The sequence below is a fragment of the Scyliorhinus torazame genome, chromosome 7 (genome assembly GCF_047496885.1).
Source record: "Scyliorhinus torazame isolate Kashiwa2021f chromosome 7, sScyTor2.1, whole genome shotgun sequence".
Classification (NCBI taxonomy): domain Eukaryota; kingdom Metazoa; phylum Chordata; class Chondrichthyes; order Carcharhiniformes; family Scyliorhinidae; genus Scyliorhinus; species Scyliorhinus torazame.
The window spans coordinates 107,032,601-107,320,958 of record NC_092713.1 but is presented as its reverse complement, the minus strand read 5'-3'; the positions used below and the strand labels follow the sequence as shown (position 1 = coordinate 107,320,958).

Sequence of the window (288,358 nt, the reverse complement as noted above, 5' to 3'; positions counted from 1 at the left end):
TCTCGCCTGTCTTTCCACTCAGCCACCTTGTGCCACTTTCCCTGTCATTCTCCTTTTCCTCTCACTCTACTCTCCCTGTCACTCTGCTTTACCTGTCACTCCACTCACGCTGTCACTCTACTCGCCCTGTCACTCTACTCTCCCTGTCACTCCACTCTCCCTGTCACTCTACTCACCCTGTCACTCTCCTTTTCCTGTCACTCCACTCACCGTGTCACTCTACTCTCCCTGTCACTCTACTCACCGTGTCACTCTACTCTCCCTGTCACTCGACTCTCCCTGTCACTCTCCTTTTCCTGTCACTCCACTCACCCTGTCACTCTACTCGCCCTGTCACACTACTCTCCCTGTCACTCCACTCTCCCTGTCACTCTACTCACCCTGTCACTCTCCTTTTCCTGTCACTCCACTCACCCTGTCACTCTACTCACCCTGTCACTCTACTCTCCCTGTCACTCTACTCTCACTGTCACTCCACTCACCCTGTCACTCCACTCACCCTGTCACTCCACTCACCCTGTCACTCTACTCACCCTGTCACTGTACTCTCACTGTCACTCCACTCACCCTGTCACTCCACTCACCCTGTCACTCCACTCACCCTGTCACTCCAATCACTCTGTCACTCTACTCATCCTGTCACTCCAATCACTCTGTCACTCTACTCTCCCTGTGACTCTACTCTCCCTGTCACTCTAATCTCCCTGTCACTCCATTCACCCTGTCACTCTACTCTCCCTGTCACTCCACTCACTCTGTCACTCTACTCATCCTGTCACTCCAATCACTCTGTCACTCTACTCATCCTGTCACTCCAATCACTCTGTCACTCTACTCACCCTGTCACTCCAATCACTCTGTCACTCGACTCATCCTGTCACTCCAATCACTCTGTCACTCTACACTCCCTGTGACTCTACTCTCCCTGTCACTCTACTCTCCCTGTCACTCCAATCACTCTGTCACTCTACTCATCCTGTCACTCCAATCACTCTGTCACTCTACTCTCCCTGTGACCCTACTCTCCCTGTCACTCTACTCTCCCTGTCACTCCATTCACCCTGTTACTCTACTCACCCTGTCACTCCAATCACTCTGTCACTCTACTCTCCCTGTGACTTTACTCACTCTGTCACTCTACTCATCCTGTCACTCCAATCACTCTGTCAGTCTACTCATCCTGTGACTCCAATCACTCTGTCACTCTACTCTCCCTGTGACTCTACTCTCCCTGTCACTCTACTCTCCCTGTCACTCTACTCTCCCTGTCACTCCACTCACTCTGTCACTCTACTCATCCTGTCACTCTAATCACTCTGTCACTCTACTCATCGTGTCACTCCATTCACCCTGTCACTCTACTCTCCCTGTCACTCCAATCACTCTGTCACTCTACTCATCCTGTCACTCCAATCACTCTGTCACTCTACTCTCCCTGTCACTCTACTCTCCCTGTCACTCCACTCACTCTGTCACTCTACTCATCCTGTCGCTCAACTCTCCCTGTGACTCTACTCTCCCTGTCACTCTACTCTCCCTGTCACTCTACTCTCCATGTCACTCCACTCACCCTGTCACTCTACTCTCCCTGTCACTCCAATCACTCTGTCACTCTACTCTCCCCGTCACTCTCCTATTCCTGTCACTCCACACACCCTGTCACTCAATTCACACTTTCACTCCACTCATCCTGTCACTCTACTCTCCCTGTCACTCTACTCTCCCTGTCACTCTACTCTCCCTGTCACTCCACTCACCCTGTCACTCCACTCTCCCTGTCACTCTACGCTCCCTGTCACTCGACTCACCCTGTCACCCTCCTCTCCCTGTCACGCCACTCTCCCTGACACTCCACTCTCCCTGTCACTCTACGCTCCCTGTCACCCTACTTTCCCTGTCACCCGACTCTCGCTGACACTCTACTCTCCCTGTCACTCTACTCTCATGGTCACTCCACTCACCCTCTCACTCTCCTTTTCCTGTCACTCCACTCACCCTGTCACTCCATTCTCCCTGTCACTCTGCTCTCGCTGACACTCTACTCTCCCTGTCACTCTACTCTCCCTGTCACTCTACTCACCCTGTCACTCCACTCACCCTGTCACTCCACTCACCCTGTCACTCCACTCACCCTGTTACTCCACTCACCCTGTCACAATACTCATCCTGTCACTCTACTCTCGCTGACACTCTACTCTCCCTGTCACTCTACTCTCACTGTCACTCCACTCACCCTGTCACTCTCTCCCTGTCACTCCACTCACCCTGTCACTCCACTCTCCCTGTCACCCTACTCACTGTCACTCCACTCACCCTGTCACTCCACTAACCCTGTCACTCCACACACACTGTCACTCTCACCCTGTCACTCTACTCACCCTGTCACTCCACTCACCCTGTCACTCTACTCTCCCTGTCACTCTCTCCCTGTCACTCTACTCACCCTGTCACTCTACTCCCCCTGTCACACCACTCACACTGTCACTCTCACCCTGTCACTCCACTCACCCTGTCACCCTCCACCTGTCACTCTACTCATCCAGTCACTCCACTCACCCTGTCACTCTACTCACCCTGTCACTCCACTCACCCTGTCACTCTCTACCTGTCACTCTACTCTCCCGTTCACTCCACTCTCCCTGTCACACTACTAACTCTGTCACTCTACTCTACCTGTCACTCTCTCCCTGTCACTCCACTCACCCTGTCACTCCACTCACCCTGTCACTCCACTCACCCTGTCACTCTACTCTCCCTGTCACTCCACTCACCCTGTCACTCCACTCACCCTGTCACTCCAATCACCCTGTCACTCCACTCATCCTGTCAGTCCACTCACCCTGTCACTCCACTCACCCTGTCACTCCACTCACCCTGTCACTCTACTCACCCTGTCACTCCACTCACCCTGTCACTCCACTCACCCTGTCACTCTAGTCACACTGTCACTCCACTCTCCCTGTCACTCCACACACCCCGTCACTCTCACCCTGTCACTCCAGTCTCCCTGTCACTTTACTCACCCTGTCACTCCACTCCCCCTGCACTCCACTCACCCTGTCACTCTACTCCCCCTGTCACTCCACTCACCCTGTCACTCTACTCTCCCTGTCACTCCACTCACCCTGTCACTCCACTCACCCTGCCACTCCACTCACCCTGTCACTCCACTCTCCCTGTCACTCTACTCACCCTGTCACTCCACTCTCCCTGACACTCCACTCACCCTGTCACTCTCACCCTGTCACTCCACTCACCCTGTCACTCCACTCTCCCTGTCACTCTACTCTCCCTGTCACTCTACTCTCACTGTCACTCCACTCACCCTGTCACTCTCTCCCTGTCACTCCACTCTCCCTGTCACTCTACTCACCCTGTGACTCCACTCACCCTGTCACTCTACTCACCCTGTCACTCTACTCTCCCTGTCACTCCACTCAACCTGTCACTCCACTCACCCTGTCACTCCACTCACCCTGTCACTCCACTCATCCTGTCACTCCACTCACCCTGTCACTCCACTCACCCTGTCACTCCACTCACCCTGTCACTCTACTCACCCTGTCACTCTACTCACCCTGTCACTCTACTCTCCCTGTCACTCTTCTCTCCCTGTCACTCCGCTCACCCTGTCACTCCGCTCACCCTGTCACTCTACTCACCCTGTCACTCTACGCTCCCTGTCACTCTACTCACCGTCACTCCACTCACCCTGTCACTCCACTCACCCTGTCACTCTACTCACCCTGTCACTCCACTCACCCTGTCACTCTACTCACCCTGTCACTCTACTCACCCTGTCACTCCACTCACCCTGTCACTCCACTCACCCTGTCACTCTACTCACCCTGTCACTCCACTCACCCTGTCAGTCCACTCACCCTGTCACTCCACTCACCCTGTCACTCTCTCCCTGTCACTCTACTCTCCCTGTCACTCTACTCTCCCTGTCAGTCCACTCACCCTGTCACTCTACTCACCCTGTCACTCTCTCCATGTCACTCTACTCACCCTGTCACTCTACTCACCCTGTCACTCCACTCACCCTGACACTCCGCTCACCCTGTCACTCCACTCACCCTGTCACTGCACTCTCCCTGTCACTCCACTCACCCTGTCACTCTTCTCACCTTGTCACTCCACTCACCCTGTCACTCCACTCACCCTGTCACTCCACTCACCCTGTCACTGCACTCTCCCTGTCACTCCACTCACCCTGTCACACCACTCACCCTGTCACTCCACTCACCCTGTCACTCCACTCACACTGTCACTCCACTCTCCCTATCACTCCACTCACACTGTCACTCCACTCACCCTGTCACTCCACTCACCCTGTCACTCCACTCTCCCTGTCACTCCACTCACCCTGTCACTCCACTCACCCTGTCACTCCACTCTCCCTGTCACTCTACTCTCCCTGTCACTCTACTCACCCTGTCACTCCACTCACCATGTCACTCTACTCTCCCTGTCACCCTACTCACCCTGTCACTCCACTCACCATGTCACTCTCTCCCTGTCACTCTACTCTCCCTGTCACTCTACTCTCCCTGTCACTCTACTCTCCCAATCACTCTACTCACCCTGTCACTCCACTCACCATGTCACTCTCTCCCTGTCACTCTACTCTCCCTGTCACTCCACTCACCCTGTCACTCTACTCACCCTGTCACTCCACTCACCCTGTCACTCTCCTCACCATGTCACTCTCTCCCTGTCACTCTACTCTCCCTGTCACTCCACTCACCCTGTCACTCTACTCACCCTGTCACTCCACTCACCCTGTCACTCCACTCACCCTGTCACTCCACTCACCCTGTCACTGTACTCACCCTGTCTCTCCACTCTCCCTGTCACTCTACTCTCCCTGTCACTCCACTCACCCTGTCACTCTACTCACCCTGTCACTCCACTCACCCTGTCACTGCACTCACCCTGTCACCCAACTCTCCCTGTCACTCTCTCCCTGTCACTCCACTCAACCTATCACTCTCTCCCTGTCAGTCCAGTCACCCTGTCACTCTACTCTCCCTGTCACTCTACTCTCCCTGTCACTCTACTCAGCCTGTCACTCTACTCACCCTTTCACTCCACTCACACTGTCACTCTACTAACCCTGTCACTCTACTCACCCTGTCACTCCACTCACCCTGTCACTCCACTCACCCTGTCACTCCACTCTCCCTGTCAGTCCACTCACCCTGTCACTCCACTCTCCCTGTCACTCTACTCTCCCTGTCACTCTACTCACCCTGTCACTCTACTCACCCTGTCACTCAACTCACCCTGTCACTCCACTCACCCTGTCACTCCACTCACCCATTCACTCTCTCCATGTCACTCTACTCACCCTGTCACTCAACTCACCCTGTTACTCCACTCACCCTGTCACTCCACTCAGCCTGTCACTCCACTCACCCTGTCACTCTCTCCATGTCACTCTACTCACCCTGTCACTCAACTCACCCTGTCACTCCACTCACCCTGTCACTTCACTCACCCTGTCACTCCACTCTCCCTGTCACTCCACTCACCCTGTCACTCCACTTACCCTGTCTCTCCACTCACCCTGTCACTCCACTCTCGCTGTCACTCCGCTCACCCTGTCACTCTACTCACCCTGTCACTCTACTCACCCTGTCACTCCACTCACCCTGTCTCTCCACTCACCCTGTCACTCCACTCTCCCTGTCACTCTACTCACCCTGTCACTCTACTCACCGTCACTCCATTCACCCTGTCACTCTACTCACCCTGTCACTCCACTCACCCTGTCACTCCACTCACCCTGTCACTCCACTCACCCTGTCACTCCACTCTCCCTGTCACTCCACTCACCCTGTCACTCCACTCTCCCTGTCAGTCCACTCACCCTGTCACTCCACTCTCCCTGTCACTCTACTCTCCCTGTCACTCCACTCACCCTGTCACTCCACTCACCCTGTCACTCTACTCACCCTGTCACTCTACTCACCCTGTCACTCTACTCTCCCTGTCACTCTTCTCTCCCTGTCACTCCGCTCACCCTGTCACTCTACTCACCCTGTCACTCTACGCTCCCTGTCACTCCGCTCACCCTGTCACTCTACTCACCGTCACTCCACTCACCCTGTCACTCCACTCACCCTGTCACTCTACTCACCCTGTCACTCCACTCTCCCTGTCACTCCACTCTCCCTGATACTCTACTCTCCCTGTCACTCTACTCACCCTGTCACTCTACTCACCCTGTCACTCTACTCACCCTGTCACTCTCTCCCTGTCAGTCCACTCACCCTGTCACTCTACTCTCCCTGTCACTCTACTCTCCCTGTCACTCTACTCACCCTGTCACTCTACTCACCCTGTCACTCCACTCACCCTGTCACTCCACTCACCCTGTCACTCTACTCACCCTGTCACTCCACTCACCCTGTCAGTCCACTCACCCTGTCACTCCACTCACCCTGTCACTCTCTCCCTGTCACTCTACTCTCCCTGTCACTCTACTCTCCCTGTCAGTCCACTCACCCTGTCACTCTACTCACCCTGTCACTCTCTCCATGTCACTCTACCGACCCTGTCACTCTACTCACCCTGTCACTCCACTCACCCTGACACTCCGCTCACCCTGTCACTCCACTCACCCTGTCACTGCACTCTCCCTGTCACTCCACTCACCCTGTCACTCTTCTCACCTTGTCACTCCACTCACCCTGTCACTCCACTCACCCTGTCACTCCACTCACCCTGTCACTGCACTCTCCCTGTCACTCCACTCACCCTGTCACACCACTCACCCTGTCACTCCACTCACCCTGTCACTCCACTCACACTGTCACTCCACTCTCCCTATCACACCACTCACACTGTCACTCCACTCACCCTGTCACTCCACTCACCCTGTCACTCCACTCTCCCTGTCACTCCACTCACCCTGTCACTCCACTCACCCTGTCACTCCACTCTCCCTGTCACTCTACTCTCCCTGTCACTCTACTCACCCTGTCACTCCACTCACCATGTCACTCTACTCTCCCTGTCACCCTACTCACCCTGTCACTCCACTCACCATGTCACTCTCTCCCTGTCACTCTACTCTCCCTGTCACTCTACTCTCCCTGTCACTCTACTCTCCCTATCACTCTACTCACCCTGTCACTCCACTCACCATGTCACTCTCTCCCTGTCACTCTACTCTCCCTGTCACTCCACTCACCCTGTCACTCTACTCACCCTGTCACTCCACTCACCCTGTCACTCTCCTCACCATGTCACTCTCTCCCTGTCACTCTACTCTCCCTGTCACTCCACTCACCCTGTCACTCTACTCACCCTGTCACTCCACTCACCCTGTCACTCCACTCACCCTGTCACTCCACTCACCCTGTCACTCCACTCACCCTGTCTCTCCACTCTCCCTGTCACTCTACTCTCCCTGTCACTCCACTCACCCTGTCACTCTACTCACTCTGTCACTCCACTCACCCTGTCACTGCACTCACCCTGTCACCCAACTCTCCCTGTCACTCTCTCCCTGTCACTCCACTCAACCTATCACTCTCTCCCTGTCAGTCCAGTCACCCTGTCACTCTACTCTCCCTGTCACTCTACTCTCCCTGTCACTCTACTCAGCCTGTCACTCTACTCACCCTTTCACTCCACTCACACTGTCACTCTACTAACCCTGTCACTCTACTCACCCTGTCACTCCACTCACCCTGTCACTCCACTCACCCTGTCACTCCACTCTCCCTGTCAGTCCACTCACCCTGTCACTCCACTCTCCCTGTCACTCTACTCTCCCTGTCACTCTACTCACCCTGTCACTCTACTCACCCTGTCACTCAACTCACCCTGTCACTCCACTCACCCTGTCACTCCACTCACCCATTCACTCTCTCCATGTCACTCTACTCACCCTGTCACTCAACTCACCCTGTTACTCCACTCACCCTGTCACTCCACTCAGCCTGTCACTCCACTCACCCTGTCACTCTCTCCATGTCACTCTACTCACCCTGTCACTCAACTCACCCTGTCACTCCACTCACCCTGTCACTTCACTCACCCTGTCACTCCACTCTCCCTGTCACTCCACTCACCCTGTCACTCCACTTACCCTGTCTCTCCACTCACCCTGTCACTCCACTCTCGCTGTCACTCCGATCACCCTGTCACTCTACTCACCCTGTCACTCTACTCACCCTGTCACTCCACTCACCCTGTCACTCCACTCTCCCTGTCACTCTACTCACCCTGTCACTCTACTCACCGTCACTCCATTCACCCTGTCACTCTACTCACCCTGTCACTCCACTCACCCTGTCACTCCACTCACCCTGTCACTCCACTCACCCTGTCACTCCACTCTCCCTGTCACTCCACTCACCCTGTCACTCCACTCTCCCTGTCAGTCCACTCACCCTGTCACTCCACTCTCCCTGTCACTCTACTCTCCCTGTCACTCTACTCACCCTGTCACTCTACTCACACTGTCACTCTACTCACCCTGTCACTCCACTCACCCTGTCACTCCACTCACCCTGTCACTCCACTCTCCCTGTCACTCTACTCACCCTGTCACTCTACTCACCCTGTCACTCCACTCACCCTGTCACTCCACTCACCCTGTCACTCCACTCACCCATTCACTCTCTCCATGTCACTCTACTCACCCTGTCACTCAACTCACCCTGTCACTCCACTCACCCTGTCACTCCACTCAGCCTGTCACTCCACTCACCCTGTCACTCTCTCTATGTCACTCTTCTCACCCTGTCACTCCACTCACCCTGTCACTCCACTCACCCTGTCACTTTACTCACCCTGTCACTCCACTCTCCCTGTCACTCCACTCACCCTGTCACTCCACATACCCTGTCTCTCCACTCACCCTGTCACTCCACTCTCGCTGTCACTCCGCTCACCCTGTCACTCTACTCACACTGTCACTCTACTCACCCTGTCTCTCCACTCACCCTGTCACTCCACTCTCCCTGTCACTCCACTCACCCTGTCACTCCACATACCCTGTCTCTCCACTCACCCTGTCACTCCACTCTCGCTGTCACTCCGCTCACCCTGTCACTCTACTCACCCTGTCACTCTACTCACCCTGTCACTCTACTCACCCTGTCTCTCCACTCACCCTGTCACTCTACTCTCCCTGTCACTCTACTCACCCTGTCACTATACTCACCGTCACTCCATTCACCCTGTCACTCTACTCACCCTGTCACTCCACTCACCCTGTCACTCCACTCACCCTGTCACTCCACTCACCCTGTCACTCCACTCTCCCTGTCACTCCACTCCCCCTGTCACTCCACTCACCCTGTCACTCCACTCACCCTGTCACTCCACTCTGCCTGACACTCTACTCTCCCTGTCACTCTACTCACCCTGTCACTCAACTCACCCTGTCACTCTACTCACCCTGTCACTCTCTCCCTGTCAGTCCACTCACCCTGTCACTCTACTCTCCCTGTCACTCTACTCACCCTGTCACTCTACTCACCCTGTCACTCTACTCACCCTGTCACTCTACTCACCCTGTCACTCCACTCTCCCTGTCAGTCCACTCACCCTGTCACTCCACTCATCCTGTCACTCCACTCACCCTGTCACTCTCTCCATGTCACTCTACTCACCCTGGTCACTCAACTCACCCTGTCACTTTACTCACCCTGTCACTCCACTCACCCTGTCACTCCACTCACCCTGTCACTCCACTCACCCTGTCACTCTCTCCATGTCACTCTACTCACCCAGTCACTCAACTCACCCTGTCACTCTACTCACCCTGTCACTCCACTCTCCCTGTCACTCTACTCTCCCTGTCACTCCACTCACCCTGTCACTCCACTCACCCTGTCACTCAACTCACCCTGTCACTCCACTCACCCTTTCACTCTACTCTCCCTGTCACACCACTCACCCTGTCACTCTACTCACCCTGTCTCTCTACTCACCCTGTCACTCCACTCACCCTGTCACTCCACTCACCCTGTCACTCTTCTCACCTTGTCACTCCACTCACCCTGTCACTCCACTCACCCTGTCACTCCACTCACCCTGTCACACCACTCACCCTGTCACTCCACTCTCCCTATCACTCCACTCACACTGTCACTCCACTCACCCTGTCACTCCACTCACCCTGTCACTCCACTCTCCCTGTCACTCCACTCACCCTGTCACTCCACTCTCCCTGTCACTCCACTCAGCCTGTCACTGCACTCTCCCTGTCACTCTACTCACCCTGTCACACCACTCACCCTGTCACTCCACTCACCCTGTCACTCCACTCACCCTGTCACTCCACTCTCCCTATCACTCCACTCACACTGTCACTCCACTCACCCTGTCACTCCACTCACCCTGTCACTCCACTCTCCCAGTCACTCCACTCACCCTGTCACTCCACTCACCCTGTCACTCCACTCTCCCTGTCACTCCACTCACCCTGTCACTCCACTCTCCCTGTCACTCCACTCAGCCTGTCACTGCACTCTCCCTGTCACTCCACTCACCCTGTCACACCACTCACCCTGTCACTCCACTCACCCTGTCACTCCACTCACCCTGTCACTCCACTCTCCCTATCACTCCACTCACACTGTCACTCCACTCACCCTGTCACTCCACTCACCCTGTCACTCCACTCTCCCAGTCACTCCACTCACCCTGTCACTCCACTCACCCTGTCACTCCACTCTCCCTGTCACTCTACTCTCCCTGTCACTCTACTCACCCTGTCACTCCACTCACCATGTCACTCTACTCTCCCTGTCACCCTACTCACCCTGTCACTCCACTCACCATGTCACTCTCTCCCTGTCACTCTACTCTCCCTGTCACTCTACTCTCCCTGTCACTCTACTCTCCCTATCACTCTACTCACCCTGTCACTCCACTCACCATGTCACTCTCTACCTGTCACTCTACTCTCCCTGTCACTCCACTCACCCTGTCACTCTACTCACCCTGTCACTCCACTCACCCTGTCACTCTCCTCACCATGTCACTCTCTCCCTGTCACTCTACTCTCCCTGTCACTCCACTCACCCTGTCACTCTACTCACCCTGTCACTCCACTCACCCTGTCACTCCACTCACCCTGTCACTCCACTCACCCTGTCACTCTCTCCCTGTCACTCCACTCACCCTGTCACTGTACTCACCCTGTCTCTCCACTCTCCCTGTCACTCTACTCTCCCTGTCACTCCACTCACCCTGTCACTCTACTCACCCTGTCACTCCACTCACCCTGTCACTGCACTCACCCTGTCACCCAACTCTCCCTGTCACTCTCTCCCTGTCACTCCACTCACCCTATCACTCTCTCCCTGTCAGTCCAGTCACCCTGTCACTCTACTCTCCCTGTCACTCTACTCTCCCTGTCACTCTACTCACCCTGTCACTCTACTCACCCTTTCACTCCACTCACACTGTCACTCTACTAACCCTGTCACTCTACTCACCCTGTCACTCCACTCACCCTGTCACTCCACTCACCCTGTCACTCCACTCTCCCTGTCAGTCCACTCACCCTGTCACTCTCTCCATGTCACTCTACTCACCCTGGTCACTCAACTCACCCTGTCACTCTACTCACCCTGTCACTCCACTCACCCTGTCACTCCACTCACCCTGTCACTCCACTCACCCTGTCTCTCTCTCCATGTCACTCTACTCACCCAGTCACTCAACTCACCCTGTCACTCTACTCACCCTGTCACTCCACTCTCCCTGTCACTCTACTCTCCCTGTCACTCCACTCACCCTGTCACTCCACTCACCCTGTCACTCAACTCACCCTGTCACTCCACTCACCCTTTCACTCTACTCTCCCTGTCACACCACTCACCCTGTCACTCTACTCACCCTGTCTCTCTACTCACCCTGTCACTCCACTCACCCTGTCACTCCACTCACCCTGTCACTCTACTCTCCCTGTCACTCTACTCTCCCTGTCACTCTACTCACCCTGTCACTCCACTCACCCTGTCACTCAACTCACCCTGTCACTCCACTCACCCTGTCACTCCACTCACCCTGTCTCTCTCTCCATGTCACTCTACTCACCCAGTCACTCAACTCACCCTGTCACTCTACTCACCCTGTCACTCCACTCTCCCTGTCACTCTACTCTCCCTGTCACTCCACTCACCCTGTCACTCCACTCACCCTGTCACTCAACTCACCCTGTCACTCCACTCACCCTTTCACTCTACTCTCCCTGTCACACCACTCACCCTGTCACTCTACTCACCCTGTCTCTCTACTCACCCTGTCACTCCACTCACCCTGTCACTCCACTCACCCTGTCACTCTACTCTCCCTGTCACTCTACTCTCCCTGTCACTCTACTCACCCTGTCACTCCACTCACCCTGTCACTCAACTCACCCTGTCACTCCACTCACCCTGTCACTCCACTCACCCTGTCACTCCACTCACCCTGTCACTCTACTCACCCTGTCACTCTACTCACCCTGTCACTCTACTCTCCCTGTCACTCTACTCACCCTGTCACTCCACTCACCATGTCACTCTACTCTCCCTGTCACCCTACTCACCCTGTCACTCCACTCACCATGTCACTCTCTCCCTGTCACTCTACTCTCCCTGTCACTCTACTCTCCCTATCACTCTACTCACCCTGTCACTCCACTCACCATGTCACTCTCTACCTGTCACTCTACTCTCCCTGTCACTCCACTCACCCTGTCACTCTACTCACCCTGTCACTCCACTCACCCTGTCACTCTCCTCACCATGTCACTCTCTCCCTGTCACTCTACTCTCCCTGTCACTCCACTCACCCTGTCACTCTACTCACCCTGTCACTCCACTCACCCTGTCACTCCACTCACCCTGTCACTCCACTCACCCTGTCACTCTCTCCCTGTCACTCCACTCACCCTGTCACTGTACTCACCCTGTCTCTCCACTCTCCCTGTCACTCTACTCTCCCTGTCACTCCACTCACCCTGTCACTCTACTCACCCTGTCACTCCACTCACCCTGTCACTGCACTCACCCTGTCACCCAACTCTCCCTGTCACTCTCTCCCTGTCACTCCACTCACCCTATCACTCTCTCCCTGTCAGTCCAGTCACCCTGTCACTCTACTCTCCCTGTCACTCTACTCTCCCTGTCACTCTACTCACCCTGTCACTCTACTCACCCTTTCACTCCACTCACACTGTCACTCTACTAACCCTGTCACTCTACTCACCCTGTCACTCCACTCACCCTGTCACTCCACTCACCCTGTCACTCCACTCTCCCTGTCAGTCCACTCACCCTGTCACTCCACTCTCCCTGTCACTCTACTCTCCCTGTCACTCTACTCACCCTGTCACTCTACTCACCCTGTCACTCAACTCACCCTGTCACTCCACTCACCCTGTCACTCCACTCACCCATTCACTCTCTCCATGTCACTCTACTCACCCTGTCACTCAACTCACCCTGTTACTCCACTCACCCTGTCACTCCACTCAGCCTGTCACTCCACTCACCCTGTCACTCTCTCCATGTCACTCTACTCACCCTGTCACTCAACTCACCCTGTCACTCCACTCACCCTGTCACTTCACTCACCCTGTCACTCCACTCTCCCTGTCACTCCACTCACCCTGTCACTCCACTTACCCTGTCTCTCCACTCACCCTGTCACTCCACTCTCGCTGTCACTCCGCTCACCCTGTCACTCTACTCACCCTGTCACTCTACTCACCCTGTCACTCCACTCACCCTGTCTCTCCACTCACCCTGTCACTCCACTCTCCCTGTCACTCTACTCACCCTGTCACTAGAGTCACCGTCACTCCATTCACCCTGTCACTCTACTCACCCTGTCACTCCACTCACCCTGTCACTCCACTCACCCTGTCACTCCACTCACCCTGTCACTCCACTCTCCCTGTCACTCCACTCACCCTGTCACTCCACTCTCCCTGTCAGTCCACTCACCCTGTCACTCCACTCTCCCTGTCACTCTCCTCTCCTTGTCACTCTACTCACCCTGTCACTCTACTCACCCTGTCACTCTACTCACCCTGTCACTCCACTCACCCTGTCACTCCACTCACCCTGTCACTCCACTCACCCTGTCACTCCACTTACCCTGTCTCTCCACTCACCCTGTCACTCCACTCTCGCTGTCACTCCGCTCACCCTGTCACTCTACTCACCCTGTCACTCTACTCACCCTGTCTCTCCACTCACCCTGTCACTCTACTCTCCCTGTCACTCTACTCACCCTGTCACTATACTCACCGTCACTCCATTCACCCTGTCACTCTACTCACCCTGTCACTCCACTCACCCTGTCACTCCACTCACCCTGTCACTCCACTCACCCTGTCACTCCACTCTCCCTGTCACTCCACTCACCCTGTCACTCCACTCACCCTGTCACTCCACTCACCCTGTCACTCCACTCTGCCTGACACTCTACTCTCCCTGTCACTCTACTCACCCTGTCACTCAACTCACCCTGTCACTCTACTCACCCTGTCACTCTCTCCCTGTCAGTCCACTCACCCTGTCACTCTACTCTCCCTGTCACTCTACTCACCCTGTCACTCTACTCACCCTGTCACTCTACTCACCCTGTCACTCTACTCACCCTGTCACTCCACTCTCCCTGTCAGTCCACTCACCCAGTCACTCCACTCATCCTGTCACTCCACTCACCCTGTCACTCTCTCCATGTCACTCTACTCACCCTGGTCACTCAACTCACCCTGTCACTCTACTCACCCTGTCACTCCACTCACCCTGTCACTCCACTCACCCTGTCACTCCACTCACCCTGTCACTCTCTCCATGTCACTCTACTCACCCAGTCACTCAACTCACCCTGTCACTCTACTCACCCTGTCACTCCACTCTCCCTGTCACTCTACTCTCCCTGTCACTCCACTCACCCTGTCACTCCACTCACCCTGTCACTCAACTCACCGTGTCACTCCACTCACCCTTTCACTCTACTCTCCCTGTCACACCACTCACCCTGTCACTCTACTCACCCTGTCTCTCTACTCACCCTGTCACTCCACTCACCCTGTCACTCCACTCACCCTGTCACTCTACTCTCCCTGTCACTCTACTCTCCCTGTCACTCTACTCACCCTGTCACTCCACTCACCCTGTCACTCAACTCACCCTGTCACTCCACTCACCCTGTCACTCCACTCACCCTGTCACTCCACTCACCCTGTCACTCTACTCACCCTGTCACTCTACTCACCCTGTCACTCTACTCTCCCTGTCACTCTTCTCTCCCTGTCACTCCGCTCACCCTGTCACTCTACTCTCCCTGTCACTCTACGCTCCCTGTCACTCCGCTCACCCTGTCACTCTACTCACCGTCACTCCACTCACCCTGTCACTCCACTCACCCTGTCACTCTACTCACCCTGTCACTCCACTCTCCCTGTCACTCCACTCTCCCTGATACTCTACTCTCCCTGTCACTCTACTCACCCTGTCACTCTACTCACCCTGTCACTCTACTCACCCTGTCACTCTCTCCCTGTCAGTCCACTCACCCTGTCACTCTACTCTCCCTGTCACTCTACTCTCCCTGTCACTCTACTCACCCTGTCACTCTACTCACCCTGTCACTCCACTCACCCTGTCACTCCACTCACCCTGTCACTCTACTCACCCTGTCACTCTACTCACCCTGTCAGTCCACTCACCCTGTCACTCCACTCACCCTGTCACTCTCTCCCTGTCACTCTACTCTCCCTGTCACTCTACTCTCCCTGTCAGTCCACTCACCCTGTCACTCTACTCACCCTGTCACTCTCTCCATGTCACTCTACTCACCCTGTCACTCTACTCACCCTGTCACTCCACTCACCCTGACACTCCGCTCACCCTGTCACTCCACTCACCCTGTCACTGCACTCTCCCTGTCACTCCACTCACCCTGTCACTCTTCTCACCTTGTCACTCCACTCACCCTGTCACTCCACTCACCCTGTCACTCCACTCACCCTGTCACTGCACTCTCCCTGTCACTCCACTCACCCTGTCACACCACTCACCCTGTCACTCCACTCACCCTGTCACTCCACTCACACTGTCACTCCATTCTCCCTATCACTCCACTCACACTGTCACTCCACTCACCCTGTCACTCCACTCACCCTGGCACTCCACTCTCCCTGTCACTCCACTCACCCTGTCACTCCACTCACCCTGTCACTCCACTCTCCCTGTCACTCTACTCTCCCTGTCACTCTACTCACCCTGTCACTCCACTCACCATGTCACTCTACTCTCCCTGTCACCCTACTCACCCTGTCACTCCACTCACCATGTCACTCTCTCCCTGTCACTCTACTCTCCCTGTCACTCTACTCTCCCTGTCACTCTACTCTCCCTATCACTCTACTCACCCTGTCACTCTCCTCACCATGTCACTCTCTCCCTGTCACTCTACTCTCCCTGTCACTCCACTCACCCTGTCACTCTACTCACCCTGTCACTCCACTCACCCTGTCACTCCACTCACCCTGTCACTCCACTCACCCTGTCACTGTACTCACCCTGTCTCTCCACTCTCCCTGTCACTCTACTCTCCCTGTCACTCCACTCACCCTGTCACTCTACTCACCCTGTCACTCCACTCACCCTGTCACTGCACTCACCCTGTCACCCAACTCTCCCTGTCACTCTCTCCCTGTCACTCCACTCACCCTATCACTCTCTCCCTGTCAGTCCAGTCACCCTGTCACTCTACTCTCCCTGTCACTCTACTCTCCCTGTCACTCTACTCAGCCTGTCACTCTACTCACCCTTTCACTCCACTCACAGTGTCACTCTACTAACCCTGTCACTCTACTCATCCTGTCACTCCACTCACCCTGTCACTCCACTCACCCTGTCACTCCACTCTCCCTGTCAGTCCACTCACCCTGTCACTCCACTCTCCCTGTCACTCTACTCTCCCTGTCACTCTACTCACCCTGTCACTCTACTCACCCTGTCACTCCACTCACCCTGTCACTCCACTCACCCTGTCACTCCACTCACCCATTCACTCTCTCCATGTCACTCTACTCACCCTGTCACTCAACTCACCCTGTTACTCCACTCACCCTGTCACTCCACTCAGCCTGTCACTCCACTCACCCTGTCACTCTCTCCATGTCACTCTACTCACCCTGTCACTCAACTCACCCTGTCACTCCACTAACCCTGTCACTTCACTCACCCTGTCATTCCACTCTCCCTGTCACTCCACTCACCCTGTCACTCCACTTACCCTGTCTCTCCACTCACCCTGTCACTCCACTCTCGCTGTCACTCCGCTCACCCTGTCACTCTACACACCCTGTCACTCTACTCACCCTGTCACTCCACTCACCCTGTCTCTCCACTCTCCCTGTCACTCTACTCACCCTGTCACTCCACTCACCCTGTCACTCCATTCACCCTGTCACTCTACTCACCCTGTCACTCCACTCACCCTGTCACTCCACTCACCCTGTCACTCCACTCACCCTGTCACTCCACTCTCCCTGTCACTCCACTCACCCTGTCACTCCACTCTCCCTGTCAGTCCACTCACCCTGTCACTCCACTCTCCCTGTCACTCTACTCTCCCTGTCACTCTACTCACCCTGTCACTCTACTCACCCTGTCACTCTACTCACCCTGTCACTCCACTCACCCTGTCACTCCACTGACCCTGTCACTCCACTCTCCCTGTCACTCTACTCTCCCTGTCACTCTACTCACCCTGTCACTCCACTCACCCTGTCACTCCACTCACCCTGTCACTCCACTCACCCTGTCACTCCACTCAGCCTGTCACTCCACTCACCCTGTCACTCTCTCCATGTCACTCTTCTCACCCTGTCACTCCACTCACCCTGTCACTCCACTCACCCTGTCACTTTACTCACCCTGTCACTCCACTCTCCCTGTCACTCCACTCACCCTGTCACTCCACATACCCTGTCTCTCCACTCACCCTGTCACTCCACTCTCGCCGTCACTCCGCTCACCCTGTCACTCTACTCACCCTGTCACTCTACTCACCCTGTCTCTCCACTCACCCTGTCACTCTACTCTCCCTGTCACTCTACTCACCCTGTCACTATACTCACCGTCACTCCATTCACCCTGTCACTCTACTCTCCCTGTCACTCCACTCTCCCTGTCACTCCACTCACCCTGTCACTCCACATACCCTGTCTCTCCACTCACCCTGTCACTCCACTCTCGCTGTCACTCCGCTCACCCTGTCACTCTACTCACCCTGTCACTCTACTCACCCTGTCTCTCCACTCACCCTGTCACTCTCTCCCTGTCACTCTACTCACACTGTCACTCCACTCACCCTGTCACTCCACTCACCCTGTCACTCCACTCACCCTGTCACTCAACTCTCCCTGTCACTCCACTCACCCTGTCACTCCACTCACCCTGTCACTCCACTCACCCTGTCACTCCACTCTGCCTGACACTCTACTCTCCCTGTCACTCTACTCACCCTGTCACTCAACTCACCCTGTCACTCTACTCACCCTGTCACTCTCTCCCTGTCAGTCCACTCACCCTGTCACTCTACTCTCCCTGTCACTCTACTCACCCTGTCACTCTACTCACCCTGTCACTCTACTCACCCTGTCACTCTACTCACCCTGTCACTCCACTCTCCCTGTCAGTCCACTCACCCTGTCACTCCACTCATCCTGTCACTCCACTCTCCCTGTCACTCTCTCCATGTCACTCTACTCACCCTGGTCACTCAACTCACCCTGTCACTCTACTCACCCTGTCACTCCACTCACCCTGTCACTCCACTCACCCTGTCACTCCACTCACCCTGTCACTCTCTCCATGTCACTCTACTCACCCAGTCACTCAACTCACCCTGTCACTCTACTCACCCTGTCACTCCACTCTCCCTGTCACTCTACTCTCCCTGTCACTCCACTCACCCTGTCACTCCACAACCCTGTCACTCAACTCACCCTGTCACTCCACTCACCCTTTCACTCTACTCTCCCTGTCACACCACTCACCCTGTCACTCTACTCACCCTGTCTCTCTACTCACCCTGTCACTCCACTCACCCTGTCACTCCACTCACCCTGTCACTCTACTCTCCCTGTCACTCTACTCTCCCTGTCACTCTACTCACCCTGTCACTCCACTCACCCTGTCACTCAACTCACCCTGTCACTCCACTCACCCTGTCACTCCACTCACCCTGTCACTCCACTCACCCTGTCACTCTACTCACCCTGTCACTCTACTCACCCTGTCACTCTACTCTCCCTGTCACTCTTCTCTCCCTGTCACTCCGCTCACCCTGTCACTCTACTCACCCTGTCACTCTACGCTCCCTGTCACTCCGCTCACCCTGTCACTCTACTCACCATCACTCCACTCACCCTGTCACTCCACTCACCCTGTCACTCTACTCACCCTGTCACTCCACTCTCCCTGTCACTCCACTCTCCCTGATACTCTACTCTCCCTGTCACTCTACTCACCCTGTCACTCTACTCACCCTGTCACTCTACTCACCCTGTCACTCTCTCCCTGTCAGTCCACTCACCCTGTCACTCTACTCTCCCTGTCACTCTACTCTCCCTGTCACTCTACTCACCCTGTCACTCTACTCACCCTGTCACTCTACTCACCCTGTCACTCCACTGTCCCTGTCAGTCCACTCACCCTGTCACACCACTCTCCCTGTTACTCTACTCTCCCTGTCACTCTACTCAGCCTGTCACTCAACTCACCCTGTCACTCTCTCCCTGTCACTCCACTCACCCTGTCACTGTACTCACCCTGTCTCTCCACTCTCCCTGTCACTCTACTCTCCCTGTCACTCCACTCACCCTGTCACTCTACTCACCCTGTCACTCCACTCACCCTGTCACTGCACTCACCCTGTCACCCAACTCTCCCTGTCACTCTCTCCCTGTCACTCCACTCACCCTATCACTCTCTCCCTGTCAGTCCAGTCACCCTGTCACTCTACTCTCCCTGTCACTCTACTCTCCCTGTCACTCTACTCACCCTGTCACTCTACTCACCCTTTCACTCCACTCACACTGTCACTCTACTAACCCTGTCACTCTACTCACCCTGTCACTCCACTCACCCTGTCACTCCACTCACCCTGTCACTCCACTCTCCCTGTCAGTCCACTCACCCTGTCAGTCAACTCTCCCTGTCACCCTACTCTCCCTGTCACTCTACTCACCCTGTCACTCTACTCACCCTGTCACTCAACTCACCCTGTCACTCCACTCACCCTGTCACTCCACTCACCCATTCACTCTCTCCATGTCACTCTACTCACCCTGTCACTCAACTCACCCTGTTACTCCACTCACCCTGTCACTCCACTCAGCCTGTCACTCCACTCACCCTGTCACTCTCTCCATGTCACTCTACTCACCCTGTCACTCAACTCACCCTGTCACTCTACTCACCCTGTCACTCCACTCACCCTGTCACTTCACTCACCCTGTCACTCCACTCTCCCTGTCACTCCACTCACCCTGTCACTCCACTTACCCTGTCTCTCCACTCACCCTGTCACTCCACTCTCGCTGTCACTCCGCTCACCCTGTCACTCTACTCACCCTGTCACTCTACTCACCCTGTCACTCCACTCACCCTGTCTCTCCACTCACCCTGTCACTCCACTCTCCCTGTCACTCTACTCACCCTGTCACTATAGTCACCGTCACTCCATTCACCCTGTCACTCTACTCACCCTGTCACTCCACTCACCCTGTCACTCCACTCACCCTGTCACTCCACTCACCCTGTCACTCCACTCTCCCTGTCACTCCACTCACCCTGTCACTCCACTCTCCCTGTCAGTCCACTCACCCTGTCACTCCACTCTCCCTGTCACTCTCCTCTCCCTGTCACTCTACTCACCCTGTCACTCTACTCACCCTGTCACTCTACTCACCCTGTCACTCCACTCACCCTGTCACTCCACTCACCCTGTCACTCCACTCTCCCTGTCACTCTACTCTCCCTGTCACTCTACTCACCCTGTCACTCTACTCACCCTGTCACTCAACTCACCCTGTCACTCCACTCACCCTGTCACTCCACTCACGCATTCACTCTCTCCATGTCACTCTACTCACCCTGTCACTCAACTCACCCTGTCACTCCACTCACCCTGTCACTCCACTCAGCCTGTCACTCCACTCACCCTGTCACTCTCTCCATGTCACTCTACTCACCCTGTCACTCAACTCACCCTGTCACTCCACTCACCCTGTCACTTCACTCACCCTGTCACTCCACTCTCCCTGTCACTCCACTCACCCTGTCACTCCACTTACCCTGTCTCTCCACTCACCCTGTCACTCCACTCTCGCTGTCACTCCGCTCACCCTGTCACTCTACTCACCCTGTCACTCTACTCACCCTGTCTCTCCACTCACCCTGTTACTCTACTCTCCCTGTCACTCTACTCACCCTGTCACTTCACTCACCCTGTCACTCCACTCTCCCTGTCACTCCACTCACCCTGTCACTCCACTTACCCTGTCTCTCCACTCACCCTGTCACTCCACTCTCGCTGTCACTCCGCTCACCCTGTCACTCTACTCACCCTGTCACTCTACTCACCCTGTCACTCCACTCACCCTGTCACTCAACTCACCCTGTCACTCCACTCACCCTGTCACTCCACTCAGCCTGTCACTCCACTCACCCTGTCACTCTCTCCATGTCACTCTTCTCACCCTGTCACTCCACTCACCCTGTCACTCCACTCACCCTGTCACTTTACTCACCCTGTCACTCCACTCTCCCTGTCACTCCACTCTCCCTGTCACTCCGCTCACCCTGTCACTTTACTCACCCTGTCTCTCCACTCACCCTGTCACTCCACTCTCGCTGTCACTCCGCTCACCCTGTCACTCTACTCACCCTGTCACTCTACTCACCCTGTCTCTCCACTCACCCTGTCACTCTACTCTCCCTGTCACTCTACTCACCCTGTCACTATACTCACCGTCACTCCATTCACCCTGTCACTCTACTCACCCTGTCACTCCACTCACCCTGTCACTCCACTCACCCTGTCACTCCACTCACCCTGTCACTCCACTCTCCCTGTCACTCCACTCACCCTGTCACTCCACTCACCCTGTCACTCCACTCACCCTGTCACTCCACTCTGCCTGACACTCTACTCTCCCTGTCACTCTACTCACCCTGTCACTCAACTCACCCTGTCACTCTACTCACCCTGTCACTCTCTCCCTGTCAGTCCACTCACCCTGTCACTCTACTCTCCCTGTCACTCTACTCACCCTGTCACTCTACTCACCCTGTCACTCTACTCACCCTGTCACTCTACTCACCCTGTCACTCCACTCTCCCTGTCAGTCCACTCACCCTGTCACTCCACTCATCCTGTCACTCCACTCACCCTGTCACTCTCTCCATGTCACTCTACTCACCCTGGTCACTCAACTCACCCTGTCACTCTACTCACCCTGTCACTCCACTCACCCTGTCACTCCACTCACCCTGTCACTCCACTCACCCTGTCACTCTCTCCATGTCACTCTACTCACCCAGTCACTCAACTCACCCTGTCACTCTACTCACCCTGTCACTCCACTCTCCCTGTCACTCTACTCTCCCTGTCACTCCACTCACCCTGTCACTCCACTCACCCTGTCACTCAACTCACCCTGTCACTCCACTCACCCTTTCACTCTACTCTCCCTGTCACACCACTCACCCTGTCACTCTACTCACCCTGTCTCTCTACTCACCCTGTCACTCCACTCACCCTGTCGCTCCACTCACCCTGTCACTCTACTCTCCCTGTCACTCTACTCTCCCTGTCACTCTACTCACCCTGTCACTCCACTCACCCTGTCACTCAACTCACCCTGTCACTCCACTCACCCTGTCACTCCACTCACCCTGTCACTCCACTCACCCTGTCACTCTACTCACCCTGTCACTCTACTCACCCTGTCACTCTACTCTCCCTGTCACTCTTCTCTCCCTGTCACTCCGCTCACCCTGTCACTCTACTCACCCTGTCACTCTACGCTCCCTGTCACTCCGCTCACCCTGTCACTCTACTCACCGTCACTCCACTCACCCTGTCACTCCACTCACCCTGTCACTCTACTCACCCTGTCACTCCACTCTCCCTGTCACTCCACTCTCCCTGATACTCTACTCTCCCAGTCACTCTACTCACCCTGTCACTCTACTCACCCTGTCACTCTACTCACCCTGTCACTCTCTCCCTGTCAGTCCACTCACCCTGTCACTCTACTCTCCCTGTCACTCTACTCTCCCTGTCACTCTACTCACCCTGTCACTCTACTCACCCTGTCACTCTACTCACCCTGTCACTCCACTGTCCCTGTCAGTCCACTCACCCTGTCACACCACTCTCCCTGTTACTCTACTCTCCCTGTCACTCTACTCAGCCTGTCACTCAACTCACCCTGTCACTCTCTCCCTGTCACTCTACTCTCCCTGTCACTCCACTCACCCTATCACTCTCTCCCTGTCACTCTACTCACCCTGTCACTCTACTCACCCTTTCACTCCACTCACACTGTCACTCTACTAACCCTGTCACTCTACTCACCCTGTCACTCCACTCACCCTGTCACTCCACTCACCCTGTCACTCCACTCTCCCTGTCAGTCCACTCACCCTGTCACTCCACTCTCCCTGTCACTCTACTCTCCCAGTCACTCTACTCACCCTGTCACTCTACTCACCCTGTCACTCAACTCACCCTGTCACTCCACTCACCCTGTCACTCCACTCACCCATTCACTCTCTCCATGTCACTCTACTCACCCTGTCACTCAACTCACCCTGTTACTCCACTCACCCTGTCACTCCACTCAGCCTGTCACTCCACTCACCCTGTCACTCTCTCCATGTCACTCTACTCACCCTGTCACTCAACTCACCCTGTCACTCCACTCATCCTGTCACTTCACTCACCCTGTCACTCCACTCTCCCTGTCACTCCACTCACCCTGTCACTCCACTTACCCTGTCTCTCCACTCACCCTGTCACTCCACTCTCGCTGTCACTCCGCTCACCCTGTCACTCTACTCACCCTGTCACTCCACTCACCCTGTCACTCCACTCACCCTGTCACTCCACTCTCCCTGTCACTCCACTCTCCCTGTCACTCCACTCACCCTGTCACTCCACTCTCCCTGTCAGTCCACTCACCCTGTCACTCCACTCTCCCTGTCACTCTCCTCTCCCTGTCACTCTACTCACCCTGTCACTCTACTCACCCTGTCACTCTACTCACCGTCACTCCACTCACCCTGTCACTCCACTCACCCTGTCACTCCACTCTCCCTGTCACTCTACTCTCCCTGTCACTCTACTCACCCTGTCACTCTACTCACCCTGTCACTCAACTCACCCTGTCACTCCACTCACGCATTCACTCTCTCCATGTCACTCTACTCTCCCTGTCACTCAACTCACCCTGTCACTCCACTCACCCTGTCACTCCACTCAGACTGTCACTCCACTCACCCTGTCACTCTCTCCATGTCACTCTACTCACCCTGTCACTCAACTCACCCTGTCACTCCACTCACCCTGTCACTTCACTCACCCTGTCACTCCACTCTCCCTGTCACTCCACTCACCCTGTCACTCCACTTACCCTGTCTCTCCACTCACCCTGTCACTCCACTCTCGCTGTCACTCCGCTCACCCTGTCACTCTACTCACCCTGTCACTCTACTCACCCTGTCTCTCCACTCACCCTGTCACTCTCCTCTCCCTGTCACTATACTCACCGTCACTCCATTCACCCTGTCACTCTACTCACCCTGTCACTCCACTCACCCTGTCACTCCACTCACCCTGTCACTGCACTCTCCCTGTCACTCCACTCACCCTGTCACACCACTCACCCTGTCACTCCACTCACCCTGTCACTCCACTCACCCTGTCACTCCACTCTCCCTGTCACTCCACTCACACTGTCACTCCACTCTCCCTGTCACTCCACTCACCCTGTCACTCCACTCTCCCTGTCACCCTACTCTCCCTGTCACTCTACTCTCCCTGTCACTCTACTCCCCCTGTCACTCCACTCACCATGTCACTCTACTCTCCCTGTCACCCTACTCAACCAGTCACTCCACTCACCATGTCACTCTCTCCCTGTCACTCTACTCTCCCTGTCACTCTACTCTCCCTGTCACTCTACTCTCCCTGTCACTCTACTCACCCTGTCACTCCACTCACCATGTCACTCTCTCCCTGTCACTCTACTCTCCCTGTCACTCCACTCACCCTGTCACTCTACTCACCCTGTCACTCCACTCACCCTGTCACTCTACTCACCATGTCACTCTCTCCCTGTCACTCTACTCTCCCTGTCACTCCACTCACCCTGTCACTCTACTCACCCTGTCACTCCACTCGCCCTGTCACTCCACTCACCCTGTCACTCTACTCACCCTGTCACTCTCTCCCTGTCACTCCACTCACCCTGTCACTCTACTCACCCTGTCACTCCACTCTCCCTGTCAGTCCACTCACCCTGTCACTCCACTCTCCCTGTCACTCTACTCTCCCTGTCACTCTACTCTCCCTGTCACTCCACTCTCCCTGTCAGTCCACTCACCCTGTCACTCCACTCTCCCTGTCACTCCACTCACCCTGTCACTCTCTCCATGTCACTCTACTCAACCTGTCACTCAACTCACCCTGTCACTCTACTCACCCTGTCACTCCACTCACCCTGTCACTCTCTCCATATCACTCTACTCACCCTGTCACTCTACTCAACCTGTCACTCAACTCACCCTGTCACTCTACTCACCCTGTCACTCCACTCACCCTGTCACTCTCTCCATATCACTCTACTCTCCCTGTCACTCCACTCTCCCTGTCAGTCCACTCACCCTGTCACTCCACTCACCCTGTCACTCTACTCACCCTGTCACTCTACTCACCCTGTCACTCCACTCTCCCTGTCAGTCCACTCACCCTGTCACTCCACTCATCCTGTCACTCCACTCACCCTGTCACTCTCTCCATGTCACTCTACTCACCCTGGTCACTCAACTCACCCTGTCACTCTACTCACCCTGTCACTCCACTCACCCTGTCACTCCACTCACCCTGTCACTCCACTCACCCTGTCACTCTCTCCATGTCACTCTACTCACCCAGTCACTCAACTCACCCTGTCACTCTACTCACCCTGTCACTCCACTCTCCCTGTCACTCTACTCTCCCTGTCACTCCACTCACCCTGTCACTCCACTCACCCTGTCACTCAACTCACCCTGTCACTCCACTCACCCTTTCACTCTACTCTCCCTGTCACACCACTCACCCTGTCACTCTACTCACCCTGTCTCTCTACTCACCCTGTCACTCCACTCACCCTGTCACTCCACTCACCCTGTCACTCTACTCTCCCTGTCACTCTACTCTCCCTGTCACTCTACTCACCCTGTCACTCCACTCACCCTGTCACTCAACTCACCCTGTCACTCCACTCACCCTGTCACTCCACTCACCCTGTCACTCCACTCACCCTGTCACTCTACTCACCCTGTCACTCTACTCACCCTGTCACTCTACTCTCCCTGTCACTCTTCTCTCCCTGTCACTCCGCTCACCCTGTCACTCTACTCACCCTGTCACTCTACGCTCCCTGTCACTCCGCTCACCCTGTCACTCTACTCACCGTCACTCCACTCACCCTGTCACTCCACTCACCCTGTCACTCTACTCACCCTGTCACTCCACTCTCCCTGTCACTCCACTCTCCCTGATACTCTACTCTCCCTGTCACTCTACTCACCCTGTCACTCTACTCACCCTGTCACTCTACTCACCCTGTCACTCTCTCCCTGTCAGTCCACTCACCCTGTCACTCTACTCTCCCTGTCACTCTACTCTCCCTGTCACTCTACTCACCCTGTCACTCTACTCACCCTGTCACTCTACTCACCCTGTCACTCCACTGTCCCTGTCAGTCCACTCACCCTGTCACACCACTCTCCCTGTTACTCTACTCTCCCTGTCACTCTACTCAGCCTGTCACTCAACTCACCCTGTCACTCTCTCCCTGTCACTCTACTCTCCCTGTCACTCCACTCACCCTATCACTCTCTCCCTGTCACTCTACTCACCCTGTCACTCTACTCACCCTTTCACTCCACTCACACTGTCACTCTACTAACCCTGTCACTCTACTCACCCTGTCACTCCACTCACCCTGTCACTCCACTCACCCTGTCACTCCACTCTCCCTGTCAGTCCACTCACCCTGTCACTCCACTCTCCCTGTCACTCTACTCTCCCAGTCACTCTACTCACCCTGTCACTCTACTCACCCTGTCACTCAACTCACCCTGTCACTCCACTCACCCTGTCACTCCACTCACCCATTCACTCTCTCCATGTCACTCTACTCACCCTGTCACTCAACTCACCCTGTTACTCCACTCACCCTGTCACTCCACTCAGCCTGTCACTCCACTCACCCTGTCACTCTCTCCATGTCACTCTACTCACCCTGTCACTCAACTCACCCTGTCACTCCACTCACCCTGTCACTTCACTCACCCTGTCACTCCACTCTCCCTGTCACTCCACTCACCCTGTCACTCCACTTACCCTGTCTCTCCACTCACCCTGTCACTCCACTCTCGCTGTCACTCCGCTCACCCTGTCACTCTACTCACCCTGTCACTCTACTCACCCTGTCACTCCACTCACCCTGTCTCTCCACTCACCCTGTCACTCCACTCTCCCTGTCACTCTACTCACCCTGTCACTATAGTCACCGTCACTCCATTCACCCTGTCACTCTACTCACCCTGTCACTCCACTCACCCTGTCACTCCACTCACCCTGTCACTCCACTCTCCCTGTCAGTCCACTCACCCTGTCACTCCACTCACCCTGTCACTCTACTCACCCTGTCACTCTACTCACCCTGTCACTCCACTCTCCCTGTCAGTCCACTCACCCTGTCACTCCACTCATCCTGTCACTCCACTCACCCTGTCACTCTCTCCATGTCACTCTACTCACCCTGGTCACTCAACTCACCCTGTCACTCTACTCACCCTGTCACTCCACTCACCCTGTCACTCCACTCACCCTGTCACTCCACTCACCCTGTCACTCTCTCCATGTCACTCGACTCACCCAGTCACTCAACTCACCCTGTCACTCTACTCACCCTGTCACTCCACTCTCCCTGTCACTCTACTCTCCCTGTCACTCCACTCACCCTGTCACTCCACTCACCCTGTCACTCAACTCACCCTGTCACTCCACTCACCCTTTCACTCTACTCTCCCTGTCACACCACTCACCCTGTCACTCTACTCACCCTGTCTCTCTACTCACCCTGTCACTCCACTCACCCTGTCACTCCACTCACCCTGTCACTCTACTCTCCCTGTCACTCTACTCTCCCTGTCACTCTACTCACCCTGTCACTCCACTCACCCTGTCACTCAACTCACCCTGTCACTCCACTCACCCTGTCACTCCACTCACCCTGTCACTCCACTCACCCTGTCACTCTACTCACCCTGTCACTCTACTCACCCTGTCACTCTACTCACCCTGTCACTCTACTCTCCCTGTCACTCTTCTCTCCCTGTCACTCCGCTCACCCTGTCACTCTACTCACCCTGTCACTCTACGCTCCCTGTCACTCCGCTCACCCTGTCACTCTACTCACCGTCACTCCACTCACCCTGTCACTCCACTCACCCTGTCACTCTACTCACCCTGTCACTCCACTCTCCCTGTCACTCCACTCTCCCTGATACTCTACTCTCCCTGTCACTCTACTCACCCTGTCACTCTACTCACCCTGTCACTCTACTCACCCTGTCACTCTCTCCCTGTCAGTCCACTCACCCTGTCACTCTACTCTCCCTGTCACTCTACTCTCCCTGTCACTCTACTCACCCTGTCACTCTACTCACCCTGTCACTCTACTCACCCTGTCACTCCACTGTCCCTGTCAGTCCACTCACCCTGTCACACCACTCTCCCTGTTACTCTACTCTCCCTGTCACTCTACTCAGCCTGTCACTCAACTCACCCTGTCACTCTCTCCCTGTCACTCTACTCTCCCTGTCACTCCACTCACCCTATCACTCTCTCCCTGTCACTCTACTCACCCTGTCACTCTACTCACCCTTTCACTCCACTCACACTGTCACTCTACTAACCCTGTCACTCTACTCACCCTGTCACTCCACTCACCCTGTCACTCCACTCACCCTGTCACTCCACTCTCCCTGTCAGTCCACTCACCCTGTCACTCCACTCTCCCTGTCACTCTACTCTCCCAGTCACTCTACTCACCCTGTCACTCTACTCACCCTGTCACTCAACTCACCCTGTCACTCCACTCACCCTGTCACTCCACTCACCCATTCACTCTCTCCATGTCACTCTACTCACCCTGTCACTCAACTCACCCTGTTACTCCACTCACCCTGTCACTCCACTCAGCCTGTCACTCCACTCACCCTGTCACTCTCTCCATGTCACTCTACTCACCCTGTCACTCAACTCACCCTGTCACTCCACTCACCCTGTCACTTCACTCACCCTGTCACTCCACTCTCCCTGTCACTCCACTCACCCTGTCACTCCACTTACCCTGTCTCTCCACTCACCCTGTCACTCCACTCTCGCTGTCACTCCGCTCACCCTGTCACTCTACTCACCCTGTCACTCTACTCACCCTGTCACTCCACTCACCCTGTCTCTCCACTCACCCTGTCACTCCACTCTCCCTGTCACTCTACTCACCCTGTCACTATAGTCACCGTCACTCCATTCACCCTGTCACTCTACTCACCCTGTCACTCCACTCACCCTGTCACTCCACTCACCCTGTCACTCCACTCTCCCTGTCACTCCACTCTCCCTGTCACTCCACTCACCCTGTCACTCCACTCTCCCTGTCAGTCCACTCACCCTGTCACTCCACTCTCCCTGTCACTCTCCTCTCCCTGTCACTCTACTCACCCTGTCACTCTACTCACCCTGTCACTCTACTCACCCTGTCACTCCACTCACCCTGTCACTCCACTCACCCTGTCACTCCACTCTCCCTGTCACTCTACTCTCCCTGTCACTCTACTCACCCTGTCACTCTACTCACCCTGTCACTCAACTCACCCTGTCACTCCACTCACCCTGTCACTCCACTCACGCATTCACTCTCTCCATGTCACTCTACTCACCCTGTCACTCAACTCACCCTGTCACTCCACTCACCCTGTCACTCCACTCAGACTGTCACTCCACTCACCCTGTCACTCTCTCCATGTCACTCTACTCACCCTGTCACTCAACTCACCCTGTCACTCCACTCACCCTGTCACTTCACTCACCCTGTCACTCCACTCTCCCTGTCACTCCACTCACCCTGTCACTCCACTCACCCTGTCACTCCACTTACCCTGTCTCTCCACTCACCCTGTCACTCCACTCTCGCTGTCACTCCGCTCACCCTGTCACTCTACTCACCCTGTCACTCTACTCACCCTGTCTCTCCACTCACCCTGTTACTCTACTCTCCCTGTCACTCTACTCACCCTGTCACTATACTCACTGTCACTCCATTCACCCTGTCACTCTACTCACCCTGTCACTCCACTCACCCTGTCACTCCACTCACCCTGTCACTCCACTCACCCTGTCACTCCACTCACCCTGTCACTCTACTCACCCTGTCTCTCCACTCACCCTGTTACTCTACTCTCCCTGTCACTCTACTCACCCTGTCACTATACTCACCGTCACTCCATTCACCCTGTCACTCCACTCACCCTGTCACTGCACTCTCCCTGTCACTCCACTCACCCTGTCACACCACTCACCCTGTCACTCCACTCACCCTGTCACTCCACTCACCCTGTCACTCCACTCTCCCTGTCACTCCACTCACACTGTCACTCCACTCACCCTGTCACTCCACTCACCCTGTCACTCCACTCTCCCTGTCACTCCACTCACCCTTTCACTCCACTCTCCCTGTCACCCTACTCTCCCTGTCACTCTACTCTCCCTGTCACTCTACTCCCCCTGTCACTCCACTCACCATGTCACTCTACTCTCCCTGTCACCCTACTCACCCAGTCACTCCACTCACCATGTCACTCTCTCCCTGTCACTCTACTCTCCCTGTCACTCTACTCTCCCTGTCACTCTACTCTCCCTGTCACTCTACTCACCCTGTCACTCCACTCACCATTTCACTCTCTCCCTGTCACTCTACTCTCCCTGTCACTCCACTCACCCTGTCACTCTACTCACCCTGTCACTCCACTCACCCTGTCACTCTACTCACCATGTCACTCTCTCCCTGTCACTCTACTCTCCCTGTCACTCCACTCACCCTGTCACTCTACTCACCCTGTCACTCCACTCGCCCTGTCACTCCACTCACCCTGTCACTCTACTCACCCTGTCACTCTCTCCCTGTCACTCCACTCACCCTGTCACTCTACTCACCCTGTCACTCCACTCTCCCTGTCAGTCCACTCACCCTGTCACTCCACTCTCCCTGTCACTCTACTCTCCCTGTCACTCTACTCTCCCTGTCACTCCACTCTCCCTGTCAGTCCACTCACCCTGTCACTCCACTCTCCCTGTCACTCCACTCACCCTGTCACTCTCTCCATGTCTCTCTACTCAACCTGTCACTCAACTCACCCTGTCACTCTACTCACCCTGTCACTCCACTCACCCTGTCACTCTCTCCATATCACTCTACTCACCCTGTCACTCTACTCAACCTGTCACTCAACTCACCCTGTCACTCTACTCACCCTGTCACTCCACTCACCCTGTCACTCTCTCCATATCACTCTACTCTCCCTGTCACTCCACTCTCCCTGTCAGTCCACTCACCCTGTCACTCCACTCACCCTGTCACTCCACTCACCCTGTCACTCCACTCACCCTGTCACACTTTCCCTGTCACTCTACTCTCCCTGTCACTCTACTCTCCCTGTCAGTCCACTCACCCTGTCACTCTACTCACCCTGTCACTCTCTCCATGTCACTCTACTCACCCTGTCACTCTACTCACCCTGTCACTCCACTCACCCTGTCACTCCACTCAGCCTGTCACTCTACTCACCCTGTCACTCCACTCACCCTGTCAGTCCACTCACCCTGTCACTCCACTCACCCTGTCACTCTCTCCCTGTCACTCTACTCTCCCTGTCACTCTACTCTCCCTGTCAGTCCACTCACCCTGTCACTCTACTCACCCTGTCACTCTCTCCATGTCACTCTACTCACCCTGTCACTCTACTCACCCTGTCACTCCACTCACCCTGACACTCCGCTCACCCTGTCACTCCACTCACCCTGTCACTGCACTCTCCCTGTCACTCCACTCACCCTGTCACTCTTCTCACCTTGTCACTCCACTCACCCTGTCACTCCGCTCACCCTGTCACTCCACTCACCCTGTCACTGCACTCTCCCTGTCACTCCACTCACCCTGTCACACCACTCACCCTGTCACTCCACTCACCCTGTCACTCCACTCACACTGTCACTCCACTCTCCCTATCACTCCACTCACACTGTCACTCCACTCACCCTGTCACTCCACTCTCCCTGTCACTCCACTCTCCCTGTCACTCCACTCACCCTGTCACTCCACTCACCCTGTCACTCCACTCTCCCTGTCACTCTACTCTCCCTGTCACTCTACTCACCCTGTCACTCCACTCACCATGTCACTCTACTCTCCCTGTCACCCTACTCACCCTGTCACTCCACTCACCATGTCACTCTCTCCCTGTCACTCTACTCTCCCTGTCACTCTACTCTCCCTGTCACTCTACTCTCCCTATCACTCTACTCACCCTGTCACTCCACTCACCATGTCACTCTCTCCCTGTCACTCTACTCTCCCTGTCACTCCACTCACCCTGTCACTCTACTCACCCTGTCACTCCACTCACCCTGTCACTCTCCTCACCATGTCACTCTCTCCCTGTCACTCTACTCTCCCTGTCACTCCACTCACCCTGTCACTCTACTCACCCTGTCACTCCACTCACCCTGTCACTCCACTCACCCTGTCACTGTACTCTCCCTGTCACTCCACTCACCCTGTCACTCTACTCACCCTGTCACTCCACTCACCCTGTCACTGCACTCACCCTGTCACCCAACTCTCCCTGTCACTCTCTCCCTGTCACTCCACTCACCCTGTCACCCAACTCTCCCTATCACTCTCTCCCTGTCAGTCCAGTCACCCTGTCACTCTACTCTCCCTGTCACTCTACTCTCCCTGTCACTCTACTCAGCCTGTCACTCTACTCACCCTTTCACTCCACTCACACTGTCACTCTACTAACCCTGTCACTCTACTCACCCTGTCACTCCACTCACCCTGTCACTCCACTCACCCTGTCACTCCACTCTCCCTGTCAGTCCACTCACCCTGTCACTCCACTCTCCCTGTCACTCTACTCTCCCTGTCACTCTACTCTCCCTGTCACTCTACTCACCCTGTCACTCTACTCACCCTGTCACTCAACTCACCCTGTCACTCCACTCACCCTGTCACTCCACTCACCCATTCACTCTCTCCATGTCACTCTACTCACCCTGTCACTCAACTCACCCTGTTACTCCACTCACCCTGTCACTCCACTCAGCCTGTAACTCCACTCACCCTGTCACTCTCTCCATGTCACTCTACTCACCCTGTCACTCAACTCACCCTGTCACTCCACTCACCCTGTCACTTCACTCACCCTGTCACTCCACTCTCCCTGTCACTCCACTCACCCTGTCACTCCACTTACCCTGTCTCTCCACTCACCCTGTCACTCCACTCTCGCTATCACTCCGCTCACCCTGTCACTCTACTCACCCTGTCACTCTACTCACCCTGTCACTCCACTCACCCTGTCTCTCCACTCACCTTGTCACGCCACTCTCCCTGTCACTCTACTCACCCTGTCACTATACTCACCGTCACTCCATTCACCCTGTCACTCTACTCACCCTGTCACTCCACTCACCCTGTCACTCCACTCACCCTGTCACTCCACTCACCCTGTCACTCCACTCTCCCTGTCACTCCACTCACCCTGTCACTCCACTCTCCCTGTCAGTCCACTCACCCTGTCACTCCACTCTCCCTGTCACTCTACTCACCCTGTCACTCTACTCACCCTGTCACTCTACTCACCCTGTCACTCCACTCACCCTGTCACTCCACTCACCCTGTCACTCCACTCTCCCTGTCACTCTACTCTCCCTGTCACTCTACTCACCCTGTCACTCTACTCACCCTGTCACTCAACTCACCCTGTCACTCCACTCACCCTGTCACTCCACTCACCCATTCACTCTCTCCATGTCACTCTACTCACCCTGTCACTCAACTCACCCTGTCACTCCACTCACCCTGTCACTCCACTCAGCCTGTCACTCCACTCACCCTGTCACTCTCTCCATGTCACTCTTCTCACCCTGTCACTCCACTCACCCTGTCACTCCACTCACCCTGTCACTTTACTCACCCTGTCACTCCACTCTCCCTGTCACTCCACTCACCCTGTCACTCCACTTACCCTGTCTCTCCACTCACCCTGTCACTCCACTCTCGCTGTCACTCCGCTCACCCTGTCACTCTACTCACCCTGTCACTCTACTCACCCTGTCTCTCCACTCACCCTGTCACTCTACTCTCCCTGTCACTCTACTCACCCTGTCACTATACTCACCATCACTCCATTCACCCTGTCACTCTACTCACCCTGTCACTCCACTCACCCTGTCACTCCACTCACCCTGTCACTCCACTCACCCTGTCACTCCACTCTCCCTGTCACTCCACTCACCCTGTCACTCCACTCACCCTGTCACTCCACTCACCCTGTCACTCCACTCACCCTGTCACTCCACTCTGCCTGACACTCTACTCTCCCTGTCACTCTACTCACCCTGTCACTCAACTCACCCTGTCACTCTACTCACCCTGTCACTCTCTCCCTGTCAGTCCACTCACCCTGTCACTCTACTCTCCCTGTCACTCTACTCACCCTGTCACTCTACTCACCCTGTCACTCTACTCACCCTGTCACTCTACTCACCCTGTCACTCCACTCTCCCTGTCAGTCCACTCACCCTGTCACTCCACTCATCCTGTCACTCCACTCACCCTGTCACTCTCTCCATGTCACTCTACTCACCCTGGTCACTCAACTCACCCTGTCACTCTACTCACCCTGTCACTCCACTCACCCTGTCACTCCACTCACCCTGTCACTCCACTCACCCTGTCACTCTCTCCATGTCACTCTACTCACCCAGTCACTCAACTCACCCTGTCACTCTACTCACCCTGTCACTCCACTCTCCCTGTCACTCTACTCTCCCTGTCACTCCACTCACCCTGTCACTCCACTCACCCTGTCACTCAACTCACCCTGTCACTCCACTCACCCTTTCACTCTACTCTCCCTGTCACACCACTCACCCTGTCACTCTACTCACCCTGTCTCTCTACTCACCCTGTCACTCCACTCACCCTGTCACTCCACTCACCCTGTCACTCTACTCTCCCTGTCACTCTACTCTCCCTGTCACTCTACTCACCCTGTCACTCCACTCACCCTGTCACTGAACTCACCCTGTCACTCCACTCACCCTGTCACTCCACTCACCCTGTCACTCCACTCACCCTGTCACTCTACTCACCCTGTCACTCTACTCACCCTGTCACTCTACTCTCCCTGTCACTCTTCTCTCCCTGTCACTCCGCTCACCCTGTCACTCTACTCACCCTGTCACTCTACTCACCCTGTCACTCTACTCTCCCTGTCACTCTACTCACCCTGTCACTCCACTCACCCTGTCACTCCACTCACCCTGTCACTCCACTCACCCTGTCACTCTACTCACCCTGTCACTCTACTCACCGTCACTCCACTCACCCTGTCACTCCACTCACCCTGTCACTCTACTCACCCTGTCACTCCACTCTCCCTGTCACTCCACTCTCCCTGATACTCTACTCTCCCTGTCACTCTACTCACCCTGTCACTCTACTCACCCTGTCACTCTACTCACCCTGTCACTCTCTCCCTGTCAGTCCACTCACCCTGTCACTCTACTCTCCCTGTCACTCTACTCTCCCTGTCACTCTACTCACCCTGTCACTCTACTCACCCTGTCACTCTACTCACCCTGTCACTCCACTGTCCCTGTCAGTCCACTCACCCTGTCACACCACTCTCCCTGTTACTCTACTCTCCCTGTCACTCTACTCAGCCTGTCACTCAACTCACCCTGTCACTCTACTCACCCTGTCACTCCACTCTCCCTGTCACACCACTCTCCCTGTTACTCTACTCAGCCTGTCACTCTACTCAGCCTGTCACTCAACTCACCCTTTCACTCTACTCACCCTGTCACTCTACTCACCCTGTCACTCTACTCACCCTGTCACTCTACTCAACCTGTCACTCAACTCACCCTGTCACTCTACTCACCCATGTCACTCTACTCAGCCTGTCACTCAACTCACCCTGTCACTCTACTCTCCCTGTCACTCAACTCACCCTGTCACTCTACTCACCCTGTCACTCTACTCAACCTGTCACTCAACTCACCCTGTCACTCTACTCACCCTGTCACTCTACTCACCCTGTCACTCTCTCCATGTCACTCTACTCAACCAGTCACTCAACTCACCCTGTCACTCTACTCACCTGCTCTCTCCCATCCCTCTGCTCTCACCTTCACTCTACACTCACTCTGCTCTCCTCCATCGCTATGCTCTAACTGTCGCTCTGTTCTCCCAAACATTCTGCAATCCCCCATCGCTCCGCTCTCCCCATTCACCCGGACATGGAAATTTGAGTTTTGTGTTGTTTCCAGCTCGTCCAACCTAATTGGACAAGCAGCTTTGCAGCATTTTTCAAATTTGTTGTATCAGCCTGTCTTGCCGCAAACCCCAGTTTGGAAAATCCTGCTTGATGGAAAATATAATGGGTTAAATATTGTTCTTTCGATTATGGCTGCATACATTCTAGATCAGATTTTCATTTCCAGTAACTAAATCAAAGACAATATCAGAGTTGAGCAGCTTATTAAAACATGAATTGTTCATGGTTTACCATCTACTGCATTGGAATTTCCCTGGGAGTTCTTCCAGTTTCCCACTATATTGATGACAGAGGACCATGTTGTTGAATGTAGGATTTCCAATGGTTTTCAGTTCTTTAGAGTAAACGACTGGGAAATCCCCATGGCAATTCCAAACGAAGCATCATAAGTTTTTATAACTGGGACGGAAAATAATGTTTTTATGTTTTTGATTAAATTAAAACCTAATAGCATTTGTCAATGGTTCCTCATTGTGTGGCTTAGAACTGACCAAAAGGATACCTTTAAAAATGTAAATGGCAAAGTGGGTAGTGGGGGAGGGGTCGGTGTAGCAGTAGCCTCATGGAAGGGCACATGTTTGGGTGCATTGGTAACAGCTCCTCAGCCATTCTTGCCGGTCCAACACTCCACAAGCCCATTGTGGTGGTATGTATTAGGGGTACTATGGTACCTGTGAAGCCAAGAGGTTATTGGCTGACAGGTCCCGGGTCCTGGTTGGATCTGCCGCCTGCTGGCTCCGCCCTGAAGGCGGAGTATAAGAGCTCGCGTTCTCTCAGCAGCCGCATTCTGTAACTGAGCTGCTGGGGAACAAGTCTTGCTTAATAAAGCCTCGATTGATTTAATCTCTTCTGGACGAGAGTGAGTAATTGTTGCGCTACACCCGTGATAGTGGCAGCCCTGAGAGTTTGGGGACCGTGGTGGAAGCATATGGGACTGAATGGAGCATCAGTGTGGGCTCCAATTTGTGGTAATCACCAGTTTGTCCCGGGGAGGTTGGGTGAGGGGTTTCAGAGGTGGCAGAGAGCAGGGATTGAGAGGCTGCGGGATCTTTTATTGGCAGGAGCTTTGCCTGTTTGGAGGATCTGGAAGAGGAGTTTGAATTGCCGGGAGGGAATGGATTTTGTTATCTGCAGGTGAGAGATTTTGTGCGAAGGCAGGTTTCTACCGTGTTTCTACTGCCGCAGGGGATACAGTACAAGGTAGTCTCTAGAACGGGAGTGGGGGAGGGGAAGGTAATGGAAATCTATAAAGAACTTATGGAGTGGGAGGAAACCCAGATAGGTGAGATGAAGCGTAAATGGGAAGATGAGTTGGCTAAGGAGTTTGAGGGGGATTTGTGGGAGGATGCCCTGAGCAGAGTCAACAGATCCTCATCATATGCCAGGCTGAGCCTGATACAATTTAAGGTGGTTCACCAGGCACACATGACGGTGGCCCGAATGAGCAGGTTTTTGGGGTTGGAGGACAGGTGGGTGAGGTATGCTGGAGGGCCCGCAATTCATGTCCACATGTTTTGGGTATGTCCAAGGATTTGGGGATTCTGGCAGGGATTTGCAGATGTCACGTCCACGGTGCTAAAAATGAGGGTGGCGCTGAGTCCAGAGGTGGCGATCTTTGGAGTGTCGGAAGACCCGGGAGTCCAGGGGATGAGAGAGGCAGACGCTTTGGTCTTTGCCTCCTTGGTAGCTGGGAGATGGATCTTATTAGCATCGAAGGACTCGGAGCCACCGAAATCGGGGATATAGGTTAATAATAATATAATAATTATTATTGTTATTATTAGCAGCATGGAGGGATCGGAGCCCCTGAAATCGGGGGTATGGGTTAGCGACATGGCTGGGTTTCTCAGGCTTGAGAAAATTAAGTTCGCCCTGAGAGGATCAACGTTAGGGTTCGTTCGGAGGTGGCAGCCGTTATCGGGTTCTTCAGGGAAAACTAAACTGTCAGCAGATACTATAAGTGGGGGGGTTGGTTGGGGAGTAAGGGGGGGCAGAGGGAGTTAGGTTTGTTTGGTTTATCTTAGGCGGGAACACGGAGAGATGGAGGGGGTGTATTATACATTGAATTATGTTTGCATTTGCATTTGTTTCTTTTGTTATAAAACAATAAATGCCTTAATAAAATGCTTCTTAAAATTTTTTTTAAATGGCATACAACATACAAGATGGAAGTAGAAAAACTGGATTAATAACTAAGAGAAATTGGGTAGTTGGATGTTTAAGTCTGCAGTGCTTTTACAGGATTATGCATTATATTTATATTTAACGAATTATTTTTTGATTAGCAACTGTTTAAACCTGAAGCAGACTAATCAGACTTTTGGTGTCATATTGAGCTTCTGACCGCACATGCACACCATCATTAAGACCATCCAATTCCAGCTTACAATATCACCCGACTCCATCCCTGCCTCAGCTCATCTTCTGCTGATACCTTCATCCATGCCTTTAATTTCTTTATCAGTAAAATTATTTTTTTTAAGTTTGCATTTGCTGAGATCTATTCCCAACCCTGTCCTCTGTTCAGTTTTGCATCTGTCAATCTCATACAGTTGGCTGAGGACTGGTGAGAGGCATTTTCAGAGCATTCAGAGTGGGAATCGTACTGCACATTAATACTGAGGCTTAACTTCAACCTAGATGCATTTCTCTTTCCAAACTGGGAAAGTAATCTATGTGGATATGTGTAAAAGATATTAAGTAAAATAAAATATAAATTTACAATAGTAATTGTGATTAATTTGACTTATATGCCAGGGTGTTGGAAAGTGATACCAAATGATTTCTTAAAATTCTATTATTAAAAGAGGGTATTTGAGAATTTGTTATTGGGATTAATGTTTCATAACAAAATGTTAAAGAAGGGATTGATCGTGATCTTCAAGGGTGCTTTTCCACCAAGTATCACCTTCAATTACAAATAATGGATGCACAGACCACTTAACTAGTGTAGAAGGCAAGTTAAAAGTCTGGTCTGTAAAAATTCAAGGTAATCATTTTAAATCCTTTTTGAAGTATGCCAATCAGTGACTTCCCAGAAGATTTGACTAAAATGAATCGATGGCCAGTTATTTGTATGTTGAGCTCAGTTGGAATCCATGGACTGTGGTGCGACTGGCAGCTTGAAATTGAGTATTTGAAACTGGAATTAGCCCACTATATGCAACTAATATATTTTTTTGAAATAGGTTTTGCAGGGTTTGTAATTGTTTTGCAATATTGTAACAATGAATTCTGTACGTATAAACAAATAATCAAAATTGCCCAAGAAAGAGAGTATTAATTAGACTCCACCTGGAAAGGGGTAATAAATTATCACTAATCAGATGCACCAGGCTGCCTGTTTCAACCAGTCTGAACAGCACTAAAATTAATCGAAAAGGGAATCACGATGAAACTATTACACCAGAGTACAAATGTTTTCATGTAAAGTCACTTCAGTGATGCATCAACATGATGTGTTGGGTACTCTGAGACACAGACGAACCAACACGGTTGTGAATGGTACAACGCAGTTTTATTTCATTTAACTATTGACATAGTAAACTCTGGTACTCAGCACATGGTGACTGTCTGAGTGGCTGGCAATGAGGTCTGTGCCCTGAGCCATCTCCTGATGGACTGCCCAGGAGGTGTCGTGTTCCCTGTTTTGTACTGTGTATGCTCTTGTCTGTGATTGGCTGTCGTGTTGTGTGTGCTAATTGGTCCGTTGATCTGTCCATCATTATGTATGTGTCTCTGTGCTGTGATGTTCACTTGAATATCATGACATCCCCCTTTTTTACAAGATGATGTGCCTACGTGGTTATAAATAGAGATGTGTACTGAGTGCAGCTAAATGTGTGTGTGTGCAATATTTACAGCATGTACATGGGGCTTAACTATATACAAGGGGCGATGTCGCGTGTGACATAATAACGAGGTTGTACCATAACAAAGAACGGGGAAATAAACAAATTCCTGTAACGATATGAACATAAACATGTTAAAACAGTGGTTGCATGAGTTCAACGTGTAAACAGTCTCATAAGTCCAGTCTAGTAGGTGGGCGACGAATTCGGGTTGACCGCCTCAAGGGTAGGTCTGGAACCACCGGCTGAGGCGCAGGCCTGGCCACGGGCGACGACGGAAGGGGCATGGTAGCAGGCAGCTCCACAAAGTCGCTATCAGGAACCACAGGAGGACACGGTGTCAGTGTAAGGTCTCGTAGCGAGCGTGGAAGTAAGCGAAGAGCCCGGCGATTGCGCCTACGAACGGTTCCATCAGGCATGCGAACCAGGAACGAGCGGGGAGCCACGCGTCGGAGAACTTCGGCAGGTGCTGACCAGCCACCTTCTGGTAGGTGGATGCGGACTTCGTCTCCAGGGGCCAGGGCGGGAAGATCAGTTGCCCGTGTATCATATGACCTCTTTTGGCGACCGCGCTGCAGTTGCATCCTGTGCAGTACCGGAGCATGGTCTATTGCGGGTGCCAGGATGGAAGGCACAGAGGTCCTGAGGGCGCAACCATCAGCAGCTGTGCTGGTGGGAGACCAGTGGCTAGTGGGGCTGAGCAATAGGCCAGCAGGGCGAGGCAAAAGTCCGACCCAGCAGCAACAGCCTTGCAGAGGAGCCCCTTGACAATGTGAACGCCCTTCTCCGCCTTTCCATTGGACTGGGGGTGCAGAGGGCTAGATGTCACGTGTGTAAAGCCATACGAGGCAGCAAACGATGACCATTCCTGGCTGGCGAAACAGGGCCCATTGTCTGACATGACAGTCATTGGAATGCCGTGGCGAGCGAATGTGTCTTTGCAAGCCCTTATGACAGCAGACAGCAGCATATCGTGCAGGCGTATGGCTTCTGGGTAGTTGGAGAAGTAGTCAACGATGATGACATAGTCCCTGCCGAGCACGTGCAATAGGTCCACACCCACCTTCGCCCAGGGGGACATCACCAGCTCATGGGGCAGAAGCATTTCAGGAGGTTGCGCCGGCTGAAACCTTTGGCAGGTGGGAGAGTTGAGCACCATGTTGGCAATATCGTCACTGATGCCCGGCCAGTATACCGCCTCTCGGGCCCTCCGTCTGCACTTCTCGACCCCCAGGTGGCCTTCCTGTAGTTGGTCGAGAACCAGCTTGTGCATGCTGTGCGGAATCACAATCCGGTACAGCTTCAGGACACCATCAATGACGGCCAGGTCGTCTCGGACATTGTAGAACTGCGGGCACTGCCCTTTGAGCCACCCTCCCGTCATGTGGCACATCACACGTTGTAGAAGGGGGTCGGCCGCAGTCTCTCGGCGAATACGGGCCAGACTGAAGTCGTCAGCTGGCAGATTTGCCGATGTGAAGGCCACGTGCGCCTCGACCTGACATACGAACCCCTCCGAATCTGGTGGCGTGCTCACTGCTCTGGATAGGGCATCCGCAACGATGACTTCCTTCCCTGGGGTGTAGACCAGTTCGAAGTCGTACCTACTGAGTTTCAGTAGGATGCGCTGGAGGCGAGGGGTCATCTCGTTCAGGTCCTTGTTTATGATGCTGACCAGGGGGCAGTGGTCAGTCTCAACAGTGAACCGGGGAAGACCATACACATAATCATGGAAGTCGTCTAAACCGGTTAGCAAGCCTAGGCACTCCTTTTCGATCTGCGCGCAGCGCTGCTCTGTGGGGGTCATGGCTCGCGATGCATAGGCAACCGGGGCCCATGACGCCGTGTCATCCCGCTGCAGAAGCACTGCCCCAATGCCGGACTGGCTGGCATCAGTCGAGATTTTGGTGGCACGAGACGTGTCAAAAAACGCCAATACCGGTGCAGTGGTGAGTTTGAGTTTGAGCTCCTCCCATTCCAGCTGTTGTGTGTGTTGCCACTGGAACTCTGTGGTCTTTTTGACAAGGTGGCGCAGAGCTGTCGTGTGGGAGGCAAGGTTGGGAATGAACTTCCCCAGGAAGTTGACCATGGCAAGGAAGCGTAGCACTGCTTTCTTGTCTGCCGGCTGCGGCATGGCTGTGATGGCGCTCACCTTGTCTGCATCCGGACGGACCCCTGACCGGGAAATATGGTCCCCCAGGAACTTCAGCTCGGTTTGGCCAAAGGAACACTTGGCTCGGTTGAGGCGCAGGCCGTTTTCCCGTATGCGGACAAAAACGCGTTGGAGACGATATATGTGCTCCTGTGGTGTGGTGGACCAGATGATGACGTCGTCCACGTATACGCGCACCCCTTCGATGCCTTCCAGCATCTGCTCCATGATCCTATGAAAGACCTCGGATGCCGAGATGATGCCAAATGGCATCCGGTTGTAGCAGAACCTGCCGAAAGGGGTATTGAAGGTGCACAGCTTTCGGCTGGACGGATCGAGTTGGATCTGCCAAAACGCCTTGGAGGCATTCAGTTTCGTAAATATTTTCGCCTGGGCCATTTCGCTCGTGATCTCCTCCCATTTGGGTATGGGATAATGTTCCCTCATGATATTATTATTGAGGTCTTTTGGGTCAATACATATCCGGAGCTCGCCGTAGGGCTTTTTGACACACACCACGGAGCTGACCCACAGCGTGGGCTCCGTGGCCCTGGATAGGACCCGTTGGTCCTGGAGATCCTGCAGCTGCTGCTTGAGGCGGTCCCTGAGTGGCGCAGGGACTCTGCGAGGTGCGTGAATGAAAGGGATGGCGCCTGGTTTGAGGCGAATTCGGTAGGTGATGGCAGTGTTCCCATGCCCTCGAATGCCTCCTGGTTGTGGGCGAGGAGCGATTGGAGCTGTGCGTTGAACTCTGCATCCGGGAAGTCAGACGTGCCGTCTGGAGAGAGATAGTGGACTCGTTGCACGAGGTGGAGAGCCTTGCATACCTGTGCGCCTAGCAGGGAGTCCTTCGATGAGCCGACTATCTCGAACGAAAGTGTGGCTGTGTGTGTGTTGTGTGTCACCTGGAGCTGGCAGGATCCCACAGCCGGGATAACGTTCCCGTTGTAGTCGACCATCCTGCACCAGGACGGCCGGATTGGTGGTCTGACCTTCATGGCGTAGAAGGCTGACCATGCTATGCGGTTGGCAGAGGCGCCAGTGTCCAGGCGGAAAGTGATCGGAGATCCGTTGACCGTCAGGGTGGCACACCATTCATCACCCGGATTGATCGTGTTGACTCGGTTCCCATCAATGACCGCAACCCGGAAGGCGTCTCGGTCATCTGTGTCACCGGTCTGGATGTCGTCTGGGCCCGATTCGTAATGGGGAGGCTGAATGGTCCGCACGTCCCTGCGAGGTTGTCGGAGATGTGAACGATGGACAGGTCGAGCTGCTCGACAGTAAGCAGCGTAGTGGCCCACCTTGCCACAGCGTAGGCATTGTCGGGTTCTTGCGGGACATTGCCCTTTTAAATGTGCAGCTCCACAGTTGCCGCATGTCGTGACGTCATGGCGTTCGTTGCGCCACTGCGCGGTTTGGTCTTGCGCGAGCGCGCCTGCGTATCACGTCCCTCAGTGTTGCCGTAGGTTTTGGCGCGCACAAGTGCGGGAGGCCTCGAAAAGCGCGCAAAACGGCCGCCCTCGTCCGGGCCGCGGGCCAGGAGGAACTCGATTGCCTGGACCTGTTCGGCCTCATGGGGCACCTGGCTCGCCGATCCGGTCGCGTAGGACCCCCTCCACGCCGATTCGGTCACCTGAAATTGGGCATAGCGGCTAGTCGCATTCTCGTGCAGGACACAGGCTTCGATTGCAGAGGCTAAGGTTAGGCCTTTTATTTTTAAAAGCTGCTGGCGTAGGGTGCCCGAGGCGATCCCAAAAATGAGCTGGTCCCGGATCATGGACTCTGAGGTGGTGTCGTAACCGCAGGACTGCGCGAGTATGCGGAGATGCGTCAGGAATGACTGAAAGAGCTCATCCTTACCTTGCAGGCGCTGCTGGAAGACATGCCTCTCAAAGCTCTCGTTGACCTCGACCTTGAAGTGTTGGTTGAGCTTGAGGAGGACCGTCTTGTATTTAGATTTGTCCTCGCCTTCCGTGAACACCAGGGAGTTGTAGACATGGATGGCGTGCTGACCTGCGGTGGTGAGGAGGATGGTGATCTTTCTTTTGTCCGAGGCGCTCTCTTTGTCGTTGGCTTCCAGAAAGAGTTTGAAGCGCTGTTTGAACAACGTCCAATTTACGCCAAGGTTCCCAGCGACTTGCAACGGCTGCGGTGTGTTGTCGGTGTCCATGGCGCAGGATGGCAGATTTGTGGGTAGGTATTAAGTCACTTCTGGTACCATGATGTGTTGGGTACTCTGAGACACAGACGAACCAACACGGTTGCGAATGGTACAACGCAGTTTTATTTCATTTAACTATTGACATAGTAAACTCTGGTACTCAGCACATGGTGACTGAGTGGCTGGCAATGAGGTCTGTGCCCTGAGCCATCTCCTGATGGACTGCCCAGGAAGTGTCGTGTTCCTTGTTTTGTACTGTGTATGCTCTTGTCTGTGATTGGCTGTCGTGTTGTGTGTGCTAATTGGTCCGTTGATCTGTCCATCATTATGTATGTGTGTATGTGCTGTGATGTTCACCTGAATATCATGACACAACATACATGTCAGCCTTCAGCATATTGTGCTGACAACTGCAACTTGCATTTTATAACATCTTATAAATCTCAAGGTGCTTTGTGGCAGAGTTATCAAACAGAATTGGATACCGAGCCCCATTAGGAAATATTAGGGCAGATGACCCAAAGCTCGGTCAAATTGATAGGTTTTAAGGAGCATCTTAAAGGAAGAAGGAGAGAAAAGAGGTTGAGGGAGGAAATTCTAGAGTTTGGCACCCAGGCAGCCAATGGCGGAGCGATTAAGATCACGGATGCTCAACAGGCCTGAATTGGTGGAGCAGTTTTACGCTGGAGCAGATTACAGTTCGGGAGGTATGAGGCCATGAAGGGATTTCAATGGAAGGATGAGAGTTTTAAAATTGAGGTGCTGCTTAACTGGGAACAAATGTAGGTCAGTGAGCACAGGGTTGGGGATTGAGCAGGACCTGTGGGTTAGGGGATGAGCAGCAGGGCTTTGGATGAGGGTTTATGGAGGATAGATTGTGCAATGTCAACCAGGAGTGGAAAGAATAGTCAAGTCTAGAAGTAACAAAGGCCTGGATGAGGGTTTCAGCAGCAGAGGAACTGAGACATAGATGAGTTGTGCGATTTTTACAGCGGGTGAAGTAGGTGTTTTTGTGGTGGCATAGATGTATAGTCAGAAACACATCTTGGAGTCAAATATGAAACCATAGCTGCAAGGGAGACGGATGGAGTTGATGGAGGGAATAGAGTTTGTGAAAGGAACCAAAGACAATCACTGGAACTCTCCAGTCGTTACGATTCAATTTTCTCACCTGTCGCGCAGCCCCGCAGCACCGTGGGGTGGTTACCGTGGGAAACCCCATTGACAAACAGCAGGAAGATGAATCCTGCCGCCAGCGAACAGCGCGCAGTGAGAAACATGCGGCTGGCAGACCGGAGAACCCCTCCCCAATATTTAGCTGGAGAAACTCTCTCCTCATTCAGTACTATTTGTCAGACAAGCAGTCTGACAATGCAGAGAGGTGATGGTGAGGTAGAGCTGGGTAGAGAAATAGGAGGGGGTCTAAAATAGATCCATGGAGGAAACCAGAAGTAAGGATGCGGAAGTGGAAAGAGCCAATACAGCTGATTCTCCAGTTAAAAACAGAATCAGATGAATGCAGCCCCACCCAGCTGGACGACAATGGAGAGGTGTTGTCGAAGGATAGTTAACCACATCAAAGGCCACAAACAGGTTGAGAGGGACAAGGGGAGATAGTTAACTTTGTAACAGTCACACACAGGCTGTCATTTGTGACTTCGATAGGAGTTGTTTTGTTACTGTGTCGGGGCAGAAACCTGGGGCGAAATTCTCCTACCCGCCCCGCCACATTTCTGCGCCGACCGGCCGGCGGGAGTCTCCGTAACACCGGCCGGTCAATGGGGTTTCCCATTGTGGAGCACCCCCACGCCGTCGGGAAACCCCCGAGCGCCGTGTGGTGTTGGGTGTTCTAACACACAGAAGAGCCAACACAGTTGCATATGGTACAACACTTGTTTATTTAAACTCACTATTTATAACTTGGTCTTTGCACTCTGCACGTGGGGGGCTCCCTGCTTGTGGTGTTTCAACAGCTCTTTCATGCTTCCTTCTCCCCAGACCTACTGACCTCCAGGTGTCGTGCTCGTGCTTTTTATGTGGTTGGTGTTCTTGTCTGTGATTGGTTGTGGTGTTGTGTACTCTGATTTGCCTGTTAGTGTGTCCATCATGATGTGTGTGTTTGAATATCATGACATCCCCCCTTTTTACAAAGATATGTGCCTACGTGGTAATAAATATGATCGTGACGTGAGTGCATCTAAGAGTGTGTGTGTGTCGTGTGCAGCATGTGTCTATGACGGAACTATGTACATGGGGCGATGTCGAGTGCGTCACATGAATCCAGTTGTACCATAACATAACAGAAATGCGAACGAGAGAAGAAGAAAAAAAATTTTGAACAGTTGTCCAGTCAGACGACATCTGGAACGATAAACAACAACAGGTTATCATGTAAAATTGTCCAACTTATTAAACATATGAACTGTATTATAAGTCCATTCTAATGGGTTTGCGACGAATTCGGGTTGACCGCCTTAAGGGTGGATCAAGAACCACCGGCTGCTGTGCAGGCATGGCCATGGGTGGCGATGGAAAGGGCGTGATGTGCGGCAGCTCCACAAAGTCATCCTCGGAAGCCTGTTGAGGATCTGGCGTGTTGTGTGGCTGTGAACGTGGAAGTCGGCGAAGGGCGCGCCGATTGCGGCGACGCACGGAACCATCCGGCATGCGAACCAGGAACGAGCGGGGAGCCACTTGTCGGAGGACTTCGGCCGGTGCTGACCAGCCACCATACGGTTGATGGACGCGTACTTTGTCTCCGGAGGACAGGGGGGGCAGGTCCGTCGCTCGTGTGTCGTACCGACCTTTCTGGCGATCACGCTGCAGTTGCATGTCCCGAAGAACCGCCTCATGGTCTGTTGTCGGTGCCAGGACGGAAGGTACCGTCGTCCTGAGGGAGCGACCCATTAGTAGCTGCGCTGGCGAGAGGCCCGTGGATAACGGGGCCGATCGATAGGCCAGCAAGGCAAGGTTAAAGTCCGATCCGGCATCAGCCGCCTTGCACAGGAGCCGCTTTGCGATGTGGACACCCTTTTCAGCCTTCCCGTTCGATTGTGGATGCAGAGGGCTGGATGTCACATGAGTGAAACCATATGCTGCGGCAAAGGACGACCATTCACGGCTGGCAAAACAAGGTCCATTGTCTGACATGACAGTCCTTGGAATGCCATGGCGAGCAAACGTTTCCTTGCAGGCCCCAATGACTGCGGACGACGTCAGATCATGGAGAGGCATGACTTCCGGGTAGTTTGAGAAGTAGTCTATAATAACAATGTAATCTCTGCCGAGCGCGTGAAATAGGTCAACACCCACCTTCGCCCAGGGGGACGTCACCATCTCGTGTGGTAGAAGTGTTTCCGGAGGTTGCGCCGGCTGAAACCTCTGACAGGTTGTGCAGTTGAGCACCATGTTGGCTATGTCTTCATTAATACCCGGCCAATATACCGCCGCCCGGGCCCTTCGTCTGCATTTTTCGACACCCAAGTGGCCTTCGTGTAGTTGACGAAGAATCATCTGGCGCACACTGTGTGGAATGACGATCCTATGCGATTTCATAAGGACCCCGTCTATATTGGTGAGATCATCTCGCACATTATAAAACTGGGGGCACTGCCCTTTTAGCCACCCTTCCGTCATGTGGCGCATCACTCGCTGCAGCAGAGGGTCAGTCGCCGTCTCTGCGCGTATGTGGGCCAGACAAGGATCATCAGCTGGCATATTTGCTGCTGTCAGAGTCACGTGTGCCTCAATTTGACGCACGAACCCCTCCGCATCTGGTGGTGTGCTCACTGCTCGGGAAAGAGTGTCCGCCACTATGAGTTCCTTCCCCGGAGTGTAGATCAGTTCAAAATCGTACCTCCTGAGTTTGAGTAAGATGCGCTGGAGGCGAGGAGTCATGTCGTTCAGGTCTTTGTTAATGATGTTGACCAGGGGGCGGTGGTCAGTTTCGACCGTGAATCGTGGCAGGCCATACACATAGTCGTGGAACTTGTCCAGTCCAGTTAACAAGCCCAGGCATTCTTTTTCGATTTGCGCGTAGCGCTGTTCGGTAGGGGTCATGGCTCGTGAGGCATACGCAACCGGGGCCCATGATGACGTGCTGTCTTTTTGCAGGAGTACCGCTCCAATACCAGATTGGCTGGCGTCTGTTGAGATCTTTGTAGGGCGAGTCGCGTCAAAGAAGGCCAGCACTGGTGCCGTGACCAGTTTGTGCTTGAGCTCCTCCCATTCCTGCTGATGCGACTGGTGCCAGTTGAATTCCGTCGATTTTTTTACGAGATGGCGCATGTTTGTTGTATGAGAAGCCAGGTTGGGAATGAACTTCCCAAGGAAGTTGACCATGCCCAGGAATCTTAAGACAGCCTTCTTGTCAGCCGGTCGTGGCATGGCTGTGATGGCGCTAACCTTGTCTGCATCGGGACGGACCCCGGACCTTGAGATGTGGTCCCCGAGGAATTTCAGCTCCGTCTGGCCGAAAGCACACTTCGCACGGTTGAGACGCAGGCCATTTTGCCGTATGCGGGTGAAGACACGTCGAAGACGATGCATGTGTTCCTGCGGAGTGGTGGACCAAATGATGATATCGTCCACATATACACGTACCCCTTCGATGCCTTCCATCATCTGCTCCATAATGCGGTGGAATACTTCAGATGCCGAAATGATGCCGAATGGCATCCGGTTGTAGCAGAATCTGCCAAAAGGGGTGTTGAATGTGCATAGTCTTCGGCTGGCCGGGTCCAGTTGGATCTGCCAGAATCCTTTGGACGCATCCAATTTAGTGAATATGTTGGCTCGCGCCATCTCGCTGGTGAGGTCTTCTCGTTTCGGGATGGGATAGTGTTCCCGCATGATGTTGTTGTTCAGATCTTTTGGATCTATACATATACGGAGCTCGCCAGAGGGCTTCTTTACACAGACCATGGAGCTGACCCATGGCGTGGGCTCCGTGACCTTGGATAGGACCCCTTGGTCCTGAAGAATCTGCAGTTGTGCCTTGAGGCGGTCTTTGAGAGGCGCAGGAACCCTGCGAGGTGCGTGAACGACAGGGATGGCGTCCGGTCTGAGTCGAATCTTGTACGTGTGTGGCAATGTCCCCATGCCTTCAAAAACCTCCTGGTTGTGAGCGAGGAGGGAATGGAGATTCGCGTGGAACTCAGCATCCGGGAAGTCGGATATCTCATCTGGAGAGAGAGACATGATGCGCTGTACCAGGTGAAGGACCTTACACGCTTGTGCGCCCAGTAACGAGTCCTTTGATGAGCCCACAACTTCGAAGGGGAGTGTGGCCGTGTACCTCTTGTGAGTCACCTGTAGCTGGCAAGATCCTACGGACGGGATAACGTTCCCGTTATAGTCAACCATCTTAAGCCGGGATGGTGTGATGAGTGGTTTGACCTTCATGGCCTGGACTGCAGAGTAAGCAATCAGGTTGGCGGATGCGCCGGTGTCCAGACGGAAGGCGACGCGCGATCGGTTGACCGTCAGGGTGGCACACCACTCATCGTCTGGATTGATGGCATTGACCTTGTTGACATCAATGACGGCAACTCTGAAGTCATCCTGGTCATCTGCATCACTTAACTGGAAGTCTTGATGCGTGGGCTGGACGGTCCTGACTCGTGTGCGAGGTTGTCGAGGATGCGCCGGATCCATGGGTTGAGCCGCACGACAGCGGGCTGCGTAGTGGCCTATCATGGCACATCTGTTGCACTGTTGGTATTTTGCAGGACATTGCCCTTTTAAGTGTAGACCTCCACACTTGCTGCACGTCATGACGTCACGGCGTTCGTTGCGCCACTGCGCATGCGCAGTGCGATCTTGCGGTGGGCGCGCCTGCGCAGTGCGTCCCTCGTTGTGGCCGTTATTCTTGGCGCGCACCTGCGCGGGAGACCGCGAAAAGCGCGGGAAGCGGCCGCTGTCGTCCGGGCCGTGGGGGCGGGAAGAAATCGACGGCCTGGATGCGTTCAACGTCGTGGGCGGCCTGGCTTGCCGATTCGACGGCTGGGGACCCCCTCCGTGCCAACTCGGACGCCTGAAATCGGGCAAAACGGCAGGTCGCATTTTCATGGAGGACACAGGCTTCCACAGCAGACGCTAAGGTGAGGCTCTTTATTTTAAGAAGCTGCTGGCGTAGGCCACTGGAGGCAACGCCAAAAACAATCTGGTCCCTGATCATGGACTCTGTGGTGGTGCCGTAACCGCAGGACTGCGCTAGAATCCGGAGGTGCGTCAAAAAGGGTTGAAAAAGCTCCTCCTTACCTTGCAGGCGTTGCTGAAAGATGTATCTTTCGAAAGTTTCGTTTACTTCAGTTTGAAAGTGCTGGTCCATTTTGAGGATGACCGTGTCATATTTGGCCTGGTTTTCGCCTTCCTCGAACACCAGTGAATTAAAGACATCATTTGGGTGGGGGCCTGCGTAGAAGAGGAGCATTGCAATCTTCGAATCATCCGAGACATTCTGTTTTTCGGTGGCACGGATGTACAGGTCAAATCGCTGCCTGTAGAGCTTCCAGTTGGTGCCTAGGTTCCCCGTGACTTGCATCGGCTGCGGTTTGCCGGTGTGGTCCATGTCCAGAATGGCAGGTTGGTAGGCAGGTATCGATCCACTCCTGTACCATGTGGTGTTGGGTGTTCTAACACACAGAAGAGCCAACACAGTTGCATATGGTACAACACTTGTTTATTTAAACTCACTATTTATAACTTGGTCTTTGCACTCTGCACGTGGGGGGCTCCCTGCTTGTGGTGTTTCAACAGCTCTTTCATGCTTCCTTCTCCCCAGACCTACTGACCTCCAGGTGTCGTGCTCGTGCTTTTTATGTGGTTGGTGTTCTTGTCTGTGATTGGTTGTGGTGTTGTGTACTCTGATTTGCCTGTTAGTGTGTCCATCATGATGTGTGTGTTTGAATATCATGACAGTGGAGCACCCCCACGCCGTCGGGAAACCCCCGAGCGCCGGCAGAACGGAGACTCCCGCCGGCGGAGAATGACGCCCCTGATTGGAGGGATTCAAACATGGAGTTCTTGAAAGAAGGGAGGCGACAATACGTTCAAGCGTTTTGGAGAGGAAAGGGAAGTTGGAGATGGGGAGGTAGTTTGCGTGGATGGAAGAGTAAAGAGTTGTTAACTCAGGGGCGGCACAATGGCGCAGTGGTTAGCACTGCTGCCTCACGCCGCCAAGGACATGGGTTCGATCCTCACTCCGGGTCACTGTCCGTGTGGAGTTTGCACATTCTCCCTGCGTCTGCGTGGGTCTCACCCCACAGCACAAAAGGATGTACAGGGTAGGTAGATTGGCCATGCTAAATTGCCCTTTAATTTGAGAAAAAAAGAATTGGGCCCTTTAAATTTCTTTTAAAAAGAGTTGATAACTCGCGGGGGTGGTTGCGGGGGGGCGTTGATGATGGCAGATTTGAAGGAGAGAGGGACAATGCCTGAGCAGAGAGAATTGTTAACAATATCACCTAATATGGGAGCCAGAAAGGAGGATGAATAGTCAGTAGTTCAGTGGGAACAGCATTGAGGAAGCAAGAGATGGGTCTCATGGGTGAAGTGATATCATGGCTGCGTTGTAATTCACCGACTGACCACTAGGGGTCTCATTAGTATATAAGCGAATGTTAGAGTCAGGTGACCTCAGACTGACTGAAGAGAGATTGCTTGTACATGTTCATACTGTTATTCATCTGTTGTTTTGTATATATTTGACCAACAGTTAATGTTAATAAATTGTTTATAGCTTTAGCTACAAGTGTTCTTGTAATATAAATCAGGCCATCCGACAAGAACATTACAATGGGTATTTAGAGAAGGCGTCAGAGGAGCTGGAAGAAAAGCTAGAGAAATGTGTTAGTTCAAAGCTCGGATCGGAGAAAGATTAGTGGAGTTTGGCCTTGGGGATTGTTGAACGAAGGGAAACGTGAAAGCCAGCTGATTGGATGGTCCCAATCTTAGTGACAAAGTCATCTTTGAGCTCTTTGTGTTTGTTGTTGTAATTTGAAGGAGGCAGAGGATAGGAATTTAAGACAGCTTGCAATAAAGAAACAAAGCTCGGAATTATAGAATCACTGAAGTGGAGGCCGAAGCCACCAAGGATGATGGTTTGTTCCTGTCTTGTGTACCTTCTCAAATCCTACTTCATCTTTGTCTCAGGATCTGTTATAGTACCATTGAAGTACCATAGAATCCCTACAGTGACATACGGTCCATCGCGTCTGCCCCGACCCTCTGAAAAAGCACCCACCTAGGCCCACTCCCCCGCCCTTCCCCGCAATCCCACCTAACACGTACATCTTTTGGACACTAAGGGGCAATTTACCATGGCCTATCCACCTAACCTGCACATCTCTGGATTGTGGGAAGAAACCGGAGCACCAGAAGAAACACACACAGACACAGGAAGAATGTGCAAACTCCACACACTCACCCAAGACCAGGATTGAACCTGGATCCCTGGTGCTGTGAGGCAGCAGTGCTAACCACCGTGTCACCGTGCCACCCAAATGTTATGATGTACAAGCCAGATGATGCAACCATGCCCACTTCCCCCAGCCAACCCAGCCATTCTGTGCTTCTGCTTTCACATACCTAAGCACTGACAAGAGGGCAGTCAGCAGTGACAGAGGCTTAAGGAATTGTCATTCCATCTGACAGTCACAGCCATCAGCTCAGATACTGACACTGCACAGATTTTAAATGGTGGCAAAATATATATTTAGAGTACCCAATTATTTTTTTCCAATTATGGGGCAACTTAGCGTGGTCAATCCACCTACCCTGCACATCTTTGGGTTGTGGGGGTGAGACCCACACAAACATGGGGAGAATGTGCAAACTCCATGTCATGATATACATCAGCATATCATGGTGCAATCACACACACACTGACACACTGATGGACATGCAGTAGGACCAACCAGCATATACAACATCGCAGCCAATCACCAGTGAGAGCTCACGCACTATAAAGACAGGGGACACCAGAGTACCAGCCCCTTTCTAACAGCAGCCAGCTCAGAGCACAGAGCTCACAGCCTGCCTCTCAGACATTCACCATGTGCTGAGTGCCTCACCTAGATAGTGATAGGACAGGGTCCACAGATAAGCTGGTAATGCACGTACCCAAGTTTACAATATGTTATTACAGTTGATTTGTTAATAAAATAGAGTTACACCATCTCCAGCCGTGTTGACCTGTTGTAGTCCAGAACACCCAACACGACACTCCACATGGACAGTTACCCGGGGCCGGGATCGAACCCGGGTCCTTAGCGCCGGAGTAAGCAGTGCTAACCACTGCGCCACTGTGCCGCCCGAAGGACAGTACATGTGTCAACTCCCCAGAGGGCAAGATCTCACATGAATTTTGCTGCAGAGGACTCAGATGAAGACTTCAAAGAGGCAGCTTACAGAAAAAACCTGGTGAGCATGCAGACAGAAATGTTTAGTGCAATGGCAGTCGTAACAGAAAGCTTGCTGTCTTTGTCAAGGAGAATGGAGGACACTGGCAACATCTGCTCTTTGTGGTTTTTAGAAATGACTTGGATGAGGAAGTGGAAGGATGGGTTAGTAAGTTTGCCGATGACACGAAGGTTGGTGGAGTTGTAGATAGTGTTGAGGGCTGTTGCAGGTTACAACAGGACATTGACAGGATGCAGAGCTGGGCTGAGAAGTGACAGAAGGAGTTCAACCGAGATAAATGTGAAGTGATTCATTTTGGAAGGTTGAATTTGAATGCTGAATACAGGGTTAAAGGCAGGATTCTGGGAAGTGTGGAGGAACAGAGGGATCTTGGGGTCCACGTACATAGATCCCTCAAAGTTGCCACTGAGGTTGATAGGGTTGTTAAGAAGGCGTATGGTGTGTTGGCTTTCATTAACAGGGGGATTACGTTTAAGAGCCGTGAGGTTTTGCTGCAGCTTTATAAAACCCTGGTTAGACCACACTTGGAATATTGTGTCCAGTTCTGGTCGCCTCATTCTAGGAAGGATGTGGATGCTTTGGAGAGGGTGCAGAGGAGATTTACCAGGGTGCTGCCTGGACTGGAGGGCATGTCTTATGAAGAAATGTTGAGGGAGCTAGGGCTTTTCTCACTGGAGCAAAGAAGGAAGAGAGATGACTTGTTAGAGGTGTACAAGGTGATGAGAGGCATGGATAGAGTGGCTAGCCAGAGACTTTTCCCCAGGGTGGAAATGGCTGTTCCGAGGGAACATAATCTTAAGGTGATTGGAGGAAGGGAAAGGTGAGATGTCAGAGGTAGGTTCTTTACACAGAGAGTCGTAGGTGCATGGAATGCACTGCCAGCAGAGGTGGAGGAATCAAAGTCATTAGGAACATTTAAGCGACTCTTGGACAGGCACATGGACAGCAATAAAATGAAGGGGTGTAGGTTAGGTTGATCTTAAATTAGGATAAATGGTCAGCACAACATCATGGGCCGAAGGGCCTGTACTGTGCTGTACTGTTCTATGTTCTGTGTTCTGTGTTCTATCTTAGCACAGGGCCTTGTGCAGAGCTTAGAGGCCCATACTTTTGAGCATGGAAGTGGTTGCCAACTCCATGAGCACAACTGGAGACCCACCATGAAGCAGCGCATGTCACCACTGTTGTATTATAGTGTATACATGGGTATTACGGTAAGGCCCCTGTACTAAAGGTACGGGGGTAGATCCCTGCCTGCTGGCTCCGCCCAGGAGGTGGAGTATAAATGTGTGTGCTCTCCGAACAGCAGCCATTTCGTAAGCTGCTGTAGGAGGCCACACATCTCTGTGTAATAAAACTTCGATTACATTCTACTCTCGTCTCGTCGTAATTGATAGTGCAGCAATTTATTACACAGAGATTTTTCAGAGATGGACCTCCGCATCAAGCCGGATCACCTGCAGCTGCATCCTCAAGCAGACAACGCCAAATAGGACTTCCAGCATTGGCTAGCTTGCTTTGAAGCATACATCAGGTCTGCGTCAGACCCAATCTCAGAAGCACAGAAGCTCCAGATTCTGTACACGCGGCTGAGCTCCAACGTTTGTCCCCTCGTCCAGGATGCGCCTACCTACGCAGAGGCCATGGCGCTACTGAAGAAGAATTACGCTCAGCAGACCAACAAGATCTACGCCAGGAACCTCCTATCCACACGGTACCAACTTCCCAGTGAGTCTGTGGAAGATTTCTGGCATGCCCTGCTCGCCCTGGTGAGAGACTGTGATTGCCAGGCCGTTTCGGCCACTGAACATTCAAACCTGCTAATGAGAGACGCGTTTGTTACGGGCATAGGGTCTGACTACATCCACCAGGGTCTCTTAGGCAGGGCCATGCTTGACCTCGCGGCCACCAAGAAACTAGCGCTCTCGCTCACGGTTGCCTCACGCAACGTACAGGGTTACGCCCCCGACCGCACGGCCCACCCCCCCTGTGCAACGTGGACCCTGTCAGCGGCCACTCCATCGTGGACCCCACCAGCGACCGCCCTCAGCCAACACCACGCCTGCACCACGCGGCAGCCAACCAACTCCGGGGCACCCAAGTGCTACTTCTGCGGACAGACAAAACACCCCCGGTAGCGCTGCCCGGCACGGGATGCGCTCTGCAAGGCCTGTGGCAAGAAGGGACATTTTGCTGCAGTGTTGCAGGCCCGCTCAATCGCCGCTATTGTCCCGGCACCCCCCATGTGCAGCCCGTGGGCGCCGCCATCTTGCTTACCTCAGAAACAATAGGCACCGCCATCTTGCCTGCCCCAGGACACGTGCGGCCCGTGGGCGCCACCATCTTATCTGCCTCTGGACCCCTGCCCGTCGGGCACTTCATCAGGCCGTTCATCGCCAGTAACTGCCGCCGACCAGCCGAGTCTTGCCTCGGTCACGATCGACCAGTCTCGACCGCACAACCTCACGACCACTTCGCCAAAGGTGAAGGTCGACGGGCACGAGATATCCTGCCTTCTGGACTCCGGGAGCACTGTGAGCTTCTTCCACCCCGATACGGTAAGGCAATGCTCCCTCGCGGTACACCCCGCTAACCAAAGAATCTCCCTGGCCTCTGGATCCCACTCCATGGTGATCCAGGGGTACTCCGTCGCCACCCTCACCGTCCAGGGCGTAGAGATCAGCGGCTTCCGGCTCTACGTCCTCCCCAACCTCTGCGCTGCCTTGCTACTCGGCCTAGACTTCCAGTGCAACCTCCAGAGCCTAACCCTGAAATTTGGCGGGCCCCTACCACCCCATACTGTTTGTGACCTCGCGACATTTAAGGTCGACCCACCTTCCCTGTTTGCAAACCTCACACTGGATTGCAAACCTGTCGCCACCAGGAGCAGACGGTACAGCGCCCAGGACAGGACCTTCATCAGGTCTGAGGTCCAGTGGCTACTGCGGGAAGGTATCATTGAGGCCAGCAACAGTCCCTGGAGAGCCCAAGTGGTAGTGGTGGAAACCGGGGAGAAAAACAGGATGGTCGTTGTAGCGCACAAAGACTCCGAGAGACGAATAGAGTGAAGTCGATGAGGCTTTATTAAGCGTGACTGTTCCCCCGCAGTTCAGTAGTAGACTGCCTGCGGGGGAGGACTCCAGGTACTTATACTCCGCCTTCAGGGCGGAGCTAGAGGTCAACGTCCAACCAGGACCCGGGATCTGTCAGCCAATGGCATCATGGCTTCACAGTCCCACATGACCCCTAATGCATACTACCACATTCACCCCTTGTTAAAAATGAACCCGGCGGGGTGATGCTTCGCATGGTGGTAAGGGTTTACAAGGCTGGTCCTGGGAGGAAAACCTTTGCATGTTATTACAGTATGTACAAGGTTTTTTTTGTTTCAAACTATTTACAGTAATCGTCAGGAAAAGACAAAATGTTCTCGTTAAAAGTCCACATATTGTACTGTTAGATCGACGCCACGAGTCGGTCGGGTGGTCTGGTCGTCCGTGTCGATCGCCTTGGCCCCGGTGGTGGTGGTGCTTGTTCCGGTGTTGTCGTCTCCGGGAGCCTTACGATTTCAGCTTGGGCTTCATTCCTGGTCAGGCCTGGGAGGAGGACTGATCCTCCTGGGAAGGGGGCGGTCGCGGGGTGCGGCGGTGGCAGGAAGGGGGGGGGAATGGGTGATTGGTGTCGGGGGTGTGTGTGTGTTGCCGGCGGGCGCCAGATCTCGCAGGGAGACCGTGTCCTGTCGGCCGTCGGGGTACTCCACGTAAGCGTACTGCGGGTTCGCGTGAAGGAGGTGAACCTTTTCGACCAACGGGTCCGACTTGTGCGCCCGCACATGCTTTCAGAGCAAGATGGGCCCTGGGGCCGCCAGCCAGGTCGGCAGCGACGTTCCAGAGGAGGACTTCCTGGGGAAGACAAGGAGGCGCTCATGAGGCGTTTGGTTAGTGCTAGTACACAGTAGTGACCGGATGGAGTGGAGGGCGTCCGGGAGGACCTCCTGCCACCGTGAAACTGGGAGGTCCCTGGACCGTAGGGCCAGTAGGACGGTCTTCCAGACCGTGCCGTTCTCCCTCTCTACTTGCCCGTTCCCCCGGGGGTTGTAGCTGGTCGTCCTGCTCGAGGCTATACCGTTGCTGAGCAGGAACTGGCGCAGCTCATCACTCATGAAGGAGGACCCCCTGTCGCTGTGGACGTATGCGGGGCAACCGAACAGTGTGAATATGGTGTTCAGGGCTTCAATGACTGTGGCCGCGGTCATGTCAGAACAGGGGATGGCGAATGGGAAGCGGGAGTACTCGTCCACCACATTAAGGAAGTATATGTTGCGGTCGGTGGAGGGGAGGGGTCCTTTGAAATCCAGACTAAGGCGTTCAAAGGGGCGGGAAGCCTTAATCAGGTGCGCACCATCCAGCCTGAAAAAATGCGGTTTGCACTCTGCGCAGATGTGGCAGTTCCTTGTGACTGTACGGACCTCCTCTAAAGAGTATGGGAGGTTGCGGGACTTGATAAAGTGGTAAAACCGAGTGACCCCCGGGTGGCAGAGGTCCTCGTGGAGGGTTTGGAGGTGGTTAATTTGTGCGTTGGCACATGTGCCGCGGGATAGGGCATCGGACGGCTCGTTCAGCTTTCCGGGACGATACAAGATCTCGTAGTTGAAGGTGGAGAGCTCGATCCTCCACCTTAAGATCTTGTCGTTTTTGATTTTGCCCTGCTGTGCATTATCGAACATGATGGCTACCGACCGTTGGTCCGTGAGGAGAGTGAATCACCTGCCGGCCAGATAATGCCTCCAATGTCGCACAGCTTCCACTATGGCTTGGGCTTCCTTTTCCACTGAGGAGTGGCGGATTTCTGAAGCGTGGAGGGTTCGGGAGAAAAAGGCCACGGGTCTGCCCGCTTGGTTAAGGGTGGCCGCTAGAGCTACGTCGGAGGCGTCGCTCTCGACCTGGAAGGGGAGGGACTCGTCGATGGCGCGCATCGTGGCCTTTGCGATATCCGCTTTGATGCGGCTGAAGGCCTGGCAAGCCTCTGTTGACAGAGGGAAGGTCGTGGTCTGTATTAGGGGGCGGGCCTTGTCTGCGTACTGGGGGACCCACTGGGCATAGTATGAAAAGAACCCCAGGCAGCGTTTTAGGGCTTTTGAGCAGTGCGGGAGGGGAAATTCCATGAGGGCGCGCATACGTTCGGGGTCGGGGCCTATTATCCCATTGCGCACTACGTAGCCCAGGATGGCTAGCCGGTTGGTGCTAAAAACGCACTTGTCCTCGATGTACGTGAGGTTCAAGGCTTTAGCGGTCTGGAGGAATTTTTGGAGGTTGGCGTCGTGGTCCTGCTGATCGTGGCCGCAGATGGTTACATTGTCGAGATACGGGAACGTGGCCCGCAACCCGTGTTGATCAACCATTCGGTCCATCTCTCGTTGGAAGACCGAGACCCCGTTTGTGACGCCAAATGGGACCCTTAGGAAATGGTATAATCGCCCGTCTGCCTCGAAGGCTGTGTACTTGCGGTCACTTGGGCGGATGGGGAGCTGATGGTAGGCGGACTTGAGGTCCACGGTGGAGAAGACCTTATATTGGGCAATCCGATTGACCATGTCGGATATGCGGGGGAGAGGGTACGCGTCTAGTTGTGTGTACCTGTTGATGGTCTGGCTATAGTCTATGACCATCCTTTGCTTCTCCCCTGTCTTTACTACTCCCACCTGTGCTCTCCAGGGACTATTGCTGGCCTGGATTATGCCTTCCTTTCGTAGCCGCTGGACTTCGGACCGAATGAAGGTCCGGTCCTGGGCGCTGTACCGTCTGCTCCTAGTGGCGACGGGTTTGCAATCCGGGGTGAGGTTTGCAAACAAGGATGGGGGTTGCACCTTGAGGGTTGCAAGGCCGCAGATAGTGAGTGGGGGTATTGGGCCGCCGAATTTGAAGGTTAGGCTCTGTATATTGCACTGGAAGTCTAATCCCAGTAATGTGGGGGCGCAGAGTTGGGGAAGGACGTAGAGCCTGTAGTTTTTGAACTCCCTCCCTTGCACCATTAGGGTAACTGTGCAGAAGCCTTTGATCTGTACGGAGTGGGATCCTGCAGCTAGGGAAATCTTTTGTGCGCTGGGATGGATGGTCAAAGAACAGCGTCTTACCGTGTCGGGGTGGATAAAGCTCTCCGTGCTCCCGGAGTCGACTAGGCATGGTGTCTCGTGCCCGTTTATCAGCACCGTTGTCGTCGTCGTCTGGAGCGTCCGGGGCCGAGCTTGGTCCAGCGTCATTGAAGCGAGACGTGGTTGTAGTGGTTGAGCGTCTTCTTCGAACCCCGTGGAGCCGTCGACACTGGGGTCCGTTGTTTGCGGTTCACACTGATCACTGTGTTTTTGATGCAACTGGCACAGGCATTCCTGTGAATCTCCTGCCGGCCAGGTAATGCCTCCAGTGTCGCACGGCTTCCACTATGGCTTGGGCTTCCTTTTCCACTGAGGAGTGGCGGATTTCTGAGGCGTGGAGGGTCCGGGAGAAAAAGGCCACGGGTCTGCCCGCTTGGTTAAGGGTGGCCGCCAGAGCTACGTCGGATGCGTCGCTCTCGACCTGGAAGGGGAGGGACTCGTCGATAGCGCGCATCGTGGCCTTTGCGATATCTGCTTTGATGCGGCTGAAGGCCTGGCGAGCCTCTGTCGACAGGGGGAAGGTAGTGGTCTGTATTAGCGGGTGGGCCTTGTCTGCATACTGGGGGACCCACTGGGCGTAATATGAAAAGAACCCCAGGCAACGTTTCAGGGCTTTGGAGCAGTGGGGGAGGGGAAATTCCATAAGGGGGCGCATGCGTTCGGGGTCGGGGCCTATTATCCCATTGCGCACTACGTATCCCAGGATGGCCAGCCGGTTTGTGCTAAAAACGCACTTTTCCTCGTTGTATGTGAGGTTCAAGGCGTTTGCGGTCTGGAGGAATTTTTGGAGGTTGGCGTCGTGGTCCTGCTGATCGTGGCCGCAGATGGTTACGTTGTGGACAAAATGGCCGCCCCCATGCATCGCACGTGACTGGGGAGTCACAAAATGGCGGCGCCCATCCTCCCCTCGTGGTGGCCGGGACCCAAAATGGTGGCGCCCGCGGGTCGCACATGGGGCGCTGAGGGGGTTGGGGAGCGTTTGGGATGCGCTGGGCTCTTTCTTCTCCGGGGATCGCGGCGACCCCCCGGGACCGGCACACAGCCGCGAAATGGCCCTTTTTGCCGCAGCTCTTGCAAATAGCTGCGCGGGCCGGGCAGCGCTGCCGGGGGTGTTTCGCTTGCCCGCAGAAATAGCAGCGGGCCCCCCCGGGATGATCCGGCGCTTTAACCGCGCAAGCCTGTGAGGGAGCGGGAGGGGGGTTTGACGCGGCGGGGGTCCACGGATCCCAAGGGGCTTCCGCGCGGTCGGGGCCGTAGGCGCGGGCGTTTTGCGAGGCCACATCTAGGGAGGCTGCAATGGCCCGTGCCTCTGAGAGTCCTAGCGACTCTGTTTCTAAAAGTCTTTGGCGGATTTGGGGAGAGTTCATACCTGCCACAAACGCATCGCGAATTAACATGTCCGTGTGTTCAGTCGCGTTTACCGGCGGGCAGCTGCAGCCCCGTCCCAAAATTAGCAGCGCGGCGTAGAACTCCTCTAACGATTCTCCGGGACTTTGCCGTCTCGTTGCGAGTTGGTAGCGTGCGTAGACCTGGTTCACGGGGCGAACATAGATGCTCTTCAGTGCTGCGAGTGCCGTCGGGAAATCCTCTGCGTCTTCTATGAGAGGGTAAATTTCCGGGCTTACCCTTGAGTGCAGGACCTGCAGTTTCTGGTCTTCTGTGATCCGGCCGGGGGCCGTTCGGAGGTAGCCTTCGAAACAAGCTTGCCAGTGTTTAAAGACTGCTGCCGAGTTCACTGCGTGGGGGCTGATCCGCAGGCATTCCGGGGCGATCCGGAGCTCCATAGTCCTTTAAGCACGCTTAATAAATTGTAGCGCACAATGACTTACGAGAGAGACGAGTAGAGGTGAAGTCGATGAGGCTTTATTAAGCGTGACTTGTTCCCAGCAGTTCAGCAACAGAATGGAGCTGCGGGGAGAAGCACGGGTTCTTATACTCCGCCTTCAGGGCGGAGCCAGGGGTCAACAGCCAACCAGGACCCGGGATCTGTCAGCCAATAGCATCACGGCTTCACAGTCCCACATGACCCCTAATACATACCACCACAGGGTGGAGGCGTGAGGCTTGGGTAGGGTGCTCTTTCCAAGGGCCGGTTCAGATTCAATGGGCTGATTGGTCTCCTTCTGCACTGTAAATTCTATGATTCTATGAATACGGAGGGAAGTGCGGTGGAAATTGTGCAGGCACTGACTCACAAGGGGTGCCGTCAGAGGACTGGCGAATTGTAATGTGACACCCTTATTCAAAAATGTGTAAAAAAGTGCCCAGCAATGACAGGACAGTCAGCTTAACCTCAGTTGTTGTTTCACTTCCCACTAGTGGTGCACAAGGCAAACTTGCATCTGTTCCCTTGCACAAGTCACGGGCCTGTTGCCACAGGCTTACAGCTTGAGGGGGCGCCACTCTGTCATTATCATGGCTGACCAGGAGTCTCTCCTGCTCTTACTCCCTGCCATTGGTGTGTTGGAAGGATTTGTGTGTTGATACTCAACCTGTCTGACCATGTTATGAACAGACCATTCAGTCCTGGGGTGGGACTTGAAGTCAAAGCTTCTGTCTCAAAGGCAGGAACACTACTCACTGTGTCAAAGACCTCTTTAACCTCATTGGTGGGGAAGCTTGATTCCGGACAAAAATATCAGTTATTTCAGCTAATGATGGTTAAATAAGGAAAGCAGCACTGATTTGTTAAGTACAAACCATGTTTAACTAACTTGCCTAGGTTTGTTGATGAGGTAAGAGAGGTCGATGAGGGTAAATGCTCTTCATGTGGTGTAGGCTTTCAAAAGGTACTTGATAAAGTGATGCACAACGGACTTGTGAGCAAAGTTAGAGCTTATGGAATAAAAGGGACAATAGCAACATGGATAGAAATTGGCTGAGTGACAGGAAACAGAGAGCAGTGGTTAATGAATATCTTGTGGAGTTCCCCACGTTTAAAAAAAATCATTTTTACAGGATGCGTGCTTCGCGGGGGAGGCCAGCATTTGTTTCCCTTTCATAATTGCCCTTGAGAAGATGGTAGTGAGTTGCCTCTTTGAATTGCTGCATTCCCTGTGGTGTAGGTGCACCCACTGTGCTATTAGGGAGGGAGTTCCAGGATTTTGACCCAGCGGCAATGAAGGAACAGCAATATATTTCCAAGTCAGGATGGTGAATGACTTGGAGGGGAAATCCAGGTAGTGGTGTTTCCATATAGGCGGTACGGTAGCACAGTGGTTAGCACTGTTGCTTCACAGTGCCAGGTACCTGGGTTCGATTTTCCGGTTTATCCCACATGTTCCGAAAGACGTGCTTGTTAGGTAAATTGGACATTCTGAATTCTCCCTCAGTGTAATCGCACAGGCACCGTAGTGTGGCAATTATGGGATTTTCACAGTAACTTCATTGCAGTGTTAATGTAAGTCTACTTGTGACACTAAGATATATTTTTATTCCCTTTTACTTTTGTCCTTCTGAATGTTAGTGGTCATGGGTTTGGAAAGTGTGCCTAATGAGCTTTGGTCAGTTCCTGCAGTACATCTTGCAGATGGTACACACTGCTGCTACTTTGCGTCAGTGGTGGAAGAAGTGAATGTTTGTGGAAGTGGAGCCAATCAAACGGGCTGCTTTGTCTTGGATGGTGTTGAGCTCCTTGAGTGTTGTTGGAGGAGCACTCATCCAGGTAAGTGGGGTGTATTCCCTCACACTCCGAACTTGTGCCTTGTAGACAGGCTTTGGGGAGTCAGGAGGTGAGTTACTCGCCGCAGGATTCCTAGCCACTGACCTGCTCTTGTAGCTGCAGTATTTATATGGCTTGTCCGATATAATTGCTGGTTAATGGCAACCCCCAGGTTTTTGATGATGGGGGATTCAATGATGGTATGCCATTTAAAGTCAAGGGCGATGGTTTGATTCTCTTATTGGAGATGGTCATTGCCTGGGACTTGTGTGGTGCAAGTGTTACTTGCCACTTGTCAGCCCAAGCCTGGATGTTGTCCAGGTCTTTCTGCATCTGCACGTGGACTGCTTCAGTGTCTGAGGAGTCACAAATGGTGCTGAACATTGTGCAATCATCAGTGAACATCCCCACATCTGACCTTATGTTGGAAGGAAGGTTATTGATGAAGCAGCAGAAGGTGGTTGGGCTTAGGATCGCTGTTAGGACCCAAGCTCTTCCTGATGTATATTAGTGACCTGGTATTGGTGTACAGAGCACCATTTCAAAATTTGACTACAAAACAAAACTTGGAAATAGTGTGAACTGTGAGAAGGATAATGTTCAGAAGGACATGGGCAGGTTGGTAGAATGAGCAAACAAGTGGGCGGCAAAATAGTTAGCCCTGCTGCCTCAGAGCATCAGGGACTGGGGTTCAATTCCAGCCTCGGGTCACTGTCTGTGTGGAATTTGCATGTTCTCCCCATGTCTGCGTGGGTTCCCTCCGGGTGCTCCGGTTTCCTCCCACAGTCCAAAGATGTGCAGGACGGCTAAATTGGCTATGCTAATATTGCCCAAAACGTCAGGTGGGATTACAGGGATAGGGACAGCAGATTGAGCCGAGGTAGGCTGCTCTATTGGAGCAAGGGCCGGCGCAGACTTGATGGGGCAAACGGCCTCTTTCTGCACTGTAGGGATTCTATTTTTTTAAAAAGTAACAGATGCAATTTACTTTGATTCACTTTGGTAGGAAGAGCATGAAGAGGTGATAAAAAATAAAGGGCACTGCAATAGGTCCACAGACGCAGAAGTCCCTTCACAAAGAATCCCTTTTACTACCAGAACCAACAGCAGTACAACCAGGAGCATTCAGTTTGCAGTCTACACTGGGACTGCAGAGGATCTGACACTCCCTGTTATATACAAAGAAGAGGTGCCCTGATTAGACCACTAATCAGGGAACTCGTATTTCAATTGGCCAATCTCAAAGGCCTGGCCTAAGTCACTGCAGGCACAATTCTAAAGGGGGTGCGGAAGCCATGGACCAGGGGTATAGGTGCAGAAATCACTGAAGGTGGTAAAACAGGTTGAGTGAGCAATCGATAAAGCTGATGGGATTCTGGGCTTTATAAAAATGGAGATAGATTTTTTTTTCCCAAAAATATACTTTGCTCATAAAATCTCTGAAAAACACATTACAAAAACATTTCAAATTGTTATAACAGTAAAGCACAATTTTAACATTTTCTGCAGAGGTCAAGATGCATTCTGAGGAACTTCAATTCAGTAAGCCATAGAATTCCTACAGTGAAGAGGGAGGCGATCCGGCCCATCGAGATTGCACTGATCCTTTGAAGGAGCATCTTACCTAGGCCCACTCCATGCCCTATCTCTGTAACCCTGCAACCCACCTAACCTACACACTTTTAGACACTAAGGGGTCATTTTAGCATGGTCAATCCACGTCTGTGGGTTGTGGGAGGAAACCAGAGCACCCGGAGGAAATCGACATAGACATGGGGAGAACGTGAAAACTCCACACAGTCACCCAAGGCTGGAATCGAACCCAGGTCCCTGGCGCTGTCAGGTAGCAGTGCTAAGCACTGTGCCACCGCTGAACATTTCATACATTTCAATATTTTCATTGCAGAGTACAATTCTTTTCAAAGTATATACATCGGTCCTGTTACACTCTGTGGTGCTTCAATACAATTACATACAGTTAGAATTACGCACACAGTCCGAGAGGTTTTACACCGTTACCGGCCCCTCGGTGAACACTGGCTGAAATGCCTTACCCAGTGGCCTACCCCATTGTGCCTTGGTGGCAGCTGCCCCAAGTTTGAGTACATCCCTCAGCACGTAGTCCTGGACCCCTGAATGTACCTGTCTGCAACACTTGGTTGATGATAATTCTTTGCCCTGGAAAATCAATAAATTTTGGCAGACCAAAAAGTGTCTACCACCGAGTTGATGATCCTCTAACAGCAGTTGATGACCCAACAAAGATTTCTGTCAAGACCCCAGCAGTAGATGTTTATTCAGTTGTGTGTCCTGTGGAACAGGCCCTAGCAGAGTCCTGCATCACAGAGCTGCTCGGGATGAACCTCGACAAATACCACTGTATCTCTCTCCAGACCTGCTTAGCAAAGTCACATTCCAAAATGGGCATGGATTGTTTTTATAGATTACAAAAGCAAGTTATGATAAAATTCTGGTCCAGCTTCAGCTGAATATTGCATCCAGTTCTGGGGGCCACATTTTAGGACGAATGTGAAGGCATTATAGGGTGCAGAAAGGATTCACAAGAATGATTTCAGGAATGAGGAATTTCAATTATGTGCAGAGAATGGAGAAACTGGGACTATTCTCCTCAGAGAAGGGAAGGTTAAGAGGAAAATTGATGGAGGTATTCAAAATTCTGAAGAAATGCACAGAGTAGATGGGGAGAAACTGTTCCCATTGGTAGAAGAACCAGAGGGCAGAAATTTAAGAAGTAATGGCAACATGAGGATAAGAGTAATCCTCGGGTGAAGGTGCTAAATTGGGAAAGGCTAATTATACCAATATTCAGCAGGAACTGAAGAATTTTGATTGGGGGTGGCTGTATGAGGGTAAATCAACATCTGCCATGTGAGAGTCTTTCAAAAGTCAGATGATAAGAATTCAGGACATATATGTTCCTGTGAGGAGAAAGGATAAGTATGGCAAGTTTTGGGAAGCTTGGATAGCGAGGGATATTGTGAGCCTAGTCAAAAAGGAAAAAGGAAGCATTTGTAAGGGCTAGAAGGCTGGGAACAGAGGGAGCCCTTGAGGAATATAAAGAAAGTAAGAAGGAACTTAAGCAATGAGTCAGGAGGGCTAAAAGGGGTCATGGAAAGTCATTGGCAAACAGGATTAAGGAGAATGCAAAGGCTTTTTATATACATATAAAGAGCAAGAGGGTAGCCAGGGAAACAGTTGGCCCACTCAAGGACAGAGGAGGGAATCTAAGTGTGGAGCCAGAAGAAATGGGCGATGTACTAAATGAGTACTTTGCATCAGTATTAACTAAAGAGAAGGACTTGCTGGATGATGAATCTGTGGAAGGGTGTGTAGTCTGGGTAATATCGATATCGATGTTATAACCTGCCTGCTTACCATTGGCTGGGGACTAATGACAATCCCACAATCCTGTGGGAGTATGAGCTTCCCCAATGAGGGGGGGGCGGAGAAACCATTAGTAAACTCCAATTATAAATAAAGCTGGCCAATTTGGAACCAGCAGGAAGGAGTGTGCAGCAAGGGAAGTTGCTGCTGCTGTTTTATATATGTTATTGTAAATAAATGTTATTACTTTGTATCCTTAAAACTCGTGCTGGATTCTTCGTGGCCCTCACAAAACTGGTGACGAGGGTTAAAGTGAATAGCTGTCTACACTGCTGAAGCCACCTCCATGGGTTTTTGTTGGATACAGGTTGGAAGTTGTTTTCTATTATACCAAGCCTCTGTACGGATGTTTGGATGTTTTTGGTGCTGCGCTGGAAAGCTGGAACCAGTACGCACAATGGATGCGTTATTATTTCCGGGCAAACAATATCACCGAAAACGAGCGCCAGGTGGTCATATTGCTCACCGCCTGTGGCCCGCATACGTTTGGGGTGATTAGGAGCCTTACGTACCCAGCTGCGCCGGACACCAAAACGTTTGATGAACATTTGAATATAGTGGGGCAACATTTTAACCCAAACCCGTCCACGATAGTCCAGCGTTACCGGTTTAATACAACTGAGAGGACCCCTGGAGAATCCCTTGCTGATTTTCTATCCAGGCTATGCAGGATTGCGGAGTACTGTGACTATCATAGAATTTACAGTGCAGAAGGAGGCCATTCGGCCCATCAAGTCTGCACCGGCTCTTGGAGAGAGCACCCTACCCAAGGTCAACACCTCCATCCTATCCCCATAACCTAGTAACCCCGCCCAACACTAAGGGCAATTTTGGACACTAAGGGCAATTTATCATGGCCAATCCACCTAACCTGCACATCTTTGGACTGTGGAAGGAAACCGGAGCACCCGGAGGAAACCCACGCACACACGGAGAGGATGTGCAGACTCCACACAGACAGTGACCCAAGCCGGAATCGAACCTGGGACCCTGGAGCTGTGAAGCAATTGTGCTATCCACAATGCTACCGTGCTGCCCTTTTCGGTGACTATGGTGAGACCTTGTCAGAAATGTTACGCGACCGTTTGGTTTGCGGTATTAACAATGCGGCCACTCAGAGAAAGTTGTTAGCTGAGCCAACGTTGACTTTTCAACAGGCCATTCAAATAGTATTGTCCCGAGAGAGCGCAGAACGAGGAGTGCATGAGCTACAGGGAATGGAAGTGCATGCCTTGGGGCGCAGCCCCTTCCGTTCAAAAACGTCCCCCCGCACTTCTGCGGTACCTTGGGCGAGGCAACGTCCGGACCGACGCCAGGGGCCATCGGACATTCCTCCCCGAAGGGAGCCTTCTCCAGAACCAATGGATAATGAGCCATGTCCGTGTCAGACTTGTAGGCGCTGACCCCGTCGCAGACGCCGGTCTTGGGGGCGCCAGAGGCGCCGTCGTTCCGACTGAAACTGGGACCAGCCCAGGGGCCGTACCTTCCATGTGGATGAACCTGCGGCGACTACTCCTGAGGATGTGGAGATGGAGGATGACTGCATGCAGCTGCATTGTGTGGCAGCTCCCCATGTGGCCCCCATTAAGGTGATAGTACGGGTCAATGATCACCCGCTTGAGATGGAGTTGGACACTGGCGCAGCGGTCTCCGTGATCGCCCAGAGGACATTCGACCGCATCAAGCAGGGTATACAGACCCTTACATTAACCGCCTCACAGGCCAGGTTGGCCACCTACACGGGGGAACCACTGAACATTGCAGGAACTAGAATGACCCCTGTTGTTTATGGACGCCAGGAGGGGCGTTTCCCACTTATCGTGGTGCGCGGCCAGGGGCCTAGCTTGTTGGGTCGGGACTGGTTGCGCCATTTGCAGTTGCAATGGCAGCACATCCTCCAAACAGTTTCTGAAGGGTTGACTGAGGTGTTAGGGCGATACCCAGATGTATTCCAGCCTGGTTTGGGGAAAATAAAAGGGGCCGTAGCCCGTACCAAGTCGAACCAGGAGCCACGCCGCGCTATTTCTGGGCGAGCCCAGTGCCTTACGCCTTGCTCGAAGGTAAGAGGGGAGCTCACTCGTTTGGAGAGTTTGGGTATTATCAGGCCCGTGCGTTTTGCTGACTGGGCAGCACCAATTGTACCTGTAATGATGCCACAGTTCGCTTGTGTGGCGACTATAAACTTACAGTGAATACGGCTTCCCGACTCGACCGATATCCAATGCCTCACATAGAGGATCTCTACGCGAAGCTTGCAGGCGGATTCTCCTTCACAAAATTAGATATGAGTCACGCCTACCTACAGTTGGAGCTGGACCTTGCCTCCCGACCATATGTAACAATTAATACACACCGGGGCCTATATGAATATACACGGTTGCCCTTTGGAGTATCCTCTGCCTGCGCTATTTTTCAACGAGTTATGGAGGGCATTTTGAGAGGTTTACCACGTGTTGCTGTCTACTTAGATGACGTTTTGATTACAGGGACGTCGGAGCAGGAACATTTGGAAAATCTGGAGGCTGCCCTTAGACGCTTTTCGGAGGCTGAGTCCGTTTACGTCGCACAAAGTGCGTATTTCAGGCAAAGGAAGTAGTCTACCTAGGTTATCGGGGGGACCGCGAAGGTTTGCACCCCGTCGCAGAGAAGGTGCGTGCGATACAACAGGCCCCCGCCCCGACTGACACTTCGCATCTTCGTTCTTTTCTCGGTCTCGTAAACTATAACGGGAAGTTGCTCCCCAATCTGGCAACTACGCTGGCCCTGTTGCACCTTCTGCTAAAGAAAAATCACACCTGGGTTTGGGGTCAGCCGCAAGAAACCGCTTTCCGGCGGGTAAAGCAACAATTGTCGTCGTCTGGGTTACTAACCCACTATGATCCTGGAAAGCCTTTGCTCGTCACATGTGATGCATCCCCGTATGGTATTGGGGCCGTCCTGTCCTACAAGATGGAGAACGAGGCTTTCGCCTCCCGCACATTGATTGCAGCGGAGAAAAAGTATGCGCAGATCGAGAAGGTGAAACGCTTCCACCAGTACGTGTATGGCCGCCATTTCACTATCGTGACTGATCATAAGCCTCTGCTGGGACTTTTCAGAGAGGATAAGCCAATACCGCCCATTGCTTCTGCACGGATCCAGCGCTGGGCTTTGTTGCTTGCTGCATATGAGTATTCTCTGGAGCACAAACCAGGTACGCAGATAGCAAATGCCGACGCACTGAGCAGATTGCCTTTATCGACCGGCCCCATGTCGACCCCCACGACCGGTGTGGTGGTTGCAACCCTAAATTTTATGGACACCTTACCTGTCACGGCATCACAGATCTGTGAGTGGACCCAGACGGAGCCAGTCCTGTTAAAGGTTCGGCACATAGTCCTGTATGGTGGGCAGCATAGACAGCTCCCAGGCGAGATGCGGGCATTTTCCTCCAAGCCGTCAGAATTCAGCATGGAAGACGGCATCCTCTTGTGGGGGACGCGTGTGATTGTCCCGGGAAAAAGGCCAGGAGCTGGTACTAACAGACTTGCACAATGGGCATCCAGGTGTGACCAAAATGAAAATGTTGGCCCGGAGTTGTGTCTGGTGGCCAGGCCTCGACACCGACATTGAGAAGGTGGCCCAAAACTGCTCCATTTGCCAGGAGCATCAGAAGCTTCCGCCGGCCGCGCCCCTACATCACTGGGAATGGCCAGGGCGGCCTTGGGCACGCTTGCATGCAGATTTTGCAGGCCCTTTTCAAGGATCCATGTTCCTTCTATTAATCGACGCCCAGTCTAAATGGCTAGAGGTGCATAAGATGCAGGGGACAACGTCCTGCGCAACAATTGAAAAGATGCGATTGTCCTTTAGTACGCATGGCCTCCCCGAGGTGCTGGTCACGGATAACGGCACTCCATTCACAAGTGAGGAGTTTGCGAGGTTCATGAAGGTGAATGGCATACGCCATATCCGCACTGCCCCTTACCACCCGGCTTCAAATGGGTTGGCAGAGCGCGCAGTGCAGACATTCAAAAGAGGCCTAAAGAAGCAGTCTTCTGGATCACTGGACACGAGACTGGCTCGCTTTTTGTTTATGTATAGGACCACCCCCCATGCGGTGACTGGGGTAGCTCCCGCAGAACTCCTAATGGGCCGGAGACTTCGCACCCGCCTTCGTATGGTTTTCCCGGACATTGGCGCAAAGGTACGCCTCACACAAGAACGGCAGGGACAGGGATTTTCTCGGCATCGGCCGATTTGGCAGTTTGCGCCCGGTGACCCAGTGTTCGTTCGGAATTTTGCTGGTGGTGCTCAGTGGGTTCCTGGTGTAATCTTTCGCCAAACGGGCCCTATATCTTACCAGGTGCAAGCCCAGGGTCGTCTCCAGCGCAAACATGTAGACCACGTTCGGTCCAGAAGACTATGCCCTCCAAAGAATCCCCGCCCCCGGAGCTCATTTCTACAGCCGCAGAGACCAGAGACAAGGGAAGGTTGTCCTCACAATCTTCCACTGGTGCCTCACTCAAAGCCTGCGCAGGTCGTTACAGAACCGAATGGAGATAGAGACGCTGACATGACGGAGACAGCAGACTCTGACTCCGAGATGGAGACACAGGATGCATCAGAGGGGGAATCCTCGGGTCCACGGGCCGTGGATGTACAACCGTTACGCCGTTCATCACGGAAGCCCCGGTCTCCGTCTCGTTACATGCCGCCTGGTCCAGCGCCGCTTGCAAATGGTGTCCGGCCTGCGGCAAAACGGGTCCGATGCCCTCCTTCCCCAGGGTCTTTGGTGGATTCCTTGGACTTTGGGGGGGGAGGGATGTTATAACCTGCCTGCTTACCATTGGCTGGGGACTAATGACAATCCCACAATCCTGTGGGAGTATGAGCTTCCCCAATGAGGGGGGCGGAGAAACCATTAGTAAACTCCAAGTATAAATAAAGCTGGCCAATTTGGAACCAGCAGGAAGGCGTGTGCAGCAAGGGAAGTTGCTGCTGCTATATATATGTTATTGTAAATAAATGTTATTACTTTGTATTCTTAAAACTCGTGCTGGATTCTTTGTGGCCCTCACAAAAATCGAAAAGGAGGCGTTGCGGGTTTTGAAAAACATTAAGGTAATTAAGTCCCCAGGGCCTGATGGGAACTACACCAGAATACTGAGAGGGGCAATGGAGGAAATTGCTGATGCCTTGACAGAAATCTTTATATCCTCACTGGCTGCAGGTGAGGTCCCAGAGGACTGGAGAATAGCCAATGTTGTTCCTTTGTTTAAGAAAGGTAGCAAGGATAATCCAGAAAATTACAGAGTAGTGAGCCTTATGTTAGCGGGAGGGAAATTATTGGAGAGGATTCTTCGGGACGTGAATTACTTTGATTTGGAAACAAATGGACTTATTAGCGAGAGGCAACATGGTTTTGTGAAGGGGAGATCGTGCCTCACGAACTTGATCGAGTTTTTTGAGGAAGTGTTGAAGGAAGGGCAGTGGATGTGCCTACATGGACTTCATTAAGGCCTTTGACAAGGTCCCTCATGGCAGACTGGTACAAAAGGAGAAGTCAAATGGGATCAGAAGTGAGCTGGTAAGATGGATACAGAACTGGCTTGGTCATAGAAGACAGGGGGTAGCAATGGAAGAGTACTTTTCTGAATGGAGGGCTGTGACTAGTGGTGTTCTTCGCAGGGATCAATGCTGGGATCTTTGCTGTTTGTAGTATATATAAATGATTTGGAGGAAAATGTAGCTGGTCTGATTAGTAAGTTTGCGGGTGACACAATGGTTGGCGGAGTTGGGGATAGTGATGAGGATTGTCAGAGGATACTGCAGGATATGAATCGGTTAGAGACTTGGGTGGAGAAACAGCAAATGGGAGTTTAATCCGGACAAATGTGAGGTAAAGCATTTTGGAAGGTCTAATACAGGTTGGAAGTATAGAGTAAATGGCAGAACCCTTAAGAGTATTGACAGCCAGAGATCTGGGTGTACAGGTCCACAGATCACAGAAAGTGGCAACACAGGTGGAAAAGTTGGTCAAGAAGGCATATGACATGCTTGCCTTCATCGGTCAGGGGATTGAGTTTAAAAATTGGCAAGCCATGCTGCAGTTATACAGAACCTGTTAGGCCACACTTGGAATATTGCATACAATTCTGGTCGCCACACTACCAGAAGGATGTGGAAGCTTTGGAGAGAATACAGAAGAGGTATACCAGGATGTTGCACGGTGTGGACAGTATTAGCTATGAGGTTGGATAAAATTGGAATGTTTTCACTGGAATCACGAAGGTTGAGGGGCGACCTGATAGATGGTTACAAAATTATGAGTGGCATTGACAGTGGATAGCAAGGGGCTTTTTCTTAGGGTGGAAAAGTCAATTAGTAGGGGACATAGGATTAAGGTGTGAGAGGCAAAGTTTAGAGGAGATGCGTGAGGCAAGTTTCTTTTACACAGAGGGTGGCAAGTGCCTGGAACTCACTGCCGGGGGACGTGGTGGAAGCAGGTACGATAGTGATGTTTTAAGAGGCATCTTGACAAATATGTGAATAGGATGAGAATAGAGGGATATGGACCCTAGAAGTGCAGAAGTTTTAGTTTAGACAAGCAGCATGATTGGTGCAGGCTTAGAGGGCTGAAGGGCCCGTTCCTGTGCTGCACTGTTCTTTGAGTGAGGGTGTTCTAAGTCTAAATATCTTTCCAATTCTGGAGTGAGGTAGTGTTACCCTCTGAACCTGAATGTCTTTCTAACTCAGTTTCTAATAATAATATTTATTGTCACAAGTAGGCTTACATTGCAGTGTTAATGAAGTTACTGTGAAAAGTGCCTCGTCGCCACACTCTGACACCCGTTCGGATACACTGAGGGAGAATTCAGCATGTCCAAATTACATAACAGCACGTCTTGTGGGAGAAAACCAGAGCACCTGGAGGAAAACCACACAATGTGCAGACTCCGCAGTGACCCAAGCCAGGAATCGAACCTGGGACCCTGGAGCTGTGAAACAATGGTGCTAACCACTGTGCTACCATCTGAGCCTGAATGTCTTTCTAACTAATTGTGTCTTTTATTGTCACAAGTATGAAGTTACTGTGAAAAGTCCCTAGTCACCACATTCTGGCGCCTGTGTGGGTAAGCTGGTAAGGGAATTGAACCCTTGCTGCTGGCCTTGTTCTGCATTACAAACCAGCAGTCCTGCCACTGTGCTAAACTCCGGAGTGTGTTACCCTAAGTCTGAATGTCTTTCTAACTCAGGAGTGAGTGTTACCCTCTGAGCCTAAATGTCTTTCTTACTGAGGAATGAGTGAGTGTTACCCTCGGAGCCTGAAAGTCTTTCTAACTCTTTGTCATGCAACGGCTACAGATCAAACTTGTACTGAGAACTACTTAAAAAATAATGTATTCGAATCTTCTGGCCGTACATCTCTTGATTTCTCTTTGTCCACTTTTAACGGGCAATGCCACATTTTGCTACGTTTAATCCCAAATGAGCAAGTCCACGATGTTGCTTGTGTATTTTTGAGGTGGGAGAAATATGCAGTTGATGGAGTATTTCCGCCGGAGGGCAACAGGAGTTGCACCGGCCGTCAAGCCGGAAGTGTACGAGGGGAGGGGGTGGATGGTTAAAGAAGGAGGAGGAGGGGGGCCGGTATTGGCGGTGACACAGGTGAATCCTCCGCCGAGTAGCGAGCGCAGCGGCAGACGGTGGCCTGGGAAGCAGCGCGCGGACAGCCGCGCTCTCTGAGGAGGCAGAGACGGCCCAACAGAAACAGCACAGGCCCCGCCGCACCGCCTGCTCGCTCAGCCGGCTCCGCGGCCGGCCGCTCACCTCCCCTGCCTTTTCCTTGAAGGTTTTTTTTTCGTCCTCTATCCAAGCGCCGAGCTATGAGTTTAACCTCCTCCTCGCCGACGCCATCCGGATCGTTCAGCACTCGGGAGATTACATGGCGGCTGCTGCTAGGCTTTAGCGAGGAAGAATGAACCCGCTCTGCGCGCAGTATTTACGGTGAGAGGCTGGAGCCCCGGGCCTGCTGTTAATGGCGGCCTGGAGCAGTGGGAGGTGTGTATGGGGTATGAGGATGGTGGCCAGGGTTATTATTTATCTCCACCGGGTAAGGACCAGGCCCCGGGCCCGGCTCTCGGTTTCCGCAGTGCGCGAACGTAGCGTCTCGGAGCCGCTTGGTTGCTTAGTGTCCCCGTCTCCTTCCACTCCCCCCGCCAAATAATGAGCCATTATATCCGGCTCCAGGTCAGGACATGCGCGCAGTGCCTTGCCAGATAATGAACTACTGTTCTTTCCCCCCATACCTCCATCCCAAACCTTAGTTTGGAGGTGGGTTTCGACTTGTCCTGGGGCATAGTCCTCGTTAACTCAAGCTTCCTATCAACCACAAACATTATAAACACGCAGGTTACAATCGCAAATGTCTTCTGGTGGTATTCCTTGCATGCCTCCACTTACTACAGGAAGCTCTAATCTCTGATTAGCGATTTCCTTGTTTGAAGAGTGGTTCAATATTGTCGACTGCGTTGACTTAAAACTACCATGTTTTTGCTGTTTTGAAATGATAAATCAGTGATAATTATATTTTGACAAGTACAGATTGAGATCATTTGCAAGAGGAGTAATGTGCATTTTATTCTAATGTAAAGTCGGAGAAGTCTGTGTTTCAGTTTCATTAGGATTTTTTTTAACAGGAAATCGGTTCACTATGCTTTTCACAAGCTATTATGATGTGGGTTTGATTAACTTCCCCATGTTTCTGTGCTGCTAGAAATAGGAGGGAATTTGTTAAGTATCATTGTGGGCTTCAGATAATGTTGCTGAGAATGGAAGTGGAAAATGCATAAAAACATGCAATCCTTCATTATAATTTTAATTGTCAATGTAGCTCTGTTTCAGTAGTAAATCCTGTTATGCACTTCACTTCCTTCAGAATTAACTCTACACTTGCAAGACTATCCACTTGCAAGACTATCTGTTTTAGTCAGTAATACAATGGAATCCAGTCACACCTATATGTATATACTATCCACACTTAAACTCTAGTGAAATTTACTATTAGTAAAATATATTCTGTTATTTTGGTATTTGGGTAACGGAAATTGATTATTGGGATTTGAGTAATGTTTGCAGTTGTGAGTTAATGGACTGTGACTAAAGTAAACAGGTATTCATGTTGTGGATTGAATTTCGGAGAATTTTACTCTTACGCTTCAGATACCTAAAATATGCTGCTTGTACATGTACAGTGGTTGCACCGTAAAATGTAATGCTGACTGAGAGCTCAATGTGAAGTGCTAGATAGAGCAATACAAAGTGCTCCACCAGCAAGACAAATTGTCGTACTTTTTGGCTCACTGACATAAACATAATTGTTTTGTAGAAACTTGGGTCACCTTTTTTGTGGAAAAGTGCAGTAAGTAAAGCTTTTTTTTGTTTAAAAAGATAGTGGCCTTGCTGTAAACCAGTAGCTGTTGATACTCTTGTCTCCTGGTTTGTGAAAGGCTGAGATGTGAATGGATTGTTATGTTTATCAGAAGTCATATAGATTTTCAGCTATCTTGCTAGTATATGTATTTATGTTCAAAAATACTGCAAGACATGGTAGATATTTGGGTTCTGTGGTATCAGTGGTCTGAACATGGTACCAAGGTGTTGAACTGTATTTGCATGATAGCATAATTTGAAGGTGTAACAATAATTAAAAATAACACTTGCATTGCTTTGCTGTGTGGATCTCATTCACATTGAGTTCTCTGTCAGCATTACATTTTATGGTGTAACCACTGTACATATACAAGCAGCATATTTTAGGTATCTGAAGCTTAAGAGTAGAATTGCACATGTGTTTGCTCGATCTCTCCAGAATTGTCAACACTAAATGAGGTGAAATATGATATGAATTATGAACTGCTTTATTCCACAATGTGGTGAAATGTAAAGAACAATGGGTAGGATCAGAATCAATTAGTTCAATTGATGCAACTTTGCTTTATGACAAAATAAAGGGGATGTGACATTGCCCCCCACTTCAGTTGATCTAGTGACTTGAACACAGCCCCCCACTTCAGTTGATCTGGTGACTTGAACACAATCTTGTACTGTAGCCATGACCAGGCCACTATCCCTGAAGTCCACTGCCTACTTGTTTAGTATCATCAAAAGCCTTATCGCCACCTTTAGTGTATGCGTCCTGCGCTTTAAGAAGCACATTATATTGTGACAAAAGCTTGTCCCTCTCGTCAACAGCGATCAACATTTTCCAACAATGTTGAGAAGTGTCTATCCAACTACCCAGACAAAGTAAAATTGCTTGTTGTTTACCTTCTTGGAGAAACAATTTCCAATTAGCATATTAACCACCTTACATCAGGCAGTTTAAAAAAAAATCCTTAAATAGGCATTGCTTTTAAAAACACAGCATTAAAAGTAACCCCCCTTCCAGTCCACGCTGTGGGAAAAATGTCTTCAATCCAGAAATAAGCTATGCATAATGCTTGTTTTTTTGAATCATGCTATTTTATCATGCACACAATGAATGCACTTGAATTTTAGTAGATATTGTGTTACTGACTTAGAGGGCAGTACGGTAGCACAGTGGTTAACACTGTTGCTTCACAGCGTCAGGGTCCCATTGATTCCCAGCTTGGGTCACTGTCTGTGCGGAGTCTGCACGTTCTCCCTGTGTCTGCATGGAAGGAAACCCACAAGTCCCGAACGACGTGCTATTAGGTGAATTTGACATTCTGAAATCTCCCTCTGTTTACCGAACAGGCGCTGGAACGCGGCGACTAGGGACTTTTCACAATAACCATTGCAGTGTTAATGTAAGCCTACTTGTGACAATAAAGATTATATATTAAAAATTATATATCTTCAAAATTCCACAATATAGGTGCAATGATTTAAAATTCCTTTTGATTTATTGATGATCAGAAAATTCTAGACTTCTTAAACACTCAAATGTTGAATAACAGAAGAAAATATTGGAATTTCCTTGGCTGTATTCAGAATTGGTGTATTTTATAGAGCTTTCCTTCAGGAGCACAAATCTGTATATCTGTAGGTTATGTTGAACACTGTGTTCTAAGCTCTGTCTGGCTTTTAAAAAGAAATTTAGAGTACCCCATTTTAAAAATCTCCAATTAAGGGGCAATTTTGCATGGCCAATCCACCTAACCTGCACATCTTTTGGGTTGACTCATGCAGACGTGGGAAGAATGTGCAAACTCCACACAGACAGTGACCCAGGACCTGGATCGAACACGGGTCCTCGGCGCCGTAGGCAACTGTGCTTGCCACCGTGCCGCCCAGCTCTATCTGGCTTGATAGATTGAATAACCACTTTTTATACAGTGCATTCTCAATTTTGTATGATTGTCAAACCTTGTGTTGCTAACAACCAGCAGGTAACAGGTTTGTGTGTAGATCAGCATATTTTACAATGATTATACCAATGATGGTTGTACCAGAGAAACCAATTTTTGGTAGGATCCAGAAAAACCACGTCCTTCCTATAATGCAGTGACCAGAACTGTAAGCAATACTCCAAATGCGGCCGTACCAGAGTTTTGTACAGCTGCAATATGACCTCCTGACTCCGGAACTCAATCCCTCTACCAATAAAGGCCAACACTCCATAGGCCTTCTTCACAACCCTATCAACCTGGGTGGCAACTTTCAGGGATCTATGTACATGGACACCTAGATCCCTCTGCTCATCCACACTTCCAAGAACTTTACCATTAGCCAAATATTCCGCATTCCTGTTATTCCTTCCAAAGTGAATCACCTCACACTTCTCTACATTAAACTCCATTTGCCACCTCTCAGCCCAGCTCTGCAGCTTATCTATGTCCCTCTGTAACCTGCTACATCCTTCCACACTGTCGACAACACCACCGACTTTAGTGTCGTCTGCAAATTTACTCACCCACCCTTCTGCGGTTGTGGGGGTGAAACCCATGCAGACACGGGGAGAATGTGCAAACTCCAAACGGACAGTGACCCAGGGCAGGGATTAGAACCCGGGTCCTCGGCGTCGTAGTCCCAGTGCTGACCACTGCGCCACGTGCCGACCTTGGTGTGTATTCACATTGACTCGCTTTGCTCTTTGGTGCCTTGCTTGGTGAAATCGTAACAATATGGAGGGCATCTATTTTATTCCTTCCTCTGGCATTCAACTGACTCCATGTCCAGAGCAAGTCTGCTGATCAAGCCGAGAGCATGTGATTTTAAAACTCTCAAAAATCTTTCCAACAGTGAGGGTTGAATTATAAGCCGAGTATAAAATGTGAACCACTGATGTTGGTGTAGAAGGACCCATTTCTTTTCAGTGGTCACAAGTGTGTCTTATACCCCTGTGTACCTTGTTGGCAACATGGCCCATATAACTTGCTTGATCCTGTGCACCGACTGATGAGGTGCAGAATGAATAGAAGTAGAATCCTTACAGTGGAGAAGGAGGCCATTTGGCGCATCGAGCCTGCACCGACCCTCTGAAAGAGCACCCTACTCAAGCCCACGTCCCCACCCTATCCCAGTCACCCCACCTAATCTTTTGGACACTAAAGGGCAATTTAGCATGGCCAATCCACCTAACCACATCTTTGGACATCTTCTAGCCCTAGTTCTAGCTTTTAAAATGGGAGATCAACTAGCATGCTGAGTACAGGCCTAAATAGAGTTACAAACCTCTCCATCCTTCTATGAAATAAGAACATAACATAAGAACTAGGAACAGGAGTAGGCCATCTGGCCCCTCGAGCCTGCTCCGCCATTTAATGAGATCATGGCTGATCTTTGTGGACTCAGCTCCACTCTCCGGCCCGTACACCATATCCCCGAATCCCTTTATTCTTTAGAAAGGCATCTATCTTTTTCTTAAAACCGTTTAAAGAAGGAGCCTCAACTGCTTCACTGTGCAAGGAATTCCAGAGATTGACAACCTTGGGTGAAGAAGTTCCTCCTACACTCCGTCCTAAATCTACCTCCCCTTATTTTGAGGCTATGCCCCCTAGTTCTGCTTTCCCCGACCAGTGGAAACAACCTGCCCGCATCTATCCTATCTATTCCCTTCATGATTTTATATGTCTCAATAAGATCCCCCCGCATCCTTCTAAACTCCAATGAGTACAGTCCCAGTCTACTCAACCTCTCGTCGTAATCTAATCCCCTCAACTCTGGGATCAACCAAGTGAATCTCCTCTGCACTCCCTCCAGTGCCAATATGTCCTTTCTCAGGTAAGGAGACCAAAACTGAACACACTACTCCAGATGCGGCCTCACCAACACCCTATACAATTGCAGCATAACCTCACTAGTCTTGAACTCCATCCCTCTAGCAATGAAAGACAAAACTCGATTAGCCTTCTTAATCACCTGTTGCACCTGCACACCAACTTTTTGCGACTCGTGCAACCAGCACACCCAGGTCCCTCTGCACAGCAGCATGTTTTAACATCTTACCGTTTAAATAATAATCCATTCTGCTGTTATTCCTCCCAAAATGGATAGCCTCACACTTGGCAACATTGAATTCCATCTGCCAGACCCTAGCCCATTCACCTAACCTATCCAAATCCTTCTGCAGACTTCCGGTATCCTCTGCACTTTTTGCTTTACCACTCATCTTAGTGTCGTCTGCAAACTTTGACACATTGCACTTGGTCCCCAACTCCAAATCGTCTATGTAAATTGTGAACAACTGCGGGCCCAACACTGATCCTTGAGGGACCCCACTAGTTACAGGTTGCCAACCAGAGAAACACCCATTTCTCCCCACTCTCTGCTTTCTGTTAGTTAACCAATCCTCTACCCATGCTACCACTTTACCCTCAATGCCATGCATCTTTAGTTTATGCAGCAGCCTTTTGTGTGGCACCTTGTCAAAAGCTTTCTGGAAATCCAGATATACCACATCCATTGGCTCCCCGTTATCTACTGCACTGGTAACGTCCTCAAAAAATTCTACCAAATTCGTCAGGCACGACCTACCCTTTGTGAACCCATGCTGCGTCTGCCCAATGGGACAATTTCCCTCCAGGTGCCCCGCTATTTCCTCTTTAATGATAGATTCCAGCATTTTCCCTACAACCGAAGTTAAGCTTACCGGCCTATAATTACCCACTTTCTGCCGACCTCCTTTTTTAAACAGTGGTGTCATGTTTGCTACTTTCCAATCCTCTGGGACCACCCCAGAGTCTAGTGAATTTTGATAAATTATCACTAGTGCGCTTACAATTTCCCTAGCCATCTCTTTTAATGCTCTGGGATGCATCCCATCAGGGCCAGGAGACTTGTCTACCTTTAGCCCCATTAGCTTGCCCAATACTGCCTCCTTAGTGATTACAATCATCTCAAGGTCCTCACCTATCATATCTTTATTTCCATCAGTCACTGGCATGTTATTTGTGTCCTCCACTGTGAAGACTGACCCAAAAAACCTGTTCAGCTCCTCAGCCATTTCCCCGTCTCCTATTATTAAATCTCCCTTCTCATCTTCCAAAGGACCAATATTTACCTTAGCCACTCTTTTTTGTCTTGTATATTTGTAGAAGCTTTTATTATCTGCTTTTATGTTCTGAGCCAGTTTACTTTCATAGTCTACCTTACTCTTTATGGCTTTTTTAGTAGCTTTCTGTTGTCCCCTAAAGACTTCCCAGTCCTCTAGTCTCCCACTAATTTTTGCCACTTTGTATGTTTTTTCCTTCAATTTGATACTCTCCCTCACCTCCTTAGATATCCACGGTCGATTTTTCCCCTTTCTACCGTCTTTCTTTTTTGTCGGTCTGAACCTTTTCTGAACACTTGTGAAAGATCGCTCGGAAGGTTCTCCACTGTTCCTCAACTGCTTCACCATGAAGTCTTTGCTCCCAGTCTACCTTAGCTCGTTCTTCTTTCATCCCATTGTAATCGCCTTTGTTTAAGCACAAAACACTATTGTTTGATTTTACCTTGTCATCCTCCAACTGTATTTTAAATTCCACCATATTGTGGTCGCTCCTTCCAAGAGGATCCCGAACTATGAGATCATTAATCAATCCTGCCTCATTACACGGGACCAGATCTAGGACCGCTTGTTCCCTTGTAGGTTCCATTACATACTGTTCCAGGAAATTATCCCGGGCACATTCTATAAACTCCTCCTCAAGACTGCCTTTACTAACCTGGTTAAACCAATCGATATGCAGATTAAAATCTCCCATGATAACCGCTGTACCATTTCTACATGCATCCGTTATTTCTTTGCTTATTGCCTGCCCTACCATCCTGTTACTATTTGGTGGCCTATAGACTACTCCTATCAGTGACCTTTTCGCCTTACTATTCCTGATTTCCACCCGAATTGATTCAACCTTGTCCTCCATAGCACCAATATCATCCCTTACTATTGTCCGGATGCCATCATTAAACAACAAAGCTACACCACTGCCCTTACCGTCCATTCTATCCTTTCATATAGTCTGATACCCTTGGATATTTAACTCCCAGTCGTGACCGTCTTTTAACCATGTTTCAGTAATGGCCACTAAATCCTAGTCATTCACGATGATTTGCGTCATCAACTCATTTACCTTATTTCGTATACTACGAGCATTCAGGTAAAGTACACTTATGCTGTTTTTTATGTCTTTGTTATGAATCCTAACACCTTGATCAGTAACTTTTCGCAATTTATTTTTCCTCTTACCCTTTCTCCTAATTTTCCTTGTCTTTGAACCCATATCTCTCCATAATAATCTGTCACGTAACCTGCCTTGATCTCCATTAACCATTATACTGTCCATAGCTTTACATTCTTCCCCCCCCCCCCCACTTGCTAGTTTAAAGTCCTTGTGACCAACCTAATGTGTATGCTAATTTAATTCCTGAACGGCCGAGCTCTGAATTTTAGCTGGTACTCCTGTACGTAGACTTGCCAACCAGTCGAAATAGGGTCAGTGAAAAAAAACCTACCTGTTCATCTTAATATCTTGAAATCATCACTTACAGGAAGATAAAAGTAAACTTCCATTTATGTCACACCTTTCACGATCACTGGATGTTCTAAAGGTACTTTACAACCAATGAAACACTTTTGAAGTGTAATTTCTTCCCCCCCCCCCCCCAAATGTTCAATGTAATCCAATTCTCAAAAGTGCATAATGAATAGCGCCCATGAATTGTAGAACCCCTCCATCCTTCCCCTAAGTTCAAATTTGACCTTTTCAAGCATCAAGAATTCCAGCAGGTCGCCTTGCCACGCCAGGGCACAGGGTGGAGAGGTTGATCTCCACCCTAACAGGATCTGCCTTCGGACGATCGCCCTTGTAAGGTGTGCTCTATACAGCACCTTCAGCTGTGTCAGCCCCAACCTCGCACACGAGGTAGAGGCGTTCACCCTCAGGAGCACCTCACACCAGAACACCCCTCCATACCTTCTCCCAACTCTTCCTCCCACTTTGCCTTGATCCCTTTTAGCGGCACTTTCTTTCCAAAATAGCCCCGTAAACCGCCAATACTACCCCCTTCTCCAGTCCCCCTGTCATCAGCACCTCCTCCAGCAATGTGGAAGTCGGCTCTACTGGGAAACTCTATATCTCCTTTCTGGCAGTCTCGAACCTGCATGTATCTAAATAATACTTCCCCTGCTCCAGCCCATACTTGGCTCCCAGCTCCTTCACTCCGGCAAACCGACTCTCAAGAGACAAATCTTTTAAGTGTCCTAATTCCTTTCTCCTTCCATCTCCGAAAATGTCCATCCCACTTCCCTGGCTCAAATCTATGGTTTCCCGGAATCGGCATTTCCCTTGACCCTGTCCCCAACCCGAAGTGCTGGCGAAACTGCCTCCAAATTCTCAACGAGGCTATTACTACCGGATTCCCCGAGTATCTCCCCAGGGCTATCGGGGTGAAGTGTAATTTCTGTTATAATTTAGGAAATGCAGCCGCCAATTTGCTTAAAGCAATCTCCCCAAAACAGCAGTATGATGACCGGTGTCTACTATGTATGTACTGTGTATGTTCCTCGGCTGCAGAAAAATACATTTCACTGTACTTTGGTACATGTGACAATAAATCAAATCAAGATAATTCTTTTTTTGTGATGTAGTTTGAGGGATAAATATTGACTAGACAACTCTATGGTCGTATATCCACCTGAGAGGGCAAGCAGGGCCTCTGTTTAATGGTTTTAAAGACTGCACCTCCACTACTGCAATAGCTGCTCGGGGCTGCAGTAGTGTCATCCTTGATTTTTGTTACGTGCTCAAGTCCTGGAAGGAGACTTGCCTGAGTCACCGGTTTGTAGATTCAAGAGTGCTACCCACTGAGTGACCTCAACCCAAATTCTAGGTAACACAACCCTAGTTTGTTTAATCTTCCCCATAATTTAACCCTTGATGTCCAGATGTTGTTCTGGTAAATCTGTGGTGCATTCTATCTAAGACCAGTTTATCCTTCCTATGGTGTGGTGCACAGTACTGCTCACAGCAGTTCAGACATCCAACCAGAGTTTCAGAAGCATGACTTCTATCTTACCTTCTTAATTAGTTTCTGTGCCTGTTCATGACACTTTAATGATTTATATACATGGACCTCCAAGTCACCACTGTTTCTAATTTTTCACTCTTTGTTTTAAGTCCCCAATTGTTTTCAATAAGTAATAATCGCGCCTCGGTTAAACCTCATCGGCTACGATACTGCCACTGGGCAAAAGCTAAGTCCCCAATTGAATGACCTCATTTGCCTACATTGAAATGCATTTGTGCCATGGTTTTGCCTATTCATTTGATCGATCAAAATCTCTTTGTAATTTTTTGCTTTCATCTACAATACTTGCAATGCTGCCATAAGCAAATTTGGATATGTAGTTTACTATTCCATCATCTAAATTCAAAGAATGTTTGAGGCCCCAAACACAGACCCTTGCAGGCCACCACTAGTAACATCCTGTCAGCTGGTCTTCCAGTTATCATTACTATCGGTTTCTTGTTCCGATTTTCATCTGATCAATAATATGCCTTAAATTTCATGTGCTTTGTCGTTAGCTAATAGTGTCTCATGAGAAACTTTATCAAATGCCTTCCTCTGTCCATTGCATTAGTCACCGTTTCAAATTCAAACAAGTTCTTCAGACATGGCCTATCCTTTATAAATCCATTCTTGCGCTCTCGGAGTTGAACATTTTCAAGGTGTTCAGCCACCCCCTCCAGCAATTCCTGACTCATGTTAGGCTAACTAGTCTATAATTCCCTTATTTTCCTCTGCCACTTTTTCTTAAATAGCGGAGCAATGTGCAATTTTGCAATCTAAAGGAGTAATTCCCAATTGGGGAGAACTTCGGAAAGTTGCATTTAGGGCATCAATGTCTTTTAAATTTCTGGAATAAAAACCATCTGAGCCTGAGGGTCTATCACTCTTTCATGCAATTATTTTATTCATTACTGTTATGTTACATATGTTTATTTTGATGAGTTTCAGTCCCTGATCACGTATTAGTTTCCTTGGGATGTTGGCATACTGTCATATTGTCTGCCATTTCCTTATTTTCACTGACGCTATCAAATTACCGGCTTTCAAGGGGTCACATTGCTCTTGATAGCCAATGTTGATTTTGATATCCTTTAAAATTTGCTCTTCATGCTCCCAGTTATACATGTTTTGACACCCCTCAATGTTCTTTTTTTTTCATTTGCTAGAAATTGTGCTTTTTTTATTTTGCCTATCCGTCTGCTTTTTCTTTGTTTTATATTACCCCCTTTAGTTGTCCTTGGCTCTCTCTTATGGCACTGAGAGCTCTTGTCTCTTAGTGGTGTGAACTGGTTCTGTATCTCACACAATTCTTCTTTTTTGAATTCCTGATCTTGTCATTTTACTCATTAACAGATTTATTCAGTTTGCTGTGGATAGTTTGTTACATCCTATTTAGCCTTGCCTAAATCTAAAATCTTGCGACTCTTTTGTGTTTCTTCTGTTCAAACACAAAGTTGAACTCTGTGATAAAGTATTAGATAAATGCATTGCACCATTAGGCTGTTGACTAAATCCAGTTCACTAAATCTAATGTTATTGGTTCCATAACCCCCTTATTGGTTATGGAACATATCCGTGGCTCCGTTTTATTCCTCATCTGCAACCTTGATGACACCATATTGGATATCATGTGCATGATGATACACCCAGCTCTATCTCACCAGCATCCCCTCTCAATGTCTCCAGTGCCTCTACTGTCAGCCTGTTTGTCCAGTCTTGGATATAATGCAAATTTTCTCCAATTGGCAAGACAGAGCCATTGTCTTCACAACATTTTCTGCATTCTTTCTGTTTCCTCCCATTCACGTTTCAGGCTGAACCAGACTAGTTACATCATTGGCGGCATATGTGATCATGAGCTGCTGAGCTCATATCCTTGGTGAAGTCTGAATCTTATATTTCTCAGGATAGTATTTGCTCTGTGATCTTCTCTGTCCTTATCTCTGTAACCTCCTCCAGCTGTACAATTAGCTGAAACTGTTGTCTCTTATGTATCCCTCACTCCTTTTCCACATTTGATTGCTGTGCATTCTGCCATTAAGCTTCTATTCTGAAGTTCCTTGCCTAAACTTCTCTCTCTCTCTCTCTCTCTCTCTCCTACTTTACGAATTTCAAACTTACCCGTTTGACCAAGCATCTTGTTACACCTTTTGTATATTTCCTTGTTTGGATTTGGATTAATGTTATGAATGATACCCCATCCTCAAAGGATATGCTGCCTGCTCATCTTGTGCAGATAGAAGGATGTCGACAATGACAACAACTTATTGTCAACATTTGTCTGATTATGCTTCTCTTGAAACACCTTTGGATGCTTTTCCAACTTTTAAAGTGATATCGGGACCTGGGAGCTTTTAACCAACTGTGCTACCATCCTGCCCACGAGTCGTCCATATTTGCTGCGGGTCTGGAGTCACATGTAGGCCAGACCGGGTAAGGGCAGCAGATTTCCTTCCCGAAAGGACACTAGTAAACCCGATGGGTTTCTACGACCATCGACAATGGTTTCACGGTCGTCATTAGGCTTTTAATTCCAGATCCAGAGGGGATGTTTTCTCCTGGGGGAGAGACGAGGATTAGGGGGAGAGCGCTTGAAAATGAGGAATCTCCCAGTTTAATATTGGGTTGAAAAGAATCTCTTTTTTTTGAGGGTCTTGATTCTTTGAAACGCTCTCTTCCCCAGAGAGGGGCAGGAGGCAGGGTGAATGAATACTTTTAAGGTCGAGGTAGGCGGACCTTTTATTTGTTATGAATTTAGAGTACCCAATTCTTTTCTTTCCATTTAAGGGGCAATTTAGCGCGGCCAATCCACCTCCCCTGCACATCTTTGGGTAGTGGGAGTGAGACCTATGCAGACACGGGTGGAATGTGCAAACTCCACAGGGACAGTGACCCGGGGCCGGGATCGAACCCGGGTCCTCAGCAGTTCTCTCCAACCTTGACAAAGAGTCGCCCAGACTCGATACGCCAACTCCCTTCTCTCTCCCCACAGACCTGCTGAGACTGTCCGCCATTTTCTATTCTTGCGTCACATCCTGGCATCCTGTTGACATTTAGCACGGCCAATCCACCTAACCTGGACATCTTTATATGGAGTCATGGGATTCAGGGTGATTTAGCAGTTTGGATCAGAAATTGTCTAGCTGGAAGAAGACAAAGGGTGGTGGTTGATGGGAAATGTTCAGACTGGAGTCCAGTTACTAGTGGTGTACCACAAGGATCTGTTTTGGGGCCACTGCTGTTTGTCATTTTTATAAATTACCTGGAGGAGGGCGTAGAAGGATGGGTGAGTAAATTTGCAGATGACACTAAAGTCGGTGGAGTTGTGGACAGTACGGAAGGATGTTACAGAGGGACATAGATAAGCTGCAGTGCTGGACTGAGAGGTGGCAAATGGAGTTTAATGCAGAAAAGTGTGAGGTGATTCATTTTGGAAGGAATAACAGTAAGACAGAGTACTGGGCTAATGGTAAGATTCTTGGCAGTGTGGATGAGCAGAGAGATCTCGGTGTCCATGTACATAGATCCCTGAAAGTTGCCACCCAGGTTGAGAGGGTTGTTAAGAAGGCGTACGGTGTGTTAGCTTTTATTGGTAGAGGGATTGAGTTTCGGAGCCATGTGGTCATGTTGCAGCTGTACAAAACTCTGGTGTGGCTGCATTTGGAGTATTGCGTGCAATTCTGGTCGCCGCATTATAGGAAGCATTGGAAAGGGTGCAGAGGAGATTTACCAGAATGTTGCCTGGTATGGAGGGAAGATCTTATGAGGAAAGGCCGAGGGACTTGAGGCTGTTTTCGTTAGAGAGAAGAAGGTTAAGAGGTGACTTAATTGAGGCATACAAGATGATCAGAGGATTGGATAGGGTGGATAGTGAGAGCCTTTTTCCTCAGATGGTGATGTCTAGCACGAGGGGACATAGCTTTAAATTGAGGAGAGATAGATATAAGACAGATGTCAGAGGTAGGTTCTTTACTCAGAGAGTAGTAAGGGCGTGGAATGCCCTGCCTGCAACAGTAGTGGACTCGCCAACACTAAGGGCATTCAAATGGTCATTGGATAGACATATGGACGATAAGGGAATAGTGTAGATGGGCTTTAGAGTGGTTTCACAGGTCGGCGCAACATCGAGGGCCGGAGGGCCTGTACTGCGCTGTAATGTTCTATGTTCTATCTTGTGAAATGAAATGAAAATCACTTATTGTCACAAGTAGGCTTCAAATGAAGTTACTGTGAAAAGCCCCTAGTCGCCACATTCCGGCGCCTGTTCGGGGAGGCTGGTACGGGAATTGAACCGTGCTGCTGGCCTGCCTTGGTCTGCTTTCAAAGCCAGCGATTTAGCCCTGTGCTAAACCAACCCCTATCTTGCTATATTTTGACACTTGAAAGTGCTGGTTTAAGAAAAATCTTTTTGATGTATCTGATATAAAGGGAATGATATGTCTTTGATATAAATGGAATAATCAGTGGTCAGGAGTGAAGGTAAAGCAATCTGCAGTTTGAGTTGAACACTGTGGCTTGATGAGAATTGGATTTTTAAAAAGTATCATTGCTCCAAAATTTACCTGTAGTGTTTGCATTTGCACGTTTGTATATACATCACAAAAAATAAAAGCCTGTGTTTCTCGACTCAAATCTCTAGAAAAAGTGATGGCCTCGACACTATCTTGATGACTTAATAAGCTTATCTTATCAGTGTTTTATTATTTGTGTATTGTTTATATAATTGGTAAATGCTTAGTTGGCAGTGCAGACTATTACTGTATCTACTTATGATCTTAAATTATAATTGTGGACTTGTTCCAGTTAAACATCTTTATTCTGCCACTTTAAAGTTTGATCTGAGTGTACCGTACCCCCCTTGTATCTAGATTCAACATTGCAAATAAATACTTTTTGTATATACTGTGGTATTGAGGATACATTTTCTTTGCTCCCATACTCATCAGCATCCCACTGGTTCCATTGTTAAAGCTGATGAGCAAACACAAAGCATTGTGAGAGAAAAATGACTGCAGTAGGAATTCTGCAAAAGTCTGCATTGCATTTTCACCAAATTCTGCCACAATGGAATTGGTTCCTGAGGTAAATTCTATTTCTGAAGGGCAGGGCTAAAAGTGCTTAAATTTCAGGCAAATGATTGTAATCGTGAAAGATGTACAACACCTAGCAGAACTTTCATCTCATTGTGGGCAGATGTATCTAAGCAACTGGTCCTGACAACACTTCTAGACTGATTCTTGAATGTGGGCTCCTTTCAATCATTCCTAAACTTGGTGAGATTTTTGGTTGTAAGTAGAGGCACAAGGATATTTCCTGAAGTGCTGTTTTGTAAAAGCAAAAGCATTATACCATGGAAATCAGCTGGTAGTTCTTGTATTTGGAGCTGTCTCTCCCGTAGCATTTCTCTATAAGACTGCATCCACTAACACACAATGCCAGCAGCAGCAATTTACCAAACCTCCTTTGACCAAACTGTGACCTCTACTACCCAATAACAAGGGCAGCAGATGCGTGGGAACACCACCGCTTGGATGCTCCTCTCCAAGCCCCACACCATCCTGACTTGGACTGTATTGAATTTTTGACCCATTGCTGGGTTTTGAAGAAAAAGGGGTTTGTCCGATGTCTTGGCTAATCATGCTACAACATCTTGCTAAAGGCATTGAAGTCTTTACTCGGGTGGTAGCAATCTCACCTCTGAGTCAGAAGGTTGTGGATTTTTGTTCCACTGCAGAGATTTGGAACGCTAGGCTCATGCATCAGTGCAGTGCTGAGGGAATGCTCTGCTGTCAGGCCTTTTCAGATATGGAGTTAAACAGAGGAACTGTCTGCCCTCTCGTCTGGATGGAGAATACCCATGGCACCAGTCAAAAGGGGCAGGGGTGTTCTGGTATTCTGCCCATTATTTCTCCCTCCATTGACACTGAAAATGGATGATGTCACCTTACCTCATCCTTGCTTGTGGGACTTTAGTGTCTGCAAATTTTTGGCCTCTTCTTAAAACAGTGACTATACTTGAATGCGCTTTATTGGATGTAAAGTGCTTTGGGGTATCCTGTGATCATGAATGCAAGCTTGTTCTGTTCATGAGTGTGGAACTGAGCCATATGAACTAAGAAGTGTTATGATTCAATTCCTGGTTTGTGATGAGCTGATTGTGGTGACATTGGGATTGGCCTGAGTTAAAGTTCTCAGAAAAATCAACTGGGCTTTCTGCTGCTGCTTGTTATCTATTGTTTCATTCTGAACTGCACATGTTTGTATGTCAGATGAGGACAGGATTTGGTGTTATGTCCTATTTGGTGATTATTGGTAGGCTATTAAGATCTACTCATGTGGAGAATAGATCAATTAATCAGCCATCTGAGATGAGAACAGTCATTCTGATGAAATAGCTTAGTGCTAAACCAATATGTGTGCTATAATAGGTGGTCAGCTGAAGATTGGTATAATGAGTTATTCCAACCAAATATAAAATCATGTATGGCACTTATTGAAAAAAGAATTCACAGCACCTGAAGTTTTCATTCAGCAATGTGCTGACTGGGATATTTAACAAAACTGTTTGTACAATTTTCTAACATTACAGATCGCTACATGCAATTCAGGATTTGGTTTTAACACTGCATGGTTTTGAATCCAAGCCAGAGCCATGTGTTTATAAAACACCTGAATAGCTCTTCCAAAATACTTTCTGTGCAATTACTTTGAAGTACAGTGATTGTTCTGTTGGGCCACCTAGAAGCAAATTTGAACAGTTGGATGATTGACCAGTTAGTTTCCTTTGGGGTTGATTGTGGGTTGGGTGTTAACAGATCTTTGGGAGATCTCTGCCCTAACTGTGCCACAGATCTTCAGTGCTCACTTTAATTGCAGGAGAATGCAGACGTAACCTTGATTGAACTTTTCATCCAAAAGGTAGCACTTCCATTAATGCACCACTCCTTCAGTGCTGGGCTTGAAATTGTTCATAATCGCCTGACTTAGGAGGGAAATATGTTTAATAATTTTAATAATCTTTATTGTCACAAGTAGGCTTACATTAACACTGAAGTGAAGTCACTGTGAAAAGCCCCAAGTCACCACATTCCAACACCTGTTCGGGTACACACGGAGAATTCAGAGTGTCCAAATTACCTAATAGCATGTCTTTCAGGACTTGTGGGAGGAAACCGGAGCACCCAAAGGAAACCCACATAGACACAGGAGAACGTGCAGACTCCACACAGACGGTGGCCCAAGTCGGTAATTGAACCTGGGACCCTGTCACTGTGCTACTGTACAGTACAATCAAACCAATTTCTGGTGAAAACTTAATTTCTTTGGCTGTTTTTTTAACATTTCTTTTTTGTAAATTATCCCTCATTATTAATATGCCTGCCTCAAGCATTTCTGTTATGTGGAATGGGTTGCTTCCCTGTTCTGGGATTAGATGCAATATCCCTTTATTCTCTCAACAGCAAGGGCTAAAGACTGCACAAGCAATTTCCCCTCTAAATGTTTCCCATCTCCTTTTACAAAGTGGAACTATACAGGAGCCCCACTTGGAAGAATCCAGATTAGGAACTGAATTGATTGCAGTTGATACAGAGCATTAGTATTGTAAATTGCATCTCAGTTATTGGCTGTATAAGTTCTTGTGACTCCTCAAAGTCTTCACGCCAGTTAACAACGAAATTTTGATTAGCATTAGCTGGTTTTACAGTTGTGATGCATGTATGAATATATACATTTATATATATTTGGCGCAGTAAGGGTTAAAACGCCTGGGTTATGGTCTGTGACTTTCTGCAGTAATTTTAAAAAAAATCCTGGTTTGAAAGGTTTTGGAAACGGGTACAATTAAAGCATTGTAAAAGTTGGGATATAGAATTCTCCTTGTATAAAGAAGGTTTTCTGGGGAGTAAATAATTAGAGACATTGTGTTTTTCTTAGTAATATGTAGTTAATGGAGGGAGCCAGGGGCTAAAATAGTCAGGTGCTGAATTTTCAGTTTTGAAATTTAGTTAAAGATTTGACTCTGGACAGACCTGCAGCTGCTGTCAAAACAGAGTTTTGATCAGTCTGTGGGCGGATTGGAAGTTTCTCAAAACAGCGAGTTAAAGATTTTCCTGTGAACAGGACAGGAGCAGTTTCTCAAAGGCTGGCAGGTTAACCAGTACTCTGAGTGAGACGGGCAAGATCCTGCAGGCTGTTTCCTGACCAGATTTCTCTCCCTCCAATCCGTCTTTTTAAAGGATCTCTATTGAGCAAGTATTTCGGGTCTACTAACTAAATAAAAGTGGATTTTGACTTGAGAGGGCTTTTGCTTTAGTAAAGATAAACGATAGCAGTTCGGATTTGTTTCATTTGTATTGTTAAGCATTGTTTAATGGGTAAATGTAAACTATTTTCTTTTATGAGGTTCAAGGTATTTTCATCCTGTTAGTAATAAAGTTTGTTTTAATATACCATATTCCTATTTGTGTGTGAAATCACTTCTGGAGCAAAGTATCCTTTCCTCACAGTCTTGCAAATTAAATAAAATGTTGGGGTTTCTGTCCAGTATCCTAGCACCATTATGTGGGAAAATTTATTCTAACTGCATATTTGTTTGAGCTTAAACCAACACGCTTGAAATACTCTTCAGATTAGGCAGCATTATGGAGAGAGAAACGGTTAACATTTCAAGTCTTTGGTCGGAAGTGTCAATTGTCTTATCTTTCACAAATGCTGCTTGATCTGCTGAGTATTTCCAGCATTTTTAATTATGTTTCAGATGTTCAATATCTGCCATATTTTGACTTCTAGATTTGCTAATTCATGAGATTCGTTAGGAATTGCATTCACTTTGCTTCGCCCAAATTATTTCGGATTTGATTAGGCCAGAGTAACTGTAACTGCTGCTTGATTTAACTACCAGTAATCTAATTTAATTAGCCAAAGTACCATGGCTGCTTATAAATTCATTCTAAGATAATCTAGATCTTTCAGACTGCCACCTGGCAGCTTTGTTGGTTAAACTTGAGTTTTTCAGTTTTGCCAGCTTAACTTTGTTACAACTTTTAGATGATTGTGTTATTGACTCAGATTTTCATTTTCCTCTAACACTGGGGTGGAATAGTTGTGACTGTCTTCTATTTGATTCTGCAATCTATTGCTGCACCCGACAGTATTTTGATGAGAGACAAACACTACCAATATCAGGAAGTTCTTTGAAGAACACTTACATTGGGCTAGTATTAGTGGAAGCAGCATCCTTAGTCAGTGAAGAGGCAGTTGGATGCTGTTATAGGGAACAAAATAAATGAGCTAGGATGGGCTTACAGTTCTTCTTGAATAGGTTATATTGTGAATTAGTAGAACAATTTTCAACCATTGTTACAGATACTAGGAAAATTTGATACATAACTCTGTGAACTCATCTTGGGGGTGACACTGTTTCCTCATAGCGCCAGAGACCTGGGTTTGATTCTTACCTTGGGTGACTATGGAATTTGCACGTTCTCCCCCTGTCTAAGTGGGTCTCCTCTGGGTACCGGATCCGGTTGCCTCCCCCAGTCCAAGGATGTGCAGGTTAGGTAGATTGGCCTTGTTAAATTGTGCTTTAGTATCCAATGGTTAGGTGGGGTTACAGAGAGTGAGCCTAGGTAGAATGCTCTTTCAGTGGGCTGGTGCAGATTAGTTGGGCCAAATAGACTCCTGCACTGTAGGGATTCTATGATTCTATTTTGTTCTATTCTAACCTTTGACTCAGTTAAAATCAACTGGTTGTCTGACCATCTCAACTATATACAGTTCACACCCCATTCTTTCTAACCCCACCTCACAACCTCCTTGCTCTAATTGTGTATTAGCCTGCAGTGATTGGCAGTCCTGCAAACAAAATCCCGCGTGAATGAATAGAAAGCTCAACTTTTTCAATTTTGCTGCAAACCTTTTCTGTACATTTTTCATTTACTTGTTCCCTACACTCGGGCGGCATGGTGGTGCAGTGTTCAGTACTGCTGAGGACCTGGGGTTGATCCCGGCCCCGGATCACTGTCCATGTGGAGTTTGCACATTCTCTCCGTATCTGCGTGGGTCTCACCCCCACAACCCAAAAAGATGTGCAGGGTAGGTGAATTGGCTGTGCTAAATTGCCCCTTAATTGGGTACTCTAAATTTATAGCGATAAAGAAAAAATATTTGTTCTCTACACATGCATATGGATTAGAAGAAAGCAGTTGTGCATATTTTTAAAGTGTTGTTTAAATTTACAGAAGTTACTACTGACTTGGGATGGTTATTATTGGCTGGCAAGTTTTTGTTTTGTTGCACAAATCGGATCAACTTATTGGTTGCAGCTGATCTTGCTTGTATATATAATCCTGTTAATCATTGAGCATTAAATTCTGCCTAAAAATGTTTGCATTTGTTTGTATGATATTGATTTCAGAGCTCTTTAATGTGCTTGGGTTTTGTTTGCAAATCAGTCTTTACACTGAACTTGCTCTTCATGTTCTCTTATCACGAAGATGCATATGTAATAAATGAACCATCTAGATAGAACTTTAAAAGCTTTCTAGGCTCCACTAAATAGAGGTATTGATTGTCCTGTGTTTCGGGCTGATGTTAGTTAAAGCAGTGGCTCTACAAGCAGTTTGCCTACTGGCTACTTGGGTGTGCAAAATAACCCGTGGGCCACCTATCTGGCTGTTGTAAAAGCTAGGCTGCTTTCATCGAACTGGGTGGGGGGTTGGGGAAGAGGGGCTGCAGAATGAGTGAGTAGTTGGGGGATGAGGGCTGGATAGAGGAACTACTGAGTGAGTGAGCGATGAGGGGGCTGGGAAATTGGGCTTTTGGTGATTTTATACAAATGCATTGGCCCACAGTCTTGATGGTAATAGAAGATAAATGGAAAACAAATGTTTTTACGCACGTATTTGAAGTGACCTAGCAGCATTTGCATTCTCTACAGGTCATAAGTGCTACAATTACATGATTCTTCAGCAACAAAACATTTTCAACCTTTTTTGGCTTTTTCCATGCTCCATAGAATCACTACAGTGCAGAACATGGCCATTTGGCTCATCGAGTCTGCACCAATCCTCTGAAAGAGCACCCCAGCTGGCCCACTCCCTGGCCCTATCCCCACAACCCCACCTAACCTGCGCCTCCTGAACACTAAAGGTGCAATTTTATCACGGCCAGCCCACCTAACCACATCTTTGGACTGTTGGGGGGTGGGAGGGAAATCTGTAGCACCTAGAGGAAACCCACACGGACACTGGGAGAAAATGCAAACGTCACAAAGTCCCCTAATTGAATCCGGGTCCCTGGTGCTATGAGGCAGCAATGCCAATCACTGTGCCGCCCCAATCACTGTGCCGTTCATCCCTGTAAAACTTAGCAATTCGCCCCAGGAACAAAGTATGGACAATTATTCCATCGTGTAAGCATGAATATCTTTCATCTATGGTAAGTAAAATTCACGGTAACATAGAACTGACTTGTAAAAGTACATTGCTGTTGCCCGCGCATAATGATTTGTGCCAAGCCCGGTCTGCTTGTGTGATAGCACGAGTGGTGGGGTTAAGGGTCCTGGCCTGTGTTCTCTCATGGCGTTGGCTATGGCGTTGAGTCACTGACTTACGTTTTGGACCAGCCCATGGGCCACACTTGGGGAACCACTTAATTAAATGTAGTGATTTGGAAGCATTTTGTGTACTGTGAATTTTTCAAGTGCCTAATGCTGCATCTAAAATAGAGGCAAATTTATGCAGATAAAAGGCTCATACGTGCCTGATTTTATTAAAGTATGGATATGCAACTATGGAGCTTGTTCTATTTGTCCGCCCTTGAATGCCATTGGCCATATGAATCATGGATTCTATGCAGAAGAAGGCCATTCGGCCCATCAAGTCTACACCGGCCCATGGAAAGGGCACCTTACCCACGTCCACACCTCCACCCTATTCCTGTAACCCAGTAACCCCACCCAACCTTTTGGGGCAATTTAACATGGCCAATCCACCTAACTTGCATATCTTTGGACTGTGGGAGGAAACCGGAGCACCCGGAGGGGAAACACGCAGGGATGAAGACCCAAACCGCGAATCGAACCTGGGACCCTGGAACTGTGCTGCCCCCCAATGTGCATTTGAATCTGAATTGTTCTAGGTTCAGGATTGCTGTAGGTTACAATGATACTTTGAAAAAGTAGTTTTATCCAGTTTGTCTTTTCTGTCTGTGAACACCCAGCTATGCAAGGATTCCGTTTTGCTTGAGGCATCAAATTAATTACATTATAATATTTGATCCTACACATTGTTTGGAATTGGCCTCAATCATGCCTGTTTTTGTGTTGTGAAATTTGTCATGGGTTCCGTCATAAAAATTTGCATTAAAATGTCTTGCATTTATTATCACCCGAGTTTAAAAAGTGGATGCTAGTATTCTGAAGGAGACAGCTGTTAGACTTCCAAAATGTTCTGAGAATTATTTCCACAGTTGGCACAGTGACATTAGATTAGGCAAAATGGCTATCTGAGGCTGTTTTCTTCTTGGTGAAATGTCATATGTGGGTGGCATCGTAGCACAGTGGTTAACACTGTTGCTTCACAGTGCCAGGGTCTCGTGTTCGATTCCCAGCTTGCGTCAGTGTCTGCGGATTCTGCATGTTCTCCCAGTGTCTGCGCGGGTTTTCTCCCGGTGCTCAGTCTCCTCCTACAAGTCCCGAAAAACATGCTGTTAGGTGAATTGGATACTTCTGAATTCTCCCTCAGTGTACCAGAACGGGTGCCGAGTGTGGCTACTTGGGGATTTTCACAGTAACTTCATTGCAGTTTACTTCATAAGCCGACTTATGATACTAATAAAGATTATTATGTAAGACAGTGGGCTGATGAAATTGAATGATTTGCAAATGCATATAGTTCCATTTGAAAAAGTATATGTGCATAGTAATTTGTAAGTTCTAATGGAAGTACTTCTAAAACGTTCTTGCTGTGGGACGGCGCAGCATAATTAAAGTTTATGAATACTGATGCAAACTGATACTGTCCATTTTTCTGTGTACGTATTATGGAGCATTGTTTCGGTTGCCTTGTTTTACTAAATTGATACCGTGCTGCCCTGCAGCTGAAATTTGGTTTGTTTAAATACAAATTAATATAAATCAAATGCATGATACAAGAACATACACCGTGCCTTTCTCAACTGCAAGCTTTTCCAAGCTTTTCATAATCCTGTTAGCTCCTTTTCAACTCTAGGCACCGGTGTAATGTAGGGAAATGCATAATTATCAGATTTGTTAAATATATCCTAAGTGACTTGATCTCTTTTTAATGATATTGACTGACAAATATTGGCTGGGCACTAGAAGACCCTTACTACAACTTCAGATAGTACAATAAAATATTTTGCTTTCAGCTGAAGACAGCTGAGCCTTGGTTTAAAGTTTTATCCAAAAGACTGGGTATCCCCCAAAGCACTCTCCCACTGAACTGCACTGAAATGTCAGGAATGGAACTAAAACCCATGACCTTCTGACTTGGAGACAAAAGTGCTACCGTTGAGCCATGGCTGACAGAATAGAATCATAGAAAAGTTACAGCACAGAAGGGGACCATCGGCTCATCTTGTCCATGCTAGCCTGATGACACCCAGGTGCCCTTTCTAATCCCACCTTCCTGAACACGGTCCATAGCCCTGTAGCTTACAGCACTTGGGGTGCAAATCCAGGTACTTTTTAAAAGGTCTCTGCCTGCACCACCAACTCGTGCAGTGAGTTCCAGACTCCCACTACCCTCTGCGCAAAAAAATTATCTTTCTTATGTCCCCTCTGCTGCTGTGGTTGTAGTGCACATTATGAAGAAACTCAAACTTCTGAAATTTGGGTCAGAATTTAAAAAAAAAAAAATTGTTCATTGGATGTGGATGTCTCTGGCTGGGCCAGCATTTATTGCCCATCCCTGACGCCATTTTAAGAGTCAACCACATTGTTGTAGATCTGGAGTCGCATGTCGGCCAGGCCAGGTATGGATGACAGATTACCTTCCCTAAATGACATTAGTGAACCAGATGGGTTTTTACTAGAACCGCCAATGGTTTTATGGCCATCATTGGACTTTTCACAGAATAATACAGGGCAGAAGAGGCCTTTTGGCCCATCGAGTCTGCAACGCGCATGAAAAACACATGCCCTGCCTACCTAATCCCATTTGCCAGCACTTGGCCTATAGCCTTGAATGTTATGACGTGCCAAGTGCTCACCCAGGCACCTTTTAAAGACTCTGAGGCAACCCACCTTTTCCATTCTCCCAGGCAGTACATTTCAGACCATCACCACCTTCTGGGTTAAAAAATGTTTTTCCTTAAATTCCCCCTAAACCTCCTGCCCCTGATCTTGCACTTGTGTCCACTCGTACCTGACCCTTCAACTAAAGGGAAGAGCTGCTCCTTACCCCTCTGCCCATGTCCCTCAATCTTGTACACCTCAATCAGGTCACCCCTCTATCTTCACTGCTCCAGCAAAAACAACATAAGCCTAACCAACCTTTCTTTATAACTTGTTCCATCCTAGGCAACATCCTGGTGAATCGTCTCTGCACTCACTCCAGTGCAATCATAGTCTTCCTATAATGTGAAGATCAGAACTGCACACACTACTCCAGCTGTGGCCTCACCAAAGTTCGAGACAACTCTAACATGACCTCCCTGCTGTTATAATCTATGCCTCAATTGATAAAGGCTGTGTCCCATATGCCATTTTCTTTACCCTATTAACCTACCCGTCTGCCTTCAGAGATGTCAAGAGGGCGAGAATACAAGGCCATGGGTGTACTTTTGAGGCTGTAAAAAGTTCTGGTCATACCCCATTTGGAATATTGTGAGCAGTTTTGGGCCCCGTATCTAAGGATGTGCTGGCCTTGGAAAGAATCCGGAGGAGGTTCACAAGAATGATCCCTGGAATGAATGTCGTATAAGGAACGGTTGAGGACTCTGGCTCTGTCCTCGTTGGAGTTTAGAAGGATGAGGGGAGTTCTTATTAAAACTTACAGGATACTGCAAGGCCTGGATAGAGTGGATGTGGAGAGGATGTTTCCACTTGTAGGAAAAACTAGAACCAGCAGACACAATCTCAGACTAAAGGGACTATCCTGTAAAACCGAGATGGTGAGTAATTTCTTCAGCCAAAGGGTGGTGAATCTGTGGAACTCTTGCTGCAGAAGGCTCTGTAGGCCAAATCACTGAGTGTCTTTTAAGACCGAGATAGATAGATTCTTGATTAATAAGGGGATCAGGGGTTATGGGGAGCAAGCAGGAGAATGCAGATGAGAAAAATATCAGCCATGATTGAATGGCTGAGTAACCTAATTCTGCTCCTATGTCTTATGGCCTTATGATCTATGGACAAACACCCCAAGGTCCCTTTGTTCCTCGGAACTTCCAAGTGTCGTTCCATTCATTGAATACTTCCATGTCACCTTAAGCACAGTGGTTAGTACTATTGCTTCACAGCGTCCGGGACCTGGGTTCGATTCTCAGCTTGGGTCACTGACTGTGCGGAGTCTGTAAGTTCTTCCTGTGTCTGCGTCGCTTTCCTCCGGGTGCTCTGGTTTCTTCCCACAAGTCCCGAAATAAATGCTTGTTAGGTGAATTGGACATTCTGAATTCTCCCTCCGTGTACCCGAACAGGTGCCGGAATGTGGCGACTAGGGGATTTTCACAGTAACTTTATTGCAGTGTTAATGTAAGCCTGCTTGCAACACTAACTTTGCCCTTTCACCTCAGAAACAGTGCTAGTGAGAAACCTTTAGTCCCCAATACTTAGTCACCAGGGACCTTTCGGTTGCCCCTGGTGATGCAGAATTCAGATGAAAGTGGATGTCAGAAGTGGATTAGCTTTCAGCCTGGATTTTCTCCCTCTTCCCCCTCTTGGGCAGTGGAGATAAAATTGACCCATAAGTGCAATCACTGGTCATGATTGTATCAATAGCTTTGCTACAGGGCAAGGAATAAAGAACTTCGCCAGGTGGTGGTCTGTCATTTCAGCGACACATGAGCTAGTACTAACATTGAAAGCACTTTTAATAACCATAATGGAGCACCAGTTTCCACAGAATGTTCACTGAAAAGTTACTAATTTGTATAATGGAAAAGGAGAATTGACACAGTATTGTAGAGCTTTGGCATAAGATTATTTTTTTAGTGTCTTGGTATCAGTATGTTGCACAAGCCTAGTGATGAAATTGTAACTGGAAAGCAATATCTGAAATTTATATCACTAAATATAAATCGTAGATTCAACAGATAGTTTCTTGCTATCATGGTCAGATTGATAAAACAAAAGCAAGACAATGATGTTGAACTTGTACAAGGTATTGAATAGGATACAGTAAAATATTGCATAGAGTTCTGCAATTTCTATATGGATAATCTTGGAGATCTTTTAATCTGTTTTACACTAAGAATTTGGCATCCTTCACCATGCCCGTTGATGAGCCTTCATTCCCTGTCCCTGCCTAGGTTAATTTGTGGCATGTCAGGGAATCCAATCCTTTACAAACAGGAAATGCATGAAACACTCAGCAGGTCTGGCAGCAGCTATGGAGAGAGAAACTGAGTTAACGTTCCAGGTTCATCTCCACAGATGCTGCCTGACTGTTGTTTTGGATTCCCTGCATCTGCAGTATTCTGCTTTTCGATCAAAATAATTTAAACTTGGGGCAGCACAGTGGTTAGCATTGCTGTCTCATGGCGCCGAGGTCCCAGGTTCGATCCCAGCTCTGGGTCACTGTCCATGTGGAGTTTGCACATTCTCCCCGTGTCTGCGTGGGTTTCACCCCCACAACCCAAAAATGTGCAGGGTACATGGATTGGCCGCGCTTAAATTGCCTGTAATTAGAAAAAATGAATTGCGAACTCTAATTTAAAAAAAAAATTACACTTAGTTTTAACTTACTGGTCTCTCACGTTATCTTATTTGGTTTTGGGAGGTGAATAAGCTGTTCATAATTTGCAGAATATGCCCGTGAGGTTGAAGGATATTTCACTTCAATCATACTACAGTTAACCAATTCATAAAGGAAGCTTTGGACCTTGTTTGCTAGGATGTTAGCTAAAGCATCCAGACCATATTTATTAAACACCTGTTTGAACTTATTCCTCTAGAGGAACTGAGATCAGAAAGGTCAGTTGAGGTGCAAATGTGGCTTGCTCTTGCACAGAATAATGATCAAACGAAGAAGGAATGGTATACTAAACAGCAGTCTTCCACGTCTTCAAAAAAAAAAGCCACTTGCCCAAATCTCCTTTCCCCCCCCCCCCCCCCCCCCCCCCCACTCTTGTTGCCTAATATGCTGACTGTGGAATCCGTGTTTCATGATTTGATTCGCAATCGATTCCATAACTACAAGGGTGGAGTATATTTCTCAGGAAAGTAGAAAATTGCACACATTCATTTTCATTGTTCCAAATATATATTGTACCTGCATTTGTTTCCCCAATATAATTTTTCTTTTCTGTTATTGAGAGGAAATATCACCATTACAGTGTTCCAGAGTGGGAACATATATTTTCCTTTCCTGCATAAGAATTTAACATGTGAATTTGGTAATGCCTAAATATCTCTCAACGTTTCGCACCTTTTTTGGCATGTAGTGCCCAATGTTGGGGTGAGTGCATGGGTAATCCTGAAAGTTCTAGTCATGAGTTCTGTTTTGATGAGGTTTTGCTTACTACATGGTGATAGTCAATGTCTAGTTTTTCTTGAAACTATTTACAAAGACCTCATGATAATTAGTTTGTTCTCTGGACATAGACTTCTGTGTCTTTCTCTCTTGGGGCCTCTTGGCCACCTGACCCTGATGTCATGCTTACATGATTTGTTTATCCATTTACATTACATTCAAGGTGTCAATCCCCCACAGCGTTCTCATGAAGGATGTCTAGCAGTGTTTTTCAAACGTTTTTCCCGGGGACCCATTTTTATCAACCGGCCGGCCTTTGCAGCCCACTATTTTCACTTGCGATTAGTGCGACAGGTGAGCCTGCTTGGTCCTCACGATCTCACTTGTTTTTTCATTCAATGTTACATTTCTGTATGGGTTGTTCATCAGAGGTCCTGGAACTCACATCAGCACTGCATTGTCTTGGCGTGGACTCTGCAGCTATCTCCAGCAGATTCAGGTATCAGATCCTGGCTTGTTTGTGTCTCTGGCCCTCCTCCTTAGTCCAATAAAACCCAGTCCTGTTGCTTGCTTGCTGACACCTACAAAACAGAGGAAGCTCTCCTCCGTAATTTAGCTCCCAGAGTACGCAACATCAGTGTACCGGGCGTGTGACCTCTCTGCCGTTGCTTCTGACGGGAAAACTAGTCGATTTCTAAAACAAAATATACTCCTGGAACAGTGCGATGTCGTATGGAGGTGATGGTCTGGCCTGCTGGGCTTTGGGCCTATGCACTGCTACATCCAGCCGAGGGGGCATGCATGTGCAGTATGGCTGGGATTTTTAAAAGCCGGCCAAAGCCGTTGGGCACTTCATCCAACGATTGGGAACGCTGCGACCGATCGTTTCCTGACCCTCCCAACACACGTCCGCGACCCTGAGTTTGAAAATGACTGATATGTAGGACATGTATTTCTTGTTATCTTGTCCTTGGAAGGCAGACACGTTGGGGGAATGGGATAGTGACTTCTCATGGCTGCTGGCTCCTGGGCTGTGACACAGCGACCCAAGTGTAAAGGCAGTGAAAACCAATCAAGGAAAATCTGATTCCAGAGAGAAACCTTCAGGCCTCGAATGATCACAGCCCCCTGAAAAGGAAGAAAACACTGCGATGGCAAGAAATATTGAATACCTGAGAAATGATTGAATCTGGTAGACAATATGAAGAACACCCTGAGGATCCTACAGGATAGGAGGAAAGGAATAGTTCTCTGCACCTCTTGGGGTAGGAATTTCACTTTTAGTAGGTATTGGTGATATTTCCACACTTCAGCACAAGGCTGCCCTGCTATAGATAATGGGGTCAGGGGGCCAGCATAAGAAATTGGATTGCCCCATCATCAACAATGGAATGAATCTCCAGACCTTGACTTATATGAAATTTCTGCATAGTACTCTTCAGCTGTAGAAGCGTTTTATTTAAAAAAAATAAATTTGGAGTAGAGGGATATGGGCCAAATGTGGACAAGTGGGACTAGCTTAGTGATAGAAACTGGGTGGCATGGGCAAGTTGGGCCGAAGGGCCTGTTTCCATGCTGTAAACATCTGACTCCAACACTCTAACCAGTTCTTTCTCTTCCCAATTAAGGGACAATTTAGTGTGGCCATTCATCTAGCCTGCACATCTTTGGGTTGTGGGGGTGAGACCCACGCAAACACTGGGAGAATGTACAAACTCCACGTGGACAGGGGCCGGCATTGAACCTGGGTCCTCCGTGCCAAGAGGCAGCAGAGCTAACCACTGCATCACTGTGCTGCCCTGTAGAAGATTTGTAGTTTGGGCCTCTGCTTTACAGAAAGAAGATTTGAGTGCATCCATGACTTGCTGGTGAGATCCAGGTGTTAGTTGAAGCTTAAATCCCTGAGTACTACACTGTCGTCTGTTGCTACATCTTCAGACTTTTGTAGTAGATCAAGGACTGCTAAGCAGAGAAATTTGCTGCTTCTGTAAGATAATAAGAGTTTCTTAAATTTCTTTTATCATCATCATAGAAGAATAGATCATAGAATCCCTACAGTGCAGAAGGATGCACTTCAGCCGATTTGAGTCTGAACAGACTCTCCGAAAGAGCACCCTAACTAGGCCCAATTCCCCACCCTATTCTGTAACCCACACAGTCTTCCAAGGCTGGAATTGAACCTGGGTCCCAAGCACTGTGAGGCAACAGTGCTTGCCACTGTGTCGCCTCATGACTAAAGGTTGTAGTGAACTGGCCCTTCACTTTGAGGCCTGTGCCCCCTGGTCCCTGTAGCTTTCAGATTCTACTCCCAGATTCTACTCCCTTAAAATCAGTTTGTAACTAGACTGTAACCCCAGCCCCGGTGTCCAGTTTAAATTCTGTTCTGGTTCCTTGGACGCCACCTTTAAAAAGAGGAGACCGGACAGGGGGACACTGACAGTCAGGGGCCTATACATCGACGGCAGGGTCACAACACTGGACAAACTGACTGAGAGATTTCAGCTAGCTAGGGGGAACGAGCTAAGGTACCTGCAACTTAAAAACTTCCTACGGAAGGAGACAAAGACGTATCCATGACTGCCACGACAGACACTATTAGAGGAGTGACTTGACGCGAACATCCTAGGTAAAGGAAACTGTAGCGACATGTATGAACGACTGGTCGAGAGGGCTGACACTGTACTGGACGCAATGAGAAAGAAATGGGAGGATCCTTGGATCCAGCTCTACAGATCAGAACTCCTTATTGGGAACTGTTTTAAAAATATTTTTATTAACCTTTTTCAGTTTATGAAGTGTTAAAGTAGAAGAAACAACAATAAAACATGAAAGAAAACAAGCTAAATTATATAAACCCCTCCCTCCCCACATGACAAGAACAATCCCCCACCCCCCAGTGACCAACTTTTTAAAGCGGACGATAAATGGTTGTCGTCTCCGGCAGAACCCTTCAATTGACCCTCTCACGGTGTATTTCACCTTCTCCATGTGTAGAAACTCCATTTAAGTCACCTAGCTAAGCTGAGGCACTGGGCGGAGTTGCCAACCTCCATCCCAGCATGACTCGCCTCTGAGTAATCAGTGAAGTAAAGGCAAGAACATCTGCCCCCGATGCCACCTGCAGTTCCAAGCCCCAAATATGGCCGAGTTCCACCTTGATGTTCAGAATCGCCGACATAATAATAATCTTTATTGTCAAGAGTCGGCTTACATTAGCACTGCAATGAAGTTACTGTGCAAAGTCCCTAAGTCGCCACATCCCTGCGCCTGTTCGGGTACATACAGGGAGAATTCTGAATTTCCAAATTACCTAACAGCACGTCTTTCGGGACTTGTGGGAGGAAGCCGGAGCACCTGGAGGAAACCCATGCACACACACGGAGAACGTGAAGACTCCGAACAGACAGTGACCCTAGCCGGAAAGCGAACCTGGGCCCCTGGTGCTGTGAAGCAACAGTGCTAACCACTGTGCTACCGTGCATGGCGTTGAAAAGGAAGATCCAAAAACCACCAGTTTGGAACAGGACCAAAACATTTGCGTGTGGTTAGCTGGCCCATCGAACAACGATTGTGCCGGTCCTCAACCCCTGCAAAGAAGCGACTCATTCTAGCTGGTCAGGTGTGCCCTAAACTCTACTTAAGCTGGATCAAGCTCAGACTCGCATTCGAGGACGTAGCTTTCACCCTTTGAAGGGCTTCACTTCACACCACCTCCTCCAATATGGGCCCCAGCTCCTCCTCCCACTTGGCTGTCACCCCCTCCACCGAGTGGCACAGAAGTGCTTTCTATGTATTTTCTTCAAACTAACTTGCAGTCTCATCTGTTGAACCACCTCAGGACTTGTTCCTTCTTCCAAAAGCTATGGAAACATTGGCCCGTGGTTTCTGCCAAAATGTTCGATGTGCCCTTTCCACAGGGAGAATGTGCAAACTCCACACGAGTGATCCGGGGTCGGGATCGAACCTGGGTCCTCAGCGCCGTGAGGCAGCGGTGCTAACCACTGCGCCATCATGCAGCCCTTTGCGGAGTATCTAAAAACACAACATAATCAGCTGTAGGTGAATAGGACAACAGTTTATTCGATACAAGTATGTATATTGGGAATAGCACCCTCTGATTGCTTTTTTCTCTAAGAAGTGACTCAATGTTGCACCATTTCTTCTGTACTTTTATGCCATCCTTTGTGTGCTTGTCATTCTCTTTATTTTGAATGCCCTTCAGAGATCAGTTCATAATTACACAAGTTGTAAGCCTTGACAGTTGATGCCTACTAAAGTCCGGTACTGAACATTACTTTTACATGCTAAGGTCATATAGGTACGGTAAAGTCTCCGTAGTCCCAGATGACCACAGGCTGCTTTCCCCCTTTAAGGGGGAGGGCTGACTGGTGGTGGGTTAACCCGAGGATCATCATGCCTCAGGCGAGGGGCAAGATTGGGAAGTCAGGCCTTCAAGAACGACCTCACCTGAACATGGTACTCAAATGTTGAGACTTTTTTGTTCCATAGATTTCTAGTGCTTTAGTTCTTTTTCAAAAAAATATATATATTTAGAGTACCCAATTTTTTTTCCAATTAAGGAGCAATTTAACATGGCCAATCCACCTACCCTGTACATCTTTGGTCTGTGGGGGAGAATGTGCAAACTCCACACGGACAGTGACCCAGGGCCGGCATCGAACCCGGATCCTCGGCGCCGTTGAGGCTGCAATGCTAACCACTGCTGCCCCTGTGCTTTAATTCTTAATTTGATTTTTTTTTTTAATGCTATATAGTAGAAAATCACTATTTCCACGCTACATTCTGCAAGTCTGCGTTGCAGTACACAATGTGAATCCAGCACAATGTGTATGGTTTAATGTAATCAAATGGTTCTGGTCATTGAGTTTCTCAATCTTGATTTTAGTTCTAAACTATGAGACGGCAGCTTCCAGTTCAAGGTTTTTGTTCCTACTGCCATCAGTATTTATAATATGATATGCTGATTGATTACAGTTCCTTGAATGTTCTTGTTTCCAGTATTAGCAGACTATTGACCATGTGGGGAATTACATTCAATCCTGATGCTAACATGTGCACTCCAGCAGAAGTAGCTGGATAGTGATTTAGTCTTTCGTCCCCCACTGCCAACCTCATTAAAATTGATTAAATTCAACCCAAACTAGGATTGAACTTGGAACCTACCTGGGTCATTTGCTCATAACTTGATCTATTGGTGCGGTCATAGGCTGTCATCTTGAAACAAACAAGCAAACAGGTTAGGAACCTACTGACTGGAGTGAGAAATCAATTCCTGCCCATGATAGCTATTCAGTAATTTGAGTTTTAAGTGTGTATTATGTGTTATAAGATGAAAATGGGATCAAACTTGCAGTTGAGTAATCAGCTGACAATTATTGTCATTGACCCTGTGTGACTAACAGCCACTTATGTGCAAGGTACTCCTGGGTGATCCTTGGGAATGCACTCGGTGAAGCAGGACAGAGGATAATATTGTGTGGAAGAAGAAATTGATGGAAACCGTACTGCTGTTAGAAATTTGGGTTAGTATTCTGTGGGCTGCCTTTAATCTTGGCAAAGAGATATGAGTGAGTTAAAACTGCATTCCATAGCACAACACAAATATGTTTAAATTGAATATCATGTGATATTTATATGTTGTGAACTGATTCTCGATATGCTGGTGTGAGCCAGCTAGTGTAGAAATATATGCCATGTGGAGTGGTTTCCATTGAAGTAGTATCAAAATGTGTGAAAAGAAATGCTTATGCTCTGCAGCCACCCTGGGTGGCTGTATTCCGGAGTTGAGGATCTTACCAGCTATTTTGGCTCTAGACACTAGAGTAATGTGACTTGGGAAAGTGGTTGAAGAATGTGTCCTTGAGAGGTCTGGTTTATTCTAAGGCCATGGTACATAGAGTCATAGAGAACCAAAAAAGTCCTTCTGCCCATTGAGTCTGCGCCAGTCAAAAACAACTACCTAACTATTCTAATCCCACTTCCCAGCATTTGAAAAATGAAAAATTGCTTATTGTCACAAGTAGGCTTAAATGAAGTTACTGTGAAAAGCCCCTAGTCGCCACATTCCGGCGCCTGTTCGGGGAGGCTGGTACGGGAATTGAACCGTGCTGCTGGCCTGCTTGGTCTGCTTTAAAAGCCAGTGATTTAGCCCAGTGTGCTAAACCAGCCCCTAGAATACCAGAAGGTATTCTAAAACAAATTAATCATTTGGCCCATAGCCTTGTATGCCTTGGGATTGCAAGTGCACATCTAAATACTAATGTCTCTGCCTCCAACACCCTTTCAGACCGCATGTTCCAAATTCCCACCACCCTCTGGGTTTAAAAAAAAAAATATTTTCCTCACATCCCCTCTTACCTTAAATCTATGCCCCCTGGTCATTGATTCCTCCACCAAGGGGAAAAGCTTCTTCCTGTGTACTCAATCGATGCCCCTCATCATTTTATACATCTCAATCATGACCTCCCCCTCAGTCTCCTCTGCTCCAAGGAAAACAATCCAATCTCTCGCTTCATAACTAAAACTCTCCAGCCCAGGCAACATCTTGGTAAATCTCCTTATCCCTTTCTCCCTTCTTGAATAATGTTACCACGTTAGCTCTCCTCCAGTCCTCTGGCACCTCTCTTGTGGCAAGAGAGGAATTGAACATTATTGCCAGCGCTCCTGCTTGACTCACTCAACAGCCAGGTTACGTTTTTAAAAAAGAAACATGACCCTGGAGATTTTGTCTACTTTTAAACCTACCAGATTACTTCGAACCTCCTCTCTGTCTATGTTGATCTCTTTAATTTTATTGCAGTCCTTCTCCCTGATTCCTTTACCCACGCTGTCCCTTTCATGAGTGAACACTGACACAAAGTATTCATTTAGAACCCTACCTACATCCTCCAACTCCACATACATTACCACTGTGATCCTTAATAGGTCCTACTTTATCCCTAGTTATCCTTTTAGCTGTTGGGCATTAGTGACTTAACTTGGTGTTAAGTTTAGATTTAAGTTGAATTTATTGGCTGTTGGGAGTTACGTCACAAAGCTAAATATAGATGAAAGAAGGTATTCAACTCGTGTAACTCATCTTTCCCTAGAAATCCACGGATCTGCCCATTAGAGGACTGAATAATTCCAGTTTTTGTTTGTTCTCTATCCAAGAGTGTATTTCAGAAATTAATCATTCTGCATCAAGAAGTGTTTCGTGAGCGCATACCAGAACTTCCCTTGCATTGGTTTCCTACTTGCTTTTACAACGCACTTTACTTTAAAATAGTGCTTGCTAATAACTTACATTTATATAGTGCCTTCAACATATAAAATGTTTCGTAGGAGTATTTTAGACAAAAAAGAATGGCAAGTAAAGTAGGAGCTTTTAGGAAAGATGGTCAAAGAGTTCTGTGAAATCTTGGAGCCAGAGTATGTGGAAAGGTAGAGATCCGCACGGTTTGGAGAAGGTATTCTAAAACAAGTGGCTTGTATAGCTGAAAGTTACTGTTGCTGGTATTAGGGTGAAGGGGCAGGAGGTGCACAAAGAAGTCCGATTCAGAGGATTGAAGCATTTGGGTGGGGTTGTATAGCTGAAGAAGGTTGCAGATATAGATGGGGGCAAGCCTATGAAAGGTTTTAAACAAAGGATACAATTTTAAATTTGGAGGTATTGGGAAACCAGGAGTAAATGTCGGTCAGCAAAGTGAGAAGTGTTGGGTGAGCCAGGACTTGATGTGGAATAGGTGAACTGAAGTCTACAGAGCATGGAGATCAGCCAGGAGAGCATTTGGATGGTCAATTTTGGAGGTGACGGAGCTGTTAATAGGAATTTGAGTATAGAATTCCTACAATGCAGAAGGAAGCCATTTGGCCCATTTAGTCTACATTGACCTGCCGAAAGAGCCCTCTATCTAGACTCACTCCCCAGCCCTATACCCGTGCATTGATCATGGCCATTCACCTAATCTGCACATCTTTGGAGTCGCAGGTGAAGAGGTGGGTAATGCTCCAATGGTGGATGTAGGTGCTCCTTGTGATTGAGATATGGGCGCAGCAGCTCCACCTGGGCGAATCTTCTTGTTGAGAATTCAAACACTCTGCTTCAACCTGAGATGGGAATGGAGAGGGGGATTGAGTCAGTGGTGACAGCGGGAGATTGCGCAGAGGTGGGTGAGGAGGGTGACACAAAAGCCATTGACTTTCTCTTTCCAGCATTTAGCTGGAGATTTTGCGGCTCATTCCAGCAGTCTGACAGCACAGGTGGCAGTAGAGGAATTGGGGTGTTGGAGAGGTAGAGTTGTGATGGCAGCCGGCACAGATACGATGGGCGAAACAGCCTCTTTCTGTGCTGTAAAACTAATTGTATGACCCTACAAATGTATGTAGCTCATGTCGTCATGTTCTATTCCCTCTATGCCTCAATAAATTGCTCTTATGCACCTCTTCAGTTGTATTTTTCTAGCCTCTGACCCCAATTGCATCTTCCAACAATATAGATCACTGTTCTGTTAGTTTAATTGAAGAGTACCCACTGGGACAAGGGCCTCGGTGGGTTACACATTATTTTACAACACCTATTGCGCTTTAGATTAATACCTTAAGGAAGTAACGAGAAAAATCTCAATTTAGATATCTTTCAGTACATGGACATGAATATTGTTATGAAAGTATTTTATTTCTGGTAATTAAATCAATTAATTATAGCTGTAGTAAATACATTAGCTGAAAGGAGATTTGATTCAACAGGAAAAACAGGAGAGAATTACATTCTTGGTATTGGAGTGATATTGTGACACGTGGCTGACTTCATGATTCAAAAACAATTTGGGTGTTGTCTAGACTTGCTTTTGCATAACAGTCACAAAACAGAAACGGATAATTTGCCCCAACTAATCATTGTCAGTGCTTACACTTATGAGCAAATGGTTTTAATCACATTTATTCACCTTGTTCCTATATCCTTCACCCATCTATCTAATCTTGAATGTTGATACAGTTTCTGGCCAAACCACGAACCAATAAATGATTTTCACAGCTTCATAATCTCTGTGAAGGGTTTTCTGGTTTCTCTTCTAAATCTCCTATACTTAATCTTGTATCAATGGCACCTCATTCTTCACCCCTTGAATAATGGGAATTATTGTCCATCGAGCCTGGGTCTTTTCATAATTATAATACAGCCATTCTATCATACATCTCTATTGTTCAATAGTATAAGCCCAATATTGCAAATCCTTACTCTTAACTGAGATCTTCAGTCTTTGTATAGGCTCATTGTTACCTCTTGCCTTTTGTCTTCAATACCTTGTTTAAAACCTAGAATTCTATTTTTTTTAAAAACAGTCTTATTCTGGAAATACATTACTTCTCTCATAAGAGATTGTTGAGATTCATGGAATTGAACGCAAATTACTGACCTGGTTAGGAAATTGACTGAGAACAGAAGAGGAGGATAATGGATAGGTACTTTAATTGGTAGAATGTGGCAAGTTCTGTCCCACAAGGATGTTTATTGGAGCACAGAACCAAATACTTTCTAAGTAGTCAAAAGCTCCAACCAACACCAAAGAGACTTGAGGTCCAAGTGCATTAAAATTTCATAAACGCGTACAGACAATGAACAACAAGGAGAGCTGGCCTTTCTACCTAGAGGACATGATTATTGGGGTTTAGATGTTGTTCAGCAGCTGCACGAAACCCTGGTTGATCTACCCAAAGCAAGTGAAAAGGTTCTGGGCATCACATATTGGCCTTGAACAGAGTGAAGCATAGATTTACCAGAACCCTACCAGGATTCCAAGCTTTAAAATTATGAGGAGCGATTGCAAAATCTAGTGTTGCATTCCATGGAATTTAGACTGCTATGGGGTGATTTTGATCAAACTTTCCAAGATATTCTAGGGAAAATATAGGGTAGGTAGAACTATTTCTGTTGATTGGAAAGTCAAGGACTAAGAGTCTAAAAATTAGAGATCGATCCTTCAGATGTGAAATTAGGAAACGCGACAAACCGAGCAGTAGAGGTTTAAAACATTATGTTGCAGGTGGTAATTGATGCCAGATTAATTGTTGCTTTTAAATCTGAGACTTATAGACTTTTTACTATAGCCACTATGGATAAAGACCGGCATGATCTCAGTGGCAGAACAGGCTTGAGGAGATAAATGGCCTAGGGTTCCCATGTTTCCTACATTAGCAAATAATACACCTAAAGCAACAGGAAAAAAAATTGTTATTACAGGTCGAGTTAGCTGCTATATTCAATGCCTCATTTGAACTTTTTTAGGTTTGCAATGAAGTATTTCATTTAGGTTGTGTTGAGTGGTATGATGTATTGAGATATGGCACCCAAGAAATGCAGAAGACAACAGTGACAATGACAAGAATTTATAAGCAGCATCAGCTTTATTGTAAGACAGGAACTTTGCAGTAGTAATCATGTTGAGCAGTTGCTGTGAAAAAGGGAGACATCTGTAGCATAACATTTTAAAGGGACTAGATGCATATACATGGATGATTGGTTTATATTTTCAGAGGACGTTGAAGTGTGTGGAACTGGCAGGGGTCTGACTGTTGTGTCCCCACTAGCTTTCAGTGTACAGGAAACCAAACTGGTTGATATCGCAACCAGGAGAATTCTTCTTCACAAAGAAATTCAATCTCTTCCTCTATGATTTAGTCTGATCCCAAGCCAACAGCAGCGTACAACCAATCAGAGTTTCCAGGTCACAGGCTGGATGGCGTAGATCCACCAATGTTGTTATCTTCAAGTAACAGAAACAGCTGCAGCAACTGTATATTTGCCTATTCTCAGCTCCTGGATCTAGCTTCGATCATCTTTAGCCTGCTTGTACATCTGAACTCTGATGGCTCTGTGTCTTTTCAGCCATTTCAGTCTCCCCTGATGTTTTGATTTCCCAGGAAACTGATCCTCCCAATTTCTTAGTTTCTCTCTTGAGTTTCCCTTTTCAGGAATGTGGCTGCACTGTGCATGCGTGCCCACTCATCAGTGCGCATGCGTACCGATGAGCAGGCACGCATGCGCAGTGCGGCCGCATTTTGTTTAATATGTTCGTTGCCATTTTGAAGGCCGCTTGCAGCCGGCGTTATCAAAAGCCGGCTGTTGCGCGCGGATTTGTGCAATCGGGTGCGCCGCGACGGACGGCTCCGCGACTTCCCGACACCCGCCCGCGACACACCCACGGGTCGCCCCCCTGACTTTGACTGCCTGATCTAGAACAAGGGGGCACAGAATCGGGTTAAGAGGCTGATCATTTAGGGCTACTGTGAGAAATTTCTTCTCGAAGGGTTTTGAATCTTTTGGAGTCTCTCCCACATTGTCCCAGTGTTGTGGATATACTATCATTCAATATATTTAAGGTGGAGATAGATTTTAGGGGTTTCAGGGAATCGAGGGATATGGAGGGCAGGTTGGAAAGGGGAGTTAGGCCTGAGATCAGGCATCATTGAATCGCGGGGCAAGCTCGACCTGTTCCTTTTTCTCATGTACTTGTAATATTAGAACAGCAACTCACTTCAAAAGTACTTTACTGCCAATAAAGCACTTTGCGATGTCCAGTGGCCATGAAAGTCATTATTTAAATGCAAGTCTTTATTCTTCATCGTTACTCTAAGACCAATGCCAATTATTCATTTTGACCATTGTTTGATGTTTGTTGGCGTAACAAAAGTGACATTGCACTATGTCTTGGATGTGGGAATGGTGCTGCCATGATGTCTGGTGGGTAGGACAGCCTGAAGTTACCAAACAGCAACACCAGTCTGCGCACAAAGTCATGCATGCCCATATCCCTCTAATCCCAGCTTTCCCATACAACTGTCTAAATGCTTCTTGAAAGACAAAATTGTACGTTTTATTCATCAAGTTAACATGTTGCATTATAGCTGTTTCCTCTTGGAAACACGACTGAAATGCTTTGCAATCTACCTCTTCAGATAGTTTCTTGGAGAATGACATAGTAAAGTGCATTTTGATTTGGAGTAAAGGTTAATCACTTTTACAGGCTATATTGAGTTGCTCCCCTCCATAAAAATCTGAATTATAGGATATCTATGCAGGGAGCTGGAATTCCTTCCATAGTTTTCAGTCACTTCTGTAAGCCTACTTATTTCAGTTTCTTGAGATAGTAATGAAATTATTTTCCATGCTATAATTTGATGTAGCGCATGTTTAGTTGCTTTTGAATTTTTTTTCCCACTTGCGTGTAATGGGTTATTCGTGAAGTGTTGCATATTTAATATTAAAATTGAAATGCACCATAAACACAATTATTACATACTGCCATAGCAATGCCACTTGCATTTAGGTTGGAGCCACTCTCAGCCGCAGGCCATCTGGCATCTTCCCTGGATGTGAAAGTGCAGTGAGGAAATTGACTGGCTCATTTTAAAAAAAAAAACTAAATTCATTAAAGTTGGACATCAAAATGGGATGTTTAAAATGGATAGTAAATTCATGTGATTATAAATTAAAATTTTCTTTTGTTTTTAAACTCATTTGCATCACGACTACAGTGGATTATGAAAAGACTTCTGTTTTGTCTATTGGCACACTGGTGCAAATTTTCCACGTTGTGTGCTTTAACAGTCAGAGGCAACTGTCATGGATAAAAATTTCTGTGAATACACAATTCCATCTCCAAAAATACAGTAATAATCACATTCACATGTTGTACTTGCCTTCAAAAGTGAACATACTTTCTGCAGTATGTATTGCTTTAAAGGTAGCACTAATTATAAACTATTTGACTGCAATGGCATTTGTCCACCAGGTTAAAAATGGGTCAATTTTGCGGTTTTATCTTGAGATTCAAAAAAATGTGCAATGACATACACTTAATTCATTTTACATGTTTTGAAGAAAAGCATTTTTCATTTGCAGTATTTAAAAGTTCAGCAAGTTAGTCGTAAAACAAAGCTGCCCTTAATTTATAGAATTAATTAACTGAACCAATAACCTTGTTCATAAAGGAAATAAAAGGATCTGGGCTGAGAGCAAGCGGGGACTCTCGGCTAAGAATTCTAATGAGTTTGCATCAGGGAAACTTGAGATTGTTATCTTTAGGTTGGGAGGGAAGGTGAACTGAAAATAAACTTCCTTGGAAAGAAGACAGAAACTGAGACCGATGTTGGAAACACAAAGGGAAAAGAGATGGGGTGGAATCTAAGAGAGTTGGGAATGACCAATGAGGATCCAGCAAAATAGGATCATTCATGGGACACCTTTGGCTGAAGACTCTTGTAAGCATGCAGCATCATAAGTCCTGCTGGACATGGCCAAATTGAGAAGAGGGTACTTGTGGAGCCGCCTGTCCAATTAGTTGGCTGGTTGTCGTCCACCATTTGTGGTTGGATATGTTGACTCTAGAGAGCTTTACTCTGATCTCTTGGTTATGGATCACGTAGCTCTGTCTATTGCTCACTGCTTCTGACAAGCTTGAAGATAGCCCATATTGTACCGTCACCAATTCTGATAAATCCATGTCCATCTTTTCTGTCGGTCCATGTTTGAATCCTTCTGGTTAGGCTTCAGACCCCGCCACGGTACTAACGTTTCATGTCTACGAGATGTTTTTTTTGGACCAGCTTGTGGTAGAGCCCACTAGAGAACAAACAATTCTGTATTTGGCGATGTGTAATGAGGCAGACTTGATTAGGGAACTTAAGGTGAAGGAACCCTTGGGGGGCAGTGACCACAAGATGATAGAATTCGCCCTGCAGTTTGAGGGGGAGCAGCTGGAATAGGGTGTAATGTTTTTACAGTTGAATAAAGGGAACTACAAGATATGAGGGAGGAGCTGGACTTAGTTGACTGGAAGGGGAGCCTGGCAGGGAGGACAGTTGAACATCAATGGCAGGAGTTTTGGGATGTTATTCGGGGAGCACAACAGAAATTTATCCCAAGGAGGAGGACACATGCCAAGCGGAGGACCAAGCAACCATGGCTGATAAGGGAAGTCAAGGACAGCATAAAAGCAAAGGAAAAAGCATACAATGTGGCGAGAATTAGCGGGAAGCCAGAGGACTGGGAAGCCTTTAAAAGCGAGCAGAGGATAATTTAAAAAAAGCAACAAGGGGGGGAGAAGATGGAATATGTGTAAGTTAGCTAGTAATATAAAAGAAGATTGGAAGAGTTTTTTTCGATTATATAAAAGGTAAGCAAGATGCAAGAATGGCCATTGGCCACTGGAAAATGAGGCTGGAGAAGTAGTAATAGGAAACCAAGAAATGGCAGAGGAACTGAATAGGTACTTTCCTGTTGTGCAAACTGCACACAATTGCTTTAACTCTTGATTCCGAAACTCTATTAAAATAAACTTTGTTTTACTGTTGAAGGCAGTTGTTCCACTTTAAATCTGGTTATTAAAATTGTCTCTAACTCAACACTGTTTACTCTTCCTTGAAATCTTCTGAACAATACTTTGGTCTCTGTTTACTTAATTCCACATTTCTTGTAGCTCTTCACTTCTCTAGTTTCCTGAACTAGCTGCTCTTCAGATCTCTGCACTTGTTTTCTTAACCATTGCCCCAAGGTATGACTTTTCATCCAGCAAAGCTAAGAAATGTTCCCCCTCTAGCCTTCTAAACCAAATGCTTCCAGCAGAGCTATGAGAGCTGCCTTCTCTCTCACTGCATATCTCCAACTGCAGTCAGATTAAATAAATTAAAACTTAAAAGCTTCTTACCTTCCAAGGCTCTGGTTGCTCAGCAACCACTGCCGGTTTATTTACCCTTCTCAGTGTAGCCCTCTGTCTCAGCACAATAGAATCACACTTGGAATTGAAATCAACCCCCACACATACAAACACCGTTGTCCAGAATGATTCTTAACTATAGGTTTTACCCTTCCAGGCACACGTTAAATAAGCCCACTTAAAACTATACCTTATTTCTAATGTTTAAAAACACAAATATCAATCCCTTAATGATTGTTGATTTTCTAACACTCTTCACTTCCGTCCTGTTAAGTGGGACTGTATTAACCTTCTATTCATTTTTATCCAGACATAATCAGAGGATCACTTGTAATGGTTTCTCTTCTTGCTTTTGCAGTGGTGTCCTCCAAAAAGCTGTCCCCTACACTTTACTATTTCTCATCCACATGCTGCCCTTTGATAACATCATCTGAAAACACACCGTCTGGTTTCACATGCACACTGTGGCATCCAGTTCTACTTCATCATCACTTTTAAATCCACTTCGCTATAAATTATTACACTCCTTGCCCAATATCCAGTACTGCATGAGCAGAGATTCCTTCCAAGTAAATATTGGGAAATTCAAGCCATTTTCTTCAGTTTCTTCTGCAAACTCTGCTCCCTAGATATTGACTCAACCACTCTACCTGGCAACTGTCTGAGTTTGAACCAGACAACACAACCATGGTGTCATATTTGATCCTGAGATGACAATCTGACCACACACATTCATGTCATAAGACTACTTATTTCTACCCATGTAACATTGCCCAACTCCACCTTGTCTCCGTTCATCTGCTGAAACCCTCATTCATGCCTTTGGTATGGCCAAACTTTTTTTCATTTTTAAAATAAATTTCAAGTATCCAATTATTTTTATTTCCAACTAAGGGGCAATTTAGTGTGGCCAATCCACCTAACCAGCACAACTTTGGGTTGTGGGGGTGAAACCGACGCAGACACTGGGAGAATGTGCAAACTCCACACGAACAGTGACCCAGGGCCAGGATTCTAACCCGGGTCCTCAGCGCTGTAGTCCCAGTGCTAACCACTGCGCCACCATGCTGCCCTGGTATGGCCAATCATAATGATTCTAGTGCGCTCCTGTTCTCCCTCCCACTTTCTAACTTCTGTAAGCTTGGGATCATCCAAAACATTGTTGCCTAATTCGTGCCAAGTCTCTTTCACCTGTCACCACTTTGCTGGCTAACCTATATTGGCTCTTGGTTAAGCAACCTCTACTTTGATTTTACCCATAATAATAATAATCGCTTATTGTCACAAGTAGGCTTCAATGAAGTTACTGTGAAAAGCCCCTCGTCGCCACATTCCGGCGCCTGTTCGGGGAGGCCGGTACGGGAATTGAACCTGCGCTGCTGGCATTGTTCTGCATTGCAAGCCAGCTATTTAGCCCACTGTGCTAAACCAGCCCCTGGCACTCCTTAAAACCAACCTCTTTAACCAGTTTTTTGGTACTGCTCTAATATCTCTTTATATGGCCTGGTGTCACATCTTGCTTTATAATGGTCTTGTACAGCGTCTTATGAAGTTCTATTACATTGAAGGTGCTATATAAACACAGTTTGCTGTTGGTACCTGATCTTGAGGTATGCTTGATGCTATTCCTGACGTTCTTTGTTATACTCCCCATTGAACCTAGATTGATTTCTTCATTTCATGGGAATAAAAGAGCAATGGATGTGCTGAGGCATAAGATTACAGATTTTGTCCTTCCAAATCTGTTCTGGCTGATGGCTTCATGGAAGTCTGGTTTTGGGCTGCCCTATTGGTCCTTCATCTGTCCCACTTAGCACATCAATAATACTACTGTATGATAGTGGGTAGTATAGTGGTTAGCACAGTTGCTCCACGGCTCCAGGGTCCCAAGTTCGATTCCCGGCTTGGGTCACTGTCTCTGTGGAGTCTGCACGTTCTCCCCGTCTCTGCATTGGTTTCTTCCGGGAGCTCTGGTTTCCTCCCATAGTCCAAAGTTGTGCAGGTTAGGTGCATTGGTCATGATAAATTGCCCTCGGTGTCCAAAACCTTTGGGTGGGGTTAGTGAATTACAGGGTTACTGGGATCGTGTGGAGGCATGTGCATTAGTGGGGTGCTCTTTCCAGGGGCTGGTGCAGACTTGATGGGCTGAATGGCCCCCTTCTGCATTGTAAATTCTATGATCTTCGAAGAAGCCCTCACTAGAGAAAAAGGACTGTGCATGGGTAATCAGTACTACTTGTATGATCTGTGATATGTGGATTTGTGAGGATGGGATCAAGTAAGTTACTCTATCCTGTTGTTTCCTTCATCATCTGTTGGCGATTCAATTTGGCAGCCATAGAGTTTTACAACATGGAAAGAGGCCCTTTGGTCCATCGTGTTTCAGCCATGTTTTTCAGAACTGTCTTAAGCTTTGGTCTGTGCTGTACTACTGAACCATTCTTCCCAGTCGCCATTAAAGGCCCACCCAGAGCTCGTTCTGTACCTTTGCTTCTCGTACTTCTCAAGTGACATGCTTATATTTATGGAATCAATTTCAAGACCATTTCTTCTCTTCACCCTCCCATTCTTTTATTTGATTCTAACCCTAAATCCTGTTTCTATTGTAAATGTGCAACCACAATCCAGTGATTTAATGGTAAAGCATTTCAGAATAAAGACGAAAGGTGAAAATATTAGCTTTTTGTACTAATGAAAGCCATGTCAATGGAGCTAATGTTTTAGTGACTTTAGAGTTCGAGATAACAATGCAACAAAGTATAGAATTTGAATGCGCTTCCCTGTTGGCACTTGGCCTTTGGGGTTATTCTTGCACTTGCTGATTAACAATGTGCGTGCTCTTGCAGTGTTGCTGCAAAGTCCTTACTTGCTTTTAGTCCTCTGGAGTCTTTTCAACACCAGGCTAGAGTGAACATGGAAGAAAATTGTTATTGCCAGGTACTTTCTAATGATATAAGGAAAGACTGGCATATTGCCATTTAGTTTCTTGCATTTAGGATCATTTTTAAAAGTATGACAAAGTGCCATTCAAGATAATACAATGAGTCCTTGAATGGGAGCTATCACATCCTGATTAAGAAGCAACGGGTGTGATCATTTGAACTGTGCTAACAAAATTTGGCATGCAGATCTGAGGAAGTTTGCAAATGGCTTCTTCAGTAATAGGTTAAGTATGATTGTGACAAATTATTTGGACACGTGGAAAATATCACAGGATTGTAGTGAGTGAGATGACCCATTCTTATCATTGTTCATCCTCATCAGTAGCATCTTGGCCTTTTGGCTAAGATCAAGTGTCAGATCAAGCCCAAGATGAGTTGTCTTTTCTTGTCAGCTTGGATCTTGTATGTCTCTGGAGACCATGAATTGGATTCAGTTTGAATTGTTTTTTGGAGCAAGCAATGAGATGGATTAAGGGCTTGTGCATTGACTTTGTAATTTTAAGCATGGGAAAATATTTATAGCACAGGTGGCTATTCAGCCCAGCGTGTTTCTGTTGACTCTGAAGGAGAAATTCAGCTAGTCCCACTTGAGCACCACCTTTTGTCCTTAGTCCTGCACTTCCTTCCCTTTTCGGACAATCCAATTTGCTCTTGAATGCCACAATTGAACCTGCCTCCACCACTGTCGGGCAGTACATTCAGATCCTATTAACTCGGTGTGAAAAAGATTTTCTTCATGCTGCTTTGCGTTTGCCAATTACTTTAAAATTGTGCCTCTGGTTTTTGATCCTTCCACCAATGGAAACAGATTCTACTTTGTCCAGGATGGTATGTTGCCTCCCTGTACAAAGGTCAAGGATGTCTCTGAGTTGCTGCAGGACATTCTTTGGGGGCATCCATTTTTAACAACCGGCCGAGCTTCGCGACCCACGCCGGCCGAGCTGCGCGACCCACGCCGGCCGAGCTGCGCTACCCACCATTTTCTCTTGCCTTGTTTGCTGCTGACAAAAATGGAGGAAATGGTTTTGGGTCCCTTTGGCCCTCGTACATGCTCCTCCAATGGAACCTGTTGGATGAAGGTGAAGCCTCCCGGTGTCGGAAAGCATGGAGTCTCCATCTGTCCAAAGTTCTGCATTTTTTTCCCTGTAAAATGTTATCAAATAAAAGCCCCCCGAATTGTAAAACAAAATAAAAATAAAATGAATAAAATAAACTAATAAACCCCCCCTCCCGAACTTGTAAAACAAATAGCGGCGACCGTTTATAAAAAAAAAAAAAACCGGCCGCACTGTGCATGCATGCCCGATCATCGGTGCGCATGCACATAGTTTCCGCATGCGCGCCGATGATCTGGCACGCATCCGCAGTGCGGCCGCATTTCTTTTACATATTCGCGGCCATTTTGGAGGCCGCTTGCAGCCGGCGTTATTAACAGCTGGCTGCTGCGCACAGATTTGCGCGATTGGGAGCGCCGCGACAGACTGCTACGGACACCTGCCTGCGCGACCCACCCGTGGGTCGCGCCCCCGAGTTTGACAATCCCTGGTATACGGAACAAGGTATTTGTGGAATGTCCAAGAGATGTATTTTTGGAGCAGCTTGTGACAGGGCCTACTAGGGAACAGGCAATTCTGGATTTGGTGATGTGTAATGAGGCAGACTTGATTAGGGAACTTAAGGTGAAGGAACCCTTGGAGAGCAGTGACCACAATATGATAGAATTTACCCAGCAGTTTGAGAGGGAGAAGCTGGAATCAAATGTAACGGTATTACAATTAAATAAGGGTAACTACAAAGACATGAGGGAGGAGCTGGCCAGAGTTGATTGGAAAGGGAGCCTAGCAGGGAAGACAGTGGAACAGCAATGGCAGGCGTTTTGGGGGGTTATTAGGGAGGCACAACAGAAATTCATCCCAAGGAGGAGGAAACCTGCTAAGGGGAGGACAAGACACCCATGGCTGACAAAGGATGTCAAGGACAGCATAAAGGCTAAAGAAAAAGCATACAAAGTGGTGAGGATTAGTGGGAAGCCTTTAAAAGCGAGCAGAGGACAACTAAAAAAGCAAGAAGGGGGAGAAGATGAAGTAAGAGTGCAAGCTAGCCAGTAATGTAAAGGACGAGTTGTTTTCACTATATAAAAGGTAAGAGAGGGGCAAAAATTGACATTGGACCACTGGAAAATGTGGCTGGAGAAGTAATAATAGGAAACAAAGAAATGGCAGACGAACTGAATAGTTACTTTGCATCAGTCTTCTCGGTGGAAGACACCAGTGGGATGCCAGAGCTCTAGGAGAACCAGGGGGCAGAGGTGAGTGCAGTGACCATTACTAAGGAGAAGGTTCTGGGGAAACTGAAAGGTCCGATGGTGGATAAATCACCTGGACCGGATGGACTGCACCCCAGAATCCTAAAAGAGCTAGCTGAGGAAATTGTGGTGGCATTGGTGATGATCTTTCAGGAATCACTGGAGGCAGGAAGGGTCCCAGAGGACTGGAAAGTGGCTAATGTAACACCACTGTTTAAGAAGGGAGGGAGGCAGAAGATGGGAAATTATAGGCCAGTTAGCCTGACTTTGGTCATTCGTAAGATTTTAGAGTCCATTATTAAAGATGAGATCGTGGAGTACTTGGAAGTGCATGGTAAAATAGGACTGAGTCAGTATGGCTTTGTCAAAGGGAGGTCGTGTCTGACAAATCTGTTCGAGTTCTTTGAGGAGGTAACAAGGAAGTTAGACAAAGGAGAACCAGTGGACGTGATTTATTTAAATTTCCAGAAGGCCTTTGACAAGGTGCCGCATAGGAGACTGTTAAATAAGTTAAAAGCTCATGGGTGTTACGAGTAAGATCCTGGCATGGCTAGAGGATTGGCTGATTGGCAGAAGGCAGAGAGTGGGGATAAAGGGGTCTTTTTCAGGATGGCAGCCGGTGACTAGTGGTGTGCCTCGGGGGTTTGTGCTGAGACCACAACTTTTCACAATATATATTAATGATCTGGAAGAAAGAACTGAAGGCACTGTTGCTAAGTTTGCAGATGATACAAAGATCTGTAGAGGGACAGGTAGTATTGAGGAAGCAAGGGGGCTGCAGAAGGATTTGGACAAGCTAGGGGAGTGGGCAATGAAGTGGTAAATGAAATACAATGTGGAAAAGTGAGGTTATGCACTTTGGAAGGCGAAATCTAGGCATAGACTATTTTCTAAATGGGGAAATGCTTCGGAAAGCAGAAGCACAAAGGGACTTGGGAGTCCTTGTTCACGATTCTCTTAAGGTTAACGTGCAGGTTCAGTCGGCAGTTAAGAAAGCGAATGTAATGTTAGCATTCATGTCAAGAGGGCTAGAATACAAGACCAGGGATGTTCTTCTGAGGCTGTATAAGGCTCTGGTCAGACCCCATTTGGAGTATTGTGAGCAGTTTTGGGCCCCGTATCTAAGGAAGGATGTGCTGGCTTTGGAAAGGGTCCAGAGGAGGTTCACCAGAATGATCCCTGGAATGAAGAACTTGTCGTATGAGGAACTCTTGAGGACTCTGGGTCTGTACGAGTTGGATTTTAGAAGGATGAGGGGGGGATCTTATTGAAACTTGCAGGGATACTGCGAGGCCTGGATTGAATGGACGTGGAGAGGATGTTTCAACTTGCAGGAGAAACTCTAACCAGAGGACGCAATCTCAAACTAAAGGGACGATCCTTTAAAACCGAGATGAGGAGGAATTTCTTCAGCCAGAGGGTGGAGAATCTGTGGAACTCGTTGCCGCAGAAAGCTGTGGAGGCCAAATTACTGAGTGTCTTTAAGACAGATAGATAGGTTCTTGATTGATAAGGGAATCAGGTGTTATGGGGCGAAGACAGGAGAATGGGGATGAGAAAATATCAGCCATGATTTTTTTAAAAATATTTTTTTATTAAGGTTTTTTAACAACACAATTTTTCCCCTTACAAACAGTAACCCCCCCCCCCCCCCTGTAACAAAATAAAGCAAAATCTCCCATAACAAGATATATACATGGCAAGATGGTATATTTACATAGCTTTATACGCTGGCTCTTGGCCCCCCCCCCCGGGTTGCTGCTGCTGCTGACCGACCTTCTTCTAACGCTCCGAGATATTCTAGGAACGGTTGCCACCGCCTGTAAAACCCCTGTGCAGACTCTCTCAAAGCAAACTTAATTCTCTCCAATTTTATGAACCCCGCCATGTCGTTAATCCACCTCTCCAGGCTAGGGGGCTTCGCCTCCTTCCACAATAGCAAGACCCTTCGCCGGGCTACTAGGGACGCAAAGGCCAGAATTCCGGCCTCTTTCGCCTCCTGCAGTCCCGGCTCATCCACTACTCCAAATATTGCTAGTCCCCAGCTTGGCTTGACCCGGACTTTCACCACCTGGGATATTACTCCCGCCACCCCTCTCCAGAACCCCTCCAATGTCGGGCATGACCAAAACATATGGACATGGTTCGCCGGGCTCCCTGAACATCTTTCACATCTATCCTCTACCCCAAAGAACCTACTCAGCCTCGCCCTCGTCAAATGCGCTCTGTGAACCACCTTAAATTGTATCAGACTGAGCCTGGCACACGAGGAGGAGGTATTAACCCTACCCAGGGCATCAGCCCATAGCCCTTCCTCGATCTCCTCCCCCAGCTCCTCCTCCCATTTACTTTTCAAGTCTTCTGCTAGCGCTTCCCCCTCTTCTTTCATCTCTCGGTATATTTCCGACACCTTGCCCTCCCCGACCCATACCCCCGAGATCACCCTATCTTGAACTTCTTGTGCCGGGAGCAACGGAAATTCTCTCACCTGTCGCCTCATAAAAGCCCTCCCCTGCATATATCTAAATGCATTTCTCGGGGTAACTCAAATTTCTCCTCCAGTGCCCGCAAATGTCCCGTCAATGAACAGGTCCCCCATTCTTCTTATCCCCGCCCGATGCCAGCCTTGGAACCCCCCCCGTCCATCTTCCCCGGGACAAACCGGTGGTTACCCCTGATCGGGGACCACACCGATGCTCCCATTGCACCCCTGTGCCTTCTCCACTGGCCCCAGATCCTTAGTGTTGCCGCCATCACCGGGCTTGTGGTGTATTTTGTCGGCGAGAGCGGCAGCGGTGCCGTTACCAACGCCCCCAGGCTCGTTCCTTTGCAGGACGCCATCTCCATCCTCTTCCTTGCCGCCCCCTCTCCCTCCATGACCCACTTGCGGATCATCGCCACGTTTGCTGCCCAGTAGTAACTCCCTAGGTTTGGCAAAGTCAACCCTCCTCGGTCCCTGTTGCGTTCCAAGAACCACCTCCTAACCCTCGGGGTCTTATTTGCCCACAAATACCCCATAATACTCCTACCTACTCTCTTGAAAAAGCCCTTGGTGATCACGATGGGGAGGCACTGAAACACAAACAAAAACCTCGGAAGGACCACCATTTTAACCGACTGCACCCTACCCGCCAGCGAGAGCGGGAGCATGTCCCATCTTTTAAAATCCTCCTCCATTTGCTCCACCACCCTCGTCAAATTCAGTTTATGTAGGGCCCCCCAACTTCTGGCTATCTGGATCCCCAGATACCGAAAACTCCTCTCCGCCCTCCTCAGCGGTAGGTCCCCTATCCCTCTTCCTTGGTCCCCTGCCTGTAATGCACAAAGCTCACTCTTCTCTACATTAAGCTTGTAGCCCGAAAACTCCCCAAACTCCCTTAGAGTCTGCATGACCTCCACCATCCCCTCCATTGGGCCTGCCACGTATAGCAGCAGGTCATCCGCATATAGCGATACCCGATGCTCCTCTCCCCCGCGGACTATCCCCCTCCATTTCTGAGACTCCCTAAGTGTTATGGCCAAGGGTTCGATCGCCAATGCAAACAACAGGGGGGACAGGGGGCACCCCTGTCTCGTCCCTCTGTACAGCCGAAAGTGCTCCGACCGCCGCCGGTTCGTCACTACGCTCGCCACCGGGGCGCTGTAAAGGAGCTTAACCCATCTAATAAACCATCCCCCGAACCCAAACCTGCGCAATACCTCCCAGAGGTACTCCCACTCTACTCGGTCAAAGGCTTTTTCCGCGTCCATAGCTGCCACTATCTCCGCCTCTCCCTCCTCCGATGTCATCATTATCGCGTTTAAGAGCCGCCACACATTGGTATTTAACTGCCTGCCCTTTACGAATCCCGTTTGGTCCTCGTGAATCACCCCCGGGACACAGTCCTCAATCCTAGTGGCCAGTACCTTCGCCAATAGCTTAGCATCCACATTGAGGAGCAAAATCGGCCTGTACGATCCACATTGCAGTGGATCCTTGTCTTGCTTTAGAATCAAGGAGATTGTCGCCTCCGACATTGTCTGGGGCAGGGTTCCCTCCTCTCTTGCCTCGTTAAAGGTCCTCACTAGTAGCGGGGCCAGCAGGTCCACATATTTTCTATAGAACTCCACCGGGAACCCGTCCGGCCCCGGGGCCTTCCCCGCCTGCGTGTTCCCCAAACCCGTACTCAACTCCTCCAACCCAATTGGTGCCCCCAAACCAACCGCCTCCTGCTCCTCCACCCTCGGGAACCCCAGCTGGTCCTGGAATCGCCTCATCCCCCCCCCCCCCCCCCCCCCCTCCACCCCCTGGGGGCTGGGATCTGTACAGCTCTTCATAGAAGTCCTTGAAACCTTATTTATTTTCGTTGCACTTCGAACCGTGACTCCCCTTCCATCTTTGATTTCCCCCTATTTCCCTCGTTGCCGCCCTCTTACGGAGCTGGTGCGCCAGCATCCGACTAGCCTTTTCCCCGTACTCGTAAGTCGCCCCTTGTGCCTTCCTCCACTGTGCCTCCGCCTTGCCCGTGGTCAGCAGGTCAAACTCCGTCTGGAGCCGTCGCCTTTCCCCAAGTAATCTTTCCTCCGGGGCCAGTGCGTATCTCCTGTCCACTCTCAAGATCTCCCCCACTAACCTCTCCCTTTCCATGCCCTCTGTCTTCTCCCTATGAGCCCTGATGGAGATTAGCTCTCCCCTGATCACCGGCTTCAACGCCTCCCATACCACCCCCACTCGCACCTCCCTGTTGTCGTTGGCCTCCCAAGTACCTTTCGATACACCCCCTCACTTTCCCACACACCACCTCGTCCGCCAGCATTCCCACATCCAGCCGCCACAGCGGGCGTTGGTCCCTCTCCTCTCCCAGCTCCAGTTCCACACAGTGCAGGGCATGGTCCGAAACGGCTATGGCCGAATACTCCGTCCCCTCCACTCTCGGGATGAGCGCCCTGCCCAGAGCAAAAATCTATCCGGGAGTAAGCCTTATGCACGTGGGAGAAAAAAGAAAACTCCCTGGCCTGCGGTCTCGCAAACCTCCATGGGTCCACTCCCCCCATCTGATCCATAAACCCCCTAAGTACCTTGGCCGCTGCCGGCCTCCTTCCCGTCCTTGATCTGGAGCGGTCCAGTGCTGGGTCCAGCACCGTATTGAAGTCCCCTAACATTATCAGTCCTCCTACCTCCAGGTCCGGAATGCGCCCCAACATGCGCTTCATAAATCCCGCATCATCCCAGTTCGGGGCGTATACATTTACCAACACCACCCACGTCCCTTGCAACCTACCACTCACCATCACATATCTCCCTCCATTATCCGCTACGATAGTCTTGGCCTCAAATGACACATGCTTTCCCACCAGAATTGCCACCCCTCTATTTTTTGCGTCCAATCCCGAGTGAAATACCTGTCCTACCCATCCCTTTCTTAACCTGACCTGGTCTGCCACCTTCAGGTGTGTCTCTTGGAGAATTGCCACGTCTGCCTTCAGTCCCTTCAAGTGTGCGAACACTTGAGCCCGCTTCACCGGCCCATTCAGGCCCCTCACGTTCCACGTTATCAGCCGGATTGGAGGGACTCTCACCCCCCCCCCCCCCCGCCGACTAGCCATCTCCTTTTCTGGGCCAGTCCCCCAGCCGGGGGACCCCCATCTCAGCCACCTCTTCTGTGTCCCGTTCTCTTTCGGCCAGTGCAGCAGCAACCCTTTTTCCCCCCCCCCCTCCCTCCTCTCCTCTCTTCCCCCCCCCCCCCCCCCGCTAGATCCCCGTCTAGCTTTTTTGCTCCCCCCCCCCCCCCCCCATATCCCTCCCGTAAGTCAGCTGACACGTGCTGACCCCGGCTTCCCCCGCCATTCTTTTGACCCCCCCCCCCCAGTGTGGGAATCTCCCAATCAATGTACATTCCTTTGTTCCCTTCCCGCCTTTCTTGTCGCGCGCGGGAAAGACAACCCCGTGCTTTCCAAAGCCTGCCCCGCCCCCCATGGCGCAGATCCTGCCGTGGCCTTGTCCCTCTCTCCTAGCCCATATAACATTTCCTGCGCGTGGTTGACCCCCTATGTACAACAACCATCCTACTTCAAACCTCAAACACCCACCTCCCCCACACGCCCTCAATTAGAGTCCAATTTTTCAGCTAGTATAATGGTCCACGCCTCTTCGGGCGTTTCGAAGTAGTGGTGTTGGCCATTATGTGTAACCCACAGTCGCGCTGGCTGCAGCATTCCAAATTTCACCCCTTTCCGATGCAGCACTGCTTTGGCCCGGTTGAAACCCGCTCTCCGCTTAGCGACCTCTGCGCTCCAGTCCGGGTATATTCTGATCTCCACATTGTCCCACTTGCTGCTCCGTTCCTTCTTGGCCCATTTCAGGACCCTCTCTCTGTCCGTAAACCGGTGAAATCTCACCACCATCGCCCTTGGCGGCTCTTTTGCCTTGGGCTTCCTCGCTAGCACTTGGTGCGCCCCATCCAGCTCCAGCAATCCCGGGGGGGCCTCTGCACCCATCAGCGTCCCAATCATTGTGCCCGCATATGCCGCGGCATCGGCCCCCCCCACTCCTTCTGGGAGACCTAGGATCCTCAAGTTGTTTCTCCTTGATCTGTTCTCCAGGTCTTCGAGCCTTCCCGCCCACGTCTTGTGCAGCGCCCCGTGCTGCTCCACTCTTTCCGCCAGGCCCACGAGCTCGTCATCGTTCTCACTCACTTTTTCCTGGATCCTCACCTCTTGGGCTTTCTGGGTTGCTCCAAGTCTTTCAATCATTGCCAGTATAGGCGCCACCATCTCCTTACACAGCTCCTCAAAGCAGCACTTGATGAACTCTTTCATCTCCTCTCTGTCCGTGGGCGCCGCCATTTTGCTTTTTTCTTCTCCTGCTGCTCCAGGGCCGCTTTTTTCGCCGTTTCGCTGCGGGTCCGATCCATGCAGGTTTGTAGGGGACCTTTCTTCTTCCTTCCCCACAGGTTTTTTTTTTTTTTAAAAGTGCCGTTGGGGCTCCGTTAGCGGGTCCAAAAGTCCGTTTTCGCGGGAGCTGCCGAATCGCGCGACTTAGCTCCGCATCGCCGCAACCCGGAAGTCAATATCGGCCATGATTGAATGGCGGAGCAGACTCGATGGGCCGAGTGGCCTCATTCTGCTCCTATGTCTTATGGTCCAGACCCTTCATGATTTTGAAAGATTTATTTTTCTAACAGGGGTATCTGTAATAAAGGGCCATCTATTAGAATTAGAAAAGACTGGGCAGCAAGGTGGTGCAGTGGTTTGCACTGCTGCCTCATGCCGCAGAGGTCCCAAGTTCGATCCCGGCTCTGGTCACTATCCATGTGGAGTTTGCACGTTCTCTCCGTGTTTGCCTGGGTTTCGCCCCCACAACCCAAAGATGTGCAGGGTAGGTGGATTGAATCCACTAAATTGTCCCTTAATTGGAAAAAATGAATTGGGTACTCTAAATTTTTTTTTAAAAAATGAATTCGAAAAGGCGTTGGAAAGTTAACCCAGAAAAAACATTCTTACGGTAAAGTCTCATGGGAATATAAAAGGCGCTAACACAGAGGCCATTGATACCAATTTATTTAAGTAATTTAGAACTGGGTAAATCATTGGATTGTGAATATATTAAGTGATAGAGAGAGCACCAGAAATGAGGTTCCAAAGGTGGACTCACCATAAGATCATAAGGAATAGGAGCAGGAGTAGGCTATTCGGCCCCTTGAACCTGCTGTACCATTCAATAAGACCATTTCTGATCTAATTGTGGCTGTAACTCCAATTTAGACCCAAATTAGTTGCTGTATTCCAGTTAAAAACCACCTGTTCCTGGGGATAACTTTACACCAACTTTTGCGCTACTGTTTTTCACATTTTGTAGTTGTGGAGACTATTATCTGATTTAACTCTGCGCAACCAATGCTTTGTGGCCCACAAAGCTGACTGCTGCAATAGACATCTGATTTGTATTAGCGTTCAGCTTTTTTTTAAGCCACTGTTTCCATCTTGGAGATGAATTGACCGTTACAACTTGTTGCATCTTCCATTGAACCACCCTGCTGAGTGATTGTAGACTGCACAATTCCAATTATTGTCTCAGGTTACCCAGTATGCTGCATAAATATTTTCTGGATGTGAATCAAAATGGGCGTAATGCAGAATAATTATCGTAATGAGAAACAACTCTAAATTTAAAATATTCAGTCAGATTGATTATTTTTGTATTTATGTATATTTTTTCTCCTCTCTTCCCAGGCAAGCAGAGGCCCTAAAGGCTGACATGACAGGTAAGATTGACTTTCTATTTCTTTATCGTGTACCATTCCTACAAACCTGATTTGAATGGGATTTATGCCTCAGGATTATTAATAACTTCAAGATCTAATGACTGTTAACTGTCACAATGGCAACCAAAATGGCAAGTATGTATTGAAGCAGAAAATGCTAGATAAAAACTCAGTAGGTTAGTATTGATAGGTTGAATCACAGCATAAAATATTGTGTTATCTGACCTAGGGTGATTCATGGGGCATCTTGGCAATTTCCTTTGCCCCTGAGACAATATATTCTCCTCCTGTGCATTGATCACTGAAGAGATTTTCTGCTGTCCTTTCCAAATTTGTCTTTTGCTATTTGTGTGTCCTCCTGTTCTACTTAAAAATGACCTTTTCCATGCCTTTTTAGTATTTCTCACCATTGATGTATCTTCAGAAGATCAGCCCACTTGGCACCCTCTTCAAGGTGTAATACAAATGTCTTCAGTCTTTCTCATAATTCATGCCTTTGACATTAGGAATCAGCTTCATGCATTGCAGCCAGCACTAAAATATCTTCCTTGTGCTTTACTGTGGCCACAGTATTCAAGGTGTACTGTGGAAGTAAGACCAGCACACAAGACTATTAATCAAATTTTCCAACGCGCTGCAGTCACTGTTGCAGTGCAGGAAATAGATGCCAGTTTGATGTTTAGGAAGGGCAACTAAAATCTTGGTCTGAAAGATGCATTTGGGTGAGTTGGAATTTCAGGAGAATTGGAAGACCAGAAGAGCGAGCATGAGCAGAATTGAATTTGGGGGTAAACCTGGATAGTGGTTCGTTGATGAGATAAGATGGAAACTGGCATTGTTGTAAAAGTGGAAATCTGCATTCTTGCTGTGATAGAATATGGTGTTTTGAAGCTTAGCTTCAGGTCCAGGACAAGGTTAAAAGTTTTGTACTGTTTTGGTTTAGCTCAAGTGAGTGGCCATGAAGGCAGGTAGAATTGATAACAAGGGAAGGAGTTTATGGCAGGAGCCTAAGAAAACAGTTTTCTCAAGATTGAATTGAAGTCCGTATTGGCTCCTCCATTACAGTAAACTCCTGTTTGAGACCTCTTTTGTGAATTTGTTTGCCCGTGCAAAAGGTTTTATGCACCCACTCGCTTATCGCAGCCCTAAACCTTCGGCCATCCATGATATTGGTACCAAAGTATCTTCAAAAATTGGAAAGACTCATTTTAAAATACCTGTTTATCATCATCAAAGGATTACAAATGAAGAAAAGAGCCTAAAAGTAAGGCTTTGACTTCCGAGATAGATCGTTGAATTTGAAAACACGGTATTGATTGGGGTGAGGGGGGCAATGGTTGGCAGTCAATTGGTGAGCTATTTCATAGATTAATGCTTTGCAGGTTTTAATTAGTTGGAACAGAAACGTAGGCCAGAATTTTGAATTGCTCAGTTGTGCATCCTGATGCCATCACACGTTCGTGCAATATTTCTGTCAGCCCGCATGCACGAGAGCTTAGACGTGCACCCACCGTCAATCAAGCCGATGACTTAGCCCATTAAGGACTCAATTGAAATTTTTTTTAACTGGCCCGTTGGTGGACGGGCTGATCGGCCAGGCAGCCGTTACGTTTTGGCTTCAATGTTGATCCGGGACGGGGTGGATTGTCCAGGCTGAAATAAAATTTTACGTGTTTGGGGACTGAGGTTTGTGTCTGACACTCTTTGCATAGGATTTCTGTCGCTATTTAATTTTCACTGGCTAGCAACACCCCGAGACAGCACTGCAACGGCTGTCCCCCTGAGGGGAGCACATTAAAAATGTCAGCAGTGCCTGCCCTCCCCAGCATTGTTCAGCCTGTCACAGAACGTGTTTCATGCTGCTGCCCGTTAATGGGCCAACCAGTAGTGAAATTTCATTCTGGGACTGACACGCTGGGAACGTGTTTCATGCCACTTCCAGGCCCGCTGAGCACATGTGCCTAAAAATTCAGGCCATAGATTTGTTTGGGTAAAAGTGCATCAAGCTTCTTTATGAAGTGTGAATAAGCTCAAAGCTAAGCTGCTAAGTAACATGCTGACACTGCAGAGCAGTTATATGCTGGGTAAAGTTCAGACTAATTACATGTTAAAGTCTTGTGAAGGGACGAGTTTAGAGGCGCTGGTGACGGCGCCGCTACCGTTCTCACCTAAAAAGTTTACCATTAACCCGGTGGTGGCGGCAACACTGAATATCTGGGGACAGTGGAGGCGACAGAGAGGGGTGCGGGGAGCCCTGGTGGGGTCCCCTATCAGTAACAACCATAGGTTCGCCCCAGGAAGAATGGATGGAGGATTTCAGAGCTGGTACCAGTTGGGAATTAGGAAGGTGGGAGATTTATTTATAGATGGGACTTTTGCGAGCTTGGGAGCATTGGAGGAAAAGTATAAGTTGCCCCGGGGAAATTTCTTGCGATATATGCAGGTGAGGGCGTTTACTAGACAACAGGTGAGGGAATTTCCGTTGCTCCCGACACAGGGGATACAGGACAGAGTGCTTTCAGGGGTGTGGGTCGGAGAGGGCAAGGTGTCAGAGATTTATAGAGAGATGAGGGAAGAGGGGGAGGAGTCGGTGGGCGAACTAAAAGGAAAGTGGGAAGAAGAATTAGGGGAGGAGATAGAGGAGGGTATGTGGGCTGATGCCCTAAGCAGGGTAAATTCCTCTTCCTCATGCGCCAGGCTTAGCCTGATTCAATTTAAGGTGCTACATAGAGCACAACGGGGGCAAGATTGAGCAGGTTCTTTGGAGCGGAGGACAAATGTGGGAGGTGTGGCGGGAGCCCCGGCAAACCACGCACATATGTTTTGGGCGTGCCCGGCACTGGAAGGGTATTGGAAGGGAGTGACGGGAGTGATTTCGCAGGTGGTGAAGGCCCGGGTCAAACCAGGCTGGGGGGGTTAGCTCTATTTGGAGTTGCGGAAGAGCCGGGAGTGCAGGAGGCGAAAGAGGCCGATGTCGTGGCCTTTGCGTCCCTAGTAGCCCGGCGCAGGATCCTACTCATGTGGAAGGAGGCAAAACCTCCCGGACTGGAGGCCTGGGTAAATGATATGGCGGGGTTCATTAAACTAGAGCAGATAAAGTTTGCCCTGAGAGGATCGGCTCAAGGGTTCACCAGGCGGTGGCAGCCATTTCTCGACTACCTAGGGGAACGTTAGAGGGAAGACAGATGACCAGCAGCAGCAACCTGGGGGGGGGGGGGTTAGTTTAGTTTAGGCCAATAGACAATGGGGTTTTGTCACCTGTGTATTGTTAAAAATTTCTGTTTTGTTATTGTTTTGTTTGCTTTGTAAGAGGGAAAAATTGTTGTTTGGAAAAAATTTTCAATAAAATATATTTAATTAAAAAAAAGACTAATTACATGTTGTGGTAATGGAGTTTTTGTTTATGATAACTGCATCCAAGAACATGCTTTTTTACATTTGAAGTCTTAATTTGAGGGATGTCATTGCTCAGAAGAGATAGGTAGAGTTGGAGAAGTTTCCATATCTGAAAGAGCAAAGCTCAAATATACAGAAGGCAAATAATTGTGCAATGACTGGAACCTATCTAATTCAGTCCCATTATAAAGTATGTTTGCCGTTCGAGATATCAACCTTTTGTGAGATTTTGTGGGAAAGTAACCTCCTGTGAACTGCAGGACTTTTCTGTACTTGATCAAACAAAAGGGGTGATGAGTTGGTGGCGAGGGAGAGCTGGGCATCAGAATAACAAGCAGATGATGAGTGCCTGCCAATGGATGACGTCACTGAGTGCAGTTTGTGGATGAGGAAGAGGAGTAGGCCAAGATAACTATGATAATGCAGGAATGAAGGGAATCTTTTGGTGGTGTTGTGCTTGATGCATTTGAATAGGTATAGATAAAATCGCGCAACAAATTGCATTTAGCGGGAGAACAGGAGAGCTGATGGGACAGGTTGCAGTGGTCCACCTTACTAAATGTTACTTCCGTGAATGGGAATGGATAACACACACAATCACATCACTCTGGATATTATTTGTAACTTTGTGCAAGGGCACCTTGGTGTTATGAGCAAACAAGTTTGAATGAGGGGATTCAAATGGATCTTTTAAGTGCATTTAACTATAATCTTGATAGCAGATGTAACAATATTAAGATGATTACATGTATACTCTTACCAAACTTTCATTGTGCTGTAAAGCCATATTTGCTCTTGACATGAAAGTACAGCCCATCAATTATTTTTTTTAGTGCCATGACTAGTCTGTTCTGCAAAACCTAATTGTACAACTATTAGACAGAAGACATAGGAGCAGAATTAGGCCACTCGGCCTATCGAGTCTGTTCCGCCATTCAATCATGGCTGATATTTATCTCATCCCCATTCTCCTGCTTTCTCCCCATAACCCCTGATATCCTTATTAATCAAGAACCTATCTACCTCTGTCTTAAAGACACTTTGGGTGATTTGGCCTCTAGAGCCTTGTGCGGCAAAGAGTTCCGCAAATTCACCACCCTCCGGCTGAAGAAATTCCTCCTCATCTCTGTCTCGTCCCTTTAGTCTGAGATGGTGTCCTCTGGTTTTAGTTTTTCCTACAATTGGAAACACCCTCTCCACGTTTACTCTATCCAGGCCTCGCAGTATCCCTGTAAGTTTAAATAAGATTCCCCCCCCCCAATATCCTTCTAAACTCCAAACGAGTACAAACCCAGAGTCCTCATCTGTTCCTCATACGACAAGCTCTTCATTCAAATGGGGTCTAACAGAGCCTTGTACGGCTTCAGAAGTACATCCCTGCTCTTGTATTCTAGCCCTCATTTTTTTTTTAAAGAATATTTTATTGAAAATTTTTGGCCAATCATCACAGTACATTGTGTATCCTTTACACGGTAATATAACAATATAAGTAACAATGGCCAGTTTTATAAACAAGAAATAAATAATATATAAACAAAAACAAAACTAAATGGCAACTGCCTTGTCCCAGATAAACATTCTCCAAAAATATGTTTTAACAGTCCAATATACAATTATCTATAACAACAACCTATACATATTATACCTATATATTACCATCCCTGAGAATCCCTCTGGTTCCTCCCCCCCCCCCCCCCCCCCCCCCCCCCCGGGTTGCTGCTGCTGTCTTCTTCTTTTCCATTCCCTCTATCTTTCTGTGAGGTATTCGACGAACGGTTGCCACCGCCTGGTGAACCCCAGAGCCGATCCCCTAAGGACGAACTTAATCCGTTCCAGCTTTATAAACCCTGCCATGTCATTTATCCAGGTCTCCACACCCGGGGGCTTGGCTTCCTTCCACATCAACAGTATCCTGCGCCGGGCTACTAGGGACGCAAAGGCCAAAACATCAGCCTCTCTCGCCTCCTGCACTCCCGGCTCTTCTGCAACCCCAAATATAGCCAACCCCCAGCTTGGTTCGACCTGGACCCCCACTACCTTCGAAAGCACCTTTGTCACCCCCACCCAAAACCCCTGTAGTGCCGGACATGACCAGAACATGTGGGTGTGATTCGCTGGGCTTTTCGAGCATCTCGCACACCTATCCTCTACTCCAAAAAATTTGCTAAGCCGTGTTCCAGTCATATGCGCTCTGTGTAACACCTTAAATTGTATCAGGCTTGACCTGGCACACGAGGACGATGAGTTTACCCTACTTAAGGCATCAGCCCACAGCCCCTCCTCAATCTCCTCCCCCAGCTCTTCTTCCAATTTCCCTTTCAGCTCATCTACCATAATCTCCCCCTCGTCTCTCATCTCCCTATATATGTCTGACATCTTACCGTCCCCCACCCATGTCTTTGAGATCACTCTGTCCTGCACCTCCTGCGTCGGGAGCTGCGGGAATTCCCTCACCTGTTGCCTCGTAAAAGCCCTCAGTTGCATATACCGGAATGCATTCCCTTGGGGCAACCCATATTTTTTGGTCAGCGCTCCCAGACTTGCAAACGTCCCATCTACAAACAGATCTCTCAATTGTGTTACTCCTGCTCTTTGCCATGTTCCAAATCCCCCATCCATTCTCCCCGGAGCAAACCTATGATTATTTCTTATCGGGGACCACACCGAGGCTCCCGTCTTTCCCCTATGCCGTCTCCATTGCCCCCAAATTTTCAGAGTAGCCACCACCACCGGGCTTGTGGTGTATTTCTTCGGTGAGAACGGCAACGGCGCCGTCACCATGGCTTGTAGGCAAGTCCCCCTACAGGACGCCTTCTCCAATCTCTTCCACGCCGCTCCCTCCTCTTCTCCCATCCACTTACATACCATTGAGATGTTGGCGGCCCAGTAGTACTCACTCAGGCTCGGTAGCGCCAGCCCCCCCCCCATCTCTACTACGCTGCAAAAATCCCTTCCTCACTCTCGGGGTCTTCCCGGCCCACACAAAACTCATGATACTCTTCTCAATCCTTTTGAAAAAAGCCTTCGTGATCACCACCGGGAGGCACTGAAACACAAAGAGGAATCTTGGGAGGACCACCATTTTAGCCGCTTGTACCCTCCCTGCCAGTGACAGGGATACCATGTCCCATTTCTTGAAGTCCTCCTCCATCTGTTCCACCAACCGCGTTAAGTTTAACCTATGCAATGTACCCCAATTCTTGGCTATCTGGATCCCCAAGTAGCGAAAGTCCCTTGTTACCTTCCTCAGCAGTAAGTCCTCTATTTCTCTGCTCTGCTCCCCTGGATGCACCACAAACAGCTCACTTTTCCCCATGTTCAGCTTATATCCTGAAAATTCTCCAAACTCCCCAAGTATCCGCATTAACTCTGGCATCCCCTCCGCCGGGTCCGCCACATACACCAATAAATCGTCCGCGTAAAGAGATACCCGGTGTTCCTCTCCTCCCCTGAGTACTCCCCTCCACTTCCTAGAACCCCTCAATGCTATTGCCAGGGGCTCAATCGCCAGTGCAAACAATAATGGGGGCAGAGGACATCCCTGCCTCGTCCCTCTATGGAGCCGAAAATACGCAGACCCCCGTCCATTCGTGACCACGCTCGCCATCGGGGCCCTATACAGCAGCTGTACCCATCTAATATACTCATGTCCAAAGCCAAATCTCCTCAACACCTCCCACAAATAATCCCACTCCACTCTATCAAATGCTTTCTCGGCATCCATCGCCACCACTATCTCCGCTTCCCCCTCTGGTGGGGGCATCATCATTACCCCTAGCAGCCTCCGTATATTCGTATTCAGCTGTCTCCCCTTCACAAACCCAGTTTGGTCCTCATGGACGACCCCCGGGACACAATCCTCTATCCTCATTGCCATTACCTTGGCCAGAATCTTACCGTCTGCATTTAGGAGGGAAATAGGTCTATAGGACCCGCATTGCAGCGGGTCTTTTTCCTTCTTTAGGAGAAGCGATATCGTTGCCTCAGACATAGTCGGGGGCAGCTGTCCCCTTTCCTTCGCCTCATTAAAGGTTCTCATCAGTAGTGGGGCAAGCAAGTCCACATATTTCCTATAAAATTCAACTGGAAATCCATCCGGTCCCGGAGCCTTCCCTGCCTGCATACTCCTAATTCCTTTCACTACATCCTCTATCTCGATCTGTGCTCCCAGTCCCACCCTCTCCTGCTCCTCCACCCTAGGAAATTCCAGCCGGTCCAGGAAGCACATCATTCTCTCCTTCCCATCCGGGGGCTGAGCTTCGTATAATCTTTTATAGAATGCCTTGAACACTCCATTCACTCTCTCCGCTCCCCGCTCTATCTCTCCTTCCTCATCCCTCACTCCCCCTATTTCCCTCGCTGCTCCCCTTTTCCTCAATTGATGGGCCAGCAACCTGCTCGCCTTCTCCCCATACTCATACTGTACACCCTGTGCCTTCCTCCACTGTGCTTCTGCAGTACCTGTTGTCAGCAAGTCAAATTCCACGTGTAACCTTTGCCTTTCCCTGTACAGTCCCTCCTCCGGTGCCTCCGCATATTGCCTGTCCACCCTCCGACGTTCTTGCAGCAACCGCTCCCGTTCCCTACTCTCCTGCTTTCCTTTATGTGCCCTTATTGATATCAGCTCCCCTCTAACCACTGCCTTCAGCGCCTCCCAGACCACTCCCACCTGGACCTCCCCGTTATCATTGAGTTCCAAGTATTTTTCAATGCACCCCCTCACCCTTAGACACACCCCTTCATCTGTCATTAGTCCCATGTCCATTCTCCAGGGTGGATGCCCTTCTGTTTCCTCCCCTATCTCCAAGTCTACCCAATGTGGAGCGTGATCCGAAATGGCTATAGCCGTATACTCCGTCCCCCTCACCTTCGGGATCAACGCCCTTCCCAAAACTAAAAAGTCTATTCGCGAATAAACTTTGTGGACATAGGAGAAAAACGGAAACTCCTTACTCCTTGGTCTACTAAATCTCCACGGATCTACTCCTCCATCTGCTCCATAAAATCTTTAAGCACCTTGGCTGCAGCCGGCCTCCTTCCAGTCCTGGACCTCGACCTGTCCAGCCCTGGCTCCAGCACCGTATTAAAATCTCCCCCCATTACCAGCTTTCCCACCTCTAGGTCCGGGATGCGTCCTAGCATGCGCCTCATAAAATTGGCATCATCCCAGTTCGGGGCATATGCGTTTACCAAGACCACCGCCTCCCCCTGTAATTTGCCACTCACCATCACGTATCTGCCCCCGCTATCCGCCACTATGGTCTTTGCCTCAAACATAACCCGCTTCCCCACTAGTATAGCCACCTCCCCCTGTTTTTCGCATCTAGCCCCGAATGAAACACCTGCCCCACCCATCCTTTGCGTAGTCTAACCAGGTCTATAAGTTTCAAGTGCGTCTCTTGTAACATAACCACGCCTGCCTTAAGTTTCTTAAGGTGTGCGAGTACTCGTGCCCTCTTTATCGGCCCGTTCAGCCCTCTCTCATTCCACGTGATCAACCGGGTTGGGGGGCTTTTTACCCCCCCTTGTCGATTAGCCATCCCTTTTTCCAGCTCCTCACCCAGTTCCCACGCAGCTGTGTCCCCCCCAGGCGGTGCCCCCCCGCCCACCCCACCCCATTCCGGCTCCCCCCACTCCCCAGCAGCAGCAACCCAGTAACTCCCCCCTCCCACCCCCCCCCCCCCCCCGCTAGATTCCCCACTAGCGTAGTTACACCCCCCATGTTGCTCCCAGAAGTCAGCAAACTCTGGCCGACCTCGGCTTCCCCCCGTGACTTTGGCTCGCACTGTGCGACGCCCCCACCTTCCTGCTTCCCTATTCCCGCCATGATTATCATAGCGCGGGAACAAAGCCCGCGCTTCCCTTTTGGCCCCACCCCCCATGGCCAACGCCCCATCTCCTCCACCTCCCTTCCTCCCTCCACCACCACCACCTGTGGAAGAGAGAAAAGTTACCGCATCGCAGGATTAATAACCTAAAACTCATCTTTTTCCCCCCCCCCCTTTCCCCCCTCTTCGCCCCCCATACTCGCCCCACCACTTTGTTTCAAACGTTCTTTTTTAATAACCCGCTTATTCCAGTTTTTCTTCCACAATAAAAGTCCATGCCTCATCCGCCGTCTCAAAGTAGTGGTGCCTCCCTTGATATGTGACCCACAGTCTTGCCGGTTGCAGCATTCCAAATTTTATCTTTTTGTGAAGCACCGCCTTGGCCTGATTAAAGCTCGCCCTCCTTCTCGCCACCTCCGCACTCCAGTCTTGATATACGCGGATCACCGCGTTCTCCCACCTACTGCTCCGAGTTTTCTTTGCCCATCTAAGGACCGTCTCTCTGTCCTTAAAACGGAGGAATCTCACCACTATGGCTCTAGGAATTTCTCCTGCTCTCGGTCCTCGCGCCATCACTCTGTATGCTCCCTCCACCTCCAGCGGACCCGCCGGGGCCTCCGCTCCCATTAACGAGTGCAGCATCGTGCTCACATATGCCCCCGACGTCTGCTCCTTCTGCACCTTCAGGAAGACCAAGAATCCTTAAATTATTCCTCCTTGCGTTATTCTCCAGCACCTCCAGTCTTTCCACACCGTTTATGGTGTGCCTCGTGCATCTCCGTCTTCACCACCAGGCCCTGTATATCGTCCTCGTTCTCGGCAGCCTTTGCCTTCACGACCCGAAGCTCCCGCTCCTGGGTCTTTTGCTCATCCTTTAGCCCTTCGATCGCCTGTAATATCGGGGCCAACAGCTCCTTCTTCATTTCCTTTTTAAGTTCTTCCACGCAACATTTCAAAAACTCTTGTTGTTCAGGGCCCCATGTTAAACTGCCACCTTCCGTCGCCATCTTGGTTCTTGCTTGCCTTCCTTGCCGCTGCTCCAAAGGATCCACTGCAATCTGGCCACTTCCCTCTCCTTTTTCCATCCGTTTCCACGGGGGGATTCCCTTCTGGTTTACCGCACAGTGCTTCTAGCCGTTAAAATTGCCGTTGGGGCTCTTATTAAGAGCCCAAAAGTCCGTTCCACCGGGAGCTGCCGAAACGTGCGACTTAGCTGGTCATCGCCGCACCCGGAAGTCCGTATTCTAGCCCTCATGACGTGAATGTTAACATTGCCTTTGCCTTCCTAACTGCCGACTGAACCTGCACGTTACCCTTGAGAGAATCGTGAACAAAGTCCCTTTGTGCTTCTGATTTCATAAGCATTTCCCTATTTAGAAAACAGTCTATGCCTCCATTCCTCCTTTCAAAGTGCATAACCTCACACTTCTCCACATTGTATTCCATCTGCCCCTTGCCCACTCTCTTAGCCGGTCCAAGTCCTTTTGCAGCCCCCTTACCTGTCCCTCTGCATATCTTTGTATTATCTGCGAATGTAGCAACAGTGCCTTCAGTTCCTTCTTCCAGATTGTTAATGTATATTGTGAAAAGTTGTGGTCCCAGCACCGACCCCTGAGACACAACACTAGATATAGATAATATTTCTTTAATAATAATGAGGCTTTCAGCCTTCAGTTCTTGCAAAGTAAATCTGGCAATTCCTAGTGTGTGCAATTAAATGCAGAAATCCTGAGATGGTTGTCAGTGATGCCATGTTCCTCCAAAGTGTGTGCTGATGTCTTCCTCATTGATAGATTCGGTTTTCAGATGAGTACCGCGGCATGAACTTTGGGTACTTCCTATATTTTCTTTAAGCTGTTGTTAAGAATCCTGCTGATGTTACCTGTAAGAGCACCTCAACCCCGAGGGATAACTTGGTTCTTAGTGGTGTATTTTTGTTTGGAATAAGGTGAGGAATCATGTACAATCCAATGAAGAACCAGGCCAGTCGGTGTATAAATCATTAATAAAGAATGTTGATTGAAGTAAAGAAAAAAAAGACAAAAGACTAATATACACTGACACTCAAGTATATGAAGGAATAGCTAAACACCATTTTTTATCTGGTTACCTCTTGTTACCAAAATCTACCTGAGGCACCCTTTTCCTCAGCAACATCCAATTTTAGTAATACTATAGGTCAAACCCCAGTTAATATTTACCACACAACGCTCAGATGATCAAGTCTGCAAACGTTTCTTCCTGGTTCAGCGAACTCGCAAAAGTATGTAATTCCAAGGAGAATATCTGCAGTCTCCCGTGACTCTAAATGTTAGGTGGAACAAGCCTCTGTGGCTTGCATCACGTAAGGAAGTGGTCTCTCTGGCTGTTGGATGGAAACTATCCCCAATGAGGGTGCTATTGTTTTACAGTTTTGTCTCTTTGATATTCTGGTCTGTGGATTCTGCTGTCTACCTCTCAAATTCCTTGCCTTTAGAAGTTATCATTTGTATAGCCCGACTGATCTCTGGTAAACAATGTTTCTTATATGGCTATTTGCACCACAATGTCTCTAGACTCCTGCTAATCTTGTTACTGGACAAATCACATCTCATTTATTCCTCTAGATGCCTCCTAGTCTTGTTATTTGTCTGCTATTTTATTTTCTTTCAAGTTCACTGTTAATCTCATTAACGTCTCAAATTCGTAACACTGTAGACAGCTATGCAGCAACCATGAAGGTACTACACAGGCCAGCTGTAAGCTGAACAGAAAACAGGCTATGCACAATGAAGAAAATTTAGAGAGATCATTAGTTGTTGCCCACTAGTTTTGCACTAAAAACAAATGGAAAAGTTAGGGCTTGGTGCATTCAAGAATGATTTTTTACAGGTAAAGTAAGTGATAATTACTTTTTTACGGCATTTCTAGCTCTGTAAATGTAATTTTACAACTATGGGGATTTTGAAATTAATACTGGAGATTTGAAATGTTTTTGTTTTTCTATTGCCCTTTATCCCTCTCCCTTAATCCCTTATGTATGTCTTGCCCTCTCTTCTTTAATCCTGTCTATATTTCTTGACCTTCAATTTGTTTTCTATACGAGAATTAATTCCAAATCATATTTTCTATTTCCTCCTTTATATTCCCGATTTGGACACTGCCTCATCGAGGAATCTTTAATCTGATTGGTTAAAGAACCTCACTTTTTTTGCTGCTGTCACAGACCCCTCAGCCTGCCACATTGGAAAAGATGCTGGATTAGTGTAAATCTCCACTGACCAGCCCGCAAAAGAGACTGTAGGCAACTGTCAATGAGGTGAACAGCATGTGATATTCCTTAGGCACTGAGAACATAAACCAGGCCATTATGATGTAGCTGGACTGAGGGTCAATATAGAAATGTGCACTGAATGGTTGAACATTTTGAATTGTTGAGAAGTTTTCTCTTCATGGAAAAGTTAGTTTGAATAAATTAGTAGGCCAAATATGCTTCAATAATTCTTCTGACCCACGGCAGTGTTCTTTAAAATAAAATTAGGAATTTCCTATAGCACTTGTTATTGATTACTGCTGTTTAGATGACTTACACTTGATTTTCAAAACATTGAAAATAGACGGTTCCAGATGCATGGTAATGAGCTTCATAACTTGAAATTCAGCTGGAGGTTTTCTGAAATAATGGTAGTGAGAAAAGTTGAGCACTTTGTAGATCATGGTAAATTCATGCAAGTATGTTCTTTGTAAATATACACTGAATAGTCAATCTTTCTAGGAATAGGCATAGTTGAGCTGCCTAGCTTTTATTGTACTTGTTGACTGACTCACAAATGACCTCTCTGGAAACCTGCCTAGTGTCTGGAGAATAGGAACACAGAACAGTTGTAATGATACCAAAATTTAGCTGATTCAAGAGCAAAATTTGCATTCCTACTGTGTTACTTAAAAATTGAACTCCTATCTGGAGAAATGTTGAGCTATTGCTTGGAGATAGTTCAGATAAATTAAACATTTTGAAAGTAAATGCGAATGTGTATTTGAATACATTTTTGAACAGTAGTGGACACATTATGGAACATGACACTGTTGCCATGCACCTGGATGTGGATCTGTACATTTGAGAATATAAGTACCTCGCCATAATGTAAACCTGTAAATGCGGTATCTACCAAATTTAACAGTCAATGTTTTAAATTGAACTTTTTAATTAAATATATTGAGTAATTTTGCTTCCAGGCTTATCAAAGATGGAAGATTTCACATGCAGTTTCATAAATTAATATATATATATTTTGAACTCCTTTTTAAGACAGCCACAGAGAATTCCTGTCTTGTTCTACACGCACTTATTTTATTGGGCAGAAGTGAAAACACCAAGTACTATATCTTATTTGCGGGAAGGCACTAGAGACATGTTTTTAAGTACAGAAATGTAAATGGAATTAAGTTTGTGTAATATTTTATTAAATGTAACTTTGTATGAAGTTAGTGAATGGAAGAAATTTGTGTCTGGAAGATTTTTGGTTCCCCCATGCACCAAATTAGTGTTTCTAATAATGCATATATACCTGATTTTACACTTTTGTGCTTACTTTTAATGAGCAATTTGCTCCCGTAAAATATTTTTTTTAGGGCTTCACTATATTTAAAATACCTCTATTGAAAAGGATTGTGATTTGCAGATTGCTTTCCCACCATAACATCATCACTATAGGCAGGGGATTTGTTTTCAATGTACTTAACAGCACTGAGTATCTGGTAATAATAAATCCACTTATTTGTAACCACCTCCAGCTAACCAAGGGTGATTTATTTTTCTTATCAACCTTTGTATAAAACATACATTGGTATGAAATTATATCTATAGCGGTGACTATTTACGTTTATTTTCTTTCAGCTTTTCTCATTCTTTTACTACACCCTGTCATCTTTGCCCCTCTATTATAGAATCTACAGCACAGAGACAGGCCCTTCGGCCCAAACTGGTCCATGCCAACCAAAAAGCCCATCTAAGCTAATCCCTTTTGCCTGCATTTGGCCCGTATCTCTCTAAACCCTTCCTATCCATGTATCTGTCCAAATGCCTTTTAAATGTTGTCAATGTCCCTGCCTCAACTGCTTCCTCCGGCAGTTCATTCCACCTATGTACCACATATGTAAAAAAGTTGCTCCTCAGGTTCCCATTAATTCTTTCCCCTCTTAACTTAAACCTATGCCCTCTGGTTCTCGATTCCCCAGCCCTGGGAAAGAAACTGAGTACGTTCACCCTATCCATGCCCCTCATGATCTTATACACCTCCATAAGATCATCCCTCAGTCTCCTACGCTCCAAAGAAAAAAGTCTAGCCTGTTCAATCTCTCCCAATAACTCAGTCCCTTGAGTCCGAGCAACATCCTTGTAAATCTTTTCTGCACTCTCTCCAGTTTAATAACATCTTTCCTTTAGCAGGGCGACCAAAACTGGAACACACTACTCCAGGTGCAGCCTGGAATATCCTGTACAACTGTAACATAATTTCCCAACTTCTAGACTCAATGCCCTGAGTGATGAAGGCCAGCATGCCAAAAGCCATCTTCACCGCCCTGTCTACCTGTGACTCCACCTTTAACGAACCATGCACCTGAACTCCAAGGTCCCTGTGTTCCATGATACTCCCTAAGGTCCTATCTTGATTTGACTTTCCCAAAAGCAACATCTCGCACTTATCTGTATTGAACTCCATTTGCCATTTCCCGACCCACTTCCCCAGCTGATCAATTTTTGATAACCTTCCTCACTGTCTGCAATACCAATTATTTTAGTGTCATCTGCAAACTTACTGATGTCTTTTACATTCTCATCCAAATCGCTGATGTAGATAACAAACAGCAATGGGCCCAGCACTGACCCCTGAGGCACACCACTAATCACAGGCCTCCAGTCCAACAAGCATCCTTCCACCATTACCCTCTGTTTCCTACCATCAAGCCAGTTGTACATCCAATTTGCCAGCTCTCCCTGAATTCCATGTGATCTAACCTTCCAGAGCAGCTTACCATGTGGAACTTTATCAAAGGCTTCACTGAAGTCCTTTATAGACTATGTCTATTGCTCTGCCCTCATCAATCTTCCTGGTCACTTCATCAAAAAACTCTTAACAAATTTGTACGGCATGATCTCCCATGCACAAAGCTGGGCTGACTACTCCTAATCAAATTCTGTCTTTCCGAAAGCGTGTATATCCTATCCCTCAGAATCCTCTCTATTAACGTACTCACCACAGATGTTGGGCTTACCGGTCTATAATTCCCAGGTTTTTTCTTTACAGCCCTCCTTAAATAAGGGCACAACATTTGCTACCCTCCAGTCTTCTGGTTCCTCACCCGTGGCTAACGATGATGCAAATATCTCAGCTAGGGCTCACGCAATGTTCTTGGATATACCTGGTCAGGGCCAAGAGACTGATCCACCTTCATACATTTTAATACATCCATCATCTCCTCTACTGTAATGCGAACTGTCCCCAATATATAGCCACTAATCGTACCAGGTTCCCAAGTCATCATATCTTTCTCTACGGTAAACGTGTGAACAGAGAACCTCGCCCATCTCCTGCGCCTCCACACATGTCCACGTTGGTCCTTCAGGGGCCCTATTCTCTCTCTCGTTCTTTTTCCTTTAATATACTTAAAGAATCCCTTTAGATTCAACTTAATCCTCTCAGCCAAAGCTACCTCCTAATTTCCTTGAGTATACTCCTGTATACCCTGTACACCTCCAGGGAATCTCTTGATTCCAGCTGCTCGTACCTATATATTAGTTGCGCCTGTCCTGGTTTTGTCATCAAGACCCAATTGTGAGCTAGTTGATTTCCACTAAATTCAGCTCATGTTAAAGGGATTCTAAATAATTAAGTCAAGAATATCAGGTTCTCATTGGGTGGGGTGATGAGTATATTAGCATGGTCATCTCACAAAGCAGGCACAGGCATGCTATTGTGGCTTCATTAAAATCCATGTACATACTAGATTGCATTTGGAATAATATCCCTACTGCCTTCTTTTTCTATCCAATCAACATAGTCTTGCCACTGGTTGCATAGCTTTAAGTTGTATTCAGTCTGGTTAATTGGTAGATGTTCCATGATTTTCTATTTTCAGATCGTTTTAGTTGAAAAAACGTGTTTTAAATGTTAAAACCTTTACTCTTAACATTATTTTTATAATTTTCCTCCTCTTCCAAAAGAGCAGGAAAAGTATGCTTTTGACTGGAAAGATAGCTTCTCTTCAGATTAACATGCCATTACATTCTATTTCTATGAACAGATTCAAAGCTGGGTCCAGCTGAAGTCTGGACTTCCAGGCAAGCTCTACAGGACCTTTACCAGAAGATGTTGGTCACAGATTTGGAGTATGCACTGGATAAGAAGGTGGAGCAGGATCTGTAAGTATGCACTATGTTTTAGTGACGTCGCTGAAATGTTACTTGCTTGTCTGTTGCATTTTTAATTTTCTTTTTGGTTGATCATATTTTAAGGATGTAAATCGGACTACTCGCCTGTAAAAGCAGGAAACAATAAAATGATTGTAGGCAAGGGCTAAAATGTAAAAATTATTTTTGCTTGGCTTCTGTTCTAAATTCACTTTGATCTGTTAATATCTTATAAGTGATGTGGTGTCAGTCACTTCAGAAAGAAACTGCTCTGAGTATGACAGTACTCATGGAAACTAGTCTTTGACACTTTTCTGATTCTTCAAATTGGCATTGTGTTGAGGTGTTAAAGCTTTAAAGCAAATTTACAGTGGACCAAATTATCTTTCAAGACAGATTTTGCCTACAGATACTGACATGATCTAAATATTCATTGTGGAATAATTTCCATGAAAGACCGGTTAAAGTTAGCACTTGTATGTGCTAATGTTCATTGATGTGTCTCTAACTGCATTTACCCATGCAGGCAACTATTAAATTTGTTTCATTTACATAAACAGTGACAGTCTGGAAAATCTGTTTATTAATACATTACCTTTGATATACGTTGATCTCCTATGGAAAATGCACACCGCAAGTTGAAAGATGGTTATTCTTTGATATCTTTGTGCTGCCCTTCCTCTTTGAGTCTCCTCTCTTTCCATTTCTCTCTCTTTCACCTGTCCCACCTCTTCTTTTGACTTAACAGTGGGAGGTATTGTTTGGCTGGTAAAGAAGCTGCCATTGGCTGCAGGCTGCTTTTAGATGTATAGTTGTTGGAAATTCCAGTCCTTGGCACTCCTGATTACTCATGCAGGGCTCCTGTACCATCCATTAGCTTTGAAACGATTAGCTTTCGTAGTGAAGTAACATGTCTGCCTTTGAGACATGTTTTTGAAGTTTGTGTGAAAGACTTGGTACTTAATCTGAACTGTCAGTTTACTACAATGCTGAGGAACTAATATCACAAAAACAGATCTTCTAGTCATTTCATAATCTTTATTAGCGTCACAAGTAGGCTTACATTAACACTGCAATGAAGTTACTGTGAAAATCCCCTAGTCGCCACATTCTGGCCCCTGTTCGGGTACACTGAGGGGGAAATGAGAACATCCGATTCATCTAACAAGCACGTCATTCGGGACTTGCGGGAGGAAACCGGAGAACCCGGAGGAAACCCATGCAGACAATGGGAGAAAGTGCAGTCTCTGCACAGACAGTGACCCAAGCTGGGAATCAAACCTGGGTCCCTGGTGCTGTGAAGCAACAGTGCTAACAAAGGAAGTTAAGAATAGTAGTAAACTGAAAGAAAAAAATACAATGTGGCAAAGATTGAGTAGTTGCTGAATTACCCCATATGGTGGGAATGACCCTGACTCTGGATCAGAGCAGGGTGTTAGACGGCCCCCTGTTTGACTGGTCACTTGGAATGTAAGGCGATTGAATGGCCCGTGGCGATTTTTACATCCAAGTGATAAGGACTTTTCTTTTTTTGTGTCCATCCGGTCCACTCTCGGATTTACTTTTTTGTTGTGGGTAGGTCTCTCCTTTCTGTGGTGATGAGGGTGGGATATTCAGCAATGATTATTTCGGAACATGCTCCACATTTTGTGGATTTGGTTTGGGGGGTGGGTCTCCCTCGATTGCCCCCCCCCCCCCCCCCCCCCCCCCCCCGATGCTGGATAAGGCAGTGCTGGCGGACAAAGGATTCTGTGAGCAAGTGTCTCCGGCATTGGGGAGTGCGTTGAGTTTAATCGGAGTGAGACTATCTCGCCTTCTACGTTGTCGGAGCCCCTGAAGGCGGTCATTAAGGGTGGAGATTATCTCTTGTAAGGCACGTAAAGCGAAGAGTGAGAGGGCAGAGAGGCAGACGTTGGTGGACTCCAACCTTGAGTTCGACTGGCAGTACTTGCTTGTCCCGACACTTGAGTTGTTGGAGGGTAGGAAGAAGTTGCAGATGGAATTTGAGCTGCTTTTGACGGGTAAAGTGGTGCACCAGCTGCGACGCCCGAGGGGGGAATTTTATGAATATGGGTAAAGGACAGTTGCCTGTTAGTGCTCCAGCTGAGACAGGCTGCCTCCTGGAAGATAGTGCAGGTGAAGGATGCGAATAGCAGGTTGGTCTCTGCCCCAGGCAAGGTCATTGTTGCTTTTGTGGTCTTTTACTGTAGCCTCTATAAGTCAGAACCCCCGGAGGACAGGTTGCCCATGAAGGAAGTTTTGGATGGCTTCTCGATCCCAGTTGTGGAGCGGGATAGAAGAGAGGAGTTGGAGTCCCCTTTTAGCCCGAAGGAGATCATGAAATGTATGGGGTTAATGCAGTTGGGTAAGGCTCCGTGCCTGGACGGATTCCCGATTGAATTTTATGAGAAATTTGTGGGTCAGCTGATCCCATTGTCGTTCGATATGTTTAACGATTCCATCTCCTGGGGGTATTACATTCACATTACGCAGACATCGATCTCCTTAATTTTGAAGAAGGATAAGGTTCCGACAGTGTGGGTATCATCCTATTTTGTTATTGAATGCTGTTGCTAAACTGTTGGCAAGTTCTGGAGCCCTGCCTTCCAGGGGTGATTTTGGAGGAACAGACTGGTTTTGTCAAGTGCAGGTAGCTATTGGCCAATATATGTTGTCTACTTAATATTATTTTATCCCCCTCTCAAGTCCCTGAGCCAGAGGTGATTTTTTTTCAATGGACTCCTAAATAGCATTTTATAAGGTACAGTGTGGGTGTGATTGTTCAAGATCCTTGGAAGGTTTGGTTTTGGGCCTAAGTTTATATCTTGGATCCGCACCCACCACGAATGTTCATGCGAATGCCCTGAGATCAGGATACTTCCTTTTGAATAGAGGTACAAGGCATGGTTGCCCATTGTCCCTGCTATTGTTTGTCTTAGCAATTGAGCCTCTGGCCATAGCATTGAGGTCATCTCCAATGTAGAGGAGATAATAAAACTACTGCGGAGTTTTGGCTTCTTATTGGGGTTTAAGTTGAATCTGGCCAAAAACAAATATTTTCCGGTGAATTCCCCGGGGAGGGGAGCTGACTTGGGGACGTTGCCCTTTTTGCTTAACCAGGTCTAACTTTCATTATCTGGGAATCCGAATGGCATATGACTGGGTCTCGCTTCATAGACTTAATTTTGTTAGCTTACTGATGCCCACTCTGAGGATATGGCGACAGTTCAGGCAACATTTTCAGCTGGGTGCCATGTCCATGTTAGCCCCAATCTGCAGAAATCATCTTTGTATTGGCAGGTTTGGACTCATTGTTTCGGCCATGGGGGAGAGGGGGGCTGGAGAGGTTTGGGGATATGTTGATGGAGGGGAAGTTCGCCAGGTTTGAGGCGTTTGATGAATTCCAACTCCCAAGGCCTAATATTTAGGATTTTTCAGGTTTGTGACTTTTTGCGCAAGGAGATTTCTTCCTTTCCTTTGGCATCGTCGCCTCTCTTTTGGGTCGGGTCCTTTCGCTGGCTGAGTGGGGGGAGGGGAAGATATCAGATATTTATGGTCGGATCTTGTTGATGGAGTAAGCTCCATTGCATGAGGTAGAAAGGAAATGAGCTGGGTCCAGGGAGATTGGAGTGGGCACAGGGATGGAGTGAGGCTCTTCATAGGGTCAAATCTACCTAATTTGTTAGGCTCAGCTTGATTCAGTTCAAGGTGGTGCATAGGGCACATCTGACCAGTGCGTGGATGAGTGGGTTTTTCGGTGAGAGGAGGATTAAGTGCGAGCATTGTTCTCGGCGATCATACATGTCCTAAACCTGTTAGCTGCTGCATCTCTTTCACACTGTGTCAAGGATTCTTAGGAATGAGCTTGAGCCCTGCCTGCTGGTGGCCATATTTGGGGCCTCAGACTCGTCGGAGCTGCAGACGGGGGGTGGTGAAGGTACGCTCGCTTTTGCCTTGTTGATTGCCCGGAGGCGAGTTCTGCTTGGGTGGATGACTCCAGTTCTGCCCAATGTTTTGTCTTGGTTGAATTTTTCTACTTTGAGAAGGTTACGTACATCATGAGGGGGTTAGCAGAAGGGTTCTACTGGAAATGGCAGCCTTTCAATTCCTATTTCGGGAAGGTGGTCACTACCAGATGTTGGGGGAGGGACCTGGTTTTCTGGCTACGTTTTTTTTGCTTTTTGAGGGGTGGGCTTGGGTGGGTGGTTAAATTTAGAGTTTATTTGTTATGTGTTGTGGTTTCACTGTATTATAATGGTAAATTTTCTCAGTAAAAATAGTTTTTAAAAAAAATGGAATTGCCCACTTAACCTTGTATTAACCCACTTGATCCACTGCCACTGGCCTCAGCCGTAACCTTGCACCCGCTCAGCTACTCCACGACAGCCCAGTAAGTGGCGATGAGAGATTGTTGTCCCCCTACCCTCCATTCCTTTTGTTTCCTCACAAAATTTGTATGCTTTGTCATGAGAATGTCACTTTAAGAAATGGTAGTCTGCTAAAGTTACTGCAATGATGTCAGAGTGTGGGTGGAGCTGAACTCTGACTCTGCTTTTTAGTTTCACTTTGAGAAAAGCTTGGGTGTGTCTGTTTTTGGTTTTGTTTCAGTGTTGGAGCTGCAGTCAGCCAGAGAAGGTGTAATGTTCTCTCTGCCATGTAAAGACTATCTCTTGATCATTTGGTGAATTCAGAGTGCTAACTGTTCTCAGTAGTGAATTTAAACCTGATGTGCTTCTGTTAAAAGATTTTTTAAATGTCTTATGGATGTTAAAAGGAAAGTAAGGATTACTTAGTGTTGTATTCTTTGGGGGTTGTCTTTGAAGTAATGGTTGCTAAGATGTTCACTATGTTTCAAAAACGTTAACTTGAGTTCATAGAATAAACATTGTTTTGCTTAAAAAAATACTTTGCGATTTCTGCTGTACCACACCAGAACAGTGGGCCGTGTGCTCACCATACCACAATCTATTAAAAGTTGTGGGTCAGGTGAACTCCATGATCCATTTTGGGGTTCTCTAAACCCTGGCCCATAACTGCTTTCAAAATTGAAATTTTGTTGATCCAACCAAAACTAAATCATATTGATAATTTTGTGGTCAGCGGCAAAGCAACGTCAGCTAACTTGAAGAAAATCCATGTAGCACTGGCTTCCTGCTTTCTAATGGCATTTTAATTATGATGCCAAGTCAGGGGCTCTTGAGCTGAGCAGCAACAGCAATGTCAGCAAGCAGAGAAAACAACCAAACATAAAGTGTTCTTGCAAACGGCAAAGTCACAAACACTGCTCATTCTTCATTTTTTATGTTTTCATATAGAAAAATAAATGCTTATGATTGGCTGAACATAAAAACTAACATACAAGTTAGGTGGAATTATTTTATCCTGGAGAAATTTAACGCTCCACGGATATAAGATTAGATTTTCAGGGCCAGCGTTTCCAAAGTAATTCTGAGCTTATTCCACTTAAAAATCCAGTAATACGCTATTCAACAAGTTCTAACTTTCCATGGATTTTTATAGTAAGATGTAGAAGTGGGAAGTTTTCCTCAATTCCCTGATTCTTAGTTGCACGCTTGAGAGTCTGCAACAGTGCAGAAGAATCACCACTGACATTATTCTACACGTGCAGACTCACAGTCTCAGTGGGGTTGCAATGTTGAATGCTAACAGTTTTGTTGTCATTATCATTGCAAAATTCATGCCATAATTTGGAAGAAACTGTTTTTCTTTCTGTTTTTATATTTCATATGCTTTCCTTCTTGCACTTTCAGTCATATAGATGCACTCCCATTGTCTACATTGATGTTCCCAAACTCCCCCTTCCTTTGGGCTTCATAGTGGGTTTGAGTGTTTAAAATTGGCCATTCTGTCAGATGCCAATTCCAGTTGGAGTTAAAAATGTTGATTTTTAAAAAATGGTTCCATCAAGGTCGGGTGATACAGGTTCCCCCTTTGCTGTTAGTGGGCGGCGTGGTAGCACAGTGGTTAGTTGCTTCACAGCGCCAGGGACTTTGGTTCGATTCCCGGCTGGGCCAAAGAGGTAACTCTTTAAGGGAGTTGCCCCCAATGTCCATTGGAGAGACCCCTTTAAATAAGGAGATGTCCCCCCCGAGATTTCCTAAATAAACGGACCCTACCCCCCCCAGAAGTGAGACCCCTGTCTAGAAACTAGAGCGCAGTCTAGATGCATGCAGTTTTAAAACAAATCACAGTTTTAACACGCACCTGCTGGCCACAGGAAGCAGTACCTGACCATTTCTGGAAAGAGAACACCAGTCAGCTGGATTTAAATCCCTTCAGTTCTTTGATCTGCAAACTATTCATTTGTTTCTCTTTGATATTAATTTTACTAGGCTGTGATTGGCAGCTTGTGCACACACCCATCTGTCAGTATTGTTCTATTCATCTCCCTTCATGGTGAGTAACTTTGAAGTGGTCAGCTGTGAAACTAACTGGAATGTTTATGAACATCGTGCTTTGATTGACAGGTCCTGGACCACTTCAAACAGAGTTCAGTGTTAGTTTAACTGCTGACAATTTCAAAGCCACTCAACCATGAAGGGAGATGAATGGAAAGCACTTGTGTGGTCCAGGGGGTCTTTTCATTTTGGGGCGGGGGACTCTTCATTTGGGGGTTGCGGGGGGGGAGGGGGCGGTTGTGGTCGGTCAGGTCACCCCTGTACTGGGGCTTACCCAGAAAATCCCACGGGTTGGTGAATGAGCTGAAGTGTTTTCCGGGCTGAGGGGGACCCAGCCTCCAAATGCTGCAACTGGGACATCCGCTCTAAATGGCGGTCGGATAGCAGAATTCCCTAGGGGATTCCTCGCAATCCTCGCCGTGTAATAATTTGTACGGCTAAGAATTGGGAATCGGGAGTGCATATTGGGTGCAATTCCGCCCCGGCGGGAGAACATAGTTTCCAAAACGGAGAATTCTGCCCCAGTTTTCACACATCAGAGAAAAGGCTGTGATTTCATCCTTTCTTTCTGACCTGGAGCTGTAAGGTTTAAATTCATAAACTCCCTTAGCAAGCAAGGTACACTTGTTAGGCGTTGCTTGCTTTCAATACTTAGACTTTGCAGTTTTTACAGGGACAGACAGATCATCTTAACAGACGAATAACACGTGACCATACCTTGAACAAAGAATTAGAAAGATGTCCATGTAAAGCAGTACATCATTGAGTTACTGTGACTAATGTCACCAAAGGGCCTTTGCCGTATACCAACAAAATGTGTTTTGTAAGAAAACAATTGCAGTTTTAAGGGTGATATTTAATTGCTACCAATGTCCGGAGAAGGCAAATGGAAGTTCTTAGTGTTTCCTGTTGTGTTTAAAGAACTCCACATGAAGGAACATATTGCCAAAGCTTAGCAATGTCTTTTTATTGGACTAGCTCTAAATTTGCAACTAGAATAATTTAGGAGATGTATTGTAAATTAAATGAATGTAAAATCAGTTTTCAACAAATGTTTGAGGCAGTTTACCCTCAACTTGTGAGATGTCAATTCCTTTATCTGTCGTAAAAAAGCTTTGACCAATTTCATATTAGGTGGTTTATCAATCCTAAAAATGCACATTTAGTCTTCACATTTTGATTCTCACGGGTATCAGAGGGAGTGATGCCTTTGAACAAGACTTATCTACCATCAAAAGCTTATTTTGATGTATTATTCTTCTAGGAAAATATAACTTTATTTTTAATCCGTAGATCCTGCTTTAAATTTTCATTGGCATCTGATCTTTAGAAGCACACTGTATTAAATTAACCTGATAGTAAATTGCTGTTAGTTTCCATGCTAAGGACACTGAGTTTTATTTTCATTTTAAATCATTCATTACCGTTTAGATTGAGCAAAAACTGTTAGCTTGTAAACGTCTTCATGACCTACTAATTTAAATTATACCGTGCACATTATTGCAGAAGATTGTTGCTTTATCTGTTATATTTTAGATCCATGCAATATTAAAGAGCCAGACATGTCAAAACCATCTAACTTGCTCAAAATGCTATGGCCATTCTACAAACTATTGAAGGAAATTAAGGTATTTTCTCGATGTGCTTATGTAATAGTCTTTTGCAGTTGATTCATCGCAATGATTAATATTTCATTTATTGTAGCTGGAATCACGCCTTCAAAAATCAAATTACAACACTACAGGGTCAGGCCAAGAACCGAGCCAATCCTAATCGCAGTGAGGTCCAGGCAAATCTTTCACTCTTCCTAGAGGCAGCTAGTGGCTTCTACACTCAGGTGAGTCTCAAGAAAAGATGGGATTTCACTGGCAAAATGAAATGATTGATCTGATCTATTCTTGAGTGGACTGGTCAGCTTCGTTGTGTGGTCTAATACTGGTAACCTAAATTGGGCTGATGGCTTATTTACATTTAAGAATAAATTTGAATGGAACTGTGGAACCCTGAAAAAACATGTTACCAGCTGGGCAATGTGTGTTCTCTTCGGGGAAACCTAAAGTTCGGATCCCTAGATGATCAGTGGTGTGGGAAGATGTTCTCTATCTGTAACTTCACAGGAGCAGTGTGGTAGAGGAGACCAAAAGAAAGCCAACTGAATTCTTCTTGTCAGCAATAATAGTGACTGTTTGTGAAGAATACATAAATCTTTCATAATTATATTTCTACATCTTGGGAAGAGCTTTCAATTAATTTACCCTTTCAAATGTGTTTTGGGAATTTAATATTTTTCATTTCAGTTGCTGCAGGAGTTGTGCACAGTCTTCAATGTGGACCTTCCTTGTCGTGTTAAATCTTCACAGCTAGGAATCATCAGCAATAAGCAATGCAGCACCAGTGGAATTGTGAAACCCCAACCCAGCTCTTGCTCTTATATCTGCCAGCACTGCCTTGTTCATCTTGGAGACATAGGTACATTATTTAAAGATTTAACAACATCACTTGGCCAATGATAGTTCAGTCAAATGACTTTTTTGTTCAATCCTGTTTAAATTTATGTATATTTCAAGCAAATGTTGTTTATCCATGGTTCTGGATCTATGGATGTCTTTTCTGAAGCACCCATCTCAATTCTGGCTTCAGACCAACTATTTACACATAATGTGGCTTGCACAAAAAGTTTTGCCTATATAAACGTTGCATCTTCATAAGGATTATATATAACTATTGGACAGCTCAGACCCATGGCTATTAGAATAGATGGCATTGAGGTACATAGGGAAGAGGTGTTGGCAATTCTGGACAGGCTGAAAATAGATAAGTCCAAGGGGCCTGATGGGATTTATCCTAGGATTCTCTGGGAGGCCAGGGAAGAGATTGCTGGACCTTTGGCTTTGATTTTTATGTCATCATTGGCTACAGGAATAGTGCCAGAGGACTGGAGGATAGCAAATGTGGTCTCTTTGTTCAAAAAGGGGAGCAGAGACAACCCCGGCAACTATAGACCGGTGAGCCTCACGTCTGTAGTGGGTAAAGTCTTGGAGGGGATTATAAGAGACAAGATTTATAATCATCTAGATAGGAATAATATGATCAGGTATAGTCAGCATGGCTTTGTAAAGGGTAGGTCATGCCTCACAAACCTTATCGAGTTCTTTGAGACGGTGACTGAACAGGTAGACGAGGGTAGAGCAGTTGATGTGGTGTATATGGATTTCAGTAAAGCGTTTGATAAGGTTCCCCACGGTAGGCTATTGCAGAAAATACGGAGGCTGGGGATTGAGGGTGATTTAGAGATGTGGATCATAAATTGGCTAGCTGAAAGAAGACAGAGGGTGGTGGTTGATGGGAAATGTTCAGAATGGAGTTCAGTTACAAGTGGCGTACCACAAGGATCTGTTCTGGGGCCGTTGCTGTTTGTCATTTTTATCAATGACCTAGAGGAAGGCGCAGAAGGGTGGGTGAGTAAATTTGCAGACGACACTAAAGTCGGTGGTGTTGTCGACAGTGTGGAAGGATGTAGCAGGTTACAGAGGGACATAGATAAGCTGCAGAGCTGGGCTGAGAGGTGGCAAATGGAGTTTAATGTAGAGAAGTGTGAGGTGATTCACTTTGGAAGGAATAACAGGAATGCGGAATATTTGGCTAATGGTAAAGTTCTTGGCAGTGTGGATGAGCAGAGGGATCTAGGTGTCCATGTACATAGATCCCTGAAAGTTGCCACCCAGGTTGATAGGGTTGTGAAGAAGGCCTATGGAGTGTTGGCCTTTATTGGTAGAGGGATTGAGTTCCGGAGTCAGGAGGTCATGTTGCAGCTGTACAAAACTGGTACGGCCGCATTTGGAGTATTGCGTACAGTTCTGGTCACCGCATTATAGGAAGGACTTGGAGGCTTTGGAGCGGGTGCAGAGGAGATTTACCAGGATGTTGCATGGTATGGAGGGAAAATCTTATGAGGAAAGGCTGATTGACTTGAGGTTGTTTTCGTTGGAGAGAAGAAGGTTAAGAGGAGACTTAATAGAGGCATACAAAATGATCAGGGGGTTAGATAGGGTGGACAGTGAGCCTTCTCCATGGAAATGGCTGGCACGAGGGGACATAGCTTTAAACTGAGGGGTAATAGATATAGGACAGAGGTCAGAGGTAGGTTTTTTACGCAAAGAGTGGTGAGGCCGTGGAATGCCCTACCTGCAACAGTAGTGAACTCGCCAACATTGAGGGCGTTTAAACGTTTATTGGATAAGCATATGGATGATAATGGCATAGTGTAGGTTAGATGGCTTTTGTTTCGGTGCAACATCGTGGGCCGAAGGGCCTGTACTGCGCTGTATCGTTCTATGTTCAGCATCCAATGTTGCTCACAAAACATTTTCCACATTTGTTTCTATTATTTAGTTTTGTTTTAAATTTCTTTTAGTTGCCAGTAAGAATCCTTATAACTTATTGAAACCTTCATCTGTTCTAATTTTACACCAGGAGATCCTAAATACCATTTTTAGTGCAGAGTAATGTTGGGAAGTCAATGTTATAAATACAGTAGAGTATCTTAATGTTCTTGGCCTTCCTTTTCTTCACATTGCCACTTATGTGGTGTTTTCTGAACTGGGAGGAGCGAGCAGTCCAGGGCACTAACTTTTCTGGAGCTAATTTTAGTGCTTCCTTGTATTGATGCTGCTAATGTCCGTATTCCCCCGAGTTTGCTTCTTTTGGATAGTATGCTAACTAGTGGCCTATTCCAGGGTTGACCAATCTCTCAACAAAGGCTGACATCTGATTATCAAAGGAGGCAGGCTGGTTGAGAGTTGTTGGAGGAGAAACACATTTTGATAATTGCCTTCACAAGCTCATTTATATTTTCCTATCTAAAAGGAAATGTGATATTTATTAAATAGTAAAATGGAGAATACTCTAGCCTAAAAGCATTTCCCTCTTTCTCTCCCTGTCATCTCTTCAGACTTTTAATATAGCCCCAGTTTAGCCTGTCAAAATGATGGTGCTACTAATAACACTGATCGTTATTTATGTGCAAACACATGCATTGCCTATCTAACAATGTTATCTCAGCAAAAGCACCTAATTGGCCAAGGACTTTTGGGATGCCATGAAAGCCACCACTATATAAATGTACACCAATTACAGGCAAGGCACAGATGGGAGGTTAGTCTCAAATATCTCAGTTGCTATCCTAGTCTCACTGCTTCGCTGCCAGCTTTGCAGAAACTGTATCTTGCCATCTGCCTTACTTTTGCAGTGCACCGCGGGGAGGTAGTGTTATAGTGGTATTGTCACTGGACTAGTAAACCAGAAACCCAGGGTAATGCTCTGGGGATCCGGGTTCGAATCCCGCCGCTGCAGATGGCGAAATTTGAATTCAATAAAAATCTGGAGGTAAAAATCTAATGATGACCATGAAACCATTGCAAATTGTCGGAAAAATCCAGTGTACTTTAGGGAAGGAAATCTGCCATCCTTACCTGGTCTGGCCTACATGTGATTGTGGTTGACTCGAGGGCAATTAGGGATGGGCAATAAATGCTGGCCCAGTCTGTGACGCCCATGAACAAGTTTTTAAAAAGGCACAAAATTTCTGTATTTTCCGGCAGATATGAACTAAACTGGTCACAGGAAATTCTGTTCTTGTGCCCCCTTTTAATGATATGTTAATTACTGACACCACTCTAGCATAAAAAGTATTACAAGTTTGGAGTCTTATTCTTTCTGGCTTTCATTGTTGGAGATCTTTAAAATATTAAAGTTTTTTAAAAAAAATTCCCTTTGCCCTTTTCTCTCAATCTAATCTTTCTCTATTCTGTTTCTAAATTGGCATCCACTTTACCCACTCTAATTTACATGTCCTTCTCAGACTTTGCACCATTAATGTCACAATCTTTTAATCTGGCTAAGGAGTCATGTCCTTGCCCTATTAACTCGGGTTCCAGCTGTCTGGTTTTGCTTCTTGCAACATTATCAGCGTAGTTTTCAGCACCTTAGCATGCAAAAAATATAAAAATCTAACCAGAGATGCTGTGAGATGCCTACCACACCATATGACAAATTGTGTGAAATAAGAATTGGGGAAACTTGGGCGATCAAGTTGATTCGAATGTGCTTCTTCTTTTGAATCCAAAACCGGATAAAGACCATCACCAAATGAAACTAATTGTGCCAGTTTTTGCTGTAATCTGCTTTGCAAAACACCCATTAGTCTACACTAAATTAATGTGCTCTGTCAGAGACCACGGGCAATGAAAAAATAAGATTGGTCATTATAAGCTGAGTTTACTCTTTTATAACACATGTAAGAAAATCTCCGATATGGAAAGAACTGGTCTATTCAGTTCCATGCATGTCCAATTCCTTGTACTTCACATCGAGTCTCATTACCTCCCAGGTACCATGTTGTCTCCTGACAAAAGTGAAAACAATATCAGGATTGCTCAGTACATGGGCAATGCTATAAGGGACTATTATTGACATATTCCTGCAAATAACCCATCAGTATTATGTTGGGAGTAAATCTCATCTGTAAATTTATGCTAATAAGATTAATTCCAAGACTGATCAGGTGTAGTACTAACTTTTATTGGTTTTACTCAACAGGCAAACTGATTGCCGTAATAGAACAGCGCATCCTCTTTCTTATTTTGATCTTCACTGCAGTAGATCTGCTGGTGCATGTAAATAAAACAATCTCAGTTCTGACAGTGAGTGTATTCCTGACTGTTGGGTGGGAGTTAACTGCATTATGTTATGTGGGGGGGGGATAAAGTAGGTGAGTCGCTATTATAGGATAACCTTTTTTTATCATGTGCATAATTTTTTTAAAGATGTTAGTTTCTAATGTATCTGCTCTTTGGCCTGCAGCTCGATACAGAAATCAGACTAGCCAGGCTGAGTCCTACTACAGGCATGCAGCTCAGCTTGTTCCATCAAATGGTAAGATTGATCAGTAATTCAATTATGTTCTGAAATAATTTTGACAATATTAGTAACACTATGGGGTGGTGCTGTTTTTATTTTCCATTTTAATTTGTCCTCCTAACAGGTGACATGCACTGCTTATGGTCATTTTTGAGCCTGTTTAAATATCATAAACATTGTATTCAAGCTTAAATCAAACGCATTTACTAGGAAGGTGTAAAAACGTTGAGAATAAATGATTTATTTCTGATAAAATGTAATTAAACTTGTTTAAACTAAATGTCCTAAAGACTGATGCACCACAGTTTTATTATTGACATTGAGTGACCTCACTTGTGGTTCTGTAATATGGAGGTTGTTGAGGAATCCATTGTTTTTTTTCCATTCCACATGATGCTATTTCTAGATAATATTATTTCCTATTTCATGTATTTGAATTCATATTATAATTGCTGAACAGTTTCCTTTGAAAATCTAATTGATGGAAATGAAATGTTGAAACTAAACATTCTCAAACCACACCGCATAATGGAACAGCGTTCCAGCTACACTATAACCAAACTATTTCTTTGCTTTATTCTGTCTTTATTGGACACTAGTTAAAAAGTCATCTGCGGGTTCATGAATCCAGGGTCCCGGTTGAGGCCATACTCATGTGTGCGGAACTTGGCTTTAAGTTTCTGCTCGGTGATTCTGCGTTGTCGCGCGTCCTGAAGGCCGCCTTGGAGAACGCTTACCCAGAGATCAGAGGCTGAATGCCATTGACTGCTGAAGTGTTCCTCGACTGGAAGGGAACATTCCTGCCAGGTGATTGTCGCGCGATGTCCATTCATCCGTTGTCGCAGCGTCTGCATGGTCTCGGCAATGTACCACGCTTCGGGACATCCTTTCCTGCAGAGTATGAGGTAGACAACGTTGGCCGAGTCGCACGAGTATGTACCACGTACCTGGTGGGTGGTGTTCTCACCTGTAATGGTGTTACCAATATCGATGATCTGGCACGTCTTGCAGAGATTGTGTGGTGTCGTGGTCGCTGTTCTGAAGGCTGGGTTGTTAGCAAACAATGGTTTGTTTGAAGTTGCGCGGTTGTTTGAAGGCAAGTAGTGGTGGTGTGGGGATGACCTTGGCAAGGTGTTCGTCTTCATCGATGACTTGTTGAAGGCTGCGAAGAAGATGTCATAGTTTCTCCGCTCCAGGGAAGTACTGGACGACGAAGGGTACTCTGTCGGTTGTGTCCCGTATGTGTCTTCTGAGGAGGTCGGTACGGTTCTTTGCTGTGGCACGTTGGAACTGTCGATCGATGAGTCGAGCACCATATCCCGTTCGTACGAGGGCATCTTTCAGCATCTGTAGATGTCTGTTACGTTCCTCCTCGTCTGATCAGATCCTGTGTATATGGAAGGCTTGTCCATAGGGGATGGCATCTTTAATGTGTTTAGGGTGGAAACTGGAGAAGTGGAGCATCGTGAGGTTATCCGTGGGCTCGCGATAAAACAAAGCGCTGAAGTGACCATCCTTGATGGAGATGAGTGTGTCCAAGAATGCAAACCATTCTGGAGAGTAGTCCATGGTGAGTCTGATGGTGAGATGGAACTTATTGATGTCATCATGTAGTCGTTTCAGTGATTCTTCACCGTGGGTCCAAAGGAAAAAAATGTCATTGATGTGTCTGGTGTAAAACGTCGGTTGAAAGTCCTGTGCGTTGAGGAGGTCTTGTTCAAACGTGTGCATGAAGATGTTGGCATATTGAGGTGCAAATTTGGTCCCCATGGCTGCCTGGATGAAGAACCTGTTGTCGAAGGTGAAGACGTTGTGATCCAGATTGAAGCGGATGAGTTGCAGAATTGCGTCTGGAGATTGGCAGTTGTCGGTGTTAGTACGGAGGCTGCTGTAACAATGCCTTCGTCATGAGGGATGCTGGTGTAGAGTGCCGAGACGTCCATTGTGACAAGGAATGTTCCTGGTTCAACTGGTCCATGGGTGCTGAGTTTCTGTAAGAAGTCCGTTGTGTCGCGACAGAAGCTGGGCGTACCTTGTACGATGGGTTTCAAGATGCCTTCGATGTAGCCAGAGAGGTTCTCACACAGGGTCCCATTGCCTGATACAATAGGCCAGCCTGGTGTGTTGGCCTTATGTATTTTCAGGAGGCAGTAGAGATCTCCAACGCGGGGTGTACGTGGGATAAGGGTGCTCTGAAGGTCTGGATCCAAGGTCTTGATCAGTCTGTTGAGTTGGCAGGAGTGTCCCTTGGTCGGATCTGCGGGTAACTGTCTGTAGTGTTCCTGGCAAGTACACTGACATTAGGTTTAGAAAGCTGCATCAGAAATTCAATGCAACATGTATTTACCACCAATTTAAATTGTTTCACCTTGAATTTACTTTGCCCGGTGTGTCCATAGACGCAGCAACTCAAGAGCTAAAGGTGTAGCTCTTTCCATTATTATTCACTGGCTGGTCAGAGCCCCCTAGAAAGTAGCATCAATTTTATTTTGAAGAAACTAGGCTCCATAGTAAATCCATACAAATTGAAACTATAACTGATACAGAAAGTATCACTTTTGCAAACAGTTTTAGGAGTGATAGAGCCAAGAAAGGAACTGTTTTGAATGGGAACTAAACTTGTCAGTGGGTAGTTGAATGTGTTATTTCCTGGCAAGGAATGAGCTACCAGAAGGATTTTTCTTGTCAGTTCTATGCACAAGTGAAAGATTCTGACACTAAATGCAAAGCAACATTTTCTTGGGCTCAGGATGAACTGTGGTCTTGAGCAGTCAGAACATAGAACATTACAGCGCAGTACAGGCCCTTCGGCCCTTGATGTTGCGCCAACCTGTGAAACCACTCTAAAGCCCATCTACCCTATTCCTTTATCGTCCATATGTCTATCCAATGACCATTTGAATGCCCTTAGTGTTGGCGAGTCCACTACTGTTGCAGGCAGGGCATTCCACGCCCTTACTACTCTCTGAGTAAAGAACCTACCTCTGACATCTGTCTTGTATCTATCTTCCCTCAATTTAAAGCTATGTCCCCCCCGTGCTAGACATCACCATCCGAGGAAAAAGGCTCTCACTGTCCACCCTAACCTCTGATCATCTTGTATGCCTCAATTAAGTCACCTCTTAACCTTCTTCTCTCTAACGAAAACAGCCTCAAGTCCCTCAGCCTTTCCTCATAAGATCTTCCCTCCATACCAGGCAACATTCTGGTAAATCTCCTCTGCACCCTTTCCAATGCTGCCACTTCCTTCCTTCCTATAATGCGGCGACCAGAATTGCACGCAATACTCCAAATGCGGCCGCACCAGAGTTTTGTACAGTTGCAACATGACCTCATGGCTCCGAAACTCAATCCCTCTACCAATAAAAGCTAACACACCGTACGCCTGCCTAACAACCCTCTCAACCTTGGTGGCAACTTTCAGGGATCTATGTGCATGGACACCGAGATCTCTCTGCTCATCCACACTGCCAAGAATCTTACCACTAGCCCAGTACTCTGTCTTCCTGTTATTCCTTCCAAAATGAATCACCTCACACTTTTCTGCATCAAACTTCATTTGCCATTTCTCAGCCCAGCTCTGCAGCTTATCTATGTCCCTCTGTAACCTGCAACATCCTTCCGCATTGTCCAACAACTCCACCGACTTTAGTGTCATCCGCAAATTTACTCGCTCATCCTTCTACGTCCTCCTCCAGGTCATTTATAAAAATGACAAACAGCAGTGGCCCCAAAACAGATCCTTGTGGTACACCACTAGTAACTGGACTCCAGTCAGAACATTTCCCATCAACCACCACCCTCTGTCTTCTTCCAGCTAGCCAATTTCTGATCCAAACTGCTAAATCACCCTGAATCCCATGCCTCTGTATTTTCTGTAGTAGCCTACCGTGGGGAACCTTATCAAAAGCTTTACTGAAATACATATACACCACATCAACTGCTTTACCCTCATCCACCTGTTTGGTCACCTTCTCAAAGAACCCAATAAGGTTTGTGAGGCACGACCTACCCTTCACAAAACCGTGTTGACTATCTCGAATCAAATTTTTCCTTTCCAGATGATTATACATCCTATCTCTTATAAACCTTTCCAAGATTTTGCTCACAACAGAAGTAAGGCTCACTGGTCTATAGTTACCGGGGTTGTCTCTACTCCCCTTCTTGAACAAGGGGACAGCACTTGCTATCCTTCAGTCTTCTGGCACTATTCCTGTAGACAAAGATGACTTAAAGATCAAAGCCAAAGGCTCCGCAATCTCCTCCCTAGCTTCCCAGAGAATCCTAGGATAAATCCCATCCGGCCCAGGGGACTTATCTATTTTCACACTTTCCAGAATTGCTAACACCTCCTTCTTATGAACCTCAAGCCTTTCTAGTCTAGTAGCCTGAATCTCAGTATTCTCCTCGACAACATTGTCTTTTTCCTGTGTGAATACTGACGAGAAATATTAATTTAGCACCTCTCCTATCTCCTCGGACTCCAAGCACAACTTCCCACTACTGTCCTTGACTGGCCCTACTCTTACCCTAGTCATTCTTTTATTCCTGACATATCTATAGAAAGCTTTAGGGTTATCCTTGATCCTACCTGCCAAAGACTTCTCATGTCCCCTCCTCTTAGCTCTCTCTTTAGGTCCTTCCTAGCTAACTTGTAACTCTTGAGAGCCCTAACTGAACCTTTATGTCTCATCTTTACATAAGCCTCCTCCTTCCTCTTGACAAGTGTTTCGACTGCTTTAGTAAACCACGGTTCCCTTGCTCGACCACTTCCTCCCTGCCTAACAGGTACATACTTAACAAGGACACGCAGTAGCTGTTCCTTGAACAAGCTCCACATTTCCATTGTGCCCATCCCCTGCAGTTTCCCTCTCCATCCGATGCATCCTAGGTCTTGCCTCATCGCATCATAATTGCCTTTCCCCCAGATATAACTCTTGCCCTGCAGTATATACCTATCCCTTTCCATCACTAAAGTAAACATAATCGAATTGTGATCACTATCACCAAAGTGCTCACCTACCTCCAAATCTAACATCTGTCCTGGTTCATTACCCAGTACCAAATCCAATATGGCCTCTTCTCTCGTTGGCCTATCTACATAGTGAGTCAGGAAACCCGCCTGCACACATTAGACAAAAACAGACCCATCTAAAGTACTCTAACTATAGCGTTTCCAGTCAATATTTGGAAAGTTAAAGTCCCCCATAACAACTACCCTGTTACTTTCACTCCTATCCAGAATCATCTTTGCAATCCTTTCCTCTCCATCTCTGGAACTTTTCAGAGGCCTATAGAAAACCCCTAACAGGGTGACCTCTCCTTTCCTGTTTCTAACCTCAGCCCATACTACCTCAGTAGACAAGTCCTCATCAAACGTCCTTTCTGCCACCGTAATACTGTCTTTGACTAACAATGTCACCCCTCCCCCTCTTTTACCACCTTCCCTGAGCTTACTGAAATATCTAAACTCCGTCACCTGCAACAACCATTCCTGTTCCTGCTCTATCCATGTCTCCGAAATGGCCACAACATCGAAGTCCAAGGTACCAACTCATGCCGCGAGTTCACCCACCTTATTCCGGATGCTCCTGGCATTGAAGATGACCCACTTTAAACCACCTCCCTGTCTGCCGGTACACTCCTGCAACATTGAAACCTTACTCATGACCTCACTACTCGCAACCTCCTGTATACTGGAGCTACAATTCAGGTTCCCAAGCCCCTGCTGAACTAGTTTAAACCCTCCTGAAGAGCATTAGCAAATTTCCCCCTCAGGATATTGGTACCCCTCTGGTCCAGGTGTAGACAATCCCGTTTGTAGAGGTCCCACCGACCCCAGAATGAGCCCCAATTATCCAGAAATCTGAAACCCTCCCTCCTGCACCATCCCTGTAGCCACGTGTTCAACTCCTCTCTCTCCCTATTTCTCGTCTCGCTCTCACGTGGCACGGGTAACAATCCAGAGATAATAACTCTGTTTGTCCTAGATCTAAGTTTCCACCCTAGCTCCCTGAATTCCTGCCTTACATCCCTATCCCTTTTCCTACCTATGTCGTTGGTACCTATGTGGACCACGACTTGGGGCTGCTGTCCCTCCCCCTTAAGGATCCTGAAAACACGAACCGAGACATCGCGCACCTGGGAGGCAACACACCAACCGCGAGTCTCTCTCGTTCCCACAGAATCTCCTATCTATCCCCCTAACTATGGAGTCTCCAATGACTAATGGTCTACTCCTCTCCGCCCTTCCCTTCTGAGCAACAGGGACAGACTCTGTGTCAGAGACCTGTACCCATGGCTTACCCCTGGTAAGTCATTCCCCCCCCAACAGTATCCAAAGCGGTATACTTACTTAGGGGAACGACCACAGGGGATCCCTGTACTGACTGCATCCTCCCAGCCCCTCTCACCATCACCCATCTACCTTTATTCTTCGGAGTAACTACATCCCTGAAGCTTCTATCTATGACCACCTCTGCCTCCCGAATGATCCGAAGTTCCTCCAGTTCCCTAACGCGGTTTCTGAGGCGCTGGAGATGGGTGCACTTCCCACAGATGAAATCAGCAAGGACACTGACGGCGTCCCTCACCTCAAACATTCTGCAGGAGGAACATTGCACTACCTTCCCTGCCAGCCCCTCTCGATTTAAAAAAAGAAAGAGCTTACCTGTTGTTCACTCCCCTTCTCAGCAAGCACTCACTCAGCAACCTCTGCGCCCCGCACGATAACACCTGAGGGAAAATAAAAGAGAAACTACTTACCTGCAGGCTGTGACTTCACAGATGTGGATAGTAAGCTGCCACTGGGAACCTGTGCCAGGTTTTGTATTTGTTTCTGTCAGTACTCGGTTAATAGAGGTGCCTTTCTTTTTTGAAAATACTTTTATTTTATTTTCCACTTTTTCATCAAATATACACCGAACAAAAGATGACCAACAATAGCAATCCCCCAACCAGAATCTCCTTCAACATACAAACCCCCCACCCCCCCCACACATCCCAAATACAAAACAAGAAAGACCAAAAGAGAATCCACGGTCATCCCATACATGGTAAACAAACAATACACTCAAACCCACCCCCTAATGTTCGATGGCATCCAATTCTTGAAAGTGCAGGATAAACAATGCTGTGAATTGTAGAACCCTTCCATCCTCCACCTCAACTCAAACTTCACCTTCTTGAGCGTTCAAAATTCCAGCATGTCCCCCCACCACACTGAGGCACAGGGCGGATAAGCTGACCTCCACCCCAACAGGACCCGCCTTTGGGCGATCAGCGAGGCGAAGGCTAAGACATCTGCCACCACACCCTCCTTCAGCCCAGGCTGGTCCGACACCCCTATTATGGCTTCTAGGGGCCCTGGTTTGAACCTCACAATACCACCACCGAGATGACCTTAAAAGACCTCCCTCCAATACTCCTCCAGGACAGGACCAAACCATATGAACATGGTTAGCGGGGCTCCTCCCACAGCGCTCATACACATCCTCCACCCCCTCAAAGAGACGGCTCATCCTCGCCCTCATGAGGTGGGCTGTATCAGCCCCAACCTCATGCATGAGGTTGAGGTGTTTACCCTCCGGAGCACCTCACACCACAGTCTTCCTCCATTCCCTCCCCCAAATCTTCCTCCCACTTTGCTTTAATCCCCTCCAATGATACCTTGTCCCCCCCCCCCCCCCCCCCCCAGAGTATTGCCATAAATCGCTGACCCCACCCCCTTCTTCATTCCCCCTGTCGTCAATACCTCCTCCAACAATGTGGAGGCTGGCGCTATCGGGAAGCTCTGAACCTCCTTCTCGCAGATATCTAATTGCCTCTCCCTGCCCCAGTCCATATTTCTCCCCCCCAAATTCCTCCAGCTCGCAAAACAGCCCCCCCAGAAACAAGTCCCTTAATACCCTAACTCCCCTCTCCTCCCATCGCTGAACTCTCCCATCCCACTTCCCTGGCTCAAACCTATGGTTCCCCTAATCGGCATCTCTCTTATCGAGGTGCCTTTCTAACTAAAATATTTTGGCTTTCAGAGTCTCACCCTAGATTTCACACTAATTTTGCCTATTCCGTTGCTGGTTCAATATTAATATATGATTTCCATTCTGATGCTGTATTATGATCCCAGCTGATGTTACTACTGGACAAGTTAGACCCCAAGGTGGACCCTGGCTTGATAGATCTTGACTTCTCATTTTTTGTTTAGATATGTGAAGGGTGGCTCTTGAATGGAGTCCCAGGAGTCAGCTGATGTATTTTTAACAGAAGAATAAAATGTTTATTAAACAAGAAAAGATTAACTATAATGTGGCACTCTGTCACCCAAGTGATATAGATATATAAAGATATGTACAAATAGTGAAAGTTACAAAAGCTTACCTGGTAATGTTCAGATGTAAACCAATGGGCGAACTGTGGTCAGACACCATACACTTTGAAGCCATGTGGCAGATGTCATCCAAGATGGATTTCTCATCAACTCCCCCCAGATGCTTATCTCACTGAGCCAACTGGTCTTGTTTGTCTTTCACATGAGGGTTTCCAATCTCAACACTCAAACACGCCTTGGTATCTTCTCCCAAACAACGCTTTCTCTCGGATGTCTTAATCAAGAGTTTCAACTTCTCCTTCAAGTGTTCCTCTGCTCTGGAGTGCCACGTGCATTCACGCTTCGCCTTCCATGCAATCTCTCATATCCAGCCCTGCCATCAGAACGCCTCTGTTTCACAGGCCCGTACTGAGGAGATACTAACCTTTGGGTCTCCTTGAATCTCTGGCTTCTCACAAGCTCATGTTTGATTCTCTGTTATCCCAGGTCTGTACCTTACTGCCTTGTCCTTTAGCCTGGCGCCTCCGCTCCTTACTTCTTAACTTAGCAGGACCTTTTCCAGATTCCTGTCCTTTCCCATTGACAGGAAGGTTTCCTTGGAATGTCCTTTTGTCCATCCCCCTGGTTTTGGGATCTTTGTTCTTCAGATTGGGGCCTGCTCTCTGCAATCTCCCATAATACCCTGCTTGACAGTCTTCCCAAACTGCACCCTGCACCTCCGCATAATCGCAACTGAGTTATAAATTGCTCTGTTCCCCTGTGGCCTCTTTGTTCCGAGGCAACATTCAGTTTTTGGTATCCTATGTTCCTCATTAAAAATGCAGGCAACCTTTAAAATGAAATTAATACTGCGATTTTCTTAACATTCAAGTGCAGAAGCCATATCTTATTCCTAACATCCACAAATACAAGTATAACTTACTTTAAACTATCTCTCTTTCCTAACCACTATTATCCCCTCAGTATCTCGCCTGATGCTGCTTGGAACTATTGGCTAACTTGATGCATATTGCATCTTTTGCATTGAGTTGTGGTGTGTGCTGCAGGTTATGAACTAGAGTACTTCCAGAACTAGGCATTGATATCCAACATCAGTTTCGGCAGTATAGAGAAATTACCAAAAGAAGTCAGAATTGCCAAATGTTTTGGTGACTTTACCCATGTCCTTTACCTTGGATGGTGGAAATTAATGTTTTGGACATGCTGTTCTGTGTGAAGAGTATAAGCAACACGGGACTCAATTAAAAAGCCGAACCTGAAAGGTAGTAATCTCTGAATTATTATTTGAGCCGTGAATAAATTGAGCTAGTGTAAATAAAATTAGAGTTAAATGTGTGGCTCAGAGTGGTGTAGAAGAAATAGCTTTTAATTCATGGGACACAAGCATCCGTACTGGAGGAAGTGGGAGCTGTATCATTGGAATAGTCATCACCTGAACTGTGCTGGGACCAGTGTTCTGGTGAATATAACTAGGCAGTGGTTGAGGGATCAAGTGAAGGAAGATGTGATTGATCAAAAGAGAGGACGATGTAAGAGAAAGATAGCAATAAGGGAAATTAGGCTCACAGCATGGCAGAAAGGGATAATGAACAAACTAAAATGTGCCAGCAGATAAGGCTAGAAGTTGCAAAAGTAGAAAAAGACTGAGCTAAAGGCTCAGTATCTATGTGTAGCATTCGTAACAAAATGACGAATTGACAGCTTAAATAAAAATAAATATGTATGATCTGTTAGCCATTACAGAGACATGGCTGCAAGATGACGAAGGCTGGGACTTTAATATTCAGTGGTAATTGACATTTCAGAGGCTTAGGAAACTTGGAAAATGTGGAGGGGTAGCTCTGTTGATTACGGGTGACATTAGTACAATAGAGTGATATGACTAGTTCTAAAGATAGAGATGGAGTCAGTTTAGCTAAAGATGATAAATAGTGCAGACTCGATGGGCCGAATGGCCTCCTTCTGCACTGTAAATTCTATGATTCTACGGTAAAGTCACTTGTGGGAGTAGTTTATAGGCCCACTAACAGTGACTACATTGTAGGATGGGCTATACAGGAATAAATCATGGGAGTTTGTGAGAAATGAATGGCAATTGTCTTGGGTGAATTTAACCTATGTGTAGACTTTACAAATCCGATTAAACTCCTCATCCAGGCTACCTTTGCCATAGTGTTCTCAGGGCAGTTTCTTAGAGCAGCTCGTTCTAGAGTCAAGCAGAGAGTAAACTATTCCAGATCTGTTTTAAAATTTGCAAAGCCAAGCAATAACCTCTTTATTTGTTGAGTTTAAGGTGATTAGCCTGATTACTCCTCGGTAAAGTGCTGGATTGTTTGTCATTCCACAATTGCTTAAGGATCTTGTACTGAGGCCCCAATTGTTGAGGTCGGCTGCGTAGTCTATCCTGAACCGATTTGGCATGGACCACTCTTTATTAGTTCAAATCCTCCCATTCAACAGATAGGGTTTCTCACAAGGAACTTGTAATTAACTTCTTGTGTTTCCCACTTCTTGATCCAAACTGTCTTTGCTGGTAGATCTTGCTCCGGAAGGATGTTCCATATAGAGCACCGAGATGGAAGGTAGATAAGTGCAACATGGATGGTTTAAATCCTTAGACCTTAGTCCCTGACCATCCATGTGGATATACAGTTCTTTTTTCGACATTGGTATTGCAGAAGGGAAGTGTACTGGATATAGTTTTTGAGGGATTCAAAGTGAGATGCCACATGCTGCATGATCCAGAACTGGTAATTTAAGACCATAAGACATAGGAGCGGAAGTAAGGCCATTCGGCCCATCGAGTCCACTCCGCCATTCAATCATGGCTGATTTCAACTCCATTTACCCGCTCTCTCTCCATAGCCCTTAATTCCTCGAGAAATCAAGAATTTATCAACTTCTGTCTTAAAGACACTCAACGTCCCGGCCTCCACCGCCCTCTGTGGCAATGAATTCCATAGACCCACCACACTCTGGCTGAAGGAATTTCTCCTCATCTCTGTTCTAAAGTAAATTTGCAGCAAGACAGGGATAATCAATGACCTAATCGTAATAGTAAAGGTGCCCTGAGGTAATGAGTGATGAGTTTCACATTCAGTTTTGAGGAAGAGAAGGGAGGGTCTATATCTAGTGTATCAAATTGAAAAAAAGGAATAGTGGCTGGTCATAAATTGGGCAAAACCGGGCAGCAAGGTGGCGTAGTGGTTTGCACTGTTTCCTCAAGCGCCGAGGTTCCAGGTTTGATCCAGGCCCCCGGGGTCACTGTTCATATGGAGTTTGCACATTCTCCCCGTGTTTGTGTGGGTTTCGCCCCCACAACCCAAAGATGTGCGGGGTAGGTGGATTGGCCACACTAAATTGACCCTTAATTGGAAAAGATGAATTGGGTACTCTAAATTTATATTTAAAAAAATAAATTGGACAGATATTAAAAAACAGAAGAATGACTAAACGAATGAGGGAGAAATAGAGTACGAGCGAAAGCTAGCTATAAATATAAAAATGGATAGTAAAACATTCTACAGGTATTTAAAAGAGGAAAACTTTAAGCAAAGTGAGCCGTGGCTCTCCAGAGAGAGAGTTTGGGTAATTAATAATGAAAAATAAGGAAATAGATCAATAGAACAGGCATTTTTAATCTGGGAATTACATTTTAACAGGGGACACAAATAACATCCCAGAAATAATTGTGAACCAACAGTTGAAAGGTTGGGAGGAACAAAAAACAATTAAACTGAAAAAATTATTAGATCTGAAAGCTGACCAATCCCTAGGTCTTGATAGACTTCATCCCAAGGCTTTAAATGAAGTGGCTGCTGAGATGATGGATACACTGATAATTTTCCAAAATTCACTCTAATCTGGAAAGTTTCCATCAGATTGGAAAATAACTAATGTAACTCCTCCATTGAAGAAAATAGAAAAACAGAAAGCAGGAAACTACAGGCTAGTTAGATTAATATCATCATAGTTAAAGTGCTGGAGTCTATTATTAAGGAAGTCAGAGCAGTAAGGTAACCTCAGTGCAGTCAGGCAGAGTGAACGTGGTTTTGTGAAAAGGAAGTTGTATTTCACTAATTTATTATAGTTAATTGAGGACATAAAGAGCAACGTGGAACCTGTGGGAGGCATTTGGTAAGGTGCCACATCAAATGTCCTAATCAAAAGTAAGAGGTCATGGTGTAGGAGATAACATATAGTATGGATAGAGGATTAGTTGGCCAACAGGATGCAGAGGATGGGCATAAATATTTGGGTTGGCAAAATGCAACAACTGGCCGCAGGGATCAGTACTGAGATGTCAACTATTTGCAATCTATATCAATGGCTTGGATGAAGGGACCAAATGTACAGTTGTTAACTTTGCTGATAACAAAGATAGCTTGGAAAGTAGGCTGTGGAGAGGACGTAAGGAGTGTGAAAAGGGATACAACGAGGTTAAGTGAGTGGGCAAAGGTTGAGCAGATAGAGCATAAGCATAATGTGGGTAAGTGAAATTGTCCAGTTTGGCAGGAGGCAGGAGGAGCAGAAAATCATCATTAGGACTCTGGATCGAGGTGAGCTTGTACAAGAATTGCAATAAGTCAGCATGCAGGTACGGCAAGTGATTAGGGAAGGGAATTGGTGTTTATTGCAAGGGGATTGGAGTATAAATGTTGGGAGGTTTTGCTACAGTTGTTGATGAGACCACATCTTGAGAACTGTGCACAGTTTTGGTCTCCTTGTTTAACAAAATATATAATTACAAATATATGATTACATTCGACTGATTTTTGGGATGAGGGTGTTATTTCATGAGGAAAGGTTGGATTTATGCCCATTGGAATTTGAGAATGAGAAGTCTTATTGACAGGGTAGATGCGGAAAGGGCATTTTCCCATGGGAGAAACTAGAACTAGGGGACACTGGTTGGAAACAGCCCATTTTTAACCTATGTGCCGTCATTACTAGAAGAAGGAACTGAGGGCATCGTTGCTAAGTTTACAAATTATACGAAGATATGTAGAGGGACAGGTTGTGTTGAGGAAGCAGAATGGCTGCAGAAGGACCTGGACAGGCTAGGAGAGTGGGCGAAGAAGTGGCAGATGGAATACAATGTAGAAAAGTGAGAGGTTGTGCACTTTTGGAAGGAAGAATAGAAGCATTGATTTTTTTCGAGATGGGAAAAGGCTTCGGAAATCATAAGCTTAGGAGCCCGAGTTCAGGATTCTCCTAAGGCTAGCATGCAGTTGGCAGTTAGGAAGGCAAATGCAATGTTAGCATTCATGTCGAGAGGGCTAGAATAGAAGAGCAGGCATGTACTATTGAGGCTGTATACGGTTCTGGTCAGACTCCATTTGGAATATTGAGAGCAGTTTTGGGCCCCGTATTTAAGGCAGGATGTGCTGGCCTTGGAAAGGGTCCAGAGGAGATTCACAGGCATGACCCCGGAATGAAGGACTTATCATATGAGGAGCGGTTGAAGGACTCTGGGTTTGTACTCTATGGAATTTAGAAGGATAAGGAGGATCTCATTTAAACTTAGAGAATACTGAGAGGCTTAGGTAGATAAACGTGGGGATGATGTTTCCAGTAGTAGGAGAAATTAGAATCTGAGGGCACAGCCTCAGACTGAAGGGTCGATCCTTGAAAACCGAGATGAGGAGGAATTTCTTCAGCCAGATGGTGGTGAATCTGTGGAACTCGTGCTGCAGAAGTCTGTGGAGGCTAAATCACAGAGTCTGAGACAGCTAGAAAGGTTCTTGATTAATAAGATCAGGGCTTATGAGGAGAAGGGGATGAGAAACACATCAGTCATGAATGAACGGCAAAGCAAACTCGATGGGCCGAATGGCCTACTTCTGCTCCTATGTCTTATGGTCATATTACTACTAGTGACTGGTTCCATTTGCTGGTGATGTCAGTGTGTACCACCCCTCCTGATTTCACTTTTTTAGTGAAGGGATCTATTGTGCTTGCAGCCATTCAAATTTAAGTTGTCCAATCTTGCTTCAAAGGTTCATAGAATTCTCTTATGGGATTCCAATTTTTATCTGATTTCCCAAAGCAATGCAGTAGCAAGCTGTCGTCTTGTGTATCGCAAAATGCTGTCAAAAAGCAAGCAGAGACAGAATATAGTGTTATTTTCCCTTGCAAACTTAAAAATGCCTAATTTTCTTTCTTATTAAATGTGATAATAAGATAAAGTTAGTAACATAGGGTTGTATAGTTGTCCGAAGCTGGTGACAATGGGAAAAATGGATCATTCCAGACACTGATGAAGCTCTGGCGACAGTAGATTGTGAAGCACTGCTCGGAGGTTTGTGTGGCACTACTTTGCTCTCATTGTGCTACATGTGCACTTGCATTCAGAGCTTTTTCTTCAGTATTTGAAGGAAACGGCATGTTACACGAGTTGGTTTGAGAACTGGACTGTTTTCTATGCATATGTGGGAAAGTAGAAACTTTAACCACCATGGTACAGAATATGCAAATGTTTAGTGGCACTACCATTGTGCTAAATGGGTTAGACTTCAAACAGATCTAACAACTCAAGACTGGGCATCCATGAGCAGTTGTGGGCCATCAGCAGCAGAATTATACTCAACCACAATCTGCAACCTCATGGCCCAGCATATCCCCCACTCCACTATTACCATCAAGCCAGGGGATCAACCCTGGTTCATTGAAGAGTTCAGGAGAGCATGCCAGAAGCAACAGCAGGCATACCTAAAAATGAGGGGTCAACCTGGTGAAGCTACAACACAGGACTATTTGCGTACCAAACAAAATAAGCAGTAAGTAATAGACAGCTAAGCGATTCCACAACAAACTCATCAGATCTAAGCTCTGCAGTCCTGCCGCATCCAGCCGTGAATGGTGATGGACAACTAGACAACTCACAGGAGGAAGAGTCTCCACTAATATCCCCATCCTCATTGATGGAGGAGCCCAGTACACTGCAAAAGACCAGGCTGAAGCATTCGCTATAATCTTCAGCCAGAAGTGCAGAGTGGCTGATCCATCTTGGTCTCCTCTGGAAAACCCCAAATTCACAGATGTCAATCTTTAGCGAATACGATTCACTCCATGTGACATCCAAGAAATGGTGAGGGCACTGGATACTGCAAAGGCTATGAGCCCTGACCATATTCCGGCAATAGTGCTGATGATTTGTGCTACACACCTTGCCACACACCTAGCCAGCTGCTCCAGCACAGCTGCAACACTGATATCTACCTGGCAATATAGAAAATTGCCCAGTGTGTCCTGTTCACAGGAAACAGAACAAATGTAACCCAGACAATTACGGCCCTCTTAATCTACTCTCCATCAGCAAAGTGATGAAAGGAGTCATCAACAATACTATCGAGTGGCACCTACTCAGCAATAACCTGCTCACGGGTGCTCAGTTTGGGTTCCGCCAGGGTCACTCAGATCCTGACTTCAGCCTTGGTTCAAACATGGGCAAAAGAGCAGAATGCCAATGGTGATACGAGAGTGACTGCCCTTGACTTCAAGGCATTTAATGGAGTATGGCATCAAGGAACCCGAGTCAATGGGAATCCGGGGGGGGGGGGGGGGGGGAGGGGGGGGGGGGGAGGGGGGGGGAGGAGAGAGCGAGACTCTCTGCTCGTTGGAGTCCTAGGCTCAACTATCTTCAGCTGCTTCATCAATGGCCTCCCTTTCATCATAAGGTCAGAAGTGGGGTCAGATAATTAAGCAGTTCTTGTTCAAATGCAGCAAGACCTGGACAATATCCAGACTTGGGCTGATAAGTGGCAAGAAACATTTGTTTCCCGTAAGTGCCAGGCAATGATCATCTCCTACAAGAGAGTATCTAACCATGGCATTACCATTGCTGAATCCCCCACAATCAACATCCTTGGGTCTGCCATCTACAAGGCACAAATCAGGAGTCTAATGGAATACATTCCACTTGCCTGGATGAGTGCAGCTCCAACAAAAACCTTGACACCATCCAGGACAAAGCAGCCCCTTGATTGCTACCGTCCTACAAACTTGCAGTCCCTCCACCACCGACAAACAGTGGCAGCTGTGTATGCCATCTACAAGATGCACTGTGGGAACTCGCCAAGGTTTCTTAGGTAGCACCTTCCAAACCCACAACCTCTAGAAGGACAAGAACAGATTCCTGAGAACCCCACTACTGGAGGTTCCCCTCGTCACTCACCACTCCAACTTAGAAATATATCACCGTTCCTTCACTGTCGCTGGATCAAAATCCTGGAACTCCTTTGCTAACTGTAGCAGGTCAAAAAGACAGCTCACTGCCACGTTCTGATGGGCAATAAATGCTGGCCCAACCAAACGACGCCCACATCCCGTCAATGACTTTTATAAAAAAAAAAAAGATCCCCTGCTTCCTGCACAGTGGCCATAAATCCAAAGCCATACACTGGGGTACAGCGGCATTGGTTTTTTTTTTTTTTGGGGGCACCCCTTCCAATTATTTTTTTCCAATTAAGGGGCAATTTAGCGTGGCCAATCCACCTAACCTGCACATCTTTGGGTTGTGGGGATGAAACCCACGCAGACACTGGGAGAATGTGCAACTCCACACTGGCAGAGACCCAGGGCTTGGATTTGAACCCGGGTCCTCAGTGCTGCAGTCCCAGTGCTAACCACTGCCACATGCTGCCCTGTATTTTGTTTTTTTTGCACACCTGTGGACCAGTGCACATGTGCAAATGTGTATTGGCAGCCAGCTTTGCAATCAACATGGGTTGGCAGGAAACAGTTTTAAAAATAAGGGACCTCCCATTTTAGACAGAGGAGCGGAATTGTTTTCTGAGGGTCACGGAGTCTGTGGAACTCTTTCTCCTAGTGAGGGGGGGGGGGTGTCATTGAAAAGTTTTGAGGTGGATAGATTCTTGACTAACAAGAATAACAAGGTATTGGGGTATGCAGGAAAGTGGAGTTGAGGCCACAAACAAATCAGCACTGATCTTCATGAATGGCAGTGCAGGCTTTAAGGCCAGATTTCCATCCCTAGGGCAGCACGGTGGCGCAGTGGGTTAGCACTGTTGCCTCGCGGCGCCAGGATCCCAGGTTCGATCCCGGCTCTGGGTCACTGTCCATGTGGAGTTTGCACATTCTCCCCGTGTTTGCGTGGGTTTTGCCCCCACAACCCAAAAGATGTGCAGGCTAGGTGGATTGGCCACGCTAAATTGCCCCTTAATTGGAAAAAATTAATTCTGTATTCTAAATTTTTTTTTTTTTAAATTTCCTTACCCTAACTCGTATTTCATATATTTGATGTGGAGATGCCGATGTTGGTCTGGGGTCGGTACAGTAAGAAGTTTTGGTGTTGTAAGACTTCTTACGATTCATATGTTTGAGTCAATAAACACGGCGGTTTGTTGCAATATATTTAGTTCAGGGTCCGTGCAAATAGGGAATTCCTTTTTCATTTGAATGCATCAAAATCTGGTGAATGATTCACGAGGGCTTACAAATGCGCATCAATCTTGGGAACCCATTACAGGATTTAAGTTTTCAAGTTGGGATCCTTTAGCAAAAGGCATTTTGATTACAATGGACTCTCAATTTCTCCCTTTGTGATCAGATTTCTGAATATGGATAAAACATCAGAAATTCCACCCTAAATAGAGGATCCTGCGCCATCTGCCCTATGTTGATAGAGTGCATTAAATGCTATTTTTTAAGATCAAGTAAAAAGGCAGGAAATGCTAGAAATACTGTAGTTAAGTTAACATGTTTGAAGACAGCTGGTTAATGTTTCAAGTATCCATATTGCAACTGACAGTTGTCAAAATAGCTTCAATTGCCTACCAAAGGAAGCACCTGACCGAAAATAGGTGGTAACTTAAGGCATGAGTAACCAGTGAGACCAAGTGGAATCATTCTGAAAAAATGTATACACAAAATAATACCGTCACTGAAATTTTCTGACTGGTTCTGTATCTATAACGTAGTAAGACTTTCCAGCTAGAGGATTGTAGCTGACATTAGAAATGGGGTTTTGATGGGGGAGTCGTAATAATGGGTTATAGCCCACGGGCAAGCTTTTGTAGGAAAGTGCTATATTTTGAATTAAATGTTACTTTTTCCATTTCAGGTCAACCATACAATCAGCTGGCCATTCTTGCTTCCTCTAAAGGTGATCATCTTACAACCATTTTCTACTATTGCAGAAGTATTGCTGTCAAATTTCCTTTCCCAGCTGCTTCTACAAATCTACAGAAAGCGCTTTCTAAAGCTCTAGAAAGGTGAGCAAAGAAATGCACCAAAATTACTCAATGCTGATAAATGAGCACGGCCCACTGTTTGCGAGACCTGTCCTTGCTCGTTTAATTTCTATATAACATTTTACACTGGAAGTTCAAGATCAAAATGATGCAGTGCCCTCTAAAGGACACCCAGGATCTGCATGAACAGGACAAGTAACTGTGTATTTTAGTGCTGAATCAGGAAGTGTAAGTTCAAATATTCAAATGTCAGATCAGGAACAGAAAGCAAATTAGAGGAAAAAAATATATATCAAAAGAAAAAGGAAAATACATGATTTTTTTGAAAAGAAAAGTCTACAATTAAAATCTGAAGAAGAATAAGACTCCACACCTGTGAAAGTTGATTTTCCATGCCAGAGAGGTTTGGCTGTAATTAAGATTTATCCTGTCATTAACAATGGCATTTGGGTTCAAATGAATTCCCTGTAGTTAGTTTAGTCCAGACCTAAAGGTGTAAATACAGGAACATGACAGCATTCAAATTGACATTGGACTTCTCAGCAACATCTCGATTTTTGTGTTTTAACTGGGCACCTGTGCTTGGCAGAGGTTACTGTCCGATTTTGTGGACTTATTGTGATGGCCACTGTTGACCTCATTTTTTCAGTAAATTATATGGATTAAATATTGGTCCAGAAACCGTAAACTCCAATATTCCTATTTTCAACTATTTCTCCAATGTTACAAAGTTTACTCCAACTATATATCCCGTCACATTCTGGGCTTTTCTGCATTTTTATGCAGAAATTTAATTTTTTTGATTTAATTCGTTTATCACAAAATAATTCCATTGTGCTTGTTTATTAACTACTTAGTACTTAAAATATTTTTATCTGCTTTTAATTTTGGCAAAAACAATTCCTTTGATGTAAAAGTTCTAGCACAGAAAGAGGCCATTTATCCATATTGCTCCTCGCTGGAGATATTTTTACATAATTCTATTTTATTTCTTCTATGCACTTTTATATTCAAGTGATTATGATTTTAATTGTAACCAAAGTATTATTTGCCCCAACTTCTGGTGACTTATTTTAAAAATAATGTTTCAGAAGCTTTTGCTTTCTTTCACACCTCTACTTTCTCTCTTCCCATGCCCCAAAACCTCTCACTGGTGTAGGAAGCTAGAAATATTTAATAGGAGTAGGCCATTAAACACCTTGAGCCTGACCCGCAATTCAGTGAGATTGAGATCATGGCTAATCGTGGCCTAACTCCATATACCTACCTTTGGCCCCCTGAATATCTTTGCTTAACAAAAACCCAGCTATCTTAACAACTGTTCTAGCTTCAATTGATCTTTATAAGAGAGTTCCAAACCTCTACCACCCTTTGAGTGAAGACGTTCTTCCTAACATATCTTCTGAACAGTCTAGTCCTAATTTTTAGACACTTCCCCCTAGTTTTAGAATCTCCAACCAGTTCATCTTTATCTTCCCTGTCTTTTCCTGTTTAATATCTTGAGCACTTCAATCAGATCTCCCCATAACCGTCTAAATTCTAGCGAAAACAGGCTTAACCTGTGTAATCTCTCCTCCTAACTCAACCCCTGTAGTCCAGGTATCATTTTATAAACCTGCGCGGCACTCCCTCCAAGGAATAAGTCAATCTCTTAAATATTTCTAACTGTTCTCCCACTGTTTTTCTAGTTTACGTTTTCCTTACAATTTATCCAGCTGAGTATATTATGAATGCATGATCTAAATCTCCAGATAAACATCTCTCATGTTCTTCCAAACTATCTGGATAGTTGCTTTCCAAAACTATTCTGAAATATCTGATAAATTACTCTGTCAATCTTTATCAAAATTAGATTAAAGGTTTTTTGAGGATTTAAAAATATTGAATGTACAGAATGACTTTCAGTACAACTTATTATGTATGAATTGCACTAGAGATGATTGGAAATGTAACACTTTTATTAGCCATTTGTTTTACTTTGCAAAAGTAATTCTTCAGTTGTATTACATTAATGTTTGTTTTTCATGGTTTGCTATTTTGCAGCCGTGATGATATGAAGATGAAGTGGAATGTTTCTGATTTCATAAAAGCTTTCATTAAGTTCCACGGTCATGTATATTTGACCAAAAGTTTAGAGAAATTGTGTACTCTGAGAGAGAAGCTGGAAGACCAGTTCAAGGTAAGAAAGGTGCATTTTAGCAGTGGATACTGGTTTCATGTTTTAAGTTCCCACTGCTACAGAAAATAGATTGTTCATGAGTTTCGCTGATTTATTGTTGCCACTTCTGAAAACAATTGTGTGAAAGTAAATCGAGGAATTTACTGTATTTGAAAGATCATTTAATTGGAATTGAATTAAATTTGGGAAGAACTTTACATAGTTAAGAAATCCTAACAATTTAAGCACAGGTAAAGTAAATATTGTTATCCAATGCTCTACCAATTTGAATTCTCTACAAATCAGATGTTTCCTTAATGTAAATCATAGTTTTTACCAATTTTGAAGTTACCAAAATTATTTCTTTTATACTGTATTAATTTATACTTAAGTTTATTTTTTATCGTTGAAGATTAGAAGTAAGATGAGTACTGTTATTTCCTTGCTGCGTACTGGAGAAGCTGTCTACATTTGTGGACTTCTCTCTTCACCCCCCCCCCCCCCCCCCCCCCCCCCCCCACCACCACCACCACCACACTAAATTTAAAAGTAACAGTGGAGAATCTACCTATCCCACATAAAAACAATCGTATTTGAGATCTATACATTTTACTACAAGCCCAGGTATAAATTCGACAACCAGTTTTGTCTCAGTTTTCAGTTGAAAAGAATACAGTGTACTTTAAATAAAATTTGAAAAGATATTTTAATGGTAATTATCTTTTCAAACATTACATTCCTATTTTTCTCGTTTTCTATTGTTTAATTCAAATTACAGGATAATTTCATCCTTGCCAGGCGCATCCTGTATATGCTAAGATATCTGTTCCCTATGATTTACAGATTTTTCCACTTTGTAATTTTCTTTAAAAAAAATTATAAAAAAAAAAAAAAAGCTCTCCTTTTTCACATTTTCTCCCACATTTACATCCATCAACAATAAACAATAATCAGCAGATATGTCAGTCCCCATAATAACAATGATCCCATCTACCCACCGACCCCCAAACCTCAACCCGCATGTTTACATAAACAAATGACGAAAAGGAACACGTTGTAATTTTCAATTCCTTCATTCTCCTTTTGTGGAGTTTTGTCTCGCAACCATAATTCTGATTTAAATTTGATTATTTTCAGAGACTTCTTCCTCAGAAGGCATTTAGTTCTCAGCAACTTGTGCATCTCACAGTCATTAACCTGTTTGAGTTGCACCATCTCCGTGATTTCAGTACTGAATCCGATGACCATAGTTATAGTCAAGAAGAACTGCTGTGTTGGACACAGCTCCTGGGTCTCTTCAGTAAGTGATCCTTCCTTTAAAACAAGTTTCTGTTTAGTAAAATAGTCATGTTTGAAGCATCTGTTACACATGGTGAGATGATCAGAAGTATGAAATGGTTTTAAACTACGATTAACTCCATCAAAGTCTGAAATGGGATTTAAAATATTTTCCAGATTAGATTAGGTGCCAAATGGGGCACTATGAAGTAATTACATTTTGGAAAACTAATTTTTTTGGCAGTGAAAGCAGTTGGACTGTGAAGAAAGCAGTTATTCAGAAATCAATTAACTTGTCTTGAAGAACTGCAATTTTGAAGACATTTTATATTGGTCAGGAAAGTTGCTGTCTCTTTATCATAAATTGGTGATCAGAATTGCAGCCAAATCTAATTAACTGCTGAAAAAGCACATTGAATGCAAATGTATTTCTCGAAGTTAGCATTTAATAATTAGTGGCTTTGTCATAACTCGACATTTCTTTAGATGACGTCGCTAAGTGACATGTATTCATGCTGTATTTTGGGGTACATTTATGCAGACCCTCGTCCTATCAAACTTCTAACACTGTGCAAAATAACTTTGGAATTAGTAATTTCATTCAAACAGTTAATTTTTTTTTTCAGGAAAGAAAGTTGGGCAACATCTAACCAAACCATTGAAACCAGAGCTTGAGGGTTTGATGTAATTCATCAGGCCATTACATTCTACTTAAAACCTATGAATCGTGTTTTCCCCCTTGAGAGAAGTAAGCATAGGACTAGTTCTGTTGGGGAGTATTTAAACTAGTGTGGCAGGGGGGTGGACTCCCAGGAGTAAGATCAGATAGGTCAAATTCAGATCGGGAGTATGAAGGTAGAACATTAGCTAATGATGTAGAAGGTGTAGCAATAGACTTACAGGAGAAGCAAAGTTTTTTTTAAAAAGTGTCCAGCAAGGGAAAATGGTGGGGTTAAACGTTTATACTTCAACACAAGGAGTATTGCAAAGATGAGTTAAGGGCACAGGTTGACACATGGCAGAAGGATGTCAGTGCTATAATGGAATCCTGGCTAAATGTGGGGCAAAATTGGCAGCTCAATACCCCTGGTTATAGAATCTTCAGGCACTGGAGTGGGAGATTTAAAAAAAGGAGGGGGTGTAGCACTAATTGTTAAAGAATCTATTCCAGTTGTGCGAAGGAATGATATACAAACATCGAGGCTTTATGGGTTGAGCTTAGAAATAAAAACAGGCAATCTCACTACTGGGAGTATACTACAGACTCCCAAATTGTGAAAGGGGGATAGAAGAGTAGGATCCTACATAAATATGTAGGATAATTTCTGCCTGCAAGAACAAGACGGCTATAATAGTAGGAGACTTATCCCATTATCAACTGGGATTCAAACAATACAAGGGGAACTAAGAGAGAAAAATTCATGCAATGTCCAGGAAAGTTTTTCCAACCGATTAGTGACAAACCCAATGAGAGGAGATGCAATTCTAGATGTAGTCTTGGGGAACGAAGAAGGGCAAGTGGGTGAAGTGACAGTTGGCGATCATATCGGGGATAGATCCAATCCTCATTAGATACAGGGGAGATACCGGAGGGTTGGAAAAATGGAAATCTGATTCCATTGTTTGAAAAGGGACTGAAGGAAATGCCAAACAATTATAGGCCAGTTAGTCTTATGTCAGTGGTGGGTAAATTAGTAGAATCAATTCTGAGAGATAGGATTAATTACCACACAGAAAACTATGGACTAGTCAGGGATAGTCAGCATGGATTTGTTAAAGGAAGGCCTTGCCTCACAAATTTGATTGACTTATTTGAGGATGTGGCAAGAAGGGTTGATGAAGGTAGTGCAGTGGATGTGGTATACATGGATTTTAGCAAGACGTTTGACAAGATTCCATATGACCGATTGGTCAAAAAATAAAAAGCCCATAGGATACAGGGCAATGTGGCAAACTGGATAGAAAATTTGTATAGTAACAAGAAAGAAAGGTAATGGTCGATGGCTGCCCTTGCAAATGGAAAGTTGTTTTGAGTGGTGTTCCAAAGGGCTCTGTGTTGGGGCCCTAACTGTTTGTTACACATTAATGATTTGGATGTAAACGTGGGGAGTCCATTGTGAAATTTGCAGACGACACAGAGATTGGCAGAGTGGTGAACAGTGTAGAGGATAGCTATAATCTCCCAAATGATATAGATGGGTTGGTGGAGTGGGCGGTAAAGTGGCAGATGGAATTTTACACAGGTGTGTGGCCATTCATTTAGGGAGGTCAAACAGTTTTAGGGAAAACACAATAAATGAATATACTAAGACGGGTAGATGAAGTGAGAAATCTTGGCGCAGAAGTACACAGGTCCCTAAAGGCAGCAGTTCAAGTAGACAAGGTTGTAAAGAAGGCATTTGGAATGCTGTCCTTCATTGGCCGAGGTGTAGAATTTAAAAGTAAGGATACAATGTTGAAATTGTATAAAACACTGGTGATGTCAAAATTTGAGTATTGTGTGCAATTCTGGACACCACATTACAAGAAGGACTTAATTGCGCTGGAGAGAGTGCAGGTGATTGACAAGAATGGTGCCAGGGCTAGAAATGTGTAGCTATGAGGAGAGATTGGATAGATTGGGGTTATTTTCTTTGGAGGGGAAGACATAGAGTGGACAGGAAAAAAATTGTTTCCTTTGGTGGAGAATTCTAGAACCAGGGGACATAGATTAGCACAGTGGTTAGCACTGCTGCCTCATGGCACTGAGGCCTGGGTACGACCCAGGCTCCGGGTCATTGTCCATGTGGAGTTCACATATTCTCCCAGTGTCTGCGTGGGTCCCCCACAACCAGAAAAGATGTGCAAGGAAGGTGAATTGGCCACGCTAAATTGCCCCTTTTTTGGGAAAAAAAGAATTTGACAGGAGAAAATTGCTTCCCCTGGTGGAGAATTCTAGAACCAGGGGGCATAGGTTAACACAGTGCCTCGGGCGGCACGGTAGCACAGTGGTTAGCATTGTTGCTTCACAGTGCCAGGGTCCCAGAATCGGGACTTGAGTCTCTGTGTGGAATCTGCACATTCTCCCCCGTGTCTGCGTGGGTTTCCTCCAGGTGCTCCGGTTTCCTCCCACAAGTCCCGAAAGACATCCTGTTAGGTAATTTGGACGTTCTGAATTCTCTCTTGGTGTACCCAAAAAGGCGACTAGTGGATTTTCATAGTAACTTCATTGCAGTGTTAATGTAAGCCTACTTGTGACAATGATAAAGATTGGCATTAGATTCAAGATGTGGCAGAAGGTGTAGAGGGGACATGAGGAAGAACTTTTACGTATAGTGAGAGTCTGGAATTTGCTGCCTGTGTTGGTGGTGGAGGTAGAGACCCTAAACTCTTCTTAAAAAGTATCTGGATCTGCACCTTAAATGCTGCAGGAAGGTGGGATTAGAAAGGGCACCTGGATGTCCTCTGGCTGGCTGGATAAGATGGACCGAGTGGTTTTACGGACTTCAAAGCAATCTGTTGACAGAATGCTAAATCAATGTTGGCTTTAGTGCAGTGTAGTTTAAAGATTAGCTATACAGGTGTCCATGCATTCTTTATATTTTTATTGTCATTGGATCGCATTGGAGTGAGGGGAAACATTTCAGGCACACAGTGCTGGTGGTTTTATATTGATGCAAAAGTGTAGTAAAACAATCTATTTCTAGCTTGTGTTTTAATTGGTATTTCTATTGAGGCAATATGCTTAAATCAGAATGTAGACATGCAATAACGTTTTGTATTTGGACATACTGTATAAGTGGAAATTAACATTGCTGAACCAGAAGATTATAACATTTCTCAGGAATTTATAATAAAGATTTCACATTTCAAGTAGCCAACTGAATGTCTTTCTCTCCCTTTGAAGGTTAATTGCAAACATGCAAATTATCCTGCAGGTTTTGGGGCAGAGAGAAATAATTGATGAATGGAAACTTATTAAAGACGAAACTACATGCAACTTGCCAATTTTCCAAATGCAAATATTAACTATAATTGGAAATTTCAGTGGCAACTGTTGATCTGAAAACTCCAGAAATGATCTTAAAAGTCACTTTGCTCACTTAGTTCTATAATTCAAGGGCTAGTGATTTGCCTTCTAATTGATATTTGTTTTATACTGACACTCATCCATTGTTACATCTTTTGCTTTGCAAAATAGGATCATGAAAAATCTTGTAATAATCTTTATTGCCACAAGTAAGCTTATGTTAACACTGCAATAAAGTTATTGTGCAACGCCCCTAGTCGCATCATTCCGGCGCCTGTTTGGGTACACAGAGGGAGAATCCAGAATGTCCAAATTACCTAACGGGCACGTCTTTCGGGACTGGTGGGAAGAAACCGGAGAGGAAACCCATGCAGACACGGGAGAACGTGCAGACTTCGCACAGACTATGACCTGAGCTGGGAATAGACCTGGGACCATGTTGCTGTGAAGCAACAGTGTTAACCACCGTGCTACCGTGCCGTCCAACACTTCTTGTTAGACAGCCATGTTGTATTTTAGTTTAAAGGTGTCTTTTGAGTGCAACAAGACCTGAGAGATATTAGAGTGTGTCTCAAGAAAATAATGCACTTAGTTATATAGTGTGTTATACAAGCTCAGGACAACCCAAGCAATTGAAAATCAATATGCTTATGAAGTGTAGTTACTACGTAATGTATGTAACTGCATTGAACAAAATTCTAGAAACAACAATGAGGTAAATGAACAGGTAATCATCTTTTTAGATATTCTGGTTGAAGGATGAATATTAACAGAGACATCAGGAGAACTGCCCTGTATTCATTCATTTTTAAAAAAAGCAAGCCCATCTTTTGTGGAATCCCTCATTTGCCCCCCTTAGGACAAATTTACCTTCTTGAGATGTCAGAACTCCATTACATTACAGATCCCACCTGCGTGCGATCAACAAGGCGAAGGCTAAAACATCTGCCCCCCATCTGCAACTCTGACAGGTCCGACACCCCAATATGGCCCACAGGAGACCCGGCTCCAACTCCACATGCAAGATCGCTGACATGGTGCTGAAAAACGACCCCAAAATTTCTCCCAACTTCGGACAGGACCAGAAAATGTGCACATGATTAGCTGGGCCCCTCCCACACCGTTCGCAAGTATCTTCTCCCTACTCAAACAGCCAGCGCATCCTTGGCTTCGTCAAATGTGCCCTTTGCATCACCTTCAACTGTATCAATCCCAGCCTCGCGCGCGAGGTTGAGGTATTCACCCTCCGCAGCACCTCATACCACAGTGCCTGCCCTGTACTCATTCATGTAGTTCTTTTACATCCATGTGAAAGGACAGGTGGGATTTCAATTTAACATCTTTCCTCAAAGACAGCTCAATTTAGCACGGCTAAATCGCTGGCTTTGAAAGCAGACCAAGGCAAGCCAGCAGCACGGTTCAATTCCCGTACCAGCCTCCCCGAACAGGCGCCGGACTGTGGCGACTAGGGGCTTTTCACAGTAACTTCATTTTGAGGCCTACTTTTTACAATAAGCGATTTTCATTTTCATTTTTTCATAATTTGTAATTGAACTTGCTCAATAATGCACTGAGGTATAAATTAAATTGTATGCTCAGATTTTGCAATGAGGCTTTAATGCTACGATCTTTGGATTCTGTGATGAGAGGGCTACAACTGAGCCCTGACTGATGAGTCTGTCTACAAGATTAACTGAAATTATTTTGGTACGTAGGCCAAAATTGTAAAAGTAGCCTGGAGTGTCTGATCCTACAATGCTAGTCAGAAGTTTCTTGATGTCAAATTTAAGACTCTGCACATGAAGCCAGACTTTCTGGAAAACTGGCTTGCTGGAAATCTGAAATTAATTTCCTCAGAACATAATTATAAAAACTTGGGAAATGGAGAAAATATATATCATTCATTGTTTTGTTGCCCTAGAGGCTTGTAGTTTAGGAACAATCTAGGCTTTGCACCCACTTGAAGCACTTAATTTCATCACTTCACCAAGAGTAGCTTATATTTAACATTTTGTTAATTTAAATTATTCAGATGAAATCAGCATAAAATGCAGATAAGCGTGATTTTCAATTTTTTAAAGAGCATCAATTTTCCCATAATTTTCCAGTGTCTTTTCTTGGAGTCATGTGCAAGTGTGCATTACAGGATGAGAACCTTAAAGAAACCTTGGGTGAATGCCCACTACCTGCTGTCAAAGTTTCGTTGGATTGGCTGAAACTGAGACCCAATGTCTTTCAGGAGAGTGCATTAGAAGAAAGACAGTAGTAAGTATTCAATTTGAAGAACTAGTCAAATTTAATATATTCAATAGTAAACCTTTTAAGTGATCTGAAGATAGAATATACACCCTCTTTTCCTCTTCTCCCCCAACCCTCTCTCTTGCATTGATGATGTACAGTTTTCTTCTAAGCATGTTTTAAATGTAGACCCATATTATGGTTCATGGATGGAATATTTAGTCCCATATTGTGGTTCATGGATGGAATATTTAAGTTCACCTTTCTGCTTATGCATTCATAAGTTAATTTATGAATCTGTTGGGAGTTTCATCATGCATACAAGCATTTTGGTAGTTAATGGTTTCATTTGGAGCAATATGTTCTTCCACAGACCATCATTATTTATTTTGACTAATAGTGTTTGCAAATAATGTAAAGATACGGATATTCGTTGTGAGTTCATATTCAGCTATTTCACTTCTAGAACTGGCTGTAACAGTCCCACGTGAAGTGAGTTTAGATAGCCACAGCCCTGTTCTCAATAGGAGCAGCACAAAGATGTTCACATTTCTCTATAAATGACTGCTATTTAAATTTTCATGTTTCTCATAAATTGCTGGTATTCACATTTTTGTGTATCATGGTGTTAAATTATGAGCTCTGAATATCTCTAAGGATGGCTGATGTGGGAAATAAAAATATTCCACAAGCGCAGTATGGAAGTAGTTGTTTGAAGACTAGATGCACTTTGAGAGTTTTACTACTTTAATTTGTTCTTGGCATGGGTAACATTGATGGGACTGAATTCAATGTCATCCATAATTGATCTAATAATTTGGTGGCTTGCAAAGCCATTTCATTAGGATTGGGACTGGTGTTGGCAAGTTTGAGTGGGTTCTCTTTCCTAAAAGACAATCCTGATCCAGTTAGAATTTCAGAACAATACAACCGCTTTTGTGCTCGCATTTTTATACACCAGCCCACTAGTTACAACGTGCCATTGTGAAATTTAAACTGGGCCAGAGTCCATACAATAATCACAATACTATTGTGCCCTTATCTGGTCTGTGCTACACCTGTCTTGGTTGTTTAGAGATAAGGAATAATAATAGACAGAAAACACTGCTGAGAAAACATTTACAGGCCTCTAACACGAGCTGTACAATTGGATAGAGTATTAATCAGAAAATAATGAAAGAGAGTGCAATAATCATGGGGGAATTCAATCTTCATACAGATTTGGCAAACCAAATTGACAAAAGTAGTCTGATGGACAGATTCATAGAATGCATTTGAAATAGCCTCCTGGAACAATATTTTGTGAAGCCAACCAGGGTTAAAGATTTGTAAGAGATCTTCTATTATGTAATATGAGACACATTTTATTGGTATGGGGTCGAGTGACCATAATGTGATAAATTTCACATCACATTTGAGAGTGACACACTTGAAGCCATGTACATGTATATGATGGGCAAATTAGCTAATGTTGAGGGAAAATATACTGAAAGATATTGAGGTAAATGAGCAGTGGAAAAGATATTTTAAAAATGCAGTTTTCAACAAAAATACATTTCATTTCAATCTATATGGGATTTCAATCTATAAGTGATCTACCAGTGGTTGACTAAAGAAGTTAATAACTGCATTACATTAAAAGAGAGGCTTACAATGTTGGGAAGAATAGTTGTAAGCCTGAGAATTGAGACTTTTTTTTAGAAACTAGCAAAAGATGACCCAAAGGTGTCTAAAAGGGAAAAAAATGAACATGAAAGTAAGTTAGCAATAAAAATAAAAACATTGCAAGGGCTTCCACACATTTGAGAGAGTAGAAAACATAAAGGTTGTCCCCTTCATGTTCGCAATAGAAGACACAAAAAGCTTACCAAAAATAGTGAAAGCAAAGGGGATAATGAGTTTGAGGAACTTAAAAGTAATTAATGTCAGTGGAGAGGATTGGCAAGTAACAAATGTAACACTATTCAAGAAAAGGAGGGAGAGAGAAAATGGGAAACCATGAATCAATTAACTTGGCATCAACTGTTGGGCAAATGAAGGAATCTATTATTAAAGAGATGTTAACAAGGCACTTCTTCTCTGCATAATATGGTTTTCTATGTCTTTATGGAAGGGAAATAGTGTCTGAAAGATTTTTGTGATGTAACTGATGGTGGATAAAGGAGAATCAGTAGATGTAGTATATCTAGATTTCTGAAAGGTATCCCATAAAGTGACACACAAGGTTGTTGGATAAGATGAGGGCTTCTGGGATAAAGTGGAGGGGTAATATATTAACATGAATAGAATACAGGTTAATGGACAGAGCAGGAATAAATGGGCAATTATCTCTAAAACTGGAAAATTGTCAAAAAGATCAGTACTGTGGCCTCAGCTTTTTACAACTAGATTAATGACTTAGATTAAGGTAGAGAGTAATATGACCAGGTTTGGTGGTGATATAAAGCTGCGTGGGACATTGAGGTATGAGCAGGACACAACGGAGTTGCAAAGCAATGTAAACAGGTTAAGTAAGTGGGTATAGTGACGGGTGGAGCATAAATGGGAAATACATTTTGCTTGAAAGAACAGAAAAGCAGAATATTTTTTAAATGGAGACAGACTGCAGAATTTGGTGGTTCAGAGGGATCTGGATATCCTTGTATGTGAATCACAAAAAAGTTAACATATAGGTACAGCAAGCAGTTAGGAATGCAAATGGAATATTGGCCTCTAGTGCAAAGAGCTAGAATGCAAGGGTAAGGAAATCCCGCTGCCAAGTGCACAGGAGTTTGCTGAAATTGCATCTGTGCAATGCACAATTTTGGTCTCCTTGCCCAAGGAAGAATATACTTCGGAAGAAGTGTGGCAAAGGTTCACTAGATTGTTTCCTGGGATGATAGCATTGTCCTATGAGAAGTTGAGTCGATTGGGCCTATACTTGATGGAGTTTAGAAGAATTAATATTGATCTCATTAAGGAATCTGCGGGTGTGTTGAGAGTTTAGAACCAGGGAGCTTAGCCTCAGGAGAAGGGGTTGATCATTTAAGACTGAGATGAGGAGAAACCCCTTTACTCAAGAGGGTTGTGAATCTTTGGAATTCTCTGTCCCAGCGAGTTATGGATGCTCAGTCATTGAGTATATTCAGGACTGAGAGCGATAGATATTTAGAACCCTGGGAAATTGAGGAACAGGGGAATGAGGTGCAAAAATGGAATTTGGATCAAAGATCAACTATATCTTATTGAAAGCAGCAAGTTTGAGGTGCCAGAGGGTTGTCTCTTAGCTTTTGTGTACCACCTTAGACAGGGTGGCCAAAACATCCATTCAACATTGGTATTGTTCCACTTAATGCAATAGTCATTTTTCTCTTCCTCGATTCAAAAGACTTTCCCATGGTCTTTCTCAAGAACGGACTTGCCAATTTAGAGTGTGGTAGGATGTGTAACACCCAGGATTGCAATTTCATTTCATTAAAATTTTGCATTTTTCCATCAGCATTTGGCCCTGGATTGTATCATTGCTGAACAGCTTTCATCCACAGGAAGATGACCTTTCTGATTTTAATGGTAAGGTTTGTTGCTTTTGAAATTATGAACAATTAATTCTAAACATTAAGGGAAAAAATGGATGCATTGTGTAGAGCCTAAAGAACTTTCATTGGAAGGTGAGGTAATTTTGATTCAGTATGTTTTAAAATTACTGAGCAGTCACAAATGTGGACACATGTCTGCATTGCAATTCAATGATTCCGAGTAAGGCCAAACACTTATGAGGAACTACTGTGATAATATTGTGTTTCAATCTTTCAAACATAAATGGTATAAACTTTATTTTGAAGCACTCTATTTTACTCCACCTTGGGTTATTTTTTCTTTGAAACTTCTTTGTAGCCCAGACCAAACACTTGAGGGCTGAGAGGCAAATATGCTCTTGATCTGATTGATTAGAGATGGCCAAGAACTGTTCAATGGCAGTTTCCCCCTCTAATGTTGCAATTCTCTATTGAGCCATTTTCCTTCCACATTGTAACTATTTTGAAGAAGAAAATGTAGTGACATAGTCTGTCCTTGCCTCCGCACTGAAAATTTAGGGAGAAGCTCTGAAGAAATATCAATCCTTAGGAGGGAAGATGTATGCATTTTTAAGCATGTCTAATAACATGCACTGTGGGCTAAACAGCTGGCTTGTAATGCAGAACAAGGCCAGCAGCACGGGTTCAATTCCCGTACCGGCCTTCCCGAACAGGTGCCGGAATGTGGAGACTAGGGGCTTTTCACGGTAACTTCATTGAAGCCTACTTGTGACAAGTGATTATTATTAACACTAAACCACCTCTTTTCCGCTGTTTGCATTTCAAGAAACCCTGTTCCCTTGATTATTAGGTACCAAATTAAAGGGGATCTTGTCTATGACCAGCTTGAGCAGCTTTTGATGTTCTTCGCATGTGAATGCTCTAGAACTGATTGCACGGTAGCACAAGTGGACAGCACTGTGGCTTCGCAGCACCAGGGACCCAGGTTCGATTCCCCGCTGGGTCACTGTCTGTGCGGAGTCTGCACGTTCTCCCTGTGTCCGCGCGGGTTTCCTCTGGTTGCTCTGATTTCCTCCCACAGTCCAAAGACGTGCAGGTTAGGTGGATTGGCTGTGATAAATTACCTTTAGTGACCGAAAAGGTTAGGAGGGGCTATTGGGTTACGGGGATAGAGTGGAAGTGAGGGGTTAAGGGGATCGAATGGCCACCTTCTGCACTGTATGTTCTAATTGAGAAAACCATATAGAAGAGTCTTTCCCAAAATATGTTGGATATTCCTATTGGCTTTGGCAACATTGCCATTAACGGCATCTGAGTAGAACTATACTGCAAGAGAGATTAAGTAGAAGTTTGTCCTTGTTATCCCTTCTCTGCCATTAAATAAATGTTTACATAAATGTTTACTTAATTGCTGAGCGAAATTCTTAAACTAATTCACGGCTTGGGTCACTGTGTGGAGTCTGCATGTTCACCCGTGTCTGCGTGGGTTTTCTCCGGTGCTCCGGTTTCCTCCCACAATCCAAAGATGTGCAGGTTAGGTGCATTGGCCATGATAAATTGCCCTTAGTGTCCAAGAAAAAAAGGTTAGCTCGGGTTACTGGGTTACGGGGATATGGTGGATTTATGTAGGGCGCTCTTTCCAAGAGCTGGTGCAGACTCGATGGGCCGAATACCCTCCTTTTGCACTGTAAATTCTATGACAATACATGTTTGAAATTCTTGCGCGTTTCCAGTTGATTTTTATAATCCGAATAGGAGACAATTCTACAAATGTCCAAAACAAAGGTTAAATGACTAAACTTTGAAAATATTTGCCTAATACTATTATTTCTCCTTTTTTTCTCTTCCCAATCACCTTTACAGCAACTCCTCTTCCTGAAGAATTTGAACTGCAGGGATTTCTTGCACTCAGACCTTCATTAAGGTAAAAACACTTTTTAAACATAAGTGTAATATAACATGCACTTGATTGGCATGGTCCTTTTAAAGAAGGCCTACTTTGTTGTGACTAGTTTCATAAGAATGTACAGGAAAAGGAAGATACATCTTGGCCCATCAAGTATCTCGTACCAACCCAACCAGCCTAAAATCAAACTATATTTTGAACAAGTCCTTGTCCTCCACAGTTTTAATCTACTACTATCACAAATGAATTATTTGAAATATTTGAGCACAGAACACCTTCTAAAGACCAGCATCAAATTACTTATCACATCATAATTTCAATTCCTCTGGTGCTCTGATCTGACTTGAATCATAAAGTTTTGCAGTACAGAAGGAGACCATAGTTTTCAGATAATTTCATTTCACTGTTTTTTCGCCAAACCTTTTCTCTTCCCTTTTTAAAAAAAAATATATTTTATTCAAGTTTTTTGGCCAAACATAACAATACGTAGTGTTTCTTTTACACAACAATAAAGCAATATAAATAACCGTGGCCAGTTTTAAACAGATAAATAAGTAATATATAAACAAAAACAAAAAACAAAACTAAATGGCAACTGCCTTGTCCAAAATAAATACTCTCCAAAAATACAATCCAATATACAATTACATATACCAAATACCTATACATATACATTAACATCCCTGAGAGTCCGTCCGATTCCTCCTCCCCCCCACCCCCACCTCCCCCCTTGGTTGCTGCTGTTATCTACTTCTTTTCCATTCCCTCTATCTTTCTGTGAGGTAGTCAACGAACGGTTGCCACCGCCTGGTGAATCCCTGAGCCGAACCCCTTAACACAAACTTAATCCGTTCTAACTTTATGAACCCTGCCATATCATTTATCCAGGTCTCCACCCCCGGGGGTTTGGCTTCCTTCCACATTAACAATATCCTGCGCCGGGCTACAAGGGACGCAAAGGCCAACACGTCAGCCTCTCTCGCCTCCTGCACTCTCGGCTCTTCTGCAACCCCAAATATAGCCAACCCCCAGCTTGGTTCGACCCGGACCCCCACCACCTTCGAAAGCACCTTTGCCACCCCCACCCAGAACCCCTGTAGTGCCGGGCATGACCAGAACATGTGGGTGTCATTCACTGGGCCTCTCGAGCATCTCGCACACCTATCCTCTACCCCAAAAAATTTACTAAGCCGTGCTCCAGTCATATGCGCCCTGTGTAGCACCTTAAATTGTATCAGGCTTAGCCTGGCACACGAGGACGATGAGTTTACCCTACGTAGGGCATCAGCCCACAGCCCCTCCTCAATCTCCTCCCCCAGTTCTTCTTCCCATTTCCCTTTCAGCTCATCTACCATGATCTCCCACTCGTCCCTCATCTCCCTGTATATGTCCGCCACCTTACCGCCCCCACCCATGTCTCTGAGTTCTCTTCCCTTTTAAAAAGCTGTTACGGCATTAGCAATTCTGGCAGCATCTATTGAGAGAGAAAAAGGATTAACGTTTCAAGCATGTGAAAACAGCTTTTGATGAAAAGCCTTAGACTGAAATGTTAACTATATTTCTCTCTCTGCCATACCTGCTAACCATTTCCAGCATTTTCTGTTTTTTCAGATTTTCAACATCAGCCATATTTTGCTTTTGTAAAGATTCTGCTCCCATTGCCTTTACTAGAAAATTCCAGCAACCCTCTGCACTTAGAGATCAGAATAACTTTGTTTTAAGTTGTGGACTCGATGACTGGTGAAGATTTTTTTCCCTATATATCATACAAGTCTATTTATCTTGCCTACATATGTGGTTTAATGTACTTCATCTCAGCATTTAATTTTTAAGACGTTAACTGGGTAAAAGTCAGTGACAAACTTCTGCATATACAATAAGAATCATGCTGATTTTATTTAACTATTTTTGAATTCAGTGTGTTTTGCTGGTGGAACAATTCATTCACTGAATTGAATGAAAATGTAAGAATCAGAACTAATCTCCCTCCCCAGATTTTATTCTAGGGTTGCAAAATTATAAAATTGCCCTGCTTTCATTACTTCCAATGTGCAATTATCGCAAGTGAAAATAATTAAGACAACAGCTAAACGTCCAACTGTTATTGGACCTTTTAACTAACCTCGCATTCATAATGTAACATTTCTCACATTCTGGTGAACTAATTACACAAATATTTTCCAACTGCAGAGTCGTCTATCTTCTAATTTATCCATTCAAATTCCAAGAGTCTTATTTGACCTGGTTTCAGATCCCATAATCTCCATCTTGAATGCCTACTCCTATCTCGAACCTGCCTCCAACAAGACCTTAACTCAACTGCCACTCAAACCCCTATTCATATCTTTGTCATCCCCATTGTTTTCATGGCTCCACCCTCTTTAACTTCAGTTTATCTACAGCTCTGCAACCTATATTCTATTGCACACCAAGGCCTGCATGTCTGTCACCCCAATTTTTGCTGACCTACGTTGCTTTATGGTTTTCTAGCATCTTCAGTTTAAAATTCCTATACTTGTGTTTAAATCCATTCATGACCTTGGCCCTCCCTTGAAGCTCCTCCAGTGGTAGAAATCCCATCTCAACAGCTTGTTGTTTCTCGAACTCCCCCCACTTGTGCAATCCATCTTTCCTTTGTTGATAGCTATGCATTCAGATGCCTAAGCCCCACATTCTGGAATTCTCTGCTTAAATGTTTCTATATTCCAACTCTGCAGCCCCCTCAGACTTTCTTTAAAATCCATCTCTTAACCAGGCTTTTGATAACTGGGCTTGATATCTTTTCATTAGCTTTACATCTTTTTTTTCCCTTGGATATCTGAAGCCTTGGACATATAGGAACATGGGAACTTCTACATAACTTGCGGTTATATAATACCCCTTTATGTGCCATTGGAATAGACCATCAAACAGTTAATCTGAATGGCACTTTGTGACCATAATGAATTGTCCTTCTTGAAAAGAATGCTTCAATAATATATTAAATCTTTGAAATCTGTTTCTTTTTATAATTTCCTATCTGAGCAGGTTATTGATGTTTGTAAAGGCCTGCATTGTTTGGCTTAAAGAATCTGCTGCTGGGGAGGCAGCTTCATTTAATGGCATCTTAATGGTGACAACTGAGGTTTGGAATTTTAGCAGATTTGGTTACCAACTTTGGCATGGGGACAAGAAAAAGGAGCGCATGGTTACATTAATCAATAAAAATAAATGACAGATCTCTGTGTAATTAGTTAATAGAAGACAAATTCAGTGTAGTTTTCTAATTGTGTAGTCAAGAAAGGTGTTGCTTTGGTTTTGGTATCTTTTACTAACCGTTTAAAAACAACTAGAATTCCTTAAAAGAGAACACTGCAGCACTGTTTGCACACGTACATGTCTTTTTAAAGACCTTCTTAAGCCGCTTGCTTTCACTCCCATAGAGAAACTATAGGTGAGTGATGTTGAAACTAGAGCATATATTGTATAGAAATGGATAGTCATAGAATCCCTTCAGTGCAGAAGGAGACCCATCAGCTCATAGAGTCTGCTCATAGAGCACCCCACCGAGACCCACTCCTGTACCCTATCCCCGTAACCCCACCTAACCGCTGGACACTAAGGGGCAACTTAACGTAGTCAATTCACTTAACATGCACATCTTTACACTGGGAGGAAACTAGAGCACCCAGAGGAAACCCACACAGGCATGGGGCGAATGTGCAAACAAGGTTGAAATCGAACCCAGATCCCTGGCGTTGTGAGGCAACAGTGCTAACCACTGTGCCATCGTATTGTGTTGGGTCCTTTCTGTTTTATATTTTGTCTGCCCTGACTGGACTGGTACCAGTTTAATAGTGAAACAGTTTAGATAAAAAAGTAACTTACTAGGTTAAATAAGAGAGTTGGAAAAGAAGACAATGTGAGATTGAGACCTTTTTACATGTCGTCCATTGAGTCCAGAATACACTTGTTAATTTGTTGCTGATATATTACGGTTCAGAGCGATCAAACCTAGATTTATAAACATTTTATATACACAGTGCGAGAGATGCTGAGAAAGTAAGTTGCCATCTGAAAGATTAATATTAACTCAATGTCTCAATGTAAAATAAAATGGTTATGATTTTAAAGGCATCAGTGGAAACTTGTTTGGCAGATTTATTTAATTTAAAAGAATAGGTTATCTTGTTTGGCAATGACCATTGACCATTTCAGGTTATACACAAAGTAATTTGGCTTCTTCACCAGAACATGAATAAGACATGTAATCCTTCAAGCCTGTTGGTTTGCTAATTAATTAGATAATGGATGATCTGTACCTTAATTCTGTTTACCTACATTTGTTTCGTATCCCTTGATGCTCTTACTAATAACAAAAATTATGATTATCAGTCTCAAATATTGACTGACCCAATATCCGGTTCTTTTAGAAAATAGAATTCCACATTTCCCCAACATTTTTGTGAAGTAAAGTGCTTCCTTGTTTCATTCCAGTGCAAAGTTGCTCTAATTGTAAGACTATGTTCCCTTTTTCCTGATTTTCCCACGAGACCATGAGAGAGTCTCTACCCACTCTGACAAACCCTTTCAGAAATTTAAGCACCGCAAGTAATCTTAAACTTGAGGGAATACGACCTGTGTTTATGTGTCCTGCCCTCCTAATTTAACCCTTTAAACCATGGTATAATTTTCATATATCTGCACTGGACCCACTCTAAAGCTAGCATGCCTTTTCTGGAGTAGAATGACTAAAGCTGAATGTAATACTCCAGATGCAGTCTGACCAAGGCTCCATACAACTGAAGCGTAACTTCCCTTTGTATTGCAGCTTCTTTGAAACAAAGGCCAAGTTTTTGTTGGCCGTGTTAATTAATTTTTGAATCTCTGTTGTAAAATTGTGATTTATACATCTGGAAATCCAATTCCCTGTGCTCCTTTGCAATTTCTCGTTCCTCGTCATTTAGAAAATATTGTGCTTTGTCTTATACCCAATGTGAATAACCTCACATCCTCGCATATTGAACTCTCATCTGTCACAGCCTTGCCCATAGGGTTAATCTGTTTATGTCCCCTTGCAACCTTGTGCTCCCATCTGCACAACTTACTGTTCCTCCTAACTTGGTGTAATCTGCAAACTTGTATATATAACTCTCCTTCAGCCAAGTCATTGATGTGTATGGTACAGATCTCCGGGGAACACCACTTGTCACACCCACTTGTCGCACCCTGCCAATCAAGAGTATATTTTATTCTCCTTATCCCTACTCTGTCTCTGACCTCTCAACCAATTTTCAGTCTGTAGCCTCGGGTTACTTTCAATTCTATATGCTCTCATTTTTTGATGACCCTTTGTATGGAACCTATCAAATACCTCTCTCTCCCTCTCGGTTTACATAATAGAATGACATTTACAACTTCCCAATCCTGAATCAAGAGGACTATGAAAATTATTACAAACTCAGCTGCAGTTACATCATTTTTTTTAATACCTGAAGCTGGAACCGATCAAGTTCTAGCGATTTGTCAACCTTCATATCTATTTAAGCTTTTTCAATCTATTAATTTCCTCACCTTCATTTATTTTACATTCCCTTGTATATGTGATATTTTATCATCATCCTATACCATCTAAACAGATACAAAATACTTATTTAACACATCTGTCATTTTGTTATTGTCCATTATAGTTTAACCTGTATTGCTTTTAATGTGCTCCTTGCCACATGCTTTCTCAATATACTTATCAACATTTTACTGGCAGTTTTGATGTAGTTTGCAAGGTTTTAATTCCTATTGCATTTTGCACTTTTTTTAGTTATCTCAATCTCTGGATTTCACTTTTTTTGCATTTGCTTCCAGCTTGGTATCGTCTCTTGCTGATGAACCGTGACCTTATTTTTTATTCATTCTTTTATAACATGTGAGCATCACTGGCTATGCCTGCTTTATTGCCAACATTAAATGCCCTCCAGAAGGTGAGCTGACTTTTTGAACTGCTGCAGTTCATGTCACATAGGTACACCCACAGTGCGGTTAGACAGTCACTTCCAAGATTTTGACTCTTGACAGTTCCAAGTCGGTGATGTGTGGCTTTGGTGGGCACATGCAGTTGGTAAGTTCTCGTGCACCTGCTTCCCTTGTCCTTTTAGGTTACAGAAGTTGTGGTTTGGAAGATGCCATCGAAGTAGCCTTGAAGGTTTCTGCTTTGCATCTTGTAGTTAATACACACTGCTGCCACTGGGTATTGGTGGTGGAGGGAGAAAATGTTTACGGTGGAGAAGAGGTACCAATTAAGTGGGCTGCTTTGTTCTGGATGATGCCAAGCTTCTTGAGTTATTGCAGACAATTGGGAAATACTCCATCAGGCATCGACTTATGCCCTGTAGATAGTGGACAGGCTTTGGAGAGTCGAGAGAGAAGTTGCTTGCCACAGAAATTCCAGCATCTGAGCTGCACTTACAGCCACATGGTATTTACAAGACTGGTCCAGTTCTATTTCTGGTCACTGTAACCCCATGGATGACATTGGTGGGGGATTCATTGATGATAATACTGTTGTCATGGGGAAATGGTTAGATTCTCTCTTGCTGGACATGGTCATTGGTTGGTACTTGTGTGGTATGAATGCTAATCCGTCCAAATCTGAATGTTGCTGCATGTGAATACGGACTGCTTCAGTGTCAGAGGAATCGTGAACAGTGCGAAGTGTGCAAAGATCAGCAAACACCTCCACTTCTGACCTTATAGTGGGATGGTCATTGAGGCGGGTGATGATCGGGTCGAGGACACTACCCTGAGAAATTCCTGCAGTGATATCCTACGACCGAGATGGTTGACTACCAGCAACATCAACCATCTTCCTTATGTTAGGTGTGATTCTAACTAGTGGTGAGTTTCCCCCTTGATTCAAATTTGCTAACTCTTTGATGCTGCACTCAATTAAATGTTACCTTGCTGTCAAGGGCAGTGGCTGGGTTGGATTTGTCCTACGTTTTGTGGACAGGACATATCCGGGCAATTTTCCATGCTGTTGGTGTTGTAGCTGTACTGGAACGGCTTAATAATAATAATAGCTAATTGTCACAAGTAGGCTTCAATGAAGTTACTGTGAAAAGCCCCTAGTCGTCACATTCCGGCACCTGTTCGGGGGCGTCTGTTCAGGGAGGCCAGTACGGGAATTGAATGCGCGCAGCTGGCCCTGTTCTGCATTACAAGCCAGCTGTTTAGCCCACTGCTAAACCAGCCCCTGTAGTCGAGCTAGTTCTGGAGCCCAAGTCTTCAGTACTATTTCCGGCATATTGTCATGGTCCGTGGCCTTTGCAGGTATCCGGTGCCTACAGTTGTTTCCTCATATGGCGTGGAGTGAGTTGAATTGGCTGAAGACTGGCATTTGAGGTGCTAGGAATCTCTGGAGGATGTTATAATCTTTATTGTCACAAGTAGGCTTACATTAGCACTGCAATGAAGTTACTGTAATAATCCCCTAGTCGCCACATTCCGGCGCCTGTTCGGGTACACGGAGGGAGAATTCAGACTGTTCAAATTACCTAACAGCACGTCTTCCTCGACTTGTGGGAGGAAACCCATGCAGACACAGGGAGAACGTGCAGACTCCACACACAGTGAACCAAGCCAGGAATCGAACCTGGGACCCTAGTGCTGTGAAGCAATAGTGCTGCCCATCACTTGGCACTTTTGGCTGAAGATGGTTGCAAATGCTCCAACCTTGACTATTGGATTGGATTTGTTTATTGTCGCGTGTACCGAGGTAACTACATCCCTACCAATTTCCTTGTCCTTTCTGAAGATCCTATGGTCTGGAACATTTAGTTCCCAACCATGCCTAGCATGCACCCAAGCCTCGAATGGCTACCAATTCATATCCTTTCAGTTGGATTTGGTCTTCTAACTTTTTTTGTTTTTTATGCTATGTGCATTTGTGCCAATAGGTTTTATTTCAGTAACTCCCTAAGCTGCCTGTGATGTACTTCTCACATTAAAAAAAATTTTTTTTGCTTGATTTTCCTGATCTATTTATACCCAAGTCAACCAGCATGTGGCTTGGATTACAATCTTGAGATTGTTCTTGCTATTCAAGTTAATGCCAAACTGATACTCCTGATACACACACAGCAGGACGACCTCTTGTTCGTATGTCATTTATTCCAATATGGATCATAACTGATATGTCTCCCTTCCCTTTCTATTATGAGATCCAACTTACATTCTTGTGTAATGGGAGTAGAGAACTCCAGTCCTGACAGTCTGTGTGGATTTCGTGTGTGTGTGTGTGTGTGTGTGTGGCTGTCCAGTGTTTTGAAGTTCTTTGGGCTGACTGCGGGCCCAGGACGCTTTTGCAAAAAGGAAAAAATAGAATGAAAACCAGATCAAATGACCCAGGAGCAGAGCCCCACAGTCGAGAGTCCCAGACAAGGAAAAAGGAGAGGGTACTAGGTGAAGTCTCAGTCAAGAAGCTAGAGGAGCAAATAAAGAAGCTCCAAGAAGAAAAAGGGCCGCGGCTAGCAGATCTTGAGTAGAGAGGGCTCTGGAGATGCCCTGGCAATCGAAGAGAGATCTGGAGAAGCCCTGGTGATCGAAGGAGGCAATAGAAGATTGGTGGCCCCATGCTCCAGGCCGTCAAGAGCAAGGGTACCCCATTGAACATTGGTCTTCTGTTCGTCATGGCCGAAATGCTGAAGTTGTACTTGAGTTCCTGTTGGAATGCAGATTTAGGAATCCGGCGGAACAAAATTTCAGCAGATGAGATTGAAACCCTCAAGCTGGGCTATCATTGAGGCCAACCTAGTTGGAGCGGCATTTGGAGAAAGTTCAAAGGTCAAGACTGGAATCCTGAGTCAGAGTTTCAATTGGATTAGTTGACTCAACATTTATTGATGGCTTGCTAGGAAATCCATGGGATCTGTCTTGTTCACATCTGTCATCTTATTATGCAGTGTGAGTTCGACCATAATTTGCTTGTTGATTCACATGTACCTCTTAACCTTGAATGTTTGAGTGTAAGAAAAATATTGTAGATTCTTTTATCTTCCTGACCTTGTATAGTAGTTTATTTTGGTTTGTTCAAAACCTGTGAAATTGTGTGGCTTTATTCTCTTGGCTCTCAAATTTTGTTCACTTTAATCAAAAGGTTATTGGTCCCCAACTGGATTTTACCAAGGACTTGGGAGGGTCTAGTCAAGGATCATAACACTTTTTATCCAGCTGATTGGAGACATCCCTTACCTTGGTAGCTAATACACTGATTAGTCTCACTCAGATCTGCAGAGTATATTCTCTCTCTCAAACCTATCATTATAAATCCACAATAACTGAAGCCTTTTTATTCTGTCACAATTGCAAAGTATTGCAGATGCTAGAAATCTGAAATAAAAAGAGGAACTGCTGGAAATAGTCAGGTCTGGCACCACCTCTGGAGAGGACCCCCCCCCCCCCTGTCCTGCACATACTGGGTTCCTATTACCTCGTGGACTGTCAGTCGCACATGTATCTTCATATCTAGCTGTATCTCACCCGTTTGGATTTCTTAACTGTGTTCTAATGTTTTTCTGACTTTAGAGGATGAGTGGCAGAGGTGTCTTTAAAATGCAATCCTTTTAATTTAAAATAAAAAGAGAGAAATAGGATTCTAAAGATAGATGACACATTTCTTGGTTCTTTGCATGGCCTATTTTTTCTCCAAATTTCTCTATTTGCTGCTTATTTCTCCCCCAAATTTCTCCATTTGCTGAAGTTATTTGGTTACTGTATTTTGGTTATCATTTATGCTTGTGTTTCTGAGGATTTTCTTTACTTCCATTGTTTTGTTTCGTGTAATGAATCTGTTCAAGATGCTCTATACGTTGATGTATTTCATTCTTGTAAAGAAATCTGGATTTCTCGAGCGGGCACCAAGGAATAGTGGGAGACAAGGAAGGGCAGCAACTAAGGACACGCCATCAGCGATTGCTTGCTTTGGGAAAGTGGATAGCAGAAAATCATTCCAGGTATACTGTATCCAATATGAAGATTTAAAATTCACTGTACTTAGATGAATAAATTAAATGTCCACCACTTGGATTGGCTGACAGTGGTTTTAACCAAGGAAAGAAGATTGGAATCAATTGCATTTTAACTTTTTAATTTACTTTCATAATTTCAAAACCAGACAATGGCTGCTCCCTGATGACTCAGCAAGTTTATCCAATGGTGTCTGAGCCTTACAGATCAGGAAGGTCTTTAGTTTGATCTCTGATTTGCACTGAGTTACATCATCTAATTGAGGTGTCCACAGTTGGCCTCAGTTTCTGGGTGTCAATTTGCTGATCCTGATCACTATCTAGCTGCTGGAATTCCATATCTATGCCAGTGGTCAAGGAGAGCATTGGGCTTGTCCCAGTCAAAAAGCCTACTAGTATTCTCCGGCAAGGCTCATAGTGGGTCCAGACATTAAAGGGTTATGGAATTGTACACCAGCAAGGTATCTGTGCCTGCAGGATGGGAAGGTTGAGAAAACAGGAAAAAGTACAATTGAAAGTATGGTGCATTAATGGAAAGGGTCAAGTTTCAATTTTTTTTTTGTTTTAATGCTGGCTGACCAAGTTGTGACTAGCTCATGTCTCCACCATATTTTGGTTCCACAACACACATTACATTATCTAAGAAAAATCTATCCGTATTATTGAATTTTTCAATTGACCTACTTCAGTTTTCTTTGGGGTGAGGGTTCCAGATTTTCACTACCCTTTGTGAAAATGTGACTCCTCAGATCACCCCTGAATGACCTATCTCCAATTTTAAAATTATGTCCCTTTGTTTCGGACTCTTCCATCACATGAACTAGTTCTCTGTTTACCCCATCAAATTGTCGTCTTCATCTTAGACACAATTAAATAATTTCTTAATCTTCTATACTCGAGAATAAAAACCAAGTCCGTACAATTTGTCCTCATAATTTAACCCTTCTAGCATTCCTAAAACAAGTTCTGTGCAAGTATTTGTTCACAATGTATGTTACCTTCTCAGACTTATCCAGAGCAAAAATGAAGAAGGAAAACTACTATTTGTAACTGACATCCCAGAACTGGTTAATGAGGAATCTTCTGAATCAAAGGATAACCTGATCTTGCTGGAACCTCCCTTTTCAGAACCTAGCAGCATCGAGGTTGGTCAAGGTCTAAAATCTGTCTTGTCTTCAGGCAAGACTCAGAGTAACAGTTCGGAAAGTAGTGAAAAACTGGTGACCTTCAAGGAGAATATTAAACCACGAGAACCGAATCGGAATCACCATCTGAAAGAAGGCATGAAGGACAGATGGGACTATAACAAAGGAAATGATATTGCAAACAAAATGGATGTAAAAAGAGACAGCAATAAGAGAAAGACTGAACCAAAGAAAAACAATCAGGAGAAGAACCTGGAACATGCACGGAAACAGAATGTGGCAGTGCAGGTAGGGAGTCACTTCTTCAATTTGAAATCTATGGTTTTTGTAATAGAAGTCATATCTTCAATTTGCAAAGAGATTGCCCTTAAGTATACTTCGAAATTTCCAGGGCATTGGATGAGATGTAGGTTGTAAACCAAAAGCAGTATTAAATTTATCCATGTGGGTGATCTTTGTTTACCTGTAAGAAATCTTATAACACCAGGTTAAAGTCCAACAGGTTTGCTTCGAATCACTAGCTTTCGGAGCGCAGCTCCTTCCTCAGGTGAATGAAGAGGTGGGTTCCAGAAACACGTATAAAGGCAAAGTCAATGATGCAAGACGGTACTATGAATGCAAGAACTTTAACCTGGTGTTGTAAGACTTCTTACTGTGCCTACTCCAGTCCAACGCGCCCGGCATTGCCACATTTTGTTTAACTGGACTGTTTTGAAATAGAAACCCCCAAGTATACTGAAAAGAGTACAGTGCTTCTCTCAAATCAATGTCTCACGATACTTTGTAGCCAATGAATTATCTTTGAAACCCAAACATTGTTATGTAGACCAACAGCTGCCAAATGTGTACACAACATGGTCCTGCAAAATAGCAAATGAAAAGTGAACAAATCAGCTGTTTTAGTGGCTGAAAGATAACTGGCCCAGGCTATTGTGATCGTGATCTTTTAGGTCCACTTAAGCAGCTAAGATTTTGATTTATCCTTTCATGCTAAAGATGGCATCTCTGGCAGTATAGCACTCCCTCTTCAGTAGATTAGGTGCTTAAGTAAGGCTTTTAATCTCTGCCCTTCTGTCTGTCAGGTGACTGTGCTGGTGGTTATTGAATATTTCCTCAGGTGTTTTTTACGTTTTCATTACTTTGTGAAATGGATCATAATTGTATGGTGGTAGTATTAAAAGTGTAAATATTGATGCTAAATGCTGGTTTCATTTAATTGGTTTAATTAAAAGCACTATAAATTTTGTGAACGTTATGTTTTGCTCGCAAATATGATTGTCTTTAAATACAATTTTCATTTCTTATGCTTTAGACTGAGTGCTGAACCGTAAAAGTAGATGGGGGAAGACACCATATTCCATAAAGTTAAAAGATAACACTGGGGTAGAACTTAATATTAGTAGAAGACTCTTACAAAGTCTAAGTCTGATTTAAAGAGTTAAGAAACATAAAAATGATAAACACAATACTCTTCAAACTTTTCAGTGGAATATACTTTATAGAATGTTGTGAACTCCCTGTGTTGGCACTCCAGTTTATATTTGCTACAAATGTTTCCTTTTGAAGTACCCCATTAGAATGTGCTTTCTAAACTTCTTGATTTTCTGTTTTTTGTAAGCTCCCGATGCTATGATTCATTGCCTCCTTTCAAAAGGTTGTGTATTGAAAGGTTGTGTAGGCAGATGTATTGCCGCATATATATAAAGAGGCAAAGGGACATGCTCTTTATACATATTTTTATTTTAGTCTGTAAAATACATGGATACTATTTTGTTAAACGTTGTATTTTTGCAGATAGCATCATTTACAGTGCAAATCTGATTAGTTTATGAAACCTATTTGCAGAAACTGTCTGAAGCTCTGAATTTAGAATTTTGGCAATATCTCCTCTACTATGGGTTCACCCTTAAAGGCAAAGATAAATATGTTTATTTTCTAATCTACTCAACTGTCTTCTAAAACACTTCTCCCCGCCTCCTCCATCCATTTGGTGCAAGAAACTGGTGGATTTAATTGTCATCAAGACTGAGACCATCAGTTCCCTGTCCCCTTTCCTGTTACAGCGCCAAGATCCCCGCTAAGTTAAAACACTCTCCTGGTTTCCATCTTTGCGTTCTAACCCCTTGTTTCTCGCCAGCTTCTGTCTCATGTTGCGGTATGCTCTTTCTGAGCTCATCTCACCCATGAGACCCATTTCTTTCCACTAAACTGCTGGCCACCCAGCTTTCCTTTATGGGCCCTAGCTAGCTGTCATTAAGCTGTTTTCTGACCTCTAGTCCTGGTCCCTTCCTTTCAAAACTTGACAATCGTGCAAAAACTGTTCTTCCTGCAGCTTTGTTTGATTCTCTCTGATCACGTCACTGCTGCAGGGTCAAATTGGCTTTCCCCAAAGTTGCAGTCTCTGGGCAGAATTTTAGGGTGCCCAACTCAGAAGCACATGAATTTGCACAAAACGACGTCCGGTGCGCGACGCGATGGCATCGCGTACCCGTGCAATATTTCAGTCAGCGGGTGTGCGCACAAGTAGGAAGCCCACCCACTGGCAATCAAGCGGGCAGTTTAGCCCATTAAGTGGTCAAATTAATGCAATCAGCCAACCTCACAATTTGGATCACTACAGCCAGGAACGTGAGATATTAATTCATGCTCCTGTTAAATTTGGGGTGCCTATTCCAACAAGTTTCCTGACCTCAAAGCAGCAACCCCAACCCCTCCACCACCACCTCAAAGTTAATGTCCAGGTTTATGATGCATTATTTCTTCTTGGTCCCTTTGGGATCTTTGGTGTGGCATTCTTCACCACCCTCCTTTAATACCTTTCATCCATTGTCCATCTTGATGGGATTGCCTTTGCTTGATTATCTGTCGCTGGGTCATGTTCTGTAATGATTTTCCCCTTACCTTTGCACCAATACATTTGGAGACCAAAAAGGTTTAGTTATTGGCCCCGTTCTCCTCATCCATGCTGCAATTAGCAATATCACTAAAAGACTGTTCATTGGATCAGCTTCCACGTGTGCATCAAAGTCAATCTCCTGTACCTTTTCACCATTTCTCTCAACCACCCTATCTTATTATCTGACTGCTGTTCTTTTTAGCATTCACCATTCATGTGCTCTTGCCATTTGTTGCATCCCCCTCCACAACCACTGTCTCAGGTTGAACCAGATGTTAATAGTCCATAGAATAGAACATTACAGCACAGGCCCTTCGGCCCTCGACATTGCGCCAACCTGTGAAACCAGTCTAAAGCCCATCTATACTATTCCATTATCATCCATATGTTTATCCAATGACCATTTAAATGCCCTTTAATGTTGATGAGTCCACTACTGTTGCAGGCAGGGCATTCCACGTCCCTACTACTCTTGAGTAAAGAACCTACCTCTGACGTCTGTCCTATATCTATCTCCCCTCAATTTAAAGCTATGTCCTCTCGTGCTAGCCATCACCATCCGAGGAAAAAGGCTCTCACTGTCCACCCTATCCAATCCTCTGATCATGTATGTCTCTATTAAGTCACCTCTTCTCTCTAACGAAAACAACCTCCAGTCCCTCAGCCTTTCCTCATAAGATCTTCCCTCCATACCAGGCAACATCCTGGTAAATCTCCTCTGCACCCTTTCCAATGCTTCCACATCTTTCCTATAATGCGGCGATCAGAACTGCACCCATACTCCAAATGCAGCCGCACCAGAGTTTTGTACAGCTGCAACGTGACCTCATGGCTCTGAAACTCAATCCCTCTACCAATAAAAGCTAACACACCGTACGCCTTCTTAACAACCCTATCAAACTGGGTGGCAACTTTCAGGGATCTATGTACATGGACACCAAGATCTCTCTGCTCATCCACACTACCAAGAATCTCCCCATTATCCCAGTACTCTGTTTTCCTGTTACTCCTTTCAAAATGAATCACCTCATACTTTTCTGCATTAAACTCCATTTGCCACTGCTCAGCCCAGCTCTGCAGCTTATCTATGTCCCTCTGTAACCTGCAACATCCTTCCGCATTGTCCACAACTCCACCGACTTTAGTGTCATCTGCAAATTTACTCACCCATCCTTCTACGCCCTGCTCCAGGTCATTTATAAAAATAACAAACAGCAGTGGCCCCAAAACAGATCCTTGTGGTACACCACTAGTAACTGGACTCCAGTCAGAACATTTCCCATCAACCACCACCCTCTGTCTTCTTGCAGCTAGCCAATTTCTGATCCAAACTGCTAAATCACCCTCAATCCCATGCCTCCGTATTTTCTGCAATAGCCTACCGTGGGAAACCTTGTCAGACGCTTTACTGAAATCCATATACACCACATCAACTGCTTTACCCTCGTCCACCTGTTTGGTCACCTTCTCAAAGAATTCAATAAGGTTTGTGAGGCCGACCTACCCTTCACAAAACCGTGTTGACTATCCCTAATCAAATTATTCATTTCCAGATGATTATAAATCCTATCTCTTATAATCCTTTCCAAGACTTTGCCCACAACAGAAGTAAGGCTCACCGGGTGTCTATAGTTACCGGGGTTGTCTCTACTCCAGTTCTTGAACAAGGGGGCAACATTTGCTATCCTCCAGTCTTCTGGCACTATTCCTGTAGACAATGACGACATAAAGATCAAAGCCAAAGGCTCAGCAATCTCCTCCCTAGCTTCCCAGAGAATCCTAGGATAAATTCCATCCAGCCCAGGGGACTTATCTATTTTCACACTTTCCAAAATTGCTAACACCTCCTCCTTATGAACCTCAAACCCATCTCGTCTAGTAGCCTGCATCTCAGTATTCTCCTCGACAACATTGTCTTTTTCCTGTGTGAATACTGATGAAAAATATTCATTTAGCGCCTCTCCTATCTCCTCTGACTCGACGCACAACTTCCCACTACTGTCCTTGACTGGCCCTACTCTTACCCTAGCCATTCTTTTATTCCTGACATATCTATAGAAAGCTTTAGGGTTATCCTTGATCCTGCCTGCCAAGGACTTCTCGTGTCCCCTCCTGGCTCTTCTTAGCTCTCTCTTTAGGTCCTTCCTGGCTAACTTCTTCCTCTTGACAAGTGATTCAACTACTTAAGTAAACCACGGTTCCCTCGCTTGACCACTTCCTCCCTGCCTGACAGGTGCATACTTATCAGTAGCTGTTCCTTGAAAAAGCTCCACATTTTAATTGTGCCCATCCCATGCAGTTTCCTTCCCCCATCCAATGCATCCTAAGTCTTGCCTAATCGCATCATAATCGCCATTCTCCCAGCTATAACTCTTGCCCTGTGGTATATACCTATTCCTTTCCATCGCTGAAGTAAACGTAACCGAATTGTGGTCACTATCACCAAAGTGCACACCTACCTCCAAATCTAACACCTGGCCTGGTTCATTACCCAGTACCAAATCCAATGTGGCCTCGCCTCTTGTTGGCCTATCTACATACTGTGTCAGGAAACCCTCCACACATTGGACAAAAACTGACCCATCTAAAGTACTCGAACTATAGCGTTTCCAGTCAATATTTGGAAAGTTAAAGTCCCCCATAACAACTACTCTGTTACTTTCGCTCCTATCCAGAATCATCTTTGCAATCCTTTCCTCTATATCTCTGGAACTGTTCGGAGGCCTATAGAAAACTCCCACCAGGGTGACCTCTCCTTTCCTGTTTCTAATCTCAGCCCATACTACCTCAGTAGACAAATCCTCATTAGACGTCTTTCTGCCACCGTAATACTGTCCTTGACTAACAATGCCACACCGCCCCCTCTTTTGCCACCTTCCCTGAGCTTACTGAAACATCTAAACCCCGGAACCTGCAACAACCATTCCTGTCCCTGCTCTATCCATGTCTCCGAAATGGCCACAACATCGAAGTCCCAGGTACCAACCCATGCTGCAAGTTCACCCACCTTATTCCGGATGCTCCTGGCGTTGAAGTAGACACACTTCAAACCACACTCCTGCGACCTTGAAACTTTACTCATGACCTCACTACTCTCAACCTCCTGCACACTGGAGTTACAATTCAGGTTCTCATCCCCCTGCTGAATTAGTTTAAACCCTCCCGAAGAGCATTAGCAAATTCCCCCCCCCCCCCCCCCCCCCCCCCCCTGCCCCCCAGGATATTGGTACCCACCTGGTTCAAGTGTAGACAATCCCGTTTGTAGAGGTCCCACCTAGCCCAGAATGAGCCCCAAATTATCCAGGTATCTGAATCCCTCCCTCCTGCACCATCCCTGTAGCCACGTGTTCAACTGTTCTCTCTCCCTATTCCTCGTCTTGCTAGCACGTGGCACGGGTAACAACCCAGAGATAATAACTCTGTTTGTTCTAGCTCTTAAGATTCCACCTTAGCTCCCTGAATACCTGCCTTACATCCCCATCCCTTTTGTTGGTGCCTATGTGGACCACGACTTGGGGCTGCTCCCCCTCCCCCTTAAGGATCCCGAAACATGATCCAAGACATCACGGACCCTGGCACCTGGGAGGCAACACACCAATCGCGAGTCTCTCTCTCGTTCCCACAGAATCTCCTATCTGTTCCCCTAACGATGGAGTCCCCAATGACTAATGCTCCACTCCTCTCCCCCCTTCCCTTCTGAGCAACAGGGACAGACTGTGCCAAGATGGGTGGACTTCCCACAGGTGAAATCAGCAGGGACACTGATGGCGTCCCTCACCTCAAACATTCTGCAGGAGGAACATTGCACTGCCTTCCCTGCCATCCTCTAGAAAACTTGCGGATAAAACAAGCAAAAGAAAGAAAGAATTTACCTGATATTCACTCAACCCCTTAGGTTAGAGGAGGTGGCTTCTCTCCCGTGCTTTTAAATCTCCGGCTCCCCTCCAGCTTTTCAATGTCCCTGCTGTCTCTCCTCTCGCGCTGTTTTCACTCTCCCAACTGTCTCTCCTCTCGTGCTGTTTTCACTCTCGATCAACACTTCTGCTGAGGATATTGGGTTGAAAGCAACTGTAATGCTGTCTCGGCCAACGTCCCACCCTTCAGAAACTTAAGCTAATTCAAAACTCTGCTGACCATATCCTAACTGTCCATATGCCAGCTTAGCCATAAACCTACATAAGCCTCAGGTGAATAGCCCGGTGAGGGGGTCTGAAGGAGGGAAGATAGTGGAGGTGCCACAGCCATCACGGTAGACATGCTGATTGTGGTGATGGTGCAGGGGTTTGAAAATTTGGGGACCAGCAGTTTGGTCAGCAAGGCCAGGAGTTGACGGAGTCCTTCAAAGCTATCATTGAAGAAGCATTGGGCCCGATCCAAGGACAGTTGGGAATGACATCAAAAACTGTGCAGGAGCCAGTCAAGGGGCTGAAGGACATGGAGGAGGCCTTGTCGCAGCAGGGAGGGTGGGTCACCTCGCTGGAAGCAGAAATTCTGCTTGTGGAAGAGAGGAACAAGAGTCAGAGAGCAAAAGTGGGAGACCTGGAAAATAAGTCGAGGTGGCAAAATCTCAGATTGTGGGGTGTCTGAGAGAGTGGAGGGGCACGAGGCCAGTTGCGTACTTTTTGGAGATGTTCTCCAGGTTGGTGGGGGGGGGCGAAATGATCGCCCCTCCAGAGTTGGATAGGGTCCATCAGGCACTCCGGCAGAAGCCACGGCCAAATGAGCCACCACGGGTAGTGATCCATTTGCGTTGATTTCCGAGGAAGCAGCGAGTCTTGGAAGTGAGCCAAGAAGAATCGTAACATTGCCTGCGTGGGAAACACTGCTAGGTTGTCCCAAATGTCCTGGTAAATTCACAAAGAGGCCTGTGGCCTTTAACAAGCCTGCATTATATAGACAGGAGTGCAGTTTGGGGTGGTGTACACGGCTAGACCGAGAGTCACAATGGAGTCGGAAGATTACTTTGACAGTCTGGAGCATGCGGAGGGCTTTGTTTTTTAAAAAATATATATTTTTATTTTCCTTTTTCACATTTTCTGTGGAGGGCTTTGTTAAGAAGAAAAGGCTGTGTCTTGATTGAAGAGGGTGAAATGGGACTTTTGAAGAGAGTAACGGGAAGGGTGTGTTGGGGATGCTTTTGGACAAGGTGTATATATTTTCCAGTTTCTGGGCAGCCGGGTTTTTTTCTTGACATGATGGGCCAAGGCAAGGGGGGGTTATAACTAGAATTGTAACGTGTGAGGCATATGGCCCCTGGTGGCAGATGGAGCACAGTAAAGTTGCTGGGGCTCAGGTGCGGGTGCAGGGGAGATGGGCTGGGGGGATTACTTTTTATTCCATTGTCTTTTGGATGGGGACCCTCTTTGGGGCTATCTCACCAGTAAGAAGGTGCAGGCTAGTAGTGGGGGAGGGCCTTCAATTTGTTGGACCTGTTTAGACGAGGTTCAATGCGTCTAGCTTTGTTTGGTAGTGGGGGGGTGTTTGTTGGGGTGGCAGGCAGTCTGCCAACTCTGGGGGGGTATGCACGTGCCATTGAGTGGGGCTAGTTGCCATCGTAGATGGGTTGAAGCTGGAAATTCATAATAATGACGAGATGACTCCATGTTGCACGATGAAGGCGGGGTGAGAGGCCCCCGACAGGATTAGTTACTGGAATGTGTGGTGCCTGGGGGACCGGTGAAAAGGGTGAGAGTGTTCATTCTTTTAAAGCATCTGAGTTCCAATGTGTTTTTACTTGAGACCCACTTGCAGGGGGGGGGGGCCAGTTCCAACTTCGGTAGGGTGGATAAGCAGGGTATTCCACTCTGGCTTTGATAGTAGGACCCTGGGGGTGGCGATCTTAATCAATAAGAGGGTCCGCAATGATGGTAGGACCCAGGGGGGGTGGGTTCGCAATGATAGTAGGACCCAGAGGGGGTGGCAATCTTAATCAATAAGAGGGTCCACTTCCTAGGGGAAACAATGGTGGCTGATCAGGCGGATGGGTACATGATGATCACAAGTACGCTGGAGGGTACGTCGTGGCAAACGTGTGCACTCCAAATTGGGATGATATGTTTATAAAGTGGCTGTTGGCTGCAATACTAGATCTGGGTACTCATCAACTGATTATGGAGGGAATTCTAAATTGTGTCTTAGATCCGCAGCTTGATCAATCTAACCTGGAATCGTTTTCCCCTCTGGGGGGTGGTGAAGGTGCTGTTGGTGTTCATTGAGGAGGCAGGGGGAGCGGACCCATGGCAGGTTATACACCCTGGGAGTAAGGGGTTTTCATTTTTTTTCCCCCAGTACACAGGGTGTACTCTAGGATAGATTATTTTGTGATGGGTAGACCTTCTTCCAGGGGTGAGGAAGGCAGAATACTCGACCACAGTCATCTCAGACCATGCTCCGCATTTTGTAAATTTAGTGCTGGAGGTGGGCCCGACAGTGCATAGGATGGAAGTGGGGCTTTTGGCGGATGGTAGCACAGTGGTTAGCACTGTTGCTTCACAGTGCCAGGGTCCCAGGTTTAATTCCCAGCTTGGGTCACTCTGTACGGAGTCTGCACGTTCTCCCTGTGTCTGCGTGGGTTTCCTCCAACAAGTCCCAAAAGATGTGCAATTAGGTAATTTGTACATCCTGAATTCTCCCTCCGTGTACCCGAACAGGTGCCGGAGTGTGGCGACTAGGGGATTTTCGCAGTGACTTCATTGCAGTGTTAATGTAAGCCTACTTGTGACACTAATAAAGATTACTAAGGTAGTGTTTAGGGCGCACCTGACTAGAGGTAGAATGAGTCACTTCTTTGCGGGGGTTGAGGACGGGTGTGAGCGCTGTGCGAGGGTGCCAGCTAACCTCACGAACAAGTTTTGGTCTTGTCCCAGGCTTGTGGGTTTCTGCGTCTCCTTTTTCAACACTATGTCAGTGATCTTGGATGTAAGAGTTGGAACCCTGTCCCTTAGTTGCTATATTGGAGAATTGGACTTGCTGGAGCTGTGGATGCGTGTAGGGCAGATGTCTTCGCCTCCGCATTGCTGATTGCTCAGAGATGAGCCTTGCTCGGATGGAGGTTGGCAACTTCGCCCAGTGCCTCCACTTGGCTATGTGACTTAATGGAGTTTCTGCACTTGGAGGCGGTCAAATACACAGTGAGGGGGTCAATTGAAGGGTTCCACTGGAGATGGCGCCCATTTATTGTCTACTTCAAGGAGCTGGTCACTGTAAGCTGGAGGAAGGGGGTGTTCCTTTTTGTGGTGGGTTATGCAAATTGGCTTGTTCTCAGTTATTGTTTTTTGTCGGTGTATCTATTTTTGTATTGTGTAAATTGAAAAAGTTAATAAACATTTTTTGAAAAAATGATTCCATATATGGATCCAGGGTCTTGTCAGCTGTTCACTAGTCTGATTCATTACAAAGCAATCTTCTTCCCCTCTTCCCTTCTCCATCTGAGTGACAAGGCATTGGAATGGCCTAGGCGATGAAAAGGAGGTTCTTTGCTTTTGCTTTGACCATATGGAAATAATTAACCCAGGCCAAGCTCTTGGGCCTCGAGTTTCATTGTGCTTCAGTATGATGCGTGTGATTGATTAAGAATGTGATGTTAATTGTACTTTTATTTTGTGCTATAATTTGTGCAGTGCAAAGTGTTATACTATGTATATATTTGCCATTGATGTTAATAAAAGATAACTTTAAAAAAAATTAAAACCTCACAAACCTGAAGGTGACTAGTCTAATCAGTGCAATGCCCAAGCTCTGGATTGTCAGCTAGGACGCTTGCATTCTAGTATCCACCAGATATTCTATTCTACACACATTTTTATCAGATTGACCAGACCCTGGGGACATCCCTTGAGGCATTTCAAGGTGCATATGGGTTGGTGTTCCCACCAGGGTGAATCTTGACATGAAATAGAAAATGAATGATTGCTAGTCTATCTGGCTTGTAGTACTGTTTGTGGTCATTATCTTTTTAAAAAATAAATTTAGAGTGCCCAATTATTCCAATTAAGGGGCAATTTAGCATGGCCAATCCACCAAACCTGCACATCTTTGGGTTGTGGGGGTGAAACCCATGCAGACGCTGGGAGAATGTGAAAACTCCACACAGACAGTGACCCGGGGTGGGGATCGTACCCAGGTCCTCAGTGCCACCGTGCCACCGTGCCGCCGTGTTTGTGGTCATTATGGCAGTTGAATTCATTTTTGGGGTTTACACGGTCTATCTCCTGTTTGATAAACCTGGGGAAAATAGCATTTTTCTGCACCTTATCAGAAATTAGTCATGATTTATTTGAGTCAGAATACAAAGTAGATTATTTTGTCTTGATATTATGGATTACAATTTATAACTTGTGTTTATCAGGTAAAACCTCAGTCAGATTTGAGAAAGACACCTGTATCAGAGGCAAGGAAAACACCAGTGACTCAGTCACAAAACCAAACCAGCAATTCACAGTTCATCCCCATCCACCATCCAGGAGCGTTTCCTCCTCTTCCTAGCCGACCAGGTCAGTGAATTTGTATTTTTTAATTTGGAAACATTACTTACAAATGATCATTCAAGCCTTGCAGCAATGAAGCTATATATGGCACTGCATTTTATTTCTGTTCTTTGTTTTAAATTGATCAAATGTATCTGAGGGAAGATTTTCACATGGGTATTGATAGATGCAGTTTAATGAGCTCTCACTCAACAATCATTGAGCAATATATGACACACCTGAATTTGTAGACTTGGCTTCATTTGCCAAATGCCAAGTTCCTAATATAGCTGTAGGCACTCAAGGGGCATAGTAAATCACAAAAGCGTCCCCCATATCATACTTAGATGGCTATCTCTTTAAATGCAAGAGGCCACCTTTGGCAATAAAACAATTAATTAAGTAACTCAATATTTTTCATCTTGATTTCAGTTTTTGCATGAATTATTTGGGTAACAAAAATGTCTAGCAAAGCCAGTGTCTGGTACAAATGTAAAGGCAGAAAATAGATCTTTCGCCAAGCGATGGAGTGGCAAAACACTCTGACTCTGTTTAACTAATGAATTGAGAATGAGATATTGGCAAGGAGGGTGGCCTTTCTCAATCACACAATTGTTACTGTGTAGAAGGAGGCCATTCAGCCATTGTGTCTGCACTGGCTCTCCAAAGGAACAATTCACCTTGTGCCATTCACCTGCATTATACCTGTAATCCGCACGTTCTTTCTTTTCGGGTAACAATCTCATTCCCTTTTCAGTATCTCGATTGAACCTGCCTCCACCATACTCCCAGGCAATGCATTCCAGGCCTTAACTACTTGCTGCATGAAAATGTTTCTCATGTTTCCATTGCTTCTTTTGTCAATTACCGTAAATCTGTAACCTTTCATTCTCGATCTTTTCACGAGTAGGAACAATTTCTCCCTATCTACCTTGGCCAGACCGGTTTTGAATAACTCTATCAAATACCCTCTCAGCCTTCTTTTCAAGGAAAACAGCTTCAACTTCTCCAATCTGTCTTCATAGCTGTTCCTCATCCCTGGAACTATTCTTGGGAATCTTTCCTGCACTTTCTCCAATGCCTTCTGCATTTTCTCCAATGCCTTCACATCTTTCCTGAAGTGCAGTGCCCAGACAGGATGCAATACTCCAGTTGAGGCTGACTAGTGCCTTATACAACTTCAACAAAACCTTGCTCTTATATTCCATGCTTTATTAACTGCTCTCTCAATCTGTCCCACTACCTTCAATGACTTGTGTTCATATGCACACAGGTCCCTTCTGCTCCTGCAGTCACTTTAGAGCTGTACCCTTTATTTTATGTTGTCTCTCCATGTTCCCCATCCAAACCTTTCGAATTTCTTTGCATTGAATTTCATGTACACCGTGCCTGCTCGCTTCACAAACTTGCCTCTGTCCTTTTGAAGTTCAACACTCTCCCCTTCACAGTTCACAATGCTTCCAAGTTTCATATCTTCGGCAATTTTGAAATTGCCCTGTACATCAAGATTTAGGTTATTTATATATACCAGAAAGAGCAAGGGTCCAAACACTGATTCATGGAGAACTCCACTGCAAACCTTCCTCCAGCCTGAAATGCATCCATTAACCACCACTTTATTTCTTGACACTCAGCCAATTTTGTGTCCATTTTGCTATTGTCCCCTTTATTACATGAGCTCTAATTTTGCTGATATGTCTGTTGTGCAGCACTGTAGCAAATACCTTTTGGAAGTCCAGGTACACCACATCAACAGCATTGCCCTTATCTACCCTCTCTGTTACCTGTTTTTAAAAAAAACCTCCCATGATAGTTGAACATGATTTACCCTTAAACTTGCACTGGCTTTCCTTAATTAACCCCCATTTGTCTAAGTGAATATTAATTCTGCCCCAAATTATTATTTGCAGAGATTTCCCACCACCAAAGTTAACTGACTGACTTGTAGTTGTTGGGTTTATCTTTGCACCACTTTTTCTTTTAAGCAAAGGTGTAATATTTGCAATTCTCTGGTACTCTGAAACCTCTAATGAGTCTAAGGAAGGCTGGAATATTATGACCAGTGCCTCTGTAATTTCCACTCCCTTCCTTCCGTATCCTTGGATGCATTTCCTCTGGTCCTGTTGCCGTATCAACTTTTAAGTACAGACAGTCTATCAATTACCTACTAATCAATTTTAAATCCTTCTAGTGTATTTGTTACCAGCTCTTTCACCATGGCCTGGATAGCATCTTCCTTGGTTAAAAACAGATTCAAGCTTTTGGCGGAGGGAGCGGAGAGGAGGCAGCGCAGAGCGAGAGAGAGACCCAGCCAGCACGATGCCTGAAGAAATTCGCACCGTTGATGATGAGGTGGAGACCTTTGCGTTTCAGGCTGAGATTGCTCAGCTCATGTCATTGATCATCAACACCTTCTATTCTAACAAAGAAATCTTCCTCCGGGAACTTATCTCCAATTCCTCTGATGCTCTGGACAAGATCCGATATGAAAGCTTGACCGATCCTTCAAAATTGGAAACTGGCAAGGATCTGAAGATTGAAATCATCCCCAACCTGCGCGAACGTACCCTCAACGTCATCGACACTGGGATCGGGATGACCAAGGCTGATCTGATCAACAACTTGGGCACCATTGCCAAGTCTGGCACCAAAGCCTTCATGGAAGCTCTGCAGGCTGGTGCAGATATTTCAATGATTGGCCAGTTTGGTGTTGGCTTCTATTCTGCCTACTTGGTGGCTGAGAAGGTTACAGTGCTCACCAAGCACAATGACGATGAGGCATATGCCTGGGAATCATCAGCTGGTGCCTCCTTCACTGTCAAAACTTATACTGGAAAGGGTGATGGGGAAGACTGCTGATGCAGTCATCCGTGGTACAAAGGTGGTTCTGCACCTGAAAGAAGATCAGGCTGAGTAGAGGAAAAGAGGATCAAAGAGGTTGTGAAGAAACACTCTCAGTTCATTGGTTATCCTATTACACTCTTTGTTGAGAAGGAACGGGAAAAGGAGATCAGTGACGATGAGGCTGAAACTGAGGAAAAGCCTGAGAAAGAAGATGGTGCGGACATGGCTGAAGGAGAGAAGCCCAAGATTGAAGATGTAGGTTCTGATGAGGAAGAAGATGGTGAAAAGAAGGACAAGAAAAAGACCAAGAAGATCAAAGAGAAATATATTGACCAAGAGGAGCTGAACAAAACAAAACCCATTTGGACTCGCAATCCTGATGACATCACACAGGAGGAGTATGGCGAGTTCTACAAGAGCCTCACTAATGATTGGGAGGACCATCTTGCTGTGAAGCATTTCTCTGTTGAGGGCCAGCTGGAATTTCGTGCCCTCCTGTTCATTCCCAGGAGGGCTCCCTTTGACCTCTTTGAAAACAAGAAGAAGAAGAACAACATCAAGCTTTATGTGCGCCGAGTCTTCATCATGGACAGTTGTGAGGAGCTGATCCCAGAGTATCTGAACTTTGTTCGCGGTGTGGTGGACTCCGAGGACCTGCCTTTGAATATTTCCCGAGAAATGCTTCAACAGAGCAAAATCCTGAAGGTCATTCGCAAGAACATTGTCAAGAAGTGCATGGAGCTGTTCTCTGAGCTGGCAGAGGACAAGGAAAACTATAAGAAATTCTATGAGCAGTTCTCCAAGAACCTGAAGCTGGGGATCCATGAGGACTCCCAGAATCGCAAGAAGCTGTCTGAAATGCTGCGTTACCACACCTCGCAGTGTGGAGACGCGCTCACCCCATTATCAGACTATGTCTCCCGAATGAAGGAAAACCAGAAGTGCATCTACTATATAACCGGTGAAAGCAAAGATCAAGTAGCTAATTCTGCCTTTGTGGAGTGTGTCAGGAAGCGGGGCTTTGAGGTGGTATACATGACTGAGCCCATCGATGAATACTGTGTGCAGCAGCTGAAGGAGTTTGATGGTAAGCAGCTTGTCTCTGTCACAAAGGAGGGACTTGAGCTGCCTGAGGATGATGAGGAGAAGAAAAAGCGCGAAGAAGACGGAGCCAAGTATGATAACCTGTGCAAGCTCATGAAGGAGATTCTGGACAAGAAGGTGACTGTTTCGAACCGGCTTGTCTCCTCCCCATGCTGCATTGTGACCAGCACCTATGGCTGGACTGCTAACATGGAGAGGATCATGAAGGCTCAAGCCCTGAGGGACAATTCAACCATGGGTTATATGATGGCCAAGAAACACCTGGAGATCAACCCTGACCACCCAATCGTGGACACTCTGAGGCAGAAAGCTGATGTAGACAAGAACGACAAAGCTGTTAAAGACCTTGTGATCCTGCTCTTCGAGACTGCACTGTTGTCCTCTGGGTTTTCATTGGATGATCCACAGACACTCACTAACCGTATCTACAGAATGATCAAGCTGGGTCTGGGTATTGATGATGATGAGGTGCCTGTGGAAGAGACCACTCCACAACCTGTTGAAGATATCCCACCCCTGGAGGGAGATGAGGATGCATCCCGCATGGAGGAAGTTGACGAAAGCTGCTCTCTTCCTTTCTGTATTCTTCCTTGGTGTATTCAATTGGACTGTATTTAATTTGGACTTTTGAAAGGATTTGTTGTGCAGTGTGTAAAGTAATGATTGTCTGACCAGTCTGATCAGATCAATGTGGATTGGACCTCCTCTCTTTAGGGGGCGGAGTCTTGCACTACAGTCGTTATCAGATGTTACTGTCCTTTTTTTATTTATTTTCAAACGCATGTCATTTATACTTTTGCAGCTCTGCTGTAAAATAAAATCCGAAACTACTGGTGAAAAAAAAACAGATTCAAAGTATTTTAATGCCATGGCTAGTCCCTCCTCCATGAGTAAATCACCTTTTTGGTCCCTAATGAACCCCACTGCTTTTACCATCTTTTCTTATTTATATACCAATGGAAGACTTCAGAATTCACTTTTTTATGCAGGTTGCCAGTCTCTTTTCCTGCTGTCTTGCTTCTATTTCTTTTGTCTTCCCCTCTATATTAATAAGAAGTCTTACAACACCAGGTTAAAGTCTAACAGGTTTGTTTCGATGTCACTAGCTTTTGGAGCACTGCTCCTTCCTCAGGTGAATGAAGAGGTATGTTCCAGAAACATATATAAAGACAGATTCAAAGATGCCAGACAATGCTTGGAATACAGACATTAGCAGGTGATTAAATCTTTACAGACCCAGAGATGGGGTAACCCCAGGTTCAATAGGTGTGAATTCTGTCAAGCCAGGACAGTTGGTAGGATTTTGCAGGCCAGATGGTGGGGGATGAATGTAATGCGACATGAATCCCAGGTCCCAGTTGAGGCCGCACTCATGTGTGCGGAACTTGGCTATAAGTTTCTGCTCGGCGATTCTGCGTTGTCGCGCGTCCTGAAGGCCGCCTTGGAGAACGCTTACCCGGAGATCAGAGGCGGAATGCCCTTGACTGCTGAAGTGTTCCCCGACTGGAAGGGAACATTCCTGCCTGGTGATTGTCGCGTGATGTCCATTCATTCGTTGCCGCAGCGTCTGCATGGTCTCTCCAATGTACCACTCTTCGGGACATCCTTTTCTGCAGCCTATGAGGTAGACCACGTTGGCCGAGTCGCACGAGTATGTACCGCGTACCTGGTGGGTGGTGTTCTCACGTGTAATGGTGGTATCCATGTCGATGATCTGGCACGTCTTGCAGAGATTGCCATAGCAGGGTTGTGTGGTGTCGAGGTCACTGTTCTGAAGGCTGGGTAGTTTGCTGCAAACAATGGTTTGTTTGAGGTTGCACGGTTGTTTGAAGGCAAGTAGTGGTGGTGTGGGGATGACCTTGACAAAGCTGTTCATCTTCATCGATGACGTGTTGAAAGCTGTGAAGAAGATGTTGTAGTTTCTCCGCTCCAGGAAAGTACTGGACGACGAAGGGTAATCTGTCGGTTGTGTCCCATGTTTGTCTTCTGAGGAGGTCGGTGCGGTTTTTTGCTGTGTCGCGTTGGAACTGTCGGATTGATGAGTCGAACGCCATATCCCGTTCGTACGAGGGCATCTTTCAACGTCTGTAGATGTCTGTTACGCTCCTCCTCGTCTGAGCATATCCTGTTTATATGGAGCGCTTGTCCATGGGGGATGGCTTCTTTAATGTGTTTAGGGTGGAAGCTGGAGAAGTGGAGCATCGTGAGGTTACCCGTGGGTTTGCGGTAAAGCAAAGTGCTGAGGTGACCGTCCTTGATGGAGACGAGTGTGTCCAAGAATGCAACTGATTTTGGAGAGTAGTCCATGGTGAGTCTGATGGTTGGATGGAACTTATTGATGTCATCGTGTCGTTGTTTCAGTGATTCTTCGCCGTGGGTCCAAAGGAAAAAAATGTCATCGATGTATCTGGTGTATAACGTCGGTTGAAGGTCCTGTGTTGTGAGTAGGTCTTGTTCAAACTTGTGCATGAAGATGTTGGCGTATTGGGGTGCGGATTTGGTCCCCATGGCAGTTCCGTGCATCTGGATGAAGAACTTGTCGTTGAAGGTGAAGACGTTGTGATTCAGAATGAAGCGGATGAGTTGCAGAATTGCGTCTGGAGATTGGCAGTTGTCGGTGTCTCTGGATCTGTAAAGATTTAATCACCTGCTAATGCTTGTATTCCAAGCATTGTCTGGCATCTTTGAATCTGTCTATCTATATATATATATATATATATGTATGTATGTTTCTGGAACATGCCTCTTCATTCACCTGAGAAAGGAGCATCGCTCCGAAAGCTAGTGACATCGAAACAAACCTGTTGGACTTTAACCTGGTGTTGTAAGACTTCTTACTGATATCACCCCAGTCCAACGCCAGTATCTCCACATCATGGCTACCATCGACACCGCAAACTGCCGGCTCAAAGTGGAGAGCATCTCCAGGAAGATCGCGCATACAGACACTGATATTAAGTTTCTACAAAGATGCAAGAAAGCAGCAAGATCCCGAAAGGGCTACAGTTTACAAACCCACTCAAGTCGACTTACAACACCGACTACACTGAGAGACTCTGCCGTCGCACCTCTCTCACACTCCTCAACCACCTCGTACGCCAGCTCTACAGCAGACGACGCAACCTGGAAACCAAGATAGAGGCCATATTCTCAACTTGCGCTCAGGACACAGCAGCCCAGCTGCGGAACACCGCCAAACAGATGAGACAACAATACTATGCCACCTACATGCACATCAAGAACAGGAAGCTTGAGAAACCCGGCATCACCACCAGCAGCAACCAAGCCACCCCGGTACCACAGTAGAAAACAATACAGGGAAATCTATTGTCAACTTGTCAGACTACACCCTTCAACCAGACGAAATCGAAGTCTTCAGCAGAGGGCTCAATTTCTGCACCACCATCAAAATGGACCCCATCAGTCTCGCGGCAGACATGGAGGAATTCATCAGGCGAATGAGGCTCCGGGAATTCTTCCATAGATCCCCAAGAGGCCAGCAGCGAACACAAGCAGACTACCAATGAACCGGAACAGCAGACCGAGAGATCTGCAGTGCGGCAACCGAAGAGGAAAGAGTCGAATTGGACCCCTCCGGAAGGCCGCTGCCCTTGACTCGACATGTATGTTCAAGCGGTCAGGAGTCGCGTCAATGCCAGATTCATCAGTCGCATTCACAAGACAGCCCCGAACGTCACCCAAGCACAACGCAATGCCATCCGTGCTCTCCAGACCAACCGCAGCATCGTCATCAAACCAGCAGACAAAGGAGGGGCACTGTCATACTGAACAGAACGGACTACTGCAAAGAAGTATACCGACAACTGAACAACCAAGAACATTACAGACAGTTACCCGCAGATCCGACCAAGGAACACATCCACCAACTTAACAGACTGATCAAGACCTTGGATCCAGATCTTCAGAGCATCCTACGTGCTCTCATCCCACGTACTCCCCGCATTGGAGATCTCCACTGCCTCCCGGAAATACACAAGGCCAACAAACCAGGCCGTCCTATCGTTTCAGGCAATGGGACCCTGTGTGAGAACCTCTCTGGCTACATCGAGGGCATCTTGAAACCCATCGTACGAGGTACGCCCAGCTTCTGTCGCGACACGGCGGACTTCCTACAGAAACTCAGCACCCATGGACCAGTTGAACCAGGAACATTCCTCGTCACAATGGACGTCTGTCTTGGCACTCTACACCAGCATCCCCATGACGACGGCATTGCTGCAACAGCCTCAGTACTCAACACCGATAACTGCCAATCTCCAGACTCAATTCTGCAACTCACCCGCTTCATTCTGGATCACAACGTCTTCACCTTCGACAACAAGTTCTTCATCCAGATGCACGGAACTGCCATGGGGACCAAATTCGCACCCCAATACGCCAACGTCTTCATGCACAAGTTTGAACAAGAACTACTCACCACACGACCTTCAACCGACGTTATACACCAGATACATCGATGACATTTTTTTTCCTTTGGACCCACGGCGAAGAATCACTGAAACGAGTACACGATGACATCAATAAGTTCCATCCAACCATCAGACTCACCATGGACTACTCTCCAAAATCAGTTGCATTCTTGGACACACTCGTCTCCATCAAGGACGGTCACCTCAGCACTTCGCTTTATCGCAAACCCACGGGTAACCTCACGATGCTCCTTCTCCAGCTTCCACCCTAAACACATTAAAGAAGCCATCCCCTATGGACAAGCTCTCCGTATAAACAGGATATGCTCAGACGAGGAGGAGCGTAACAGACGTTGAAAGATGCCCTCGTACCAACAGGATATGGCGCTCGACTCATCGATCCGACAGTTCCAACGCGCCACAGCAAAAAACCGCACCGACCTCCTCAGAAGACAAACATGGGACACAACCGACAGAATACCCTTCGTCGTCCAGTACTTTCCCGGAGCGGAGAAATTACGACATCTTCTTCACAGCCTTCAACACGTCATCGATAAAGATGAACATCTTGCCAAGGTCATCCCCACTACTTGCCTTCAAACAACCGCGCAACCTCAAACAAACCATCGTTTGCAGCAAACTACCCAGCCTTCAGAACAGTGACCACGACACCACACAACCCTGCCATGGCAATCTCTGCAAGACGTACCAGATCATTGACATGGATACCACCATTACACGTGAGAACACCACCCACCAGGTACGCGGTACATACTCGTGCGACTCGGCCAACGTTGTCTACCTCCTACGCTGCAGAAAAGGATGCCCCGAAGAGTGGTACATTGGCGAGACCATGGAGACGCTGCGACAACGAATGAGCGGACATCGCGCGACAATCACCAGGCAGGAATGTTCCCTACCAGTCGGGGAACACTTCAGCAGTCAATGGCATTCAGCCTCTGATCTCTGGGTAAGCGTTCTCCAAGGCGGCCTTCAGGACGCGCGACAACGCAGAATCGCCGAGCAGAAACTTATAGCCAAGTTCCTCACACATGAGTGTGGCCTCAACCGGGACCTGGGATTCATGTCGCATTACATTCATCCCCCCCCCCCCCACACCCACCACCTGGCCTGCAAAATCTTACCAACTGTCCTGGCTTGACACAATTCACACCTCTTTAGCCTGGGGTTACCCCATCTCTGGATCTGTAAAGATTTAATCACCTGCTAATGCTCTTATTCCAAGCATTGTCTGGCATCTTTGAATCTGTTTATATACATGTTTCCGGAACATACCTCTTCATTCACCTGAGGAAGGAGCAGTGCTCCGAAAGCTAGTGATATCGAAACAAACCTGTTAGACTTTAACCTGGTGTTGTAAGACTTCTTACTGATCTCACCCCAGTCCAATGCCGGCATCTCCACATAACCTCTATATTAAGCCTGGTTCTCCATTATATATCCACCTGTCACACTTTTTTTTGTCTTGGAAGATGAAGGTTCTCCACAGCACAACATTACTGAATGCCTGGTAGAAAGCTGTTGTTGACTGTCACTGAGTTTTGTGCCCCATATTAGTTACAGGTGTTTTTGCAGCAGATTTCGTAGCTTTACGTCTAGTTGTGTGCTGGCCTGTGGCCTTAACTGAACGTTTTGCATTCATTGCTGTAAGTATTGGTGAAAGGTAGCACAGTCTTTTGTTGGCAACCTGACTTGTCTTTGCATCCATCCCTCCTTCGAAAAGCATAAATAAAGAGAATTGTCGTTCCAATGGTCTTAAAATGTTGTGAATATTCAGGGTTTTTTTTGAATGTGAAATTGAAATGGAAAATTGCTTGGGCATCTAAATAATGTAATTTGAGCTTTCTTGAATTCTTCATTTCATCTCCTTTTTCCTGGTTATGACAGGTCGTGTGCCTTCGACCACTGCCATGCCTCCTATTTAATCCAAAATACATCCATCCATGTGTGGCATTTCAGCAATTTCTCTGGACCTGAGCGCATAATCTCTATTTCACTTTTGTTTTCTCTAGCCCCTCGCCTCCTGTCTCATTCCTTCCTGTATTCTAACCATGCTGCCTCCCATTTGTCACTTCTCTGATACCTTTCCCCACCATTGCTGGTTTGCTTTCTGCCACTGATCCAGGCTTGCTTGAGCCTGCAGCTCCTCACTCGACCTCTTTTCAAATTCTAAAAAGAGCCCATTGAGCCACCCATTACCATCTCCTTCACCATCCAACTCGTGCATTTCTCTCCAGAATGCCTGTTCATCTATTGTGGTTCTCTACAATGACATTCTAGTTTTTATGTAAACTTGTTTCATACATGGTGATATGCCTTGCTCCTTACTGAATCTGACCGCTCGCTCGCTCGCTCGCTCGCTCTCTCTCTCTCTCTCTCTCTCTCTCTCTCTCTCTCTCTCTCTCTCTCTCTCTCTCTCTCTCTCTCTCTCTCTCTCTCTCTTCCCCCCCCCCCTCCCCCTCCTCTATCTCTCTCTCTCTCTCAATCTGACCGCACTTGCTACCACCCTGCCAAAGCACTGTAGTGAAGGTGTGGATCATGTGTTCGTTGCAGAAATGTAAACAGTGACTAAATGCTGCTTTATGCTACTTTATTTACCTGCGGATGATTTGATTTGAAAGAGGTGTACAAGATTGCAACTGGCTTAGACATGAAAAAGCTGATCCAGTTGGCTAATGGTAGAAGGATTTAAGGTCTTAGGCAAGCGATTAAGGGGCAATATGAGGAAGAATTCTTTTTGCGCAGCAAGAAATGATGACCTGGAACTCATTGCCCTTGAGAGTGGTGGAAACAGAAACAATCAGCGATTGCAAAAGTAAATTGGATGGGCACTTGAAGGGAATAAATTTGGAGGGCTACAGGGATTCGATGAAGGACTGGGATTGATTTGATTACACCATGGGATGCCAGTTTAGGAAACAAACCGCCTCCTTCTGTGCCATTAATAATTATATGCCTCTCTGACTCCAGTAAGCAGCATGTAATTCTCTGTTAATGCAGATTGGTTGATGGCATGCATGCTGTATCATAGTACGTTTGCTAGTGATGCATAATAGTGTCTTTTTATTGCAGGGTTCCCTCCACCGCCCTATCTTGTGTCTCCGCCAGTTACTTTTCAGATGACTCCTGGCTATACATTTCCACCTGGAGTTTCCATACCTGGGCCTTTCCTCCAAGCCACTGGTCACCCCCAGACGGGAAACCAGGTACCAGGTGGGAAGCAGTCCCATGTCCCTTATAGCCAGCAACGGCCATCAGGACAAGGGCCAATAAACCAAGGACCCCAACAGCAACAACCTCAGCAACATCAGATCGCTCAGAGCCAGTCACAACTTCAGGTTGTCAACCAACAGTCACCTACTAAGGCAGCACAGCAACTGGGAAAGAATCAACACCACCTCGGACCTCAGCAGGTAAGGCAAGTGCAACACGTAGTACTGCAAATAAGCAAAATAATTGCACGCTGCTTTCTTTTAAAGATGAGATCCTGTTTTTTCATTGAAAGCTGTGTGTCTCTTCAGTCTGAGCAGATTATGGACTAATGTCAACACTCATAATACTAATGTGCCTGGTAATGGCCCTTGGTAATGTGTGATTTAATTACCGGGTTTATTCTATTTTCTTATCTGGTATATCTCAATTATTTTTAAGATGAATTCTGCATGCATAAGACTAGATTTTTGCTGTATAAAACAGGTGTTAAAATGTAAATAGATTTCTGTGCTAATGTTGTTTTGCCAGTCTGCTTTAAACACTGTCTCCATGTTTAAGCACGTCTCTGTTGTAAACTTGTTTTTAGGAAGCATAATGGGTATGGAAATTGGGTAGTGTCCTCATTCTTTGAAAGAGGTCCTCAGCATAATGACCATTGCCTTTTGAGGTTAATATAAGGCACAAAGCTTTAAGCTGGATGGAAAAATGAGGCATCAAGAGGCTGGTATTTTACATCAAGCACTGGCAGATGGAAAACATTGTGCACCCGTGTTGTAACATATAAATTAGCCCAAGTATGTTTGTGCCCTTCCATCAAATAGTGTATGGAGGATAACTTTTCTAATTCAAAAACCTTTTCCAGCCCAAGTAATTAATCTTTCATTACTTACAATTAAAATATTATATTTTCTCTCATTGAGTATCTGCAGGCTGATCAGACTAACCAGCTTTGGAATCAACATCATGCGATCCCCTCTCAGCATCAAAAGGCATCCATCCAGATATCTTTGAAGCAACAACCTTATTACATGCATCAGGACCCATTAAAGCTGTTTGAAAAGTCACTTCAGCAACAATCACAACAAGTCCAGATGGAAAAGAACCGGAAGACGTTCGCTATGGAACCATTTACCCAGAACCCTTCAGATGTGCAGAAACTGCAGGACTTTGCATGGGACTATGGTACGTTAAGCAGTTTTGATAGCTAGTGATGAATGCACTTTGCTGTTTGGAATTGAGTTCTCACCAAGAAGGGACTGGGTTCCTGCTGTGATTAATATCTAATAATCCACCTGTAAAGTTTGCATGTATAGGAGCTGGGAGAGAATAGGATTGGACTCTGTTGTAATTCCCTCTTTGACTTCTCTATTATTGTTAAACCGCCTGCTGATACTTAATGTCACAGCTTGCATTCAGGAGACGAAAAAGTAAAATGTATGTGGAGTGGAGCCAACTAAATTGTAGAGATGGTCTACAGCTTTTGTTGATTGGACTGTCCTATGGGCTGAAAAGCATTGAGTGAATATGATGTGCTTTCTTTTCATGATGATAAATGGAACATTTGGTATAGTATTAAGAGAATACAAATCTTGTTTATCCCTCATCCTAACTACCACTTGTAATTTTTAAGTGGCCTATATATATTTTACACTTTTACTGCAAATGTATTTGGGGGAAAAATGTTACTTGGAATGTTGTCACTGATCTTGCATCCATTATTTTCCATCAAAACCAATCTTACTCAATCCTTAACTTTCATATTGTCATATCCTTTGTTCCAAAAGGCTTTATTTAACCTTGATACTACTACTTGCATTGCTACATTAGCCAGATTTGTCCTTTATCACCCTTTAATCTAGTTTAATTTAGTCAGGTTGAAGTTTCATTGCAACATTGATTGACATTGTTTTTAATAGGGCGGCACAGTAGCACAGTGGTAAGCACTGTTACTTCATAGCGCCAGGGTCCCAGGTTCAATCCCCGCTTGGGTCACCGTCTGTGCGGAGTCTGCATGTTCTCCCCGTGTCTGCGTGAGTTTCCTCCAGGTGCTCCGGTTTCCTCCCAGAAGTCCTGAAAGACGTGCTTGTTAGGTGCTTTGGACTCCCCGTGTACCCGAACAGGCGCCAGAATGGGGCTTTTCACAGTAACATCATTGCAGTGTTAATGTAAGCATACTTGTGACAATAATAATAATTTTCTACTCTAGGCTTCCCAATCCTTATGGTTTTCTAGTTAAGTTAGTTAAGATTGCTTTCTGTTTACTGAAAGTGCAGCCATGTGTCTAATCATAATAGGACCACAGCATCCTTGAAGCTTGCTAACTCCATTCTACCTTGCATACCATATATGGGTCATATCAAAGGATAGCAATCCCCATGAAATTAATCTTCCAGGTTTACAAAGGAAATCAACATTTGATTCAAGTGACTTATCTGCCATTATAAAACATTCAAATGTAAATTTGGGCGCATGCTTAAAAATGTGGAATTTTGTAAGATGGGAAATTGGGTGAAACATTTTGTGAAATAGTTTACATGGAGGACTTTTGAAAATGGATATTATTAGAATTCCATTTCTGGAAAGAATAGATGAGATGATAGATGATAACCTATGAAATGTTGCTAAAAATGTTTATATTCTTCTGTCAGACATGCGGCATATGATGGGACATCACCTGAGTAATGACCGTATAGTAAAACGACAGCCAGGGGTATACCGAACGGATCAGGATAGCATGCCTAGAATGCAGTCTTATGAGGTAAGGTATAAATAACGTGAAACTCCAATTATGATAGTTGGGTTTGGATTTCAATCTAGAGGGACTAATGCTCATAACTTAATGCCTTGGGATTTTTATACTTATTGTTCTGTCAGAAATATTTAGATTCTCCTTGAAATGTTGGAGATTTTTAATCCTCCTTGTTGCTAGTTTGGTTTTGAACATAAAGTAAACTTTTTTCGGATTAACTTTTCCAATTAAATAGTGGAATTTTAGAGAACTTTGTTTGTGAAAATAAACTTTTGAAGGAGGCATGAAAAGTGAAATGAAAATTCAATTAGTTCTTAATACAACAGGGCATGTGGAATGTATCTAAAGTATTACTTGATGTGACATTGATTTGTAGCTTGATATATTTTTGTTCTGTTCTGTTTTACTGTTAGTTTTTTCAGTTTTTAGAAATAACATTTTCAGCGTTCATTGTCTCTAAAATACCTTCCAGTTAGGCTGAAATAATGTTGTACGCTAAAATTACCAATCCTCATGTCGTACTGCCTCATTACTGATACTCATGACCATTTAATAATATATAATGGAGCAAGCTTCAAGCAGAATCCTTACATTTTTATCTTTTACAACTCATTCTGTCTGTTCTATTCTAGCTGCTTTGTTTTGTGCAATTTCAGATCATTTTGCTATATCAACAGCTTCTAAATCTCATTACATTTTCTGTTTGTATATTGCAATTCTTTTTGTTAGCTATTCACTAACAGTTAAATATATTAATTAAACCTTTCAGTGGTTTGGATGACATCTTTGCAACAATCCTGTTCAAAATCTGCCTTTTAATATTGTTTCATTGTAAAAGTAGAATGGAACGAGATTGGGTAGTTTGTGGCTGTGTATTTGTAAATATAAGGATGGGTGGGTTCACAAAAAATATATTGAGTGGTCCTCATAAAACTGAGTTCATGTAAATTAGGTAAATGGTACACTTAATTGAAAAAGATTTCTCAGTATTTTCCTGAGTGCTATACAGTAAGAATTATTTTATTTCCTCCAATGGACCATTTGTTATTACAGTGCTTTAAACCATTTAACATCATGCCAGGTCTTCACTTGTTAACTCAGCTTCATCACTTCTAAGCAATTTCCATCCCTTCAAGAAAATTTCCAGCCATAGGATAAGTTATATTTTGCCAAGAATTTTCAGTATTTCTGGTTCTGAATCCAGCTCTAAGATTTTGTTTATTTTTGTTTCCTCTCTCTGAGTATGCTTTCTTCCTCTGTTCCTTTTCTGTCTGTAGGATGCCAAGAGCTCACCTCTGTTGCCTCCTGATCTGTTAAAAAGTATTGCTGACTTTGAGGAGGAGGAAGAGCTGGCTTTTTCCAAACCCCATGATTTCTACCAGGCCTTGACTCGCCCTCTTTGCAGCACTTCGGGGCGAGGTTTCTTTGTATGTACCTATGACTTTGATCTTCTGTTTTCTGTCTTACATTTCCATTCTTGATAAGTGCATAAAACAAAACATAGTTTTCTGTATAGTAGCTATTCAAGCAGCGTAAATATCTGTATGCTGCTTGGAGCGTCATGTTCTTCATTTAAAGGCGATGTTAAACAAGCACCATCAAAAAGGCAGTAATGGGAGAAACACAATTGGAGCCAGGTAGCAAGTGTGTATTGAGTAGGATGATTAGGGGGGGGAAAAATCATTACTTGGTATTATGGAAGAAAGTGCTGAAGTAGTAAAAGTACAGTTGTGGAAAGGGAGACATCGCAATGCTATTTTTATAGCTGAGATATAATTGATAGGATCTGAAATGTTATATTACAAACATTAATCGACAAGAGTGTCCAGTCAAAAATAATACTAAGAAAATTGTGTAACCTGTCTGCAAAACCCAGCTTCCTATTAATGCCATTGTGCTTTTGGTGTAAGCTTTTGCCATGATACTGTAATCCCCTCCCATGACTTCTGGTGATGGGATGTGCTGAGTGGACGCATGAAAGGTGGCTCTCCTCCTGGAAACTCAAAATTAGACACTCTTAACCCAAAATAGGGGGGGGGGGGGGGAAGAGAGAGAGAGAGAGAGAGAGCGAGAGAGAGAGACCCACCCCTCCAACATCACCACTACGAAAGAAACCTGCTAAGCAACAACAAGCCGAAGAGACGGCAGAAGCAGTAAAAGAGAAAGACTGAGACGATGGCGAACACATGGGGCAACGAGGTCTCGGCCACACCCGAACGGGATGGACCACCAGAACACATGCCAGGCTACCTCCCGATGAACAAATGGGGGGAATTCCTAACACAGGAACTCCAGACCTCAAGGATGCTGTCAAACATGAAATGATGGCGACGATGAAAGTGGCGGCAGCAGAGGCACTGGTCACGCTGCAAGCAGCGCTGGAAAAGACGGGACGCAGGAGGCAACGATCTGAGAACTGGAGATGGCCGCGATCGACCAGAGTGATCACTCCGTCACAATAGACTTTTCCAAACCCCCAGAAGTGGACAGAACCCATGGTCACTTCCGTCGAAGCCCAAGCTTTGGGAGCAGCCGCAGGCCATTATTGCGGAACTGCACCGGTGCCAAGGCCGGGAAAAGACCCTGAACTGGGCAAGACTTACAAGGCCCTGTAAATGGGAGGTATACTGGGTGTACCAGGACATTGGGGCAGACCTGGCCAAGCGTCGGGCAGAATTTGGCAAAGCCAAGGCAGCCCTTTATAAGAACAATGTGCGCTTCGGAATGCTGTACCCCCGTCAAGCTCTGGGTAACTTTCCAGAGCAGAGAGTACTATTTCGCTGCATTGGCAGACTCCGATGAATTCGTGCACAAATGTTGACTGGGAATGCAACAAAATTAGCAGTGAACCAGGCACTTAATCGTATCGGTCAATAAAAAATATGAAACTATTTGCACGGGACTGAACCGTCTCGTTTTCAAATCTGACGAGTCCCAGAAAGGAAGGGATGAGAACAGTAAGACGAAGGAGGGGATGAGGAGGAGGAAAGGGGGGGGGGAAAGAGATGCACGTCGGTCAGGGGGAGGCATAGATCAACTCCAGGGAGGGGGCCACCACACTAGCAGGAGAGCTAGCGCAAGGAGGTACGAGCAGGGGGGGGGGGGGGGGGGGGGGGCAGCTGCTGCGGGGCAGCTCCCAACTGAGAGGGTGACTGGCGATAGGGGGACGCAAATACTCCAGATGGGGAAGACGGGGGTAAACAGGGTGAAAGGTTGGGGTGGGGGTGGAAGAGACCGACCGGGGGGGGATGGGGGGTGGAAAGAAGGGCACTAAGCTGACTACGACAGATTACACATGGCGGCAAGGAGAACAAAGGCACCACAAACAGCCACTTTGGAGGGCCCCCCCAAACAAAGGGAAGCCCCGGAGTGCAGGGGGACATCCACATGGGGTGCACATAGATGGCGGCCATCTTGGGTGACCCCTAGACAAAGGGAAACCCCGGAGCGCAGGGGCACAGCCACATAGTGAGGTCGGTGATCTTGGATGCCCCCCTAACGAAGGAAAACCACTGAGTGCAAGGTCGCATCCATAAGGTAAGTATGGTTGACTCCAGGCGGGGGGAACCCAAACCCCCTGTCTGAATAGTCACCTGGAATGTCAAATAACTTAACTTAGTGAAAAGATCCGGTGTTTTCGTCCCTCTGAAAAGCAGGAAAGCCAACATAGTCTTCCTCCAGGAGACTCATCTGAGGGAGAAGGACCGACTGCGGGTAAGAAAGAGCTGGGTGGGCCAGACTTGCCATTCGTGCTATGGGACGAGGGCTAGGGGGGTGGCCCTACTGCTCAATAAGAAGACATCGTTTACAGCGACGACGACAAGTTATGGACCAAGGGGGATGCTATGTCACGGTTAGTGGTATCCTGGAATGGGCACCAGTGGCCCTTGTAAACGTATGCGCTCCCAATAGGGACGATGCTGAATTCATGAAGAAAACCATGGAGGAAATCCCCAACATAGACACACACTGACTTTAACAGTGCATGGACAGACAGATCAAACCCCAAGTTGGGGAAAAAATCTAACTTGGTGAAGGAACTGGGCGTGAATATGGAACACATGGGAGCAGTGGACCCATGGAGGTTCACACATCCAGGGGAGAAGGAGTTCTCCTTCCCCCAGGTACGCAGGGTTACTAGGATCAACTTCTAGTAGTGGCGAAACCAGTGCTTCCAGGGGTAGTAGGAGCAGAGTACTCTGCAATAGTAATCTCCGACCACGCTGCACACGACGTTGACGTGAGGTTGGAGACTGGCCAGGCACAATGCCTCCCCATGGAGACCAGACAGGGCCCTCCTGGCCAATTAAGGCATTCTGTGAATGGAAATCACAAACCATTGACGGGGACATTACCAACAACCAGAATGGGGCGGCCTCACCCTCCACGTTCTGGGAGACGCTGAAGGTAGTGATAATGGGGGAATTTATTGCGTACAAGACACACAAAGATGGGGAGGAGAGGGTGGCTAGGCAAACATTGGTCAACTCCATACTGGACCAGCGGTACTTTCTCGGCCCCAACCTTAGAGCTACTGGCGGAGAGGAAGAAGCTACAAATGGACTTTGGCCTGCTCTCCATGGGGAAAGCAGTCACCAACTCTGCCAGATATGGGGGACCTTGTCCGAACACAGACAAAGCCAGCCACCTGCTGGCTCACTAGCTGAGACAACAGGCAGGGAGATAGGCTAGTCGCAATGCCGGAAAGGGTCAACGAGGCCTTTGCAATCTTCTACAGGGGCTGTACACCTCCGCTCCCGTGAGGGTGACTGAGGGATGAAGCAGTTCCTCGATGGACTGGACATGCCGGTTGTGGGGGAAGAGAAGAGATGGGGTCTGGAAGCACGATTAGAAGTAGGGGAAGTCATGGAGCGTATCCACTCCATGCAGATGGATATCCGGTGGAGTTCTGCAGATAATGCTCACCAGCACTGGCCCTGCTCCTGTGGGAGATGTTTGCGGACTCACTAGTTAGGGGCACCCTGACACTGGCACAAGCCTCAATATCGCTGATATCCAAAAAGGATAAAGACCCGATGGGATGCATATCCTACAGGCCCAACTCACGGCTCAACGCAGACGTAACGGCCCTGACGAAGAAAGCGGAGAGCTGTGTGCCAGAGGTGGTTGCGGAGGACCAGACTGCTTTGTCAAGGGCAGGCAGCTAACATCAAATATCAGGTGCCTGCTGTGTGTGATAATGACCCCATCCGGGGAGACACCTGAAGTGATCATCTCCCTGGGCGCAGAAAAGGCCTTCGACAGATTAGAGTGAAAGTACCTCATAGAAGTACTGAAGCGGTTTGGGTATGGGCCAGTTTCTATTGGGCCACCCCTACTGGGTGAAACTTCTGTACAGTGCTCCCATGGCGAGTGTACGGACAAACGCTACCAGCTGCGCAGAGCAACAAAGCAGGATGCCTGCTATCCCTGCTGCTGTTTGCCCTGGCAATCACTAGGAGCGGCAAAGGGGTGGGGAGGTATCCAAAGGGGGGACAGAAAGCATAGAGTTTCACGCTACGTGGATGATCTGCTCCTCTACATCTCAAGGCCCCGGGCTAGCATGGAAGGGATAATAAAACTCGTAAAAGGAGTTCGGAGCCTTCTAGCGTTACAAACCTAACCTGAGCAAAGTGAGATCTTTCCTATGAACTCGCAAGGGGGAGGGATAGAGCTGGAGGGAATGCCATTGAAACAAGCCCAGAGCAAATTACACTACATGACTGGACACAGATCCACAAATGGAACATGATGAGTCTGGTGGAGGAAGTCAAAAGAGACCTGCAGAAATGCGGCCCACTCCCACTGTCTGGCAGGGAGAGTGCAGATGATCAAAATGAATGTACTGCCCAGATTCCTCTTCCTGTTCAGATCTCTCTTGATCTACATCCCCAAGGCCTCCTTCATCGGGGTAGACAAACTAATCATGGCGTTTGTTGGGGTGAGGGGGGGGTGGTGTATGTGTCCATGTGTGTGGATGGGTCCTACAAAGGAAGTGATGCATGGGAGGCCTGATGTTCCCAAACCTAGGTTCTAGGCAGCCACAGCAGAAAGAGTGAGGGGATAGGTGAAGGAACAGGGAGCAGAATGGGTGAAGATGGAGGAGAATTCCTGCATAGGGACATCCCTCCGAGCCCTAGTCAGAGCCGCGCACCCATCCCCCCGATCAAGCACTCCTGAAGCCCAGCTGCAATAGCCATGCTCCAGACGCAAGTTTACTACCGCAATGATGGACGCCACCTTCAAAAGGTGGAGACACGAACAGCAGAGAAGCGGACCTGGGGGAACTCAGAGGTTCCGATTAACAAAATGAAACAAGCTAAGGCGCATACAGGTCAAAAACATCCTCCGTAAGGAAACAGTGACATATACCCAGGTACCAGGGCATTTGTTAGTCAAAGAACTGCTGGATGCGTACGACCGAGGGAAGGCAAACTGGGGACCTGTGCTGCGACTACTGGAGGGGGTATGCTCCCCCTGGACGAGATGAGCGAAAAATGGAAGGGGGAGTGAGGAATAGAAATAGGAGGAGGACTCTGGATCAAAGTACTGCACAAGGCGAACTCCACCTCGACATGCACAGGGCAACACAGCTAAAGGTGGTGCACAGAGCGCATGTTACCAGACCCCGAATGAGTAGGTTCTTTCTGGAGGTGGAGGACTAAAACTAGGTAGCCGTCTATAAATACAAGCCTGGGACAAACTGGGAGCAGCAACAAAGGTACACCATTCAAAGGGGAGGTCACGGCCACTGCAGGAGGGAAAGCAATTGTATGTAAATATCTGTACTGACTGTCTGTCTTTTTGCTTTCTTTTATTTCTTCATTTTTATTATGTCGTTTTTGTTTTTTCTCTGGTCAGCGCGGTTATGTCAAGTATAATAGGAGTTGTGAAATACAAAATGTGAAAACCCAATAACTTTTTTTTAAAAAAAGATGCTGTACCCACATTTATAACCGATTTTTACCTGTGTAATTTTGTCACAGTATAATTACTGTTGGGCCACGAGATGACATGAGGAATGAATTTTGATCTGCCTGTTCCAGTTTGAGTAATTTCAACTATGCTGACACCCCTCACTGCCCCAAAAGACCAATACTTCTTTTCTACCCTTTCTTCCAATTTCTCTCCCATTGAGACATTCTAGTTTTGTTTTAAATATCTTCCTCCTTCAGGGCTTAATTTTTATTCTGTTTGAAGTGATCCCACCCCTTCAAACACACTTTAATAATGTTAGCTCCTGTTCATAACCTGTGCTCCTTTCCTCCTGTTATTTCATTGTCATCCCATCTTGGAGTTTGTTTTGCATCTATCCTCTTAAATGTCTCTTCCTCTACCTTGCAACCTTGTTGCATGTTACCAGCCAGATGCTATGTGGCTACTTTGTGTTAAATTGAGCTTCAGCCCAATGTGCCACGACATCAATCATCTCTTGAAGGGCTGTTCAATTGAATCAATATCTTTAAAAAGTGCTAAGCAGATGAAATAAATAGATTTAAAAGATGTGATTACTGACAGTCAGAAACAGTGGCAGTAATTTGCTAATGTTGCCAATAGGCACCGGAGATGCCAATAATGTTGCTCTTTTAACTAGATACTGATATGACAGTTATTAATGATGATAATTGCTTTTCAGAGTCGCCAGGTATCAAATGATACCACCACAAAGTTTTACCGATTATCGATCAAAGAACAATCAGTTAGTTAGTTCAAGTTCAATGACAGTTTATTTACACACAAGAATTACTTCGACATGCAACGTAAAACACCACAAGCTAAGTTACACCTAACACTACAACAACCTGTACTTCACTTCAGGCACCCGGCTTTATGCAGAGGAACAAGGCCTTTGTTCGGATCTCGCGTGGCTGGGTCTGGAGAAGTGACTTTGTTTTTGCTGGGCTCATCCGTCTGGTAGCGATCGCTGGTCTTGAACTTGTCTTCTGGTCGTGATTCTGCACTTGGTTTTAAGCGTAGGTTGGGGCCAAGAGAGACCGAGTGCCGGGGCCAAGGGAGACCGAACACAGCAGTGTCTCTCTTTATCCTTCTGGGGTTTTGCGCTCTTTTGGGTGGTCCTTGGCTTTGGCCTCAATAATTCGGCAGGCTTCGATTACTGCCTTCGATTTTGGCCAATAAAGGGGCAGGTGCCTTGATGGCAGGGCGTGTTGACCATGGCTTTTTGGGCTCCCTGAGCAAAGGGAGTGGCGCCAATGAGTCTGTTTCTGTATCTGTTACCCGAGTGCAGGTCTTTTGTTCTGGGGAACATTTCTGGGGAAATGGGCCATTAGAATGCAAAGTAGCTGGGGGTTTCGATGGCGTCTAGTTATCTGAGTTGCCAATATACATAAGCTCTGAACATCTGAGTCCTGGGTTGACCATATTTCCCATGGTCCTTTGCAGGTGGCCATATTTCCCGGGATCCTTTGTAAGTGGCCATCCCAGATGGCTACATCCCGTCCTTTTGACCCTGAATGCGAAGCGTGGTGGATCACACTGTTGATCCTCATCTGTCCTTGGTGTGCCGGTTACCCTTGGTCAAGGACAGGTTCTACACTACTCTGTCCTATGTTTTTGGAGCATTTACCTAATTTTATCAGCACATCATAAATTCATAAACTCTAAGGGGCCATTATAAAACATTTAATCATTACACATTTAACTTATTTACACAAGGGAACCTCTAACTATCATTACCTAAGCTACTCTCATGCTGCTGGCAAATATCAAAATGGAACTTATGTACAGTACAAAAATTTTTAAGAAATAAACAGCAGCATCACATCTCTATTTAATCTATTACAGTCCTAGAAGAAGTGCAATCTTTTTATTTTGTCAGTAAAAAAGGTTTGTCGGGTTTGTTGGATTCCAAGGAAAGGGGGTCGGAGTGTGTATATCGGGGAGCGGGAGGCTCTCCTTCGCCATTTGCGGAGTCTTAAGTGTCTGTCCGACACTGCAGAGTATTGCTATTACCAAAAGGGCTTCTAATGTATAGGAAAGGGAATACCATTTTACAATGTTTTCGCACCATGTGGGGGTATCGGTGTTTATTTTCATGTGAGGTGTGGTGTCTGGGCTAGGGGTCTCGTATTGTATGGTCATGTCCTGGGCCAGTGTGGTGTGGGGTATAAAGGCTGCCAACGCGCACTGTGGTAGGAATCCAACGATGATCACAATGGAGGTCATCAGTCCTGTCTTCATCTTGTCTTTTTGTTCTTCGTTCTTTGTATATTCCTGAGGGTGCAAGCATAATCTGTTATTATCCTGGTTAACATCTCGTTTTGTTTGTCTTTCTCTCTCCAACTTCAATTACCCATTAGAATCGTCACCATGTGTGACTGTCTCATTTTTTTTGTTGAAATAAACATTTTAGAGACGACATCAGAAAAAAAAATTCTGTTTTAAGTGCAAGGAATCCCACAGCTTGTGGTCGATGCGGTGAGTGGGTGGACAATTTCTCCGTCCAGGGTCCAGAGGTAGTTCACATATAGCACCAAATGTGTAACAACCAAGTGTGTCAAATATGTAAATAGCAGTTGGGTAGCGACCTAAGAGTCGCGGAAGGTAAAGAGTTGAGTGTACAAGCTGTGGCAAAAGGCATTCTTTAAACCACACTAAAGGGCAGATAAGGGGAAACAAAGATCTGCCAAGATCAGTAAGGAGTGTTTTAAAAAAAAACAATTTAAAAAAACATTCCAGATTACTTGAAGTGATCGAAGCATGAGGTGCTTGTGGGCGCGGCAGGGCAAGAATGGGTGGGATTCCCTGGGTAGGGTGGTGATCAGTGCCGTTGCTCCATTACCCGAGCTTTGCTGACCGGATGCATTGGGGGTCCTCGGGCAGGGCGGGGATTAGTGTTGTTACTCCCTACCTGGATGACCGAATGAGCGGAAAGAATTTGTAACATATGGGATCCAACAATTTGTTCCTATAACGATCATTGGGCAGTAAATGGCGTCAGCAGAGTAACCATGACTACCAAGACATTTTGTAACTGGCCGACATTAATTAAAACCATGTAGCAATAAGAAAAAAAGAAAGAAAGCGGGCAGGTTCCATCAGGAAATAGGACACCGTAATTCACATGCGGTTCCTTTTTCTCATCATCTGGACACCTCAGGGTTACCGTAACGGGAGTCAGACTCTGAGTCATCACCATCTCCCGGTTGCCAAACTCGTGCCTGTCGTTTCTGTGCCGTGGGCTGCCGTGGGATCCGAATCGTCATTCCTTACTAATCGACAAGAGTTGTCGCGGTGCCAATGGGGGGTTCGTTTGTCATGAGGGGCGGTAGCTGCAAAGGGAAAAATTCCATTGTCGGGCGGTGGCTGTGGCAGTGAAAGGGGGTACAGGAGGCCAAACATGTCCTAGTCGTGGATCCAGGGGTTGTCGCTGTCGTCCGAATCAAGCTCAAGGTGGAAAGGCATACCTGTGGGCAGAGACAAGGTCTGGTCTGTGGGCGTGGATGTGCTGTCCTGGCTGGAGGGGGGAGGGGGGAGGGGGGGGGGGGGGGGGGGGGGCTGGTCTAAGGTGTCGATGGGCGGGGCGGATTCGTCTGCCATTGCTAGGGAGACGTGGTGGGAGTGGCTACATTGGGTTCCATAAACTTTAAGCTGGTTGATATGGAGCCAACCTGTTTTTCCATTGGGGTACGTTATTTTGTACACAGAAGGGCTCATTTTATCTGAAATGGAGTAGGGTCCTGCAAATTATGGGGTGAGGAACGAACTGGGATTATACAGGGAAACCATCACTTGCTGACCGACTGTATACTCTACTATCAAAGCAGGCCGTACTCTGCTTTTTCCTAACGTCTCGTCGGACAGCTGCAGCGAGCTGGGCTGCTTTAATATTGTCTGTGAGTTGTTGGACTGCTTTTTTGTGGGTGAGGGCTGAGACTGTGAGGCTGGCCAAATCAAGTCCTAATAAATATTCATTTCCTTTCATGGGTCGCCCGAGGGTGTGGGGTGTGAATCCTGTGGAACTTGACACTGTTCCTAATAAACATAAGGGCGAATGGGAGAACTGTGTCCCATGTGGTGTTATGCTGTTGCACCATTTTCCTCATAGTCGCTTTCAGGGTCCGATTCATATGTTCCACAATACCTCTGGATTGGGGGTGATAAGCAATGTGGCATTTTTGTTTTATTCCAAAAATCGTTAGGACATTCTGCATTACTCTGGCGGTGAAATGGGAACCTTGGTCTGATTCAGTGCTGCGGGGAAGTCCCCAGCGTGTAAATATTTTCTGTGTTAAGATCTTGGCTGTTGCCTTAGCCGTGTTTGTCCTGGAGGGAAATGCTTCCTCCCATTTTGTGAAAGTGTCGACTACTACTAATACATATCTAAAACCATTTCTGCAGGGGGGGAGGGGACCAATGTGATCGAGCTGTAAATTCGTCCATGGGCCATTAACAGGTCGGGTATGTCTTAATTGCCCTTTCCTGGAGTACCTTTCAAGATTATTCTGTGTGCAGATTTAAACAATTCTCAACATAATGCTTTTTAATCGGGCCACCAGCGCAAAGGTCTTAAATGGGCAATGGTATTGTCTATCCCCTGATGTCCGTGTCCATCATGAAACTGGTAAATTTTCTGGTTTCTGTCCTGGGTGGAGACCACATAAATTAAATTTTTCAAAACTATACCGTCCTGTACTGTCAGTGAGCCCTTGAATTTGACGTAGGGGGCTGGGAAGTTACCGTCTAAAACTTGTCGATTGCCTTTTGGGCCTGGGCTAAATGTTCAATATTGGCCTGTGAAACCTGAACAGCGTGTATCGGTTCACTTTTGGGGGGTTGCCAAAAGTGACCATGTCGTGATCCTGACTTGGCTTAAGGCATCTGCCTTTACGTTACCGAGTGGGGAGGAACGATGATGGCTTCTGACTTTGATTATGCCATATGTGCGGTCTTTGTCTCAAGAATATGCTTCAATAATGGGGCTGAGGGTAGGGGTTTACCATCAGCGGATATGAATCCTCTAGATTCTCACAGGGGCAGGAATTCTGGCAAACTATTGCAGACATATAAACTGTCCGAATATATATCTGCGGGGGTTGTGAAAGAATCTGTGTGCTGCACTACATGCTGTGGCTGCTAATTTGGTTGCTTGTGATCCGAAGTGGCCTGGCAGTTTTAAAGATATTTCCTCTAATGCACGTCCCTGCGCGTCTTCCACATATATACCGCATCCTGTTATTCTTTTTCCATTGTCAATGGTGGAGGAACCATCTACATAAATTTTTTAAGAGTTATCCGTGGTCGGGGGATTCTGTGTTCTGATGCCTGCTCGTGTGGGTAGTGATTTTGGAATAAAGGGTCCTGTGTGGTGTTTGGCTGCAATGATCTGGCACTCACGTGGGGTTCCTTCATACTGCAGGTTGTCTGCTAAAAATGTGTGGGTCTTTGTCCATTTGACTGTGATGTCCCTTCCTTGTAATAACAGTGTCCAGCGAGCTGCTCTGATCTGGCTAACTGAACCGTCCTTTAACCTACCATCTAACAGTAGCTGCGTTGGGGTGTGCTCGGTTAAAATCGTTACGGGGTTGAGGCCTGTGATATATGCAAAATATTGAACTGCCCAAAAGACTGCGAGCAAGTGCCGTTCGCAGGCTGAAAATCCTTGGTCCACGGGATCCAAAACTTGTGAGGCATAGGCTACGGGTCCTAAACGGTCATGTCTTTCCTGTAGTAGTACTGCAGAGAGGGTTTGGTCGGAGGTCGCTACTTCTATGGCGTAGGGAGAGTGTGGGTCTGGTACCTGCGAAGTGGGGGCTGTGCCTAGGGCGCGTTTTAATTCATCAATGGCGTCCGTGCTCTGAGGAAGCCATTCCCATGGGGAGTTCTGAAAGTGGGGCTGCTTTAGTGCCAAAACCATCTATCTGGTTCTTACAGTACCCAACTAATCCTAAGAAAGATCAGAGTGCAGTGACATTGTGGGGCAGGGGCAATTTAACTATTGATTCAATCCGTTTCTGTTCGATCTCTCTTTTCCCATATGTGATAATGGCACCTAAGTAAAGGACCTCTTCTTTCAGGATCTGGGCTTTTTTCGGGTTGACTTTGCATCCAATTGATTGTCAAGAGACCTCGCAATTCGGAAAGAAGCTTAACATGCTCTTCCTTTGTGTCCGTCTGTCGGAGTAAGTCGTCCACATACTGAATAAGGCATTCGGGTCGGGAAAATTTGGAAAGTGCGTTGGCCAATTGTCGGTGAAAGATGGAGGGGGAGTTGTGGAAACCTTGCGGGAGGCATGTCCACATATACTGCTGTCTTTGAAATGTGAACGCAAACTTGTATTGACAGGCCTTATCCAAGGGAATGGATCAAAAGCCATTGCTAATGTCCAGCACAGTAAAGTACTTGGCATGTACTCCCTGCTTCAGCATGGTTTCGGGATTCGTGGCAACGGTGGGGGCTGCTAATGGGGTGACTTTGTTGAGCTCTCGGTCGTCAATGGTCAATCTCCATGAACCATCGGGTTTCTTTACGGGCCAAATTGGGACATTGTTTGTCGAGGCTCCGGGCCGATTACTCCTTGATCTAGTAAGCTATTGATAACTTTTGTAATCTCATCCTCGGCTTGCTGTGGGAAACCGTATTGCTTCTGAGGCTTGGGATCGGGACCTGTAATTGTGACTGTTCCGGAATTTTTCCACAATCGCGCTTGTGCTGGGCGAAGGATGCTTTGTTTTCTTAGGACCTCTCTAATCGTCTTATCTGTACTAATGGCTTGCGGATCAAACCAATAGTCGCCTACTGAGCAAATTCTCTGTTCGTAGTCTCCTACTGTGAACGTGCGGGGGCTCTTGCCGTTCTGGCCATTTTCCATACACACTTATTCACGGGGTCAAAGGAAAGGTTGTGTGAGCTCATAAAGTCGTTTCCTAAAATGTGCACTGCTGTTTGGGGCAAGTCCACCACTAAAACAACGGGGGGCTTGGTGTTTATGTTGCCGATTTGAATATCTACGGGGGCCGTAATGTATCCCTGCTGTACATGTCCTGTAAATCCACTAAGAGTGATGGTGTCTGTCGTGGGCCATTTGTCGCGCTGAAACATTGTCATAGAATTTACAGTGCAGAAGGAGGCCACTCGGCCCATCGAGTCTGCACAGGCTCTTGGAAAGAGCACTGTACCCAAGGTCAACACCTCCACCCTATCCCCACAACCCAGCAACCTCACCCAACACTAAGTGCAATTTTGGACACTAAGGGCAATTTATCATGGCCAATCCACCTAACCTGCACATCTTTGGACTGTGGGAGGAAACCGGAGCACCCGGAGGAAACCCACGCACCCACGGGGAGGATGTGCAGACTCCGCACAGACAGTGACCCAAGCCGGAATGGAACCTGGGACCCTGGAGCTGTGAAGCAATTGTGCTATCCACAATGCTACCGTGCTGCCCATTGTGGAGGAATTTAAGGTGGTGCGGGACCCTCCTGTGTCCCAAAGGAACTCTACTGGGCGTCCCCAGACTGTGCCTGTGACTACTGGTCTGCCTGATTTGTGCCAGAGTGTGTCGCAGACCCAAGTTGGGGAGTCCGAACACCGTCAATCTGTGCTATTAATCACTGCATTATCTGATGGGGCACTAATGCTATGTATGGGCCTAACATTGTTCCTAGGTGGGGCGTTCGATTGCTGGTTCGGGGGGGCGTTGCATTCGCGGGCGTAATGTCCCTTTTGTCCACAATTATAGCAACCTCGTGGTACCTGTGCTCTGGAGTGCTGACCTTCATTTCTGCCCTCATTTCCCCATGCGGGGTCCTGAGTAGTCCTGACTGGGTTCATATTCGCTTCTGCCTTCTCCTCCTCTGCCTTTCTATGTAGGGATTGTTCCCAAGCTCTGGAGAGTCTCTTTAAAACCCAAACTTCATTATGTGCGGCGTCTGCGGGATCGTAATTTACACAGGCCTTTTGACCTGCTTCTGTGGCGTTGGAGACTAAAGTACGAGCCCATTTAGTTGTGTTGTCGTTATCTAAGTTTGTACGGTTCAATTCCCCAAATACCGCTTTAAAATGGATCCAAAGGCGACCTGCGTAAGCAGTCGGATGCTCTCCCTTTTTTGTCTACACCGGTTTAAACCTTCTACGGGAGCTCCTCTGTTGTATCCAATCGCGTCTAAAATGGCTGCCTTCATCTCCTGGAGGCTTCCTCCTCCTACATTCTGGGGTTCTGGTAAAACTGAGCTAACGGATGGGTCAAGGCTCATGACTATAAACTTAACTTCCTTCGGTTCGTCCAGACCGTACATAACTGTTTGCTGTCGTTCTCTCTCAAAGAAATTATGCAGGGCTGCCGTGGGTTCAAGTGGTTCAATTTTGGCGCAGGCATCTCTCAATTGGGTGACGGTTAGTGGGATGGTAATCGGGCTCCTCGCGATCCTGTGACGTGCACTGTGTGGTGACTGGATTCATTGGGGGGGGGGGGGGGGGGGGGGGTGCTGCCTGTGCAGTCGGTGGTGCGGGTGCTTTCCTTTTCGGGGCCTGGGGGGGCTCTGTTCGGATCTTCTGTATCCCCCACATATCTATGGGCGGTTTCATTTAGTTCTTGCCAACTGGGGCCATTCTCCTGATCTAAATTTGGTCCAAAGGTATCTCTGAAGCCATTTTGCACTGAAAGCAATGACTGCAACATTGTTATTTGTTGCCTACATTTGACGTGATCGACTATACTCTGTCTTTGTTCCGTTGTGGAACTATGGAGCACTCATAAAAGCTGCCTTCAAATCTGCGCATTGCATTGTTTCTTTAGCTGTTCTACCTGCTGTTCCGTCTCTTCTCGTACCAAAATTGCACGCAGTATATCTTGGAAGGCCTTATAGTACTGGGTCTGAAAGCTGCTAAGGTGAACTATACAAGATTGGTGTGCCCGTTTGACATCAGCCATCTCATTATCTTTAGCTGCCACCTGTTCCCGGAGTTGCTCATTAATTTTCTCACATTCACTAAAGTTTCCAACATTCTTCTCCTCTTTCTCAACTAGCTGTCTGCGAAGTGTCCTCACGACCTCCTCTGTGCCTTCAATTTTGGCCAATAAATGGGCCGGTGCCTTGATGGCGGGGCATGTCCTAAGCGGCCATTGACCTTGGCTTTTTGGGCTCCCTGAGCAAAGGAAGTGGTGCCGATGAGTCTGTTTCTGTATCTGTTACCTGAGTTGCAGGTCTTTTGTTCTGGGGAAATGGGCATTAGAATGCAAAGTAGCTGGGGGTTTCGATCGCGTCTAGTTATCAGAGTTGCCAATATACATAAGCTCTGAGTGTCTGAATCCTGGGTTGACCATATTTCCCATGGTCCTTTGCAGGTGGTCATATTTCCCGGGATACTTTGTAAGTGGCCATCCCAGATGGCTACACTAGCAAACACTTTACTACTGTCATCAATGTCATTGATCATTATCCTCCCTACTGCATCCATCTGTCTCACCACCCTTCCCTCTTTTTTTTTTTTTCTCCTCTCTCCCGTCGTTCCCGCACCTCTTCCTGTGTGTCTCTCCCTGCCCTCCCTCCTACCTAGTTTGGACATAACATATTTTCCTAGATGCATCAGAACACTTTTCCTCCGCAACAAATTCCATTTCTTTACTGTTCGAATTTATTTGAAGAAAATCTAGAAGATATTTTTCAAAAGCTTTGTTCAGGTAAAATTTGTTTTCAGATTTTCAATGAGAGGAAATAACAAGTAACTGAATGCACATCCATTATAACTTTTGTTGTTCAATTATAAAACTGTACAAATTTCTGAAATTATATTTTCAATATCTTCACACATTTTGATCCGAATGTAAATCAAACCAAACCCCTGTTGGCCTCCGTTACTGTGAATCAGAGCCTCTGGTGCTCTCCCCGCATGGCTCAAATAATAATCTGTTGAATTTGGGAAAGTGCCAGGGAGACCTGCTAGCTATCTAACTAATTGTTGTACGTATAACGTGAAGGATTATATTTGCTGGAGTTTAGAAAAATGAGAGGTTGGGGGGAGGCGGGGGGGGGGTCCAGAACTAGGCAACACACTCTTGAAGATACGAGGTAGCCCATTTAGGACTGAGATGAGGAGGAATTTCTTCACTCAGAGTGAAAAGCCTGTGGAATTTGCTACCACAGAAAGTAGTTGAGACCCATGTTTGCAAGAAGAAGCTCTTGGGGATAAAGGGATTAAAGGATACGGGGAACAGGCTATTGAGTTGGATGACCAGCCATAATTATAATGAATGACGGAGCAGTATGGAAGAGCCAAATGGCCCATTCCTGCTCCATAATTTCTATGTTTAAATATTTAGTACTCAGAAATGCTGTCATACTAGTTGGTGGGCAAAGGTTTAGGCAAAATACTTTCACAAGATGTTTTTTTGTACAATTTGGAGGGAACCTTCTACACTGCAGATTTGCTCCAATGCATCAGGATGGTTGCTGCTACTGCTGCCTTAGATTGGACCTCATGTTGACCAACACCACCTGCTGAAGCCGACTGCTCACAGATCTATAGCTGCATAGTAGAGGGATGCAGCCGCACTATCAACAAAAAGGCAGAAGATCGGTTTCCTTGAGGTGTCTGAACACTAGTGTAAGGCCTCAAGATGTCAGGTCAGATGGTGGCAGGTGCCTGCAACATCCGAGAAGGCTCGCTGTCTGCTGGACCTGGTAGTCACGTGTTACAAGTGACCATCAAAGTCACCACAGCCCTCAACCATTTGCCATCCCAAATCCTTCCAGGTTTCTTCTGCAGACAGATCCAGGATCTCCCAGTCGACACAGATGACCGAATGTTTGCGAAGGCTGGCAATTATGGCAACTTTGCTAATGATGTCAATCAAAATGAGCAGGCGCTTGCTTCCCACAGGTGCAGGATGCCATTGACTACACAGCGGTGACAATTATTTGCCAACTGCAAGGGCTTTCATTTCATTGATGTCTAGCTGGTGTTCAACTGCAAAAAAATATTTATGCAGCCATGCGCAAGATTCCCAGACAACTACGAAAATGCTTTCATCCTGTGGCAGCACAAGCTCCCTGATCTCTTCACACCTGGAAGTAAAATTAATGGGTAGCAACTGCAATCTTGGTTCATGCCACCTTCAGAAAATTGACCACTGAAGCCCTACAGCACAACAACGAATGTCACATCACCATCGGGTATGTAACTGAACAGGCCATCAGCACAATAAAGGTGTGATTTAGGTGCCTGGACACATCAGCCAGCTCCTTAAGTATGCACCAACTACAATCTCCAGAATGTTTGCTGTACACTGCGCAACATTATTATAATCTTTATTAGTGTCACAAGTAGGCTTGCATTAACACTGCAATGAAGTTACTGTGAAAATCTCCTAGCCGCCACACTCCGGCGCCTGTTAGGGTACACAGAGGGAGAATTCAGAATGTCCAATTCACCCAACAAGCGTGCCTTTCGGGACTTGTGGGAGGAAACCGGAGCACCCGGAGGAAACCCGCGCAGACATGGGGAGAACGTGCAGACTCCGCACAGTGACCCAAGCGGGAATCGAACTTGGGGCTCTGGTACAGCGAGGCAAAGATTTGTAGGAGGAAGGTGGCAAAGAGTTCTAATTCTCTTTGAATGATTCAATGGGGGAGATGGAAGAGCAGGAAAAGAGTGATGAGACATTGCACCTCCCAGCTGCTATCATTGCTGTCTCAGAGATGCCTTTATTAATGCCAGGTTCTTAAGATGACAGCAATGGATCCATGTCAGCAGAAAATGAAACCACCACTGTTTCCCCTCCCTACCTCTGGCCCCAGTGACAAACTGCAGTCTTGAAGCCAGCCACTGTTTGAATATGAATTTATGAACTTAAATTATAGTCATGGCACCTGCCACACTATTCAGGGAAGAACATATCATCAGATTGGCTTGTGACATAACCCCTTGCATGTTTTAAGACCATAAGACATAGGAGCGGAAGTAAGGCCATTCGGCCCATCGAGTCCACTCCACTATTCAATCATGGCTGATTTCAACTCCATTTACCCGCTCTCCATAGCCCTTAATTCCTCGAGAAATCAAGAATTTATCAACTTCTGTCTTAAAGACACTCAATGTCCCAGCCCCACCGCCCTCTGTGGCAATGAATTCCACAGACCCACCACTCTCTGGCTGAAGAAATTTCTCCTCATCTCTGTTCTAAAGTGACTCCCTTTTATTCTAAGGCTGTGCCCCCGGGTCCTAGTCTCCCCTGCTAATGGAAACAACTTCCCTACATCCACCCTATGTAAGCCATTCATTATCTTGGAAGTTTCTATTAGATCTCCCCTCAACCTCCGAAACTCCAACGAATATAATCCCAGGATCCTCAGGCGTTCATCGTATGTTAGGCCTACCATTCCTGGGATCATCCGTGTGAATCTCCGCTGGACCCGCTCCAGTGCCAGTATGTCCTTCCTGAGGTGTGGGGCCCAAAATTGCTCACAGTATTCTAAATGGGGCCTAACTAATGCTTTATAAAGCTTCAGAAGTACATCCCTGCTTTTATATTCCAAGCCTCTTGAGATGAATGACAACATTGCATTTGCTTTCTTAATTACGGACTCAACCTGCAAGTTTACCTTTAGAGAATCCTGGACTAGGACTCCCAAGTCCCTTTGCACTTCAGCATTATGAATTTTGTCACCGTTTAGAAAATAGTCCATGCCTCTATTTTTTCCAAAGTGCAAGACCTCGCACTTGCCCACGTTGAATTTCATCAGCCATTTCTTGGACCACTCTCCTAAACTGTCTAAATCTTTCTGCAGCCTCCCCACCTCCTCCATACTACCTGCCCCTCCACCTATCTTTGTATCATCGGCAAACTTAGCCAGAATGCCCCCAGTCCCGTCATCTAGATCGTTAATATATAAAGAGAACAGCTGTGGCCCCAACACTGAACCCTGCGGGACACCACTCGTCACCGGTTGCCATTCCGAAAAATAACCTTTTATCCCAACTCTCTGCCTTCTGCCTGACAGCCAATCGTCAATCCATGTTAGTACCTTGCCTCGAATACCATGGGCCCTTATTTTACTCAGCAGTCTCCCGTGAGGCACCTTATCAAAGGCCTTCTGGAAGTCAAGATAGATAACATCCATTGGCTCTCCTTGGTCTAACCTATTTGTTATCTCTTTGAGGTGGTTTCCTCCAATCCCCCTCTCCAGTTGTGTGAATTCCACAAGCCTGTCAGTGCATGCACATTCCTGCTGTTCAGTAGGTTTCTTCATGGAGACCCTTGCGTTACTGTTTTTGTATTACGGACCATCCAATGTTGTTGTCCTTGTCTCTATCATCTGTTCTTGCTCACTTGCAAAGTATGAGTCATTAAGTGAAAGCACAACTCTCATTACTGGTTCTATCAAAACGTGAGGAACAAAGTTGTCTGCCCTGAATTCAGTGTATTAACTTGTCAGATACTGCTGCTTAAGCTTGTATTGTAAGCCTAAATCCAGGTGCAGGATGTGAAAACTCAGCATCATTAAAAGTAGTGTATAAGGGCATAATTGCTTGTACATGCAAACTTCAGTGCAGCATCCTAAATGAAAAACTTCAACGCTTATACATTCTGACAAAGAAAGTAAATTTTAATAATTTTTTGGGCTCCATATGGTACCACTGCCTTGTGTAGAGTTCACTGAGATTGTGGCAGCTGTTTTCTTAAACAAAATTTGAAGTGATATTATTGATTGCATCTTTTAATGCTACAAACTGTAGGAATCGAGAGAATTTTTGAAGAATATTTTCTTATATATATTACTTTTTTAACCACACTCATCTGATCCCTGCAGTTGATACGAGTCACACCTGGCACAAAGGAAGATGATTGTGGTTGTTGGAGGTCAATCAACTCAGCTACCTGACATAACTGCAAGTGTTCCTCAGGATAGGCCGAACCATCTTCAGCTGCTTCATCAATGACCTTCCCTCTCTCAAAGTCAGAAGTGGAGATATTCGCTGATGATTGTTCAGCACCATTCGCACACGACTCCTCAGATACTGAAACAGTCTATGTCTAAATGCTGCAAGACCTGGCAAATATCCAGGCTTGGGCTAACAAATGGCTAGTAACACTCGTGCTACACAAGTGCCAGGCAATAGCCACCCCCCAACAAGAAAGAATCTAACCATTTCCCATTGATATTCAATAGCATTACTTTTGACCAGAAACTGAACTAGACTAGCCGAATAATAAGAATCTTTTATTGTCGCAAATATGAAGTTACTGTGAAAAGCCCCTATTCGCCACATTCCGCCACCTGTTCAGGGAGGCCGGTACAGGAATTGAACCCGCACTGCTGGCCTTGTTCTGCATTACAAACCAACTGCCTAGCCCACTAATAAATACCATGGCTACCAGCGCAGGTCAGAAGCTACAAATCTTGCAGCAGTAACTCCTGAAGCCTGTCCACCATCTGGGCGGCACGGTAGCACAGTGGTTAGCACTGTTGCTTCACAGCGCCAGAGTCCCAGGTTCGATTTTTGGCTTGGGTCACTGTCTGTGCGGAGTCTGCACATTCTCCCTGTGTCTGCGTGGGTTTCCTCCGGGTGCTCCGGTTTCCACTCTCGAGTCCCAAAAGACGTGCTGTAAGGTAATTTTGACAATTTGAATTCTACCTCCGAGTACCCGAACAGGCGACGGAATGGCGACTAGGAACTTTTCATGGGTACCCGAACAGGCGACGGAATGGCGACTAGGGACTTTTCATGGTAACTTCATTGCAGTATTAATGTAAGCCTACTTGTGAGAAATTATTATTAGAAGGCACAAGTCTAATGATAGAACCGGGATGAGTGCCGTTCCAATGGCACTCGAGACACTAGAGAAGCTTGACACCATCCAGGACAAAGCGGTCTGCTTGACTGGCATCCCATCCACAAACATTCATTTCACCCATCACTAATGCACAGTGGCAGCAGTGTGCAACATCTACAAGATGTACTGCAGGAACTCACCAAGCTGCCTTCGATAGCACCTGTCAAACTCATGACAACTACCATCTAAAAGGACAATGGCTGCATACACATGGGAACACCACCTGGAAGTTCCCCTCCAAGCCACCCACCATCTTGACTTGGAAATACATTGCCATTCCTTCACTGTCCCTGGGTCAAAATACTGGAACTCCCTCCCTAACGTGTATCTACACCACATGGACTGCAGTGGTTCAAAAAGGTAGCTCACCCAACACCACCTTGAGGGTAATTAGAAATGGGCACTAAATACTGGCCCAGCTAGCAGTGCCCACATCCCATGAATTCCTTTTTTAAAATTTGACAACAAAAAAAATACTGTGCCCGCAGGAAATTTGAAATAAAAACAGAAAACCTGAAATAATTGAATTGAATTTAATTTATTGTCATGTGTACTGAGGTACAGCGAAAAGTATTGTTCTGCGTTCAGACAGATTGTTCCATACACGAGAAAACGGAAGACATACATAATGCACAATGTAAATACATGGGTGCAGGCATCAGATGAGCGAACAGAGTGTAGCTCTACTCGGTAGAGAAAATGTGTGAAGAGATTAGTTTGCTCATAAGCGGGTCATTCAGGAATCTGGTAACAACGGGGAAGAAGTTGTTTTTGAACCTGTTAGTGCATGTTCTCAGACTTTTGTATCTCCTGCCCGATGTAAGAAGTTGGAAGAGAGAATGACCCGTCTGGGAGGGGACTTTGATTGTGCTGCCCACTTTCTCAAGGCAGCAGGGGGTGTAGACCGAGTCAGTGGATGGGAAGCAGGTTCACGTTATGGATTGGGCTGTGTTTACAACTCTGTAGTTTCTTACAGTCTTGGGCCAAGCAGTTGCCATACCAGGCTGTGATGCAGCCAGATAGGGTGCTTTCTATGGTGCATGTGTAAAAATTGGTAAGAATCAATGTGAACATGCTGAAGTTCCTTAGATCCTGAGGAAGTATAGGCGCTGTTGTGCTTTCTTGGTCGTAGCTTTGACGTGGGTGGACTAGGACAGATTGTTGATGTGCACCTAGGAATTTGAAGCTGTCAATCATCTCCACCTTGATGGCATTGATGCAGACAGGGGTGTGTGCGATACTTTGCTTCCTGAAGTCAATGACCAGCTCTTTAGTTTTGTTGACGTTGAGGGAGACATTGTTGTCGTTGCACCACACCACTAGGTTCTCTAGCTCCCTCCTGTACTCGGACTCATTGTTCGAAATCCGACCAACTACGGTCATGTCATCAGCAAGCTTGTAGATGGAGTTGGAGCCAAATTTTGCCAGTCATGTGTGCATAGGAAGTATAGTAGGGGACAAAGTACACATCCTTGCGGGGCCCTAGTATTGAGGACTATCGTGGAGGAGGTGGTGGTGTTTATCCTTGCTGATTGTGGTCTATTGGTCCGGAAGTCGAGGATCCACTTGTAGAGGGAGGAGTCCAGTCCTAGGTTTTTTGAGTTTTGATATGTGCTTGGCTGGGATTATGGTGTTGAAGGCAGAGCTGCAGTCAATGAATAGGAGTCTGACATAGGAGTTCTTGTTGTCGAGATGCTCCTGGGATGAGTGTAGAGCCAGGGAGATGGCCTCCACTGTGGACCGGTTGTGGCTTTTGCAAATATACCGATCGGGCAGAAACTGTGGACTGAGAATAGCAGTTGACAATTCAGATTATGACTTTTATACAGTTTAAATACATTGTTTTTTGGGTTGCAGGAGTAGAATTGTAGTGGAGATTGTCATGCATGTGACGGTGTACAATTTGAATGAGGGATTTCTTTAGAGGCTTAAATTAGTTTTGTCACTCAGCATATTGTTGTGTTTCTTGGCTCCCACATCAAATAAATAGATATTTTAAAATTAAGTCTATTAAAAAATCTACTTGGATGTATTATAGAGATAATTAAGTTTTTGATATGAAATCTTTTGTATGTTCATACTTTTGCTCTCTACTAATAGAAGTTGAATCTGCCTGAATACAGAGGTGGAGATTGAGGTTTGGTATTGTGCATACTTGAGCCCTAGGTCCTCAAACTGACCTGCAAAATGTTGAATCCCTTGAGGGTGGAGAGTGGGAAAGATGCTGGTAAAATTCTATTAGCCATTTTCTTGCATCCAGCAAGAGTATAGCTGCAAACATTGCCACATAAACCATTTCTCCCATTAAGGCAGCCAGGTCATAATAGAAGTATAATGAATTCACCAAACGTGGGCTAATTTGAAACTTTTTAGCCTGCAAAACTAAATCATAAATTTCACGAATAAAAATACATCAATGTTACAAAATAGTACATAAACCGGCATGCACAGTGACCTCCTAGTATGTGGGGGTGATTATATGGGAGCAAATAGTCACCGCTGTATATTAAACCGGTTGATTGACTTAATAAATCCTATAATCCTCATTGTTGTTACCATAGGCTCTGTTGCTTCTTTGATAGCAGTATCGTATTGTTTTACATCTTGGTATTAAACATTTGTGAAGTGAGAGGCCAGAGTAAAGGATGGCCTTTATGTCAAGGAGCCCTAGAAAAAATGAAGTAAATGGGAATCAAAAGGCAAAGTGGCTGGAGATGTTTTTAGCACAAAGGGAGATAGTTGTGGTTGTTGGAAGTCCATCATCTTAGTTCCAGGATATTGATGTAGGAATTCCTCCATCTAGTACCTTAGGCCCAACCACCTTCAGCTACTTCATCAATGACCTTCAGCCAACATAAGATCAGAGGTGCGGATGTGAGGAATCATCTTTAGTACCATTTGGAACTCCTCCGAGTGAGGCAGCCCTTGCCACATATAGCAAGATCTGGACAACACTTGGCTAATAAGTGGCAGGGTCATTCGCACCACCACAGTATGAGGCAGTGACCATCTCCAACAAGAGAGAATGGCGGCACAGTGGTTAGCACTGTTGCTTCATAGCGCCAGGGACCCGGGTTCGATTCCCGGCTCGGGTCACTGACTGTGCGGAGTCTGCACGTTCTCCCCGTGTCTGCGTGGGTTTCCTCCGGGTACTCCGGTTTCCTCCCACAAGTCCCAAAAGACGTGCTTGTTAAATGAGTTGGACATTCTGATTTACCCCTCAGTGTATCCGAACAACAGCAACTTGTCAAAGTACCTTCAGCAGCACCTTCCAAACCCACAATTTGTCCTAGCAGGGCAAGGGCAATAGACGCATAGGAATATCAGCTGCAATTTGCCATCTAAGCCACACACCATCTTACTTGGGACTATATTGCCACTCTCACTCTTATACTGTTGTTGGGTCAAAAACCTGGAACTCCCTAGGTAAAAGCACTATGCATGTACCCAGACCAGATGGACTGGAATAGTTCAAGAAGGTGATTCATCACCACCAGCTCGAGGGCAAATAGGAATGGGCAATATGAGTGAATAAAACAAATCAAGGTTGTTTAATAAGTTAATTGTTTTCTAGATCCCTGCTCACATGTAGGAGCTAATGAAAATGTCAGCAAATATTAATGAGTCTGATGTGACTACGTTCATTTTATTATATAAATGTACAAGTTGTATTGTACTAAATTAATATCGCGCAGTAGATATGGCAGACTTTAATGTAAATGTTTTGTAATGTATTTAAATTACTTTTCCTTTCTGCTTTGTTTCGCCTAGATGCCAAACAGATCTCGACTTGAGAGACCTTCTGAGCTAATTACCTCTTCTTCCTTACTGTCCTTGCCGCCTTTTTCACTCAACCAGGTACGTTTCGCAAAATTAAAACCCATTTCTAGAAATTGACTTCTAAAAAAAATTATATTTTTTATTGTGATTTATATTTATAATTCTTTTGATGAATTCTAATAATTTGAATGCAGCGGGAATACATTTAATTATATTTAATTTGTATTAAGATATGTTAATGAAGTAATCTGGTATTGGTTATACAAGTCACTGCATATGGTCACCAGGTTCTCCTATGGGTCCAAGATTAAAAATCTGAGTGAACGAAGGCCAATTTGCTATCCCTTTTTTTTGTGTTTCCTATGTTCCAGTGGTGCTTTTATGATGAAGTCAGAGATCTAATCTTTCCTCAACCCTTAATTTAGTTTTTGGTTTTAGTTTATGCTATTGGAACTTGGCCCCTGTAGACCGAGGTAGCAATAGACACCCATGAGAAAACCTTGTAAATCTATAAAAATCTTTTGCGTAGGGAAGAAGTGGTTTTAAGATATGTTATCCAATTTTAGCTTGATTTTATTTTAATTGTTTTAAACTGTCAACTCAACCCAGTTGCTCGCATGCTCGCTTCTGGGTCTGAATTCCAGCTGTGCTCCCAAGATTTAAGTATCTAATCTGGCCTGGTAATTCAGGGATTATTGCATTGTTGTGAAGTGGCATTTGGATGAAATGTTGAACCAATGTCGAATATAAGTGGATGTTAAAATCATATGGCATTATTTTCCAGAAGGATGGTAAGTGTTCATCCCTCTGTCAACACCGTCAAAAATGTTCCTATTTGCTGTTCACTGACTGCTGAGTTTACTTACAAAACAAGTGACCGCATTTAAAAGTAAATCATTGGCTGTGAAATATTTTGTAAAGTATTAAGGAGTGACCGAGACTATTAAAATGCATTTTTGTTTTCGGTATTTAGGCAAAAATATGCTTTATTCATAAAATATCTAGAAGCGCATTACAAGCATTTCAAAGTGGCCGTTACACAGTGCAATAATAGTCATGTTTTATGCATACATCATGTTGCATTCTGGGGTGCTTCAGTACAGTCAACAAAACATTACAGATATTTCAAAGTAGTCATTACAAATGGTACAAAGATATTTTGGTTGTCTACGTGGATCAAGTTGTAATCCGAGGTGCCTCAATACAATTGTGATACATGTAATCTTCACTGCATTCATTCAATGTAAGTTATGCAGCCTGAGGGGTTCTATACAATTCCCCACCCCTCTTCATTATGGCTGAAAGGTCTTGGACAGTGACCTTTCCCCATTACACTTCTGCGGCGGCTGCCCCAATCTTTAGTGCATCCCTCAGCATGTAGTCCTGAGTCTTACGAATATGCCAGTCTGCAACACATGATCAGGGACAACTCTTCGCACTGGAGCACAAAATTTTGGGCTGACCAAAGAGCATCTTTCACTGCGTTGCTGATCCTCCAGCAACAGTTGATGTTTGTCTTGGTGTGCATCCCTGAAAACAGCCCATAGAGCACAGAGTCCTGCATCATGGAACTGCTCGGGATAAACCTTGGCAAAAACCACCTGCTCTATCCAGACCTCCTTTGCAACAGTACATTTCAATGGTCTTTTCACTACCGCAGTTACCTCGGGGGCAATGTACCGATGGGGCGAGGCTCCGGGCATGTCGGAAAGATCTGACAGGGATAGCCTTTCTCACCATCTGCCAAGCTAAGTCTTGGTGCTTGTTTGAAAGATTTGGTGATGAGGAATTTTGCTAAATAACAGTCAGAATTTGTATTGCTGTTGGGCACGCCTTTGGTTACTAAGTACACGGCCTTTAAAAGAAAAAGTTATTAATCCTGTGACAATTAACTGATTCACGTTACGCATAAAGATGCTAGTTTTGACTTGTGCTTATAGCAAAAAAGCAACTTCCATTACTGTCCTACAAATCAAGCGTGTTGGGAGAAAATCCAAACTTTAATCACATTACAGACAGGAACCAGTGGATTTTTTATCTGGTGAAATGGTTCTAACAGCTGTTGTCTCATCTGCTAGCAAATTCCTTTTTCTCCCATCTATGGGAAACATCTAGTAAAATGTCTGTAACCCACTGTAGAAGAAATCTGTAATGCGGTGGTATTGTTGCCGGACTAGTAACCCAGAGACCCAGGGTAATGATAGAATCATAGAATGCACAGTGCAGAAGGAGACTGTTTGGCCCATCGAGTCTGCACTGGCCCTTGGAAAGAGCACCCCACTCAAGCCCACACCTCCATCCTATCCATGAAACCCAGCCATCCCGCCTCGCCTTTTTGACGCTAAGGGGCAATTTAACATGGCCAATCCACCTAACCTGCACATCTCTGGACTGTGGAAGGAAACTGGAGCACCCAGAGAATACCCGTGGGGGGGTGGGGGTGGGGGTGGGAAGGGGATGGGGCGGTGGAAAGTGCAAACTCCACACAGGCAGTCGCCGGAGGCTGAAATTGAACCCGGGATCCTCGTGTTGTGAGGCAACAGTGTGCCACCATGCCGCCCTAATCTGGTGCCCCGAGTTCGAATCCCACTGCAGCAGGTGTTGGAATTTAAATCCAATAAAATATCTGGAATTAAAAGTCTAATGATGGCCTTGAAACCCATCTGATTCACTAATGTTCTTTAGGGAAGGAAATCTGCCGTCCTTACCTGGGGTGGCCTACATGAGTCTTCAGACCCACAGCAACATGGTTGACTCTTAAATGTTCTCTGAAATGGCTTTACAAGCCACTCTGTTGTATTCAACCACTCCAAAAACACAGAAAGGGAATGACGGACCACCCGGCATCGGCCTAGGTACTGGAAATGACAACAGCAAACTCAGTCCTGTTGACCCTGCAAAGTCCTCCTCACTAATATATCGGGGCTTGTGCCAAAATCTGGACAACGGTCTCAGACTAGTCAAGCGACAGCACTATCCACTATTCCTGGGTATGTCCTGTCTCACTGGCAAGGTGGACCCAGCACAGGTGGTGGTGGCCCAGTGGGATACAGTCGAGAGGGAGTTGCCCTGGAGGTCAACATCGACTCTGGACTCCATGAAGTCTCATGGCATCTGGTTAAACATGGGCAAGGAAACCTCCTGATTACCATGTACCATCCATTAGCTGATGAATCAGTACTTGTGTTGAACACCAGTTGGAGGAAGCACTGGAGGGTGGCATGGGTGCAGAATATACTCTGGGTGGCTTGGTAGTACCACCACAGACTGAGCTGGTGGGGTCCTAAAGGACTTGGCTGCCTTGGTTCAAACAGACAAAATAGCTGAATGCCAGAAGTGAGGTGAGAGGGACTGCCCTAGACATCAACGCAGCATTTTAGGGAGTATGGCATCAAGGAATCTTAGCTACAGAACGTGAAAATGAAGGTCCTCCCCAGATTTCTGTTTGTCTTTCAGTGCCTCCCCATCTTCATCCCTAAGGCCTTTTTCAAGCGGGTGAATAAGATTATTTTGGGCTTTGAGTGGGCGAGTAAAACTCCGCGAGTGAAGAAAGTGTTGCTGGAGCACGGGGGGGGGGGGGGGGGGGGGCTGGCGCTTCCGAACTTCTGCAATTACTACTGGGCGGCTAATATAGCCATGATCAGAAAGTGGGTATTGGGGGAGGGGGAGGCATGAGAGCGGATGGAGGCGGCGACATGTAAAGACACCAGTCTGGGAGCATTGGTAATGGCACCTCTGCCAGCCTCGCCGGCCCGATACTCCACAAGTCCGGTGGTAGTGGCGGCTCTTGAGGATCTGGGGGCAGTGGAGGAGATACAAGAGTAGGGAAAGCATCGATTTGGACCCCGATTTATAACAACCACAGGATTGTACCGGGTAGGCTAGATGGCAGGTTCCAGAGTTGGCAGAGGGCAGGAATTAGAAGGATGGGGGATCTATTTATAGATTGGAGCTTTCCCAGCTTAAAAGCTTTGGAGGATAAATTTAAATTGCCAGCAGGGAATGGTTTTAGGTATGGCAGGTTTGCGACTTCCTGAGAAAACAGATGCCGGCCTTTCTGCTGCTGCCACCACGGGGGATACAGGATAGAGTAGTTTCCAGTACCTGGGTGGGAGAGGGGAAGGTATCGAATATTTACCAGGAGCTTTCAGAGGCAGAGGAAACTCCGATGAAGGAGTTTAAGGGCAAGTGGGAGGACGAGCTAGGAGGAGAGATAGAGGCGGGTCTATGGGCGGATGCCCTAAGCAGGGTTAATACCTCCTCATCATGCGCCAGGCTTAGCCTGATACAATTTAAGGTAGTCCACCGGGCACACATGACAGTGGCTAGGATGAGCAAATTTTTCAGGGTAGAGGATAGGTATGCGAGGTGCGCGGGAAGCCCAGCAAATCATGTCCACATGTTTTGGGCATGCCCGAAGCTTAGAGGATTTTGGCAGGGTTTATTTTGGCAGGGTTTTGCTGAGGCAATGTCCACAGTACTAAAAACACGGGCGGTGCAGAGTCCGGAGGTAGCGATCTTTGGAGTGTCGGAAGATCAGGGAGTTCAGGGGGCGAAAGAGGCCGACGTCCTGGCCTTTGCCTCCCTGGTAGCTCGGAGACGGATCTTATTAATGTGGAGGGACTCAAAGCCCCCCGAGTGTAGAGACCTGGGTTAGTGACATGGCTGGGTTTCTCAGTCTCGAGAAAATAAAGTTTGCCTTGAGAGGGTCAATGTTAGGGTTCTCCCGGAGGTGGCAGCCGTTCGTCGACTTTCTCAGGGAAAATTTAAAATGTCAGCAGTGGGGGGCGGATTGTTGTTGTATGGTTGAGGTGTGTGAAAATTGGGCTGGGGGGGGGGGGGAAATGTTTATTTTACCATGTTGATGTCATTGTTTTTGTTACTGTTCTAAAAATTTTCAAATACCTTAATAAAATGTTATTTAAAAAAAAAAAAATAATCAAGGAGTCTTAGCAAGACTGGAGTCAATGGGAACCGGGGAAAACTCTCGGCTGTTTGGAGTCATACCTGGCACAAAGGAAGATGGTTAAGGTGGTCGGAGGTCAATCATCTTAGCTCCAGGATATCACTGCAGGAGTTCCTCTGTAGTGTCCTAGTCCAACCATCTTCAGCTGCTTCATCAATTACCTCCCTCTCATCAAAAGGTCAGAAGTGGGGATGTTCGCAGATGGTTGTATAATGATCAGCACCATTTGTGGCATCTCTGATAATTAGCAGCCCCTATCCAAATGCAGTAAGACCTGGGCAATATCCAGGTGTGGGCTGACAAGTGGCAAGTTACGTTTGTGCTACACAAGTGCCAGGCAGTGACCATCCCCTACAAAAGAGGATCTACCCATCGGCCCGTGTCATTCAATGGTATTACCATCGCTGAATCCCCCACAATCAACACCGGAAACTGAACTGGACTAACCATATTAATATTGTGGCTACCAGAGCAGGTCAAAGGCTAGGAATCCAAGGTGAGTAACTCACCTCCTGACACCCCCACCCCACCAAAGCCTGTCCACCATCTACAAGGCACAAGTCAGAAGTGTAATGGAATACTCTCCACTTGCCTTGATGAGTGCAGCTCCAACAACACCCAAGATGCTCAACACTGTCCAGGACAAAGCCTGCTTGATTGCTACCCATTCCACATTCAATCCCTCCACCACCGACGGACAGTGGTAGCCATGTGTACCATCTACAAGATGCACTGCAAGAACATGCCACGGTTTCTTTGGCAGCACCTTCCAAAACCATGACTACTACCATCTAGAAGGACAAGTGCAGCAGACACCTGGGAACCCCAACACCTGGAGGTTCCTCTCCAAGTCACTCACCACCCCGACATGGAAATATATCGCCGTTCCTTCACTGTCGCTGCGTCAAAATCCTGGGGAATGCCCTCCCAAACATCAGTGTGGGTGTACCTACATCTCGAGGACTGCAGCGGTTCAAGAAGGCAACTCACCACCACCTTCTGAAGGGCAGCTAGGGATGGGCAATAAATGCTGGCCTAACCAGCGACGCCCACATCCCGTAAATTAATTTTTTAAAAATGTTTTTCATTTGGCTCTTCCACCTCTTCCAAGATAAGTTATGAATGGGTAGACCATATCTGCAGTAGCTGTTCACTATCCTGTTTGATGTTGTACTTTATTGAAACTTAGTCAGATTGTGTGATAGTTGCAGAACACACCATTGGAATTATGTTTTAACTTGATACTTGTATATTAGTGTGCCATTTTTAACTGTCCTGTTGCATCCATGCTGTTGCTTTCAGGAGAACTCTCAGAATAACAGCATTTTCAGTGAGGTCTATGGCAAAAATCTAGCACCAAGTGGGAAATCAGAGAATGCACTACCACAAGCATTCCATGAGGCCTCCTGTTACTCATTATTTGATGGCAACCCTTGGTCCCCATCGCTTCCTGCCAGCTCAGGTTAGTGCTCTTAAATATAGTCTTTATGTACCACGAAAACTTTATAATGAGACATTCCACCATGGAAAAGGTTCCTTTCAGATTGAGCAGCTTTGTGTGAAGCCCTGTTTGCTGTACCTTTATCTTTCAGTGTGAATGGATGCCAATCTACCTCAACTTTTATTGGCATCTTCTAAGCAAGATTACTGACATTTTGATCAAGGAAATGTTGAGTTTTATGTTGTATTATTTTGTACAACAAATTGTTTACAGCAAGCTGGGCTGCGACAAAAGAGAAAATATTCCTTTTTTGTTTTGTTTGCCACGGTAGTAACAGCTCAGGTGACCATCTTATCAGAAAATAATTAAGGGGCGCTGATTTGTACTTTTTCAGAGAAAAGTAATATCAAATATTTTTAAATCGCCCAAAACACCAGTAAAAAGATTTTGATAACTGGATGGCACAGTGGGACCTAGGTTCAAGTCAGCCCCTTAGTTCACTCTGGTGGGATGACGGGCACTTTTATTTCAACTTGGACTGAACAAATACAGATCTAGATGCAAGGAACTTCACTTTTTTTCTTCATGTGCTTCTTCAAATAATAGATCATTCAACACCAGCAAGCCAGTCACCGCACTCCTCTAATCCCAGTAGCCTACCAAGTTCTCCTCCAACTCACAACCAGAATTCATTTTCTGGCTTTGGACCGATTGGAACACCTGACAACAGTGAGAGGAGGCTAACTGACCGTTGGAACATGAAACGTACAGACAAGCCAGGTAGAGTACCTAGCATCCGCAAATATCGGCATATCTATGCCTATTTATTAGGTTGTTTAGCCATGTGCAGAAAATGATTCTTTAAATTAATTAGAATGAATTCCAGTATCCTTTGTAAAAGTCTAAACTTTCTAAAGAATTTCCATTGCCTGTACGTTGTGCGTGTTTCTTTTTAAATGGTTCACTATAAAGTCAGAACTGTCCTGTACGAGTAATTGATTGAGTCTGATGACGTTTGCTTATGTGGTTGAACTGACAAAACAATTCAAGTAAGAGGAATGGGTTCCTTGTCATGCTCAGTATTTCCTTCAAACAGATGTCCCAAGATTAAACCATTTTTTAAGATCAGCAAATGGTTAGTGGAAAGTGTAAAACGTTCAACAGAATTCGTAATGTTTATACAAGCTATCGATAAAACTGTTTTAAAAACAAAAGCTATCCATTTTGCTTGACACTGACAGTGGTTAAAAATTGAACCCTATCTCTCGCCACCCTAATATAAACTTAACTTTTATAATGAGAGATTATCCATCTGCCTGGTAATTTGGATGTTGAACACACACCGCATTATTTAAAAAAGAATAAAAAATTCTCCTAATGTCCTGAACAGCATTCTTCTAGAGTCACCAAATTTTGTATTTATGTATGTCCTATGTTTTTTTTTCATGTATGGAATAATCTGTCTGGACTGTATGCAGAACAATACTTTTCACTGTACCTCGGTACACATGACAATGAAACAAAAACAAATCCAAAAAGGCCCAGATTATTTAATCATTCATCTGGTAGCTGTTTATGCAATGTAACTGGTACAGAATGGCTGCCATGCTAGCTTAAACACTAATAGTCATTGTACTCCCAAAATTAATCCATTGCATAAAGGGCTTTGAGACATCTTGATGGTGTGATATGATGCTATATAAATAGAAGTCTGCCTTACAGGTGCATCAGTTAATAAGAGCACAAACCGGTCAAGGAGAGGAAAATCCATAATAGAATAATTATACTTGAGCAATGGTTAAAATGCCCTTTTCATTTGCAGCATTTCTTTGTCATCTTACTGTTTCACCTTTAATAGATGCTCCATTCTTAAATCTTGAATATAATTTCTAATTATAAAGATAGTCTATCACGACTGGTACTTCCAATCTTCCTAAAATGTGTATTGAAATTGTTTCTCAAGATAAAATTCCGGAGATGAGGGGTTTGTCTTATGAAGAGTGATTAGGCCTATAAAGTTGACATAGTGAGGATGCTTCCTCTTATGGGGCAATCTAGAATGAGAGGTCATAGTTTTAGGATAAGGGGTAGCAGATTTAAAACAGATGAGGAGAAATTACTACTCTCCAAGAGTCTTAATCTGTGGAATTCACTATCCCAAAGTGCGATAGATGCCGGGACATTGTGTAAATATTGAGGAGACTAGACAGATTTTAAATTAGCAATAGGTTGAATGGTTATAGAGAACAGGCAGGAAAGTGGTGCTGAGGCCGAGATTAGATCAGCTATGATATTGAATGGTGGAGCAGGCTCGAAGGACTGAATTGCTTACTTCCGCTCCTAGCTCTTGTGTTCTTCTATTTAGTCTTGACCTTTTATTTTGTTTCTTTTTTTAAAAAAAACAGTAATGAGTGGATTTGGCCTGGACTATCTACCTGCCGCATCTTCCTCCTCGGACAATACCTGGCATCAGGCTGGCACTCCGAGCAACACGTGGGCTGCTCCAGACACCACACTGGATGACTCATCCACATTGCTCATGGACAGTTTCAAGGTATGATATCGCAATAGATCGCTTTCCTTCGCCTTTCAGATTCCGGTTTTCATTTATTTTTCTGAGAGTGATGATTAATGCTGAAATATGGTTCTACTGGTGGAAATAGCCCTCTCCCATTTTCCTTAAGTATATATTCCTGAAATGTAAAATTGTGTACTTTGTGTTGGGTGATGTTGCTTAATGATGGGGACCGCAACAGGCAAGTCTCCAGAAGGGTCACTGAAATTTAGGAACAGGAGTAGGCCATTTAACTTGAACCTGTTCTACTATTCAGTGAGATCATGGCTGATCTGCCAATGTCCCACATCCCTTGAAACATTTGGCTAAAAAAATGTACCAATCTGTTTTAAAATTTAAATTTGATCTAGCTTCAATTGTCATTTGTGGAAGTAAGTTACAAACTCCTACCACTCGTGTGTGTGTGTGTGTGTGTGTGTGTGTGTGTGGGGTGTGTGTGTGACTTCAAGCCTGAATGGTCTGGCTCTAATTTTCAATCTATGCCCTTTGTTCTAAACTTCCCACCCAGTAGAAATAGTTTCTCTATATGTTCCCCTTAATATCTTGAAAGGTTCAATCGAATTACTCCATCATAATTCCAAGGCTGCAATGTAACCTTGTATAATCTGTCCTTGTAATTTAACCCTTAGAGCCCAGGTATCTTTCTAGTAAATCTATGCTCCAAGCCCAAAATATCCTTCCTAAGATGTGGTGCCCAGATTGCTTTCAATACTCCAGGTGTATGCTTTGCATAGCTGAAGCATGACTTCTACCCATTGTATTCCGGACAACAGTCCGGAACAGAGGCCTGGCTCATTAAGTTTTTTTTTTCTTTAATCCTCCCTGATACAGAGACGCTGACCCCAGTTGTAGCAGCATAATCCGAGATCAGCAAAACAGGCATTAAAACTCACTGTAAAAGACAATGAACTAGACTAGTGGCTGCAGGCTGGCTATTGCTTGTCTTACACTGCCGCCAAAATCTAAAAGTGAAAGGCATGAATGAGGGTTTTGGCAGCAAATGGGCTGATGCAGAAGTGGATAGCTTTAAAGGGGTGAAAGAAAGTGGTCTCTAAAGGAGAGGATATGGAGCTGAAAATTGAACTCGAGATCAAAGATGCCGAGATTGCAATTAGTCTGACTCATCCTGAGACAGAACCTGGGGTGAGGATTAAATCGATGGCACGGGTATGGAGTCTATTGTGGCTTCAGCCTTGATAGTTAGCTAAATTCAGTGCCGAAGGAGGCCATTCGGCCCATCGAGTCCGCACCGGCCCTTAGAAAGCTCACCTTACTGACGCCCACACCTCCACCCTGTCCCCGTTACCCAGTAATCCCACCGAACCTTTTTGGACACGGGCAATTCAGAATGGCCAATCCACCTAACCTGCACATCTTTGGATGGAATTTACAGTTCATCGCAGCCTGGATGTCTGACAACAGAGGCTGTGGAGAAGTCAAGAACCATGTTAGAGAGATATGGGGGTTTCATAAGCATATGCTTGGAAGCTTACCCCATATCGGTTTAGTTGCCATGTGGACGAGGTACAGAAAGAGGCAAAAAGAAAATCCACAGATAAAGGTATGGGAAGGCAAGCCCTTGTTAGAGATACTCTGGCTAGATAGGTAAAAGCTAAACCAAGCAAGGGAAGTACCACTGAACAGCGTAACAGACTGGAGACATTAGAGGAGAAGTGTAGTTGACCATTGCAGAGCAATTGAGGTTTAATGCACCTAGCAATTGAGGTTTAATGCACCACAGCCACAAAAGCAATCATTTTTGACTTTATTAGGGTCATGCGGCAGGATTGAAAGCTTAAATTGGGGGAAATTCAAATTGGAAGTTGCAGGAAAAATGGGAACAAAGTTGGAAGGCAACTGGATTAATAATCAAAGAATAAGTGTTCAAATCTCACTGTCAATTTGAGGATTTCTATTCCGATTCAACAAAAAAAACAGGAAGTAAGACATAAAGGAAACTGTACAGCTGTTGGATTGGCCTAAAAGCACTGTGGTTCACTGATGTTATTTATGGATAGAAACCTGATGTTCTTGCATGGTCTGACTTATGCGTAAGTCTCGTCACACACCAGAGTGGTTGACTCTTAGTTGGTCTCTGACGTAGCTTAGCAAGCTACGTCAGTTGTAACAAATTCAGGCACTAAATTCCTGGCCTTGAGTTACTCCCACCGCCCAAAAATGCATTAAAAAAAAAAATATAGCTGCACTAAAGGCAAGCTGAATATAAAAATGTTTTCATATATTTCATTTCTCTTTGATATTTTCTAGAACGCAAAATGTCTTGCAATCTTTTGATAATGAAATCCAACTCGAGCTGATAGGGATAGGTTAGTTGAGGAGATACTCCAGGTGGACAGGAGACACTCGGAGGCCCCGGACGTGGAGATAATGAGGGAGCGGCGGAGTTTACAGGCGGAGTTTGGGCTGTTGACTACAGGGAAAGCGGTGGAACAGCTGAGGAAGGCAAGGGGGGCGATTTATGAGTATGGGGAAAAGGCAAGCAGAATGTTAGCGCACCACTCAGAAAAAGGGAGGCGGTCAGGGAGATTGGGCGAGTAAAGAGTAGAGGTGGGAATACTGTCCTGGACCCAGTGGGGATGAATGAGGTGTTTAAAGACTTTTACAGTAAATTATGAGAGTCGGAGCCCCCGGCAGGATTGAAGGGGATGAGGCAGAATCGCTGGGAACCCCAATTGAGATTGTGGAAATAATCAAGGGGCTGGAGGGCATGCAGTCGGGCAAGGCCCCGGGGCCGGGCGGCTACCCGGTGGAATTCTATAAGATGTTTTCAGAGATATTGAGCCCACTGCCGTTGAGGACATTTAATGAAGCAAGAGAGAAGGGAGTCCTCCCCCTAACAATGTCGCAGGCCTCAATTTCACTGATCCTGAAATGGGAGAAGGATCCGGAGCAATGCGGGTCATACAGGCCAATTTCTCTACTGAATGCGGACGCCAAACTGCTGGCCACAAGGGTAGAAGATTGTATCCCGCGGTGATAGGGGAAGACCAGATGGGATTTGTAAAGGGCAGGCAACTCAAGGCCAATGTTCGAAGGCTTTTAAATGTTATTATGATGCCCTCAGGAGGAGGGGAGATGGAGGTGGTGGTAGCGATGGATACTGAGAAGGCTTTTGATCGGGTGGAGTGGGATTACCTGTGGGAGGCGCTGGGAAGGTTTGGGTTTGGTGAGGGCTTCATTGACTGGCTGCAGTTGTTCTATCAGTACGAGTGTGCGTACGAACCGGCTGAGGTCGGGGTATTTTAAACTACACCGAGGGATGAGGCAAGGGTGCCCCCTCCCCCCCCGTTACTGTTTGCTCTGGCCTTAGAGCCATGGCATTAAGAGCCTCTAGGAACTGGAAAGGGCTGGTTCGGGGGGGGGGGGGGGGGGGGGGGGGGAGAAGCACGGGGTCTCGCTTCATGCAGATGACCAGCTCTTGTATATTTCAGACCTGTTGGAGGGGATGGGGGAAGTAAGCGAATCCTGGGGGAATTTGGCAATTTTCGGGGTATAAATTGAACATGGGGAAAAGTGAGATGTTCGCGATCCAGGCAAGAGGGCAGGAGAAGAGACTGGGAGAGCTTTCGGTATCTGGGAATTCAGGTGGGCCGGGAATGGGAGGCACTGCACAAGTTAAATCTATCCCGGCTTGTAGAACAAATGAAAGGGTCTTTAAGAGATGGGACATGCTCCTGCTATCACTGTCGGGGAGGGTACAGACCGTGAAAATGACGGTCCTCCATAGATTTCTGTTTTGTCTTTCAGTACCTACCCATCTTCATCCCAAGGGCCTTTTTCAAGCGGGTGAATAAGGTTATTGCGGGCTTTGTGTGGGCGGCTAAAACCCCGCGAGTGAAGAAAGTGTTGCTGGAGCGCAGTCGGGGGGGGGGGGGAGGGTGACGTCTTGGCCTTCGCCTCCCTGGTAGCCCGGAGACGGATCTTATTAATGTGGAGGGACTCAAAGCCCCTGAGTATAGAGACCTGGGTTAGTGACATGGCTGGGTTTCTCAGTCTTGAGAAAATAATGTTCGCCTTAAGAGGGTCAATGTTAGGGTTCACCCAGAGGTGGCAGCCGTTCGTCGACTTTCTCGGGGAAAATTAAAATGACAGCAGAAGCAGCATTCCGAAGAGGGGGGGGGCGCATTGTCGTTGTATGGTTGGGGTGTGAGAAGATTGGGATTGGGGGGGGGGGGGAATGTTTATTGTACCATGTTTATGTCATTGTTATTGTTATTATTATAAAAACGTGCAAATACCCAAATAAAAATATTTTTTAAAAAAGATATTGAAATCCAACGTCCCACAATAAATTTACAATCTTGGGCTAAGTCAGCAGATGTGATATTAGTCTAACAGCATTTATTTACTTGGTCTCGGGATTTACTTGGCCAAGAAAGCTTGTTCTCCTAATTGTGGCAGACATGCTCAGTGTCCATACTGTTACTGCTTCCCTCAAAATTATTTTTCTCTTTAGGCTTTTGAATTTCCATAATAAACAGGTTTCTTTATTTTTCTTCCCTCTACCCCCTCCCTTTTCAGTCAATCTGGTCAAGTTCAATGATGCATCCTGGACCCTCTGCACTGGAACAGCTGCTAATGCAGCAGAAACAGAAACAACAGCGAGGACTCGGCACACTGAACCCACCACACTGAGAGGCACAATGGCATGACCGGTGAATCCAGGTTACACAACTCAAGGCATGTTGGGTTTGCATTACAACCCACGGTCCCCTGCAGGTGGCAGCCCTCTCCCCTCTGTTTTCTTGCTGATGAGAGGGCGTAAGCACTCCACCAGTGCTGCGTGTGCACAAAGCTGCTGCTGAGGAAAAAACAAAAAAAGAACATTACATGCTTCCTGTCACTTCCAGAGGAAGGTCCATCACCTGCCTCACTCAGTTATCTCCTAAACACTTGATTCTGCTCAAAGATCTCCTACGTTCCTCTCCATTTTATACATCTCTAATATGGTTGGGCAATGGAGGGAGATGAGATGGGGAAGGAAAAATCAAGTGGGCTGAAGTAGTGTTGCATTGTAAAAAAAATAAAATAAAAAGAGGAGAATCAACTAATGAATGCTCTGCTAGTGAGGACATGGTTACGTTTTTTAAATCCTCTATCATCTTGGTTTTTGAGAGTGATCATTTTCTGCTCTGTTAAGGAACAGGTGTGCTTGTAATCTCTAAATGTAGTGACACTGGCCCATTTGTCAGCTTTCCTCAAACCTATTACATTAAGGATGTGTGGAGGCATTCTGTTAGTGAATTTATATGAAGGCAGCTTTTCAGACAAGCAAGGGTTTTGTGTGTTTGAAAACAGCTTCACATCACTGCACCTTTAGCTAATAGATTTTTTTAAAGGAAAAACTAGTCGTTAATGTCTATAGCTGCAGTAGTAATTACAATATTAAATACTTGTGATACTGTTCTGTAGCAGTCCTAGCTAAAATGGTGATAAGACGTGCAGCAGAGAGCTCTGCTTAAAACAAAAAAGCAGTAATTGCTAAGGATTTTAAATTAGTGGTTTTTGATTATAACAGTAGCTATAAATTTTACTATAGCATACCAACCTTGAAAGGGGTTAATTTATCTATTTAGTTCTAGTTCAGGCTTCTTTTAATTACTAGATAAGAACAGCTTTTGTCGGCTTCTGTCTGATGGTAATTTTTATTCCCAATTTGGCAGTGTCTTTCAAAGTGGAAAAAGGGTCCAGCAATGCTGCTGGTTCAGCAAAACGGGACACAAAGCAGGTGTGAGTGAGTGAGTATGTGGGCCACTTGTACTTGTGGATGTGTGTTGATGCTTGTGGCCACCTGCTACTCCCATTTACAATTTAAAAAAAATATATGAAAAGCATGGGTCATACACTGTGGTCACCATATCAGTAAAAGTTTCAGGCTCTTGAATGTAACAAACATTTCTGTCCTTTTTGAGCTTTGTGGAAAGATCTGAATGTATCATTTGCAGACTCATGGAAAATGCCGGTTAAAGTAATTCTTTAAGTCGCAGTAATGAAAATATTTTCAGTCAAAACTCGATTTCAATTGAATTTCTAATGGCAAAAGCTGACGTAACTGTGTAGGAACACATTTCTTTCTGTTCTTATTTAGGGATGGAAGAGTTACATGTCTGAGTAACTGAGAACTGTTCAAAACCAATGTCTCATGCTTGTGGGGAAAGTATGGAACTCAGGTGGGTGCTAGGACAATTCAGGCCAGGTTGGAATGAAGTGCAACACTAGGAAGAAGTGGAGAAAAGGATTTTTTTTAGGGAAATGGTGTATAACAACCTCCGCACAATAGTAAGACTTAGATTGAAAACAACAAAGACAACTCCCACTCTTGAGTTTATTTGAAAAAAGTCAAAACAGTGCTCTGCACCACAGTTAGAAGTGCAGCTCCACAGCCAACCCACTGAAACATTCCACCGTTCTGGTCACCTAACTCTAAAACTACTCTGGTACTGAATCACCTTGTCTCCCCCAGGTCTATTCACTGAGCTGACATGTCCCATACGGTTAGCAAAAGTACCACATCCTGCATGCATGTACGCTGTTCGGAATAATTATATTTCTGGGGAACAGGAGCACTGCAAGAAAGATTATAGGGCCCTTGGAAAAAAATGGTTTCTGTTCTAAGCTTTTGTGTTCATGTCTTTTTTGTGTAAGAACTTGTGCAGCAATTGCTGGAATCAGCTTTGCCTTCAATAAATGAAACCATGTTCTAAATAAAACTGTTTATGTTTAATCACTTGTTCTTCTGTGCACAGTGTTTTCCTTTAAGGATGATCTTTGAAGGAAAAATCTACAAACATTGGTGTGGTGCTAAACTTACATTAAATACTGTTAAAACATGCAAGATATATTGTGTTGTGTGCTACTTAAAATTTCATAATTGTCTACCTTTTTTTAAAGTCGTAAGGAGCAGAAGTCAGCAGGATTCCTGGTTGCTATGTGGTGAACTCTGCTCGGAATGGTTGAGGATTAGACTTGATTTTATGTCTCTGGTATTGAATAGCATAGTAGAGCACCCATGCTTGTATATAAAGAATGGTCACTTAGTTGAAGTATCAAAACTAGCTGTCATGATCAGTATTTCAACTTTGACTGAGTTGGTAGCACTGTCTCATCTGGGTCAGAAGGTTGTGGGTTCAAGCCCCACTCCAGAACTTGAGCACGAAAATCTAAGGTTCTCCAGTACAGTGCTGAGGGACTTCTGGACAGCTGGATGTGCTGTCTTTCAGATGAGATGTTAAACCTAGGTCCATCTGCTCTCTAGTGGATCAAAGGTTCATATGACATAGAACCCCTACAGTGCAGAAGGAGGCCATTCAGCCCATCGAGTCCTCACTGACCCTCCGAAAGAGCACCCTACCCAAGTCCACTCCCCCATCCATTCCGCCCTATCCCCGTAGCCCTGTAACCTAATATGCACATCCCCTGGACATGGACAATTTAGCATGGCCAGTCCACCTAACCCGCATATCTTTGGATTGTGGGAGCACCCAGAGGAAACCCACACAGACACTGAGAGAACATACAAACTCCAGACAGACAGTCGCCCAAGGCTGGAATTGAACCCAGGTCACTGGAGCTGTGAGGCAGCAGTGCTAACCAGTGTGCCATCATGCTGCCCATGATTTGACCTGGCCGATATTCATCCTCAAAACACCTTTTTTTTAAAAATTATTCTTTTTAAGCTGCTTTTTGAGAGCCTGTTGTCAGCAAATTGATTGCCACTTTCCCTACATTGCCAAAGTGACCACACTTCAAGTGTATTTAATTGACTAAGGTACTTTGAGATGTTTTGAGGTCATGAAAGGTGCTATCTTTTGCCAGTAGAAGTAACATATTGAAAAAAGAAAATAGTATTCCAAAAATTCTCATAAAGGGTTGTAATGTTCAGCAATGATTTGAATAACCAAATATGTTGAAACTTCATGACCCATAACTTCCGGGTACCCTAATGATGTGCTGGGGAATCCCTCTAGAAAGTTCCTTCGTACAGCAATTGCCCAGAAGTGCTAGCTTCAGCTGGGCTGGGAACCATATGACAGAAGCAATTTTTCAATTGCTAACTTTGGATGGTTCTGCAAGTTTTAATCTGATAATTAACCTGAAAGAATTAGAAGGAAAAAAATCACTTCTAATTCCAGAGTAACTATTTTTTTTAAAAACAGACCCAACTTCACTGCTCCCGTCACACCCAGCCTGAGTGAAGAAGGTTGGGTGTGACACGACTTCAGAATCTCAGCAAAGGTACATCCGACAAGATTACCACTGAGGAAGTTCTGGCCAGATATCTTTGTTGGCAGAATAGTGAAATTTAACACCTTGAATAATGCTTGTCTAGCCAGTTTTTGAGTATTCTATGACGGGGATTTCTAAAGAGGGACTGGTGTCGGGTGAGTTGCGGTGTTCCCAATCGCAGGAGAAGCGCCCAACGGTTGCGACCAGCTTCTAAAAGCCAGTCGTGGCCGGCATTCTTGAGTTATGAATTCCGCGACCGGCTTTTTAAAAAAAAAAACAACTTTTTTATTCAAAAAAAAGATTTCCATTATAACAAAGTAACAACAATACAGCAAACCCCAATACAATACAAACTACACCCACTCAAACCCTTGTCCACCCCCTCTTCCCCTCAGATACCATAAAGCAAGCAAAACCTTCACCAAAAGACAGCCCCGCTCCCCAAACAGCTGATGGTAGCCAGTTCCTTGGAAAAGGAAATAAAAGGCTTCCACCTCCAGTAGAATCCTTCCACTGACCCCTTCACGGTATACTTGATCTTCTCAAATGTACAAAAATTCCATCTGGTCCCCCAGCCAGGCTGAGGTCACAAGTGGCACTGGGTGTCTCCACCCAAGCAGAACACGCTTACGGGCTATTAAGGTGGCGAAGGAGCACTGGTGAGTCCGAAACGCTAAAACGGCCACCAAAGGGCATTGCACCAGCTGAACACCCAGAATCCCCTGTTAAAAAAGCTTGGGGCAAGACCAATATATGTGCGTGTGATTCACCAGCCTGCTTGAGCACTGTTCACACCTATCCCCCATCCCCAAGAAGAACCCACTTACTTTGCGACTGGCTTTTAAATGCGAATGGTGCCTTCCCGCCAGAAGCAGTGGCAGCTCACATGCCCGGCACTGCACTGATGCCACAAGCCCTGTACGTCCGTGCTTTTGGCATGATATCACTGAGGAGAGATTCTTCCATTTTCTAGCTATGACCAAGCAAGGCAACAGGCCTGTGAAGAACTGAAGATGGATCATTTTGTTATAAGGAAGAGGGGGCCCGAGGCACCAACAGGCTAGGATCTCTCAACTGAATCTCTTGGAGAGAGCTGCGCAGGAGAGTCCATGGTGGGACAAAGCAGTGCTAATGTGAGCTATATACAGAGATCCAGGGCCTTGGGTGAACAGCCTACTAAAAAGAAACTGAAATCGGGAACAAAGCCGTATAAATATGATTTCTTGAGGTATGGCTTTGTTAATTGTGCAATGCAAATCAGGATGCAAAGCCCATGTGTGTTATATGCATGGAAACACTTGGAAATGAGAGTTGGATGCTAACTATGTCTTACCTTGCAGACATCTTCTCAATTCTAAACTAACTGAGCCTCAAATTGCGAGAGAAGGATGATGATTGCTTTCGGCACTGAAGAAAAAGGTGCTCTCCAAAAGTAATTGAAAGTTTGGCAAGTGTTGAGTATAAATCCCATGTTCCCCACACTACTACGACACATTGAAGAAAAGAGTGTTAGTGGGAACTGTCAATAGAATGGCAAGCCAATTCAATTGCATCTGACTGTGCAGATAAAGTTGTTGTCACTACTTTCCAGAGGAGAAGTTTCAGATTTTCAAAGAAGAGGTGGGTGAAAAATTGTTTAGAGTTTGAGACCCAGAGTCGATTATTAACTTACAGCTGACTCCAAATGAGGAGACTGAACTTCTGTGTGTCACCTTGACAGCACATTAAAAACACGCCACAAGTCCATGAGGCTGTCAGCATTCTGGAGTAGCATCTCCGAGGAGTATGTTGAGTAAAACCAGCATTTTGTTGCTATTTCCCTTCACAACGACCTACATGTGAGAGGTTGGATTTTCTGTCCTCACAAAGATGAAGACCGCACAAAGGAACTGGCTAAATTCTGCATCCGATATGCGTATTGCCCTCTCCTGTGAACCTGACTGGAGTACGATTGTGAGGACCAAGCAGGCTCACCTGTCGCATTAAAGGTAAGCAAAAACTGTTGCAAAGGTTGCGAAAGCTAGCTGGCATAGGTCCTGAAGGTCGGCTGGTCGGTAAAAGTGGGTCTCCGGGAAAAAAATAAATTTGAAAAACACTGTTCTAAGAAACTTGATTGTATTCCAGAGAGCTGTTAAGTGGCAAGAGGGTTAAATGCTATACAACCTTCTTACACTGATCCTCAGTTTTAACATTACTTTGCATTGACTGATGGTATTAATATTGACAAAATGCAGGCAGAAAATGTGCTGCAGATTGCAAAATCTGTTAGCATCTTCATCTATTTGTGTAACATTAAAACTGGGAAAAAGAAATAAGGACAAAATTAACAATTTCAACAACCTATTGTATTTAGCGCCTTTAATGTAGTAAAATGTCACAAGATACTTTGTCAAACAACAGAAGCATTATAAAAATAAAGAATACACTTCTTAAAGGTTCTGTCTAGGAGCAGAGGGACCTGGGACCTGGGAGTGTAGGTGCACAAATTCTTGAAGGCGGCAAGGGAATTTGAGAAAGCAGTTAATAGGCATCCTCGGCGTTATAAATAGAGGCATAAAATACTATTTGGTTTAGTCTAAACTGAGTTTTGTTTCCAAATCTGGACACCACACTGCTGATCCTGAGGGTGCAGAAAAGACTGAGAATGGTTTCAGGGATGCAGGAACTTTAGTTATGCAAATAAACTGAAGAAGCTGGGGCTGCTCTACTTAGAATAGGCTGAGAGGAGATTTGATAAGAGGTGTTCAAAAACATGAGGTATACAGACAGCGTACAGTGAGAAACCCCTCCCATTAATAGAAGGGTCAGGAATTAGAGCGCACCAATTTAAGATAAATGGCAAAAGAACCAAAAATGACATGAAAAGCTTTTTTATGCAACAAGTGGTTGGGATCTGTAATGCATTGCCTGAGTCGAGTGGAGGTGCATTGTATACTGGTTTCCAAAACTGAATTGGATAATTATCTGAAGAAGGAAAAAAATATACGCCTATGGGGAAAAGATATAGGAGTGCGACTCAGTTCCTCTTGCAGAGAACTGACATGATATGCAAAGCTTGGTCAAACAGGTAGGTTTTTAAATGAGTGTTTTCTTTTGAAATATTTTTGTTCAGGATATTTTCCATTCTATAAACAAATGCAACACTCATTAAACATTATGCAATACTCATTATAAACAATCCACCTACATACTGCCCTTAATGCCCCATTTTGTATCTACAATGCAAACCCACGCCCTCCCACTGACAACTATCAACAACACTTGAAGGAGGGGATGAGCAGCCTCCACCTAGAATAGAACCCCACCTCTGACCCCCTTCCCCCCCCGATGGCAAACAGAATCTTTTCCAAATGCAGGAATTCTGACAGATCACCCACCCTCACTGCCACCCTTGGTGACTCCGGAGCCCGCCACCTGCCACCCTAACAAAATCCTCCTCTGGGCTATCAGGGAGGCAAAGGCCAAAACATCAGCCTCTCTCCCCTTCTGCACTCCTGGGATACCCCAAATATCGCTACCCTCTGGTTCGGGGCCACTTGTAGAATCTGTATGGGCAGAGCTGAGAAACACCAAGGGGTAAAAAAAAACATTAGTGGGCGTCGTATATATACCCCCAAGCTGCAATGGTGATGTTGGGAGTGACATTAAACAGGAAATTAGAGATGCATACAATAAAGGAACATCTGTAATTATGGGTGATTGTAACCTGCATATAGATTGGGCAAATCAAATTAGCCACAATATCGCAGAGGAAGAATGTATACGGGATGGTTTTCGGTACCAATATGTTGAGGAACCAACTAGAGAGCAGGCCATCCTAGACTGGGTAATGAGAACGGAATCATTGGCAATCTGTGTAAAACGCCTTGGTGATGAGCAACCATGATATGATCGACTTTTTCATCAAGATGGAGAGTGGTGCAGTTGATTCTGAGACTTAGGGTCCTGAATCTTAATAAAGGAAACCACAATGGAGTGAGGTGCAAGTTGGCTATGATAGATTAAGCAACGTTACTTAAAGGGATAACAGTGAATAGGCAATGGCAAACATTCAAGGAGCGCATGGGGGAACTGCGACAGTTGTTTGTTCCTGTCTGGCACAAGTAAAATTGGCCAATCCATGGTTTACAAGGGAAATTAGAGATAGTAAGAAGCATACTAATTGGCCAAGAAAAACAACAGGTCTGCGGATTAGGAGCAGTTTAGAATTCAGCAAAGAATGACCAAACAATTGATTAAAAAGGGGAAAATAGAGTGCGAGAGTAAGTTTGCAGGGAAAATAAAAACTGACTGTAAAGGTTTCTATAGGAACTTGGAAGAGAAAAAGATTGGTGAAGATGAATGTAGGTCCTTTACAGTCACAAACGAATAATAAGGGACAAAGAAATGGCTGAGCAATTGAACACGTACATCGGTTCTGTCTTCACAAATGAGGACACAAATGAGGCCTGAAATGTTGAGGAATGCAGGGTTTAGTGAGACGGAGGAACTGAAAGAGATTAATATTAGTAGAGAAGTGGTGTTGGGGAAATTGATGGAATTGAAGGCTGATATACCCCCCCAGGGCCTGATGATCTGCATCCCAAAGTACTTAAGGAAGTGGCTCTAGAAATAGTGGATGCATTGGTGGTCATCTTCCAGGATTCTCTGGACTGGAACAGTTCCTGCAGATTGGAAGATAGCTAATGTAACTCCACTATTTAAAAATGGAGGTAGAGAGAAAACAGGGAATTATAGACCAGTAAGCTTAACGTTGGTAATGGGAGAAATTCTAGAATCCATTATCAAAGATTTTATTATAGAACACTTCGAAAATAAGTCACAGGATCAGACAGCGTCAGCGCGGATTTATGAAAGGGAAATCATGCTTGACAAATTTATTGGAATTCTTCGAGGATGTAACTTGTAAAGTTGACGAGGGAGAGCCAGTCGATGTGGTATATTTGGACTTCTATAAGGCTTTTGACAATAGTTCCACATGAAAGATTAGTGTATAAGATGAATGCGCATGGAATTAGGGGTAGCGTATTGAGGTGGATAGAAAACTGGTTGGCAGGCAGGAAACAGTAGGAATCAACGGGTCTTTTTCAAATTGGCAGGCAGTGATTAAAGGTGTACTGCAGGGATTGGTGCTAGAGCCCCAGCTATTCACAATGTAGATGAGGAAACAGAATGTAACATCTCCAAATTTGCAGATGACACCAAGTTTGGTGGGAGTGTGAGCTGTGAGGAGGATGCAGAGATCCTTCAGTGTGATTAGAACAAGTTGAGTGAGTGGGCAAATGAATGGCAGATGCAGTATAATTTGGAGAAATGCGAGGTTATCCACTTTGGTTGGAAAAACGAGACAGCAGACTATAATCTGAATGGTCATAAATTAGGGGAGGGAAATGTGCAATGAGACCTCGGTGTCATCGTACACCAGTCACTGAAGGTGAGCGTCCAGGTACAGCAGGTGGTAAAGAAAGCAAATGGTATGTTGGCCTTCATACCAAGAGGATTCGAGTACAGGAGCAGGGATGTCTTGCTGTAATTTATACAGGAACTTGGTGAGGCCACACCTGGAATATTGTGTGCAGGTTTGGTCTCCTTATCTGAGGAAGGGTGCTCTTGCTCTAGTGGAATTGCAGCGAAGGTTTACTGGACTGATTCCTGCGGTAACGGTAGAAATGTGGTCTGCTCCTTCCTCACAAAATTCCTAACCTGTAAGTACCGGAACTGGTTCCCAATCGGAAGCTGAAACTTTTCTACAGTTCCTCCAGCTTTGCAAATCTATCCTCCTCCAACAAATCTCTACCCCCTCCTGTTCCCAAACCCTACATGTCGAATCCAGCCCCGCTTGAATAAATCTATAATTTCCACATATTGGTATCCACAGCGACATTGCCTTCAGCTTTAAAATGTTGCCTAAACTGGTTCCCAACTCTTAACGAGGCTACAACTACTGAGTACTTGGCCGGCGACAATGGACGCGGACCATCACCAGTGTCCTCAGACTCGATCCAAACACCCCCATCCGCCCCCAAACCGACCAACCTAATGACCCATTAAAAACCTTCTCAATATTTGCCACCCAATAATAGTTCAACAAATTCGGCAACGGCAACCACCCTCGTCCCCCCTCCCCACCCAACCACCTATCCCCCCCGTAAAAGTAAATATAACTTTAGCAAGAATCATTTTCACTGTTTTAACCCATCCTACCAGCAATAGTGGAAGAACATCCCACCTCGTTAAATCCTCCTTCACCCCTTCTACCAGGTTGACCCCATTCAAATTTTGCAGCAGAGTTCAGCTATATTCCGCCCTGGGAACTCGTCGGGAATACTTTATTCTTCCCGATGTTTAGTCTGTACCCCGAAAAGGAGCCAAACTTACTCAGCGTCTTCATAATCCTGCTCCGACTTGAGATCTTGTCCGTCACAAGTAGCAACAAGTCGTCTGTGTGTAGGGAGACTGTGCTCTATTCTTCTCCACTCTGTCAATGACTGTAGCGCGATTGCCAGTGGCTCAATTGGGGAGAGTTGGCCTTCCGCCTTTTACCGCTGTGCAAACGGAAATATTCCGAACTTAAATGAGTTGGTGCGAACACTAGCCGTGGGGCCCTCTATACAACAGCCTAATCCAGGCAATAAACACCGGTCCAAACCCAAACAGCCCCAATACCTCAAACATTCAACCTGGTCAAATGCTTTTGCCGCGTCAATAAAGTTATTGCCTCCGGTTCCTGACCAGTCGGGGTGTCATCACTACATTCAATAACCTTATATTGTCGACCCTTCACAAACCCCATCTAATCCTCGGCTATCACCTTTGGCAAATAATCCTCCACGAGTGTTGCCAGCACCTTAGCCAGCAACTTCGTATCGGCATTTAATAATGATATAAGCCGATGAGACCCAAGCTCCTCTGGATCTTTATCCCTTTTCAAAACTAGCAAAATCGAAGCTTGTGCCCATGTAGGCAGAAGTTCCCCCAGGTTGAAAAGGCATTTGATTAATAAATTTCCACTGGGAATCCGTCCGGACCCAGAGCCTTCCCAGGCTGCATTAAAAGGATTCACCTCATCACTTCCTCCACTACCGGGAAATCCAGGAACTATTGCATGTCAGACTCCCCTCCCTCCACCAACATCTGACTTTCCAGCCTCCCCACCTTCTCCTTGATGTGTTGGGTACTCTGCTACACAGACGAACCAACACAGTTGCGAATGGTACAACTCAGTTTTATTACTAACATTTATTTACAATGGTAAACTGGTTACTGAAGTTCGATCATAACCCTTGAATCTGTGGACCAATTCCTAATACTATCTTGTAGTGGCACTCAGCATATGGTGGATGTCTGAGTGGCTTGCTATAAGCTCTGTGTCCTGAGCTGTCTCCTGCTGGAATGCCCAGGAGGTGTCGTGTTCCCTGTTTTGTACTGTGTATGCTCTTGCCTGTGATTGGCTGTGGTGTGGTGTGTGTGTTGATTGGTCTGTTGATCTGTCCATCAGTATGTATGTATGTTTGTGCTATGATGTTCACCTGAATATCATGACATCCCCCCCCCCTTTTTACAAGAACATGTGCCTATGTGGTTATAAATAGAGATGTGTACTAAGTGCAGCTGAATGTGTGTGTGCGCAATATCTACAGCATGTACATGGGGCTAAACTATATACAAGGGGCGATGTTGGGTGCGACATAACAACAAGGTTTTACCATAAACAAAGAATGGGGAAATGTTGAACGACAAAACGAACTCCTGTAACGACAAGGAAGAACAGAAACATATTAACACTGGTATTATGAGTTCAATGTACAAACAGGCTCATACCCAGTCTAGTAGGTGGGCGCCGAATTCGGGTTGACCTTAGGGTGGCACACCATTCATCACCCGGATTGACAGTGTTCACTTGCAACGGCTGGTGGGTCCTGACTGGAGACATCCGGTTCCCATCAATGACCGCAACACGGAAGGCATCCCAGTCGTCTGTGTCACTGGTCTGGATATCGTCTGGGTACGACTCGTAGTAAGGAGGCTGAATGGTCTGCACGTCCCTGTGAGGTTGTCGGAATTGGGGAACATTGGCAGGTTGAGCTGCTCGACAGCAGGCGGCGTAGTGGCCCATCTTGCCACAGCGGAGGCATTGTTGGTTTCTTGCGGGACATTTCCGCTTTAAATGTGCGGCTCCGCAGTTGCCGCAAGTCATGACGCCATGGTGTTCGTTGAACCACCGCGCATGCGCAGTTCGGTCTTGCGTCGAGCACGCCTGCGCATCACGCCCCTCTGTCGACGTTGCTTTTGGCCCGCACAATCGCGGGAGGACTCGAAAAGCGCACAAAATGGCCACCCTCGTACGGGCCAAGGGCCGGGAGGAACCCGATCGCCTGGACCCATTCAGCCTCGTATGACGCCTGCCTCGCCAATCCGGCCACGTAGGACCCCTGCCGCACCGATTGGGCCGCCTGAAATTGGGAGTAGCGGCTAGTCGCGTTTTCATGCAGGACACAGGCTTCGATTGCGGAGACTAGGGTGAGGCCTTTAATTTTTAAGAGCTGCTGGTGTAGGGTGGCCGAGGTGACCCCAAAAACGATCTGGTCCCGAACCCTGGTCGAGACCAGATTGGGACTCCAGGACTGGCAATGCCAGGTGGTGGGAGAGTCTTGGGGGTTAGCTCTGCTCGCACCCACATCCTTTGGAGTAGCCCAAGGGCCATCGGGCACCCCAAGGGAGGTGGTGGTGCTGGGTCCCGTGCCGATTGGCTCATGTGATGGAATGGCCAGCTTGCATGCAGGGATCACCCGGGTGGAAAGTGCTATGGTGGGCAGGAGTCAGACGTTGTCAAACGATGCGGAACAGCAGAGCTCATCGCAGAGTGGATTTTCATCATCCTCCAACCCATGGACCAGACCCGGTGTTCCTGCCAACCCCCAGGGCCTGCACCCCATACTGTGGCAGGTATGTATCATAGAGGGGGTTGCAGATGAGGGCACGGCCGGGAGGGGGTTTGTGGTGGTGGTGGTGGGGGGGGGGAGAATGCAGTGTCCATGACTCTGGCCAGTCTCTCTTTTTCCCCCCGCCCCCACCCCCCAAAAATCTCTCTCTCTCACACACACACGCACGCACACAATTGGTGAACCTGGAGGCGATCAGAGCGTCCCGTGCATGTTGGCCCTGGGCGCACATGATAGAATTTTTAATCAAGATGGACAGTGAAGTAGTTGATTTGGAGACTAGGGTGCTGAATCTTAATAATGGAAACTACGAAGATATGAGGTGTGAGTTGACCTTGATAGATTGGGGAGAGTTACTTAAAGGGATGACAGTGGAAAGGCAATGGCAAACATTCAAGGAACGCATGGGGGAACTGCAGCAAATGTTCATTCCTGTATGGCACAAAAGCAAAATGGGTAAGAGGGCCAATCCATGGCTTACAAAGGAAATTAGAAATAGTATCCGATCCAAGGAAGAAGCATACAGATTAGCCAAGAAAAATAATAGGCCTGAGGCTCGGGAGCAGTTTAGAATTCAGCGAAGAAGGACAAAGGGATTGATTAAGAAGGGGAAAGTACAGTACAAAAGTAAGCTTGCAGGCAATATAAAGATTAGTAGAGAAATGGTACTGGGAAAATTGATTGGATTGAAGGCGGTAAATCCCCTGGGCCTAATAATCTGCATCTCAGAGTGTTTAAGGAGGTGGCTCTAGAAATAGTGGATGCTTTCCGGGATTCTATAGACTCTGGAACAGTCCCTTCAGATTGGAGGGTAGCTAATGTCACTCCAATATTCAAAAAAGGAGGTCGAGAGAAAACGGAATTCTAAACCAGTAAGCCTAACATCGGTAGAGGGGAAAATTCATGAATCCATTATCAAAAACTTTATAGCGGAACATTTAGAAAGCAGTGGCAGGATCAGTCAGAGTCGGCATGGATTGATGATGGTGAAATCATGCTTGACAAATCTGTTGGAATTCTTTGAAGATGTAACAAGTACAGTTGACAAGGGGGAGCCAATCGAATCAGAAGGTGTTTGACAAAATCCCGCATAAGAGATTATTGTGCAAAATGAAAGGGCATGGGATTGGGGAAGTATGTTGAGGTGGATTAAAAAAAAAAAAAAACTGGTTGTCAGAGAGGAAACAAAGAGTAGGAATTAATGGGTCCTTTTCAAATTGGCAGGCAGTAACCAGTGGGGTGCCACAGGGATCGGTGCTGGGACCCCAGCTATTCACATATATTAATGATTTGGATGAGGGAATAAAATGTAACATCTCAAAGTTTGCAGATGATGCTACGTTGGGTGGGGAGGTGATCTGTGATGAGGATGCAGAGATCCTACAGCATGATCTGGACAGGTTGGGCGAGTGGGCAAATCAATGGCAGATGCAGTATAATTTGGATAAGTGGGAGGTTATTCACTTTCAAAGCAAAAACTGGAAGGCAGATTACTACCTGAATGGTTGTGAATTGGGAGAGGGAGTGTGCAGCTGGTCCTGGGTATGTAATGGTATGTTGGCCTTCATTGTGAGGTTTCGAGTATAGGAGCAGGGATGTGTTGCAATTATACAGGGCCTTGGTGAGGCTACACCTAGAAGAGTGTGCAGTTTTGGTCTCCTTTTCTGAGGAAGGATGTTCTTGCTCTCGAGGGAGTGCAGCCAAGGTTTACCAGACTGATTCCAGGGATGGCGGAACTGTCATTTGAGGACAGATTGACTAGGTTGGGATTGTTCTCGTTGGAGTTCAGAATAATGAGGGGGATCTCACAGAGACTTATAAAATTCTAACAGGACTGGACAGGGTAAATGCAGGGAAGATGTTACCAATGATGGGTGTGACCAGAACCAGGGGTCACAGTCTGAGAATTCAGGGTAAACCATTTTGGACAGAAATGAGGAGATATTTCTTCACCAAGTGGTGAACCTGTGGAATTCATTACCACAGGAATTCTCAAACATGCCAGGGATCATAGAGGGTGCCAGGATGAAAGTGTCGTGCACACTGTCCGGATATCGGGCACAGATGTGCATGATGCGCAGCTGATGGTCACATATCAGCTGCACGCTCAGAGTGGAACCCCTTTCGGTTTGTGTCGAGTGGCCTGTTATCTGCAGGTGCTCGTAGGGTGACATGCATCCTGTCGATCACCTCCTGGACCCGGGATATCCCGGCGATGGCGGCGAACCCCGCTGTCCAGGCATCCTGGTGGGCTCGATCCACATTGAAATGAATGTATTGAGCCACCTGGGCATATAGGGCCTCTGGCAGCATGGATGCAACTGTGCACTGAAGTCTGAGAGATCTCGGACAGGTCCCCCTCGGCGCCTGGAAGGATCCCATCGCGTAAAGGTTCAGGCTGATCATCACCTTGACAGCAACCGGGAGCGGGTGTCCTCCCCCTTTCCCCGCGGTGCCAGGTGCACCATGATCTGGCAGATAAATTGCACTGTCTACCTGCTCAGCCGGAGTCTTTGGCACGAAGTTGAGGCATTTACCCTCTGGAGCACCTCGTACTACAGACCATCTTCCATAACCTCCCCCAACTCTTCCTGCCACTTGGCTTTAATCCCCTCCAAAGGTACCTTGTCCTCCCCCAAAATCCTCCTTTGGATCGCCGAAACCACCCCCTTCTCCATTCCCCCTGTCGTCAATACCTCTTCCAACAACATGGGGGCCGGCGCCATCGGGAAGCTCTGAACCTCCTTCCTGGCAAAGTCCCAGAGCTGCATGTACCTCAATACTTCCCCCTGCCCCAGTTCATATTTCTCCCCCAACTCCTCAAGCCTCGCAAAACGACCTCTCGGGACCAGGTCTTTTAATACCCTGACTCCCCTCCTCCTATCTCCGAAACCTCCCATCCAACTTCCCTGGCTCAAACCTATGGTTCCCCCTAATCGGCAATTCACCTGACGCCACCCACAATTTAAAGTGCTGTCTTAACTGCCGCCAAATCTTCAGTGTTGCCACCACCACCGGAACTCTCAGAATATTTACCCAGGGCAATCTGGAGCAGCACTGTTGCCAACGCCCTCAGCACTGGCTCCCTGCACAGAATCTACTCCATTCTAACCCATTGGGACTCTTCTCCTCTCCACCCCCCCCCCCCCCCCCCCCAAACCCAACTCCTCACCTTATCGGCATTCGCCGCCCAATAGTATAATAAATTTGGGAGGCCTAGCCCCTGCCTGCCATCCTCTCTGCAGAACTATCTTCCTAACCCGAGCTACCTTCCCCCCTCAAATAAGTGAGGTGATCAACTTATGCATATTGAAAAACGCTTTCGGTAAAAAGATCGGCAGGCACTGAAATGCAAACAAAAAACACGGCAGCACATTCATTTTTCTCGCCTGCACCCGACCTGCCAGCGACGAGGAAGATCATTCCACCTTGCCAGATTGGCCTCCACCCTCCCCACCAAGCTAGTACAATTGTACCTATGGAGCCCCCCCCCCCCCCCCCCCCCCACAGATTTAATTTATACCCTGAAAAGGACCAAGCATTCGGAGAAGCTCCAATATACTCCCCATCAACGCACTCGGCTCTGACACATACCGTAATAGATCATCCGGGTACAGAGATACCCTATGTTCCACCCCTCACACTATTCCCTTCCATACCCCTGAAATCCCCAGCACGATGACCAAAGGCTCGATCACTTGCACAAATAACAGAGGGGACATCGGGCACCCCTGCCTGGTCCCCCGGTGCAGAGCAACGTACCCTGAACTCGTATTGTTTGTGCGGACATTCACCCTCGGTTCCTTGTATATTAACCGTACCCGCTCCACAAATCTCGGCCCGATCCCGAACCTCTCCTGCACCACAATCAAATACCCCCACTCTACCCGATTAAATGCCTTTTCTGTGTCCAGCGCAACCACCACCTCCGTCTCCTTTCCCTCAGCCGGCATCATAACTACATTTAGCACCCTCCAGTGTTCAAGAATAGCTGCCTCCCTTTCACAAACCCCATCTGGTCCTCCCCTATCACCCTCAGGAGGCACCCCTCCAACCTAGCCGCCAGAACTTTCGCCAATATCTTTGCATCCACATTCAATAGCGATATAAGCCTGTATGACCCACACTCTGTCAGGTCCTGATCCTTCTTCAACAACAAGGAAATTGAGGCTTGCCCAAAGTCTGTGGCAGCACCCCATTCCCTACCTATCACCTCCCCAAACATCCCCACCATCAGCGGCACCAATTTATCCTTCAATTTCTTATAATTCTCCACTGGGAGCCCATCTGGCCCTGCCACTTTCCCCGACTGCATCCTTCCAATTGCCACCTTCTCCACCTTGAACCTCACTGACCAAAACCGCTACCCCCCTGTGCCCTGCTGTCAAACGTTGAATGAAACACATGGCTTACCCAGCCCTTCCTGAGCCTCACCTGATCTTTCACCCTCAAATCTTTCTTTACGCAAAGAGTAGTGAGGCCGTGGAATGCCCTACCTGCTACAGTAGTGAACTCGCCAACATTGAGGGCATTTAAAAGTTTATTGGATAAACATATGGATGATAATGGTATAGTGTAGGTTAGATGGCTTTTGTTTCGGTGCAACATCGTGGGCCGAAGGGCCTGTACTACGCTGTATCATTCTATGTTCTATGAGTCACCTGTAACATAGCTGCATCGCCCTTTAAACTTTTTAGGTGCGCAAGCACCGTCAACCTCTTCACTGGGTCTCCCAACCCCCTCACGTTCCACGTAACTAGCCTAATCGGGGTTCTCTTTCCTCTCTTCCTCCCCCCCCTCCCCCTATTCACCATCATCACAACTCCGAGCCCTGCCCACTGGACCTGACCCGCCCCCTCCCATTGAACCCCTCTCTCCCGCCAACCTTATCACACCTCCTAGCCCCATCGAAACCTGCTCATCAGGTTCTAATGTCCGCAGCTCCTTACACCACCACACTTCTGTTCACTAGCTGACTTAAGCTTGCTAGTGCAGGGGAGAATTTTAAAATT

The 288,358-nt window shown here is 46.4% G+C and overlaps 1 protein-coding gene and 2 pseudogenes across 5 annotated transcripts; 2 read left to right on the top strand and 1 right to left on the bottom strand.

Moving 5' to 3' along the window:
- Window positions 1-75,404: 75,404 nt before the first annotated feature.
- On the top strand, window positions 75,405-273,013 carry smg7 (SMG7 nonsense mediated mRNA decay factor). Of its 5 annotated transcripts, none has more exons than XM_072511231.1 (24): window positions 75,405-75,761; window positions 131,104-131,135; window positions 147,644-147,761; window positions 155,873-156,005; window positions 156,466-156,637; window positions 161,030-161,101; window positions 179,500-179,650; window positions 181,673-181,808; window positions 182,925-183,087; window positions 189,183-189,339; window positions 192,791-192,861; window positions 194,691-194,751; window positions 204,600-204,719; window positions 205,738-206,164; window positions 217,120-217,264; window positions 228,709-229,049; window positions 229,779-230,031; window positions 231,498-231,607; window positions 232,876-233,025; window positions 257,167-257,253; window positions 263,444-263,603; window positions 264,189-264,362; window positions 265,988-266,136; window positions 270,700-273,013. In XM_072511231.1, exons 1-24 carry the CDS (start codon window positions 75,733-75,735, stop codon window positions 270,811-270,813), a joined length of 3,525 nt encoding a protein of 1,174 aa, XP_072367332.1. In that variant the 5' UTR covers window positions 75,405-75,732; the 3' UTR covers window positions 270,814-273,013. The 5 variants fall into 5 exon arrangements, with proteins under 5 accessions (XP_072367332.1, XP_072367333.1, XP_072367330.1 ...); XM_072511229.1 differs by having other exon boundaries at window positions 75,406-75,761; window positions 229,770-230,031; XM_072511230.1 differs by lacking the exon at window positions 75,405-75,761 and adding an exon at window positions 75,796-75,815 and having other exon boundaries at window positions 229,770-230,031.
- Window positions 85,386-85,459, bottom strand: LOC140427516 (U4 spliceosomal RNA; annotated as a pseudogene).
- LOC140426439 (heat shock protein HSP 90-beta-like) lies at window positions 219,502-222,030 on the top strand (annotated as a pseudogene).
- Window positions 273,014-288,358: the final 15,345 nt, after the last annotated feature.

What these genes read in the sequence shown, in the direction of transcription:
- smg7 (XM_072511229.1), top strand. Translation starts at nt 75,733, where the DNA reads ATGAACCCGCTCTGCGCGCAGTATTTACG. An exon ending in TCAGCTTGTTCCATCAAATG is followed by an intron (nt 161,102 to 179,499) that starts GTAAGATTGATC and finishes TTTCCATTTCAG; the next exon opens with GTCAACCATACAATCAGCTG. An exon ending in GCACTCAGACCTTCATTAAG is followed by an intron (nt 194,752 to 204,599) that starts GTAAAAACACTT and finishes ATTCTTGTAAAG; the next exon opens with AAATCTGGATTTCTCGAGCG.